We start from the raw sequence: 288,358 nt of genomic DNA on the forward strand, positions 1-288,358 counted from the left end.
GCCACACGGGTGGGGCGCACACATTTTTATGGAATGAAGTGCCATCTCTATGTGCTGATGGCCTCCAAATCTATACCCAGCACTGCCTTCTCCTTTAGTTTCAGACTTACACCTCTATCTACTAGACATCTCCCACCTGATGTCTTGCACAAATGGATGAGTAGTTGTTTAAAAAATCACGAAATAGAAAATATCAAAGTGCATCATATGTGAAAACCCAAGTTTAATGAAGCAGTTGGTTCCCATGTACATTGTGGTCAAAAAACTTTAAAAAACACAGAAAGTAGATGACAAGCTAGACATGATGACAAAGGGAGTGGGAGGAGCAGGGGCGTGTGCATGTGGGCGGCAAAGCCAGGGAAGTGAGAAGGAGCTGGCGCCTGGGGAGGGAAGATGACGACTTTCATTTTGAACACAGATTCTGGTTTACAGTAAACCAGGCACAGTGGGCGCCTCTTTCCCTTCCACTTCCAGCCTCTGGTCAAAGCAATTCTGAATGAATGCTCCAAGGAGTGAGGGTTTCCCCTCAAGCTCATTAATAACGGGCTCCCCAGTCCTAGCTGGTTTAGCTCAGTGGACAGTGCGTCGGCCTACGGACTGAAGGGTCCTGGTTTCAATTCCGGTCAAGGGCACATGCTCGGGTTGCGGGCTTGATCCCCAGTAGGGGGCGTGCAGGAAGCCACCGATCAATGATCCTCTCATCATCGATGTTTCTATCTCTCTCTCCCTCTCCCTTCCTCTCTGAAATCAATCAAAATATTTAAAATAATAATAATTGGTGCCCCAGGAGAGATAATGCTTTAATGAGGAACTAACATTTATTGAACCCTTATTATAAGTCACGTTCTCTACATCCAGTTTCTAACTAGAAGTCCTCTTAGTAGAAATGAGAGGCAGATACCATTATGTCCATTTCACAAATGAGGAAGCTGAGGCTCGGAGAGAGGATGAGAACCTCAGGTTGTGCAGGTAGCAAGTGACTTGTTGCACCTTGAGAGTGGACCACATCACCTCTGAAAGCACCCATCACCAGGCTCCTTATTTGTTTCCCGTGGCTGCTGTAACAAATTACCACAAACTTGGTGGCTTAAAACAACAGGAATTTATTCTCTCACAGCTCTGGAGGCTGGAAGTCTGAAGTAAAGGTGTTGGCAGGGTTGGTTCCTTCTGAGAGTGAATCTGTTCCACGCCTCTCTCCTACCTTGTGATGACCTTGCTGGCTATCCTTGGCCTTTCTTGGTTTGTATGTGCATCACTTCAATTTTTGGCTCCATCTTCACATGGCACTCATCTTTTCTTATCTTTCTTTTTTTAATCCTCACCCGAGGATATTTTTCCATTGATTTTTAGAGAGAGGGAAAAACAGAGAGAACTATCGATGTGAGAGAAACACACCAATTGGTTGCCTCCTGCACCAGCCCCAACCAGGGCCTGGGCCCGGGAGGAGCCTGCAACCGAGGTCCGTGCCCGTGTCCTTGACTGAAATCGAACCCAGGACCCTTCGGTCCATAGGTCAACACTATATCCACTAAGCCAAACCGGCTAGGGCTGATCACCTTCTTATAAGGACACCAGTCATATTGAATTAGCCAGCCCCCACCCACACCCCAGTGTGACCTCATTTTTAATTTTAACTAATTACATCTGCAATGACCCTATTTGGAAATGAGGTCATATTCTGAGGTACTGAGGAGTAAGACTTCCTCATCCCTTTTTTGAAGGATACAATTCAACTCCTAATACCTCATTCAGTGGTATAAGCCCTGGAGTTTAAAGAAAACTATTTCCTATTGATTTGGGGGATTTAGCAAAAAAGTTTACTTTATTTCTTGTTAGATTCCCAAGTTCCCCCGAAACTGGCTGGATTTGTAGAATTCCCATGAGTAGTCCTTATGCATACTTACAATCCCTCACATCTCCACGGCCTCCTGGACAATATCTACCCGGTATTGCCGTCTCATAAAAACACAAATGCACTAACGTTGCCTCCAAAAGCCACCTTCCTCCTGACTTCCCTGTTTTTCACAAAACTAGCTAAAGTCTCCCCATTTCCTAGGAAGAATCCTTTCCACCCTCCTTTATGTCTCCCAGGTTCAGTTCCTCAGGGTTGCCTGTCCCTTGGGAAATTGCACTAGCCTCCCAGCTCCTCCCCTGGCCCCAGCCTCTTCACCTCCGATCCAGCCTCACCCTTCTACATGTGGCCAGTTTTCTAGAAACACACCTCCAGTCTGACTCCACTAAAACCTCAGTGGCTTCCGGTTACCTGGTGGCGCTCCACCCTGCATTCAAGCACAGATGGCGCCTCCCCTCCTTCCTTCCCTTCCCGTTCCCCGGAGGCGGTGGAATAAGTCTGCGGACCACCCAGGGCTCGGGATCTCGGCGCAGCGCTTCCGCGGGCGCCCGCCCCGGGGGCCCAGCCCCGCCGCGGCCCGCCCGCCGCTCAGGGCTACACACCTGGGCGCGCCCGGAACGCCGCGGCGGCCGGAATCTTTCTGCGGAAAGGCCGGGCTCTTTTAGGGTAAGCACGCAGGAACCGGAAGTCAGTGGAGGAAGATTGAACTGTGGGGACGTACTCGTTTGACTCGGAAAATGAACGTCCCTAGTGTCCTCATGGCGGGAGGTAGGGTCCCTGCAGTACCGGGTTAACTTCCTGTCCGTCCTGAGTCCCAGATCCAGGTCTCCTCTGGGAGTCCCCGCTGAGCTGACGGCGCGATCGAGCTTCTCGGGGTTAGGGGTCCGCGAGCGGCTCCTTCCCCGACTGGGCGGGGGGCGGGGGGCGGGGGGCGGGGGGCGCAGAGCCTTAACAGCCACTTGCTCGCCCCTGGCTGCATTGCTCTCCTGTGGCTGCGATGGCAGAGTGACTTCCCATTGGTTTTACAAAAGTGTTCCTTACGTGAGTTTTCTTCTGCTTGCAGAACCGTAAGCATGGTAGAAATCTTGAAAAGTGTGCAGAAGAAAATAAAAACCGCTCTTAATCTACCACTCCGCTAAAACATTTTATTTGGTCCCACCGGGTAAGAAAAACACTAGTGAAAATGGAGGGAAAATAAATTTCCATAACGAGATATTCATTACAAAGAGATTCCTCTAAAGTTACAAATGTCAAAAATGTTAAGCAGTCGAAATTATTGTTTTAAACCCGTGCTTCTTGATGGGCATAAAATAAGATTCCTAGGTAGTAAAACTTAGGACATAGCCATAAAAATCAGAAGCTATCTCTTGTGAGTAAAAAACAACAAAAAGTCCTATTAATTATATGTAGATACTGTTTTTAAACAACTTATTTTAATAATGATTCTACAGGATAACTTAAGATGGTCCACTAGTACTTAAATTATGAGAAAGTCTGTGCCACTTTGCAAAAAGGATCTAGTGAAGCTGCAGCTAACACTAAGGAAGTAGGACATCCCAACTTACATTTTGCTAAATTTTCCTTTTAGGGAGATGGAGATTTTTTCCAGTACCATTAAGATGGTCCTCGTTCCAGGCCCTACGTAATTCCTGCTGTCGGAAAAAATCCACTGCATCCAAGAAAAGTATTCCCAGCGTTGCTTTTTGTGACAAAACGACAAAAGAGTCTGAAAAGGCACTTGACAAGCTCTTCTCTTCGGAACAACAGGCTTCCATATTGCATGTGTTGAATACAGCATCTAATAATGAACTTGAAGCTTTCAAATCACTTCGTGGAAGAAAGTCCATCAATCTTGTAGAGCACAGAAAAAAGTTTGGGCCATTTCAGAATTTGGAGAGTTTAATGAATGTGCCCTTGTTCCAGTATAAAACTACCGTTCAGGTTTGTAACTCCATTCTTTGTCCAGAGACTGAAGTGAAAAAAAGAAAGTCACAGGAAAACCGGCTCTTGAAAAAGCTCATCAAACCAGAAATAGAAAGAGAGAGACTTAAGGTATACCCTTTCTTATTAATGTCGATTATACAGCCTAAATATTTGAGAACCTACTTTGCAAAGAACTATTCTGGGCACTAAGACAGGGCTCTCGGGCAGCTTATAGTTCAGTTGGTGGGCCCAGCGATACATATATTAATAGATAACCCACTGTACAAAGTAGTATGTGATCAATACCAAGGTGAGATATACAGATAGTACGTGAGCCATTCAGAGGAGAGAACTGTGGGCTGTAACTGTTGGGGAAAGTTTACTGGGAGAACTCAACTTGTATCTTTGAGGGAGAGAGGCTAGTGGGAAGAGGAGGGCATTCTAGGATGCAGAACAGCGATGTAGAAGTAGGTCTGTGCAAAGTTTGTTTAGAAGGAATGTTGAGATATCTGGCTGTGTCTGACAGTTATGTCAGGAGTAATCAGAAATTAAGATGCAAAGATGAGCTATGCCAAAGAGTGACTTTAGGACGTCTCTCCAGCAGCATTTAAAGTTATTTTCTTCCCCCTTTAAAAAAAAAAAATGTTTTTTATTGATTTTAGAGAGGGAGAGGGAGAGAAATAGAAACATCAGTCGGTTTCCTCATGCACGCCCCCTACTGGGGATCAAGCTCACAACCCAGGCATGTGCCCTGACCAGGAATAGAACCAGCGACCTTTTGGTATATGGGACAATGCTCAACCAACTGAGCCACACGAGCCAGGGTAGAAGGCCTGTATTTTGTAGCTATTTGGGCTTCCAAACTATTTTGCCTTTATTTATTTTGTAATCCTCGCCAAATTATTCTGCCTTTAATGGATATTTACCCATTCTTTAGCAGTAAAAGGGAGATGAATATAGAATTACAAAATGTTCCTGCTTATCTCTGTATCTATAGATCATGTTAATGTATATTGTCTGTATTACTAAATGAGCCACTTGGGAGTGAGGTGAAACCCATACTTGGCACAGAGCTAAATCCATATATTCAGTTATCTGTTACACATGTCCTCTTAGAAGGCACCCTGAACTCAATACATTAAAAAACAACTCATCTCCCCCAACCTTCCCAAGTTGACCCACTTCCTAAGATCATCTTGATTAATGATGCCATATAGTTACTGAAAAACAATTGGAGTTATCCTAGGCCCCTTGATCATCCCACATAACAATTTTACTCCCATTATCTCTGATCTCTTTCTTGTCCTTCTCATTGTCACTGTCTTAGATTCTTAATACTTTGTCATATGACAGGTACCTAACACAAATCCCTACCTGTAGTCTATCTCTTCTGGTCCATCTTCCACACAGCTGTCCATGATCTTTCTGAAATGTAAATCTGTTACTCCTGAATGGTATACGCTTTACTGGCTCTCTGTGACTCTCGGATAAAGCAAGTTACTTTTTGCAGAAATCTGTGGACCCCTCTGCCCTTTGTCCACTTGTACTCTTGAATCCACTGGCTGAGTCTGAGGTGTCAAACTATCTAAGCGGACATCTCAGTGAAATAACTTCCCGCTTACCATTTTACTCGTTCTCCAAGCCCCGCACTAAGTCTTTCCTGACCACTTCTTTTCTCTAGAGTGTAAATAAATAGTTATGGCATTTCTTACCATGTATGGCTGTGTTCCTAGTTCCCTAGCAGTCCCCAGCAACATTTGAATGCCTACTTTGAGCTATGGCTGAGAACTGACTGCTACTAGTTACCTTTTAATTACTCCTGCATGTCTTTAACAATTCTGTTTATAAACCATAATATATATTTCTATTACATAAGCTAATTTGGCTGAGTTTGTAGCTTAAATTTTGTATCTGTTAAAATGTTTACACTTGTAATGAAACCAGCCTTTTTGTTTTAGGCAGTAAATAGTATCGTATCCATTGTTTTTGGCACTCGAAGAATTGCCTGGGCTCACCTGGATCGTAAATTGGCAGTGCTGGACTGGCAGCATAAAGAATGTTGCCATTTGGTGAAAGGAACATACACATCATCTGTCTATTTAGAAGAGGTAAGGGGTAACACGTCCCAATTCCTACCTTGTATAGTTTAATCTACTGGTATAGCTTAATCTACTGGTCCTGAAAAGAATCTAATAAAATAGTAAGGGGAGATTCTCTTTTGGTACTTATTACTCACCCATTCCAGTTATGTTTTCCATCATCAATGACTTTTTAAAAATTTAATATTTCTTCATTTATTTCAAGAAATGTCTATGTTAAAGGCAGATACTGGGGAAAAAAACACAATGCTAAAGTTGATTCCAAATGTTATAGAATTTCATCACTATATTTGGAAAGCTTAATTTTTAAATACTAACATTGTGTCATTTGAGTCTTTGAAAGTTTGTGAGATGGGCAGTAATTATCATCCTCATTACACCATTGAAAACTGTTTTGATCAAGCACCTGATGCAGTCAGCCAGTTGTAAAGGTGATTGATTCTAGGCTAATTATTCTAACCCTATGCTCTACTGTAGAAGTTCTTAAAAGGTTAATAAAACAGTTTTGTCTAATCTTAGAGTCAATATAGATTTTAGAAATTACGAGCCCATTTTAAAGATGAGGAAAGTAGTACTTAGGACTAAATGGTTCGTCTTAGCTTATCTGGTGCCCGATAGAACCATAACCAGAATTTGGCTGTTCTGATTCTCCCATAAAATGCTTTTTCAATTACTTCAAAATTGTCAATAGCAAAATAGTGTAAGTTATGTAATTTTATTTTTAAAATAGAAGTGGGACAGAGGGGACCCAAACAATAAAACATAATGATTTACTTTGCTCACTTATTTTATTTTGTTCTTTAAAGATTTCTCCAGTCGTTTCAAAGATGCCCAAAGCTGACTTCTATGTTCTGGAAAAAACAGGACTTTCCCTTCAGAACTCAACTCTGTTTCCTATACTGCTACATTTGCATATCATGGAAGCCATGCTGTATGCCTTACTAAACACAACTTTTGCCCAGCATGGCCAGCATCAGGTGCTGAGCATGAATCGAAATGCAGTGGGGAAGCACTTTCAGCTGATGCTTGGTGACAGCCGCACGAGTGGAAAAGAACTAGTGAAGCAGTTCCTCTCAGACGCTGCACTGAAGGAAGAGCCTCGGGTATTCTTCCCATCAGATAAGATAGTCCACTACAGACACATGTTTTCAGCTACTGACCAATACAGAATAGAAGAGTTATATGATTCATTATTACAAGCTGTTGCCTTCTATGAATTGGCAGTGTTTGATCCTGAACCTTAAAATTCTGATCACTAATATATGATCTGCTCTATTTATTAGCTTTAAAGTTACAAAAACAAACAAACAAACCAGTTTTGACATCCATGTTAATGGAAAAGAAAACATGGTTTGAGTGTATTTAATGTTTAAAGTCAGATTTTTGGCTATTGAATGGTTTATACAATAAGCCAAGGCCAAGTCCATAAATATCTTTGTGAGATTTTGTATCTTTTAGGTTTAAGTGTTAAACAGTAAGATACCTCTAAACAGTCTAAATAAGAAAGTTATCTTCCTTTAAAAGCAATATCATCTATATTAAAGAATTCGCTGAAAAAGGGAATGAATTTTTCCGGGTGGTGCTCATCGTGGGAATAAAGCTAAATATAATTGATAACACAATTTGTGGAATCCTCTTCTTATTCTATAAATGGAACATGGTTTGATGCACTGCCTCCAAAAGGTGATTTTCATCAGCTCATTCTCTCAATCCCAGAATAAGCAAGCTTTGTCTAATAGGTTTACTATCTTACTTTGAAATCTTTTAGTTGACAGAGCATCTTTTCATAAAAGTAGCACTTTTCCACATCTCTCCATTTTCCATTTTATCTACCTTAGTTCAGGCCGTCATTATATCTCACTTGTACTGAACCCAAGTCTCTGATGTCAAAGCATTAAGTCTTTTCTTTAATCTAAAAGTGAAATATACCGGTACTTGTTGGGGAAAACTCAAATAATCATAAATACCTATAATAATAAAGGCATAATATGCTAATTAGACCAGACAGCCTAACAACCTTCTGGACGTCTTTCCGGATGACCTTCCAGACAAAGCCGGGGCTTCGAGGGCCCAGCCCCTTGCACAAATTTCGTGCATCAGGCCTCTAGTCTATATAAGCAACCGATCGATTGGTAGCTATGATACGCACATGGAACAGACTAATGAATCTCAGAGGGAAGGGGTAGGGTGGGAAGAGATTAACCAAAGATCTTATATGCATACTAGAGGACCGGTGCACAGATTCATGCACTGGTGTAGGCCAGGCGAGGACCCCACTGCTGCACGAATTCATGCACCGGGCCTATAGTGTAAAATAAATGGAAGTCCTCTTTCAGCACCTCGTAACTCCTTAGGAGTTTGGTATACACTTTAGATTTGTTGCTATACCTGTGTAAACCTGTACACATAGTATATGGTTGTATACATAAACATTTCCACCTTGGAAATATTGTAGATATCTCAAACTACTCATGTCTGAAATGATTCTTCCTCCAGATCATCTTTGCTACCATTTTATACTTTGCTAAATAGCCTCACCATCCATTCAGTTGTTTATGCCAGACATGTGGTATTCTACTTCCCACATATTTCTAGAAATAGCTGTAAGTGAAAATGTGACTGTTTTAGACATTTATAAGCTAGGATATGAAGTATGGAAAAGTACTCAAAATTTGCTTATTTTTATCACAAAAATTAGCTTAAATCTAACAGGAATTTATCACCTTTAAGAATTGAAAAATATTTCCCCAAATCATGTTAAACAAAAAAAAGATATTAAAAATTCTAGCCTGGCCAGTGTGGCTCTGTGGTTGAATATCAACCTATCAATCAAGAGGTCATCAGTTTAATTCCTGTCAGGGCACATGCCCAGGTTGCCAGCTCAATTCCCAGCAGGGGGTGTGCAGGAGGCAGCCCATTGATGAGATTTCTCTCATCAATGCTTCTATCTCTATTCCTCTCCCTCTCTTTCTAAAAACCAATAAAAAAACATTTTAAAAATTCTATGGATTTATTTTACTTTGGTTCCTCCTTATAGAGAATTATCAGAATTTTCTAGTAAAACACCAAAAATTAACAGGTAAGTAAGAGCTCTATAGGTAGTGAATTCTTATATTCAGTAGAAAAAAAAATCCATTTTTTTTTTTAAATGCCTCAGAGGTCTTAGTCTCTTATACAGGACTGAACCTGTGTAAGTTATAGCCTATATCCAAACATATACAATATCCAATATTTACTCAGGTGATTATACCTGTAACTCCTATATAAATACTGGATAAAGCTTTTTAGCTTTAGCCTTTAAATCAATATATTTTCAATACAAGAAAAAGTAGGTTAAATAAAAACATTTTAATACATATTTAAAGCAGGTATACATAAGATATTTTTCACCTGCAAAATTAGGATCCTTATCTTTTGAGGTGAAAATGTAATTCACCAAATAATGTAACTGAATATTAAGCTAATACAAACACTTGAAATAAACTATTTTCAGGTATACCTTATTATATAATTGCAAAAATTATTTAAAGTGAACTGTGGCATTTTTAAATCTTATAATTAAAAATATATATTTCCTCCAAAAACATAACCTTCAGTGAAAATGGCTGTTATGTAAAAATCCTATAGTAGAATCCTTTGTTGTTGTTTTTTCTTACCCAAGGACATGGTTTTATTGATTTTACCATATTTTATTTAAGTATATTTTTATTGATTTTCAGAGAGGAAGGGAAAGGGAGATAGAAAAACATTGATATGAGAGTGAAACACTGATGGTTTGCCTCCACACGTGCCCATTCTGAGGATAGAACCCATGACCTTTTGGTGTGTGGGATTGAAGCTCCAACCAACTAGGCCACACTGGCCAGGGCTGTTAAATAACATTAAACCTTGTCTGAATTAGATATATTAACATCATTAATATCTATGAAATAAAACAACAATGATACAAAAATACAATAAAAATATACAAGGTAAGTGATTTGAATTGGCAAAATATACAAGATATCACATGTACGGTTGCTAAAAAACATTCATGAAAACTATAATTCATAATCTTGACTCCACTTTGTCAACATTCAGTATTCAATGGTGAAATATGCTGGAGGAGTGCACCAGAAATAAAATCAGGAAGCTCTTACTTTTTGTTGTTGTTAGTCCTCACCCAGGATATTTTTTTCCACTGATTTTTAGAGAATGGGAGGAGAGGGAGACAGAGACACACAGAGAGAGAAACATTGATGAGAGAGACACATCGATTGGTTGCCTACCGCATGTGCACCAACCGGGCCCGGGGATTGAACCTACAACCCAGGTACGTACCTTTGATGGGGAATCGAATCCATGGCCCTTTGGTATGCAGGCTGACCCTGAGCAGGAAGACCTTACTTTTACTTTATTTTTTTTGGGGGGGATGGGAGGGTGAGGGGGTGGGGAGGGGAGATCTTTTTAAAAAAATGAAACAATTTCTTTCTTAGGAAGTTTTCTTATGCATTATGTATGTAATTTTGTATTCTAGATTGCATAAATTTATTTAAGAGATTCATATTTACAACTTGACAGAGTACTCACTTGGTTGAAGAGAGGTGAATTAAAGGAACCAGGAGGGAAAAATTATGGAGTAGTGTAGCATTGAACCCTCTTTAGAAATATCTCAGTGAAGTCTAGCTCCTAGAAACAGCTCACTTACATACATAAATACTCCAACAAAGCTAAATCAGATAATACAAAAAATTTTTTAAAATACCACCACATCATAAATACAAAATGAAACTCAAATTTTTCATTTTAAATATTTGCGCACTAGTAAAAAATATACAAATATTCTGTTTTAAATGTACATTAAGAGATGTAAACTTCCACAAAAATCAATATAAAAATGTATCTTAGGGACCACACAATAATCTGTACAAGGCACTGTTAATGTGGAATATTAAGGGAAGCCAGCTGCCAAAGTGTTCACAGTCTCTTTTGAAATGTTAAGGTGAATTCCTTCAAGATAGTGGAGGAATCTGTCAAAATTACAAAGAAAAATAATTTAATATTAATATTTCCGTCAGGTGAGAATATGAATCTTGAAATAGCTATATAAAATGTTATTTCTATAGATCCTTTACCTTCTTTTACTTTTTCCTTGTTCTTTTAGCTTCTCAGTCCTACAAATGTTTCGAAGAGTTGGCAAGTATTCAATTATACTAGCTTGTCTATTACCCAGGTTGAGAAGAGATCGGCTAGAAAATACACTTTTAATGACTGCTATCCTCTTCCAAGCACAGCTGTAAATTAAAAGTAATGAGTTACTTTTTATTTTCAATACCCAATAAAAATGCAACAGTCCCAAACACAACCAGCTTTTGATCTGCTTGTCCGTTTCTGATCTAGACTGGATTAACTGGATTCCAGATTAATTTCCTGTATCATTTTCAACTTATCAACCACTCCCATACTGAAACATCTCTGATGGCTACCTGATACCTGCCACAGCAAATCCAAATCCCTTTCTCTATCACTCCAGAATCTCCTGAATCTAGCCCCACCCTAATCTCTCCTTATTTTTCTTCCCAGCGTTCAGACTGATCTCCTTCACAGTCTCATTAGATTAGAAGCTACAGTATATCATTAATATCAAGGGCTTATTATGATAAATAAAGCACAGCTTTTCAAAATTGGTAAGAATTTAACAATTTCCCCTTTATCCTTTTTCTACTGAAATGTAAAAAAAAAAATACTTACTCTAGATTAGCCGAGGTCTGACTAAAGTACACATTGGTGCGCTTTTGTGAAACAGATAAAGTAAGGTCTTTCATTGGATCTTTGCCTAATTTCTTGCAAGAATTCAAGGTTTCCAATGCTTTTGAAATAGTTGAAGAACACTTAGTAAAACTGAGAGCTTCTACCATTGCCTTTAATTCTCCAGAGTTTTGAGAAGTCCATCCATCACTGTTTTCAAGACTAAACTCATCACAAAGTCCACTTTTAACCTTTCCATTTGTCCAACTAAAGTCATGTTTACCAAGTTCCTTTTGTTCCCTTCCATCAGTTAAAAGGGCATCTAAGAAGGACATGTTATCCATGAACTCAATGAGAGAATTTAAACAGTGAGAAACAAGGGCAGAACATTTTTTTTCTGCTGGTGTTTCAGGAAGATGAGGATTAGATTCAATATTAGAATATAAACATTTGTTTAGTTTCTTTGTCTCTGAATTGCTTTCTTTGGCTTTGCTTTCTTCTGAACTTGAGGATTCAGGGTGAAGGCAAAGAAATTCATCAGAGAAGTCCAAGTTCGTGTCAAATAAGTCACTATCATCTAGAATTACCATTTTTTTCTTATGTTTCTTTTTTTGTGACTTTTTCAATGTCTTCTCTCCAGAATGTTTCCTGGCAAGACATTTCATATTTTTTGTTGCTGCACTGGTGTCCACACTTACTGATGAACCACAAAGCTTTTCTGTTTCTGGAATGATATCAACAGGTAATGGTAGGATGAACTCAAGATTACTATATAAGAAATCTACATTCCGCATTTGGAATTCTGTAAGAACCTGGATGAGCTTATGCCATTCTTCTTTTGTTCTGATTTTGTGCTGAAAAACAATTTTGAATAAAGAAATGTTATAACAATACGATTTAAACATTTTTCTACCCATATGAATATGTCATCTGTATTCTATCTTCAAAGAAGCCATTACCCCTCATTATTTATTAACCTACACAGTCCCTTAATTCATCAAAATAGTATTATGAATCTAAAAAATTAATTTAGACTATTAATTTGAATAATTAAATTCTTTAATAATCAGTATACACCCCAATGCAATAATTAGCTCATTTATTTAAAAAATACTTCTCTAGCCCGACTGGCGTGGCTCAGTGGTTGAGCATAGACCTATGAACCAGGTCATGGTTCAATTCCTGGTCAGGGCACATGCCTGGGTTGTGGGCTTGATCCCCAGTAGGGGGCGTGCAGGAGGCAGCCGATCAATTATTCTCTCATCATTGATGTTTCTTTCTCTCTCTACCTTTTCCCTTACTCTCTGAAGTCAATAAAAATCTTTTTAAAAAAAATACTTCTCTAAAAATTTTAATCTGAACTATCTCTAAGTTCTCTTCTCAATACTAAAATAAGCATTTAAAGCAATGCCTATGCATCATTTGTCAGAGGTCAAATATGTTAAAATCAGAAATTTGAAACCTATAAAAAGGATGAGCAAATTTAAGTTAATCTCTAGATTCAAAATATAGGAGTGTTGAAAAGATGAAAGAAACATAAATTTAACATTCAAATTTAACATTCCAAACTAGACATTACAAATACCTTTAAAAATGAAAATAAACCTTCAGATGGGGGAAAAATGTTCTTAAGGCCAAACAAGGTCTCAACACAGCCAGTGTCACATTTGGGAAGCTCTGTAGGACTCCTTTTAGCATTTTTAGGGTTATTTTGGGAATCAGGGCCATCTTCAGAGCGAGTAAGTTGTCCATTTCTGCTGTTTTCTCCTTCAAAGTGAATAAAACAAAGTCTTACCTATCCATATTTTAAACAAATTATATCAAACAATTATTTAAAATCTAAGATCCTTTGGCATCTCTTGATCCTATACCCTCCATTTTGTTCTCCACACATTTATTTAATTCATAAAGAGTGCAATACAGCCCGGCTGGCGTGGCTCAATAGTTGAGTATCAACCTATGAACCAGAAGGTCATGGTTCGATTCCCAGTCAGGGCATATGCCCAGGTTGCAGGCTCGATCCCCTGTGTGGGCATGCAGGAGGCAGCCGATCGATGATTCTCTCTCATCATTGATGTTTCTATCTCTCTCTCCCTCTCCTTTCCTCTCTGAAATCAATAATATATATATGTTTAAAAGTACAATACAAACATTATTTTTATCATACATAGGTTAAGTGAGATGGTGGTGATGGGCTTACAAAACAATCCCACATGAAAAAAGTGCAAGGACTAGTAACAGACAAGTCACAGAAGAAATACAAATATGTAATAAACTCATAAAACCATGTGCAATTTCCCTAGTGATCATGGAAGTGCAAATTAAGATATTGTTCATTTTTTCACCTTTAAATTGGCAAATTAAAATGACTGATAACCGCACAGCCAGTGTGGCTTCAACCTATGAACCAGGAGGTCACGGTTTGATTCCTGTTCAGGGCACATGCCCAGGTTGTGGGCTCATTCCCCAGTGTGGGGAGTGCAGGAGGCAGCTAATCAATGATTCTCAACATTGATGTTTCTCTCTCTCTCTTTCCCCTCCTTCCTCTCTGAAATCAATAAAACTATGGTAAAAAATAAATTAAATTAATTAATTAAATGACTGATAACCCAGTTTAGTTAAAGGTACACATAAAAGAGCCATCATATACTCATTGTGGAACATAAACTCATATATAAATGTCAAACGGACAGCCTTTGGCCCAGCAACCACACTTCTAGAATTCTCTCAAACAGAAGTACTCACAGATATGCTCAAAGAATGTGTATAAAGATATCCACTGCATACTTTAGTAACAAAGTGAAGATAACTTAAATGTCTCTAAATAGGTAATGGTTAATTAAATTGTTACATCCAATCAATTATGAATAGCATGCAGCTGTGAAAAAGAATGGGGTAGAACTCTACTGACAACTTGTTGAGCGAAAAGCAAACTTTTTAACAATATATATAGTATTGATTAATTTTGCTAAATAAGTAAGTAGCAATATTTGTGCATAGATAAAGGTCTAACAGTGGCTAGCTTTAAGAAGTGAAGTTCTGCCCTAACCGGTTTGGCTCAGTGGATAGAGCGTCAGCCTGTGGACAAGGGCATGTACCTTGGTTGCGGGCACATCCCTAGTAGGAATTGTGCAAGAGGCAGCTGAATCAATCTTTCTCTCTCATCGATGTTTCTAACTCTCTATCCCTCTCCTTTCCTCTCTGTAAAAAATCAATAAAATATATTTTTTTAAAAAGTGAAGTTCTTTTGTTTTTTATTTTACATAAAAGTTTGAATTTCCAATGAGTATCTTTCTTTTTATAGATAGAAATGAAATACATACAAAATCTTCCAGAAAAGAAAAAATGCCATACTTAATATGTCTTCTAAAGTCTTAGTATAGCATTCTATATCCAGTAGTATGGTGACAGTTATTAACTAATTTTTTTATAACAGGTTATTTTCCATATTTATTTCCAAGAAACAGTGAAAGCTACCAACTTATGTTGAATTAAATGTTTGTCTACTTGAAAAAATATACATTAAAATTTTGAACTAATCAAAGAAAAATACTGACAGGGGATTAATATTTCAGAACATCACCCTGATTTCATTTAAATATTTGTGTATTTCCCTAAGCAGAATCTGTAACTACGTAACTGTGACTATGGCGCATGGAAACCACGAACTATGAACTTCTTCAGGGAAGGAACCATGTCTTATTCATGGAAACACAGGATCTAGAATGGAGAAAGTCTTCAACATGTATCTGTGACTTGAATCAGGTAATGATGACTAAACATCAATAATAAAATAAAGCATTTCTGAAATGATAAAGTTCTTAGGCAAAATAGAATTACAGACTAGTGAAGAAGCTAAAAGGGACCTTACAACATGGCCATATGAAAATAATTTATATATGTGGAAAAAAATCACCAATGTTTTTAAGAAAGTAATAAAAAAATTGTTAATATAATTCTATTTGTTTATAAAAAATATATGTTTATAAATGTATAAGTAACAATCTGCTCTAGGTTAGTTTAATTTTATTTACCCACATTTAATGTTCATAAAACTTTTTATCAACAAAGTTGACATATGTATGTATTTTTAAGATTAATGTGATACCTTGATGCTCTAAATTTTTATAATCTTTCAAATATTTTGGTATAGGATATATTTTAACATAGGGTCCCATTACAGAAATTTCTTTTTATAACAGATCAACTTACGACAAAGAGATAACGGCCTTTCTTCTAAAAATCCACCTCCACTTCTAATCCAAAATTGTAAGTAAAGGATACTTTTCCTAATATCACAAGTATTTGCAGTTAACAATGTTACAAGGTCTTTTATGTCAGTTCTAAAATTCTCAGTTAAGCAGATTGTCTGTAGGTAGCTGGCAACATTTAGCTGAGAGAAAGACAGAGGAAATAAACATGGTCAATTGCAGAGTTAATAGAAACACATGAATAATACATGTCTTTTAAAAAGTAAGACAAATTTTGCTAAAATTCACATATTAAGCATTTATTGAGAATGAAAATGAGCTGGACTCAAGGTTCAGTTCAATTCCCAGTCAAGGACACATACCTGGGTTACAGGTTTGCTCCCCACCCCAGTTGGGGCATGTGCAGGAGGCAATCAATCAAAAATGTGTGTCTCTAGCCCTAACCGGTTTGGCTCAGTGGATAGAGCATCAGCCTTCGGACTCAAGGGTCCCAGGTTCGATTCTGGTCAAGGGCATGTACCTTGGTTACAGGCACAAACCCAGTAGGTAGTGTGCAGGAGGCAGCTGATGGATGTTTCTCTCTCATCGATGTTTCTGACTCTCTATCCCTCTCCCTTCCTCTCTGTAAAAAATCAATAAAATATATTTTTTAAATAAAATGTGTGTCTCTGCCCTAGCTGGTTTGGCTGCAAACTGAAGGGTCCTGAGTTCGATTCCAGTCAAGGGCATGTACCTCGGTTGCAGAAGTACATGTGGGAAGCAACCAATGGTGTGTCTCTCTCACATCAATGTTTCTCTCTCTCCTCCCTCCATTCCTTCTACTCTATCTCTGAAAAGCAATGGAAAAAATATCCTCTGGTGAGGATTAACAAATAAATAAATATATACAAATAAATAAATAAATTTAAAAAAATAAAACCATGAGATACCAATATATAATTATTACTATGGATAAAATAAGATAATTGGATAATTCCAACTTCTGATAATTATGCAAAATACAACTGAACCCTCAGACATTGCTGGTGGGAATGCAAATCATTGGAAAACTTCAGAAAACAGTTTATCAAGCTCTTATAATGTTAATTTGACCAATGATTCCACTTTTAAGTACTTAAGTAAAAAAAAAAAGGAAATATATGTCCAGAATAATGTAATTACTCATAGCAACTTTATTTATAACTAGAGGCCCAATACACGAAATTCGTGCACTGGTAGGGTCCCTAGTGGCTGCCAGCCAGGGCGCCTCCCTTCCCCTGGCCACCTGCCACCACTGATGCTGCCGCCACCCCTAGCCAACCCCGCCCCCTGGTCAAACTCCTGGTCAAGGGGACAATTTGCATATTAGGCTTTTATTATATAGGATAGTTTAGCTGTAAACAACCCAAATGTCTATCAATTGGTGAATATGACAACACATTCATATATGTGAAGTATATGTATAAAATGGGATACTGCTCATTCACAAAAAGGAAAGTACTGCCACAGATAATATGAATGAATCTGAAAAAGCATTATGTTGTGTAAAAGAAACTAAATAAAAAATACATATTATAAGATTCTATTTATATAAAATTCTACAGGCAAAATTATAGTGACAGAAAAACACAATGGGACACAAGAGATAAAATAAAAATATTCTGGGTTTTTAAAAAATTTATCTTTATTGTTCAAAGTATTAGAGATGTATACCTTTTTTCCCCATTGACCCCCTCCACTCTGCACCCGTCCCCCTGAAAATATTCTGTTCTTGATAGATATGTTCTCTATCGACATTTGTCAAGATTCACTGAGCCATACACTTAACATGGGTGAAATTTACTGTATATAAATTACTTCAAGAAGGTAAACTAACAAATGCAAACACACACACATGAACACATGGACATACACCACTACCAGGGCTAAAGTTAAAAAGCTTAACAACAGCTACCAGAAATCTATGCACTAGAGATCTATTTGCCGATTATCTAAAAGTTTAACAAATAATGCAGACGACTCAACAATTCCACTGAACAGTCTAAAAAACAATGTTAGATTAAAAAAAAAAAGTTATAAAAGTTTCCTATTATTTGAAATTTCAGAATCAAAAACACTAATATTAAAAAGTTAAATATATTAGGATAGTGTGGCTACTTTTGGTGAGGAGGGGAGTGCTGACTTTTTAAAAAGGGCTTATGGGAACTTTTGGATGTAATGGAAATGTTCTATATTTTTATATGGGTGATGGTGACATGTAGGTTTATTACATATGTTAATATTTATCAAATTATACACTTCAGTTAAGGGCATTTTAACTGCATGTTAACCTCAATAAAGCACTGTTACTATAAAAAAAAACTTAATGAACACTGGAGTCTAGTTAAAATTTGAATATTTGGCCTAGCCAGCATGGCTCAGTGGTTGAACATCAATCTATGAACCAGGAGGTCACGGTTTGATTCCCGGTCAGGGCACATGCCCAGGTTGTGGGCTGTATCCTCAGTAGGGGGTGTGCAGGAAGCAGCTGATTAATGATTCTCTCATCATTGATGTTTCTATCTCTCCCTTTCCTTTCCTCTCTCTGAAATCAATAAAAAAATACTAAAAAATTTTAATATATCCTTAGTAATTAGATTTTAAAATTATAACTATCATAATAAATTACCTTTTATATAATTATGACATATGATCATCAAAATTAAAAACTTACCAATGAAGGCATATTGAAATTAATTTCTTCAAAGCAGCCATCAAACATTAAACTAAATGAAGGATCTATAGTAAAAAAAATTTTTTTAAACATGGAGACCAATTAATTACTTTTTCCAGTTATACTTTTCCTATGTGAATATTGTATATTTCATCAGTAATAGAAATCAAATATCATGCAAACTATACAATAAAAATTGAATTTCTACCTTGGCCTAAAGTAGCTATGATTTTTAATTAAACTACCATTATTTAACTTGTGATTACTATTATTTTTATTTATATTTTTAGATTACAATCACTAACTGTCAAATGGGCCATTAATTTGTAAGTAGAGTCTAACATAAATACATTTTCCTATAGAAATCCATAGCCGAGATATTATACTGAATATTTGCAATGAAAAATATTAGAGAACAATATTATAATATTTATAATAAAAAAAGAAATTATGTAAGTTTTAAAAGTAAAACTTGAATGCTAATTATTAGGAAGGGTGTAGCAATTCTGTTAAGCTGATGATAGCTTACTTTAGCTAAACTATGCAATAATCAATCCATATGGAAGTGTTATGAGGGATTAAGGAATGGCTAAATTCAATATTAAGGAACTGCAAAAGGTTGGGTTCCATAAAATATTTTGACCAACAAATGAGGTATGGTGATCTAATCATATATGTGAGGAAGAGGCAAAGAGAACAATTTGTTATTTCCTCTACCAAAACCCCTTCACTGGCTAGTCCATAAACCTTTCTATCAGTATCCCAGGCTATTGACAAATTCCTAAATATCTAACACCCAACAAAGTGATTCAAAGTAGTTCCTGTTTTTAAAGTTATTGCTTTTTGCAAGGTAGTAAATTAATTTTATAACTGCTCAAGGCTGCCAATCAACTGCAAATTTAAATAATTCTTCATTTAAAAAACTATCTAGAAGCCTCCTCATTTTAGAAAAAAGGAGTTAATTTACTAGTAGACTTTGAAAGGAACTTTTCAAATTAAAATTAGAAGCTTACATAAAATATTTTAACCAGAAGTAATTAATTGTAAAATCACTGTTACCTACCACTTGTAGTAAGGATTACAGGTCTTTTAGTTGTTGCCATGAATGTTTTGATTGCATTCAAAAACCCAGCATCTTCTTCAAAAATGACATCAACCTAAGAATCATTTATTAATATTAATGTTCTGAAAACAACATACTTACTGAATAGCCATTATGTATACATAGTAGATATACTATATGTCTGTTAGAGACAAAATTTATGAATTTATGAACAGTGTGCATTCAGCCCATGCTAAAATCTTACATTAAAATAATGAGTAAAAATATTATCAAACATTAAACCAAAGAAATGCAGTCACCTATAACTGGATAAGTATAACTCAAAATAATTTCTAAATTCATTGAAAAAAATTAACCACCATGGATTGCATTAATTATCTTCATGAAAAATTCTTCTATGGTTGACAGTTCCACTAGCTTTAATTTCAAATAGATTCAAGAAAGTATTCCAGTCCTTCTTGGCTATCTTACAATAATTTACAGTAACAGTAATCCTTAGAATAAATTTTTATCATGAAATATCACCAATGTTTATCTCTGCAACCTTACCTCCTCAAAAAGAATGAGAGATGTTGCACTTTTCCTGTTGGGTTCCTCAGCTCCATATTCTTTGACATTTGAATTTGTTGTATTTGTAGATTTAGCCTGAATAGTTTGTTTCTGTTCAAAAAAATTTTTGATTCCTGCATAAATAAAATATTAATATTTTACATAAAACCAACTTTTTAAAAACACTGGATATTTCTATAGAATAAGCTCAAACTGAAATCACATATTAAAACTGAAATAAAATATCAAAACTCCTATATGAAGGACCTTCAGCATAGCTGAAGTTTAATAGATAGCAATAGGAACTCATGAAATATGATCATTATTTATTTATTTAGTAGAGGCCCGATGCACAAAATTGTTGCAAGAGTAGGCCTTCCTTTCCCCAGCTGCCAGCATTGGCTTCCCTCTGGCACCCGGGACCTGGGCTTCCCTCACAGCCCTGGCTTCATCGGGAAGGTCGTCCGGAAGGACGTCTGGCCTAATTAGCATATTATGCTTTTATTATTATAGATTTTGAGAGAGAGTGAGAGAGAGAAAAGAGCCATTGATTTGTTGTTCCACTTACGTATGTATTCATTGGATGATTCTTATATGTGCCCTGACCAAGTATCAAACTCACAACCTTGGCTTATTGAGACGACAGTCTAACCAACTGAACTACCCAGACAGGGCTGATCTTATTTTTATGTACCAGGGTCATTAGGATTAAAAAATGTCTATTTAATTACATACCTTTATTATTTTCTGGAAGTTCTATTTCTTCATTATTTTTTGGCTTGGAAGACACTTTAAAATAATTTGCCAGTGTTTTAGGTGGAAGTGCTCGCTTTGGTCCACTACTTTGTGGTGATGATGGAGGAAGTCTCCTTGGTGATGTAACGACTTTCTTAGGAGAATTTAATTTTTCTGCCAAAACCAAATTACACTTAAAGATAAGTATTCTAAAAATTAAACAGCAAAATTGAATTATCCACAGTCTATATTTCTACTCTTACCAGTCACAAATCAAAGATACAGAAATTTTCTTTAATTCTTACATTCAAATACTCAAGTCAAATATTACTATATTATTACTTATTCTCTCAGAAGAGAAGGTAAAACAGGTCATTTGGGAAAGAAATATGTATTCTTGAAGCAAATAAGGTTCATAATCCCTCCATTCACTTTCTCTACACCTATGTGCGTTCAGAAAAGTAGTGACAGTACATGCTGAGCACATTACAGAACTTCGTTGTCCAACTTCAGCTTAACCCAACAGTAAATTGATACTTTATAAACAGAATATGTTTTTTTAGAGATGCTAATGGACAATGGATTCAAACTTAAAAAAATAAATGGTTAATCCCTCCTTCCACTAGAAGCCGATGGCGTGTGGCCTTTATTCTAGGACATGTCCTTTTCTTCCCTCTAAATACCCTGATTCAGTCCCTACCTGTCCTAATTCTTATCCTATGGCCTTGGTGCAGAATATTCTTCACGTACCATCATATGGGCACAATTCCATGACTGTATCCTATTCTTTCTTTTGAAACCCCTATCTCCACAGATCTTATCATCTATCTTGCATTTTACAGGTGTTCAAAAAACTTATTGAAAATTTTGAATTTGAAAAATTATAGCCATCACTATCATTTAATAAAAGTAGGGCACTTTAACACCACAAAAAGGAAATGCATAATCTTATAATAAAAAATATTTTTATATTGAATACATTTCTAATTATTTAAAAAGACCTCATTAGTTTATCTTTATTTTTCTACCTTTATCATAGACCAAGGATTGCTTGATCATGGACTGGCATCAGTCCACAGATTGGTTTTAGAAAATACATGCTGATTTTTACTTTATTATTATTTTTAACCCATATCTCCCCCACCCCCCCCATTTGATTTTTAGAGAGAGTGGGAAGGAGGGAAAAAGACAGAAACATCGATGAGAGAGAGACACATCGATTGGCTGCCTCCCACATGCGCCCTGACCAGGGCTGGGGATCGAGCCTGCAACCGAGGTATGAGGTAAGCGCTCTTGACTGGGAATTGAATATGTGACCCTTCAGTCTGCAGGCTGATGCTCCAACCACTGAGCCAAAACGGCTAGGGTCCAATTTTTATTTTAAGGTACTCAAAAATACCTTAAATGTTATCAATATATTCTCTTCCTTTATGTTTTTTTTTAAATAATTGGTTTTACTTTTTCATTAATCCTCACCCAAGGATATTTTTTCCTTTGATTTTTAAGAGAGAATGGAAGAAAGGGAGAGAGAAGGGGAGAGAAAGAGAAAACAGAGAAACATTGATGTGAGAGAGACAAATCGATTGGTTGCCCCCAACACATGCCCCAACTGGGACAAAGATAAAACCTGCAACCCAGATACATGCCCTCGACTGGGAATTGAACTTAAAACCCTTTGGTACACAAGTGGATGCTCCAACCACTGAACACACCAGCCAGGGCTTTTTATAATTGATTTTAGAAAGAGGGGAAGGGAGAGAAGAGAGAAAGAAAGATTAATGTGACACCCCTGACCTGGGACAGAACCCTCAACCTGGGTATGTGCCTAGACCAGGAATCAAACACACGACCTTTCAGTGTATGGGACAATGCTCCAACTACTGAGCCATACCAGCCAGGGCTACCAATATATTCTTTTTTAAAAAATACATATTTTTATTGATTTCAGAGAGGAAGGGAAAGGGAGAGATAGAAACATCAATGATGAGAATCATTGACTGGCTGCCTCCTCCTGTACGCCCTACACTGGGGATCAAGCCTACAACCGGGGCATGTGCCCTTGACCAGAATCGAACCCGGACCCTTCAGTCTGCAGGCCGATTCTCTATCCATTGAACCAAACCAAGTAGGGCTCAATATATTCTTTATAAAGGATTTTTCCACAAAAAGAATTGGTTCTTTGGAGAAATAGCTCATTTTAGGTCTGGGACATCTTTTTTTTTTTTTTTTTTTAATGTATTTTATTGATTTTTTACAGAGAGGAAGGGAGAGGGATAGAGAGTTAGATACACCGACGAGAGAGAAACATCGATCAGCTGCCTCCTGCACACCTCCCACCGGGGATGTGCCCGCAACCAAGGCACATGCCCCTGACCAGAATCGAACCTGGGACCCTTCAGTCCGCAGGCCGACACTCTATCCACGGAGCCAAAACGGTTAGGGCGGTCTGGGACATCTTAACAAGCCACAGAGCAAAGAAAATATCTAACATTACTGGGGCTATGTCAAAAGGACACAAGCTAATTAAAAATGTTTCCTCCCAGTCAAAGATGAAAAAATATGAGCACAAAAAGAAAAACAGATAGGGTTCTGCTTCTAGCCAAGGTACAGATTTGACTTACCCACACATCTGAAGTAAGAACAAAAACTGAACATAATATATGATACACTTTCAAGACTTTGGATTAAATGTAAATGGCTTAAATGCTCCAATCGAAAGACACAGGGTAGCTGAATGGATGAGAAAACAAGACCCATATATATGCTGTCTACAAGAGACCCATCTCAGAAGGAAAGGTACACAAAGGTAAAAGACCTGGAAAAATATATTTCATGAAAATTAAAATTAAAATAAAAGCTAGGGTAGCAATACTTATATTTGACAAAATAGACTTTAAAGCAAAGGCTATATTAAGAGAAAAAGGACAATATATAATGATAAAGGGAGCAATCCAAAAAGAGGATATAAACCTTATAAACATTTATGCACCCATAATAAGAGCACTTAAATATATAAAGCAACTCTTGATAGACAAAAAGGGAGAAATTGACAGTAATACAGTAACACTAGGGTATTTTAACACCCCACTGACATCAATGGATAGATCTTCCAGACAGCAAATCAACAAGGAAATACTGGCTTTACATGACACATCAGATGAGATGGATTTAATGATATATTCAGAGCACTTTGTCCCAAAGCAGCAGAAAATACATTGTTTCAAGTGTACATGGAATGTTTTCTAGGATGGACCACATGTTAGGACACAAAACAAGTCTCAACAAATTGAATAAGAATGAAATCATATCAAGCATCTTCTCTTACCATAATGATATGAAACTAGAAACAATCACAGAAAAATACTGGAAAACACACAAAGACATGCAGTCTAAATAACATGCTACTAAACAATGAATGGGTTAACAATGAGATCAAGGAAGAAATAAAAGGATACCTTAAAATAAATGAAAATGAGAACACAACCTAAAATCTATGCAACACAGCAAAAGCAGTCCTAAGAGGTAAATTTATAGCACTACAGGCCTATCTTGAGAAACAAGAAAAATCTCAAATTAACAATCTAACTTTACACTTAAAAGAACTTGAAAAAAATAACAACCTACAAAGCCCAATTAGAAGAAAGGAAATAATAAAGATGAGAGCAGAAATAAATAAAATAGAGTCTAAAAAACAATACAAAAGATCAATGAAACCAAGAGCTGGTTCTATGAAAAGATAAACAAGATTAACAAATCTAACCAGACTCATAGGAAAAAGAGGACCCAAATAAATAAAATCTGAAATGAAATAAGAGAAGTAACAATCAACCAAACAGAATGAAGCATTTCTCATACCTTTCCTGTACAAACTGTACCTCAAAGTATCCAAATAGCTCTGGCCAATTTGACTCAGTGAATAGAATGTTGGCCCCTGGACTGAAGGGTCCCAGGTTTGATTCCAGTCAAGGGCACGTACCTCCGTTGAAGGCTCAATAACCGGTCCTGGTTGGGTTGCTTGCGGGGAGGTAACCAATCTATGTTTCCCTCCGTCTCTCCCCCTCCCTTCCACTCTCTCTAAAAATCAATGGAAAATTATCCTTGGGTGAGGATTACCAAAAAAAAAGGTTATGACAAAGAAAATAATTTACTTACTTGGTGACTTGCCTATGTTGTAGCTATTGAAAAAACAAGGTTTTTGTGAGTTTACACCTTGCTTGTCTACTTGATGGGACTGAGTAGCTTCCTTCAGTTGAGACAGAATTTGTCTACCACTGCGCTGAGATGAGGCATTCACTTCAAATATCTAAAAGAAGAATACATTAAAAAAGTCAGAATGGTTTGTTTTCTTTTAATTCATTGACATTGTTCCACTGCACCTGTGACTGACCTTAAATCCAAGCTCCTGAGCACAAGCATATACTGCAGCAGTTTTCCCCACTCCTGTTGGCCCTGTTATGAGAACAGTATTGCAAAGACGATTCTCTTCTTCATCTGAACTGTCTTTAAAGTCAGTTCTATCCAACAGATCTGAAAAATGATTCAAATGCATATAAAATGATAACTGCTTAGGCAGCAATTATACCTCACCAAACCTAATGATCAAATCCCACAAACTTCTTGCCAATAAATACTAGAAATTTAATGTGCAAAAACTAGAACACCAAATATAGAATATAAGTAAGAAATTTTATAAAACATTTTTAGATAACCTAATTCTAAAAATTTTCAGTAAAATGGGTAAAAAATGACTCAAAATACCTTCTTGTTTCTCATCTCTTTTACCCTTCAAATTCTGTCTTTCTTCTAATTCAGCTCTTCTTTTCCAGTCTTTTAACCAACTGCCATAATAAAATGTATGTTAATAAAAATAATTCACAGAATATATAGACTATATGTGAAAGGACATTCATTGCAACATTGTTTATATTAGCTTCTAAAAGGAAAAACCTGAAGGTATATAAGTAGAGGAAAAGATACATTATGGTTCACCCATACAAGAAACAATACACAGCAATTAAATAGAATTTAGGTAGACTGTGTGATAATAAGAAAGATGTCTAATATATAATGCTAAGTATAAAGATTAAGTTTTAGTCTAGAGCTAGACTACCTGAGCTTAAATTCTAGCTCCATCGCTTTCTAGTTGTGTGAAGTCAGATAAATACCCAACCTCTCTAGGCCTCAATCCTCATCTATGACATAAGGACAACTATAATTTATACCCTCAGACTATTTTTCTAAGAATTAAATGAGCTAAGAACAATGCAAGTATTTAGAACACTGCCAAGTTCAAGGTGTTATCCCTTATTATGGGCTGCAATTCCTTATATGAAATCCTTTGGGCCAAGTGGGTTTTAGAATTCAGATTTTTTCAGATATTAGAAAGGTAATTTGGTATATATACCACATCTATATATATAAAACCCTAATATGTAAATAGACAGAATGCGGGAACAACTGAGCAACCAAACAACCAGTTGCTATGATATGCGCTGACCACCTGGGGGTATGCACAGAACATGGCAGGCGTCGACAGCAGGCGACAGAGCGGTGGGATGGTGGAGCAGGTGAACGGGGGCGCCAGACCAAGGTGAGGTGCCGGTTGCTGACATTGGGGCGAGCCTCTTGTGGTTAGTGCTAGTGAAAACTCTTTGCTCCCCCGTGCCGCAGTCCCGCCCGGTGCTCGCACCTACTGCTGGCATCAGCCCCACTCACACCCGCTGCTCGGCACCATCAGCAGGTGCAAGCGGCGGCTGCTGGCCCCGATCACCCCTCAGGACTTCTCCACCTCCCCCTGCTCCTGAGGGGCGATTGGGGCCGGCAGCTGCCTCTCGCACCCACGCTGACAGCGCCGGCCCTGCTTGCACCCACTGCTGGCGCTGGCCCCAATCGCTCTGCGCCATCAGTGCATAGGAGCAGCAGGAGCAGGACTGCCAGCAGAGAAGGGATTGGGGGCCGCAGCGGGAGGGGCCAGCAGAGGATGGGCCGAGTCCTGCCCCTGTGCCCACTGCAGCCTTGCAGCCCACAGTTCAAGGTGCACGAATTCGTGCACTGGGCCCCTAGTATTGCATAATAACTCTAAAAAGGTATGTGAGAGTACATCCATAATCACTTAATATTTCAATTTTTAAAAATGTATAAACTCCTACAAGTGAGATCAATAAAGACTACAATAACCTTTATGTAATAAAGTTCATATACTTTCAGTTTTCAGAATTTTTTGAATGTTATAATTGTAGACTAAAGATAATGGACATGAATTAATAGTAATATGAAAGAAGGAACTAATATATGCATAAAATTTTTTCGGGAAGGTTTTACAAGAAACCTTTAATAGTGATTTAAGGGACAATAGAGGGATATTTACTTAATATTCTTTTGTTTGTTCTTTACAATTGTAATTCTTTACAATTATAGATTTTAGAATAAATAAAATTTTAAAAACTATATTCATTAACTATGTCTCAATTTTACCAACCTATGTAACTTTTTTATAGCTAGTTCATTGCCTATGAGTTCACTGGAGTTCTGAGGTTGATACTTTTCTGTCCAAAGCATGTCTTCAGTTCCAGAATCTAAAGCAAAAGACATACGTTAAAGTATTGTTCCTTAACATAAACGTATATTCTTAGACATTTATATTAGTTTATGTAACAATAACTATTTGAATATATATTTATATTTACAAAATGCCAACAAGGCAGTTTCAAAACTTAACATTACATTTAAAATTCTTCACATCAAATTCCCCCTTTAAAACTACCATAAAGTCTCATGACAGTAAAGTTTAAAAGTATACATTTAAATTTTTAATAATCCTGGAAGCATAAAAAATAATTTTTACCATAAAAAATATCTAAAGAACAAAGACAGCATAATTTTAGTGGTGCTTTTTTTGACCAATGAAAAGAAACATTAAAATGCCCAACTAAATCATCTGATTTAAATGGAAAGATATGTTACACTCCCTATTGAGAAAACTGAATGTTGTAAAGATGCCAATTCACTCCAAACTAATCTATAAACTAATGCAAAATCAAATCTCAATGGAATTTATGAGTAAGGGAAACTATAGTTCATAGTAGAGTAGATGTATAAAAATCGCTTTTAAAAATGATAGACTTGCTATATAAATATCAAAACATACTCTAAAGCAAGGGTGGGGAACTTTTTCTGCCAAGGGCCATTTGGATATTTATAATACCATTTGCGGGCCATACAAAATTATCAACTTAAAAATTAGCCTGCTCTATTTGGTCAAACATTTCATTAACTCACCCCTAATGCCTTGACAGGGCCAGACCAAATGATTTCATGGGCTTTATACAGCCCACAGGCTGGACATTCCCCACCCCTGCTCTAAAGCAACATAAATAGATGAATTAATTAATTTATTAGGATACTTAGGAAAAGTTAGATACCCTGAATGGGAACATGTAAGAAATATGAGAAATATATGTAAAGTAATATGTATAATATGATCCCTATTTTTTTTAAATATATTTTTATTGATTTCAGAGAGAAAAGGAGGGAGAGGGAGAGAGAGATAGAAACATCAATGACGATGCCCTGGCTAGTTTGGCTCAGTGGATAGAGCATCGGCCTGCGGACTGAAGGGTCTCAGGTTCGATTCCAGCCAAGGGCATGTACCTCGGTTGCGGGCACATCCCCAGTAGGGGGTGTGCAGGAAGCAGCTGATCGATGTTCCTAACTGTCTATCCTTCTTCCTTCCTCTCTGTAAAAAATTAATAAAATATATTTTTTTTAAAAAAGAAAAGAAGCCCTAGCTGGTTTGGCTCACTTGGATAGAGCATCGGCCTGCGGACTGAAGGGTCCCGGGTTCGATTCCAGTCAAGGGCATGTACCTTGGTTGCAGGCACATCCCCAGTAGGGGGCGTGCAGGAGGCAGCTGATCGATGTTTCTAACTCTCTAGCCCTCTCCCCTCCTCTCGGTAAAAGATCAATAAAATATTTAAAAAAAAAAAAAAAAAAGAAGGAAACATCAATGACGAGAGAGAATCATTAATCAGCTACCTCCTGCACGGCCCCACTGGGGATCGAACCCACAACCCAGGCATGTGCTCCTGACAGGGAATCAAAACTAGGGACCCTTCAGTGTGCAGGCTGACGCTCTATCCACTGAGCCAAACAGGCTAGGGCGGATCCCTATTTTTTATAAAAGTATATGTATTTACAGAAGCACAGAAAAATCAAAGATCAAAAAGCAATGTTAATAAGATTATCTATAAGACTCTCATCAGTGAGGCTTCCACTTCTTATTTATACATAAATACTATTTGAATTTGCAATGAGCACATTGAAATAGGGGAAGTGATAGGTTAAAAAAAAAAGATAAAAACTAATTTACCAGAAACAGAAGATATTTCTGATGTAGGTGCTTTGTCATCATCTATTATCAGAACATCAGATTCTTCTACTGATTCAGTTTCCACTTCACATGTTGTACTCACAGCAGTTTGTTTCTTACTGCGTGTTTTAGAATACAGACTTTGGGAAGAATCAAGCTTTATCCCAGTGTAGTTGTGTGTTTTTTCCAGTTCTTTTGGTTTTCCATTTATATTTTCTGGATTTTCTGAATACTCATTTGGTTTTCTTCTTTTTGACTTACGATTTTTGGTTTCCACTCTTTTCCTTTTGGTTTCCTTTAGATTGACATCAGGCTCTAGTTGTGGATTTTCTATTTGGGGAATAATAGAAATGCATATGCTTACTAATCAAAAAAATTTTAATACCCAATAATCTTAGTATTGCTTCAAAATATCCAATTGTCTTACTATAAAACGAAAGGTAAGAATCAAATATGGCATGCTGAAAGCAAGCTGAATATCTTTAGACTGCCTTTGCGCAAGCTATATAAGTTCAAATTATCTCATTTAAGGCTTTCCTTAAGTGAATTATTAATAGCTGTCTTAGGCTGGCATCTCTGGAAGCTGGCAGGGGCTTAACACTGCATTGCATAAGATGCTTTACTTCAGCTGAATAAATTCTCCCTGCCAACCATAAGCAATGTTCTCTTCATGATGACCACTTCCAAGGGTCAATGGCTAACTCTTAGTGCTTTTTTTCTTTTTCTTAAAAAATGTTTTCATTATTCTAGAGAGAGAGGGAGAGACAGACAGAAACATCAATGATGAGAGAGGAACATCTATTGGGTATCTCCTGCATGCCCCCCTCGAACCTGCTACATGGGCATGTGCCCTGACTGGGAATTGAACCAATGACCTCTAGGTGCATGGGATGATGTTCAACCAACTGAGCCACACCAGGCATAACCTCTTAGTGCTTTCAAAAGTGAAATATTAACATAAATGATAATTATCACTAACCTTGTTTATAATGACATTCAGAGAGTACTTGGTGCTCAGTATTTTTTTTTAGAAGCAATGGAAAATATTTCCTCAAAGAAAACTCAGGATTTGAACATGTAATTTCCTCCAGCAAAAGATTTCTTACTTCTTCAGTAAAACCTTTCCTTCTCCCCATATACTGAAATAAAGAATAAAATACTCAGTGCTTACAGCTCTTTTTGAATTTGTCCAGCAGGTCTTCCGGCTCACACCGGAAGGCCCACCCCAAAAAAATAAAAATAAAAAAAAGAATAAAATACTCAATAACTGACCCACATTGTCTATTAACATTAAGCACAATACTACCAATTACTTTGTCAATATTAGTTTTCATCACTAAATGTAACCTTGATTGAAATGTTATCAAAAACAATCTTGATGGCAAAAAGCTGCATTTGCTTAGTGTTTTTTTTTTTAAATATATTTTATTGATTTCTTACAGAGAGGAAGGGAGAGGGATAGAGAGCTAGAAACATCGATGAGAGAGAAACATCGACCAGCTGCCTCCTGCACACCCCCTATCGGGGATGTACCCGCAACCAAGGTACATGCCCTTGACCAGAATCGAACCTGGGACCTTTCAGTCCGCAGGCCGACGCTCTATCCACTGAGCCAAACCGGTTTCGGCTGCTTAGTTTTTTAAGGACTTAAAACAATTGTTCTGTTTCAATTAATTGTACTTCACATATTTACTAGATTAAAATGCTGACTTATAAAGTATCTAAATGTTCTATATAATGTAATCTTTTGAAACATTTTAATTCTTAAAATGTTTTTATAGCCTAGTATTTAAAAGAGGTATTTAGCTGGGATTCATTTTTTAGGCTACCTAGTATATATCCAATTTTTTTTTCCTCTAAAAAATGCAAAGGAAACACTCTATAATGGATGAGCTTTCTAATACTTACCACAACAGCAGAATTATTACTTTTCAAATTTGAATTCAATGTTGAAAATTCACCAAGAGCAATAACACACTTAGAAAGATTTACTTTAGTATTCCATTGTTTAAGTTTAATTAAGCGAGAACAAGTGGGTGGTTTCAAATGCCACAAATAGCACCCTAAAGAAAAACAGAAAAATTGTTTTAATTACCTTCATTCACATACTATCCATTTATCAAATGCCAAGTATATAAACATGAAAAGTCTTAAACTACGTAGTTAACACAAAAGTATCAAAACTCAGATGAGTACAATAGGGAACAAAATCTTCACCTCCAACAAATACAATTAATAAAAATTACCTCGTCTTCCCTTCCAATTGTTAAAAATAAGCAAATATCTGCAAATTTTCTTCTCTTTTTAAATCAACCTTGCTACTCACAGTAAAAATTTCAGTGTCAGTTAACATCCTAGTTTAAAGTTTAAACTCTAAAGTCAGACCTAGATTCAAATCCAGACTCTGCCACTTACTAGCTAGGTGACTGTGGTCAAGTTCCTAAACCTTAGTTTCTTCATGTGTAAAGTGGGGGCAACAATTATAATACTTAACCTTCTCAAATTGTTATGGAAATTAAACTAGATATGCATATGAAGTGTTTGGCAAAATGCCGAGCAACAGTTAAGTGTTCACTAACTCTTATGATTCTAGGAGAGAGAGGTGCTTTCTGTGTTTGCCTTATCTGCTCATCTCCAATAGATAGGCTGTTTTATAGTAGCATGCTTCTAGGAGAATGGGTTTGTCAAAATCAGGTGGGGGTTGATGAACAAGAATAGATCGATCTAGAGACAAATGGTAGGGGAAGGGGGGGGGATGTTTAGAGAGCAACCAAAGGACTTGTATGCATGCATATTAGCATAACCAATGGGCACAGACACTGGGGCGGTGGGGACTTGCCCAGGGTGGGAATGGCTTGGGAGAAGAAGGGGTCAATTGGGGAAAAATGGAGACATATGTAAAACTTTAGACAATAAAAAAAAAAAAGTGGAAGAAAAACAAAAACAAAACCAAAAAATCAGGTGGGGGAAGCATAACAAATTTCTATATTTGAATATACTATCAGAAAATACTATGTAAGCCCTGGCCAGGTAGTTCATTAGGTTAGAGCATCATCCCAATATGCCAAGGTTGCAGGTTAAATCCCTGGTCAGGGCACATACAAGAATTAACTAAGGAATACATAAATAAACAAAAAATCGATGTTTCTCCCTTCCTCTCCTCTCTCTAAATATCAATAAATAAAAATTTAAATTAAAAAAATACTATATAAAATTGAACTAGTAAAATATAACAGGAAAGTCTTCATCAACTGAATGGCCAGTGACAGTTGGGAAAAAAGGAAAAAGTAGAATATTATTACAAAGACAGGCTGGGAAGTTCTCCACACAAATGAGAAGCTGAATGAAACTCAAGAAGTATCAAGGTCAGGCAGGCCCCGACTGGTGTTGCCCAGTGATTAGAGCAGGCGTCCTCAAACTACGGCCCACAGGCCACATGCGGGTGTTTTTGCCGTTTTGTTTTTTTATTTCAAAATAAGATATGTGCAGTGTGCATAGGAATTTGTTCATAGTTGTGTTTTTTTTTAACTATAGTCTGGCCCTCCAACGGTCTGAGGGACAGTGAACTGGCCCCCTGTTTAAAAAGTTTGAGGACCCCTGGATTAGAGCATTGGCCCTCAGGCCGAAGGGTCGCGGGTTCGATTCCAGTCAAGGGCCCATATGTGGGTTAGATCACCAGCCCTAGTCAGCCAATTGATGTATCACTCTCATTGATGTTCCTTCTCTCTCTCTCTTTGACTCCCTCCCTCTCTCCCTCCGTTCTATTTTCTCTAGATATCAATGGAAAGAAAGTGTCCTTGGATGAGGATTAACAACAACAAAAATACCAAGGTCAAAAGCATAAAAGGAAAAGAAAGAAAACAGAACACAGTGTACACTTCCCGATAGGAGTGCACTAAACCAAACCACATAGCCAGCTGAGGAGAATATAACTGGTTTTGTGCTGACAAAAATAATTCTAGGTAGAAACAATGACAACATAAAGATATAAGGCTTTGTATATTACCACCAATTAAAAAACATATAATTAAGTAAGACTGTAATTGTTATAGCATTAGAATCCAAATAGAATTAGGTTATGATCATACTAAAACCACCTTATAAGAAAGAGGCTTGTGCAAACAGTTCATTCTTGTGCACAGTGCATGTGAGAATAGGGTGAACTAGGGCAATGAAGCACTGCTACTTGCTTGTTACCCATTCCAGAAAATATTCCCCAAAATAGGTAGGTACTAGACAGCAAAAGCTGTTCTGGAAAGGAGGCAAACAAATTTCCCTGAACATTAGCTTGAGCTCCTGTGAGAAATGCTTAAAGATGACCTGTTCACACACAGACTATAATTTCAGAAGGAAATGACCTTTCTTTTAGAACACAGTGCCTCTCTGGAGAATAATATGCACTTAAGGTCCCACACACATGTGCCTGCTGTCCCCCGGCATAAGGGGTAAAGGCTGAGGATGCCTTTGGCTTTCTTGCCCCTAGTCATCCTTGGTAAAGCGAGTCTAAGGCTTGGGAAGAGATTTTAAATTCCCACTAAAATCACTCTAAGAATTACACGTGAACCTTAGCCTCATCTTAAACCACCTTACATAGTTTCATATTACTTCTAACAGTTTCTTTTTAAATTTTTATTGATTTTTTACAGAGAGGAAGAGGGATAGAGAGTTAGAAACATTGATGAGAGAAAAACATCAATCAGCTGCCTCTTGCACACCCCCTACTGGGGATGTGCCCGCAACCAAGGTACACGCCCTTGACCGGAATAGAACCTGGGACCCTTGAGTCCGCAGGCCGACGCTCTATCCCGAGCCAAACCGGTTTCGGCTACTTCTAACAGTTTCAAAGTAAATATTCCATAATAATCAACAAACTTACCATCATCTTTTTGTTGTACATGAACTACTCTCTGGAAACTAGTACTCACTGCATTGTACACATCTAATGCAGCAGATTTCTTTGCAATTTGTCGTTTCAACAAATCTGGCAGACCACTCATTAGAAAGTCACGCTTTGCTTTAAGTCGCACATCACAATCCTGAGATCTTTCGGAGGTATCTTGACTTTTAAGAAAATGATGTGAAAAGGAAAGCTAAGGTTATAAAAACTTTAAACAAATAAACTATCCTATATAATAAAGAGCTAATATGCTAATTAGACCAGACGGTGGAACAACCTTCCGGAATGACCTTCTGGAATGACCAGTGGGCAAGGGGGCGGTAAGTTTCCCCCTCCCCCTTGTTTTCTGTTTTCCTTTTTAAAAAATGCATTTATACATATAATAATCAGAAAATAGCAAGTCTCTAGCATAATCGGTTAGTGTGTTCAGCTGTTAACCAAAAATCTGGTTGGAGTCCATCCAGGGCTGCCTCTCGCATTCTTAGAAGAAAAATTTCTTTATATCTTTGTCTTCCCACATTCTCTCTCAGCTGTTACTGGAGAGGGGCCTTCGACTACTATACTCTTGGCCCTAGCTGAGGGCTCAATTGGAGCATCATCCTGTACACCAAAAGGTTACAAATTCAATGCCCGGTCAGGGGGGGCACTTACCTACGTTGAAGGTTTGATCCCCAGTCAGTGTGTGTATGGGAGGCAACCAATCAATGTGCTTCTCTCTCTTTCTCTCTTCTCTCCCCCCACCGCCCCCCCCCCTGTCCCTTCCACTCTCTGTGAAAAACAATGGAAAAAATATTCTCACTTCTTGGTTGAGGATTAAAAAAAAAATAAGCCCGGCTGATGTGGCTCAGCATCAACCCAAGAACTAAGAGGTCACTGGTTCAATTCCCAGTCAGGGCACATTCCTGGGTTTCAGGCTCAATCCCCAGTTACAGGGCATGGCAGGAGACAGCCAATTGATGATGTTTTTCATTGATGTCTCTATCTCTCTATCCTTCTCCCTTCTCTCTCTAAAAATCAATAAAAACATTATTTAAAAATTTTTTAAATAATATGTGTGTGTGTGTGTGTGTGTGTGTGTACTGAGCAAAAGTAACTTCACACAAAAGTTATACATAATTGAATATATATATATTTAAAGTTTATGTAAAGTTTTAAAACACAATACTAATCTATGGTAATAGAAATCATAATAGTGGTAACCTTTTTGTTGTGGCAGTGGTGGGGATAACAGGAAGAGTAAGTAACTTTTCTGGAGTAAAATAAAGATGTTATATCCCAATATAATGTACTTATCAAAGCTGTATACTTAACCCTTTGCACTCGCTTGCTTTTTACTCGATTCCTTTATTCTAATGCTAACCGTGTCGAGTCACACTCGACATCCGAGTGCAAAAGGTTAAGATTTGTACATTTAACAATATGTAATTGTACATCAATGAAATTGAAATAGGAAAAATAAATAACCTGAATACATGATGTCCCTAAATTTGGTCTTCTTCCATTGTGCTATCCACTTACATAGACCAGAACTTAAGTGTTATCCTTATACCTTCTTCTCCCCACCCCAATTCTCATTAATCATTAAGGGTTTTTAAATTTATCTCCTAAATCTTTTCCAACACCTCAGTCCACACTTCCATCATCTCACACCTGGACTCGTACATCCACTATAAGCTCTCCTCTACTCCACTCTTTATACAACAGCAGAATTAATCCAGCAGTCAGATAAAATTTTAAAAATCCAAATGTCCATACTCATGTTTAAAATCCTTTGGTTGGGATGGCACCCACTTCTCCAACTTAATCTCACATTCCTCTCTCCTCTGCTCTCTGTGCTCAAGTCGCACGGGCATTCTTTCAATCTCCTGTATTTACCACACTCCATCTAGGTATAGGGACTATGCACAGACTGTTCCCTCTGCCTGGAACGCTGTTCCTTCCCCTGATGAACTCCTGCTTATCCTCCCTCAGGTGTCATTCAGTAAAGCCTTTCTTAACAAGACCAAATTTACTTAATACAAACTCAATAGAACTTTATATCTCTCCTTCTTAGTACAAATGCAATATTTCATTTGCTGGCCCAATTAATGTTTAATTATAGCTTGTCTTTCTTCTAGAGCAGTGGTTCTCAACCTTTCTAATGCCGAAACCCTTTAATACAGTTCCTCATGTTGTGGTAACCCCCAACCATAAAATTATCTTTGTTGCTACTTCATAACTAAGTTTGCTACTGTTAATGAATTGTAATGTAAATATCTGTGTTTTCCGATGGTCTTAGGCGACCCTGCTAGCGGAACAGAACCACTGCTGTAGAGCCTAAGACGATAGGAAAACACAGATATTTACATTACAATTCATTAACAGTAGCAAAATTAGTTATGAAGTAGCAACAAAGATAATTTTATGGTTGGGGGTTACCACAACATGAGGAACTGTATTAAAGGGTCGCGGCATTAGAAAGGTTGAGAACCACTGTCTAGAGTATAAGCCTCATGAGGACAGGGAATGTGTCTTGTTTTGTTTCACATAACATTCCTAGTTCCAAAAAACAGTACCTGGTTTACTGAATAAGTTCATAATCAGCTTTTTGGTTTTTTGGTTTGCCTATTTATTTTTCACTATTTTGTCTAGAGATGGCTCCAAAATGTTTGCAAAAAACCAAGATCTTGCCGAAACCGGTTTGGCTCAGTGGATAGAGCGTCCGTCTGCGGACTGAAAGGTCCCAGGTTCGATTCCGGTCAAGGGCATGTACATTGGTTGCGGGCACATCCCCGGTGGGGGGTGTGCAGGAGGCAGCTGGTCGATGTATCTCTCTCATCGATGTTTCTAGCTCTCTATCCCTCTCCCTTTCTCTCTGTGAAAAATCAATAAAATATATTAAAAAAACAAAAACAAAAAAAACCCACCAAGATCTTTGTGTAGCACTGTCATATTTTAAGTTCATCTTTTTTTTTTAATTTTTTTATTAAGGTATTATATGTGTACATATCTTACCATTGTCCCCCCCACCCCACTCCCATACTTGCCCTCACCCCCCAGAGTTTTGTGTCCATTGGTTATGCTTATATGCATGCATACAAGTCCTTCAGTTGATCTCTTATCTCCCCCATTCATCTTTTTTTTTAAAATATATTTTTATTGGCCTTTTACAGAGAGGAAGGGAGAGGGATAGAGAGTTAGAAACATAGATTGATCAGCTGCCTCCTGCAAGCCCCCTACTAGGGAAACCAAGGTACATGCCCTCGACCGGAATTAAACCCGGGACCTTTCAGTCCACAGCCCGACACACTATCCACTGAGCCAAACCGGTCAGGGCTTAAGTTCATCTTTTAAAATGTATTTATTAAAGCTTCAAATGATAATTTACATGCTTTCTCACCAAAGTAAATGAAAAAAAAAAAAAAAAGACATTCCATAAAACATTTTGGCATTTAAAAATTTGTCCTGGACTGACCTGCTTTCATCAAAACCAAGGATAGGATCAGTTGTTTTATGAACCTTTCTGGTAAGAAATAAAGGAGCGATTTTCATTTTTCCTGAGAAAAATAAATACTTAGGTTAGTATTAATGTCCATCATCTCCACTTCCTTCCAACTACTTTAAAATTATATCTCTATCTTTTTCAACTTTTAAAAAACTAATTCCTTAAAAATTTCTTTCAATTGAGAAAAATTCTATATAATGATCTAGTTCCTCAACTGGATAATATCATTATCAGAATCTCTTGGAGAACAAAATTTTTTTAAACTACAGATTCCTACAACCCAGTTCTGAAAATTCTTAGTTAATATGTCTAGAAAAGGAAATGAAGATTTAAAAATTTTTTAAATTTACCCAGATGATTTTGACGATTAGTCAGGTTTGGGAACCACTAACTTAACTAAGGATAAATAAATACATAGAAATGTGATAACTTAAGATATGGTCAGTTACCCTTTGCAAAACTCCTCACTACATTATAACTTTACTCATAAAAATAGAAATAATATTTAATACAATTAAAGTTTACCATTTATAGAGCAAGATATTAAATTAAAATGAGAGCATGCAGAATATAATCCCCCCAAACATTCTAATGTTCATCATAAATGTTATCAAATCTGATTACCAGGTTCATTTTTAGAAGTCTTGTTAGGTTTTTTTCCTAGCACATCATTTAGACACTGAAGTTTCTTCTGATTTGTCTCAGGATGCTTTAAAGAAGTAGGACTTGAATTTATTATTATTACAGAGTCCTAAGACAAAATAAGAAAAAACTTTATTTAAAATATATCAGACAAGAAAAAGCTAAAGTAGAGTCCATTACCACCAAACCACCAGTATTACATGAAATGTTGAAGGGTATTCTTTAAAAAGAGGAAGAGAAGAAAAAAGAAGAAGGAGAAAGAGAAGGAGGAGGAGGAGGAAGAGGAGGAGGAGGAAGATAAAAAATATGAACAATAAAAAAATAATCAGAGGCATAGAAAAGAAACATGGAACAGACTGGTGAATCTCAGAGGGAAAGGGGTGCAGGCGGGAAGAAATTAATCAAAGAACTTATATGCCTAAACATATTACCTATGGACATAGACAATAGGGTGGTGAAGGCTTGGGGTGGAGTGAGAAGCGAGTGGAGGGGAGCAATGGGGTAAAAAAACAGGGACATCTGTAATACTCTCAACAATAAAGATTTTTAAAATAAAATGCCATTAAAATATCAAAAGGATTACAATGCTAAAAGCCATACACAAGATAATTATATTAATAACTCCATACATTTCCCCATTATGAGACTACAAACTGAAAAAAATTTAAAAACTGCACCATTTGGGGAGAAATTAATAATTTTTTGTATATGAGGAAGGGTTTTGAAGAAAGGGAAGCCCTAGTGCAATCTACAAAGAATTTTGAATGACTTGATAAGGATTCAAACATTCTGTAGGCAAAAGAGAGCCAAAGACTTTTAAAGCAAAAATAAAAACTACATTCTTCCTACCACCTCAAGACTACCTTACAATTTTACCTTTTAACTTCATAATGGTTTCCTTCTCCCACTCCAAACAACAAAATAAGACGGAAATTTTTTAGAGAGAAGTGGGGAGGAGAGAAACATCAATAAGAGAGAAACATGGATAAGTTGCCTCCCGTATGCACCCCGACAGGGACTCGAACCTGTAAACTTTAGGTATCGGGATGACATTCAAACCAACTGAGCCACTCTGGTCAGGGATAGGACATAATTTATACCAATAAATATTTGTTAATACTTACTTCTGTGTCTGACATTTTCTTCCCTTCAGGAAGAATCTGATGTCTAGATGAACGCCTTAAGGGTGTCACTATTTCTTCAGCAGCTTTTGACCTACTAATGTGTAAAGCTTTTGCTTTTTCAATCAGTTTTTTTGCTTTTGATACATTTTTTGAAGTATTGCTTGCCTAAACAAAAATTTAAAACATTCATTTAGATCTTTGGCAAACATATTTTATTTAAAAAAAGAAAAAAATATTAAAGGCAAAACCATGGAGACAATAAAAGATCAGTGGTTGCCAGGGGTTGGGGGCGGCAGCAGGAAGGGATGAATAGGCCAGGCATAGAAGAGTTTTAAGGCAGTGGAACTATTCTGTATAATACTATAATGGTGGACACATGTCGTTATATATTTGTCCAAGCCCACAGAATATACCAGAACACACCAAGGGCTATGAATCCTAATGCAAACTATGGACTCTAGGTAATAATATGCCAACATAGAGTCTTCAATCTGAACAAATGTACTACTTGGCCCTCTCGCCCTCTTCTTTCCTCACAGGAGTGCATCTCCTAAACTCTAAGGGTTCCCAAGAGACTTGAAACCAGGGAACCATGGGCAGTGGCAGCTCATCGCAGACCAAACCCCATGCCCCAAGGTCCTCTTTTCTCTGACTTTCTAGAGAGCCAAAGCAGCCCCGCCTAGGCTCTCTCCTGTTACTTCTGGTATCCTAAGCCCTTTTTCATTTCATTGTCCCCTGCCTTAATACTGAAAATAAAAATAAAACAACAAAAAAACACAAATGTACTACTCTGGCATTGATAATGGGGAGGTTGTGCATGTGTGGGTACGAGAAATATATGAGAAATTTCTGTACCTTTAGCTCAATTTTGCTGTAAAACTAAAACTGCTCTTAAGAGAAAAATGTCTATTTAAAAATATATATATAATAGAAAAAATACAATTATAAATTACATTAAATAAGAGACAAATTGTTATTCAAATGTTGCCAAGGCAATTAAATTAAAATGTCTAGTTATACTTGTTTTGCCATGATTTCTTACTTGAAATTTATCCAGATAGTTACATTTGTGAAAAACATAAAGAAAGATGTTAGCAGCTCTGGCTGGTTTAGCTCAGTGGATAGAGCGTCGACCTGTGGACTGAAGGGTCCTGGGTTCGATTCCAGTCAAAGGCACATGCCTGTGTTGCAGGCTCAATTCCCAGTAGGGGGCGTGCAGGAGGCAGCCAGTCAGTGATTCTCTCACCATTGATGTTTCTCTCTCTCTCCCGCTCCCTTCCTCTCTGAAAGCAATAAACATATATATTTAAAAAAAAAAAAAAAGATGTTAGCAGAATAGATTAGAACTGTTGGTTATTTCTCCACCATCTTCATGGCATCTATTCTTCGATTTTATCCATTTATTTGAACTTCATTTTTCATTTTTGTTCATGACAGAACCATCTAATCAGGAAGTCTGATACTTCAGTATTTATACAGTCCTTTTTAATTTTTTACTTTATTTATTGGGGTGACATTGGTCAACATGAACATACAGGTTTCATGTGTGGGTTTCTATGTCATAGATCTGTATATTGCAGAGTGTGCCTACCACTCAAAGTCAAATCTTCTCCTGTCACCATATATTAGGACCCCCTTCTCCACTTACCCCCTTCCCTCTGGCAATCACCACAATGCTGTTTATTCTTTGATTTTAGATACCTCTAGGCTGACTCCTTTGGCGAGAGATTGAAAAGGTATTAGGTGTGGAAAAGAGCACTAAATAAGAAGGAAGTCTGGTCTTCAGACCTGGTTCTCCCATTGATGTGCTAAGTGATCTTATACATTTTATATACTTCTGCAGTTTGTTTTTTAAATAAATGTTTGCTGTTTCATCTCATCCATTTTCAGAGTTTCATTTACCATCAATATGCTAATAACTCCTTCAGATTTCCCTATGGTTCAAATCTCTGCAAAGATTTAGGACCATAGATCCAACTGTTAATTATAAATGGTTCTACCTGGACATCCCACAGTTACCTAGAATCCATTTTGTCCAAAACCAAATTCCTCATCTTTCTCCCACACCTAGCTTTCTTCCTATCTCAGTGGAATGCAACAGCATACACTCAAAAGCCCAAGCCAGAACCCTGACTATCATGCTTCACTTCTCCCTTTCTTTCACATTTAGTCCATCAAGTCTCCTGAATAACCATTGTCATTCAAAACACAATATATCTCATGTGGATTACTCCAAAAGCCTCTTAAATGGTCTCCCAGCCTCAAACCTTCCCACTGTAATTATTCTCCACACTACAGAGTAATTTTTCTAAAACTCAAATCCAATCATGTTAGTCCCCTTACTTAAAATGGCTCCCTACTTCTCTCAGAATAAAGTCCAAATTCCTGAAGAGTCCAGACCCTACTTCTCACTCCCTAAAACATAAATGTTCTCTCTTGTCTCCAGGGCCTTTACATACACCATTCCTTATGTTTAGAGAACAATTTCTATTATTTAGGTCCCTGTTTATTGTTCCTGGAAGGTAGGCATCCCATTTATGTGCTTTCAGTACTTACTTTATTATAAATCTTATCACATGTATTCAATTGCACGTTTATGTGCCTGAATTTGCCAAAAGACCTTAAGCTCCATGAAAGTCTAGTCCATGTGTATCTTCTATGGAGCTGTCCTCCCAATGCCTAGCATATAGCATTGCATTAAGTAAATATTTATTGCATGAAAAAATGAAGCCAGAACCATTCAGAAAGCCATTCTGTAAATATCTGTTGGAAGAGCTGTTATGAATATGGAGCTCTTAAGAAAATCAGTCTATTCTCATTCTCACAAAACATGAAAAATTTCTCCCAGAAAATGACTAAGATTTTCACCTATTGCTAGTAAACAAGCCTGGCTAATGCTTCAAAAAGCAAGGCAGAATAGTAACAGGATCACTGATACATTAATAGTATGAGATAAAATAACTGATCTAAGTAAATTCAGGTAAGGGCCCCAATTTGGATATAATAAATTTTGAGATGTCTTGTTGGGAACTTTATTACTGAATCACAATTCTAAGCAGTACACAAACAAGGCATAGTCTTTCTAAAATAAAAGTTGAATAAACTTACAGTTAATTGGGTTACTGCTAAACATACAATAATGCAAAGGATAATCCCCCACAATGAAGAATTATCCAGCCCAAAATGTCAATAGTACCAGAAATGGTACTATTTATTTCTAATCTACAGAAATAAACCAAACATTCAATCATGACCTAAAAGTAGCCTTAAGAAAAATTTAATGTAACTCTCAAAACCTAGAAAAAGTAAATTAGACTCCCCTTATCAATTGCTTTCATCTCACAATTAACTAACTTGATGTCTTAATAAACTAACTCGAGGAATAAAAAAAGTAGTGGAAAATAACATAGGGTTGTAATTAACATAACCAGTCTAGGAAATGTGTGTGTTACTTCCAATAGTAGTTGTTATTGTTGCTTATAAGAAAACAGAATATCACTTACAGGAATCCCTAATATTTCAATTACCTTTCTAGTTTGATAGGTAAAATCTCCACCAGTTGCTTCAGATTTCTTGGAACTTTTCTTAGATTTCTTCTTAGATTTTTTGGGAGTACTAATTCTGGTGAATTTCATTCTGGGGGGAAAAATTCAGAAACATTTTCATGATTATAATGTGTAAGAATTTCAATACAGAAAAGAACCAACTAGGGCTCCAATTTCTGGACAGTTCTAAAACAGAAAACACTCCATTAGTTTCAAATTACTAATTCAAAAGTAAGCCAAACTCAATGTTAAACTCGCAAAATAAATTGTTTATTTTAGAAATCATAAGTTTTACAGAAAGTTAGTCCCTAAGATCACTCTTACATTAGCCAAAACCAGTATGCAAGTATAGACCTCATAGTGCATGGCCCTGTTTACCCAAGAAATAAAGGTCTATGATTTATTTTTAGTTTCGTTTGTTAAATGTACCGAATTCATATTTGAATTTCATTCAGCAACTGTTACAAGAGTTTAGAGCTCATCTAAAACATATCTATAATTCTTCTAAAATCATGCCTGACTTTATTAAATGTAGAAAAGTAGCATTTTTGACACCCTCTTTTATTGTCCTTATAAATCAGCTGTGTTCTATGAAAAAAAATACTACTCTCTAATGCTTATTTTCCTTCCCAACATGCATAATACTTAAAATTTTAAAACAAAAACTTTACCTTACCTAATAGGACTCTCTGAATCAGAGGATATTGTGATTAATTCTGCTGTATATAAGCTATGCTTTTCTGATAACTTGGATGCTCTTGGAGTGGAAGCCTTCACAGGACATATATCTTGTGCATCTTCAGAATCTGTACCTCCAATGATTGTTGCAGTAGGTGTCCTGCTACCTCTTAGAGATCTCCTGGTTGATTTGGGTGTAGAAACATTTACCAAGCTGTCTTCAGTTTCAGCTTTAGGATATATTACCTTATCCTTAACTGGTGTGCTAGTTTTTCTTGAAGACTTATTATACTGAGAACAAATCTTTAGAGGGTCATCATTTGCTCTATCTTCACAAATAAAACTTGCACTGCTAAATAATGGGCTGTCTTTGAAAGCTCCTGTTTTCTTTTGTCTTAAACTCATTCTAAGCCTATTTTTACTTTGTTTGCCTTTAAAGGAAAAAGTTGTTTCCCTCATTTGAGGATTTCCCTCTCTATTTTCACCTGAAGTAGCACCAATATCTAACATTTTCTTATCCTTTTTCTTTAGCTTTTGACATTTCTCCTTAGGAAAACTTCCTTTATGAGTGTGTGACTGTGAATTGCCATTATCTGAAACCATTTGGATATTAGGATTTTCCATGATTTTTTTAGAATTACTGTCTCTCTCTTCCTCATTTAAAGATTTTTCATCGGGCTCTTTCTGTTTATCAGAAGACTTTTTTACTCCATTTTTAAGTGCATCTGATGCTGGCTGCCTAAATGCTTTCATAAATTGCTGTCTTTCTTCTAGAGTGCATTTTGGTTTCACAGCTTCAGAACTTGCAGCTTCCAATACTGCCAATTCTAGTTCTTCCTCCCGTATAACAACGTTAGATTTTCTTTTCTGAATTGTCTGTTCATTCTCGGGATCAGACAGACTATTTTCCATTTCCAACTGCTTTTGTTTCAAGAAAATTGAGGGTATTTTCCCTGTCTTTTTGGGGGGAATAGGGTGAACTTGTGCAAGAACAGTAACTGTCTTAAAGGGTACTTGCTGGGAAATGTCACAGGTTTCTGTATCACTTGTGCAACCACTTGTGACTCTACCTTCAACAGTTTTAGAAGGGACACAAATTGACAATGTAGAGTCTGGGATCTGTTCCAGTTTATTTTCCTTGTGACTTCTTAAAAAGTCTTCATACGAGACAGTTATTGTACCATCATTTAACTGGGCTGGTTTAGTTACATTATCTGTAGTATTCTCAATTTCATTAATTAGGGAAGGAATTATCTGTTTACTATCTTTACAATCTTTTTTAAGGAGATTTAGCTCCTCTGCCAAAGGTAAACTTTCGGATAGATCTATTATTTCTTGGCGCTTCCTTTTTCTCAAATTTTTACAATCATTTTCTGTGGTCCCTAGTTTAGGATTTACTTTCTTTGAACTTTTCTTGGAGGCCACAATGCTTGACTGGTTTTTGTTATCTTGAATACTTTCTGCAAGTATTTCTACAGGTTGCTTGAGTGAAAAAGAAGTACTACTCTCCACAACATCATTATTTAAACTAGAGTCTTCTTTGCTATCATCACTATTAATTTCAATTGGAGATTCATTTTCAGGTTTAATATTTCTTAGTTGATGAGATAAATTAACTGTCTTTCTTCTCTTCTTAAACTCTATATTTGAGAACATTTCCAAAGGTATTTTACAGTTTTTGCCAATGTCAGCAGGCAGTGGTGCAGATGATTTTATCTTGCACTCTCTTGCTAACTGAGTCTTCTCATTTGTGGGTGAAGATTTTCTAAAATAATCCAGAATATTACTGGATTTTGGTGGAGAAAAAACCCTGTCTCCAGTCTTCTCTACTGGTGATAAATATTTTGTAATTGTTTCACTGGAAGATCTGTCATCATCCCTCCTTCGCTTTTTGCATGCCTAGCAATTTAAAAGAAGATAAAAAGGTTTATTTCAACAAAATAATACAAAACATATATTGTAAACATGGATCTAATATTTTACGTAATTAGATGTAAAAGGAGCTTTAAAGTCAAACCTAATTCAAATCTCAACATGACATCAACTTATACCTTTAACTATAGACATATTATCCTTCAATAAAAAGTTTCAAGGCCACCATATTTAGGTACAAATGTGTTCATTTCTATTGGCCTCTGTTTATTATTTGAATAGTATCACCCAACTCACAGGATAAGTAATGAACATGCTACATAAAAATATGTGAAGTCTCGCCCTAACCAGTTTGGCTCAGTGGATAGAGCGTCACCCTGCGGACTCAAGGATCCCAGGTTCGATTCCGGTCAAGGGCATGTACCTTGGTTGCGGGCACATCCCCAATGGGGAATGTGCAGGATGCAGCTGATCGATGTTTCTCTCTCATCGATGTTTCTAACTCTCTATCCCTCTCCCTTCCTCTCTGTAAAAAATCAATAAAATATATTTTTTTAAATTATGTGAAGTCTGATGCATGGTAGGAACTCTACAAATATTAATTCGTCTCCACTTTCACTTTTTAAGTTAAAAATAAATACAACTTCTACTTTTTTTTTAATTGATTTCAGAGAGGAGGGGAGAGGGAGAGAGAAAGAAACATCAATGATGAGAGAGAATCATTGATCGGCAGGGGATCCAGCCCACAACCGGGGCACATGTCCTCATCAGGAATCGAACTATGAACTCCTGGTTCTTAGGTCAACGCTCAACCAGTGTACCACACTGGCCGGGCCAAAATTTCTACTTCTAAGAAGCGGGTACATAGTGAACAACCCTAGGAACTCAAAATTTACTAATCAAGTAAAAATTATGGTGAAGGACACTTTCCACAAATAAAACTTTCCAGTGCTTTAATTTGCTATTAAAACAGTACTGCCTGCATCTTACATTATTTATTACCCACATAATATCAAGATGACTATAATGCTAAAAAGTTATATTTTTGTTGGTCATAAAGTAGTAACTTACAAAGCTCCATCAGTCTTTTCTTTGATTTTATCTTCCCTCAGTTCATTTGTTAGAATAAATTTGCCAGAATAACATGAAAATTTTTTAAATAAATAATGAATGGGTGCATTATACTTCTATAAAAGTAAAACACATTATAAAGCCATCATGATTAAAAGCTTAGTACCGATGTACAAAGGCAAGCAACTTAATGAAATAGATTAGAAAACCAGAAAAAGGCTCTCCCTCCTTTCCCTTCCCCTTTTCCCCATCACCCCCCCCCCCCCCCCGAATGTTACCTTTAGCTTCCTCACTCCCAAGCTCAAGGGCCCTTCCTTTACCTCTATAACTTGTTTCCTAAGCCCATTTCTTCTAGAAACTATTTTTTCTACCTCTGTAATTTACCCAATAAATGTGTTCTTATGAGAAAAAAAAAAAAGAAGAAGAAAGAGAAAAGACAACCAGAAATGTAAATTTAAGAACTTGGTATGTGATAACAGTAGCATTTAAGTTAGTGGGCAATGAAGCAGTTAAATGGTATTGGGACAAATTTCTCACTATTGGATAAGCATAAGGCAAAATAAATTATAGGCTTAAAATTTTATGTTAAAATTTGCCTGGCCTGTGTGACTCAGTGGTTGGGGGATGACTATGAACCAGGATGTCTCCCTTCCATTGCCGGGCAGGGCACATGCCGGATTGCAGGCTCGATCCCCAGTGTGGGGTGTGCAGGAGGCAACTGATCAATGATTCTCTCTCATCATTGATGTTTCTATCTCTCTCTCCCTCTTCCTTCCTCTCTGAAGCCGATAAAAATATATTTTTAAAAATTTAAATGGTAAGTGTATTTCAAGAAAATGCTAATAGCCCTAACCGGTTTGGCTCAGTGGATAGAGCGTCGGCCTGCGGACTGAAAGGTCCCAGGTTCGATTCTGGTCAAGGTACATGCCATACCTTGGTTGCAGGCACATCCCCAGTAGGGGGTGTGCAGAAGGCAGCTGATCGATGTTTCTCTCTCATAGATGTTTCTAACTCTCTATCCCACTCCCTTCCTCTCTGTAAAAAATCAATAAAATATATTAAAAAAAGAAAATGCTAAAAATTGTATTATTATTATTACCCTGAGATGGTATCAGTGGCACAATACCATAGCCTCTGGAGTCCGGCAGATAAAAGTTTAAGAGTTCGCCCTGACATCTACTAGTGAGGGACCTTAAGCAAATTACTTTAAATTAATTTGTAACCTCCCATCTGTAGAATACAGATAACAGTACCTCATCACAAGGTTGATATTAAGTAAAATAATGTGTATAGGGCCCTTACCCTTAAAATACTAAACAGTAAGTATCACTGTTATGAAATAGGCTCTCTAAGCAGGGTGCCAAAAGCAGAAACTGTAACAAAAAGATTGATAAAACTGACCACACAAAAATAAAAAACTATGTAATTCAAGTACCAAGTCCTTCTTCACACCTGAGACAAGCTGAGCAACTACCTAGATTTAACAATTATGAGCACAGCAATGATTAGTAACTAGACAAAAGTTACTTGATTCTAAAAAATAAGAGTACAGCAAAGGAAATTTAGCCAATAATAGTGTAATAACTCTGTATGGTGCCAGGTGGGTACTTGAAATATGGGAGGGGGGAGGTTGGTTGTCGAACCACTATGCCTGAAGCCAATATGAAATAATATTGAATGTAAACTGTAATTTAAAATAAAATTTAAGGCCCTGCCGGGTAGCTCAGTTGGTTAGAGTTCATTCAGAAACACCAAGATTGCCTGATTCCACCCCACATCAAGGCACATATAAGAATCAACCAATGAATGCATAAATGAGCGGAACGAACCAGTGCTTTTTCTCTCGCATTCTCTCTAAAATCAACAAATAAAAATTAAAAAGTAAGAGCCCCAGTTAAGTAAGTGAACATGCATCTTGGCTCACTTCAAGGATACCAGTATGCATAGTTCAGTTAGAATTATGCCAGCTTGAGGTGAAAAGGCGTAAAAATATAACAACAGTCTCCTCTAAGATGCTACTCCACTACTTCAAGGCATTCCACTCCCTTCTTCAGGACAGCTAGTGTATTTCACTGATAAATTTCACGGATAAGTTGTGCGTTGCACTGACGACACACAAAAGAATAACAGTATGCCGTGCTATGACTCCTAACTGCAGTATATTAAGCTCTAGAGCCACGGGGAAAAAAAAAAAAAAAACACGATTGTTTAAAGCACCTTGTTGGATTCTTGTAGTGACATTCTAAGGGCATTCCTAGAACAGGTGGCTGGATGGCGCAGGTGAAAGATCCCTTTCAACGCTAAAGTTCCATAACCCCCTATCACCAACCGAGACTTAGTCCCAGGATACTCCGTGACACTTCACAATCCAAAGCATCCAGTTCCACCACCATTTCAGGATCTGGGAACTGGTCGAGTTATCCTAAACCCTAACTGACCTGTCCCCGCAAACATCTCACCATACCCGGACCTATCGCGACTTGAAGAAACGACACACCCCAGCAACTGTTCCACACAAGGCCACAACCGTGGGGCCTCCCAGGTCCCTCTTTCCGCCTCAAGGACCCAAAGTCGCGACCACCTTTCGCCCGCCCCACACAGACGGAGGGAAATACTCAAGTTCACCTCAATCTCGTAGCCCTTCACCGGAGGGGGAGCAGCTGCCGCCGCCGCCATGGCCAGGACCCCCACCATGCTCCCCGCTTCCCGGAATCCCGGCTCCTAGGACCTGGTACGGCCCGGCCTGGCATGCCTGGAGGCCATGGGGGCGGCCGGCTCCCGCAGGAACGAGGCGCTGGGCCGCGGGGTCCGTCTCGGACGCTCCGGCGCCCACCCGCCCGGATCGGTCGCGGAGGCTGGGCCCAGCTCGGCCGAGTCGAACGCGGGAAGAGACGGTGAAAAAGCGCGGGCAAACCAGGACCCTAGGTCGCGGCCGGTGAACGCGGGGCGCCCCCGAGTCGGGCACTTGAGGCTGGGCGCTCGGGACTGGGACCCCGGCGGGGAAAGCAAGCCGGACACCGATCAGACCCGCGGGCTCCGGACCGTCTTCTTGTCAATTGGGTTTTCGCGCCCTCCGGGGCGCAGGGGGCGGGGCCTGGGGTTGTTTCTGGAGGCTGCGCGGACGGTGAGACCGGAGGGCCAAAATACGTCTTTGGCGAACTCGCAGGAGCCGGCATCTGCCTACGGTAAAATGAGCGGGGGTTTTGAAGATTCGAACTTCTCACGCCCAGTTTCACTGATGAGGACCTGATTTCACTAACGTCCGTTAGAGGCAGAATTAAAACCCTAGACTTTTGACGACCCACGTTGTCCCCTTTGTAAATGTGGAACTTTGAAAAAAATACAGAAAACGAAGTAACCATTGATTACAATTCCTCTCACACGGAATAAAATGTTATTTTGGCAATCGTCCTACCTCGCGATACGCCCATTCGGGGTCCGACATGGGCCTTTTTCTTTACCTTTACGTGTTTCTTGCTGTGGATTTCGTCCTCGCGAGCAGCTAGGAGCCCTAGGTCATCGACGCGGCTGTTTTTGCGTTTTCCTGTCATGGCAGGGTACCAGTAGTTACTGGTGTGTCGTGATGCTAATCTCATACTTCATTTGCATTGTCTTCCTGGATTTTGTTTTTAACTTTTTTTTTTTACATTAAATTGCGGTTACAAAAAGAATATGTTTATTTTGTCTGAGTGCATAGTTTTCACTGCACAGTATGTAAGAGCTAAAATAAGACAGGTAAAAGGACTTCGCAAATAATAACAAGAAGCCACCTTGTTAGGTCGGCTTATGCTAATTGGTATTAACTATTGACGTAATTGTGTTCATTTTTATAGTATTTGCTATTGTCTGGACAACTTAAAGGGTACAAATATCTCCGATGACATTAGTGGTAATTGCTTTTTCTTTGGAAATTATTAGCCCTGGATAAGGTTTTTCAAGAAGGGAGACTGCTGTTTTGCTTTAAAAACAAACAAAGAAAAACTTTTGTAATGGGGGAGGGGTCAATGGGGGAAAAACAGAGACTTATGTAATACTTTAAACAATAAAGAATTTAAATTTTAAAAAAACAACACACCACCTTATGTAGTGTAAGAACACTGCCCAAGAAGGAGGATGAGGAAGAGGAGGAGGAGCAGATAGGGTTAAGGGGAGGAGGGATCTGGTGTAAGGAGGAGAAAAAAATGAAAAAATTACAGAGGAAAAGGAAAGCCTCCTTGACTGTCACCCCCAAACAGTCTTTTCTTCTTCGCCCCAGTGGTAACCAATATTACCTATTTGGTAGATAGCGTTGCAGCCCTTTTTATATGTTTACATACATATATGTATGCATAAAAAACTTTGATTTGCTTTTATTTACATAAAAAGCAACACTGTAAATGTTTCTCAGCAATTTGCTTTTTTTCATTCATCATTTTTTTCAAGGTATCCATGATATGTGTAGACCGGATTCATTCCTTTTCATTTCTGAACATTCCATCCAATTATGCACAACATTTTATTTATTCATTTCCTTAGTGATGAACATTTAGGATGTCTCCAATTTTCTGTTATTTAATGAGTCAATGAACTTTCTTATCCATGTCTCCTTGTAATGTTCCTCTAGGTTACACACTTAGAAGTGGAATTGCTGGGTTACATAGGATATGTCTCTAGCATTTTTTATTCTGCTACATCACTACGCATTTAATTTATTTCATTTTAAAATCCTCACCGGAGGATATTTTTTCCATTGATTTTTTTTTTTTTTTAGAGAGAGAGTTGAAAGGAGAGAGCTAGGGAGAGAGAGGGAGACATAGAATCGAGAGAGACACAATTGATTGCCTCCCACAGGCGCCTCCACCAGGCGGGGGATGTAACCTGCAACCCAGGTAGTGCCCTTGACTGGGAACCACAGTGCTTCAGTGCTCTGGCTGACGCTCTAACCACTGGGTACACTGGCCAGGGCGGAGCTTCTCAATGTTAATAGGCAGAGGTCTTTTCTCTGAGGCCATTGAGTTTCTCTGCCAATCTCTTTGGGGTAGGGGGGGTTTATAACTCATGCAGTTGGGTGGAAGCAATGGGGAGGGGTCACCTAAATGCATGGAATAAGGCAATGGACGTGGAATATCTAACTCTAATTTTAACTGATGTCCTCTTTTTTCAGTCCCATACCTCACTGTTACCTGCTGTGCTATCCATCCATCCATTCAACCATTCCATAAATACTATTGAGTGCCTGATAACTGTCAGCTATGAACAAAGCAGCTATAAACAAAACAGACAAAAATTCCTATCCTCTTAGAATTTACAATAATGATCTACCTCACCCCTAATCCACCTGATCAACCTCAGTCCAAAAATATTAAATGAAAAATCCCAGAAATAAATAACTCATGCCCTTTAAAATGCATGCAGTTCTGGGCAATGTGAAGAAGTCTTTCACCTGGGATGTGAATCATCCCTTTGTCCAGTGTATTCGCGCTGTATAGGACACCCACCCATTAGTCATTAGCCATCTCAATCATCAGATTGACTGTTGCAGTGTTCAAGTAATCCTTATTTACTTAATAATGGCCCCCAAGTGCCAAGAGTAGTGATGCTGCTCTAACCAGTTTGGCTCAGTGGATAGAGCATCGGCCTGCGGGCGAAGGGTCCCAGGTTCGATTCCGATCAAGGGCATGTACCTTGGTTGTGGGCACATCCCCAGTAGGGGGTGTTGCAGGAGGCAGCTGATCGATGTTTCCCTCTCATCGATGTTTCTAACTCTTTATCCCTCTCCCTTCCTCTCTGTAAAAAAAAAAAAATTAATAAAATATATATTTTTAAAAAAAGAGTAGTGATGCTGACAATTTGGATATACCAAAGAGAAGTGCTTCCTAAGTGAAAAGGTGAATACATACTGGAAAAAAACAAAACCATACTATATACAAGGTGGGGTAAAAGTCGGTTTGCAGTTGTTCATGTGGAATATAATAGAATAGAATAGAAATCTGAAGCAGATAGGAAAGGCATCCCAGGTAGGACAAAACTAAGTGGTGAAGGGTATAAGGTCTTGGAGATAGGAATATAAATGAACGGTTTAAGAAAGAAAGAAGCATGGGGATGTGAAGTAAAGCATAGGGGATGTAGTCAATAATATTGTAATAACTATGTATGATGTGAGAGGAGTACTAGATTTATCCAGGTGAGTTTTTAATCATGTCTAGTTACTATGTTGTACACTTAAAAACTAATATATTGTATGCCAACTGTAACTGAAAAATAAATATTTTTTAAATTAAGTTATTTTTAAGAATGAAAAAAAAGAAGAAGAAGGGAGATGAAGTTAAGAGAAGAGTAAGGGCCATGGAGTTCAGGTTAAAAGTTTTGGCTTTAATGAACAGACATCAAAGACTTTTGCAAGTACAGTGACATTTGCAAAACATGTTTTAGGAAGATAAATGATAGAGAGGTGGGTCTTGGGTCTGTCGTAAGATAAAGTAGGGGTTGGCATACAGTACACTCTTGAGTATTTGTTTAGGGAAATGAATATACATAGGATAGCTGAAGTGGGAAAATAAGAAAAAATCATATGGCATTAGTCCAGGTATAATATGAGAGAGGCTTGAATTAGGGTGTTGGCCTTTACAGAGGTCTGAAACTGAAAGTGGGGGAGAAGATAGGAAAATAATTCAAGGGTATAGAAGGTTTAAGGCACAGATTGAGTCAGTAAAAAACAGGATTTATTAAATATTCTTGAACATAGCAATGTTATATGAGCTCTCTAAAGCTAATTGAGTAGCTGAAACCGGTTTGGCTCAGTGGATAGAGCATCAGCCTGCGGACTGAAAGGTCCCAGGTTTGATTCCAGTCAAGGGCATGTACCTTGGTTGTGGGCACATCCCCATTAGGGGGTGTGCAGGAGGCAGCTGATCGATGTTTCTCTCTCATCGATGTTTCTAACTCTCTATCCCTCTCTCTTCCTCTCTGTAAAAAAATCAATAAAGTATATTTAAATAAATAAATAAATAAATAAAGCTAATTGAATAGAACTGATTCTACCCCAGAGGGCTTTACTACATGAAATGCTTTTTCTTTTATTTTTTTATTACTACATGCAATTTTTTAAAAAATTAAAAGAAAAACTTCCATAAAGCCAAGACACTAATCTTAGTCTCATTAAACTTTGTTTCCTCAATCTACTAACTGATGAGAGGCAAAAAAAAAAAAAAGAAAGAATCTAATATATCCACACTATACCAAAAAAAAAAAAAAAGGGAAATCTTGTGAAATCACTCTCCCAGGCTTGAAATTTTGGAAACATGCTTTTCAGAGCACAAGTTCCTAAAGAGTAAATAGTCTGGTTGATAACACAGAGGAAGATTGAACACAGGAAGACTGATGTGGAGGTGGCAATGATAGAAGCCAGCAGGCCATCAGACAGGGTTTTACAGAGTTGGGCTTTTTACTTCTGTTTTGTTTTTTAATCTTTGTGGCATCAAATTGGTCTAGAATTGACTTTTTAAGTGTACTCAGAAGTGAGCAGATTCAGGGGCACAGACGTTATATTCTAAAAAGACAAGAAACAAACAAAGCAAGTTGCTAATTTATTTATTTATTTATGATCAGATATAATTGGCGAGAAAACTGCAGCAACTGGAATATCAAGTTGTAACCAGATAGTTATTTGGTAAACAATGGATTTAGTCTAGGATACTTTGGCTATCTGGTCAGCTAAAACTTTCTCTCTCTTCTTTCCAACTTCTCAGAAAGCTCCTAACTGTATTGGACATGTAGTGATGACTTTTTACTCTCTGACTTCCCTGTTTACACACCTAATACTATTACCACATTCTTTTTTTCTTTTTTTATAATGTCCTTGTATAGATATTACAAATATATATATATATATATATATATATATATATATATATATATATTTGATTTCAGAGAGGGAGAGAGATACAAACATCAATGATGAGAGAGAATCATGGATTGGCTGCCTCCTGCATGCCATGCCCACACCAGGGATTGAGCCCAGCATCCCGAGCATGTGCCCTGACCAGGAATCGAACCTTGAACCGTGACCTCCTGGTTCATAGGTTGATGCTCAACCACTGAGCCACGCTGGCTGGGCAGGACCTAGTTTTTTTTTTTTTTTTTTTTTAATATATTTTATTGATTTTTTACAGAGAGGAAGAGAGAGGGACAGAGAGCCAGAAACATCGATGAGAGAGAAACATCGATCAGCTGCCTCCTGCACACCCCCTACTGGGGATGTGCCCGCAACTAAGGTACATGCCCTCGACTGGAATCGAACCTGGGACCCTTGAGTCCGCAGGCCGACGCTCTATCCACTGAGCCAAACCGGTTTCGGCAGGACCTAGTTTTTGAATAGAAATTCATACAAAGAAATACTGTCCAGCAATAAAAAATAATTAAGAGATAATCCTAATCTTAATATGCCTCTTAAAATATTTTTATTAATGCTATATATTTTTATATTTTGAAAACTCAAATTTATAGAAATCTTAAACTTACAGACAAGTTGCAAATAGAGTGCAATTTTTTCCCCCTGAAAAAGCCATTTGAGAGTAAATTCCAACATTCTACAAGTACATTCTATGAATACACAAGGCAATCATCAAAAAACAGGATTTATCATTGATATTTTATTATCATCAAATCCTCAGAACCATTCAAGTTTAATCAAGTTCAATGATTCCCTTTATAGCAAATGGATCCAGTCCACAATCACATGTTGCATTGTATTGTCATATCTCCTGATAGTCCCCAATTCATAAATCATAGAAACTCTTTAATATCTTCTTCCCCACTCTCCTTTCCTTATCCCCCATTAGTGCCCTAAAGTTTCTCCCTCCATTTCTTCCTCAATACATACCCAGCTTCCCCTTTCCCATCTGCCTCTTCAGTCATTTCTCTCAATTCTGTACCACTGAAACTTGGGAGCCAGGTTGAAGACAACCTGCAGGTGAGGAGGTGAAGGCAAAACCCCCCTTCATTGCTGGATTAGTAGTATAAGGGCCAAGGCTGAGAATATGTAAATGTTAATGTATTTTGTTTGTGGCAGTCTTTCCTGATTCTACTTCAATGGCCTTTCCATTCAGGATGTTACTAAATCTCTTTAGTATACATTTACATCTTTTACATAGCTCAATTACACCCTGCATCTCACCAATTTTCCCGTCTGGGCCCTCGTTTATCTTGTATCCTTTAGGATTCCTTCAGTTGCAAGTTACAGAAAACTCACCTCAGGCTGCCTTAAACAATAAAGGGGATTCATTGGCTAATACAGTATTAACTAAGTGCCTGGCTACCTTATCTTCATGATAGAGCTAATTTTCCATTTTCTACAGAAGGGCTTCTCTTTACTAATCTTTTCTAGTTGGCCCAGGAAAACTGGGATTTAGCCTCTAGTACACATTCCACGTGTAATCTTGATTAAATCACGCCCTGTCTGCGTTCCCTGGCTGAGGCAACTTTCAGTTCTAACATCCTTGGCCAGACTAGGTAAACTGTGGCCGAAAGCCAAATCTTACACACCTCCTGGTTTTGTATGGCCCCTGAATGAGATATGGTTTGTTTGTTTGTTTGTTTAATTTTTAAAAATCGATTTTAGAGAGAGGAAGGGAAAGAGAGAGAGCCTGACCAGGGATCAAACCCACAACTTCAGGGTATTGCAACAATGCTTTAACCAACTGAGCTACAGGGCCCCAGCTGAAGAATAGTTTTTACGTTTGCCAAATAGCTGACGAAATTTGCAAGGAATATTTTGTAACTGGTGAACATAAAGTGAGATTCAAATTTGTGTCCATAATCTTTGCACACGGCCACGCCCATTTATTTACGATGCTGCAACAGAGACTTTATGGCCCCCAGCTGGCCCTGGCAAGAAAAGTTTGCAAACACCTGTTTTGGACTTGTGCCTGGACAGCTGTACCTGCCGCTGGCCAACGTTGAAGGCCTGTCTTGGCTCCCTCATTAGACCAGTGGTGGGGTCCCCTGGGCGTGGGGCCTGGTTCAGAGTAACCTCCTAAACTCCCTGCCGCGGCTGGGATTCTCGCGGGGTAGGGAGGTAGGACAAGGACGATTTAGGAGCCACGTGGGTTGAAATCCCCACGCTCCACACCCGTTGATTGCCCTCCCAGTCCCTCAGTTTCCTCCTCTGAGAAACAGCTACAAGGAGGCCGGGATGAAATAAGATGCGGGAAACACCTATAAGGTGTTGTCACCCTTTCCCTGCCTCCACGCGTGTCCCGAGGAGACGCCGCGGGCCTGGCGCTTGCGCGTGAACGGGGAGCAGGCACCGCGGGCCTGAGTGGCGGGAGGCGCTGGGATCTTGACGCCCGCGCAGCGCGCCCCGCCCGCGCGCGCCTGTCCATCAAAGCCGCCGGGGGCGGGGCGGGGCGGCGCTTCCGCCTGCGCGGGGCCACGCCGGGCCGCTCGGCGGCGCTCGGGACAGTCGGGAACCGCGCCCGGAGCCGCCGGCAGAGCGGCCGGACGAGGAGGCGATGGAGCTGGAGCCCGAGCTTCTGCTGCAGGAGGCCCGCGAGAACGTGGAGGCGGCGCAGAGCTACCGGCGGGAGCTGGGCCAGAGGCTGCAGGGGCTGCGGGCGGCGCGGAGGCAGGTCGGAGGGCCGCGCCGGAGGGGCTGGGGCCCTGGAGCCCGCGCGGTGCCCGGGGAGTGGGCAGGGCCGGGAGGGCTCCGAGGGGTGGCAGGGTCCCAGAACTCTTAGGGGAGAAGGCAAGAGGCTCTGAGGGTGCAGGGAGACCTAGCAGGCTCTGGGAATGGGTGCGGTGGGTGCGAGGGGCTCTAAAGGGGAAGAGACAAGTTGGGGGGAACCCGGGGAGAGTGTGAGGGGGCGTTCCCTACATTGCGTGCGGCTGTGGTGGGGAACGGGGTGGGGGTAGGGGTGGCGTCCGAGGTGGGGGAGAAGGAGGGACCCGAGAAAACCCGAGGACGTCGCAGGGTAGTGAAGATTCAGGAGAGCTGGGGGCGGTGGAGATTTCTCGGGAAAACCTGCGTGGGGACGGGAGCCCGAGGAAAACGTGGGTGCTGACTTTGGGAGAGTTAAAGGTGGGGGCCAGATGGATGTTGGGAAGGGAGGGTCAGAGAGAGACGGAGAGAGAGGGGGAAGCCGTAGAGTTAACACTAAAATGAATGGGATCGATGCCCGAGAATACTACTTAATATCTCATGTGATCTTGAATGCATTTTATTTTTTTAAATGCATTTTAGAAAACCGTTTATCGTAACCCCATCCTAGGTGGGTTAGAATTTAAGGTGAAGACGCTGTTTTGAAGCGTCAGAGAAGGAAAATGAAATGCTTGAGGGATGGAATTCAAAGGTGTAGGGAAATGGAAAAACAGATTTAAAGAGAGGCGTACTGAAAGGAGAAGCTAAATAAATATATTTCCAAGTGACAGCAGTTATCTGTTCCCTGTGGACATGGTTATCAAAGATATAGGAAAGCCACATGGTTTCCCCACACCCTGGAACTCATACGGAAAAAGATGTAACCCACCCCCAGTGTGTGATAGGACAGATAATTCTCAAACTACTGTTAACGTAGGTGCTTAATAAATGCTTTTTGAGTGACTGGAATCATTTGAGTGAGTGGGAATTCATTCATCATTTGAAATAGTGGGATTTCATCACATTGATATTAATCTAAATTGTCGTCCTAGTACCTCCCATGTTGCATAGAATCTGAAAATTGGCAGAATAGTGCCTTTGGTTGGTCGCATCATTGAAGATACTCAATATGCTTTAGGTTTTATATATTTTAAAATCATTGTATAGCTGGTGTAGGCTAGGCATCATTCATAATTTAGGAGTAAAACCTAGGATATGGCCCTGCAGGTTTGGCTCAGTGATTGAGCCTTGAGGGATGAACCAGGAGGTCTTGGTTGGATTCCTGATCGGGCCACTGGCTCGATCCCCAGTAGGGGGCGTGCAGGAGGCAGCCAATCAATGATTCTCTCTCATCATTGATATTTCTCTCTCTCCCTTCCTCTCTGAAATCAATAAAAATATGTATGTTTAAAAAAACCTAGGATATGGTTATCTTGATTTAGTGAATGCCTTCCAGTGTATTTGTCCTGATAACCATTTTGCATTATTCCTCCAGGTATTTTGAAGTAGAGGTTCTAAATCTAGGACATTGTTTAAAAAGAGAGGAAAATATCTCTTATTGTATGACTAATGTTTCAGCCAGCTAAGATATATAGAAACAGGACTGTTGTTTAACTGTGTCAGCAATTAAGCAGTAGAGTTGACACTAGTAAATGAGTAAGCTTAGCACCTGGGAATAATAGTATTTATTAATTTCTGATGTGATATTGAATAGATTAAAAATTGTTTTTGTATGATCCCATCCTGAATGGTTTAGTATTCAATTACCAAACCTCTCTTCTTTTAAATTTTATACCCAACAATTTAAATACAGGACATACTTTCCAATAATTTAGTGTAGCTTAGTATAGGTTTTTGTTTTGTTTTGTCCCTAAGGCCCATTCTCTGGGGATTGAGACAGAAAACACCAAGAACATCCATCACTGTTTGGTTTCTGATGACATTGCCTTCTGATTAGACTGTAGCTCTCTTTTGTGAGCTGGAATCTGTTTTGTGCCACTGCCAGCTACAACGGCGTTTCTCCTCAAAGCTAATTCTAGTGGATTGTATGTTTGGGTTTGTAGAATAAGCCCTCTGTCAACTTGCATTTTAAGGAAGGTCTGTGTTGCAAAAATGTTATCAAAATAAGCAGCTGCCTTTGTTTGGTGGTTAGGATATTTTTAGGGTCCCAGTCATTTTCAGAATAACTACATAAAATATATGGCTTTTTAGTCAAAGGTTTTGCATGGGGGAAAAGGAAGAGCAGAGAGGAAGGGATGTTCCCCTTTATGTATGTTTTTTACTTGCTGATTTTATTTTTGGGGGGAATGATTTTTTTAAGTGAGATAATTCACATACCATAAAATTTGTGCCTTACCATGTATAAGTTAGCAGCTTTTAGTATATTCACAAAGATGTGCACATATCATCATTATCTAATTACAGAATATTTTTATCACCCCCAAAAAGAAATTCCATACTCGTTAGCTGTCACTCCTCCAGCCCCTGGCAACCACTAAACTACTTTCAGTCTCTATGTGGATTTGCTTATTCTGAACATTTCATATAAATGGAATCATATACTATGTAGCCTCTTGTGACTGATTTCTTTGACTTAGCATAATGTTTTCAAGATTCATCCATTGTGGAGCATGTATCAGTACTTCAGTTCCTTTTTATGGCTGAATAATATTCATTGTGTGGCTAACCACATTTTATTTATCCATTTATCAGTTGATAGACAGTTGGATTATTTTCGCTTTTTGCCTATTATGAATAATGTTGCTAAGAATATTCATGTGCAAGTTTTTATGTGGACATGTTTTCAGTTCTTTTAGTACGTATATACTTAGGAATGCTGAGTAGTATGGAAACTCTTTGTTTAACTTTTTCAAGACCTCTTGGCATACTTTTTATCTTTGCTTTTGTTTCTTACCCTTTAAAACTCTCATGAAATTTGTTTCAGGTTAAAAAATCATGTCTATGGAAGTCTAGAAGGAAAAGTAAAAATCTTTTATTTTGTCAGAAACAACTGCCAGCATGTAGCAGTTTCTCCTCTTGTGGTTAAGTTTATGCCCTACCCTCTGTCTTAAGAGAAAAGGAAGTTCTGTGTAGGAATGCAAGGGTAGTCTGTAACTTTTAACTGTTTGAGTAAGTTAAAGGCTAGTGAGATGTTTGTTGTCTTCAGGAAATCAGATAATGTTTACAGCTAGTCTGGCCTAACTGATGTTGAAATTATTGAGAATAGTTCTCTATAGCTCTCTGGAATCCTTGGTACTAAAATGTACATACCAAAGAAATTAACTCCCACTCTCCTTAAATACTCATTTGTTCGTTCACTCAATAAATATTTATTGGGTGCCTACTATAGGCCAGAGATTCTTCTAGGTCCTAGAAATACTGTGGCTGAGGAAACAGACCACTGCCTTAATGGATTTATTCTTTCCTTTGATGGTTGGTCATTACACTACTACCCCTAAAAGCAAAACAGATAAGAAAAACCTAAATTCTTATGTATTCATTTTTAGATTTTTTACTTCCAATGTAATTTTCATCACTTGTTTATTTCTATAGCGTTGGCTTTCCTGCTTGTTGTAAGTGGATAGCTGATCAAGATGTTGCATAGTGATATTAGCTGGCCAGTCAGATATGCCTTACAGAGTGACGCTATCTTTTTTTGTTGTTGTTAATCTTTACCCGAGGACATTTTTCCATTGATCTTTAGAGAGAGTGGAAGGGAGGGGGAGAGACAGAGAGAGAAGCATCAATGTGAGAGCAACACATCGATTAGTTGCCTCCCACAGGCACCCTGACCAGGAGTACATGTCCTTGACCAGAATCGAATCCAGGACCCTTCAGTCCACTGGCAGACACTCTATACACTGAGCCAAACCGGCTAGGGTAGAGTGGCATCAACTTGATGACATTACCACTATCCAGGTCCTCATCCTCAGTTTTGCAGGCTTAGAAAGGTCATCTTTGTATATTATCAAAGGGGGATTAGCTTGAGGTACTGGAGGTGCCTACAGTGAGAAATACCAATACTCTAGTATGTGTACAGTTATATTTCACTATAAAATGAATGTGCTGGCGTTCATGTGCCTTTTAATTGGTATGAGTCAGTGCCGCTCAGGGCATTGACAAAAACAAGTCTCTACTCTTTCAGAGTAAAGGGCCAGATCCTGGTACCTAAATAAGAGACTATTTGGTGAGTACCCTGCTCAACTCTGGCCAGCGGTATCCCTTTGATCCTTGCTACTACAAGGATCCATGACCATAGCAGTGGCATCATCATGACCTGAGAGCTTGTGAAGAATGCAGGAATCAGGCCCCACCCAGACCTACTGGATCATACTCTGTACTTTAACAAGATTGCCAGGTATGATATGTATGCACATTAAAACTTGAGGCACACTGCCTTAGAGTAGTATATCATTACCATTTCATCAGCTCTCTACTGATTTCTGTAGTTTAATCTAAACCCCAGCTGTGTAGTCATAAATTGCTGTGGTTTATCCTCAAGATAACACATTGTTTGGAATATCATAGGTTTGTTAGACAATTATACAAGGATATTCAAGTGAATAATTGACAGTCTCGAGCCAGTGCTGTCCTAGAGCGTCTTAACATCTGTAATGTGACCCTTTGTCTTTATAGTGTTTTGTTTTCAATTTTTAATAGTTGATTTCAGATAATTTCTTGAAGATTTAACTCATAATCTTGATATTCCTAATGTACAATGCCAACATTCCTATAATAGCATTTGAAAACACATAGCATACTAGTTAAAGACTGGGACAGATATAGAACTCAGCGTAAAAAACAAGTTATTTCAGAGAACCAGGGCAGGAAGTCCTAGTAGTTCAGTAAAGAAAAGAAAGCTATTATTGCTTCTTTTATCTCCCACTTCCCCTTCTGTTACCCATTTTCAAAACAGTCCAAAAATCTGTTTGAAATAATTTGTTACGGCAGTAGTACTTAAAATGTCCCAATTATAGTGTCCTATGGTTATATCTAAGCTGAGGAAAACCAAGAATGGATGAAATAATTTAAAAATAACTCATTCTACTTCTTAGAGACAGCCATTATTAACACCTTGGTGTCTCCTTCTAGACATACTATTTTGTAAAATTGAGAGACTACTGTATATGCAACTTTGTATTCTTTTTTTTTCTTTTGGTTAACATTATATCATAAGCATTTATTACGAAAAACTTCCTACGTGCAATCTAATTTTTAACGCCAAGGTGAATAGAGTCTGTTACATAGGTAGCTATGGAGCATTGGTTGGTGGTAGGCTGAAGTGTGTTGACTCAGGTACACCAAATACTAGAAGCAAAGCTCTAGAAGCAATGCTAAATGATCAGCAACCAAGAAAAAAAAAGCTGCACACATATTTGTGTGCAAAAGACCACATCTTTACATTGGCTTTTCAGTCATCTTTTCTTTTTACAAATTGTCTTTAAACATGACACTCTGAAAGCTGCTTGTTGAACCCAAAACTCACTTGAAATATAGAATAATATAAATAAGAATTAAAATAAGCATTCTGAATCAATAATGTTACAATCAGTGATGTTAATGGAAAAATGTGTGAATGTCAGTTTTTCTGTATAGATTTTTTTCCTAATATATATTGTAATGTATGTATAATTTTTGATAAAGAACTATCCTTGTTACTATAACTCTGGTAAATAATATGGCTAATTTGTGATCTAAAAAAGCCAAACAGATGTAGGACAGGCTTTTATTATTGAGGAGTATCAGTGAATCACTTACATTTGCAGTTATTTTACTTTGTCAGTACTTGCCCATGTGAGCCAGGAGGTGAGAAAGTTACCTTTCCTGAATCTCACTTTCCTTACCTGTACAATGAGGATAAGGATTGTACCTACTTTACTTGGCCAATGTGGGAATTTAAATGAGAAATTTATTTATTTTTATTTTTTAAATGAGAAATTTATTTATTTTTTATTTTTTAAAAATATATTTTTATTGATTTCAGAGAGGAAAGGGGATGGAGAGATAGAAACATCAATGATGAGAGAGAATCAAAGAGCTGCCTCCTGCACACCCCCTACTGGGGATTGAGCCTGCAACCCAGGCATGTGCCCTTGACCGGAATCGAACCCTGGACTCTTCAGTCTTCAGGCCAGGGCTGTATCCACTGAGCCAAACCAGTGAGGGCTAAGTGAGAAATTTATTTAAAACGCTTAGCACAATGTCTGGGACATACGAAGTGCTTAATAAATATTAGCTGTAATAATAATACCACTAAATTTTATTGTTATTCAAAGTGATGTCCCCTACTTCTCTCCTATTCTCTTACCCAGCAGAATGCTCTGAGCTCTGATGGCAGTTTGTGGCTATCCCACTTATATAAGAATGTAATGCTACATTTTATTATAGTTATGTGTGCATGCAACTATCTCTTTTACCAGAATGATAGTTTTTTTGAGATCAGGACCATACCTTATTTATCTTTATAACCCTGGTTTGTGGAACATAACTAGACTTCATTAAATACTAAATGGGTGCCTTTATGAATGTTTTGGGTATAATTTTGCAGATTTTTTTAAAGTAATATTTATTGTCTTGATTAAATGCACCCTATTCATTAATGCAGATAATCAAGAATTAAACATTTGGCCCTAACTGGTTTGGCTCAGTGGATAGAGCGTCTCCCTGCGGACTGAAAGGTCCCAGGTTCGATTCCGGTCAGGGGCATGTACCTGAGTTGCGGGCACATCCCCATTAGGTGTGCAGGAGGCAGCTGATCGATGTTTCTCATCGATGTTTCTAACTCTCTATCCCTTCTCCCTTCCTCTCTGTAAAAAAATCAATAAAATATGTTTAAAAAAAAAAAGAATTAAACATTTGTTTTATCATATGTTTTGGCTATTTGTTGCTACATAAACTGTGCCAAAGCATAATGGCTTAAAAGCAATCATTTTATTTGCTATTCTGGGGTTCAGTTGGCCATCTCTCCTGAATTTGCCGGCAACATTCATGAAATTGCAATCAGATGGCAGCTAAGTCTGGCATGTTCAAGACAGAATGTTCACTTAACCTGTTTGGAGCCTTAGTGGTAGCAGGAGTCAGTTGGGATTTATGGCTGGGCCTCAGTGCCAGTATCTCTCTTTTCCTTCCTCTCTTCCTCCCTCCTACCCTTCCTACTTTCCTCCTGCTTCCACTTGTTCTCTCCAGAAAGGTAGACATACTTCTTAAATGGTGACTCAGGACCCCCTCTAAGTGCAAAAGCACAAATTGCCAGGTTTTCTTAAGGCTGAGGCCTGGAACTGGCAGAGCATCAGTTCTACCCTATAGCTATGCACATTGACTGCATTGCTAGTCACAGGCCCAGCCCGTATTCTAAGGGAGGGAGGATATCAGTACCAAGAGTTGTGATTCAGTGAGGGCCATGATTGTAACAGAGTAGCAATTCATATAATAAAGATTTTCTTTTTGGATGTTTTCAAATAAGCATAAAAAAATAGCCTAATCGTAAGAGAGATAAGAAGGAAATGTAGCAACACTTATGAGTCCATACATGAATCAGACAATTCAAATTCTCGGCCACTTTACTAGCTTTGTAATGTAGGCAAGTTCATGTCTCTGACTCATATGTTACTCATCTACAGATGCTTTTTTCATAAGGTGGTGATAGAATTTAAATAAGACCGTGGATGTTAGTACCTGGCACACAGTAGGTATTCAGTAGATGATAGCTATTACTGTACTGTTATTATTGCTATCATTGTTATTTATTTATTTATTTTTTAAATATATTTTTTATTGATTTTTCACAGAGAGGAAGGGAGAGGGATAGAGAGCTAGAAACATCGATGAGAGAGAGAGAGACATCGGGATGTGCCCGCAACCAATGTACATGCCCTTGACCGGAATCGAACCTGGGACCTTCCAGTCCGCAGACCGACGCTCTATCCACTGAGCCAAACCGGTTTCGGCACTATCATTGTTATTTTTAATGACTAATATCTTGGTGTCAGCACAAAGGCAATAGCCAATGCAGTACATTTCATATGAATTGAGAAGAAGAATTTTGGTTAGTTTTTTCAATTTCAGTTGACTATTTTATATCTTTGTCTTTTATTTTTGATCTCTATTTCCTTGTTAGCTAATGGTGTTTAAAGTCAGTCTCCAATTTTATATAGTTTTAGTTTCCTATTCATAAGACAATTGGGAAAATAAACTCATAGGTTAAAATTGGAAGATAAGAATTCTTTTCTTCTATAGAGTCATGAAGATGCATGTTTTAGAGGATATAAAGAAAATTCCAGTTACTTAATTTCCTGAAATACACATTCTGTTCTGTTCTGTTCTGTGCTTTCCTATCCTGTCGCATCCTTTTTCGTGATATAGCTTTGGGATTAATCAACTGCCGTGGAAACTTTGTAAATAAGTGATTATTACTATTTTTGTAATCCTCATCGGAGGATAGTTTTTCCCATTGATTTTCAGAGTTGAAAGGAGTGGGAGAGGAGAGAGGAGAAAGACAGAGAGAAACATCGATATGAGAGAGACACATTGATTGGTTGCCTCCCAGTCGTGCCTGGACCAGGGCTGGATGAACCTGCAACCAGGTATGTGCCCTTGATCAGGAATCGAACCAGAGACCCTTCAGTGTGAGGGCTGACGCTCTAACCACTAAGCAGTGCTGGCCAGGGCACGTTATTATTATTTTTTTAATTTTTGAAAATAGATTTTAGAGAGAGGAAGGGAGGAGACAGAGACAGACATTGATGTGAAAGACCCAACCAGGATCGAACCTGAAACCTGGGTATGTGCCCAAGCAGGAATCGAACCCGCCACCTTTCTGTGTATGGAATGGCACTCCAGCTAACTGAGCCAAACTGTCCAGGGCTGTAAATTAGTTTTAATGGTCGGTTACAGTAGAGGTTTTAGTGAAAAATTGGTTCAGACTATTATTATTATTTTTTAAAACTCTTACCTAGGCCATCTTTTATTTTTTTAAATATATTTTTATTGATTTTAGAGAGAAAAGGAGAGAGAGAGAGAGAGAGAGAGAGAGAGAGAAACATCAATGATGAGAGAATCATTGATCAGCTGTCTCCTGCATGCTCCCTACTGGGGATCGAGCCCGAAACCTGGGCATATGCCCTTGACTGGAATCAAAACCGGGACCCTTCAATCCACAGGCGGAAACTCTATCCACTGAGCCAAACCACCCAGGGCCAGAATATTATTAATAAGTATAAACAAGGTATATTAGGTCCTTTTAGAAACCTTGAGTTGTGTGTCATTTGTTTTCTTAAATCTACTTTGTTACAAACCATCATAGTTGTTTTGCCCTAGAATGGCTAGGTAGCGTCTGGGCCTGACTGGTTGACCATGACAAGATTCTTCCTTCAAGGACAAGAAATACATTTTACATCAGGCAATACATAATTTATAGGTTGACCTGGGAACTCTTTCAAATGGGATCTGTAAGTATTAAACAGCCTGGTGTGTGGAAAGACCATGGTCCTTGGAGTGAGACTGTTTCAGGCACTGGGAAGCCTTGCGGAATTTTTTTGACTTTGAGCTTCACTTTGCTCAATATAAACAATGCAGACCCACCCCTCAGAGCTGTGAAGATTTAATGAGCTAATCGTGAATGCAGTGGACCATGATGCCACATCAGGTAGGGACAATTCACTCGGCAGTGAAGCCCACATTTTCTTTTTTTGGAAGCCCACATTTTTTAAAGCTTCAAAAGCAAAGCAAATACACTTGGTTACGTAATTGGCTTAAAGGTGACTGAGGCTGTAAATTATGATGGGAGAAGGAAATGATGCCAAGGTAGTATCAAGTTTGAAAAGCAGTGGTTGGCATTCTGTGAATAAAAGGGCACACATTTACAATGGAAGTCCAGGAGATGGATTTGGAAATGGAGTCTCCCTTCCCTGGCCCTCTCACTGCTTTGTGTTCACATACTTCCTTTTTTTTTCTGAGGTTCTAAAACAGAAACAAAACATAGGCCCTGCAAGGAGCTTTTGAATTCTTTCTAAAGAGGAAATTGACTTTACCTAACCAATGCACTTCCTGTGTGTGCCGTATCCGTGTGTGCCGCATCCGTTAAAGAGCGAGGCAGGCCCTGGTTGGTATAGTGTTCAGCTGCAGAATTTCCTCTTGGTGGTAGGGGTGCAAATTATATTACAGTGTTCCGACATGTATAAGGTCTGTCTCAGTCTCCTGGGGATCTTGTTAAAAATGCAGGTTCTGATTCAGTAGCTCTGGGTGAGACCTGAAAATTTTTGCATTTCTGACAATATTCCAGGTGATGTGTCTCCCTTGGTTCTAAATTTTAGTAAGGTCTTAAAAAGCACACTTGATTAACTTTATTTTTATTCAGTAACATTTATTTGCTTAGTGCTGGTATGTTAGGGGCTTATTCCCAAGGATCCCATAGTTGAGTGATGAACCAAATCAAGTACATTTTTAGTTTGGCTCTTTTTTAAAAAATATATATTTTGTTGATTTTTTTACAGAGAGGAAGGGAGAGGGATAGAGAGCTAGAAACATCGATGAGAAAGAAACATCGATCAGCTGCAACCGAGGTACATGCCCTTGACCAGAATTGAACCAAGGATCCTTCAGTTCGCAGGCCGACGCTCTATCCACTGAGCCAAACCGGTTAGGTCGAGTTTGGCTCTTTAAAAAAAAAAAATCAACAAAACAACTTTGACTTTGGTTTATCTTATAGAAGTTCTTTAGTAACTTTACGGAGATTAGTTAACAATTAAATTTAAATTAGGATTTCTCCTTTACTTTATGATTTAAGGAATTCTATTACTGCACACATACCAGCCACTGTAACTCCCAGTAAGGTGAAAAAGATAAAAAGTTGCGTCCATGATCTGTCTACCCAAGCCAATCAAACTGTTAGTTCTTTTTTTTTTTTTTTTTTTTTTGTATTTCTTCGTTGTCCTTGGGCAGGGGCATCTTTTGTTTTTATGTGGTTGTGAACATTTCTGTAAAACAATTTTCTTTGTCTGCTTTTTAAATTTAGTATTAGAGAATAAATAGAAATTGTTCTAAATTTCTCTATTAGCTATTGAAATATAGTACTTTAGCTTGGTCGGTGTGGCTCAGTGGTTGAGCATTGACCTATGAACCAGGAGGTCATGGTTGGATTCCCGATCTGGGCACATGCTCCAGTTGTGGGCTTGATCCCCAGTAGCAGGCATCTGATCAATGATTCTCATCATTGATGTTTCTATCTCTGTCTTCCTTCCTCTCTGAAATAAAAAAAATAAAGAAATAAATATAGTGTTTTCTCCATATTTTGATATATTCTTTCTAGGTGGATTTTCTTGGACTTCAAACATTCTTGCTAAGATAAAGTTAGCAAAAGGGTTAGGGCAGTAAACATAATATGTCATATGAAACTAATATGATAGTGTTAGCAAAGTAAAGTATGTGTTTGCTTTAATTCAACTAAGAGTTTTGGTTTATAGTTAGAATTTCCTTTTTGTTGTTAATCCTCACCGGAGATATTTTTTCCATTGCTTTTAAGACAGAGTGGAAAGGAGGAAGGAAGGGAGGGCGGGAGAGAGGGAGAGAGAAACATCGACTGACTGCCTCCTGCACATGCCCTGAACAGGGGACAGGGAGCGAACCTGCAACCAAGGTACATCCCCTTGACTGGGAATCGACCCTTCAACCCTTTGGTGCTTGGGTTGGCGCTCTAACCCAACTGAGCCACCCAGCCAGGGCCACGTTATATGTATTAAAAAAAAAAGAGTATGTGTGAAATATATTCAAACATTTCCATAATATGTGTGAAATGTAAAGATTTTCTTGTTTTATCTCTTAGAACAGCGGTCGCCAACCTTTCGGACCTCACGGACCAGCAGTAGTCCGCAGACCACCGGTTGGTGACCGCTGTCTTAATCTGGCTCTGTGGACGTAGAGCAGAGTTTCTCAAAGTATGGGCTGCAGAATCCCAGGTGTGCTTGTGGAAGGCAAGAACTCCATACACTCCTCTTGCCCCGCTTCTCCAAGCTTCTAGTTGGGCAGGTCTGGGATGGAGCCCTGAATTATAATCTGAATTATAACAGGCAGCCTGTTTGATTCTTCTGCAAACCAACTTTCAGATTTACTGCTCCCAGCAAGCCATGGTTGGGGTCTAAGGGAATTTGTAACCCCTGACATTGAATAGAGTATTCATTTTTCTGGGAAGAGGGTCTATAAACCTCTCAGTTAGATTCACAAAGAGGACCATGACTCAAAAAAGATTAAGTCATTGTCCCAGAAATGTGTTTTAAAAATAATATATTTTTATTGATTTCAGAGAGGAAGGAAGAGGGAGAGATAGAAACATTGATGAGAGAGAGAGAGACACTGATCGGCTTCCTCCTGCACATCCCCCACCGGGGATCGAGCCTGCAACCTATGCATGTGCCCTGACCAGGAATCGAAGTGGGGACCTCTTGGTTCATGGGTTGATGCTCAACTACTGAGCCACACCAGCCAGGTCCAGAAGTGTGTTTTTTATGAACATTTTCTGCTTCTTATGAGCTTCTTAGGATTTTAAATAAATTCTTAGTTTTCTTTTGGCATAATGAGGGCATTTTATCCATGAGTGGATTTTTTGGTATTGTAGCTTTCTAACCTACCATTTCTTTATTCTTTAAGCAAATGAATTTTAATCCCCTCCTAGTTTAAAATTCTTCCCCCCTCCCCCCCGGGGCACAGATACTGTTTATTGAGTGGCAGACACAGGAGAGGTAGCTGGCTCCAGCATAGAAGCGGGGGCGCAGGTCATGCCAGGGTGCTGTGTGCATCTGGCAGGCAGGGCCATGCCCCCATCAGCACAGATTCACTACAACAGAAGTAGCAAGGAGCTGGCCAGGGGAGGAGGTGGCCACAGTCCCTGGGATCCTGGGCAAGAAGCAGCAGATGAACTTGGCACAGGGGCCTAGGTAGGAGGGACTGGGGTCTGAGTGTTCTGGGGACAGGTGGAGGGGATCACGTCTGTGGAGTGGAGTGGAGACTGTGGCGGTGGCTGCCTGGGTCCAGCACCTGGGAGAAGAGCAGAGGAGTGGTCTGAGTCTGGCTGCCCCCGTACCAGCCTGGCTCCCGCCCGATGGCGCCGTACCAGCTGCCAGAGCCTAGGCTGCCTGAAATGCTGGTGCTCTCACCCCGGCTGTGCTCCCAGGAGCAGCTCTCATCCTCGCAGTGCCCGGCCCGATCGAAGAAGTAGGAACGGGAGCCAAAGACCTGCCCGTTGAGGACGCGGCTGGTGCTCAGGCCCTGTGGAGGCCGGTGCACCCGGAAGAAGCCCACCAACAGGGTAGTGGGCAAGCAGCTCCCACACAAAGAGGATGAGGCTAAACACTGGGTAGCCTTTGTTCCCAGGTCATTCACCAGGTCCGCCTCATCGGAGACATTGTACCAGTCATAATCGAAGGCATCCAGCCGGCTCCGGGGAGCCAAGGCCAGGGCCGCCAGGTTGTAGCAGGCCCGACTGGCATAGAGCAGGACCATGGCACCGCCCATCGCAGCTGCCTGGCACACACTGGTCCCCTTGGCCTCCAGGTAGATGCTGGTGGAGGGTGCCTGCCAGGCAACAAGGCAGAGGCAGGCGGCAAGAGAGAGTGCGCAGATAACAAACAGGGAGTCGCTCAGCAGGACACGCACCAGCAGGAGGGCCCAGGGCTGTGCCCGGAGCCGGCGGGACAGCACAGCACACAGCACATTCACCAGCAGAAAGAGCAGCGAGGCCCCCACGGAGGCCCCTCGGACAGCCAGCAAGCCTCGGCTCATCTCTGGCCGACGTTTCGCCTTGGCTTTGAACACCACCTGGGCGAAGTAGAGGTTCATAAGCGTCAGTGTGAAGAACTGCAGGCAGACAGGGCAGCAGTAGAGAAGCCGAAAGGGCAGGGGCCCCAGGCAGTTGGCTCGGGGGGTATCTCGGAAGTAGAAGGAGAAGAGGGTGGTACACAAGGCAGCCCAGAGCAGACAGAGTGCCAGGAACACCGTCTGATAGCTGAGACGCTTGTGCCCGTACAGGAGCACCAGCCAGAGCCGGGCATAGACGGAGAAGAGCAGGGCGTACAGAGTGGTGTAGGCCGCAGTCAGCCCCAGGGTCACGGCCGGTGGCAGTGCAGGCACCAGACCAGCAGCAGGCACCAGGCCAGACAGGTTACTCTCCACGTCAGGGAGGGAGGCCTGAATCCTGAGGCAGAGATGCAGGGGCTGGTCCGCCGCCTGTCAGGCACAAAGTCTCCCCGAGCCGCACGGCCACCCTTACAGGGGCCCTTATCCCTTCCACTGCGCCGAGACAGTCATCCTGCCAGGGGGAGGCGCCCCGCTTATCTCGAGGTTCCCCAGATGGTGCGGGGGAGGGTGCCCTGTGCATCTAAAATTCTTTTTTACTGAAATGTACTATTGCCATGAATTGCTTTGTCCAGATAACATTCTCTAACATTTATTGAGAACAACAATGTACCAGTTGTTTTACTAAGTGCAACATATATTTTTATTTAATCCTAGCAGCAACCCCATGAGGTAAGCATAAGGAAATTGAGGTGTGGAGTGCTTAATTACCTTGACCACACTGACACAGTTTGTGAATGATGGATCCAGGGTTTGATCCCATTCTGTCTCACCTGTAGGCCAGTTCTAGGCAAGTCTGCAAGTTTGTGCAGATGAATCACGTTTGGTTTTTCAGTGAATAGAAGATGATGGTTGTGTAGTACCTTGAAATTATCATAGGTGTTGCTTGTGGATTAGCCTTTTTTAGTGATTCTGTTTCTGAGTTTTGTTATTTCTTTTCAGATCAAAGAGAGTGCATCACAGACCAGAGATGTCCTCAAACAGCATTTTAATGATTTAAAGGGAACCCTTGGGAAGCTCCTGGATGAGCGACTGGTGACCCTTTTGCAAGAAGTGGATACTATTGAGCAAGAGACCATTAAACCACTAGATGACTGCCAGAAGCTCATAGAGCATGGAGTTAACACTGCAGAGGACTTGGTCCAAGAAGGTGGGAGTCTCCTGTTAAATGTGGCAAATTCAGATCGACATTGCTCATTTCTCAGGATGCCAGCAGGCTTATTGCCATCTGTGGGGTGCTTATGATGTTCCTACCATGGGACAGTTTATAATATAGGATGACAGATATACAGTGAGGTATCCCAGCATAAATGCAATTAAAGTGTTACTTATAATCATTTACAGAACAAGGAGTAAATGATTTTTCTCAAATGGTTCCATGATATCACATTCACTGTTAACAGAGCAATTTTAAGGTCATTTTGAGTCTTCATATCTTTTTCAGAGTGTTTGTGGATTATAGAGTTTAATTCCCTTGTTATTTATATATATATGTTTTTTATTGATTGTTAGAGAGAGATGAAGGGAGAGGGTTAGAGAGATAGAAACATCCATGAGAGAGGAACATCATCGATCGGCTGCCTCCTGCACGCACCTTACTGGGAATGGAGCCTGCAACCGAGGCATGTGCCCTGATCAGTAATTAACCAGTGACCTCTTGGTTCCTGGGCCGATGCTCAACCGCTGAGGCACACTGGCTGGGCAATTCCATTGTTCTTTTTAATAGGTTAACAAATATGATTAGTGTTTACTCCTCAAATTGTAGTTGTTATATTTTTGTCTTTAACCAATTTTGGTTGAAACATGCTCAGATCTAGCCTTGCTGCCTGCCTCCCTCCCTCCTTCCCTCCCTCCCTCCCCATAAGCCTTTGTCAGGTACATTAAATTAAAATTCTGTCCTTTGAGGTTTACATGTGAGTGAGGCATACATGCTGAGAGACATCTGAGGCCTTACGGGGGCACAGAAGGGAGATACTTAACTGGAAGAGTGTAGGATAGCTTTCTGTAGGAGGAGTTTTGCAGAGGGAGCTAACAGCCCGAGTGGAAACAGAAGTAACATCACCAGTTAAGGGAGGGGCATATCAGGGATCTTTTTGAAGTAATTTAGGCAACAGAGTTACACAGTCAAAGTTGCATTTAAAAAAAATGGCACATCCTACAGTTTGGAGACTGGGTTCAAGGTTGTAAGTCTAGAGGTGAAGAGACTAATTAGAAAGTTGCAGCAGTAATCCAGATAGGAAAGAATGAGGGCAGAGCCCTAGCCGGCTTGGCTCAGTGGATAGAGCAGTGATGGGCAACCTTTTGAGCTTGGTGTGTCAAACTTCGCCAAAAAACTGAGCATAACTCAGGTAGTGTGTCACTTTGAGGAAAAAACTAACTCCAAGACTCTAGTCGCAAATGTTTCATCCTCAGGAGCAGCAAATGTTTCATCCTTGGCATGAGGCCGCGTGTCATCAGAAATGGCTACGCGTGTCAGTGCTGACACGCGTGTCATAGGTTCGCCATCACTGGGATAGAGCGTCAGTCTGCGGACTGAAGGGTCCCAGGTTCCATTCTGGCTAAGGGCACGTGCCTGGGTTGCGGGCTCGGTCCCCAGTGGGGGGCGTGCAGGAGGCAGCCAATCAATGGTTCTCATCATTGATGTTTCTGTCTCTCTCTCCTTCTCCCTTCCTCTCTGAAATCAATAAAGAAATAATAATAATAATAATAAAAAAGAATGAGGGCAGAGACAGGAGAGGATAAGGTAGAACTAGTTTTAAGATTTTTCAGAGATAGAATTATTGATGATTTTACTGATCAGTAAGAGTTGGTTACTGGTGATTGTCTGGATATAGGTTGGAGGAGAAAGCGAAGGATTTAGGATGACCAAAACCAGCCTGATTTTGGTGTCAGTAAATTGTGCTTTTTACTGACATAGGAAATGAAGGAGGCGAGTTGGGCTCTGGTGGGTACTTAGGCATTTGTTTTGGGCATGTTGACTTGGAAGTGCTTAAGATGAAAGAGGGAGTTGGGAGTGAGGCTTAGGAGAGAGATAATATCTGGAGATGTTAATATGCCAATTAATGGCATATACATCAGATCTGAATCAATGGGAATAAGAAATATCATCAAGAGATAGTCTACAAAATGAGACGAGAAGGCAGCAGATGGTAGAACTCAAAGGGACAGCAACATTTAAATAACTCGAGGGGGAAAAAGAGGCAGGGAAGGCGGTGGAACACCATCCATTCTGCAGACTGAGTGCAGTCAGTGGCAGAGGATAAAAAGTGTGTGTGGCTCACCAGTCTGTGACTCCGACTAGAAATCAGTCCCGTTTGGTCTTACGTGGAATATGGAACTAGTGTTATCTTCACATGCTAAGTGTATTTTAGTCTTATCTTCAGTGAGAAGTGTTTATTTGCTGTTCACCATAACAGTGCCTTTGAGAAAAAAATTTTTAGCAAGACCACAGAATGTCTTTCCCTGGAGGCCGTGCATTTGGAAACAAACCCAGAAGCAGTTCATCACAGGTCAGGAGTGTACACCCATCACCCTGAGGACGGAGAGATGTTTTTAGTTTAGAAAATAAATCCTTCGAGGCACATACATGGTTGTCACAGCATCTGATGCTTCAATTTTTTTGTACTTCAGAAATACTTTAAATTTCAAACTCTTTTCTCCTTTCCCAAGGGATAAAAACTTATTTATGGAATTGGGAGGATTTTAAGGCAGTGTTCAGTGTGTCTCTGTTTTCCTTTTGGTGAAGGAAACTTGAGTCATTCCAAGGTGCATTCAGATGGAAAAGAATTCTGGTGGGGCTATGGAAGGACATAGAAGTGGTTGTGTTTTTATTGCATTTATATAGCATTTTCTCTTTATTCTGTTGAGTAATTTCTAATCTAATAGATGATAACCTTTTAGAAAAACATCATGATTTGTTGTTTTTTTAATCTTTACTGTTGAGAGTATTAAACATGTTCCTCCTCCCCACATTTGGTTTTATAAGATCCCGTGTGCCCTACTCCTTCTGGCTCCTATTGGTGTTGATAAAAGTTTCTGAAGGAGGATGGAAAAAGTTCCTGGGTCTTCTGCTTTGCATAAAGTTGATTGACAACCAGATTTCCTTGTATAGAACAGAACAGACATTTCTGGCAGGATATTGCCATTGTGGACCCCTTTTCCTCTTTTTTTTATTTTTATATTTTATTGATTTTTTTACAGAGAGGAAGGGCGAGGGAGAGAGAGTTAGAAACATCGATGAGAGAGAAACATCGATCAGCTGCCTTCTGCACACCCCCCACTGGGGATGTGCCCACAACCAAGGCACATGCCCTTGACCGGAATCGAACCTGGGACCCTTGAGTACACAGGCCGATGCTCTATCCACTGAGCCAAACCGGTTAGGGACCCTTTTTTTCTTGAGCTTAACCTTAGTGTCACTTCTAAAATAGTGTCTGCTTTTACTTTTTGGGAATTAAAAAAAAAGCTACTTTAAATTTTATTTTTCAGTTAGAGTTTACATTCAATATTATTTTGTATTAGTTTCAGGTATACAGCATAGTGGTTAGATAATCATATATACTTTACAAAGTATTTTCTCCCCCACCCCCCAATATTTCCAGTACCCACCTAGCACCATATAGGTATTACAATATTATTGACTATACTAGAGGCCCAGTGCACAAAATTCATGCATGGGTAGGGTCCCTAGCGGCTGCCAGCTGCTGGCCGGGGCCTCTCTTCGTTCCACGCCGCCCCCTGGTGGTCAGCACACATCATACTGAGTGATCAAACTCCCGGTCAAACTCCCGGTCTCCCTGTTGAACTCCCGAGGGGACACTTTGCATATTAGGCTTTTATATATATATATATATATGTAGAGAGAGAAATTTCCTATGCTGTACTTTATATCCCCATGACTATTTTGTAACTACCAAAGTGTACTTCTTTTTTAAATTTAAATTTAATTTTTATTAAATTTATTGGGGTGATATTGGTTAGCATCATCATATAGGTTTCAGGTGTCGGTTTCTGTGTTAGAAGATCTGTATATTGCATCATGTGCCTGCCACCCAAACAGCCCATACTTCTTAATTCCTTCACCTCTTTTGGGATTTTTTTTTTTTTAATATTTTATTGATTTTTCACAGAGAGGAATGGAGAGGGATAGAGAGCTAGAAACATCGATGAGAGAGAGACATCGACCAGCTGCCTCCTGCACACCCCCCACCGGGGGATGTGCCCGCAACCAATGTACATGCCCTTGACCGGAATCGAACCTGGGACCTTCCAGTCCGCAGACCGACGCTCCATCCACTGAGCCAAACCGGCTTCGGCTGGGAATTTTTTTAAACAAGATTTTTATTGAGTGCAGAGAGGAAGGGAGAGAGAGAGGGAGAGAGAGATAGAAACATCAATGTTGAGAGAGGATCATTGATTGGCTGCCTCCTCCATGTCCGCCCCCCCTCCCAGCCCCCCCCCTCCGCAACCCACCTGGATTGAGCTTGCAACCTGGGCATGTACCCTGACCGGGAACTGAAACATGACCTCCTGGTTCATAGGTCGATGCTCTCAACCACTGAGCCATGCCAGGCCTCTTTTGGAAATTTTTTCTTTTTTTTTCTTTTCTCTTTTGGAAATTTGATTGTGGCATCACTTAAGAATTGTTTGCAAGAAAACCAGAGACCTACCTGAATATGGGTTGTGTTGATGACTTTAGAATGTAACTATTTTTCACTGTACTAGATCTCTTATTTCTGATTCTAGGAGAAATTGCCATTCTTGGTGGTGTAGGAGAACAGAATGAAAAACTGTGGAGCTTTACCAAAAAGGCCTCCCACATTCAGTTGGACAGGTAAGAGTTAATGCCTTTGGGGCTTACTTTTAAGCATCTAAACCAAGCATGTCAAACTCAAAGGCTAACATGGGCCAAATAAACAAGGTTTAAGTTTATGTGGGCCGCAAAAAAACAAAAGCTTCAATTTTCATAGAAACCTACTGACCACCCAGTAGGTTTATTTCAATAGAGACATGCTGAATACAAAGGGCTGAAATAAATGAGTAATTGTTAACATAAAATAATAGAACACTTTAATAAAAATTAATCTTTTTTCTTGAACATTAACTTACCAGACACTGAATAACTGCACAAATTAATAAGTGTAATGCAAATAAACCTATTTTTCTAGTTCTCCAAAAGTGAAATATTTCCTGTTGCACACACCAAACAAGTCAGTCCAAGGCCAATGATGTGGCCATTGGCTGCTAAAATATTCGCTGCTAATATTAGTGGAGAGAAATGGTGCCCCTGCGCGTAAGGCGTGTGAGGGAAATGAATGCAACACGATTATAGTAATCAGTCATTAGCGAAGGTTGTAGTTCGTTATTAATAATTATGTATAACAGGATATTGTAAAAATTAAGTTACAAATTTTTTATTAAAATGTTTCTTACATACCATTATATTGGCTAGGCTGCAAATATATGTGGCCTGTGGGCCGTGGGTTTGACATGCTTGATCTAAAATATCTGCCTTTTTATTCATCCCCTGTTAAAGATTCTGATTAAGGGAGAAAGAATATATTTTTCAAGGTTTCACTGCTCATTATCAATGTTACTAATATAAAATAGTTGTGATTGCAATTTTTGGTATAGTATCATTATAGATTTTCTTTGATTTTTTTTTTTAAATTAAATTTATTGGGGTGACATTGGTCAACATGAACATACAGGTTTCAGGTGTGGGTTTCTATGTTGCAAGATCTGTATATTGTACCATGTACTCACCACCCAAAGTAAAATCTTCTCCTGTCAACATATATTAGGATTCTCTTCTCCCCCTACTCTCTTCCCAGATTTTTTTCAATTCTAATGTGTAATAGAATTGTTAAATTTTTAATGATTTGAACAGAACATTGAAACTGGGTCATATTTCAATAAAACAGATCTTTTGGTATAAACTTGACAACTGTGATTCTACCAACTTTTTTATCTTCTTGCTTATACTTATTTGGGAATAGAATCTTTATGTAATGTCTTGCAAAGCCCCCACTGCCATGAGCATTATTTACCGGGAGCTTCTGCATCCTTATAGTATGTGACTGATCTAAAATATTCCTTGTTGTTGTTTTTTTGAATCCTCACCCAAGGATATGTTTATTGATTTTAGTGAGAGGGAGAGAGAGAGATAAACTAGTGAGAGAGAAACATCGATCAATTGCCTCCGGTACCATCCAGGGATTGAACCCAAAACCTGGGTATGTGCCCTAACTGGGAATCGGACCTGCCACCTTTTGATGTACTGGACAATGACAATGCTCCAACCAACTGAGCCACACCAGCCAGGGCTGTATTATTATTTTTTTAATAAGAGAAAGTTTATTTAGAAAGTCACAGAGGTAGAAGTGAACTATAGAATCAATGGGCTTAGGAAACAAGTTACAGAGGCAAAAGAAGGGCCTTTGGAGCTTAGGAGAGAGACAAGGAAAAGATGCCTGGGGGAAGGGAGTGGGGAAGGTGTGTTGTGCTCCAGAGTGAGAGCCAACCCTTGGAATTTTTTTTTTTGGCAGGGGTGAGGGGGGTGGGGGGGTGGGGGGTGGAGGGGTGGGGAGGGAGAGGCAGGGGATGGTGTTAATTCTCCTCCAAGGAATTTTTTCCATTAATTTTAGAGAGTGGAAAGGAGGGAGGGAGTGGGGGAGAGAGAGAGAGAGAGAGAAACATCAATGTGAGAGAGACACATTGATTAGTTGCCTCCTGCACACGCTTCAACCGGGCTGGGGATCGAACCTGCAACCCAAGTACATGCCCTTGACTGGGAATCAAACCCAAGACTCTGTGGTGCTCTGGCCAACGCTCTAACCATTAAGGAACACCAGCCAGGGCCGCTCTTTGTTTTTTTTGTGTTTTTTTTTTAAATATATTTTATTGATTTTTTACAGAGAGGAAGGGAGAGGGATAGAGAGTTAGAAAACGTCGATGAGAGAGAAACATCGACCAGCTGCCTCTTGCACATCCCCCACTGGGGACGTGCCCGCAACCAATGCACATGCCCTTGACCGGAATCGAACCTGGGACCTTTCAGTCCGCAGACCGACGCTCTATCCACTGAGCCAAACCGGTTTCGGCTGCTCTTTGTATTTTTAACTCTTAGTTAAAAGCCTCATAAACACATGAGCTTTGTTTCCTCAGCTTACCAGAAGTGCCTTTACTGGTTGATGTGCCTTGTTTGTCTGCTCAGTTGGATGACTCAATTCTTAACATAGTGAAAGACCACATTTTTAAGCATGGAACCGTAGCATCTCGCCCACCAGTACAGATAGAAGAACTAATAGAGAAGCCTGGAGGCATCATTGTGCGATGGTGTAAGGTAAGTAATTCAGAATTATGGAAGTGGCTTCAACATGATGGGTTTGAGATTTGGGGGCCTTAAACTTTTTTTTCTTAAATGTTGTTGTTTTTTTTAAATATATCTTATTGATTTTTTTACAGAGAGGAAGGGAGAGTAATAGAGAGTTAGAAACATTGATGAGAGAGAAACATTGATCAGCTGCCTCCTGCACACCTCCTATTGGGGATATGCCGGCAACCAAGGTACATGCCCTTGACCAGAATCAAACCTGGGACTCTTGAGTCCGCAGGCTGACGCTCTATCCACTGAGCCAAACCGGTTAGGGCTCTTAAATACATTTTTATTGATTTCAGAGAGTAAGGGTGAAGAAGAAAGGGATAGAAACATCAATGATGAGAGAGAATCATTGATTGGCTGCCTCCCATACACCTCCCACTAGGAATCAAGCCCTATACCCAGGCATGTGCCCTTGACCGGAAATCGAACCGCGACTTCTTGGTTCATGGGTCAATGCTCACCACTGAGCCACACAGGCTGGGAAAATTACTTTTTAAATTAACTACCTTTGAATATTTTCTTCTCTTCATAAACAAAAATACAATTAAAGTCACAGGGATCTTGAACTGAGATAGCTCTTCCAGTTTGAGATAAATAGTTTTGAAGGTACTTTTTAAAATCCCTGAATCACTACATTTGTTTCTCAGTTGTAACTCTTACTGAGTTGAGGATTGCTCCCATTTCTGTTTATTAGGAAAGTCAAATGATGGTAGTGAATATTGGGTGTCCGATAGCTTTCTGGTCAACACTCAACTAATATCTCTGAAATAAAATGTCTAAAGAATGATTTCTTCACACTCTCAGCATTGCTGAGGTTTTGTGTGTTAAATTGGTTATATAGATGAGCTACCATATTTTATTTTATTAATATTTTATTTTATTTTATTAATCCTCGAGGATATTTTCCATTGATTTTTAGAGAGAGTGGAAGGGAGGGGGAGAGACACAGAGAGAAACATCGATGTGAGGGAGACACATCAATTGGTTGCCTCCCACACGAGCCTTAACCAGGGCCGGGGATCGAGCCCACAACCAGGGCATGTGACTGGGTATGGAACTGTGACCTCCTGGTTCATAGGTCGATGCTCAACCACTGAGCCACGCCGTCTGGGCTAGTTGTGGGATTCTTATCCTTGAATTTTTAATGTTTTATCTATGGCATTATTGTGTAGAAATCATGCCATTTCATCGAAAGCAGATTTTTTTCATATCAGATTGTGAGGTCTAAAACACATGGTTCAATAAAGAAAAGAAGGGACTCAATGATGGAATATTTTCTATGACCTTCCTGAGAAGAGCCTGTATTGAGTATATTCAACACATGGACTTGTATGTTTGGCCCAAAATGCCACATTCAAAGTTCTTTTTATTTTTTTATTTTTATTGATTTCAGAGAGGAAGGGAGAGGGAGAGAGAGAAACATCAGTGATGAGAGAATCATTGATCAGCTGCCTGCTGCACACCCCCTACTGGGGACTGAGCCCGCAACCCGGGCATGGGCTCTTGACCAAAATTGAACCTGGGACCCTTCAGTCCACAGGCCGACGCTCTATCCACTGAGCAAACTGTCGAGGGCCGCATTCAAAGTTCTTAAACAGTGATGCTGAGAGAAATTATTCTCTGATTTTGACCTAACACAAAGTCTTTCTTCTTAGGTGGATGATGACTTTACAGCCCAAGATTACAGACTCCAGTTCCGTAAATGTACTTCAAATCATTTTGAGGATGTATATGTAGGCTCTGAAACTGAATTCATAGTATTACACATAGACCCCAATGTTGATTATCAGTTCCGAGTCTGCGCCCGAGGAGATGGCCGACAGGAGTGGAGTCCTTGGAGCGTCCCCCAGATAGGTCATTCCACATTGGTGCCGCATGGTATGCCCTTGCCTTCTCACTCCTGAGCTTAACTGTGTGTAGGAACACTTGTTTTCTGTGCTCAAGATCGCACACTGACCACCCTTATTTCTAAGGCTAACCTTTGGATTGATGAGAACAACACAGGACGTGTCTTTTACTTCCTGATCAAATTACTTCATGTGACTTTTACAAAGAACTCAACAGTTCTTATCTCCAGAGTATAAAATAGTGCCACCCAGGATTGGTAGCATTCCCTAAAACCACAGATTTTAAATACTGTATCAGGAAACTGCAGGGTTTTTTGTTGTTTTTTTAAAAATATATTTTTATTGATTTCAGAGAGGAAAGGAGAGGGGGAGAGAGAGATAGAAACATCAGTGATGAGAGAGAATCATTGATCGGCTGCCTCCTGCATGCCCCCGACTGGGGATCGAGCCCGCAACCCAGGCATGTGCCCTTGACAAGAATCAAACCCAGGACCTTTTAGTCTGTAGGCCAATGCTCTATCTACTGCGCCAAACTGGATAGGGCAGTGGTCGGCAAACTGTGGCTCTCGAGCCACATGCGGCTCGCGAGCTGCCGTTTGCCGCTCTGTTGACTAATGAGTTTGCTGACCACTGGGATAGGGGCTTAATCACAAGGAACAACAACAGCCTGTAATTATTGGAATCGAGAGTCTAGGTCAGTTTGCCGACCACTGGGCTAGGGCATGGAAACTGCAGTGTTTGATAACGTTCAGTGTACATCTGAGTAGAGGCTTTTTCTCAAAAGCTGTATGGTTGACATTGATCTCTTCTACACTGAGTGGCCAGATTATTATGATCTCTGAACGCATAATCATCTGGCCACTCAGTGTATACCCTCCTATATAATAAAAGGCTAATATGCAAATTGTTCCCTCGACCAGGAGTTTGACCAGTAGGCAGGCCAGCCAACTGCCCATGTCCACTCCCCCTGGCCAGGCTGGCCTGACCCCACCCATACATGAATTCATGCACCGGGCCTCTAATACACACACACATACACACACACACACACACACACACACACACACACACACACACACACACTGAGTGGCCAGATTATTATGCATTCAGAGATCAGATACTACTTCAACAGATTCCGACTCATTTGTTAAATAGTTATTAATCAGGTTGGAGTAAGCTCAAATGTGATTTTATCAGATAGGCGATAACACTTTTATCTTCCATGCCAGAATTGTTTAAGAATAGATTAAAAGTGTTTTTATGGTTTGTAGGATTAACCATAATACCCTGTCATGGAAGAATCTTTTATTACATTTGCTCATGACCTCTAAGAGTAGTCTCTTCTACTTCCAAGTCTTTTTTAATGTGTCTGTACTGAAGCGAGTCCTGAAAAGATCCTAATAGTTTTCAATGTCTTTGCTTTTTAAAAAGAATGGACAGCTGGCTTTGAGGGGTACAGTCTGAGCAGTCGAAGAAATATAGCACTCCGGAATGATTCAGAATCCTCAGGTGTTCTCTACTCCAGCGCTCCAACCTATTTCTGTGGGCAGACATTAACATTCAGGCAAGTAGATATTATAATATCTGTCTGTTGTGGCTTAGGCAGGATAATGAAGTGTACAGAACATATATAACCTTCAGATCAAAATTGTCCTGAGGTTATCCCATCATTTATAGGCAGTGGTACTTTGAGGAGATTTCTTTATTTCTCTTTGCTTCAGTTTTCTCATGTATTCATAGGGTTATTATGAAGATTAACTGAACATAAAATGCATTGGTTATGTTTGATACATAGTATGTACATATTATGTTTAGATCTCTTTTCTTCTTGGTAAATAGAGGTAAATAGAATACCTCTCAAAAGTCAACCTTAAAAAATTTAGAGGAAAAAGAAGGAACTTTTACCATTTGCAGCAGCATGGATGGACCTGGAGAGCATTATGTTAAGTGAAATAAGCCAGGCAATGAAAGAAAAATACCACATGATCTCACTCATTTATGGAAAATAAAGAACATTATAACCTGATGAACAAAAAGATAGATACAGAGGCAGTAAAGCACCGAACAGACTCAAATTACAGTGGGAAGGCTGGGGAGTGTTGGGGAGGGGGGGAAAGAGATCAACCAAAGGACTTGTATGCATGCATATAAGCACACCAATGGACACAAGACACTGGCGGGGTAGGATGAGGGGTAGCGACAGGGGATAGAGGAGGCTGGGGGAAGGTCAATGGGGGAAAAAAAAAAGGAGATATATGTACTACTATATGTAATACTTTAAACAATAAAAGAAAAAAAAATTAGAGGCACAGAATTTTCTTTTTGTAGTTTTGAATCAATCAGATCTGGTCTCTATGAGAGACAACCTATCAGTGTAAACATACTATATACATAATTCTCTGAAAAAAAAACAACAAACTGAAAACAAGTCTCTGCTACTACCAATTAATTTTCTATTTCTTTATCTATTTCTTCCTGTATTAGAAAATTTTTCTTTTTTGTGTTTTTATGTTATCTGAGATGTATTCTCTATGGTCATATTTCTAAGTAGCTCTTCCTAGAAACCAAAGCTCAGTTTTGATTTAAAAACGTAAAGCTTGCCTGATGTTCACCATACTCACAGAGTAGCAAACTCTTTTCTAAGTTTTACCTCTTTTTTATTTTTATTTTTATTTGATTTATTTTTTTAATATATTTATTGATTTCAGAGAGGAAGGAAGAGGTAGAGAGAGATAGAAACATCAATGATAAGAGAGAATCATTGATTGGCTGCCTCCTGCTTGCCCCCGATTGGGGATCGAGCCCACAACCCAGGCACGTGCCCTTGGCCAGAATCAAACCTGGGACCCCTCAGTCCGCAGGCTGATGCTCTATCCACTGAGCCAAACTGGCCAGGGCTTACCTCTTTTTTTAAAAAAATATGTTTTTACTGATTTCAGATAGAGGGCGTGGGAGAGAGAGAGATGGAAACATCTATGATGAGAGATAATCATTGATGGGCTGCCTCCTGCACACCCCCTACTGGTGATCAAGCCCAAAACCCGGGCATGTGCCCTGACCAGGAATCGAACCATGACCTGGTTCACGGGTTGATGTGCAACCACCGAGCCACACCAGCCGTGCTAAGTTTAACTCTTGAGATCATGAGATTTTATTGTGAATGCTTGTTCCAAGTTCCTCCTGTTCTGTGCCTTGTCCTGTAAGGCATGGACAGTATCTGAAATATTATCTAAGCTAATGTTGCTCTGTTCTTCACCAGCCAAGTCATTTGAACTGTCAGCAGTTATCAGAGTGTACTAGTTATGCGTTCTCTCATTTTTTATACCTCCTCACACCTCTTATATTAAGGTGTTATTAAGTCATCCTTTCTTTATAATGTAAGGGGTGAGAGGAAGTATCAGAAAGAGAGAAATAAGGAGTCTAGTGCCTCAAGACACTTAATTATTCCCCAAGTAATCATGAGATTTCTATATTAACATACCCCCTCTCTGTTTATTTCTCTTCTTTACAAAAATACTTGCTTTAGGGAATCTCCTGAGAACAAGGTACTTCTATGTAATGGTAGGGCTTCCTAAGTTGATAGATTTAAGCCAGATGTCTCAGACCATAGTAAGAAAAATAATCATAGAAATAATAATTGTAGTTAATATTTCAATAGCATTTACTATGTGCCAGGTACTGGTTCTAAACACTTTACGTGTATTGTCACCAGACAGGGACTGGGCCTGGAGTGGGTCTGCCTCAGGCTGGCCTGCAGTGTGTGGGTTCTTGACTTTGTGCAGGAAAGATTTCATAATATGAGTCCAGGTGATTTTGAGGGTTTGTGTATTAAAGCTGGGAACCGTGAAACAAAGGAAGGACTTAGGGTGGAAGAAGCAGCAGGAGAGCGCCTAGGCGGTGCTCGGCTTTGGCTCCCTAGAAACATGGGAAAGAAGTGAGCTAGCACAGGGCTTCTGTTAGCTCACTGGGCGGTGAAGGTCACGTGATAGAAGTGAGGCAGAGCAGAGCTGTTGTTAGCTCACTGGAAAGTTGGAGAAAAGGGCAACTTGGGATACGATCGGGGGTAAGCCCAGGAGAGGCTGTCCCTGCCGAACGCTTCCCTGGTTGCAAGTCTTGTGGGGACCCTTAGACTTTAGGAGGAAGTGAAAAGTTCATTCCCGCCCTAACTGGTTTGGCTCAGTGGATAGAGCGTCGGCCTGCAGACTCAAGGGTCCCAGGTTCAATTCCGGTCAAGGGCATGTACCTTGGTTGTGGGCACATCCCTAGTAGGGGGTGTGCAGGAGGCAGCTGATTGATGTTTCTTTCTCATCAATGTTTCTAACTCTCTATCCCTCTCCCTTCCTCTCTGTAAAAAATCAATAAAATATATTTTTTTAAAAAATTCATTCCCGAGAGGAGGCATAGGTGTGCTCTAGAGCGAGCTGGCGCTGGTACTTTTTGTCTTAAGGGTTTATCTCTCTTGTGCTTGTGAGAATCTTAGGGAAGGGTTTCATCAGAATATTCATCAGCCTTCCAGGTGTGATTTTAATATGCTGATCATCAAAATGAGTGTATAGGGGAGTTTGGGATTATTCTTTGGTCTACTTTACTGTTTTACTTTTATCTTGGGTCTGTCTGGCTCTAATCGAGGTTTTGTTATTTGTTCCCTGAGTTTATCTGTCCTTGGGTTTGGCTGGCACAAATGGCATTAATTGGGTCTCTGTCCTCTATCTCCCTGACTATTGTGATTTAAGCTATTTATTCTCTGGTAGGGAGGAGAGGTATAAACCATTTGCTCTCAAGTGCCCTTGGTTAGGGAAGATAAGGTCTTGCGATTCACTAGCTGTCTGTAAGTTGTCTACATTGTTTGGCCTTGTTTAATTACCATGACTCAGTTTCTCCATTTCACTTGCCCAGGAATTTTCCTAGCTTCTTACTATCCTGCCTATATTAACTCATCTGATTCTCACAATAATCCAGTGAAATATGTGCAGTTATCATATTAAGGATGAGGATGCTAAGGCATGGAGAAGTCACTGACCCACTGTCATGAAGCTAGTAAATGGCAGAGTTAGGGTTTAAATCCAGGCAGTTTGCCTCCAGAGTCTGTGGTCTTAATGACTGGTCTCTATTGCTTCTTGTATGTCTTCCTGGGAGAGTAAACATAATTCCAATTAGTGCTGAAATCTATAGTTTTCCTGTTACAGTAGCTTTATTCTTTTTCTTTTTCCTCTTCAATGACCATTATCTGTGGTTGATGGTGTCCTGCTTTTAAATCCTTTCTCTTTGAACACAGAAAAGGTCTGATAGATGGCACACTTAGATTTGTTTCTTAAGTCATTCAATAAATATCTGTTGATTTAATTTAAATCCTCTTACTATCTGTGGACTGTGAGCCTCAATAAATCATTCATTATTTCCTGCCTCCTCCTCCAAAGATGCCGGACGGGCCCCCACTTGGCAGGGTAATTATCTGAAACTCAGTTAAGCTCAGTATTATCTTAGCCAGACCTTTGCATTTTTGTCATTTTTTTCTCTGAATGGGAAATGAAAATGTTTTCTCTCCTTGTTTAAAAGAAGTTCAGGCATCAGCAATTAAGTCAGAAGATGTGAGTTGGGGGGACACCTCCATGTAGGAGGGAAGAAACCATAGGCCTATTTATAAAGGTAAACTTTACTCAGTTTTTTAGGGTGTTTGAGGGCCTCTTAGTCAGAAGAGAGATTGTATTCCTGTAGGCACTGCCCTGTTGCTCAGCCCAGTCTACTTCCTGCTGCAGTTTCTGCAATGCTTAGAGCTGCTGAAGCCAAAGAAACCAGTTACAGCCTGGCTCTTAACCGTCTCTACAGCCCAGTTTCATTTGGTGCCCAGGTCTGCTAGCAACCCCCTCCTTCCAGGCCTCTCCCCGATTTCCTGTCTGAGCATTCCTGCTTTCCCTTTCCTTGCTTCTAAGATATCCTATCTTACTACTTTTAAGGCATATTTTTACTTTCTCTTCTCTACTACTTCTTTTCTTTAAAATAGCGTCCTTTCAAACAGCCTTCCTTAATCCTAATAGCCTCAGAAGTTGTCTTCCTTTTACAGATAAAGAAACAAAAGCACAGAGACTGACTTGTCAGTATTCAAATGCTGGCCATCTAGCCCCAAAGTCTGTTCTTAACCACTGCGTACCCTGCCTGTGGCAAGTAACATGAGGCAGTTAATCCAGGGGCGATAAGCTAGCTCTTTTTGGTAATAACCTTTCCCTTCAAAATTAGGGTTCCATTTTTCTATTGTTGTGTAGCAAACCACCCCAAAACTTAGAGGCTTAAAACAGCAATAGTCATCTATTTTGCTCAGGAAACTATAATTTGCAAAGCTTGGCAAGTGCAGGCATCTCTGCTCATGTGGTGGCAGCTCGGGTAGTTTGACAAAGGATGGTGGTTCTGTTTCCAAGATGGCTCACTCATGTGGACCTCCAGGGGTTGCATGCTGGCTGGGTTCCAAGAATGAGCATCCCAAGAGATAGGACGTGGGAACTGTCGGTTCTTAAGGCCTATGCCTAGAAATTGACAGTGCCAGTTGTGCCACATTCTGTTGTTCAAGCAGTCACAGATTCTGGAAGCCAGCGGAGACACATAGACCCCACTTCTTTTTTATTTTTAAATATTTTTTGTTGATTTCAGAGAGGAAGGGAAAGGAAGAGAGAGATAGAAACATCATTGATGAGAGAGAATCATTGATTGGCTACCTCTTGCACGGTTCTCACTAGGGATCGAGCCCGCAACCCGGGCATGTGCCCTTGACTGGAATCAAACCTGGGACCCTTCAGTCCATAGGCTGACGCTCTATCCACTGATCCAGACTGGCTGGGACTAGCCCAACTTCTTGGTAGGGGAAGTATCAAAGAATTTGGGGCTTTATCTGAGAAATGCCATGGTTGGTGACTATTAGAAGAGGGATTTGTGAATTTGATTTAATGCTTGCCTTTGGTTAAGCATTAGCATTACCTTTTCTGAATGAATTTAAGCTTGAGATCTTTCTTTTTCTGTACAAGGTTGGTCTCTGTCATTACTAGGTATATCCTCACTGCTAATTGTTAGCTCCTCATATTAAAAAACAAACAAACTCCAACCTAATTTAATCTTCCCTGGCATAGTCTCCTCTAGGATTAAGAAGTTAATTTGTTTTTAACTGGGATCTTTGAGATCTTGTCAGCTCCTCCTTATGGAGACAGATACTCTGTCCGAGGGAGAGTACAGCTTTGCTGGGTTTTATATTTGGCCAAAGCGATACGCTAGAAATATGGCATGTCGTCCTTTCAGATTGAAGCTTGGCTGGTATTACAGATGTAGGGAATGTCAGAGGAGTTCTCCCCACAGACTCACTTGGGTGAGATTAGAGAGCTGGTTTCCTATGTAGATCTCCTTTAGGATTCTGTACTCTAGCTTTTAGTTTGTAGAGGGAGGATTGCATGAAATCGTGAAGGCATATCTGCTTTGGGGTGTTCACATATTATAGCTATTCCTCCCAGATAATCTAAGAACTGTTCTTTAAAATTTTTATTTTTAAATTACAGTTTACATTCAATATTATTTTGCATTAGTTTCAGGTATACAGCATAGTGGCTAGAGTAGACAATCATATACTTTACCAAGTGTCATTCCTCACCCCCCACCCCCGATATTTCAAGTACCTACCTGGCACCATATGTAGTTATTATTGACTATATTCACATCCCTGTGACCGTTTTGTAACTATCAGGACTATTTCTTAGACTTTTTATTGCTTATTTTCTTTCTGTCTTAAACTACTTTTCTAAACTCTTAAGGACAGTTCGGATCAACTCCAGTCTTTTGAATGAGGCTGTTTGTTTCATCAACCCTTATTCCACTCAGATGGTATTTACAGTACTTGACATTGGCAGGAGCGCAAAGTTTAAGAGACAGAAAACCAGAAACTTTGGCTCAATGTAGAGCAGGCAGCTTATAAATTAGTATGAGAATTATCCAGACTCCTTGGAATCTAGCGTAGGGAAAAGTTACTTCTAGGTGAGGGTTGGTAAAAGGCTTTTTCTCAGGCGGAGCTGGAAAGGACAGTTCAGGGAAACAAAGCAAGACAAAATATAGAGTAGCAAAAATACAAAGAACAGCAAATAGAGAGCATGCCTGGGGTTAATAGAGATGGGAAGTTAGTCAGAGAGAACCCCAGAAAGGTAGCATATTCTTTTGGACAGGCTTTGTATGACTTTTCTTTAATTCCTCAAAGAAATGCTTCTTTTGGAGGTCACCTGTACTCATTTACAAGGAGGACATTTGATATTGCATACAGAGCTCCCCCTCCCCGCAAAAAAGGCTTCTGCAAGTAAAACCAAGTTGGGTTTATATTCTACTAGTGACCCAGTGCATGGATTTGTGCACATTGAAAGGAAATTAATTAGAAGGTGGCTGACGGGGCGGGACTGGGCGAGATGGGCCAGACATGCCCTGGAGCCAACCTCCCTCGGTCCCTCCCTGGCATCTGCGGAGTGAGCGGGGTCCCTCTGGCAGGTGGGGTCCCTCAGCCTGGCCTGCAGGGATTGGGCCGAAACCAGCAGTTCGACATCCCCCGAGGGGTCCTGGAATGTGAGAGGGCACTTTGTAAAGTTGCCATCGTGTGAAACACAAACGCAAGTGTGCAGTAAACCAGATTCGGAGCCGAAAGTGCCCCAGCAACAACATAACCCACGACCGAAGGTGGAATCATGCAGCCTTGTGAGGAATTGGGCTCCCTCCTCTCTGGTTTCGGGGTGCATCACCCGAGAACTGCTGCTGCCAAGTTACTGCAGCTCGGCAGCTCCTGTGTTGAGCGTCTGCCCACTGGTGGTCAGTGCGTGTCATAGTGACTGGTCGGACGGTCAGAGGGACACTTAGCATATTAGCCATATATAGATAGATAGATAGATAGATAGATAGATAGATAGATAGATAATCAATCTTGGGGGTCATGAATTTACAAGTGAGCTAGACCAGCAGTCGCCAACCGGTGGTCTGTGAGGTCCGAAAGGTTGGCGACTGCTGAGCTAGACTGTCTACCAGTATATATATAAAAGCCTAAGAGACCGGCTGCCCAGCTGACCGGCCGGTAGCTATGACACGCAATGACCACCAGGGGGCAGACACTCAATGCAGGAGCTGCCGAGTGACAGCAACTTTGCAGAGTGCCCTTTCATACTCCGGGACCCCTCGGGGGATGTTGGACTGCCGGTTTCGGCCCGATTCCTGCAGGCCAGGCTGAGGAACCACATCTGCTGGAGGGACCCTGCTCACTTCGCAGATGCCCTTCGAGCCCTGGCGTGTGCCCCAGGTTCGGCCAGCCAGGGAGGGACAATGGGAGGTTGGCTCCAGGGCGTGTCTGGCCCATCTCGCCCAGTCCTGCCCCACCGGCCACTTTCTAATTAATTTTCTTTCAATGTGCACGAATCTGTGCACCGGGCCTCTAGTACAAAATAATAATAGTCAGTTAGCATTTGTTGAGCCCTACTATGTATTAGTTCTTAATGAGTTAATTTCTATAAATGCTCATTATATCCTCACAAGGTAGAGATACGTATTATGGATGTGGAAAGATTAAGCAACCTGCTGAGATCGTACAGATTGTTAATAGTGATGCTGAGATTCAAATCCTGACAGTCTAGCCCTGTAGGACTCTGCGTTGACTTAGAGTAAGGTAGGAGGCCATTGGAGGATATTGAGTAAAGGAATGACGTCATCTGGCATATGGTGTTTTTGTTTTTTTTAATGTTTCTATTGATTTCAGGGAGAGGAAAGGAGAGGGAGAGAGAAATAGAAGCATTGATGAGAGAGAAACATTGATCAGCTGCCTCCTGCATGCCTCCCACTGGAGACTGAGCCTACAACCCAGGCTCTCTCTCCTTTTCCCTTCCTCTCTGAAATCAATAAACATATATTTAAAAAAAAAAGAGAAATGAATCTTTTCTACAGTGGATGAAAACACACCAGCAAAAATATTACCAGAAACGAGGAATAAACCATATTCAGCATTCTAATATTAATTGTATAAAGAGTTGAATGAGTTGGCCAAACTGAAGGTTAAGAGCACAGTCCTCCAAAAGATCGCCCTCACTTCAGATGGGTCATAGGAGGCTTCAAATTTCTGGGAGTCCCACAACCACCTTCAGGTTCTATAATTCACTAGAATGACTCAGAGAACTCAGGAAAGCCCTACACTATGGTTACAGTTTTATTATAGCAAGAGGATACAAATCAGAATCCACCAAAGGGAGAGATGCATAGCGGGAGGTCTGGGAAGGTCCCAAACATGAAGCTTTTGTTGTTCTCAGCATGACCGTAGACAAGGAGTATTGCGAACCAAGGTGTCCAGTTTTTATTGGGGATTTTTTATGGTTGCTTAAATCATTCCCCGCTTGACTCAGTGTTCACCTTCCCTGCCCCCCCAGGAGATTGGGCTGGTATTCTGTAGCTCAAAGCCTCAAACCTCTAATCACGTGATTGGTCTCTCTGGGGTGACCTGCTCCCATGCTGAATCATGCTGTTAGTATCAACTAGGGGCCCACCCTGCAGACCTTATCCGATTTAGTTGTTCCAATTAACGTTCTTTATAGAAAAGATAATCTTTTCTATAGCATCACGTGTTATAATAGTTGTCTCTAGTCTCTTTTAATCTGGGACAGTTTCTCCATTTCTGAATCTTTTAACTTTTATGATATTGGACAATTTTGAAGCCTACAGACCAATTATAGAATATCTCTTAATTTAGGTTTGTTTGTTTCTTAATGATTTGGTTCAGGTTATGCATGTTTGGCAGGAATAATATAGAAGTAATATTGTGTTCTTTTCACTGCATTGAATTCTTTAGGATATATACCCAGAAGTGAAATTGCCAGATCATGTGGTGGTTCCACTTTTACTTTTGTAAGGAACCTCCGTACTGTTTTACATAGCAGCTGCAGCATTTTAGATCCCCATCAACAGGGCGGTACTTTGGTTAGGATTTTTGCATCTATAGTCATCCGAGTTACTGGCCTGTAGTTTTCTTTTCTTGTAGTGTCTTTTTCTGATTTTGGTTTCAGGATAAAATGAGCCTCATAAAATATGTTTGGAAGTATTTCCTCGTCAACAGTTTTTGGAAGAGTTTGAGGATTATCATTAATTGTTCTTTAAATGTTTGGTGGAATTCACCAGTGAAGCCACTGGTCCTGGGCTGTGTGTGTGTGTAGGTTTCTGATTACTTATTTAATCTACTTTCTTTTTTTTTTTTTTTAAATATATTTTATTGATTTTTTACAGAGAGGAAGAGAGAGGGATAGAGAGTTAGAAACATCGATGAGAGAGAAACATCGACCAGCTGCCTCTTGCACACCCCCTACTGGGGATGTGCCCGCAACCAAGGTACATGCCCTTGACCTGAATCGAACCTGGGACCCTTGAGTCCGCAGGCCGACGCTCTATCCACTGAGCCAAACCGGTTTCGGCGAATCTACTTTCTATTTATAAATCTATTTTTTCTTCATGTCAGTCTTGGTAAGTCATGTTTGTAGGAATTTATCCTTTTTTTTTTTTTTATAGATTATTCAACTTTGGTATATGTTCATAGAAGTCTCAGAATCCTTTTCATTTCTGTGGCATCAGTTGTAATGACTCCTCTTCCATTTCTGACTATTTGTATCTTCTCTTTTTCTTAGTTCATATACTAAAAGTTTGTCAATTTTGTTGATAATTTCAAAAAACAATTCTTAGGTTTTTTTATTGATTTTAGAAAAAGAGGAAGGCAGAGAAAAACATCGATTTGTTGTTCCACTATTTATGTGTTCATTGGTTGATTCTTTTTTTAAATATATATTAATTTCATGGAGGGAGAAGGAGAGATAGAAACATCAATGATGAGAGAGATTCATTGATTGGCTGCCTCCTGCATGCCCCCTACTGGGGATTGAGTCCGCAACCCTCAGCATGTGCCCTGACCAGGAATCAAACTGTTACTTCCTGGTTCATAAGTTGACTTTCAACCACTGAGCCACACCAGGCGGGCATAGTTGATTCTTATATATGCCCTGACCAGAGGAAAAGCCCACAACCTTGGCATATTGGCATGACACTCTAACCCAGCTGTCGCCACCCTTTCTGACTTCACGGACCACCAGTAGTCCACGGACCACCGGTTGGTGACCACTGCTAACCAACTGAGCTACCTTGCCAGGGCTCTTTTCTTTAAGGATATTTTTGCCACATATTATATTCTTGGTTTCCAGTTTTTTTTCTTAAGCACTTTGATTATACCATTCTACTCCTTTCTGGCCTGTGAGGTTTGTTTAGAAATCCAATAATAGTCTTATGTGAGTTCCTTTGTACATGTGAAGTCACTTTTCTCTTCCTGCTTTCAAAATTCTCAATTTTTGACTTGTGGCGAATTGATGTTAATGTGTTTCAGTGTGATTTCTTGGGTTCATCCTAGTTGGAGTCTGTTTGATTTGTTGAATCTGGATGTCTATTTCCTTCCCCAGATTTGGGAAAATTTCGACCATTATTTTTTTCTTTTTTTTAAATACATTTTTATTGATTTCAGAGAGGAAGGGAGAGGGAGAGAGATAGAAACATCAATGATGAGAGGGAATCATTGATCGGCTGCCTCCTGCACGCCCCACAATGGGGATCAAGCCTGCACCCCAGGCATGTGCCTGAACTGTGACCTCCTGGTTCAACCACTGAGCCACGCTAGTCGAGCCAGCCATTATTTCTTTGTGTGTGTGTGTGTGTGTGTGTGTGCGTGCGCGCTTTTTTAGCCATTATTCTTTAAAATAAATATTCTATCCCTTTCTCTCTTCTCCCAGAAGTCTCTTAGACTTTCTTTACTCTTTTTCTTTGAATACTTTATTGGATAATTTCAAATAACCTGTCTTCAAGTTTGATATTTCTTTCCTCTGCCTAATTAAACATGGCATTGAATTCTTCTTGTAAAATTTTCAGTTTATCATATTCTTCAGCTACAAAATTACTTAGTTTTTTAAATATGTTTTTGTCTCTTTGTTGTTTTTGACTCAGTTTCTAGAGCATGTGGAGCATCTTTATGATGGTTATTTTTAATTTATTGTCAGATAATTCATATACCTCTGTTTCATTAGAATAATTTTCTGGAGATCTATTTTATTTTTTTGTTTGGGCCATATTTTCCTTTTTCTCCATATGTTTTATAATTTTGTGTTGGAATCTACACACATGAAAACACCTCCCTTTCCCAATCTTTATGGCCTGGTTTTGGACAGGAAAGGACTCTCACAAAGGAGCCTACCTAGAGATTCTAGGGGGGCCTCTGACATCTTTTGTATGTGTGATTTCCCTGGGCTTGTGTGTGCAATTTCTCAGAGGGCCTTGCTGGCTCCCTCTGGTGCCTGTTTGTGGCACTGCAAGTTCTCTGGTGCTACAGCAGCAAGGCTGCCATGCCCTGTTGTACTCAGATGCCACCAGCCATCCAGAGTATGTGGGCTCATCAGCGACCCACGTCAAGTGAGACAGATACCATTCCTTTGTGTGGTCCCATGAGAAGCTTCTGGTGCACCAGAATCACTTTCTACTCTTCTGCCTCTCTCCCAAAGGAGAGAAACCTTGAGCTACGTATGTGCCTTCTCCCAATCATGCCAAGTCGCATGGGCTATAGGATGCCACTCTTCTTTATCTTTGGTCTCAGCAGCATTCATACATTCATACTATGCCAGTTTCTACAGTGCTGCAAGTGAGGCACGACAGAAGCCAAGTCTTCGGGCAGCCCTCCATGGAGTTGGAGTGCTGGATGCACTGTGCTCTCTCTCGCTCCTGAAGGAAAAGTCAGAGGCTGGGTGTTCTTGCCTGGCACTGAGCTGTGGTGGCTTAGGAGAGGCTGGCACGGGGAAAGTGAACTTGTTCTTCCTCTCCGTTTCAGTGCAGCTGTTTTCAGCTTTGTGCTCCCTTAGAGTATTACAGCTTCTTAGCTAGATTCTGGAAACCTCATAAAGCTATTTTAGTCTGCATGTCCTTGTTAAAGCAGAGTTTCTGTGGTAGAATGAGGACTGGCACTTCGTTCTGCCACAGCACTGATGTCACTCCCTCCTCCCCATTTGTCTTTAGGTGGCTGGTTTAGAAGTGCAATGACTTCAGAAACTCGCTCACATATTTACTATGACCCTGTATGTTTCCCACTTTACAACAAAAGACTTTGAAGCCACACTGAGTATAAATAATCACAGTCTTCCCTTGGTAAAGCTACATTCTGCTCCTTATTCATTTTTCTTTTTCTTTTTCTATCCTTGCAAAGTCTGGCGTTTTGGAATGGTGGGGAAAATGAGCCTGGTAATAGCAATCTAGATTGACGTTTATTTTTAGGTTTCTTAATTTCTAGAGTACATGATGATGCATTATTTGAGACTAAAACACAAAAGGAAATGCTTAAACCTTCCACATAGGAAGTTCTCCCAGCAAAACAGGTTTGTATTCATATTATCCTTTTTGTTTTTTATTTATTTATTTTTAAAATGTTTTTATTGATTTCACAGAGGAAGAGAGAGAGATAGAAATATCAATGATAAGAGAGAATCATTGATCGGCTGCCTCCTGCACGCCTCCAACTGGCGATCTAGCTCCCAACCCGGGCATGTGCCCTGACCCGGCATCAAACCACGACCTCCTGGTTCATAGGTCGACGCGCAACTACTGAGCCACGCCAGCCAGGCCATGTTATCCTTGTTAAAAGACTGTAATATCTGTTTTAAAGGCTTTAAATACTTGATAAACAGTAATCAAATCATTGCTAGACTCTCATATTGATGATGGTAATAGTCACACTTATTATAATGGCAAGTATAACAAGTTTTCTATGTGTCTAGCACCAGAACATAAAATAGAAATGTGCTTATAGCTGTAAATAGTTAACACAGACTCTACAGTCACAATGCCTGCGATCGAGTCCTAGTTCCACCACTGAGCCAGGTGATGGGGGTCAGTCCTAGTCAGCCTTGTTTTTTCTTTTGTGCCTCGGTTTCCTCATATAAAATGGATATGATAATAACTAGAGGCCCGATGCATGAAATTCGTGCAAGGGTAGGCCTTCCTTCCCCTGGCTGCCGGCACTGGCTTCCCTCTGGCACCTGGAACCCGGGCTGGCTTCTCTCTGGCCACCCACAGGCACCCAGGACCAGGGCTTCCCTCACAGCCCTAGCTTCGTCCGGTCTAATTAGCATATCACTCTTTTATTATTATAGATAATACTACCTACCTCATGGGTTGTTCTGTGAATTGAATAAAATGATTTATAGATAAAGTTTTAGAACAGTGCCTGAAATTTAGGAAGTTCTAGATTCTTATTAGCTATTAAGAGCAGTTGTAAAAAAAAAAAAAAAGAGCAGTTGTGATGAGATTATTCTTTTAAAGCTTAATAATTGTTACAGATCATGTTTGGAAAAAAAAGATTGAATTTTCTTTCTCCCTCATTTACAGAGTTGAAACTGTGGGCCAACCAGATAGAAGAGACAGTATAGGAGTGTGTGCAGAAAGGCAGAATGGATATGACTCTCTGCAGCGGGACCAAGCAGTGTGCATTAGTACAAACGGTAAGAGATAAGTCACTGTCAATCCTTTGACACATATATATTAATTACTATGGTAAGATATGAATCTGTCCCAATATCACACATTTATAGCAGGAGGTGAGAATATATAGGTCTTAATGACATATCCAAATGGCTACTGTGTACCAGGCATTGTTCTGTACCCTTTATAAATATAAATTATTTAATCTTTTTAACAACTTTTTGAAGTGGGGAGTAATATTACATCCATTTTATAGATGATGAAGGCTGAGCCACAGAGAGGTTAAGTGACTGGAGTTGGGTGGCCTGGGACTCGCTCCAGGGAGTCTGCCTCTGCATCCTGCTTGCATGGGTCATCTAAATTAAACCTAGATTAGGGAACTAGGGAGAGGGATTAATTTGTTATATATCTCTAATGTTGTTTGGTCCCTTACTTCAAAGTAATCACACTTTCAAAAGTCACTATCAAGATATGTTTATATCTTGTGGTGTGGGTCAAGCAGCAGGTAGAACGAGATTCCTGTTCATTCCATGTGAAACGATCTTGCTATTCCACAGGATGTAATTGTATAATGGAGTCAAGCTTCTTTTGATACCATTCATATGGGAAATTCATAGTCTCTGTTCTAAAAGAGAACTCTACCTAGACCAGAATTCTAAAATGTAATTAAAGCTTTAACTTTCCTTTCTGCCTAGAGGATGGGGGTTAATTAAATGCATTATTTTTGACCAGTTGGCATTCCAAAATGTTTTCTTTATTTGAATTAGGAAATTAGCTGTGTTCTGAATAATCTAGACTCTATTTCAATTCTTAGTTGTTGCTCACAGGTAAATGACTTTTTACCTTAACATTTTAGGTGCAGTTTTTGTAAATGGAAAAGAAATGACTAATCAATTGCCCGCCGTTACTTCTGGGTCCACTGTCACATTTGACATTGAAGCTGTGACTCTAGGATCCACCAATAATAACGAAGGCGGAAACTTCAAGCTTCGAGTAACTATTAGCTCAAATAACAGAGAAGTGGTTTTTGATTGGGTACTTGATCAATCTTGTGGTTCTCTTTACTTTGGATGCTCATTCTTCTATCCTGGATGGAAAGTGTTGGTGTTCTAGACTTTTGGATGATTGGCTTTGGTTTGCAGGGTTTTAATGTAGCTGTCCTCAGCCCAATTTAGTTTTAATTTATTTAAAAAAACATGTTAGATTCATCTCTCAGTTAAGCCATTGGAAATGGAAATTGTTTACTGCATTTATTTTAGAATATTTTAGCAATAAGAAACTTGAATATTATGGACAAAAGCGTAATGCAGTCATTTTTATTTTTAGCATAGTGTTAATTAAAATGTTACATCACAATATAATGAATAAAACAAATTAGCTTTTAAAATATGAGGAGATACAGAAAGCCCTATACATTTCCACTGTACTTTTAAAAGTTGGCTATTAGAACAGAAAAATTTAATGTATTATTATTTTTTAAAATCTCCATCTTTTAAGAATCCAGGGCCATGTAAGACTTTAGTTTAAAACAACAGGACTAGGCCAGATAGAAGCCTGAGTCTGTAATACACATTCACTTGTGTGTTCTCCACTTAAGTGTTGAATATGCTCTTCATATTCAGGCATTCGTAAGCAGTATTGAATTTTATCACATATTCAGTATTCTTAAAGTCCCCAAAACATGATAATTTTTGCAGTTTTTGTAATTACTGAGCAAATGTCTATAATAGGCAATGTATTTTCTTTTGTTCTTTCCCTATAGTTTGATTCATGATAGGCTAGAGGACTTTTACAGGGTAAAACTACTTGTGGAAGTAGTATGCACAGCAGTGTTAGCCACATCACATGTATGGAACATGTACATGTGCATATCCAGCCACAGTGATATGCATATTAACATTTTAAAGGTATGAACTGCAGTCTAGTTTAATGTCAGTTTATAAATGGTCGTTTAGCGGACCAAATATAGGGTAAATACTTGACCTATTTTTGACAACTTAAATTTGTGTAAAATATTTATTTGAAGGACTTAGTATGTAAAATGATTATCTTAACTTGCTATATACCAGCCTACAGAATTTTTTAATGTGAATTTTTTTTTCATTTTTAACAGTAGAAAAGTAGAAAAGCAAGTTTGATATTTTTGTAAGATAATTTATTTGGGGATTCACATTCCCTGTTAGACAATCATGACCTTTTTTCCCTTGCCTTATGTATAAGTAAGTCATCTTTCACTAAAGATGTGTTAGAATGTAGATGCCTCGTCCAGCTGTCTAAAAAAATAAAACCTGAAAGTTAAATGAGTGTATTTTTTTTTCTTGCATGATACTTGAATCCAATTTTAATCTTTACTTTTAAGAAGGGGAGTAAAGAGTTTCTTGTGAAAAGTTACTTATACTTATATTCTGTATATAAGTTTACTTATACTATAGTCTCAGATACTGAGCATAGTGCCTGATACATAACACATACACAATAAATGTTTGATTGAATGAATATAGATGATTATTTTCTCCAGAATGTCATCTTATTGCCTCATTCAGCAAATATTTATTGAACATCTTTATTTCTTATCCTCCATTGGAGAATGGCGTCTTAAATTTATACTTCTAGAATCTACCTATTTATAGAAGTGACTTAAACCTAACTTAATTTTAGACAGATGTAGATTTTTAAAAATATATATTTTACTGATTTTTTACAGAGAGGGAGGGAGAGGGATAGAGAGTTAGAAACATCGATGAGAGAGACACATGGTTCAACTGCCTCTGGCACACCTCCTATTGGGGATGTGTCCGCAACCAAGGTACATGCCCTTGACCGGAATCGAAACTGGGACCTTTCAGTCCATAGGCCGACGCTCTATCCATTGAGCCAAACCGATTAGGGCCAGGTGTGGATTTTAATATTTTGAAATCTGAAACTAATTTAAATATTGGGATCAGGCTTTTGGTGTCAGGTCTAAGAACTCTGTCTAGCTCTAGACCCCAAAGATTTTCTCCTGTGTTTTTTCCTAAAAGTATTATAGTTTAACATTTTACATGTAAGTCTGTGGTCCATTTTGACTTAATTTTTGTATAAGGTGTGAGACTTAGGTTAAAGTCCATTTGGGAACATGTAGATGTCTAATTGCCCCAGCACCATTTGTTGCAAAGGCTATCTTTCCTCCATTGAATGGCTTTTGCACCTTTGTCAACTAAAGTTTTTGTTGGGTATATTCCTGGGTTCTCTGTTCTGTTCTATCGATCTATGGGTCTATCCCTCTGCCAATACCACACAGTATGATTACTGAGCTATATAATGTTTTAAAATCAGGTGGTAGACTGATTCCTTTCTAATTCATCTTTTTCCAAATTGTTTTAGCTATTCCAGTCCTGTTGTCTTCCCATGCAGCTTTTAGAGTAATCTTTACCTGCAAAAAATAAATCTTGCTGGAATTTTGATAGAAAATTGTGTTAAACCTGTGTATCAATTTGGGAAGAGTTGACATCTTTACTATGTTGAATTTCCCAATTCATGAACACAGTATGTTCCTTCTATATAGATTTTTTATTTCTTTAAATCAGCATTTTATAGTTCCCAACATACAAGTTCTGTACATATTTTGTTACATCGACACCTAAGTTTTGTTTTGTTTTTTAGTGACTATAAATGGCATTGTATTTTTTATTTTGGTTTCCACATGCTAATTCCGAATATATAGAATTGATCTTCATATATTTATCTTGTATCCTGCCAAATTGATAAGCTCAGCCCTCCTTCCCTCTTGAGATTTTGTCTTTGATCCAAGGATTTTCTAGAAAAATCTTTTTAGTTTCCGAGTGTGTTTGGGGGTTTTCATGTTATCTTTCTAGTTTAATTATATTTTGGTTGGAGAACACACTCTGTATGACTTCAATTATTTTAAATTTGTGAGGTTTATGTCATGCCCCAGGATATGGTCAATCTTGGTATATGTTCTTTGGTACTTGAAAAGACTGTAGTCTGCTGTTAATGGGTGGAATGTTTTATAAATGTAGATCAGAATCCTGTTGGCTGATGTTGTAGAGTTTTACACCTTTCTAATTTTCTGTCTAGTTGCTCTGTCACTTTTTGAGAGGGGCATGTAGAAGTCTCTAATTATAATTGTGAATTTGTCTCTTTTCCTTTCGTTCTGTCAGTTTTTGACTCGGTTTTTCCAGCTCTTTTGTTTTCTGAATACATACCTAGGATATCTACATGTTCTTGGTGGATTGACCATTTTATCAAAATGTCCCTCTGTCTCTGGTAAGTTTCTTGGCTTCTTAGTTTACTTGATATTAATATAGCCTCTCTTGCTTGCCTCTGATTGTTTGCATGATATATATTTTCTATCCTTTTACTTTCAACTTGTCTATATAGTTTCTTATAGATATCATATAGTTGGGTCATGGTTTTATTTTTTTACTCTGTCAATCTCTGTTTTATTTGGTGTGTTTAGACCATTTACATATAATTTTGTTACTGTTATGTTAGGACTTAAGTCTGTCATTTTTCTCTGTTTTCTGTTCTTTCTGGTCTTAATTTCTCTGCTTTTCTTTTTATTCATTCTTGTAAGGTTACATGAACATATTTTAGAATTTCATTTTATCTATAACTAGAAGCCCGGTGCACGAAATTCATGCACGGCGGGGGGTTGTCCCTCAGCCCAGCCTGTACCCTCTCCAATCTGGGACTCTTGGAGGGATGTCCGACTACCCGTTTAGGCCCGATCCCAGGGATCGGGCCTAAACGGGTAGTCGGACATCCCTCTCACAATCCAGGACTGCTGGCTCCCAACTGCTTGCCTGCCTGCCTTCCTGATTGCCCCTAATCGCTTCTGCCTGCCAGCCTGATCACGCTCTAACCACTCCGCTGCCAGCCTGATTGCCCCTAAATGCCCTCCCCTGCCAGCCTGTTTGCCCCGAACTTCCCTCCTCTGCCGGCCTGGTCACCACTAACTGCCCTCTCCTGCAGGGTTGATCACCTCCAACTGCCCTCCCTTGCAAGCCTGATCCCTCTCAACTGCCCTCCCTTGCAGGCCGGGTGCCTCCCAACTGCCCTCTCCTGCTGGCCATCTTGTGGTGGCCATCTTGTGTCCACATGGGGGCAGGATCTTTGACCACATGGGGGCAGCTATATTGTGTGTTGCAGTGATGATCAATCTGTATATTACTCTTTTATTAGATAGGATAGAGGCCTGGTGCACGGGTGGGGGCCAGCTGGTTTGCCCTGAAGGGTGTCCCGGATCAGAGTGGGGTTCCCTTGGGCGTGGAGCGGCCTGAGCGAGGGGCCTGTGGTGGTTTGCAGGCCGGCCACGCCCCTTGGCAACCCAAGGGGAGGCCCTGGTATCTGGAATTTATTTTCCTTCTACAATTGAAACTTTGTAGCCTGGAGCGGAGCCAAGCCTGCTGCTCCCACCGGGGCGGCAGCCATCTCTGTGGCAGTTAATTCACCTTCTACAATTGAAACTTTGTAGCCTTAAGCGGGTGAGCCTGGCCAGGGTGTTCGGAAAACTTTGCTTCCCCTGTTGCTGCCAGCAACCCTGGCCTGCTCTCTCAAGCTCCATTCTGCCGCCATTTGTTTGAATTTGTTTACCTTCTATAATTGAAACTTTGTAGCTTGAGTGGAGGCTTAGGCCTGCAATGGCTATGGAAAGCTTGGCTTCCTCTGTTACCTGGGAAACCTTGCTCTCTGTGGCTGTAGCCATCTTGGATTGGGGTTAATTTGCATACGCGCCCTGATTGGCTGGTGGGCGTGGCTTTGCTGGTGGGCATGGCTTATGTAGCGGAGTGATGGTTAATTTGCATATTACCATTTTATTAGAGAGGATGATGTTATATCTTTGCATAGATTCCTTGTTTTCCTCAGCTTCTTGAATGTTTAGTTTTATGTCTATGGCCAAATTTGGAAAGAGTGCAGCCATTATTTCAAGTACTACCCTTTTTTCGTCCCACTGGTTTTTGAGATTCCGTTTATTTTTAAGTCTGTTCAAATCAGGTTATTTCTGTTGGTCTATCTTAGTTTACTGATTCCTCTGTCACCTCCTGCCATTCTACTGTTGGGCCCATCTATGAGCTTTTTTAAATTTTTCAGTTCTAAAATGTCCATGTGGCTCTTCTTTGTATCTTCTATTTCTTTGCTAAGATGTTCTATATTCTTTGCTTGAGGCTATTCATTTTTTTATTTTTCAGTGTATTCATTGAAACATATTTATCACGGTTGTTGTGATGGTTAGTCGGTTGTTGTGATGGTTAGTCGTATGTCTACTTGACTGGGCTAAGGGATGTCCAGGTAGGTAGCTAAACATTATTTCTGGGTGTGCATCTGAGGATATTTCTGGAAAAGATTAAAATAGATTGAAGAAGGAAGTGGGTGAGCATCATCCAATCTGTGGAGGGCCTGAATAGAACAAAAAAGCAGAGGAAGGTTGAATTCACTCTGCCTGACTGTTGAGGTGGGATGTGGATCTTCTGCCTTCGGCACTCCTGGTTTTAGGGCCTTCAGATCTGGACATCTACACCACTGGCTTTTAGGCCATCGAATGACATCACTGGCTTTCCTGGGTTCCCACCTTGCAGGCAGATTGTGGGACTTCTCCATAATCTTGTATTGGTTTTCTTTTTCTGGAGAAGACTAATACAGTTGCTTTAAAATCTTTGTTAGGTAATTCTACTATTTGTCAGCCTAGTGTTGACATCTATTGTCTTCATGCAGTGTGAGATCTAGTTCTTGCTGTGACAAGCAATTTTCTATCGAAATGTGGACATTTTTGTTATGAGACTGGATATTATTTAAACCTCTGTCAGCCAGCTTTTTGACACCACTTGAGCAGATTGAGGGGAGGGGCACTGCCTCATTACTACCCCATCATCCTAGGCCATGGTCAAAGTCCTGACTCCACCAGGCTTTTTCTGAACCACCCTATCAGAGGGGGAGAGGTGCTTCATCACTGCTAGTGGAGATGAAGTCCAGGCTCCTGTCACCACAGGGGTAGGGGTCTTTATCATTGTCTGGTGGGTCGAAAAGTCCAGTTTTCCTACTTGGCCTGTAGGATAAACTCCTAGATAGAGAGTTGTTAGGGCAAAGATTAAATGCATTGTGATTTAAAATTCTTAAATCCTCACCATGAAACATTGATCAGTTGCCTTCCATAGTGCCCTGATCCCAAACCTGCATCTCAGGTATGTACCTAGACCAGGAATCGAACCAGCAACTTTTAGGGCACAGCACGCTCAACCAACCGAGTCACTCTGGCCAGGCTATTGTGATTTTAATAAAAGTACCAGAATGCTCTCTCTAGAGGTTGTACCAATTTATTTTCCAAAAATGTCTTTAAAATTCATCATAGTTAAAATATTTTAAAAATAGAATATTACTTTTGTTCCATATCTCATTAGTACTAATATTGGCTTTTACGATTTTTCAATTACCACCAGAAATGTTTTGAGTGTTTATTTCCACATTAGCAAACTTTGATCTTTTTTCTAGTAACTTTTTAAAAATATTTTTATTTCAGAGAGGAAGAGGTAGAGAAACATCAATGATGAGAATCATTGATTGGCTGCCTCCTGCACACCCCCCACTGGGATCGAGCCCGCAACCTGGGCATGTGCCCTTGACTGGAATTGAACCTGTGACCCTTTAGACCACAGGCCAACGCTCTATCCACACAGCCAAACTGGCTAGGGCTTTTCTAGTAACTTATCTTTGGTCTTTTTTCTCTCTTCCTGTCTAGTTATATCCAAACTTCCCATTCACTCTCCCCCAAATTCTTCCTTTGCCTGTTTCCCTCTTGCTATGCCCCCATTTTTCATATACTCTGTGATTCGAAAAGTAGGAGTTGGAGATATTTAATACACTCATTAAACCTGTTTGTTATCACTTACCTCCCTTGAAGTGGCCATTTTATTTACTGTTGTGGGACTGCCTCTTTTTTGGAAACTCTCCTCTCATTCCTCTATACTACAGTACCATTCAACAATTACTTTTTGGGCACTTAATTCCCAACAGTCAGTGTTACCTGGACTATTACAATAGCATTCTAGACCTGGCTGGTTTGGCTCAGTGATAGAGCGTTGGCATGTGGACTGAGGGGTCCTGGGTTTGATTCTGGTTGTGGACACATGCCCGGGTTGTGGGCTCAATCCCCAGTAGGGGGCATTCAGGAGGCAGCCAACCAGTGATTCTCTCATCATTGGTTTCTCTCCCTTCCTCTGGAATCAAAAAAAAATATATATATATTAAAAAACAATAGCATTCTAGTACTTCTTCCTATGTAGGTTCTCCCCTCATGGAATGTAGTATATAATTTTATTATACAATATCACTTTATAACTATCATTTGTATCCCGCTCTAGTCTGAACTTTTTGAGAGCCAAGATAAATTCTTTTTCATTAAAAAGGAAACAGCCCGGCTGGCCTGGCTCAGTGGTTGAGCGTTGACCTATGAACCAGGAGGTCATGGTTGGATTCCCAGTCAGGACACATGCTTGGATTGCAGGCTCGATCTTCAGTGTGGGTGAAGAAACATCATTGATGTTTCTCTCTCTCTCCCTCTTCCTTCCTCTCTGAAATCAATATAAATATATTAAAAAAAGAAAAGAATCCACAACCAAAGATGGATAACTGTTAATATTGACATTACTTTGAACTATAAGTTTAAAAATATATTTTGGTATTACCATAAAGAACATACTCAAGTTGAAATTGATGTTACTAAAACTGAAAGCAAGTTTTCACATTAATTTTTTCTTTCTTTTGGCTTAAACAACAGACATTTATTTCTCATTTTTCTGGAGGCTGCAAAGTCCTTAATTTCTTATCAGCTCTGACTGATAGGTGTACTTCTGGATCCTTACTATCCTAAACAAGTCCAAGTTTTAGTGCACAAATTAACAATGCATAAAATAACAAAACAGAATACAACTTTTATATTATTGAACTTTATGTACAAAATCATTTGATTTCAAATAAACATTTAATGTAAAAACAAATGTTCTTTTAAACTGATTTTTTTTACATCTACTGTACCTTTCAAATGCTTTATCATCTTACATGATTTCTTCAAAATCTCTTATCAAGGGTACATATAGAAAAGCATTTTTTTTATAAATAGAAACAAAGGGATTTTTTTCAGCTCTTATAAGATGACATAAAAAGTTTACTCAACAGAAGTAATTTCATTACTATTTGGGGGAGGGAATCACCAACTTTTTGTGCAAACAATGCTAGCCTTCTTTTAAGCATTAAGAGCATAACTGCTTAAGAAATGACATAAGCAAAATTCCTACACCTAATCTCCCCTAAAATAATCTATTTTTTTTTTACATATGTGCACAGCTTTAGCAAATTAAAGCCGGAGAGAAATGCTCAAGATCTGCTATCCATAGGTGTGATCAGAGTTTACTGTAACTCATTTGGAGAGCTTACCAATCAAGGCGTCTGTAATGAAAGCTGCAGTTTCCCTCTTTCCTATTTTAACACAAAAATTAATAACTAAGAATTTAATACTGGATGACAAAGCACATCCACACTATCAGTTAAATAGCCTCACAGTTAAACACATCTTAAAGACCAATCAAATCAGTATTTACATTTTATAAATTTCTGAAGACACCATTAGAAAGCTTATATATCCCTTCATTAAACAAAATAGGGAACTGCATCTGATGGTGGTGGAATGAAATTAAAAAATTAAAAATACCTGTATATACAGCAGCATTGTTCCTTTATAAATAAAGAATATGAAAATGCAATTATCTTTTAAGGATAATAAAAAAATTGAGGTGATGTTACTCAACCACAGTGCTTGAAGTTGGAATAAAAATCTATTGGTGCTTGTTAATGTGCCAGTAGTGAAACCACTTTCTGTTGGAGAAAATCCAACTGCAAATATGTGCATAAAACACATATAACACAGGGCAAAATTGCTCAAAACAATTCAAGTCAGCTTATCTGTACTGGATATTCTAATCGTGAAACGCATTACAAAGACATCCTTATAAAGAAAAAAATGTTATGTTTTCTGGTTCATTTTTATAGAATATTTCTTCCCTCAAAAGTGGCATCTTCAAAATCTCAAATTCTTCCCTTGGTTTACAATCCTAATGAAAAGATGTGGACAGTTTAATTTTCCATGTGTTTACCTAACTGGGGGAAGAAAAAAACCAAACTGTAAAACGTTCAAGTTTAAGAAAATATACTGGGTGAGCAATATACTAAAATTATCAACATAAAATAAATGGTAAGTAATCTTATAAACCAACATAACATTTCACTGTCAAATGTGAAAAATTAACATCTCAAACAGGCATAAGATGAAGAAGTGCTTTTTTCAAATTGTAAAATCAATTTATGCAATGCAAAATATCTTGAGTGTTGTAATTTTTCATTTTAAATTGATTTCAAAATCAAGGATCAAGGTTTGATTGCAAATGGCAATGCAATATAATTTCACAAAAACCTTCAATTTTTTAAAAAGGGAATCACATTCCAATTTTCCCTCCCCAAGAAAATATTTCACAAAGCAAAAAAACAGCCAGTCACAAATGCAAAAAAATTATAATTTAAATATATGAAATAATTTCTATATTATCAATTTATTTCATAAGACAATTGTTGAAGTTAAAAAATACTTTCTTTCAAGTATTGCTTTTCATGCTCGAGAATGTTGTAATGACATCAATAAAAATGATATACATGTAATGCTGCATCATGAAGTGAAGTAGAACCCTGATACAAATATCCTTGTTGAAATCATTTACTTCATCTTAACAGTGCCTGTTTGGAATCTATGATTAAAAAACAAAAACAAAACTCTTCCTAGAGGCTGAACTCCCTAGAATGCAATTTCAGTGTTTGTCCATGACACAGGGTTAGGCCTTTTCTTCTCAGAGTTTTTGCTTTTTGCTCTGTTTTGAAACCCCTGAGACACCATCTGATTCCGAAGCTTTCTCTTTTGAGTTAATTTCACTAAATCCATTTGCTGTCCCATTTTGTTCTTCAGTGATATCTTCATTTGCAGGTGAAGCAGATTCTCCTTTTTCTAGTTTTTGCTGCATTTCACGGAGCTTGGTAACAGCTTTATCTATTGACATTATGCTAATAAGATTAAAGTCATGCATGCTGACTAGATGAAGCATGAAGTTTCGACATAAATTCTTCTTAATTATTTTCTGTCCATAGTTTTCTACAAACAGCATACAGGCGTGATTCATTTGATTGTCAGCAATAAACCTATTTAATAAAAACAACACAAAACATCAATAACAATACAAAGCATTTTTGTCAAGTGGAATAGTGATAACCATTATAGAACAGTAAGACTATTCAAATCTAGTAAGTGATGATTTAGCAAGAAGTAACACTATAGTAAATGTGAGATTCAATAACTTGAATGAGCTTAGCATTTAAAATATTTAAAGAGATGTGATTTAATCAGAGTTTAAATTAATCATTTGTTTTTCCTAATTACATACAGCAGTATTGAAAGTATCTCTGGCCAGTATCACTTTCATTAACTCTATATACCCAATATCTCCTTTATTTTCTCCCTTGATTTTGATATACTTTCCTATTTCTGAAGGAATGTTTTTCTACATTTTCAGATTACGGTAGACCTCTAAAAAACGAAGATGTCACAACAAATAAATATGGCACAGTGTGGTTGTGTTGGTGGAAAGTGAATTGAGGGTATATACAATGAATAAAATTTGAGAGAACCAAATAGGAGAATGGTTACTCAGTTATCCACAGGAACTGAGAGTGTCCAATAGAGTCCCAAAAGGCCTGCCTGAAGGTTCTTAAATATCCAAATAGTTTGCCCAACTACATGCCTCTTTATAATGCCAGTATACAATGAACCCCAAGAATTGTGCTAACACATTTAGATCAAAGAATTAAAATAGAACTCAATAAAGTAATGTGACTAAAATTCTATCTTGAAACTGGCATTATCAAGACAAAAGGAAAAACATTTAACCCAAGCTTCTGCATACATACTTTACTCCTTAGTACCCCTAGACTGGGGACCAGGCAAACATTTTCTGTAAAAAGCTAGATAGTAAATATTTACAGCTATACAAGCCATATGTGATCTGCCATCTTCCTCTTTTCCTTTTTCAGTACCCACTAAACATGTGAAGACTATCCTATCCTATATAATAAAAGGCTAGTATGCAAATCAACCAAATGGCGGAACAACCAGTCGCTACGATGTGCACTGACCACCAGGGGGCAGATGCTCAATGCAGGAGCTGCCCCCTGGTGGACAGTGCGTTAGCACAGGGGGAGCACCGCTTAGCCAGAAGCCAGGCTCACGGCTGGAGAGCGCAGCAGCAGTAGCGGCAGCGCTAAGGACCCCTCAGGAGATGTCCGACTGCTGGCTTAGGGGGAGCGGGCCTAAGCCAGCAGTCAGATATCCCCTGAGTGGTCTCGGACTGTGAGGGTGCAGGCCGAGCGGAGGGACTCTCTGGCCCTCTTCCCCTTCCCCCTGAATGTCGTGCACTGGGCCTCTGGTTCTTAGATGAAGGCAGTATACGAAAAAAATGCTACAGGCCATGCAACCAGACATCTTTATGTAACAACAACCCTTCACTCCCAAGAGTAAGGAAACAAAAGTATTCCCTCCCATTTCACTATCTATAAATGAAAAAACTTTGGATGCTTGTACTATAGAAGAAAGTCTTAAATGAGGATCTAATAATAATGAAGGCAGAGAAGAAAATGTATAGCACAGGAAAATAGTTCACACAGGGAAGGAGGCAGATCTGCAGAAGAAATAATGCTTTGGAACATGTAGTGACAAAGGCATGAGAAATAGGATTGTTTTACCTTGCCTCCTATGTAAATCAAAAAAGCTACTTATATTTTATTCTGATTAAGCAATTTTTAAAACTGGTAATAACTGTGATAAGTAATTTTCAGGATTTCCAGGAATATAGCACATGGCATTTACTTTTTGTATTCTCTGGCAATAAAAGGAATAAAAACTGGGTCATTAAAAAGGGACATATTAAAAATAAAAATCTGCTGAAGAGCTAGCACTTTCCTGATACATTCTCTGAGCATCACCATTTTTCTCTATGCAATTATAATACTTTGGATTAGGATAAGATTTAGGACACAGTATATCTAAATTAACGGAATTTTATATAAGTTTCTAACACAAGTAGATTTATAGAATGTGAAGCAGTAAAAAGAATATAAAGGAAATGGAATATTTAAATTTAGAAATACCCTACCCATGCTTCATGACATGGAGATTCCATAGTTTCATCACTTCTTTCTCTCCTTCATTAACATCAGAAAATTCCTCAATTTGCTAAAAATAAAAAAATTTAAAAAAGAAAAACACCTATTAAATGCAGAGAAATAATATAAATATTATTTCTAAGAAAAAATTGTGAGAATGTCAAAAACAGGTATTTTATAACTAAAAATAACACAACTTATTTATACAGCAAAGTGGCAACATTTCTTAAAAACCACTTCTGTTTAAGCAGTAATTTTAAAAAGGAATTCCTAAGTTACGTATTGGTTACCTATAAATACAATGAACAAACCATAAAATCACAAGAAAACCTGTATTTCTTCACCTGGTAACTGTTTAAATGAGCCAGTTATAAAATGTGCATTCCTGAATTCCTTAATTTAGAAAAAGTTCCTTTACTAAGTCAAAAGTTTAATTCATATTAAACAATTAATCATTTACAACAAAGAATTTTTAATTATAAAATCATTGTCAATAATGATAACAGTAATAATTACTGTAATGGTTTTTTCTCTTAGCCATTCAGGATCTTTTTCATCTTCACTATCTACTTCCATTTCTTGTGGACGGAGAGGTAAACAAGTATCACTATGGAAATACAGACGATTGTGTCCGCTACTGTATGTTCGTTGCTGTTCTACTTCTCCATCTTCAGATTCAAGAAATTCAGACATGCTTGCTTTTGTTCGTTTTGGCCTAATGAAAAGAAATGTTGATGTAATATCAAATGACGGGGATAGGGTTCTTTATATTTCACATCACCCAAATAGATTACATATCTTTTTTAGGGGTTTTGTACCTAGATCTACTAGGAGAATTATTTAATCCCCACAACCACTGCAGCAATAGTAACATTAACATTTAAAACACAGGAAAAAGCTGTAAGGAGGAAGTGAGAAACCCTTGTAGAAGCAGGAGCCAGGGAGGTCTATAAAGCAGTATACCACTCAGAGAATTAGCTAATGCCCCCTCTGTTCTACCATCATCAATAAAATCCAGAGAATAAACCTATTGTTGTATGACCGTTCTACCTACCTGCACACAAGAATGTGTGTGATAGGCGTTCTCTTTACAGGTCCATTGCGACTAAAAGCAAATCCAGGTTGGCGATGAATATCCTGAGGATTTCCTGCATAGGAGCCATCATAACATTCGTTGATAGAAACATCTATCCTAGCACCTTTTGGATGATACTGTAACAAAAATGGCAAGGATTTTAGGAGAAGAAAATATTATTCTACCCTAAATAGCTATCACTCCAATTTAATTAATTTAAAAAGTGCTGTGGTTTTTAATGTATTGTAAGCATAAATAAGCCAGGCATATTAGCATGGTGAACAGGAAGTCAGAACCTAGAACAAAAAAGATCTATGTTGCCTGGCTAATGTGGCTCAGTTGTTAAGCGTTAACCTATGAACCAGGAGGTCACGGTTCGATGTCCGATAAGGCACATGCTCAGGCTGCGGGCTCAATCCCCAGGAGGGGGTGTGCCAATCAATGATTCTCCCCCATCATTAATGTTTCTCTCTCTCCCCTCCTCCCTGAAAGAAAAAAAGAAAAAAGGGGGGGGGGGGAGGAATTTGTGTTAAGCCCTGGCTTGTGTTGCTTAGTGGTTAGAGCATTGGTCCTCGCGTAAAGGGTAGCAGGTTAGATTCCCGGTCAAGGGCACATACCTGGGTTGCAGGTTTAATCCCCAGCCTAGGTTGGGCACTTGCAGGGGGCAACCAATCCATGTTTCACAACAATGCTGTTTCTCTCTCCCTTCCCCCTCCCACTCTCTAAAAATCAATGGAAAAAATATCCTTGGGTGAGGATTAACAAACAACAAAAAGATCTATGTTAAAATCCTGGCTATGCCATTTATTGGCTTCATAACTTTTTACAAATTCTCATCTGAACAAGAAGAAAGAAATCACCACTTAATTCAAAAAGTTGGTGTATTATATGAGTCAATATAGGTGCATTTTATGTAAACTGAATCATTCACTGTAATTCACCCATATAGCAATCTACCCAAATGCAGAAATTTTGGTATTTTGTACAAAGTACAATTTTTGAAAGTCAAATTGTCTCATAATATATATATTAGTAAGAAAAAATGTTACATACAACATAATTGAAGATAAACCTGCTGTGGCAGAGTTTAAGATGCTTGAGTAAACTGTAAAGTTTTCGACAGTTCAGAGTGCACCAAGGGCAATGTAGGTCATCTCTTGCTTCAGTCTGTTGTCTTGTATTGTTGTTATAAAGGAACTTTAAAATAAAACAAAGGGAAAACTCCAACTTACACATCTCAAAACTTTTTTTTTCAATATCCCCTTTAAAAATAGTTAAATTAAAAGAAAAATCAGAGATAGTCTTTTTATTTAAATATCCACAATATTTCATATGTAAAATGCAAAATAAAGGCATTTCATAATTACTTATATAACTGGTTCAGCTATGTTTACCTGATAAAATATTCTTAATTTTTGTCGATTTTCATTTGAAGTATCTTTTTCTTTCCTCGTTTGTAGATCTGTAGTCAATGATTCTTTAACAGCTGAAAATACATACTTGTATATTTAATGCAAATATTTGCTTCTAAGTGAGATAATATATCTTGTGAAAATAATTAAACATTAAAGGTTTCACAGAATTCTACTTGTGGTATTTAGTAGTTTTTATTCTCATCCTCAGAGGAACAATCCCACTTAATACTCCTAATCATATATTTAGGTCTTTATTGGCAAGAGCCATACTTTTCCTTTAAAAACCACCTCTTATGTCCTATTATCTTTATAAAAGTAACTCCAAGTAATTATATATAGTCACTGTAATGTTTTAAGCACTTTGAGGTCAGAGTGTGGTTTTGGTATTTATATTCCCAGGGCAAAGGAGTAAGCAGATATCCATTAAGTGTTGGTTTAACATAAATTAAGTAAAAAATGATTGTATGTTGCCCGGAGTGTGGCTCAGCGCATTGAGTATCATCCCATGCACCAAGGGGTCAGCAGTTTGATTCCTAGTCTGGGCACATGCCCGGGTAGCAGGCTTGATCCTCAGTAGGGGGCATGCAGGAAGCAACTGATTGATGTTTCTCTCCCCCACCCCCATTCTTCCTCTCTCTCTCTGAAAAATCATAAAAACATGTATCTTGTATTAAGCCTTAGACAGTTTGGCTCAGTGGATATATCATTGGCCTGTGCACTGAAGGGTCCCGGGTTTGATTCCGGTTGGGGGCACATGCCTGGATTGTGGGATTGACCCCCAGTAGGGGGCATGCAGGAGGCAGCTGATCAATGACTCTCTCTCATCATTGATGTTTCTATCTATCTCTCTCCCTTCCACTCTGAAATCAATATATTAAAAAAATAAAAAATGATTATATTAGTATCATTCCAAATCCAAAAAATAACCACCATTAATAATTTTGGATATTTACTTACATACTTAAAATGTTTTTACTTTCCCTGACATAACTATTTTATAGATACAATTTTGTATAAATTTTTTTTCCCTCATTTGATTTTAAACTCTTTTACCTATCTGACTGGCTGGCCACAAAGTATTCTGAGAAGTGACCAGACCACAATTTAGTGGCATATATACTATATCATGCTTCTAAAATAAAATAAAAAATAAGTCCAGACACATCTTACACAAAGATTTTAGATAAAGGACTATTAATATGTGCTTTAACACAACACTTTACATTTAATATAGAACCCTAATTTACCATGGCTCATAGTTTGTCTCTCTAATAAGTCAAATATTTCCCAAAGAATAACTTTTAGAGCAAGTGACCAAAAATTAATCTAAAGCCTAAGCCCTAACTAACTCTGCAAAACATTATTTTGACAGCAATGTCTTCTTACCAATAGTTTGAGTAGGTTTAACTGAACCAGGCTTGTTTTCTTGATGGAGACTCTCTGAATTTCTAGTGGCAAGAGGCTTGGCAATAGGAGCTGTAGATTTATCATTGGTCTCTCCTGTCCAACGAAGAGTGAACTGTAACGTAGGTCCCTGAGAAAATGTTTCAAATGGAGGCAGCCTCTAAAAAAGAAAAACATGAAAAGAGTAAAGGAAGATTCCATATAACAAATTGAAAGAAATTTAAATATTTATTATAAGCTAATGTGGATTTGATTTAAACCAACAGACTTTTTTCTTGAAAACCCAAAATGCCTACATCAATGGCCAGGTAAGTCAAGTAAATGTACAGCACAGTAGAGACCATAGTACTGGAGAGTTCAAGTCGTCTAAAAAAGACAGCCACTTATGAGCAGTAGCTGAATTATTGCCAGACACAAACAATGACCCAGCACAGCCACATTTTCAGATTTTTCAAAAGAAGTCAGAAATCCAAGTTCTAATGGGGAATGTTGCCATTTTTATATTGGTAACCAATTTAGAATGTTTTTTTCTGGACCAATAAAAAATTTAACGAAAGTTCAATGTGAAAATGAACAGGACTCGACTTTTATATTCTAGTAAAACAGGTGCTGTGGAGAGGGGATATGTGGAAGCAGTTGATTTCTCTGGCGAATATAGCCATTCTTTATACTCTTCCAAGACTTCTAACATGATGATACTTTTTCCTCGTATTACCACTATTCCAATATTGTTCTATTGCCCACCAGTTGCCATCTCTACACATTCATCTATCACAAGATTAATAAAGGGATCAAATCCCTGCAATATTCCTTGGACATGTCTGCCACCATTTAATTTCAATGCTAACTTCTTGTCCATAAATTTTTTAACTCGAGAGGGTGAGCTTTGCTCATGGTGTCTAAGCGAGCTCAAATATACCTCCTTAGAATATTTTTTTAAAAACAACAAGTAAACTGTAGTACCTAAAGCCTGCCAATTTTTAGACACTGTTTTATGACTACTATCTTGGCTTTCCTCCTCCACCTCTAATCACCTGTAAAACTATCTTCTCTTGGTTTTCTTAGTTCCTAGTAACATTTAGCCATATGTCTCTACCTCTCACCCATCCTTAAGATTTACCTATTATTAGGCAGATTATACCAAATTGGTTCTCCATTGTTTATACTTGAATTCTAAACTCAACCACCTCTTGGACATATGAGCTCCTGTTTATTTCACTGCCATACAAGCCTTAACTCCTTCTACATTTTTATTACAAATAATTATCTTAAAGCTATAATTTTAGACTGGAATGAAGTAAAAATGTGGTCAGATAAACTGGTTTTGACCTAGTAAGTCCATATCTAGGAATTTATCTTATAAACATACTGGAGGCCTGGTGCATGAAAATTCATGCACTCAGGGACAGGGGTGGGTGGGTGGGGGGGAAATCCCTCAATCTGGCCTGCACTCTAGCATCCCCCTCTCTGAATTTATCTTGGGGAATGTCCGACTGCCTCGGAGGTGGGAGAGGCTCCCGCTACCGACACTGCACTCGCCAGCTGTAAGCCTGGCTTCTGGCTGAGCCTCACTCCCACTAACCACCAGGGGGCAGCTCCTGTGTTGAGTGACCAGTCGTTCTGCTGTTCGGTCGATTTGCATATTAGCCTTTTATTATATAGGATTTGCAATGCAAAGATACATGTACAAATATATTCACTACATTTTTGAAAACAAAAAAATTTACATGAATTATAATAACCAAATTATATATTAAAATGGCAATGGTTTAATAAATTATGGAACAAAATACCACACAGAGCTTTTAAAAAGAAACAAATCCATATGATCTGACTCAAAAGGATGCCATTTCATATTGCCTCAAACAATTTCTTGGGAAAAACTAACAATTCATATAAATACAATTTTATTTTCTCATGGATAAACCTAACAAACTTTTAACATTTTTATCCATATTGACCATCTGCCCTCCAGTAAGTTTTACCAACATATTTGAGAATATGTGTCCTCACATATCCAACTATAAACTATCAATCTTTAAAACTGTTGTCATACGAGCAGTCAAAAGTAATTATCTCTGATTCTGTTTGCATGTTTTTTAATACTAATAAGAATGAATTTGCTGGCCATCTATATTTGTTGCTTTAAGAACTGCCTAAGCTTGGCTGGTGTGGATCAGTGGTTGAGTGTCGACCCTTGCACCAAGAGGTCATGGGTTCGATTCCTGTTCAGAGCACATGGCATGGTTGGGAGCTCAATCCCCAGTTGGGGAGCGTGCAGGAAGCAGCCAATTGATGTTGATGTTTCTCTCTCATCGATATTTCTATCTCCCTCTCCTTGCCTCTCTCTCTAAAATAAACAAACATTTTTTTAAAAAAATCAAAACTGCCTATCCTTTATCCATTTTCCTAATTTGATTGCTTATCTTCTGTTATTGAGTTATAAACCTATGTATTCGTAATAGTAGCCTTTTATATGTTGCAAATATATCCCCAATCCATGTTTTTAAATTTAGTTATTTGCATGTAGAAATAACCCACTTTAGTAATTTTTTTATGCTTTTTACCTGTTGCGTCACACTTAGAAGAGCTTTCCTCAGAACAAGATTATACAAATATTCATCTACATTTTTTTGTTATGTATTGTTTATTTCTACATTTACATTTATGAGCCTTCTGGAATTTGTTAGGTCTAAGTTTATTTCCAGATGGCTAGAGACCAATTCTGTCACAATTAATAAACAGTCTTTCCCACAGAGATGTACCACCAATTTTATCATGACTAAATTTCAAATGTATATGAAACCATTTCAGAAATATGCTTCACTGATCTGCTTACACCATATCATTTAAGTTCTATTAAGTTTATAGTATGTTCTACCCCCTTGTAAGTAAATGTTCTCTGAAAACTTTTCCGTAATTTTCCTTAGTATTATTACACGTTATTCTAGGATTACTTAAGACTAATTTTAAGGCTTAAAAAAATCTTTTTGAGGATTTTGCTTGTGATGGCACTCTGACCTTATATTTAGAAATAACATTTTGTTGAGCCTGCCTATTCAAGAAATGTATGGATGCCTATTTATTAAGTCTCTTAGAAGAGTTATGTTAAGTGTACTTCATTTAAGTCCAGCAGATTTCTTAATAAATTTATTAATAGTCATCATGTTACCTGCCGTTACTATGAAAGGGATTTAAAGTAGCAGTTAACATTTATTGAGCACTTATTTTATGCCAGGCACAGTGCTAAAAATACTTCATTAATTATTTCAGTTAATCCATCAACTCTATGCCTCATTCTATATGTGAGAAAACCAAGACACAAAGCTTAAGTAACTTGCTGGATGCCACATAGCAAGGAGTGAAAATCTGAACTTGGTCTGGCTCCAAGGAGGATTCCTCCCATTAAATACTCTAAATAGGTAAATTTTATTTGTGTTTTCCAAAGTACAAAAACAAAGGACTCTACTTCCAACATAAATTTGCATTTGAGGGAGAAAAACACCAATAAAAAATGGGAGTTCATAACTATAACGTGCTCAACCTTCTAAGTAGTCCATACCTTCCCATCAAGAATAGTCTCCCATGTTGCTCTTTTCTTGCTTATTGGACATTCTTCCATTTCCTGCATGGCTACTTCATACTCCCCATCTAAAAGCTGTAAGCGCCTGTTAGACAAACACATACACTTTAAAGTAACCTGTGTTATTATTGTAAGTACATAAATTCTACATATTTAGATTTATAAAGCATTTATTAAATTTATAAACTAGCTTACATATCGAACAAAATTTTAAAATATATCTATACTCCATTCTTGACACAAGCAATTTTAATGGGTTCCACTATTAACTACTATTACTATAGAATTATTTTATTAATGCAGCTACTCAGATATAACATTTAAAATGTAATATACCTATGGCCTCAAAACTTAGCAAGTTTTAAACATTAAGTATAAAGTATGTGTGCAGGCTTTACTTGTAAAAATGGGATAGTGTTACAATACTTGCCTTAGGGGACTACTAAGAATTATGCTTCTGTTATTTTTAACTATTGTAAATATTTGAACTGGAGTTCTTGACTTTTATACTTGACCAATAATAAAAAAATTTATGATTACAATAACAACTCCAATAACTATAAGATCCTGGGGTTACCTGGCACATATAGGTGCTCAATAAACATTTCATGGGTAAATGAATAAATGAAATACCAGCTGAATAAAAAAATTAACTGAATTATACCCATAGTATAGTTTTAATGTGTATGTGTGTGTATATATATGTGTGTGTATATATATAATTTATATTTTTGAACACTGGTAACACTATACTAAATAGCATTCTTCAATTATGCTCAACAATTAATTATATATAGCAAGAAGAACCTGGCTTCTCTTCATCAGTCTTAAGAAAAAATCTGTTAGGTGATAACAGCTAACATTTATCAAGTGCTTACAATGTGCCAGGCACTATTTTAAAGATTTTACATAGTTCATTTAATCTTCCCAATAGCTCTATGAAGATGCTATTACTTGCCCTAGCTGGTTTAGCTCAGTGAATAGAGCGTCGGCCTGCAGACTGAAGGGTCCCAGGTTCGATTCCAGTCAAGGGCATGTACCTTGGGTGCGGGCACATCCCCAGTGGGGGGTGTGCAGGAGGCAGCTGATGAATGTTTCTCATCTCATTGATGTTTCTCTCCCTTCCACTCTGTAAAAATCAATAAAATAAAATAAATAAAAAGATGCTATTACTCCATTTTTCAGAAGAAAAAATGAACAGAGAGGTTAAGTAACTTGCTTTAAAATGACACAGTAAGTAGCCAGAACTAGCAATTAAATCCAGACAGTCTGTCTCCAAAGACTGACTCTTAACACAAATGACTTTGAGACTTAACAATTTTTGTCTTGCCCTAGCCAGTTTGGTTCAGTGGATAGAGCATCAGCCTGTGGACTGAAGGGAACTGGGTTCAATTCCAGTCAAAGGCATGTAACCTCGGTTGCAACTCAATCCCCAGCCCTGGTTGGGGCACATGCAGGAGGCAACCAATCGATGTGTCTCTCTCACATCGATGTTTTTCTCTCTGCCTCTCCCTCTCCCTTCCACTCTCTCTCTCTCAAAAAAAAAAAGAATTTTTGTCTTTATGCTGTACTTGAATTTATTATCCTTCAATCGCATGCAAAGCTATTTAACTTAATATTTTAAAAAGCTAATTTTATTTAAATAGGTAATATATTCATATACTTCTAAATTGAAAAGAAGCTTCCCTCATGCATCTACATAGGTATATAATATTCTGATTGTACATTTGATAGGTTCAATTGAATTTACCTTCCTACCTGTAATGTTATGAGGCCCTTTTCCCCCAAAGCCTGATCGATAGTGCTTTATTAAGTTTTTTTTCTCTCTGCCAAACTGGTAAGTGAAAAAAATGACATCTCAGTGTACTTTTATATACAGATATCTTTTAATTGCTTAAGAACCATATATATATATATATATATATATATATATATATATATATATATATGGTGTGTGTGTGTATATATGGGTTTTTTTTTTGTAAACATCTTTATCATATCCCTTGCCCATTCTTCTAGAGCTGTGGTATTTTTCTTTTTACTCAGTATGATCTTTTTATATTAGAGGAATGAGACATCTATCTAATGAGTTAAAATTAATTTCCCTGACTTGTCATTTTTTACTTGTTTTTTTTTTCTGCTTTCAGATGTAGTTTTATATTTTTGCTCAATATGTCATACTTTTTCTATATATTTTTTGAATTCTGATTATTCTTTAAGGAGACTTTAATTTCTCTGAGATTATAAAAATAATCTTTACACATCTAACTTAGAGGCGCTTTTCCTGACCAAATTTGGGACAATTTGCACATTAAAATGAATAACTACATGAATAGATTAGAGCAGATTGAATAAAAATAGAATTTGTTAATCCATTTCCCCCTTTTTTATTTAAGGTGAGGGACAGAAAACTCTATAGGAAACTGCCAATAAACATGGAAGAAATGATAGAAAGTTACCAACTGGCAACTGTCATGAGAATAATTTGTTCAATCAAGAATCCTCAATGGATGCCATACTGCTGGGTAAAAGGTGGTCAGGGGGAAAAGGACATTTACCCAGTTTCATGTATTACCACAGAAATTACATATTGATTAATTACAGAGAAGCTCAGCTGTTAGTGTCTTATCAATGCGACATGGTTGCAGGTTCAATCCCTAAGCAATTTCAGGGTAACCAATCGATGTCTCTCTCACATTGATGTTTCTCTCTATCTCTCCCGCTCCCTTCCACTCTCCCAAAAGTAATCAATGGGAAAATATCCTCAGGTGAGCATTACAAAATTAATTAATTAATTAAAGATAAAAGGTACTGTTATAATGGAGAAATATGGTGATATCTCCTTAATCAAGTGATCAAACCTACATTATCTGTTTGTGATGTGCAAAAAAAATCACTATTTAGTTCCTGCTCAAAATGTTTAATCTGAATATATTCATTAAGAAATCAACCACAAAAGTCCAAATTGAGAAATTCTTCAAAACTACAGGCCTATACTTTAAAAAAGTGTCCCAAAAGGCAAAACAAACAAACAAAACTGGAGAACTATTCCAATTCAAAGGAATCTGAACAGATATGGCAACTGACAACTACAGATCACAGTCCTCAATTGGGGGTACAGGGTAAAGAGCTATAAATGACATTATTTGGATTAATTGGGGATACAGTATTATATTATGTTAAATTTCCTTAATAGGATAGGTGTACTGTGATTGTGGAGGGAAATGTTCTTGTTCTTAGGACACACATCCTGAAGTATTCAGCAGAAATGAAGTTGAGTATCACAAACTTTCAAATTGTTGATAAAAAACAAAGTATATTAACAAATAAAGCAAATGTGGTAAAATGCTAAAAACTGATGAATTTAGATAAAGGCTCTATGGGCATTAATTACCTGTATTGTTCTCACAACTTTTTTGTAGGTTTGGGGAATTTTCAAAAAAAGTTGAGGGGAAATTCTCCCATGGTTTTTTTCATAGTTTTTATCATTAAATAAAAAGCAGTATTTCACATGTACAAAAAATGTTAATATATATGTAAGGTATAATATATGTCAAGAATTAAAAAAAAAATCAAGATACCTTCCCATCCTGCCTAAAATAGTACATTTACCAACATCAATGAAGCCCAGTGTGACATATCCTCATTGCTTCTCCCACAGACATAATCACTATCTCCTAGTATGATACTGCATTTTCCATTTAAATCTTTGATCCACATTCAAATTTCAGACTTTAAGAAGACACTATATTTGTTCTGCCAATAGTAATACTGTGATATTAAGTGATATATTCTAAGACAATATGGTACTCAAATTTTGTGGTATTATTCCTAATCATCTTTGCTTTCCTATTTTTTTTTTTTAATATATTTTATTGATTTTTTTACAGAGAGGAAGAGAGAGGGATAGAGAGTTAGAGAGAAACATCGATCAGCTGCCTCCTGCACACCCCCTACTGGGGATGTGGCCGCAACCAAGGTACATGCCCTTGACCGGAATCGAACCTGGGACCCTTGAGTCTGCAGGCCGACGCTCTATCCACTGAGCCAAACCGGTTTCGGCTTTGCTTTCCTATTAAAAGCCTTGTACCTTTCTTTACATGGTGACTAATGAGTGATAATATTAAAGCAACAATCTAGTACTTTTTAAAAAATACAAGGAATGTACTAGTTGCTCTATATCTTATACCTGACAGTGAACTACCAGTGAGCAGCCTGGAACCAGAAATATGTCATGTTATAGGTTTCTCCTCCAATCCTGTCAAAAAAGAAAGCTGTATTTGCCTCCTAGATCATCTTTTACTGGCAATTAGATGCTTTATTCCCAAATGAAAACTGTTAAGATAATTATAAATCCAAGTGTTCTGTGCTACCCTATGCCAAATGTATATAGAGCCATACAATGATTACACACAATTTTCTTCCTTAATTTTAGTAATTACATAACCTCAAAATTTGCACAGGACCCACTGAATTCAGGTCTCTGCTCATATATTACCCTCCCTGAGGCTTTCTCTGTAAAACCACCATTTATTCCCTTTATTTTTCTTTACAGCACTCACCACTAAGTGACATCAGTTGATATAATTTTTTGAAGGGGTGGTGTATGTTTACTCCACTAGAGTTCCATGAAGGCAGAGATTTCATTGCCTTTTCATTACCTAGAACAGTATCTGACAGAGTAGACACTCAAAAAGACAATTGCCAAATAATCTTAACTGAGCCATTCAAATAGTTCCTAATCTGTGTTTATTATTTTCTATGTGATAAAGAGAAAATATTTCTTGGTTTGTTTGTGTTTTTTTTTTCAGTCATAAGAATAAAGAGACAAAAGCAAAGAAATAATATCACTACTACATTCTACTTTGGAATAAAAAGATGTCCAGAACATTATGGGAGCCTCACTTGTCCATCAGCGTTACCTGTTTTTATCAAATACTGTCATTTGTGCCACAAATGTCTTTTCCCCATCTTCACGATTTCGTTTTCTTCTAGCTGGAAGTTCTTCATTGACATCTGAATTTGATAAACATTTCTCATGAATAAAATATTAAAGCACAAATGTCCTATTTATGATATACGACCCAACAAATTTATCCCAAATGAGGTACAAATTACACTAAGTTGCAATATAATATGCAGACTTACACTCTTCTATCTTATGTTTTTATGATATGTATGAATGTCCTACTTAATGGCATTCATTGACAGTAACCCCACATCTATTGAGAATGATCTTGATCTTGCTAGGCAAGAAGAAAAAAAAAATCCTCCTCATTCATGGTTCTTTTGAAGAACTTTAAAGGGTACTTAAAGACTCAAAGAGTAGCCCAGCTGGTGTGATTCAGTGGTTGAGTGTCAACCCATGAGCCAGGAGATCACAGTTCAATTCCCAGTCAGGGCATATGCCTGGGTTGCAGGCTCAATTCCTAGTAAGGGGCATGCAGGAGGCAGCTGATCAATAATTCTCTCTCATCATTGATGTTTCTATCCCTTTCTCCCTCTTTCTGAAATCAATAAAAACATAGTTTAAAATAAAAGAAAGATTCTGTATACCACTTAAAAGAATAAAAAAACTCAAAGATTATTACATGGATTTTTTCAATTGCAGAGGTGGGTGAGGTGGAGTGGGTTAGGCACCCCTAACCCCCGCATTGGTTCAAGGGTCAACTGTATTTATTTGTATTTTTCTATCTCCACACTCTAGGTTGTGAGCCTTTGGAGGATAAAACTGGGTGTTTTAATCATCTTTGTATCCCCAGCAACTATATGTTGGTTGAATGATTACCTCAAAGGTGAATTCAGAACTGTTGGGATATACATAACAACCAAGTATAATAAAATATTAATCTATGTGTTGAATGTGAGGATATTGGTGTTCACAAATTTTTTTGACTGTTCTGTATATATGAAATTTACCACAATAAAATGTTGAGGTGGTAGTGAATTTATTGTTTGCTGTGAGGCTAATTTGAAATTCCAATCTTTTCCATCCATTGTTAAATTTATTATTTTACTATATGAAGTATGTTTCATCATGTAATAATGAGAACTTTACAAATTAAATACCTCGTACAGCACAATAGCCAATAGTCCAAGATCCTGGACAATCTACCATAAAATTATCTCATTAGACTATCAGAGATTTGCAAATAAAAGCAATGCTATTAGAAAACGTGAATTCAGTTCTAGTTTTGCATTATTTTTTTCCTGTGGAATGGCAGTCTTAAAAAATTATTACAATAACTCAAAAAGAAATAGTACAAAATTATGAATACTTTTAAGATATACTGGTTTAATAATTTTCATTAACCACTGTAATCTCCTATCACAAAATCTAGTCATATTATTAAAATAAAATTACCAATATTTTCATTGGTTTCTCCATTCATCATTCCATTAAACTCTCTTCTTCCTGGACGAGTCACTCTAAATAGCAATGAGTAAGACTTCACCATATGGCTGTTACTAGGTTCAAATTCATTACTGGAAACTGCAAGGGATGGGAAATTTCCAGGTTTTGTTTGATTGAGGTCAGGATTCAAAGGCACCTGCTTTTTACCTGTAGGAACTTGCCTTATTGGACAACTTACATCCTGCAAAAGTAAAGATTATTAAATTATATTTATTTATATGTATGCAATTATTAGAATTACAATAAACTTGTAATCACAGCTATAGGAAACATGCTGTAGGCCAAGATTCCCAAATGACATACTAAAATTCTAACCACAGTTGTGAAAATTGTGAAGCAAAAAGAAAATTTGGAACAAGTATATTCCAAATATTAACACAAATGAGGATTTCTCCAATATGCTGAAAATGATAAAGTATATCCAATATTTAGCTGATAATCTACAAGTTTTAAATTAGAAATATGAAATTAAAATCATGCTTAAACATTAAACTTGTTAATCTTTTCCCCTTAAATTTTACATTTTAACAAAAAAATAGATGAGACCATTAGAAATGAAAAGAGAGAATTATAACCTCACTGTCAACATTATGACATAAGTAAATTCATTTAAATATGTTGTTTAACAGAGGCAATATTCATCATCTTATGAGTAACGTTCTGCAATTACATAACTAGAATTATGTTGCAAGAGCATAGGTGAAAAATTAGAAGATGCATAAGATTTTTATAACAAGAAAATATAGTACATATTTCATTGTAGCTTCTTTTTAAAATAAATACATGTTTATGGTAAAAAAAAAAAAAAAGGCTAATCCACAAAAGAGTATAAAATGAAAAATGTTTTCCCTACCCCCCCAGATCTTACACTCCAGAGATGACTAATATTAGTATATCCATCTTTCCAAGAAAATATTTATGCTTATTATTTTTTAAACATAAAAAGGATATTATAGGTATATTCACATATTTTTGCCTAAATAAAAAAATATATTAAAGAATTTTCACATTACTGCATGTCATATGTGCATGGGAGTTGGAGGCACAGAAAGTGATATTTCTTAACTGCAGAGTTTTTAATAAATATTTATTGTGCCATCTCCTCTCACCTTAGTCCATCCATACCAATGCTCTAGCGGTTTTCAAGTCCTGTATCACCTTACTATGATTTTGGAAGAACATCAGCAATAGGAACTTCATAAAACCCAAGGACTTGACTTAAGGCTACTAAAAGTGTATCTGTTGGCTTTGGTGGGTTGTCCAGGAAATTTAACCATTACTACTCTTGTTTTTATGACAATACTTTCATCTTATAATAAAAACTTGAAGCAATGTATTAACAAGTTAATGGCTGATAACGCTGGCAACATAATTTCTTAGACTGAGAGGATTATTTTTGAAAAAATAATCCTTTTGGAAAAACTCTCTTCGCCCTTATTTAAAATTTCAATAGGTGTAAGAATAGACTTAAGTAGTAGGGAGGTAACTGAATTTATGTCTTAAAATATTAAAAGATAGCTTCTTCCCTTCACTGTCAGATTCCTACAGGAGAAACTTTTATGCATATACCTACAGCCAGACTAAGAAAACGCACAGATCTGGGAGGTTGGCAAAGAGGTTATCAGTTTTACAATTCAGGCACCAACATATTTAAAAGCTTTCACGGTTTAAATACAAAGTATATACAAATGAACATATTCAAATTCTAAAAATTATTTTACTTAATCTACCAATATCATTGTATATGTTACCTTTCTTTTTTTGTGGCAAACTTTCACAAGCAGGACTTCCAGAGTAACAGAATTTTGTTCATTTTCTGAGTTTTGTGATGGCTTATCTAAATAGAAAAATCAATACTTCATGTATTTTTAAAAATATATAAATACAGTACTCATTTTCCTAAGAAGTCTAGAAATTTCTAATATAAGACTTCTCAGAATTTTATTCATTCTTTTCTTCCTTTTGTTAATTCTCACTCAAAGATACCTTTTCCACTGATCTTTAGAGACGGTGGAAGGGAGGGGGAGAGACAGAGAGATGCATCTATGTGAGAGAGAAACATCGACTGGTTGCCTCTACATGTGTCTCAACTGGGGCTGGGGATCGAGCCTACAATTGAGGTACATGCCCTTGACCAGAATTGAACCCAGGACCCTTTAGTCTGTGGGCCGACGCTCTAACGACTGAGCAAACTAGCTATGGCCAAAATCAGTTTCAAATGTGCAGCAAACTCTTAAAAAGCCTTTACATATAGTCACTTAAATAAACCTTTCACAAGACAATTGTAATTACCTTCTTATATACTGATTTTCTTTTCTCCCCCCTAAATTGTTTTAATTATTGATTTTAAAGAGAGAGAGAAAAGGAGAGTGAAGGAAGGAGGGAGGGACAGGGAGAGAAAGACAGAAAGAAACACTGACCTGTTGGTTCTACCTATTTATACATTCATTGGGTGACCTGGGATAGAACCGAAACCTTGGCCTATCAGGATCATGCGCTATCCTGGTAGGCCCTGTGATTTTCCTTTCATTCAAATAATGGCTCTATTATTTTAATTAAAACTAAAAAGGCTTACCTATTACTTCTGCTATACAGATCTAATAATTATAACAATAAAACAAAGTAATAAACTGCAATTATTAAAAAAAAGACAATTATAGTTAAAGCTTCTTATTGGAAAGCACCAATAAAATAGTTCAAGAGGAAAAAACAATGAAATGTTCATGAAAGACAACCACACATAAAATAAACATTTAAAAAATTTTTCCTTCTCCCAATATCTATCATTAAAAAATTATTTAGTTTAAAATACATTTAAATTAAACCAATTACTATTATACATGTTTAACTTTGAATGCAGAGATGTTAAACTAAAAAAATCTTTGATTTGACTCAAGACCAAAGAGATAAAAAAATGGATTAAAAAAATAGTTATATAAGCATATTATCATTTCAAAATAAAAATATCTATTTTTTACCTTTTCACCAGAATTTCTCTAAAGGAATCTCTCGGTTCACAAAGGTTTAAGTATTTTAATTTAAAAATATATTCTGTATTACCTATACCAATTAACTAACAAATTATTTTCCATAATTTGACTTTATTTTTATTTTTAAAATGTTTTCATTGACTTTTTTAGAGAGGGGGAGTGAGGGAGAGACAGAAATATCGACAAGAGAGAAACATCGATCAGCTGCCTCCTGCAGGCCCTTTACTGGGGATTGAGCCCACAACCTGGGTATGTGCCCCGACTGGGAATTGAACCGGTGACCTCTCAGTTCATGGGTTGATGCTCAACCACTGAGCCACACTGGGCCATAGCTTGTTTTTAAAGCCTAAAGGCATTAATAGGTCAAAATTTTAAATATTTATTCTTTCATCATCAAGTTTCAGTATTATGTGGAAGAATTATAATAAATGAATCTATAAACATACAGAAATAAAATAATTTTTGTCCTGAGATTCTGGACAATTTTTCTACTTAAAAAGTGTGCATAAAATGAATTTGAATCAGTCTATTTGAAAATTATATCCACGATAAAAATACTTTAATATAGCAAAAATAATCCAATGGCTAAAATGCAGTAACAAAACATTACTCTCCAAACATTACTTACTCCGAAAATAGCACCCTAATAATCTTTGTGTATTCATTCTAAGCAGTTTCAAATAGTAACTGCTAAACAAAAAGTCTTCATTTAAAAAACAAAAGAAAAAATAATCAGATTTTAGAGACCTGGATGTTGGTTTTTTATCCTGGTTTCTTAAAAATATTATTTCTGCCCTAACCGGTTTGGCTCAGTAGATAGAGCATCAGCCTGCGGACTGAAAGGTCTCAGGTTCGATTCCGGTCAAGGGCATGTACCTTGATTTCGGGCACATCCCCAGTGGGAGGTGTGCAGGAGGCAGCTGATCGATGTTCCTCTCTCATCGATGTTTCTAACTCTCTATCCCTCTCCCTTCCTCTCTGTAAAAAAAATCAATAAAATATATTTTTTAAAAATGTATTTCTTCCCTGGTCAGCATGGCTCAATGGTTGAGCTCTGACCCAGGAACCAAGAGATCACTGGTTTGATTCCCAGTCAGGGCACATGCCCAGGTTGCCGGCTCGATCTCCAGTTTCTCTATTGATGTTTCCTATCTCTCTATCCCTCTCCCTTCCTCTTTCTCTAAAAATCAATAAAAATATTTCTTAAAAAACCCAACAACCTATAACAATACTTGGAATAGACAAGAGAGGCAATATATCTGCTTCTTCCCAAATTCCACTAATTTGATTATAATGGGAAATTATTTTCTGGAAACAGAAGTATCAAAAGAGTTTACTTTCTCATTTACTTCAGTAACATCAAGGAAAAATAAAAGCTTCAAGTGAATTCAAGCAATTTTTGAACTTTACACACTTTGTCATACAGACATGAGAACAGTTTAATCAAACTACTTTTCAATTAATTTCAACTAATTAATTCAACTAAAATTAGTTCAACTAATATTAATTAACAAAATAATATTGATCAGTAAATATTATTCAATTACTATCAATTACTAACTTCAGTGATGGAGAATTTATATATGTTTTATGTAAGTCCCTGGGAACAAAGAGTTCACAAACCTACAAAATTCAAAAGATAAATTTCCAAAGTATTAGAGTCCATGTACTTTAAAAGTATCACAGAAAACCAAATAATGATTAGAAGTAAGGACTCTATAAGATTATAAATAGGTTAGGGCAGTGGTCGGCAAACCGCGGCTCTTGAGCCACATGCCTCAATGAGATTGAGGACGTTTTTAGCAAAGGCCAGCTTAGGAGTACCCTAATTAAGTTAATAACAATGTACCTACCTATATAGTTTAAGTTTAAAAAATTTGGCTCTCAAAAGAAATTTCAATCGTTGTACTGTTGATATTTGGCTCTGCTGACTAATGAGTTTGTCAACCACTGGATTAGGGGGGGAAAAAAACCACAAAAGTGCTACTTAAGTTACTCCTATACAAAAAATGGACCAGATCTAAAGCAAAACTAGAAAGAAGTTACACTAGCTGCCAATAGAGATATGAACAGAGCTCATAATGGTTATGTAAAAAAAGCTATCAAACTGTTCTAATATAATCATTTTGTTTATTTAACTATTTGGGGTTTTTTAGTAGGACAGCAATCTACTCCCTTTTTAAAAATATGTGTTTTTATTGATTTTGAGAGAGAGGAAGGGAAAGGGAGAGGGAGAAACATGGATGAGAGAGGAACATCATTGATCGGCTGCCTCCTGCATGGCCCCTACCAGGGAGTAATCCTGCAACCCAGGCATGTGCCCTGACTGGAAATTGAACTGACAACCTCTTGGCGCATGGGTTGACACTCAACTACTGAGTTACACCAGCTGGGCTTGTACTTTATTAAAATGTACTCTTAAACTCCACCCTAGTAGATCTGAGTCTTTGTAGGGCCCAGCTATATGGATTTTAAACAAAGTGCCAAGTTATTTTCAGAATGTGGCACATCTCTAAAATTTGAGAACCACTAACTTTTAAAGAGTTGCAAGTTACATCCTCCACATCATCACATAAAGCAATAATGAAAAGCACTGAAGAGGTCAACTAACAAGAAGTGTAACATTTATCAGACTCAACATCTTTTCCATTTTATAAATTTACACACATGAAGTAATTTTTTAATTCACAATGGTGTTTTGTTGTTAGAATGCCAATATGTTTAAAGTACATACCATTTTTGTGGAAGAAACCAGTAAAGGTAAGCTGCAGATGAGCTGACAAGCTAAAGGGAACAAACATTTATCATGTTAATGCTCTATAATAAAAATAGCCTAGACTTTAAATCATAACATTAAAATCAAAGCTACTTCAGGTAATTTATAAATATTTGATTTTCTTATTCTTAACTCGATTCAAGCCCATGACTCCATGTTTTCCATTAAGTATGACATCTGAAATATTGTCTACACATTAAAAAATAAATATCACACACAAAAATGAAAACACCAAAGGATTAAGGCAGATAAAAACAGACCACCAAATGAGAAGATAATTTACTGTGCTTTAGTGTTATACCTATAAAATAGGAACAAGTTTCCCTTCCCACCCCACAATTTTTTTTTATAAGGGTTGCTGAATCCATGCAAAGTGTCTGAATATTCCAAAGCTATGGGAATTCAACCTTCTAACAAATATAAAAAAACATCACTTTCTACTTCAATGGGGGGAGGGGTGTAATACACAATTACAAATGACTGTTTCAACATGTCATTTCCACTACTAGTTTTAGAAGCAATAGAAAAGGAAAAAGAAACAAATTATAAAGATCCTATTTGTTTTGAAAATATCTACTCACAATGAAAAACGATTAAGATGGGATAGAATTACAGAGACATCAACAGGCTTTTGTAGTATCTTTAAACCACAAAATAAAACGATCTATTTGTTGGTCAGAAGCCATTCCTAACTTTCCAGAACAGTTTCTGTAGTGAGATAAGACACCAGAGAGGGAGGGAGCTATAGAGAATAGATATTGGGGAAAGGGAAGCAGTACTGATCTCTTACTCAAGAAATTGACTAGGGCAGTGGTCGGCAAACCGCGGCTCGCAAGCCACCAAGCCACATGCAGCTCTTTGGCCCCTTGAGTGTTCTAAGGCCACTTCTTCAAAATAGACTTGCCCAGGCCAAAAACCGACTTCTGCGCATGGGCCACGAAGTTTCAATCGCACTGTACGTGCGGGCCCACACGTGGTATTTTGTGGAAGAGCCACACTCAAGGGGCCAGAGAGCCGCATGTGGCTCACGAGCCGCGGTTTGCCGACCACTGGACTAAGGTAATTGCCCTAGCTGGTTTGGCTCAGTGGATAGAGCATCAACCTGTGGACTGAAGAGTCCCGGGTTCAATTCTGTTCAAGGACAAGTAACCTCAGTGTGTGGAAGGCAACCAATCACATCAATATTTCTCTATTTCTCCCCCTCCCTTCCACTCTCTCTAAAAATCCATGGAAAAATATCCTCAGGTGAGGATTAACGAAAAAGAAAAAGAGCCCTAGCCAGTCTGGCTCAGTGTACAGAGCGTCGGCCTACAAACTGAAGGGTCCCCGGTTCGATTCCTGCCAAGGGCACATGCCTGAGGGCCTGCTGGAGGCAGCCTATCAATGATTCTCTCTCATCATTGATATTTCTCTCTCTCCCTTTACCTTTCTCTCTAAAATCAATAAAAATATTGTTTTAAAAGGAGCTGGAGGGGGTTAATGGGGGGAGAAAGGTGGACATATGTAATACTTTCAACAATAAAGATTTTAAATAAGTAAGAAATTTACTATGCCCTAGCTGGTTTGGCTCAGTGGATAGAGCATCTGCCTGTGGACTGAAGGGTCCTACGTTCGATTCCGGTCAAGAGCACATGCCCAAGTTGCAGGCTCAGTCCCCAGTAGGGGATGTGCAGGAGACAGCCAATTAATGATTCTCTCTCATCATTGATTTTCTATCTCTCTCCCTCTCCTTTCCTCTCTGAAATCAATAAAAAAATATTTTTTAAAAAGTCTCCCTTTATTAAAAGAAAAAATAAATTTACTAGTGTAATGAATGAAAGTAAATAGTAGTTAAAAGGCATAAGGATCCATAAACGGTATGGTGTTTTTTTTTTTGGGGGGGGGGGGTGTTTTAAAAAAGATGGTGATAATCTAGGCATTCTTATAAGCAGGGGGAAAGAGTTATACAGGGTGTCCCCAAAAAATATATACACGCTTTGAATAATTATAAAGGAAGTGTTCATGAATATACATTTCATTTTCAAAATACAGTAGAATCTACAGACATTGTGTATTCATTTTTTTGGCACACCCTGTATAAAGACACTGAGGTGAGATAATATTAAGGAGCATGTAATAATTGGAAATTACATAATTTCCACGTATTGGAATATACATTAGTCACAACCAGCCTATCCTATTCTTTGTTGCTTCATTTAAAAAACCTACATGCTAAAGCCAGGTTAATTTTGTTAAAAACACCATGTAATATTCCTTTCTCCAAATTTTCTAATGAGTCCTTAGCTGCCAAATCTTTTGTCTTACTGTTGTCTATAATATGGCTCCCATTTGTTTTATAGCCACTAAAGCCTTATATAGGAAAATAGGTTATAATGATAACATAAAGTAGGAAAATAGACTAGACTGATTAATTAGAGACAGAAAATTCAAGATTGAATTCTGGCTTTAGTTATTCGCTGTGATCCGATATCTGTAAAATGAGAAAATGACCTCTCAGGACTGAGTCTTGCATAAAACCAATCCCCAACCATCCCAGAGCTTTATAATCAGAGAGCTTAAATTTCCTTTATAAGCACTTCTATTTAGCATTTTTATCACTATTTTTTTCACACAGGTTCTCTTTCAACAATCATTTTATTTTATCGGCACCCCTAGAACCTAGCAGTGTCTTGATAAGTACTTCTATCAAGAGAGGCACTTGATAAATACTTTTTATAAGGATAATGATATCCTCTCAAGAGTAGCAAGATTTTTAAGGTCAGTGTAATTGCCATTACACTGTAGTACTTATAGTGTTATTTGCATTGTTTTTATAGGAAATGTGATTTTAACTTCCAATTTTAAAATGCCAGAAACATCTTGACCTACTCCAGAAAATATTTTAAATCAGTGTCACTCAAAATGTAGTCTGCAAACTGAGGTCTCATTGGGAAAACTTACCACTCCACAACAAGGCAAGAGATTAAGAACAAGACTTTAAAAACTTTAATAGAAATTTAATATTGCCATAATATACAAGCATGTGATTAGTGTATTTACAAAAGTATCCATCTACAAAAGATGAGAAAATAAAAACAAACAGAAAGGCCCTTCATTACAGAGGGTTTGAGACCATTTTAAATGGTACATTATGAGTTAAGTGAGATAGCAAGTACATTCAGCCATCATTTTAACATTGTTTCTTTCAGAAAATAAATTCCTCATTTCAATTAACCAACTTAAAAAATCACTCTGGGAATGTAATTTGCTATGCACATTTTCTCCTCCTCTTCTTCCTCCTAAAAGTAAACACTCTGATTTGTACCTACAATAAAAGTAACAATGAGGTCTAGTTGATCCCTTCCATAGGTGGTTTCATCAAAGGAAAAAGGCATTTTCTTCCCCTTCCTGATTTACCCTCTTCCCTCTCTGATGGCTACTGTATTTACATCTTAATTAAGCTAGATCAGAAAAAGGGAAGGAAAAGAAACATGTAGGATTAGTCAGGCATATTTGGTTTTAGACTGTACAGAGTCCAGGTGATCAGTAGTAAGATATCAGATAAGAATTTGGTTCATCTTTGTGATGTGTTTCCTATCATATCTCTTGAGGAAGCAAGTAACAAGGCAATGGGAAACTAGATGAGGAATTTGAAATTCTGAGATAAGATTCCGAGCACAAACATCTGAGCAAAGCAGTCTGTATAATGAGGTTAATTTAAATTCATAAAGAATTAACATTTTGGCCCTACCCAGTTTGGCTTGGTGGATAGAGCACCAGCCTGCGGACTGAAGGGTCCCGGGTTCAATTCTGGTCAGGGGCACATGCCCGGGTTGCAGGCTCGATCCCCAGTGGGGGTCGTGCAGGAGGCAGCCTATCGACGATTCTCTCTCATCATTCATGTTTCTATCTCTCTCTCCCTCTTCCTTCCTCGCTGAAATCAATAAAAATATATTTAAAAAAAAAAAAGAATTAACATTTTGAAATGAGATTCATATAGAAAACTCAAATTTTAAGAATTAGCCAAACACCACAGAAGAACCAAAATTTTCATGCTGGAGAGAGACCAAGATTAGTGCCTCTAGTTTGGTACACATTAATCTGATAGTGGCAAGTATAAGGTTTCATTTCTAGGGCCAAAATTTTACTACCTCATAACAGGACAAGTTTCATGATAAACTATTTGGCACCTACTTTGTTAGATGTTAGTTACCTAACTTTTCTTATACATTTAATGCTATCTATAATAATAAAAGTGTAGTATGCTAATTAAACCAGACGTCCTTCCGGACGACCTTCTAAACGAAGACGGGGCTTCGAGGGAAGCCTGGGTCCCGGGTGCCAGAGGAAGCCAGTGCTGGCAGCCGGGGGAAAGAAGGCCTACTCTTGCACGAATTTCGTGCATCGGGCCTCTAGTAATGTATAAAACTGAGAAACTGATGACTGCTCCAAGCCCATTATTTTGGAATCTGGTTTCTTTTGAAGTTCAGACACAAGAATGGGAGCCCTTTGTAGTGAGAGAAGATAAAGTTGAATGGAGAGAATCCATTAATATAAATCAATCACCTTCTAGAAATACTATGGACAAACATACTAGTAGGGGAATTATTGTCAACACCCATATTTTACAAAGGAACATTTTTTTTTTAAAGGAATGTTTTTAAAATTTGTACTTAACCACTTAAATTTTAAGAATCAGATATGCTCGGCAGTGATTGATATGGCACCTTCAGAAATAGGTATGTAAAAAGAAATTTATGGCCCAGGTTCTGAAAAAGAAACAACTAAAACTCAAATATGAAGAGACGATAATTTGAAAACAACTTCAAAATGTACACTCAAGGCAGCCAAATTATCAAAACAAAGAAGGAAATCATCAGATCTTATTAATGATGGAAAAGACATAGTCAACTCAAGGAGCAGCCTTAATCTCTAAAAGAGAAGGGTAGAGAAGTACCATTAATGTGATATATCTATTTAAAATAATTTATGGCTTTCTTAGGATGAAGACCAACATCCTTAAATAGCCTACAAGGATCTGCATTATCTGGCCAAGGCCATCTGCTTTAGCCTCATTTAATGCCACTCTCCCTGTCAGCTACTCTGGCCTCAAATGACATATGTATAATATTTCCTTTATCTAGAATCAGCTATCTGCTCATCCTCTTGCCCTACTTAGTCCTATATTATCTTTCAAATCTCAGTTCATTTTTTCAGAAAAGCCCTCCCTGACCATCACTATTCCCAAAGCCAATGTCTTAAACAAGAGCTGGTTCTCTTGCTTTACACACTCATAGCTTCCCTACAGTTTTCTTTCCCGGCACTTATTTATATTTATTATATGATTATGTCTTTTTCCCCCTAAATGCCAATGATCTTCATAAAGGCTGGGTCTTCATCTTTTTTGCTCACCATTATATCCCCTAGGACAGTGGTCGGCAAACTCATTAGTCAACACAGCCAAATATCAACAGTACAACGATTGAAATTTCTCTCGAGAGCCAAATTTTTTAAACTTAAACTTCTTCTAATGCCACTTCTTCAAAACAGACTCGCCCAGGCCGTGGTATTTTGTGGAAGAGCCACACTCAAGGGGCCAAAGAGCCGCATGTGGCTCGCGAGCCGCAGTTTGCCGACCACGGCCCTAGGAGATAGTATATATAGTGTTTGGGAAGTGGTACACTAAGTAAATGGGAATCCCAGAAAAAAATAGATCCAGGCCTTGTAATAGAACAAAAAGATGCTTACAAAAGGAAGATTTATAATTCTAAAGCTTAGGCTGTAATAACAACTATAGAAAGTGATGAAAGACATTTACCTTATTAACTTACTAAAACCAGAGGTTGGAAAATATCCCTAGTAAAAGTTGTAGTTCAGATATCTTTTGAGGGGACTTCTCTAGCTACTAACAGTGGACCAGGAATGAAAGATGATTAAGGAGAAGAAAGAGAAGACATCCTGCTTCTCATCTCGCCCAAGGAAATACTTTTGGAAGCAACTCCAATTTGGAAATCTTTTCATGCTGACCTTTCAGCTAGTGGAGATGCACTTATAAGTCAGGAGTTATAGTAATTCCAAAATTGGTAGGATTAATAACACAGGAGACCACTGGGAATACTGCTAGGATAGAAAACTATAGAAATACCAGAGATTTATTCCAATAAGCCATAGTGCTTGGTCAAAACCCAAAGTAAATAAAAAGCCCACAATAAACTTAAGTGCCAGAACAAGAGCTGGAGAGGACAGGATATAAGACATTCTAAAAAGAAAATAAAGATATTTTAAATATAATCACACCAAAAAAAGCAAGAGGAAACATCAGTATAAACTTGGGAGACTGAGGCGAGACAACCATAAATTTCTAAGATTTGCTCATTGCCATGGAATTTTCAGAAGCCATTTAGCAAGAAAAGAAGCAATATTCATCAAGGGTAGGCTTTGAAACTGAGTTTTAAAGTTACAGATGACAATTCTGGTCTATTGTCATGAATTGACCAACACCTTAAGTAAAAACCATGAAATACCCATATTTTTCTTTTTTAATATTTTTTCCATTGATTTTAGAAAGTGAAAGGGTGGGGGAAAGGAAGAGAGGGGAAACATCAATGTGAGAGAGCCACATCAATTGTTGCTTCTTGCACACACCCCAACTGGGGCAGGGAACCTGCAACCAAGGTATGTGCCCTTGACCAGAATCAAACCCACAACACTTCGGTTCAAGGGTTGATGCTCTAACCACTGACCAACACTGGCCAGGGCAATGTTTTTCTTTTTTCTATCAGCCCATTCCTCTAATATAGGAGTGGGGAATGTCTGGCCCGCAGGCCATAAAGCCCGCAAAAACAGTTGGTCTGGTCCTGCCAAGGCATTAGGAGTAAGTAAATTAAATGTTTGACCAAATATAGCAGGCTAATTTTTAAGTTGATAATTTTGTATGGCCCAAGAATGATGTTATAAATATCCAAATGGCCCTTGGCAGAAAAAAAGTTCCTCACCCCTGCCCTAGTAAATTTCTGCAATTATCTGTGACTAGTAAGACAACTATTTATCTAGAGTAGAAACTACATAAAAAATCCTGGAACACCAACTTCATTTTGCACGGATAATGCTGGGAATTTGGTTTGGTTTATAAGTCACTATAAATGTCATAAATAGGCCAGGCATTTGATTATTCTAACTTTTGGGCTGTAGTACTATATTATTTTTGTATATCTTGATATTTCTCTGGAACTTAGGAGCTTTTTGGATTATCCTGATATTCCCCTAGAACTCAGGAGCATGAAATACATTGGGTTTGGGAGTGGAGCTATTACAACTTTGGAAGTGGTGAAAGAACGTGAAGTTACAGTAGAAAACTCCCAGATTACAGCTGTTGAACAAATCCAGGATGCAATTAAACTGAACAAGATTTCTACATCTGAAATCGTACAGAATAAAAATACAGATGGAAGAGAATGTATATGATTTAAGATTTTAACTACTAGTAATTAATGTCATGGAACAAAAAGATTTATTTTGTTCTCTTGTAAGAGAATTTGATCAACGATTTTACAAGGCAAGTTTTACAGTGCTGGCATCATATATTGGTGTGTAAGAAACATTTTACAATCCTGTGTGAGAAATTTAGTAAACAATAGGATTATACCTAATTTGAGATGAGAAATATATTGAAGTCATTTAACAATACTATAAGGTTTTGGAGGTAAACTTAAAATGAAAGAATTTCCCAATTCTTTTTAGTGACTCCAGGAGCACCACTGAGACATTTTGGGGACAGGGGTTGAAACAGCTAGCACAGTGGTCAGCAAACTCATTAGTCAACAGAGCCAAATATCAACAGTACAACGATTGAAATTTCTTTTGAGAGCCAAATTTTTTAAACTTAAACTTCTTCTAACACCACTTCTTCAAAATAGACTCGCCCAGGCTGTGGTATTTTGTGGAAGAGCCACACTCAAGGGGCCAAAGAGCCGCTTGTGGCTCGCAAGCCGCAGTTTGCCGACCACGGAGTTAGCACGTTAACTCAATACTTCCCCTTGGCCTAAATTGCTTTGCTGCGTATTAAGCATCATCAGCTCCAACAGAGTTAGGTTTTAAAAAATAAAATATTGCCCGGCCGGTGTGGGTCAATGGTTGAGCATCAACCCATGAACCAAGAGGTCATGATTCAATTCCTGGTCAGGGCACATGTCTGGGATGCAGGCTCAATCCCCGGTGGTGGGTATGCAGGAGGCAGCCCCTTCCTCTCTCTGAAACCAATTTTAAAAAAAAGAAAATCTTGGGGGTTGAAATATCCAACTCAATGGTCCCAGCTGGATCTTAAAGATTGAAAAAGTTGTTTTTCAAAATAACAAGCAGGAATTCTATGCAAATCTCTGATGTTGCTATGAGCTGGTTAACAATACCCATTACAGTACTTGTCTAATTACTGAACCCACTGGGTCAAAAAGAACAAAATTACTGTGATTATTCAAAGAGAATTAACCAGCATGTTCTATCTCCCTCACAAGAATCCCTACTCCCTCTAAGGCAAGCTCTGTAATATTTATCTAAGACAATGTCACAAAGAGATAGTAGTAGGGTTCAGCAGTGATGAAGGTAGAAGTTTGAAAGGGAAAGAAGAAGAAAAGGGTTAAATGTTCTTCTTGGTTCATTCTTCCTTCTCACATGAACCCTGAAAGACCTGAAGGGCAAACTATTAAGGTGTTCAGTAGAAAAGTATCAGGGAGGTCAGAACACAGTTTACACTTTAAGTAAAAAAGGCCTTGAGGATCCCAAGAGCTTTGTCCAGGGAAAATGACCAGAAAAGAATCTGGAATAAAAATGCAAGCAAAGAATAGAGTGTACATGCACTGGGAATATTCCTGCATTGAAAGGTGCTTCATGGGCAGGAATAGATTAAGTAAAGATCAGTGATTTCAGCTTCTAGAACAGACCATCAAAGCTTATTTACAAGTCAAGATTGCCTAGATATGGAAATAGAAATTTCACTTTGGTCTTACAAGATTGCAGGATATAAAACTAAAAATGTGATTTTATAATTCAAGTAATAAAATATTCTAATTCAAAAGCCAAACTTTAAATATAAGCATTTGCAAAAATGACATCTTACACCAGTCACCAAAATAAGAAACCGTACATGAAGCATCATTAAATCAGTGCATAGCCTCTAGAAATTGGTAAGATATGATTTAAACTTCAAAAGAAAAAAGAGCCCTAGCCGATTTGGCTCAGAGAACAGAGCGTTGGCCTGTGGACTGAAGGGTCCCGGGTTCGATTCAGGTCAAGGGCACATGCCCAGGTTGCGGGCTTGATCCCCAATTGGGGGTGTGCAGGAGGCAGCCAATCAATGATTCTCTCTCATCATTGATGTTTCTATCTCTCTTTCCCTCTCCCTTCCTCTCTGAAATCAATAATATATCTAAAAGAAAAAGAAAAATCCACTGTGGCAATTTTTTCAACTCTATTTTTTTAAAAAACCTGTTATTTTTAGTTTTGCATTCTCCCTAAAATGAGTCAATGAATGAATACCACCTAAGTTCTTGTTTCTCTTTAAAATAGTATTTAACTTCCTTTAGTTTACATAACAAAAAATAAATAGAATAATACCGCCTAGGAATGGAAACATACTGTCTATTAGGACAGCTATTAGGACATTTAGGGAATTAGTTCTGGGTGTCACATCTGAAAACATACAATAAGTAGATTCTGCCCAAATTGTCAAATTTATTAAACTACCAGTGATAAACATATTCAAATACAAAATGAAGTTAGGAATATTTTGCCTGAATGATGTAAATAAGGGGAAAGAGCCGAAACCGGTTTGGCTCAGTGGATAGAGCGTCAGCCTGCGGACTGAAAGGTCCCGGGTTCGATTCCGGTCAAGGGCACGTACCTTGGTTGTGGGCACATCCCCAGAAGGGGGCGTGCAGGAGGCAGCTGATCGATGTTTCTCTCTCATCAATGTTTCTAACTCTCTATCTCTCTCCCTTCCTCTCTGTAAAAAATCAATAAAATATATTTTAAAATAAATAAATAAATAAATAAATAAGGGGAAAGACAAAATGGAAAAAAAAAGAGCCTCTCTCAGATTTGAAGATGATACTTAGAAGAAATATGCTGTTGTGAGGCACCTGGCACAGCACCTAACATATAGTGAAGTACACCGTAAATATGAGTCTCTATCCCTCCTTATATGAATTATAACATTAACACCAACTGCAGAAGTTACAGAAATTTGGATTCAAAATCTAAGAAACTGGAAATAGAGATAATTGATAATGAACACAGCTGCCTTAGAAAACATTGAGTTCTCAGCACTGGAGGTATTCAAAATGAGGCTTAAGGATTCTCTGCCAGGGATGGTATAGAGGAAGTAATTCCTGATTTGTGTAAGAGTTTGGACCAAGTGACCTCTAAGGTTCCTTCTAACTCCTTATAATATTGAGGTAATCACTAGGGAAAAGATCACTATCATTTTCCTCTTTCCTCAAGTATGTCACTTAAGTAGGTTATCTTACCTATGAGATTCTTGCTCTCCTTTCATTTTCTCTACTTTTGATAACATATCATCAACTTTAAATGTTTTCCTGGAAGAAACAGATAAACAAAATAATCACTTCTCAACTGGGAAAAACAAACAGATTACACTTTATTGTCACTATAATAGGCAAGTTGGAAATCTGATTTTTTATTATTTTTAATAAGGTAAATTATGATTAGCCATAACAATGCATACTACTGAGACAGTTTATGTTATAACATAGCAGACAAGCCTTCAAGTCCCATTTCAAATGCTAATTTTTCCATGAAACCTTTTGTAATTATTCCCAAATCTTAATTGGGGTTATTTCTCCTTACCTATGGCACATAGGGTTATAATTATTTTAACACTTAAGTTTCCTAAATGTGAAATTTGTATAAATATTTTATTTCTCCTGCTATATTATAAGCTCCTGGTGGACAGAGATTGCTTTTTTTCAAGCAAAGTCATATAATGTTTGGCATAGTGCCTTATACGTGGTAGATATTCAAGCATCTGTTGGACTGAGCCAAACAAATGCAAATTATGTATACTTTGAAAACATTCATCCTTTTATTAAGTAACCTGACAAATATGTGCTAGCACTATCACATAAAAATGAATATTCTATAAAAAATATATAAAGTTAACATCTTCAAAGATTATTAGCAATGACTAACATTATAGAATATCATATTAAAGAGATGGTTGTCATCATCATGAAAAAATTTTAAAGTTTAAGGGACATACCCATCAAATCATAAAAATATTACTAGCTTTTAACTAGACAAGTTTAAGAGAGTAATTTTTCCACAAACTAGGAACTTAAATTAAGAATTTAAGAATGCAATTTAAGAATGGATTCTAAAACAATCCTCATCTTAAGCTGGTTTTCTATAAATGTTCTAGAAATAGAGGCTAAAATTCTAGATCCATATATAACATGTTAATTGGAACAAATATTCATCATCATACTCATACACTCTCTTCAAATTTAGGACTTGAAAAGTTTAATGTATTCTGCATTAATTACTTTGTAAAGCTTGAATTCTGATACTAGAAACTACTAATACCCTCATTCCTCAAAATCAGCTATTATACATAACTGCTATAATAAAAATTATCAGTAGAGAAATATTAATGTAAATGTGTTGCAGTAAAATACTGATAGGAAGAACAGAATTGATAGAATGTATAGTTCAGGTGAATAGCCTCCATTAACAAAAGACCTTTTTTTAAAAAAAAGCTTCTCTCTTTACCTTTAGAGTTACTGAAAACTTCATTAATAAAGTTTCATCCAATAGAGTATAGTAAGAAGTACTTTATGAAGGAGGGCAATACATTTTCAATCTCCACAGATAACAGAGAAGAAAGAAGAAAAACGTAAGATTCCTCTAGGCTAGTCACAAATACTGAGCCCTAGCTAATAATCAACAAATACTGAGCCCTAGCTCGTTTGGCTCAGTGGATAGGGCATCAACCTGCTGTCTAAAGGGTCCCGGCTTCGATTCCGGCCAAGGGCACATGCCCGGGTTACGAGCTCGATCCCCAGTAGGGGGCGATCAACAATTCCCTCTCATCATTTATGTTTCTATCTCTCTCCCTCTCCCTTCCTCTCTGAAATCAATAAAAATATATATATATATAAATAAACAAATAAATAATGAAACAAACAAATACTGAAATGTACTATTGAGGAGGGTTGCAAAACTACTAAAAGTTTTTTTAACAATAGTGTTAATGTAATGATTAAGATGAAATTCTGTCTGTTGGAAAAAAAAGACTAAATCACAAGGTTCATCTCTTCCAAAATTATGGCGTTCTGCAAAGGAGAACTGATTATTAACAACCATTTGAAACAGGTAAGATCATAAAGACAACCCATTCATCCTTGAGGGAAAAAAAACCACATAAGCAACTATATAAAAGCAGCCCCAACACCCAGGCAACAAGTATTTCTGTTCTTTAGAAAGGTACCACTACTTAGGTCAGATATAAAAGGGGAAATAGTTATCAAAAAGTCATCCAAGGAAAGTATTTTTAAATTCAAGAAATTTTAGGAAATCTTCTTGGGAGGATTAAAAAACAGCTAACATAAAACTGTAAAAGGATTCAATAAAAGATGTCCTTCTCCTCACCAGTATTCCACGTTGTCAGTGTAGTGTTAGCCTATAGAGTTTGAATGTATCTATGAAGTGAAAAGTACAAGGCTAGTTCCAAAAGCATTTTGAGCAAAGGGGTAATACTAAAAGCAATTTAATAAAAGGAATTCCAAAAACCCCAGTTTAAACGAAGACCACAATTACTGTGCTAAATAAATACCATCCTCACACCAACTACTTTGGACAGGACAGCATTCATTTAAAGATATAAGTTGTAGTGTAATTTGTTAAAAATCAGTCTTAATGCTCTGGCCAGTTTGGCTCAGCGGTTAATGAGCATCCAACCAAGGACCAATGGGTTGCAAGTTCGATTCCTGGTAAAAGGCATGAACCTCAGTTGCAGGCTGAATCTGCCCAGGTTGGGGTGTGAACGAGAAGCAACCAATCAATGTATCTCTCGCACATTGATGTTTTTCTCTCTCCTTTCCTTCCTCCCCCCTACTCTCTCTTGGGGGGGAAAAAAAATGGAGAAAATATCCTGGGGTGATTAAAAAAATAAAAATTTGAAAAAATGAGTCTTAATATCTTAGATAGGCCAGGGATATAACAAAAGAATTAAGTGATTCCTAATGCATTTTTTTTGTATGGAAATAACTAAGTGGAATTTATGTTTCTTGGCTGGCAAACTGCTTCAAAACTTCCCCAAAAGGTAATGTTTTACCTATAGGGCAATAAATTAAGGGCAAGTTTAAAAAATTGCCTCCACCCATTAGCAGATAACAGGAACATATCCCACGAGACAATCAAATAGTCTAACAAACATGACAAGAAAATTATGAAGTTAGGTTTTAAATAAATATATTTTTATCCATTTATGGATTAATTCTAATTTATTTTGAAAATACTTAATCACTTTTAAATATAAATTAGGCAACATCCTAGATGATAATCCAGCCAACCTTCCATATTAAAAATACTACAGGAAAGCCTAGCCAATGTGGCTCAGAGGTTGAGTGTCGTTTGATTTCCTAATCAGGGTACATGCCGGGGTTGGGGGCTCAATCCCCAGTGGGGGATATGCAGGAGGCAGCTGATCAATGATTCTCTCTCATCACTGATGTTTCTATCTCTCTCCCCCTCTCCCTTCCTTTTATGAAATAAAAATATATTTTTTAAAATACAGGGAAAAATTAACCACTATTTAATCAATCCAGCCTACTATCTGTTTTTACAGATAAACATTTGCAATTGATTTGATGAGAGAACATTAATTCTAAACCCCAATTTTGCTGTTATCTCTCCCCACCCCACAAAAATAAGAGTCCCATACTGCCCACCAGTAGGCCTATATTTCAAAACACTATACTCAACCCAAAGTATTTTAAATTTCATCAATTAAAAAATCTGTACACATTTGTTTTCTCTCTTTTTGTGTAAGTATTGCATCCTACTGAACATCCTCAATTCTGTATCATAGACCACAAAGCCTAAAGTATTTACTGTCTGGGTCCTTTACAGAAAAAGTTTGTTGAACTCAGGCATAGAAATAATGAAGTTGACAGGTAAAGAGCAGACAGATTTAATTCTGTTGCCTAATCCACCACCCTCTTCCTAAGTATTTAAGTAAGTTTCACCTATTAAATGCAATGCTCTCTCTATATATATTCAGAAACATTACCAGAAGACAAATAGTTTTAACATTTCAATCCTTCAAATTCACCTAGGTCAGTGGTCGGCAAACTCATTAGTCAACAGAGCCAAATATCAACAGTACAACGATTGAAATTTCTTTTGAGAGCCAAATTTTTTAAACTTAAACTTCTTCTAACGCCACTTCTTCAAATAGACTCGCCCAGGTTGTGATATTTTGTGGAAGAGCCACACTAAAGGGGTCAAAGAGTCACATGTGGCTCGCGAGCCGCAGTTTGCCGACCACGGACCTAGGTATATATACAAAGCTAAAGTATGTCTTGCCCTAACTGGTTTGGCTCAGTGGATAGAGCATCAGCCTTCGGACTAAAGGGTCCCAGGTTCAATCCCGGTCAAGGGCATGTACCTTGGTTGTGGGCATATCCCCAGTGGGGGGTGTGCAGGAGGCAGCTGATCGATGTTTCTCTCTCATTGATGTTTCTAACTCTCTATCCCTCTCCCTTCCTCTCTGTAAAAAATCAATAAAATATATTTTAAAAAATAAAAAATAAAAAAAATAAAGTATGTCTTGCTATAAGGACTTAGGTTATAGATGGAAAACATGATGGTTGGCCTGATCAGCATGGCTCAGTGGTTAATCGTCAACCTATGAACCAGGAGGTCATGGTTCGATTCCCAGTCAGGCCATATGCCCCGGTTGCGGGGTGTGCAGGAGGCAGCTGATCAGTGATTCTTTCTCATCATTGATGTTTCTTTCTCTCTCTCCCTCTCCGAAATCAATAAAAATATATTTAACAAAACAAAACAAAACAAAACACACCATGATGCTTACTTAATAACCAGCAGAAGTCTCCAAAGGAAACCTAAAAGGAGTTTACTTTAAAAGTCTATTGAGATAGCTTAATTGTTTTACCAAGTCAAGATGACAACACCAAATGCTTAGTAAAAACGTTATTTCACTTGATATGCTCAATAAATAACCCTGCATGTAGGACAAGAAACTAGCATTCAATTACATATGGTTAATATTAAATATTACAGCCTGGCCGGTGTGGCTCAGTGGTTGAACATTGACCTATGAACCAGGAGATTGCAGTTCCGATTCCTGGTCGGGGCACATGCCCAGGTTGTGGGCTAGATCCCCAGTGTGGGACCTGCAGGAGGCAGCTGACAAATGATTCTCTCTCATCACTGATGTTGGTATCACTCTCTCCCTCTCCCTTCCTCTCTGAAATCAATTTAAAAAAAATCTTTAAAAAAATTTAATATTACAAAGCAAATATAAGCTCTGATACTTCTAGACTCCACTTTAAGACTAAATGATTAAGATTTATTTTTTTTAAGGACACTGATCCCACTGACATCAAAAGTATTTCCTGGCCCTGGCTGGGTAGCTCAATTGATTAGAGAGCATCGTCCCAATAATGTCAAGGTTGCAGGTTCGATCCCCAGTCAGGGCACATACAAAAATCAATCAATGAATGAATAACTAAGAGGATGTTTCTTAATCTCTCTCTCCCTTTTTCTCTCTAATCAATGAATAATAAAAAGTATTTCCACTTTAGTAAGACCACCACCAAAGATATAAAATGACACTTTTTAAACTTATCAATATAGAAGCAAATTCTTTAATAATGCTAGAACATATAAGAAATATTTAAAAATTAACGGTTAAGTTTAGGTATCAAAGATAGCTACCCTGAGCCCTCTGGTTAATATTTAAATTCTCAACTTCTATCAAACTTGAAAATAATTAGAAGCAAAGAGTGAAAATATAAGTCAGTAAAATCATTTCATTCACTTCACTACTAAATCATTTCTATTAGGAAAAAAATGGTAATAAACTGGAATTTACAAAAATGATCACTTTGCAAACAATTCAACCTGCCACTCTTTTACCTAAGTTTCATATTTAATCTTTAATTAGAAATAGTACTTTAAAACAAAACTTTAACATGGTTTGGTTAACTTGAAATAAGACTCATAAAATGTACCTTTTGATGTTTGTTCGGGAGTTTCGATGAGACATGTAAGTAAGAGTTCTGTGCAAAAATATTGGCTATAAAAAAAGTTTTAAAAATATTAAAATTAAATAGGTGAAATTCTAAGAAAAAATAATATTGATGAATTTTATTGATAACTTACCGCTATAAGATTTCGAGTTCGAAGAAATCTATAGATCTGCGTTGGTTCTGGGTAACAAAAAACAAAACCCAAACATTATCTAAATTTACTTATTACTCAAGTTGTTAAGAAAATACCAATCCAGCTCATGTAATCAGTATAAACTAGTCACCTGTTATGAAAGTCATATACTAAATATTTACATCAAGAATACTATATTAGTATGCACCGTAGCTCAAAAGACAGTGGATCTATGGTATACATTCACAAAATTCATCTACATTTATTTGAAATTTAAGATGCTCCACAGTCTTGTTCTTAAGCCTTGCATTTCTAATGTAGGTACTTATTATTTTTTAAAATTTATTGATTTCAGAGAGGAAGGGAGAGGGAAAGATAGAAATGTCAATGATGAGAGAGAATCATTGATCTGCTGCCTCCTGCATGTCCCCCACTGAGGATAGAACCCATAACCCAGGCATATGCGTTGCCCAGGAATCAAACAGTGACCTCCTGGTTCATAGGTGGACGTTCAACCACTGAGCCACGGCAGCCAGGCTAAGGTAAGTACTTTTGAAACTAATCTGTATGCAGAATTGAAAAGTAGTTACATTAATTTAATTTAGCTAATTTAAACTATAAACCATCTTCCCCCCAAAAGTAGCTGAAATAAGATAGTTGGATTTAGCAAAAGAACCACTTATTGATGCCAAATAAAAATGAAGTTTCCACTTTTTGATCAGTCTTTTAAAAAATTTATAGTCAGCCAAAACAGAATAAAACTGTTTCCTATATGTCCTAATAAGATATCATGGAAGTCAATAACATTAAAAGAAATCTGAAAAGCAAACTGTAAATTTTTCAATGAATATTTCTTTATAGTTCATTTTTATCTATTTTGCTCAATGTAAATATTATCTCAACATATAAATACTACCTCAACACAAATTTTTAAAGTAATTGACAGATTCCCAAAAGCTTTTTAATGCTGAGTTTAATTAAAATTTAATTTGTTATAAGGACTTAGGTTATAGATAGAAAATATTTTATATACAACACCATAATGTCAGTTACATTATTGATCTATTAGTATTGTTCCTTTAAATAAAGCAGTATCAAAATGGACTAAATGACTATATTATTAAATACATCAAAGCATTTAAACTTATCTGAAATGAAGGTCAATATTAGAGAAGAATCAAGTTGTTTTGTGGCTAAATCTAGTTCTTAATGACAGTTCACTTCTCCATGGTAGACACAACAGATAACAAAATAGCTAACCCTTTCTTGGAGAATTATCTTCTCAACATTTAGAAATAATTGTTCAAATATCCACTGAATCGTTAGTTTGGTTTTGTTCTAAATAAACTAAAAGATTATATTTTAGAAGGGGTACAAATGGGTATGTTTATTGTCATTACTGAGATTCAGTTCTCCACCGTATTTCCAATTTAAATCCTCTCCAGCTTTTGAAATTAATCAAAAATAAAAATAATGTGACTCTCCCTTAAGGTTCAATATAGGTCTCAATAAAGGCTGATATTCCTTGTATTAAATTCCAATTAGAATTTCATGAAGCACTAACGAGAGAATGAAAGAAAGGTATTACACAATGTACTATGTCTTTCCAAGTACAGCTGATACCATGCCCTGAACATATGCCACGGAAAAATTGTAAATAAAGACCTTCACCGGTAGCGCGGGGTTTATTCAAGTTTTGTACGACAGTGCTAAAGATCATCCAAAACTATAGCACTCACACAAAAGCAAAATGGAAACCAATCTCAGGACAGCTGTAAATATTTACAGTTGTGTGTTTCTTTTTAATAAATTCTATTGTTTGTCCCCCTTCCCAAATCAGGTCGTAGTTTTGCCCTCGAAACAGACCCTAAAGCAGAAACTGACATAAGAAAATGTTCCGGCAAGAAGACAAGTACCACGGGCAGACTTCCGAGATCGTCTCAAGGTGAGTGAAATGCTTCAACCCTCCCGGTCTCAGTTTGTGTATCCATGAAATGGGCGGGCAGATGTGGAAGGCTTCAAGCATCAAAAGGTGCCATGTTAATAATATGCACACCAAGTTGGTGCGTCGGTATATTTTTTTTCCCCCTTTTTCTTTTTTTCTAGGTGGTGGCGGTCGGTTGGGATGGGATGGTGGTGGTGGGGGGGGGTGCGTCGGCATTTCAGACTAATGGCAATTCTGTCGATTTCACAGACTTAATTTGCTCCCCAAAACCTCCCACCGAAACCCTTGTACTTCTAGAGTACGAAAGGCACGGAAAGATCAAGAACTAGTCTTGGGATCTGACTGCCGATCGAGACCGTCCAGACCTGCAGCCCAACGGCAACCTCAACCGAAAGAAGCCAGCTCCCAACGCGAGGCCCCACCGCCGACCCTCCTGTGTAAAATCTTCGGGGAGTCCAGACCCTCACCTGGACTTCCCATTCCACTTTCCCCAAAGACCCTAGACTTGGAGCCGTAAGCCCTGAGGGGGGGGGGGGACAGCTCCCTCCACCATTCCTCCCTCCACTCCCAAATCAAGTCGACTCCCGGCGAGGAAGGGGGGCCCAGCCCGAGTGTCCCGACCCCCCGAATGCCGGAAGAGTGGGTATTTCTGCCCTCAAAGGCTCAAACGCACTCACTCTCAAAGGCCTGGAGGAAAAGCTCGTGGTCAGCCTGGACGTGCTCCATTTTCGGCTTCTTCACCGGTAACACGGCAGCCCCCGCCGCTGCCGCCGCCGCCGCCGCGGAGGAGGAGGAGGCCGAGTAACTGCCGCCGCCTCCACAGCCCCCGCCGCTGGATTTGCCGCCCGAAGCCGTCGCCGCCGCCACCGCCGCCGAAGCCCCGAAGCCGCCTCCCCCGGACCCTGCGCTGGGCCCCGAGCCGCCCCCTCCCCCACCGCCGTGCTTCTGAGGCGCCATCGCGGTTCCTGCCTCCTCCCCCGCCAGCTACCCGCCGGGCGGCCCCGGAGAGTAAGCGCCGGCTATACCAACCGCTCGTCCCAGCAGGCTCCGGCGGACCGAGGGGGGAAGGAGGAGAGAGGGGAGGAGAGGGGAAGGGAAGGGAGGAGGAGAGGAGGGAAGGAGGGAGGAAAAAAAAAGTGTCTCCTCCTGAGAGCCCCGCTCCGTTCCCGAAGCCGCTCACCCTAGCCCGGCCTGGCTCCGCCCACTTCCCCCGCCCGGCGTCCTGATTGGCCGGCGGGAGCGCGCGCCGCCCGGCCGCCCAGCCCGTTGGCCCGCGGATTCCCCCGTCAGTCACGCGGAGGCTCTTCTCGCGGAGGCGCGGCTTGGTTGGCCCGTGCGCGCTGCCGACCGCGGGCCCGGCCGCCTCTTTGAACTGAATTCGCGGGAAAATTAGGGGTCGGAGCGGCCTTCCTGCTGGCCCCGGTGCATTGTGGGGAGAGAGAGAGACCCAGCGAGCGGCTTAGAGAGCGGTTTCTCGCCTTCAGAGCGTCGTCAGTCGCTGTCCCCAGGAGGACCGGACCCCTGACGGGAGGCGGGCCTCTGAGGAGCTGGGGGTGAGGGGCCTATTAAATGAACCCAGATCCATTACTCATCAGCGAGTCTCTAACTTCATAGGAAGGAGCCTGCCAGCGAGTTGGGTCGCTTCTCCTTGGACAGGTTCCCCAGGCATGACCGAGTCCCCTGTCCCCTTGTCACCACGTGCCTCAAGCCACCCATGGCCGAATCCCACCCAGCAAAGCCCTTGAAGGACTGGGAGCAGCCAAGGGGTTGTGGTGCGACTGGGCTCTACCAAAGGAAGCGATTTTTTAAAAAAATTAATATATCTTATTGATTTTTTTTTTTTACAGAGAGGAAGGGAGAGGGATAGAGAGTTAGAAATATCCATGAGAGAGGAACATCGATCAGCTGCCTCCCGCACACCCCTCCTGGGGATGTGCCCGCAACCAAGGTACATGCCCCCAACCGGAATCGAACCTGGGACCCTTCAGTCCGCAGGCCGACGCTCTGTCCACTGAGCCACACCGGTTAGGGCAAGGAAGCTATTTATACGTAACAGGAATGTCCCATAGACTATAAAGGGAGGGAAACAATTTTTTGTAGGGTCTGTGAGGCTTCAGGATCTATAATGAGAGAGGCTGTGGCTGCTCAACCTCTGTTCCGTGGGAAGCAAAGCCTAGGTATTTTACTCCCAGCCACCCACCGCCGACGACCACCCCAGACACTGCAGGAGTGGTCAGAGGGAGAATTTCTTAGAAGCACGTACACCCTTCTTGAGAAACTATTAACTTTGCGCCTCAAAAACCTGAGAGGGAATCCTATGTTTTGCGTGTCTTGCTTTAAAAAGATAGATGCATAGGCCCCGTTCACTCTTCAGACACAGACAGGTTTGGAGTTGAGCTCAAACTCTTCAAAGATTTGAATTTTAGGTTGGGCAACGTGACCTCTAAGGATGTTTTCCCAGTTCAAATGCTGTGATCTGGTATTACATTACAGTGAAACATTATCTTCCAAATCCCCAATCTATAAACACACAACCATTTTAGACTTTCAAAAACACTTTTCAAATGTTTGCTTTGGTCTTTGTAGTTAGCTTCAAAACAGGACATACAGAGCAAGTATCTTTGGAATGGTTATTTAAATTGTTCGCAGAACTAGTATCTTTGGAATGGCTACTTATCTAAAATACTGATTTTATCAAAGCATTTGCTACTTATAAGAAAGTGAATTCTACAAATAAGACATTCAATAAAAAATCTGGCATTTCAGGAACACGTCTGAAATTACGTAGACCTATTGCAGATTTTTGGTCAGACAAAAAGTTCAGAATACTATTTTGTTACATTATTTGTATATATTATCTGCGCTGGATTTTTTTTAGGTTTCCTTCCACAAAAGAGGATTTCTGTTTTAGATTTCTGAAAAAAAAAAAAAAAAAAAAAAGCCCTTTCTGATTTAAAGCCACCCCCACAGAGGCTTGTGGGGTTTTAAATCGTGGTGGGCTGCTCGTCTTTAGCTTTACTGGGTTATAAAATGAAGTTTCATCCATTTAATCAGGGTCTGGGGCATTACATCATGATAAGCAGATCATCAAAATTCCAAGTTATAAGCCAGAATGCTAATTTATTAATTAACAGCAAATATAACTGGCAAAACTACCAGTGTTCATCATTTGTACAGGATCCTCCCGTTTGGAGGGAGTGTGGGGGAACAGGTATAGTCAAAGGAAAAGACCAAGTGACAAGTTATCATAAATCCTTGATGAACAGAAAAATGGAGTGAAGGGAGCAGGGAGGTTCTTTAAGAACCTCATGGTCGCCCTAACCAGTTTGGCTCAGTGGATAGAGCGTCCGCCTGTGGACTGAAGGGTCCCAGGTTCCATTCCGGTCAAGGGCATGTACCTTGGTTGCGGGCACATCCCCAGTAGGGAGTGTGCAGCAGGCAGCTAATCGATGTTTGTCTCTCATCGATGTTTCTAACTCTCTGTCCCTCTCCCTTCCTCTCTGTAAAAAATCAATAAAATATATTTAAAAAAAAAAAAACCATGGTCGCCTTCTAGGCTTCAGCATGGGCACAATTTTAATGTCCAGTAGCCCCATGCTGTATGTTAATGAAAATAGCCCCAGGACTGGTCATGAGGAAGCCAACCATGCTATGGGAAAGGCATAAAAGCAAATTCTCACTTTTTTATTTTCTTTATTGATTAAGGTATTATAGATGTGTCCTAATTCTCACTTTTTATATTCTCCTTTGTCTAGACTGTAGGTAGAGCACACACACAAAAAAGACAACAACAAAGGAAAACCCCTTATTGCCTCAGACAAATAATTGAGGGGTTGTCTTGGTTACATTATAATCTTCTTAATCAGATTTTGTTCTATAAGTAAAACAATTACATCATCACAGGGTTGGTGACTTCTGTGGTCAGCTTATTTATTTTGTGTTGTTATTTCTAAGTGTGGCATGGCAACTCTTTTGAGCTTTGTGGCACCAACTCACACGTCCCCTACCTCACACTGAATTTGAATTGTTTTCTAGGGTTTTTGCTTGTTTTTACTTTTGCCATATCTAGAATTGATAAACTCCTAAAAAGCAAAGGCGGTTGTCCATTTCTTTTATATTTCCTAGCACAGGACTAGATATGGGTTCAAGGAGAGAATAGCAATCATTTTAACCTTTACAGTTTATAAATATGCTTTTACGTACATTATCGTTGTCATAATGATCCTATGAAACTGGCATTATTTTCATTCACCCGGTGAGAAAATAGCCTCAAAGAGATTAAGTGACTTGCTCATTTAGTGGCAGAGCTGTGACTTGAACCCAGGTTTTTAAACTCCAATTCCTAGGCACTTTTGCAATCGGAATAAAGTTATCCTTAGGACCTCAAGTTGACTGTTTTTAAGTTTGTTTTTAAAAATGAGGACCACCTTCTCTTACAAAAAAGAAAAAAAAAATCAGCTCTGGCTGGTTTGTCTCAGTGGATAGAGCGTCTGCCTGTGGACTGAAGGATCCCAGGTTTGATTCCTATCAAGGGCACATGCTGGGTTGCGGCTCTATCCCCAGTAGGAGGCATGCAGGAGGCAGCCGATCAATGATTCTCTCTCATCATTGATGTTTCTATCTCTCTCTCCCTCTCCCTTCCTCTCTGAAATCAATAAAAATATATTTAAAAAAAAACAAACAAAAATAATTTTGTACTCCTCCCAAGTGTGCACTCTTTTATTAATGCCCCCACTTTGCCTTCCACAGGCTTCTGTGATGGGATTTTTAATGTTTCTTGTGTCTTGGATCCCTTTGGCAATCTGATGAAGACTATGGACCCCTTTTTTAAACATACAAAAAAAGGAAATTTATCAGATTATAAAGGAAGCCAATTATAATAAAATATCATTACCAAAATAGTAAAAAATAAAGTTTTGATATAGTAATGTAGGTGCATCTTTTTTTTAATGTACCAAATATGATCTAGCAGCAGGTCAGTCTGATAACTATCATAATTTCAAAGTAGTGATGAGGGCAAATAATATTTTGAGACACTTGCAAGAACTGTAACTTCATATAGAAATATCTGTAATTTCTCTTGGAAATAAAGCCATAGGCATTGCTAACACCACTGTGATATGTTACCTATATTAATAGTTAAAGGAAAAACTAAATTTCAGTTGGAAGTTAATGTAATTAAAGATTTAATTTTTTTCTCATCTAAGTTCATACACGACCTGAATCAAAGTCAAGTTAACAACCCCTGCATTATAGCACCAAGTCTTTTTCTTTCTATTTCACTTTCTACTTCTTAGGTGTGTATCACTATGCCTGGCATAGAATAGGGGCTCATCCAATGGATTTAGAAGAATAAGAACACTAGTGCACAAATATAAGTAATGGTAATAATTATTGCATGTTTACTACGTGCCAGGCAATATTTTAGGTTTTTTAATATTTTTGACTCATTCAGTCCTTATACAACCCTCTGATGTAGGTAACTTATTATCCCCATTTCATAGATGAAGAAACAAAGGCAAGACCATGTGTCTCTAGAACTCTCACTCTTGACCATGATTCCATGAAACTAAAGAGGTTTAGAGACATAAGATATTGTACATATTGTTTCTAGATTAAGAAAGATCAACTTCTGCCCTGACCGGTTTGGCTCAGTGGATGGAGCGCCGGCCTGCGGATTCAGGGGTCCCAGGTTTGATTCCAGTCGGGGGCATGTACCTTGGTTACAGGCACATCCCCAGTGGGGGGTGTGCAGGAGGCAGCTGATTGGTGTTTCTCTCTCATTGATGTTTCTGACTCTCTCTCCCTCTCCCTTCCTTTCTATAAAAAATCAACAAAATATATTTTTTTAAAAAAGAAAGGAAGGAAGGAAGAAAGAAAGAAAGATCAACTTCTGATGCACTGGAATCAATAATTATTGAATACATTTGCTGAAAATAACCTAGATATCAATTTTTCTTTTTCACTTGTACAGTGAGTGTCTTTCTGTCCTCCACCTACTGCTATCACTGTGAGATTGAGGTCTGAGTCTATTAAAATAGACCAAGTCCTAGACAGTTTGGCTCAGTAGATAGAGCATCGGCCTGTGGACTGAAGGGTCCCGAGTTTGATTCCGGTCAAGGGCACATGCCCAGGTTGCAGGCTTGATCCCCAGTGGGGGGCGTGCAGGAGGCAGCCGATCAATGATTCTCATCATTGATGTTTCTCTCTCTCCCTCTTCCTTCCTCTCTGAAATCAATAAAAGTATATTTTAAAAAATAATAATCCAACAGCCCAGCTGGTGTGGCTCAGTGGTTGATCATCGACTCAGGAACCAGGAGGTCACAATTCCTGGTCAAGGTACATGCCTGGGTTTTGGGCTCAATGTTTCTCTCTCATCAATGTTTATGTCTATCCCTGTCCCTTTCTTTCTCTCTAACAATCAATTTAAAAAAACACATTTTAAAAAAGCCAACAAATGCTATATCAGAAAATAATATGTTTAAGTCTTGCTTTGAGGAAACTAGAGTTATATTTGCTATAAGTTCTGAGAGAAATATAATCAATTTAAAAAAAGAATGGCTTCCAAAGTAAAAATAGCAATAACCTTCCTAATAAATGTTTGTGTGAAGGAATAATCTTAACAGTACTATTTGAAATGTAAAATTAAAAGTTTATACATTTTTGTTTCCTTTGTTTAAAAAGAAAAATATGAGGCCTATGGAATATTCACTGTGTATTATGTTGTTGTTTTCTTTTGTAAAATAAGCCACTGATTTATGTGTGTGTTTATCTAGACTTAACTAGATATAATAAGCATGGTAGTTAGAACCCCTGGGACAAGAAGAAACTTGATACTAATAACCCGAGGAAGGAAAAACCACCTGAGACAAATTGAAAATGCCTAAACCTGAATTTTGGGAGGCTTACATCTGGAGACAACTATTATGCCCATTTTTTCAAAGTGTGGGACAAGTTGTTTTATGTTTAATTTTAAACAAAATCAGAAGTGAATTGAAATTGATTGAGCATCCTATCCACACAACAATCATAAACAGCCATGTTAGCTAACCTCTTACACATGTGTAATTGAATCTCAAAGAGATTAAGTAGCTCTCTCACCATCCCACAGCGTGTAAAGGGAAGAACTGAGATGTGAAGCAAGTTACAGGGGACTCAAATACCCATGTGTTTCCCAGTACAACAAAGATATCCAAATTGGCATCTTGGAAGCCCCAGAGTTTCAAGAAGCTACTGCAAGGGAAATGGGGAGGTTGCGATGTGGTGGGCTCTGCATCCCCGTTCAGTCAGAGCTGTTCTGCTTTATAATTTACTTGAAGATAATAGTGCTACTTGTATATGTATTACACTCTGCTGCCTTCCCAGGTCTGGTACTGAGAAACAAGGAGCTGAAATGGCACTAAAAATGGAATCGGTCTCTGTACACCTCATGCACCCTCACCTTCAAATTTGCATTAAAAACAAACCTAGCCCTGGCTGGTGTGCTCAGTTACAGGTTTCCCAGTCCCTGTAGGAACAGCTGTGGGAGGCAACCAATTGCTGTGTCTCTTATATCAGTGTTTCTCTCTCCCCCCTCTCTTCCACTCTCTCTAAAATCCAATGGGAAAATATCCTCCAAAAAATTTAAGAAAGAAAAGAAAAATATCCTCACTCTGCAGGTGAGGATTAAAATAAACCTATGCTGAGAGTAATGAAAATTACTGTTTCATAGCAATGAAAAATAGATTAAAAAATCAGTCTCTACATATCTCATGCAGGCCCTGCTCAGAAAAGAATTTAGTCTTGATGTTATTACCTCTTATCTTTGTGAACTTATTGTTTCCAAAATAAATGCTTCCTTCATTTTCTGAGGAAAAAAAGAGCATCATTATGTCATAAATCATATCAATGTAACTCAGTATTATACCACTTCCAATATACTAGATTTCCATTTCAAGTTTATAAATTCATCTTCATTTCACCTTAATAATTGCTAAATACTACTGTTAATCAGAACAAATTAAGAGATCCAGACCTTCCTTTTTAGCTAGTTGTTTTCAAAATATTCCTATTTTCATGATATGATTTTTTAAAATATTTTTTATTGATTTTTTTACAGAGAGGAAGGGAGAGGGATAGAGAGTCAGAAACATCGATGAGAGAGAAACATCCATCAGCTGCCTCCTGCACACCTCCTACTGGGGATGTGCCTGCAAGCCAGGTACATGCCCTTGACCAGAATCGAACCTGGGACGCTTCAGTCCGCAGGCCGACGCTCCATCCACTGAGCCAAACTGGTCAGGGCATGATATGATTTTTGTTTGAAGGATATATTTAGCAATTACAGTGTAGAAATGGATTTTTACATGGAAACACATTGTATAGCTAGAGGAAACTCAGATAGCATCTAATTTAAGCCTCTTTTTTACACCTGAGGAAACTGAACTCCACAGTTTCAAGTCATTTGCCAAGATGACACAGGAGGTTAAGTATATCCTGGGAGAGGATCTGTAGGGATGAATGTTTATGGAAGGATTGTCTTTCAACTTACAAATGCAGTGTTCTTCGGGATGTTTCATGTACTTTGTACAAAAATGCTCTCATCCACCTTACTCTACTCACGATTTTATTTCTGCTTGCACACTCGTCAGTGGCACTGGAAAACTTAGCTATTATCCCCTGGTCGAACAATTTTTTAATTCATATTCATGCCTTCCTCTCCCTTAACTTTAACCTGTAAGAAGATTTTCCCGTGGACCTGCAATGATTTGAAATTTGCTGTGAATCCATTAAAAGGCATTGCCATTCCATATTTCCTGCAATTAGCACTCTAACAATTTTTGGCATAGAAGCTTCTAATAATAACTAATTCATGTGACTAGTCTGAGAAAGTCACCACCTTCATGGTTGAGCTGAATAAGAGAGGTGGCCCGAAGAGACCACAAAATGATTTAACAGCTGTTTTTTGATCGAACAATACAGGGCTTACATCTAGCTGGTGGGATAGTTTGTACTCTATGTGCCTGGAAGGAATTCCTTGAGATTATAAAAGCATTCAACAATAGAATTTAGAATTCTGTAACCATTTTATTTTTTTATCACAAAGGCACTGTAAAGAGAGAGAATGATTGGAGGGGTAGGACTTCTATTTTATATCAAGATAAATTAAGTTACTATACTTTTTGGTGTACACCCAGGCCAAGGAATTTCAACTTGGTGGGGTTCTCTTCAGAGAGCATTCTTTGAAGACAGTTCTAATAGAAGACAAATGCTTTTGGCTCTATTTCTACTTATAAAATCTATTTTTCCTCACGTTACACTTTGCAACAGAATTAGGAGAAAGAATATCATTCTATGAATCGAGATTTGACTTGGTCATTAACTCACAGTGTGAGTTTGAGAAAGTTATTTAATGTCTCTGGTCTCGAGTTTACTCAAATATAACATTAAGTTTGGATTTAGACCAACGATTTTTGACCATAACAGAATCCCTGGGAATTGAGGGTGGGTGATGTATACTTTGGAATATCATATTTAACATTATAATTTTACTTTTGGAAAGCAAAAATAATTATTTGTAGTTTTTACACTACAATGACTGAAAATAAAGTTGTCAGTAGATATATATAAGGAGATAGACAGTCTTCCACATACCAGTATTGTGAAGGCACATCTACCTAGAGAGATAGAAATGGAAGTCAGGGATAGGGCAGCCGATTGATGCTTCTCTCTCTCTCTCTCTCTCTCTCTCTCTCTCTCTCTCTCTCTCTCTCTCTCTCTTTCTCTCCCTTTTTCCCTTCCTCCCTCTCCCTTCCTCTTTAAAATCATAGAAGGTTCCTTAATTTGGGTTTGTCTGATGTTTTTCTAAGAGTTGAGTGGGGTTATGGGTTTTGGGGAGGAAGATCACAGTAGTCACGTGCCATTCTCATCACATCAAATCCACGTGCTATCAACATGATTGTCTCTGGTAATGTTAACGTAATTACCAGACAAATTTAAGATTTGATAGGCTTCTCCACGGTAAAGTTACTTCTTCACCCCTTTTCATACTACTTTTTGGAAGCAAGTCCCCAAGTGTAGCCCACACTCAGGCGTGGTGATGGGTGATTGTGGTGGTGAATTGAGCTCTACTTCCTTGATGGGGGAGTATCTACGTAAATTATTTCTAATTTTTCTGTACAGGAGATCTTTCTTTTCTCCCTCATTTCTGTATTCATTCAATCATTTATTTGTATGGATTCATAGATATTTATTTGGTACTTTGAGCTATATTCAATGTTATGTTCTTCATTTTGTTGTTCAAATTGTTCCTGCTTTGGCCACTGGGAGACCTTTTATTTTATTTATTTAATTAATTAATTAATTAATTAATTAATTAATTAATTTTTCATTGGGAGACCTTTTAGTTGGCTCCTCTGTCCCCTTGACATGGCCCCATCATTGTGGGGTTTTTTTTCCTTTTAGCAATTCCTTACTTTCTCCTACTACAAGAAGTGCTATCTTGTATATTCCTTACCCTAGTCCTAGATCAACCATTTATCCAAGAAGCTATGGTTCCTTTTATTTTAACAGAGAAACCAAGAGGTGGGAGCTGGGTGTGCCCACTGCTTCTGAGGTGTCATTGTTTCTGGACAGAGCTAGGAAATGTGTATGTATATTAACACATGCATAAACACAAATCTATAGTTATTGCTGTATCTCTCAATCTCTACCTAGGTTAAACTAAACATGAGTTTATGTTGTTGTCTCCGCCTCTAATCCTTTTTGTTTGTTTGTTTTCTAATGAGAGTAGTCATATTCTTTTCAATCTATCTCACCCTTTCCTGAGCCCTTACTCCAAGGGGCCCCAGTTGGTGCTGTTCAGACAATTATATGTTTAACAAGTGTCACCACGTTTTCATGAGAAAGAACTAATTTTCTTTTCACAGGGACTTCGAAATGTCAGGGCGGAGAGAGATGATGAGAAACTTTGTTGCCCATCCCAGCAAACTCCCGGTGAGAGAGAGGCAATGGGAGTAGCCAATGAGTTGAAGGCCTGCTTGTCAGTGATGCCTCTTCTTTACTGGCAGAGCTCCCTCTCAGACCCGGACTTCCTCTACTTAAGTGTGAGTGCCCTTCGTAAGGGGCGTGTCTCAGGTTTCTCCCTTCACTGGCTTCCAGAAAATCGTAACATCAATTCTATTTTTATAATTCTAATTATGTTGCTTATATACTCAATTAAAGCAGGGTTCCTTTTTTTTCTCATTAGAAGCTACTTTTCATTTCTTAGAAATCTTCAAATTTACCAAAGTGTCAGCAGAAGAAGGGGAACAGGATGCATTGTGCACAAGAAAATGAATTCACCATGAAACTCCCAAGCAGAGTTGGGGAACTTGTTTGATTCTGGGCTCAGTGTTTCTTGACGTTGTGAATGCAGGATTATTTCAGAGAAAATGATGGCACAGAACGAGTAGCTTGGAAAGCCATGAATCTTGAAGACTTTTTACATGCTGCTGACTCCTGTTTCAAACAATACTATGATAGAACCTTTTGAAAAATCAATAAATATCCCTAATTTTTTTTTAGGTAAAAGCCTTGCAAAATCAGAGTTCTTTCTACTTTCTCAATTCATGTCTTTGTATTCCTGGCCATCCCTCCCTGCTCTTCAGTCATACTAATTTCAGCATTACTTTATGAACTTTTCTGCACTTCGTTAATATGTTTGGAATGCCTTCCCCCATTCCCTCATCAAAGGCTTACAACATTCGTCGCTTTAACTCAGATGTCATCTCTGACATGAAAATATCCCCCAATTTTCCCAGATCGAAAAAATTACCCATAGTGCATGTACTTGTCTACCCAACTAGCTAATGTCTAATTCACCTGTGCACCTCTAAAGCCTATTAAAGAATAGACATTCAATACATTTTTGTTGAACTAATTAACAAAGGACTTAACATATCGACATAATGTTCCTTCGATGCTGCTTGGTGCATATCTGAGCTTCCCCCTGGGTAAATGTACAGAGTATTTAGAGGAAAAGATGCACTGAAGTGGGAACCACATCTCCTAGTTTCTCCAATCTCAGCTCGGCCTTAGAAAAGTCACTTCAACTTTCTGGGCCTATTTCTTTACACAATTAGAAGATTCTACTAGATCAATTATTCTCAGTCTGGAATAAAATTATAGGCTCAAATATTTTGTGTCAGACAAATCTTTGTGATCTTCTGATAAGATGATTGCTAATCCAATGAAATATGATTTTGGGGTTCTTACAACTTTCAAGTGTATTTATCCATTGTCACCTATTCTACTACTTCCATGTATGTTTATATTATTTTCATGACGTTTCTTCTATTCATACTTGTAAATATACTCCAGAAACTTAGCAGCAATACTTTATTATTTCTACCTTTCCCATACATTAATAGCTTAAAGAAATCCTTTATTAATCCAGTCTAAAGTTTTTGTACTTAACTGAATGATCCAGCAGTTTATTCTGAGGACATCTCTTGTAGCTTAAAAAAAAAAAAAGTAGGTTAGTAGTCTTCAAAATAAATATTATACTTGACCTTTAGAGCTTGTGATGAGAGAAGTATATAATGCTTAATAAAACCAAAAAACCTAACCCACTAGTAGACCTAAAGAACAAGGAAAGACATGCTGAGTTTTTCCTTGGCAGGTCCTCCAGACTGAATTAGTAATTTTCTAGGCATTCCTACAGTACCTGGTGCATACCTTTTTATGGTACCTATCACATGTATTAAGATTTTGCTTCTCTTACTACTCTGTACCTCACAGAAGGGAAATTTATATTATTCGTTCTTATATCCCCAGTCTTCTAAGACATGATAGATCAATATTTGTTTGATAAACAAATAAGGGCCCTAGCAGGGTAGCTCAGTTGGTTAGAATGTCGTCCCCATATGCCAGGGGTGGAGGTTCCATCCCTGGTCAGGGATTATACAAGTATCAACCAATAAGTGTAATAACAAATCACTGTTTCCCTCATCTCAAATCAATCAATAAAAAATAGATAAATAGCCCTGGCCGGTGTTTCTCAGTGGTTAGAGCATCAACCTGAGCACCTATGGGTCTCGGGCTTGATTCTGGTCGAGGGCTCATACCTGGGTTGCAATTTCTGTCCCAGCCCTGGTTGGGGTGTGTTCAGGAGGCAACCAATTGACATGTCTCTCTCACATCGATGTTTCTTTCTCTAAAAATGAATAAAAACATATATATTTTTAAAAGATGCACATTGAGGTATATTATGGCACATTTCAAAACATCACAGATAGGAGATAAGGCTTCCAGAAACAATAATAATATAGGGTAATACACAAAGGTGTATGGGTTGTATACAAAAGGAAGAATTTCATTGGACTTCTCAGGAATAGCATTGAAAGGTAGAAGACAATCCACAATTCTAAGGAAAAGTGAATTCCAACCTAGAATTACAAACCCAAATTATCACATCGGTCAAGTGAGGAGGTCAAATAAAGATATTTTCATACATGCAGGATCTCAAGAAAAATTAACCTCCTTTATACCCTTTCTCAGGAAGTTACTAGAAGGTGTGCTGTACCCAAAGGAGGAAGAAAAACAAGATGTGGGATCCAGAACACAGGGGACGGACTCCCACAAAGAAGTAAGGAAAATTCCCAGGACGATGCTGATGAAGGGAAATCCCAGAACAACAGCTGTGTCATTGTCTTAGTGAGCAACAGTTAAGACGAAAATGGGAGGAATATTTCTGAGAAAAAAACACCCCTAAATAGATGTGTTACCTGATGAGTTTGAATGAATAAGATTTACAGTTTGGGCAGGACATTTGGAGAAAAATTAATAAGTACATAGACTGCTTAATAATTGAGACAATGATTAACACAGGGAAAAGGGGTGAAAGTATGATAAGACAGGAAATATGATCATAGTATATTACACAGATTCACCCTGAAAAGTCTTTTCAAATTCATAACATAAATTAAAAATTGGCCAGGCTGGTGTGGCTCAGTGGTTGAGTGTCGACCTATGAACCAGGAGGTCATGGTTTGATCCCAGGTCAGGGCACATGCCCAGGTTGTGGACTCTGCCTTAGTGTGGGGCATGCAGGAGGCAACCTGTCAATGATTCTCTCTCACCATTGATGTTTCTCTCTCTCTCCTGCTCCCTTCCTCCCTGAAATAAATAAAAATATATTTTAAAAAATAAAAATCGATTTAAACCACAGTTTGGGAAAGATGGGGGAGTGAGTGTGGACGGGAGGGGACAGAGTTGATCCAAGGCCAAAAAAAGGATCCTACACTTATTGGGAAAGAGACCCCCACCCCCTAAACAAAGGACATTTCCCTCCGAGAGTGCTCAAGTCTTGAACACCCTCGGCCTGACAAAGGACATGGAAAGGTGTTCAGAGGAAAACTGGAGGGGATTGGTGGAGCGGTCTCCAGGCAGCGGGGTTGCAGTCCTGTCCACCCCCACCCGCCAACGCCCCGGAGGAAGGGGCAGGGACTGCTACCCCCTTCCCACAGGGACTCCGAGCCCCGGAGGCCGGCGGCTGCTCGGGGGCAGGGGCAGGCTGTGGAGTCGGGCTGGGGCTGCAGGAGTCGGGCTGGGGCTGCAGGAGTCGGGCTGCTGCGGGGACCGGACCGGGCTAGAGGGGAGGCGGGCGCCCTTCCCGCGGGAGCTGCGGCAGCCTGTCGAGGGCCGCGGGGAGCCTCCACCAGCCGCCGCTGCCAGATCGGGGGGCGGCCGCTCCCGTGCCCTGCCGCCCCGAGCCCGCGTCTCTTGGCTATGCCAGGACCGCCTCTCCGCCGCCCCAACCTCGGCCCTCAGTCCCGGACCCGGGCCCCCGACCCCAGACTCTGACCCTTGTCCCGACCTGGATCCTCACCACCGACCCGATTCCGACCCTTGCCTGCGACCCCAACTCTGACCCCCCACCCGACCCTTGTCCTGGGCGGATCCTCGCTCTCAGACCTGCAGCCCGCGAGGTGGAGCCGAGGCCGGGTGGAGCGGGTCCCGGAGTCCCGGGGTCCCACGTGGGGCGCTCTCAGCCCCGCCAGGGTAGTGGCCGCAGCCCGGGTGCGGGAGACTCCCTGGGAGTGGACGAAGGGAGGGCATCCGACCGAGTGTCCGCCTGGGCAGGGAGGTGACCGGGTGGATGAAGTACAAAGGAACGGAGGGAGTTGACGGGAGAGCGGCGTTTGGGATCTGCCACGGTTCAAGCCGCGCGACACACGGGTCACACGTGGGACACACGATCGGTCGCCTCCGCACGCACCCGGGATAGAACCTGCAACCCCTGGACCGGAATTGAGCCGGCGACCCTTCAGTGCTAGGCGGAATGTGTATTTCTTTCCAAGTTTTACAGTACCGCGTGGCTTTTAAAATTAGTTAATTTAAAAAAGGAAAAAGAGGCCGGCCGGTGTTGCTCAGTGGATTGAGTGCCATCCCAGTCCCACCAAACCAGGAGGTCACGGTTTGATTCCTGGTCAAGGCACAAGCCGGGGTTGTAGGCTCAACCCCCAGTAGGGGGCGTGCAGGAGGCAGCCAATAGATGTTCCTCTGTCATTGAGGTTTCTATCTCTCTCTCTCTCTCCCCCTTTCTTAATAAAATCAATAAAAGAACCGCTAGTGGCCTTGAGTAACCCCAAAGCCTAGATTTCCCAGCATCTGGAAGGGGGGTTTGTTCCTTTGTTAAAGGAAGCTTCACCCTCCTACAGGGTTGCTGTAAGGTTTAGTGACAAGGCAGGCAAAAGTGCTTTGTCAGGGCCTGTGATGAGCACAAACTAGTTGGTCAGGGAACCTTATGAGTGAAGTTATTTCAGGATGAAGAAAGGACTTTGCAGCCCACAGCAGCCTCTCGCCCACAATACCTGCGTGCTGAAGGGCTGGAGGAGTGGCTGTGATCCAATTTGAACGTGGGTTCTTGAGCAGACGGAGGCTGTAAAGGAGAGAGCAATAATAGAGCTGCTTGTGTGAACAACTTGAGGTCTTTTTAAATGTTAATTTGTACCTGGACAGCTCCCAGGTTACAGAGGCGTAGGGTAAGATGGGTAGAAAAGGGAGCAGGATTTGCAAGAGACAATACGCCCTATTTATTATGAGCATCTTATTAGCAAACAGATAGGTGAGGGAGTGAAATTGTTCACTTTACAAAGTACGTGTTCCTCACAGGAAAAACAGATCACAAGTCTCTTAAGGCAGGATCTTGTCTGGTGTTTCAAAACAACAGCGTATTAAATAAAAGCGGAGGTGTTTCCGGCAGTTGGCTGTAAAGTGTCAATCAGAAGTTAAGATAAAGCAGATTTTTATTTTAATAGCCCAACTAACCCTAAAAAGATGCTGCAGCTGGGATTTGAACCAGAGTCGGATTCTGAAGTCTCTCACTTTTCTTTTCTCTCTATTAAAATGTTTTATTTAAATATTTTTATTTCACTTCTAAATGTGTGAATGGTTGGGTGGGCAATCCTCCAAGCTTTTTTTTTTCCTCACAACACAAACATATACATGTTTTAAATGTATTATACAATAACTACTGTTCTGTAACTTGCCTTTTTATTTTCATTTATTTATTTTTTAAATATATATTTTTATTGATTTCAGAAAGGAAGGGAAAGAGAGAGATGGAAACATCAATGATGAAAGAGAATTACTGATTCGCTGCCTCCTGTACTACTCCTACTGGGGCTTGAGCCTGTAACCCGGGCATATGCCCTTGACTGGAATTGAACCCGGGACCCTTCAGTCCGCAGGCTGATGCTCTATCTACTGAGCCAAACCAGCTAGGGCTAACTTGCCTTTTTTAGATTTAACAACATATTGGCCTATTTCCATCTCATATACATACACTCTTCCATCTTTTTTTTTTTTTTAATTTTATTGATTTTCCACAGAGAGGAAGAGAGAGGGATAGAGAGTCAGAAACATCGATGAGAGAGAAACATTGATCAGCTGCCTCTTGCACACCCCCTACTGGGGATGTGCCCGCAACCAAGGTACATGCCCTTGACCGGAATCGAACCTGGGACCCTTGAGTCCGCAGGCCGACGCTCTATCCACTGAGCCAAACCGGTTTTGGCTCTTCCATCTTTTTAATAGTTGCATATTACACCATTGCCTGGATGTACTTTAATTTATTTAACTACTTCCTTGTTAGACAATTTAGGATCTTTCCAATGTTTTGCTATTAACAAACATCGCTTCAGTGACCATCCTTATACATATACGTTTGTGTACTTTTGTTAGTATTTCTGTAGATTTGTATATGTCAGAATACCTGGGTCTTAACTCATGTATGTTTAAAATGTTGGTAGATACTGCCAAAATGTACTAAAAATAAAGATGGTGGTTTTAATTGTATGGCCCACTACCCCTCCAGCAAATGAGTGAGTGCATTTTAAAATAGCTGGATTCTTGGCCCGCTGGTGTGGCTCAGTGGTTGAGCATCGACCTATGAACCAGGAGGTCATGGTTCGATTCCCAGGTTGCGGGCTCAATTCCCAGTGTGGGGCCCGCAGGAGGCAGCCAATCAATAACTCTCTCATCATGGATATTTCTCTCTCTCTCCCTCTCCCTTCCTCTCTGAAATCAATAAAAATATATTTAAAATAAAAAATAAAATAGCTGGCTTCCTCTGTGCTAGTGGCAGCTGTGCGGACCCACAGGGAAGGGCTACTAATGGAGAAGGAGAAAGACTGTGACCAAGTCTTTGAAGCAGAAAGCTCTTTTTTCTGGGGTGCTTTGTGTTAACCCAAACCAATGTTATTCACTGAAACGTAGCGGGGGAACTTCAGGTTTGTGGCTCTCTTGTGGTTCATAAACCTTCACCATTTAAAAGAACATGGCATTTGAATTTCTAACAGTACGCTCGTTTTGTAATAAAATAAATAAATGGAAGGTTGTTAAAAGTGACCAAATAATAATCTGTTGTTGTAAACCCAGAGTTTCAATTTTGTTTCAGCAAGGTACATCCACACTGTAAGTGGATTCCAGCTTGCCTTAGGAGTGTGACTTTAAGAGAAACCAAATGGCTCCAAAGAGAACATTCCTCCCTGTGCTTCCTAATAAATGATCAAAGCTCCCAGGGTCAATGGGCTACGGCTTTGAAGAACATCTCAAATGTTTCATTTGGTAGAAAATGCAATACCCTCACTCTTCTACATGTGATAGCAACTTATGGACCAAGAATGGTATTTTAGTTAGGATTGAGGATTATAAAGAACTGACACAACCTCTTCTAAGACACTCAAGCAGTTGGGCATTATTGCAAATCGACACAGAGAGCAAGAATGGGGCACAGAGCTTCAAGAGAACGGAATTAAAAAGAGTTCAAAATGGGACCTAATTGCAGGAATTTGTGGACCCTTACTTCAGGGTGCTCTTATTAATGTGATTCAGTGACTCTCCATTTTCTCTTGACTACTATGTTCTTCCCCCCACACCGTTACTCTGTATACTTTTTCCATATTTCAATCTCTACTTACTCATAGTGTCTGCTTCCTTACAATTTTGCCTGGCCAACCTCTTCAAGCTCTTATCTCTAACTCATGGATTCTCTTTAGTTTTAACTCATATGTTCCCATCATGTAATTCTCTCTTTTCTTCTTAATGTAGAGTCCAAAGAGAGAGTTAAGTTCATTCAGTTCTTCCTCCCTTCCTTCCTTTCTTCTTTTTTTTCCCTTCCTTTCTTCTTTCCTTCCTTTCTTCTTTCCTTCCTTCCTTCCTTCCTTCCTTCCTTCCTTCCTTCCTTCCTTCCTTCCTTCCTTCCTTCCTTCCTTCCTCTCTCTCTCTCTCTCTCTCTCTCTCTCTCTCTCTTTCTTTCTTCCTTTCTTATCCTCACCCGAGGATATTTTCCCATTGATTTTTAGGGAGAGTGGAAGAGAGAGGGAAAGACAGAGAGAAATATCGATGTGAGAGAAACACATCAGCTGGTTGCCTCCTGCATGCACCCAGACCAGGGCCCAGGCCGGGGAGGAGCCTGCAACCAAGGTATGTGCCCTTGACTGGGTTCCAACCTGGGATCCTTTGGTCCACAGGCCGATGCTTTATCCACTGAGCCAAACTGGCTAGGGCACTTCAGTTCACCTTTTCATGCCAGGGTACATTATAGGTTTTTTTGCCAGCCAATGGATTGGTTGTCCTTGAGTCAAAATTTTACTGACTGTGACCTGATCTGTAGTGACAAATTGCCCAGGTCAGGTGGTAAGAAAAAGTAGCTGTGGGCAGACCATTTTCCTTTAGGAAGGGTTTTGAACATATTAAATATTGTGAGTGACTCTTATAACAGGTGGCATGCATGACATGGAGTTGATTTTTTTTTTTCCAGTGAATGTTTATTGAATACCTAGTGTTTTTCAATGTTGGGTTCTAGGGACTTCAAAGATAAAGAAAATATTCATTCTCTCTTTCATGGAAATCACAGCATTATGAAGGATAGACATATAGATTAAAGAAATAAGTCACAATGCAAACTACATAGTACAGTACAACTGTACAAATATTCATTCATTTAGTCAGCCAATAGGTAATGGGCACTTACTACTGCCTAACTCTGGAAGTTGAGCAGCAAACAATTTCAGCTTAGTGGAGCTTATGTTTCAGTGCATGTGTGGAAAGACAATACTATGTTAGATAGTGATCAGTGAGATGGGGAAAAGAAAAAGCAAGAATGTAGAATAAGGGTTGTAGAGGGAGGATAAACATGAAAGGCCTCCCCGAAGGAGTGACATTTGAGAAGGATTTGAAGTAGGTGAGGGGATGAGCCGTGAATTTATCTGGGGAAAAGAAGTCCAGGCAGAGAGACTAGCCAGTGCAAAGGCCCTGCACTGCGATATTGAGGGGGGTACTACTGCGATACAGGGAGGCTAATGTATCTGGAAACTAGGGAGGAGTGGGAGATAAGGTCAGAGAGGAAAGGGAGTGGCAGGACACCAAATGGCATTGTTACCGGAAAGGGACCGTCTGCCTGGGGCCAGCTGGTAGTCTGTGAATTCTTGACTTCATGCAGAAAAAATTTCAAAACAGATGACTCTGAGAGAACATTTATTAAAGCTGGGGACGTAAAACAAGAAAGGGCTTAGCATAAAAGAAGCAACAAAAGAACCTACGCTGGGCTGCCCTAGCTCTCTGGGAAGTCAAAGAAAAGGGATCAGGCTCAGGGGTTAGCCTGGGACAAGCTGCTGCTGCCCATTGCTCCCCTGGTTGCAAGTCTCATGGGGTCCTTTAGAGTTTAGGGGATGCATGCCTGTGGGGAAGAGTGGGGGAAGAAGAGCGGAAGGGAATGGCAGGGGCTGCTCCCCAGAGGGAGAACACGCACTGGGTCCTATGTCTTGAGGCTTTTAGAAAAAAATATATTTTTATTGATTTCAGAGAGGAAGGGAGAGGGAGAGAGAGACAGAAACATCAATGATGAGAGAGAACCATTGATCAGCTGGCTGCCTCCTGCACGGCCCCCACTGGGGATCGAGCCCACAACTCTGGGCATGTGCCCTGACTGGGAATCGAACTGTGACCTCCTGGTTCATAGGTCGATGCTCAACCACTGAGCACACCAAGCCAGGTTGTCTTAAGGCTTTTATCTCTTTCTCACAAAAGAGAACTTTAGGGGAGGTCTCAGGGGAGGGTTTCAGCAGCATATTACGCTGTTTTCTAGGTATGCTCCTCCAGGGCCATGGTCTCCACGGACTGGTCAGTATCAGGGCAGGGAGTCCTCAGTCATTGCAGCGGGTCCTGGTGTGGCCCATCCGGTTTTGCTGCATTTCTGGGCCTGAAGCTGAAATACAACTGAGGCCTAGATGCTATCTCTAGGGAGGTGACCTGTGTCTGCTGTAAATTGCTCTGTCATTTTGTTTAGCTCTCTGTCTCAGTATCCCTGCTCTACTTGCCTTGGCTTACTGGCCTCTCTCAGTATGGGGCTTTGTAGGCAAGTGAAATATTTTAGTTCTTACTCTGAGTCAAGAAGCCGCTGCAGGACACCTGAAACTAATACAAAACAATATTGAATGTAAACTGTAATTGAAAAATAAAATTTTTTTAATGATTGTTAAAAAAAAAAAAAGAAGCCACTGCAGGGCTTTGAGGAGCATGTGATGTGGTCTGCCAGACTATAAAAGAATAACGTTGGCTGCTGTTAAGAATAGATGCCTGTTTATATGTGGAATTTAATGAACAAAATAAGCAAAACTGAAACAAGACTTATAGACACAAAGAACAAATTAATGGTTGCCAGAGGGGAGGAGGCTTGGGAGACGAGGTGAAAATGGTGAAAAGGTTAAGAAGTACAAATTGGTAGTTACATAGTCATGGGGATGTAAAGTATAGCATAGGAAATATAGTCAATAATATTGTTTTATCCCTCCCCCCCCCCAAGAATATATTGTTGCCAGGTGGGTACTGGAAATATCAGGGGAATACTTTGTAAAGTATAGGATTGTTATCCTATATAGTAAAAGACTAATATGCAAATTGACCGAACGGCAGAATGACCGGCGGAACAACTGGTCAGTATGATATGCACTGACCACCAGGGGGCAGACGCTCGACGCAGGAGCTGCCCTCAGCTCGCAGGCCCCGACCGGCAGTGGCTGGTGAGCAGGTGGTGCCAGGCCAGCCAAGGCAGGTGCCAGCAGGGGAAGGGGGGGGCCAATCACCCCGCCGGTCACCCTGCAGATCGGCCCTGATCGCTGGCCAGGCCTAGGGACCCTACCTGTGCACGAATTTTGTGCACTGAGCCTCTAGTAGAATAGTAAGAAGCTAAGAAAATCCAGGACAAGAGGAATAGGGAAACTGAGATAGATAGTTCAACTGCAGTTTTCAGTCACCTAATAAATCTTAACTTCCCTAAACCAAGGACACTTAATAGTAAATGAGTTGCACTTCTCCTTCCCAACCAGAGGGAAAATAGCTTAAATCACCCTACTCAGGAGCAACTGAAATCTTGCTTCCTAGCATATGTCCTCAGTTTGGCTCAAATAAATTCTTTTGTTGTTGTTGATTCTCATCCAAGGATATTTTTTTCCATTGATTTTTAGAGAGAGTGGAAGGGAGGAGGAGAGACAGAGAGATGGATGGAGCCTTGACTGGAATCGAAACCAAGACCCTTCAGTCCTTGGGCCAATGCTCTAACACTGAGCGACTGGCTAGGGCTCAAATAAATTCTTATAAAAATTTTTTTTAAAATCACCCTACTCGCCCTAACTGGTTTGGCTCAGTGGATAGAGCATCGGCCTGCGGACTCAAGGGTCCCAGGTTCAATTCCGGTGAAGGGCATGTACCTTGGTTGCGGGCACATCCCCAGTAAGGGGTGTGCAGGAGGCAGCTGATTGATGTTTCTCTCTCATCAATGTTTCTAACTCTCTCCCCTTCTCCCTTCCTCTATGTAAAAAAATCAATAAAATAAAAAAAGACCTAAAATTCTATTTTAAAAAAAGGGGAAAAAAAAGAAGATAAGAACCAAGGTCTTGTTGTCTCACTGGTAACATCTTTTGGTCCCATCCAGTAACCCCAGTCGGTAACATACCACTATGCTGTACACTTGAAATGGATACAAATTAATATTGAATGTAAACTGTAATTAAAAAATAAAATAATAGGACTTATGATTGTCATGAATTCTATTTATTTTTATTATTTTTTTGAAATATATTTTTATTGATTTCAGAGAAGAAGGGAAAGGGGGAGAGAGAGAGAGAGAGAGAGAGAGAGAGAGAGAGAGAGAGAGAAACATCAATGATGAGAGAGAATCATTGATTGGCTGCCTCCTGCGGGCCCCACATTGGGGATCGAACCCGCAACTTTAGGCAAGTACCCTGACTGGGAATTGAACCGTAACCTCCTGGTTCATAGGTTGATGCTCAACCACTGAGTAACACCAGCCAGGCATTGTCATAAGTTTTAACAAATCAATATGCATAGACTAAATAGAATGATGGCTTGCAATACATATGTATGCTATCTTTTATTAATTGTAAGATGACTTTTCTAAGGTTTCACATTAGTAGTAGTTAAGTTAAATATAGAACACATATCTCAGCTATGCAATATTAATTAAATAAGATACTATATGTAACATCAGCTCATAATTGATATTGAATAAATATAACAACTGTTACCATAAAAAAATAGACTCAAGAAGGCCAGGGTGAAAGCAGGGAGACCAGTTGAGGGCTGTAGCAATAATCCAGGTGAGCGGTAATGGTGGCTTGCTCGAGGATAATAGCAGTAGCAATGATGGGGAGAAGTCACATTTTGGCTGTATTTTGTAGAGGATTGCTGACAAGTTAGATATGGAGGCAACTCCCAGGCTTTTGGCCTGAGAAACTGAGAAAATACAATTGCCATTATCCAAGAAGGAGAAGATTATAGCAAGAGCAGATTTTGAGGGAGAACTTCAGCAGCTTGATTTTGGACGTACTAATTTTGAAATGCCTGTAAGAGCTCCAAGTGGAGATGCTGAGCAGGCAGGTGGCTATCCTGGCCTGAGTCTGGTGTTCAGTGGACAGTGATGGGCTGGTACTCTACACCTGGAAGTCCTGTAGATCTGCGCTTTCCAATGCGGCAGCCACTAGCTACTTGTGGCAATTTAAATTTAGATCAATGAAATCAACTTAAAAATTCAGTTTATCATACCCTAACCTGTTTGGCTCAGTGGATCGAGCATCAGCCTGTGAAGTGAAGGGTCCCGGGTTTGATTCCGGTCAATGGCACATACCTCTGTTGTGGCTAGATCCTTGGCCATGGTTGGGGCAAGTGCTGGAGGCAAGTTCCTCTCTCTCTGTCTCTCCCCTTCTCTTCCACTCTCTCTAAAAAGCAATAGAAAAATATTCTCTGGTGAGGATTCACAGAAACTCAGTTTCTCACATGCTATAGCCACATTTCAAGCACTTAATAGCCACCTAGGGTTCATGACTGCTGTATCAGAAAGTGCAGATACAAAACATTTAAAAATATATACATACTAGAGGCCTGATGCATGAAACTCGTGCAAGGGGCTCGGCCCTCACAGCCCCGGCTTCGTCCAGAAGGTCATCCAGAAGGACGTCCAGAAGGTCATTCGGCTGTTCAGTCTAATTAGCATATTACGTTTTTATTATTCTAGATTTTTATTGATTTCAGAAAGGAAGGGAGAGGGACAGAGAGAAACATCAGTGATGAGAGAGAATCATTGATTGGTTGCCTCCTGCGGGCCCCACACTGGGGATGGAGCCCACAACCTTAGGCAAGTGCCCTGACCAGAAATGGAACCGTGACCTCCTGGTTCTTAGGTTGATGCTCAATCACTGAGCCACGCCAGCCGGCCAATACAACACATTCCTATCATCATAGAAAATTCTACTGGATAGCACTGATAGATGTCATTTGATGTTATGGGCCTGGATAAGATCACCTAGAAAATTAGAAAATTAGTGGGATGGGGGGAAAAGATGTAAAGACTGAGCCCTTTATATAAATGTACATAAGCACACAAATTGGTGGTGATAGTGGGATGGTGGGCCATTAAGGGCAACTTTCCTTTTTAATTTTTTCCCCATGAGCTAAATTTGCAAATGAATAAAGGGACAAAAGATATTCCAGGCACAGGGAATAGTGTGTGTAAATAGCATGGAAAGGCTGGTGAATGATAAGAAAGCTGGCATTTCTGGAGGAAGGCCATATTATTCTTGTATAGTTAAGTACACACACACACACACACCACACACCACACACACACACCACACACACACCACACACACCACACACACCACACACAACACACACACAACACACACACACACCACACACACACACCACACACACCACACACTCACCACACACAACACACACAACACACACACACCACACACACCACACACACACACACCACACACACACCACACCCCTCCCCCCCCCCCACACACACCACAACGCCACACCTCTTCTTTGCTGAAACAAGTTGGGACTGAACATGTGATGCTGAGGCTAATCAGTCACGTCTAATTGGAGGGTAGAATGAGAAGAAGAAAAAGAATTTTTCCTTGTCACTTGTGCCTGGGAATAGACGTGGGAATTCAATTTAGGGAAATGGGTATTACCTCACAACACATCCTACCTGCTTCTTTCCGTGATGAAAATGAAATGTGATATTTATTTTCAATTTTTTGAAGTTTTGTTCAAGAAAGACCTACAACATACTTAAGCAGGATTGGGTTTCTATATGGGTTGGAGGCAAACTGAAAAAAAGTTGACGTAGCTAATCAGCGATGGCTTTGATGAAATGTATTCACACATAAACAATCGGCAGGCCAATCATTTCAGAGCATGTTTTTTTCAAGATGTCAGTTTGTTTTAATAGTAGGCTGTTACCCCAAACTACCATTTCTTTTCTTCTTCGCCTTTTTTTTTTTTTTTGAGTTTTCAAAAAGCAATAACTTAAGCCACAGGAAAACAACCCACAAAAATGCTTTTGCCAATTAAAAGAAACTCTTTCCATTTACATGTGTTTGAACTGGAGTAACCTGAAAGAGTTTTTAAAGATTTCATTAGAATAAAAAAAAAAACTTTATAAAGTAGAATCTATTCGAATCTCCCGTTGTCATGCTAGGCTCCTGCAGTTAAAGACCATGCCATCGTGTCCATTATCCTTCCCTCCTCATTTTCAGGGCTTGTTAGCCTGGCTGTAAAAACCTGCTTCAGTTGAAATCTGGCAAGGGGACAAGGGCTGCATGCCAGAAGTAATTTACTATCCCGTGTGGTTTGCAGAGTAAAAGGAGCTATATATAATAGAAAAAGAAATGAAAAGTCCCCTGTTCCAAATATTGCAATGTAGTGTAATGTGTGTCACCTCAAACTCTTCAGCTTTTGTTGTAGCAGTGTGAGATAGCATGAAAGGTTTGAAAAGTACAGATGCTTTGCATTCGCATCAAACAGCGGGCCCTGATGTTCTTAGGCATCAAAGACCAATCTGTGTCTATCGCTTCTGCTCTGACTTTGAAGAGGACCAGAGCTCCCTGTGTGGGAGAAGTGGGCAGAGGAGTTAAGCAAGGGAGGGGGATGGGATTCCAGGTGATTTAGCACTGAAGTTAGGTACGTCCCTTTACCAAATAATAATAATAATAATCTATAAAAATAAAAGCCTAGCCGAAACCGGTTTGGCTCAATGGATAGAGCGTCGGTCTGCGGACTGAAGGGTCCCAGGTTCGATTCCGGTCAGGGGCATGTACATTGGTTGCGGCGCGTCCCCAGTGGGGGGTGTGCAGGAGGCAGCTGGTCGATGTTTCTCTCTCATCGATGTTTCTAGCTTTCTATCCCTCTCCCTTCCTCTCTGTAAAAAAATCAATAAAATATATTTAAAAATAAAAATAAAAGCCTAATATTTTTCCTTTCACATTTTACCTCACTGGTTTTGTCTGTTCTTGTCTCCTTGAAGGGAAGATTACAATCAAGAGACAAAGTGAAGAAAAACAAGCAAGAATGTATTGACCGCAGCAAAAAATATACTTAGGGCTGTGAAACAAGGAAGATTTTAGAAGAAGCAACAGGAAAACCTAGGCTGGGCGGTTTTGGCTCACTGAGAAGTGAGCGAAAAGGGGGCCTTGGAGACAAGTTCAGGGGGTTAGCGTGGGACAAGCTGCCACTGCCCATTGCTCCCCTGGTTACAAGTCTTGTGGGGTCCCATGGAGTTTAGGAGATGCATGCCTGTGGGGGAAGAAGAGAGGAAGGGAATGTCAAGGGCATGCCCCCTGGAGGGAGAGGGTGCGCTGGGACCTTTATTTTGAGGGGTTTTAAGGCTGGGTGTTTAGGGGAGGTCTTAGGGGAGGATCTCAATAGAATATTCACCAGCTTTCTGCTGATGTAACCAAAATGAGGTTTATTCTCTTAACTTCATCTGTCCATGGCTGTGGCTGGCAAATTACACTAATGGAATTTCTGCTGTCTCCCTGAGTGGGGTGATTTAAGCCACTTACCCTCTGTTTGGGGAGAAGTGCAACCCAGTTGCTCTTAAGTGTCCTTGTTTGAGGGAAGACAGGATTTACTAGGGGTCTGCAAACTGCTGTTTAACTTAGTTTCCCTATTCTGCTTGTCCTGGAATTTTCCTAGCTTCTTACTATTCTATAACAGTTGTACACATATGCAAAAATCCATCCATTGAGGTTCAAACTTTAGATTTGTGCACTTCATGAATGTTATACTTTAATTTAAAAGAAAAAAGTAATGGCCAGACTCTCTCTTTGAGGATACCATTCCTTTCCAGAGCCTTATTTGTGTGGCAGGGTCAAAATATTGAAACACAAATGACCAAAGCCTCCTCCCTCTCCAAAAGAGTTCATGTGGATTTTGCATCCTGGCCCACAATGTATTCCTTTTAAAATAAATTATTGGCCTGGCTGGTGTTGCTCAGTGGTTGAGCATCGGCCCCTGAACCAGGAGGTCACAGATTCCCAGTCAGGGCACATGCCAGGGTTTTGGGCTCTCCCTTCAGTAGGGGTATGCAGGAGGCAGCCAATAGATGATGTTTCTGTCTCATCTCATCGATGTTTCTTTCTGTCTCTCTCCCTTCCTCTCTCTGAAATCAATTTAAAAAACATATTTAATATAAGTTATTGTTTTTTTGCCAATCATCACGTAAGATGAATCCCAGAAAGATGTATCCTGCTCACCCCATGTTGGAGAAACACTGGTCCCATTGAACCCAGTTTGGAAAACAGGGATGAGGGGTCTAAGGGTCCTAAGGCAATCTCTTGCGGAGTCGGACAGATGAATGATAGCAGATGTTTGCAAATCAAGTAAAAACTTCTGTTCTTGCCCTCAAAGTACGTTAAGTGTAAACTTCAAAATAGCTTGAACCTTTCTTTAATTATTCATTGTCACATCTGAAGATTAAGTTCTCAGATAGCTCAGTGGTTAAAAACAGCAGGCAAAGAAATGCTTATCTTTTATTATTATTATTACTAGAAGGCCCGATGCACGAAATTCGTACAAGGGTAGGCCTTCCTTCTCCCGGCTGCCGGCACTGGCTTCCCTCTGGCACCCAGGACCTGGGCTTGCCTCACAGCCCTGGCTTCATCCAGAAGGTTGTCCGGAAGGACATCTGAAAGGATGTCTGGTCTAATTAGCATCTCCTAAACTCGATGGGACCCCACAAGACTTGTAACCAGGGGAGCAATGGGCAGTGGCAGCTTGTCCCAAGCTAACCCCCTGAACTTGTCTCCAAGGCCCCCTTTTCGCTCACTTCTCAGTGAGCCAAAACCGCCCAGCCTAGGTTTTCCTGTTGCTTCTTCTAAAATCTTCCTTGTTTCACAGCCCTAAGTATATTTTTTGCTGCGGTCAATACATTCTTGCTTGTTTTTCTTCACTTTGTCTCTTGATTGTAATCTTCCCTTCAAGGAGACAAGAACAGACAAAAACCAGTGAGGTAAAATGTGAAAGGAAAAATAGAAAAGCACAGAGGTGGGACCATGGTTAATGCTAACCCTATTCCTCTTTCATAAATCACAGAGGATCAAGGTGCGCATGTGAATGTTGAAATAAACAGGTCTAGCAAGAACTCCTGCTTTGGTTCTGTATCATCTTAAAAAAGAACTGAGCTGTGTAGTTATTTTGAGTTTAGTAATTACAACAACAATGCTGCTTCCCAGCTGGCTTGTCTGATGGTTTTCTTAGAAATGCTAAGTCGCTTTATGGTTTAGGAGTGTCTATATCTTACTGATTTTATTCAATAACTCACAAACTTTTCAATACCAAGATCTCTTCTAAAAACAGTTTCTGATATCCACCCATCGCCATAAGTTTTGAAAGACCTTGTCCTACACAGCCAGGATCATTATTTAAATAATAAAAGTCTCTCCCCATAAAAAAATTAACCAGCCAATTATTGGCACGTGAACAACCAGCGTTATCACACTAGTTGACTAAATCTAGCTGAAAAAGACATAGTGCTTTGGATAGCCTGATCAGCTTTAGCACCCCCTACGATTTTCATTACTAACTTTTGTTTTGTTTCACACATATTTTTATTGATTTCAGAGAGGTAGGGAGAGGGAGAGATAGAGACATCAATGATGAGAGAGAATCATTGATCAGCTGCCTCCTGCATGCCCTCTATTGGGAATCGAGCCCACAACCAGGGCATGTGCCCTTGATCGGAATCAAACCCAGGACTCTCAGGTCCGAAGGCCAATGCTCTATCCACTGAGCCAAACCAGCTAGGGCTCATTACTAACTTCTTGAAATGTTTCCTCGAAACAGTTCCCTCTTATATTATTATTTATTAATTATTGTGTCATTTTTGTCTCACCCTGTACAATACGCTTTATCCTTCTTTGTTCCTTTTTTGTTATTGTTCTTGGTGTTGGAAGGCAAGGACGTGGGATGAGAGCAGAATAAAAGGAGACAATATTCTGTGGAAAACGCATTTCACGTCTCTTTCAGGTAGCTCTTACAGACCGGGAGGCGCTTTTTCTAAACCCCGCCCCACGCGAGCCCCGCCCCTCCACTCCCGTCGTCTGGGGCCGCCGCGCGAAGGAGGGGCCCTCGCTGCAATACCACAGTCAGCCACAGGGAGGAGACAGCGGCCGCACATGCCCGAGGGCCTCTCCGACGGCGGAAGCGGCGGAAACGGAAAAGGCGGGACCTAGAGCGCACGTGACGTCAGCACGTGCGAGCGTCTGGGCTGGGTCTCCGGGATAGGTGGGCCGTTTCAGCGCGTGTCGGAAGTTGAGAAGCTCTGGGTCGGGTTCTGGCGTTTGGACCTCATGGCGGAGATAATTCAGGAACGCATAGAAGACCGGCTCCCCGAGTTGGAGCAGCTGGAGCGCATTGGACTTTTCAGTCATGCGGAGATCAAGTGAGCGGAGGACGAAGAAGAGCTGGGGCGGGCGGAGGGGCGGTGGCGGCGCGAGCGTGTTTGTGTGGCGGGGCCGGGGGTGGGAGTACTTGACTGGTGTTTATTTTTCCTGTCGTGGCGGAAGCCCATCTCTAGCTATTGATGATGCCTGGAATTAACTTCTCATTTATGGCCAGGGGACCCGTCCCACAAAACATGCCGACAGCTCTTTATGGAGCCCGGTCTTGGGGCTTTAAAGGTGGTAAAAACCGGGCTCTCTGCCCCCCCAGGCGCTCACTGCCGGGTGTGTGGTGGGGGAGCGACGTTTGATCACAGAGCGGGGTACTGTCTGTGGAGGGTAGTAGATGCTCTAGAGATGCGAAGAGGGGACCGAGGGAACCCCGGAGGTCTTACTAACAAGACTTGAGGATGGGGGTCCATTTAGTTCAGTAACCTATCCTACCCCAGGGCATAGCCAACAATGTCTGGCGTAAAACTGGCATTCAGTAATTGGTTAAAATTAAGTTGAATAGTTTTAAATCGTTTTCTGCGACTGTTTCTTCATTTTACGACGACGGTGGATGTACTAATGTGATGATGGGATCCTTAAAGTAAACATTGTTAATGAAATGTAACATATCAGTGTGGACTCTTAATAAGGGCTCAGTGAATGTTATTTATTAACTAGAGACAATTATTGGTCTTGCATATCTTGCATTAAATTCTCCTAAAATGCACATTTCCTGTGTTTTTTCCTTAGCTAAATACAGAGAGTCTTCTCCCATAAGTCCTTGTAGAAATAATAAACCTTCCTATGTAGAGACAATCTAGGTTTTGGGTGTGTGTTGGGGGTGTGTGTATGTGTGTGTGTGTGTGTGTGTGTGTGAGTGTGTGTTTTAGTCTGCATGTTGGGAACTCAGAAGTAAGAGGAATTTAGGAAAGATAGTTGATTATTATTAAAACTTAAGTGACCTGAATTTGGAGGAAAAGGACTCTTTATTAATGCCACATATAAATAATGCAAAATATTTAAGATTTTCTTTTTTGGCTGGTGGGAATGTTAGTGGTTCTGGCAATTAAGATGATTTTCATAAAAGTTTAAAAATATATCCTGATGCCCTTAAGAACACAGAAGTAATCATGTAAGAGAATACTTGCTTATGAAGGATAATTATCTGGGAATTATATGTTTTGGTAAATAATGTTTTAAATATATAAAAAATTAAGAGACTTAATAAAACCCATAGTTATTTAAGCTTTGATTTTTAAAAATATATATTTTTATTGATTGCAGAGAGATGAAGGGAGACGAGAGAGAGATTGAAACATCAATGATGAGAGAGAATCATTGATTCGCTTCCTCCTGCATGCACCCCACTGGGGATCGAGCCTGCAACCCGGCATGTGCTCTTGACTGGAATCAAACCTGGGACCCTTCAGTCCGAAGGCTGACGCTCTATCCATTGAGCAAAACCGGCTAGGGCTAAGCTTTGCTCTTTTCAAGTGTTACATTTTAAATGGCTTTCTCCTCAGGGCTATCATTAAGAAGGCTTCAGATCTAGAATACAAAATACAGCGAAGAGCTCTTTGTAAGGAAGACTTTATCAATTATGTTCAAGTAAGTGAAAAATTTAGTTACTTTTAATCTCACACATTTTAAATTAATTGAATGATCAGCTTGATGTCAATTTTCAACAAAGTTCTAGAACTGATGATTAGACAGGTAACTTACAAACAAAAACAGAGGTGGTTTGAGAACAGCATTGCTCCACTAAAGCTTTAGTTCTTGGCAAATAACATTTTTGTTTATGTGGTTGGTAGATCAGAGACTGCCAAAGACACCACATTGTATCAGGATTTCAGCAAGTGATTTGACAGATTCTTTTTTAAAAAATAATTTTAAAAAGTCTTTATTGTTGAGAGTATTACAGATGTTCCCTGCCCCCATTACTCCCTTCCACCCATTCCCACCCCACCCCAGGTCTTCACCACCCTATTGTCTGTATCCATAGGTAATGCATCCTATATAATAAAACCCTAATATATAAATTCTCCGAATGGCGGAACCACTGGTTGCTATGACGCGCACTGACCACCAGGGGGCAGACACTCAATGCAGGAGCTGCCCCCGGTTGGTCAGTCCATGGCGGGGAGGGGAGAGCTCCCTACCCCCTGAGCCAGAAGCTGGGCTAATGGCTGGCGAGCGCAGCTGTGGTGGTGGGAGCCTTCTCCTGCCTCTGCTACATATGGGCAGTAAGGAGCGAGGGGTCCTGGACTGTGAGAGCCCTGGACTGTGAGACGGCAGTCAGACATACCCTGAGGGGTCCCGGACTATGAGAGGACGCAGGCCGGGTTGAAGGACCCCTCACTCCCCCGCCCCCCCCACCCCCGCCAGTGTACGAATGTCATGCACTGGTCTCTAGTATCTATCTATATAATAAAAGGGTAATATGCAAATTGACTGAAAGGCGGAACGACCGGTCGCCATAATGTGCACCGACCACCAGGGGGCAGACGCTCAATGCAGGAGCTGCCCCCTGGTGGTCAGTGTGCTCCTACAGGGGGAGCACTGCTCAGCCAGAAGCCGGGCACATGGCTGGCAAGTGCAGTGGTGGTGGCGGGAGCGGGCCTAAGCCATCAGTCGGACATCCCCCAGGGGCTCCCAGACTGTGAGAGGGCACAGGCCTGGCTGAGGGACCCCCCACTGAGTGCACGAATTTCATGCACCGGGCCTCTAGTATGCATATAAGATCTTTGGTTAATTTCTGACAGACTATCTTGTGGGGGGAAAAAAGGAGAGTGAGTTTGATGATAGTAGCTGGTTGGAAAGTTGGAAAGTTTATGTCTGTAAGTGTCAATTTAGAAAGAGGTTGCCATAAGATTCTTCAGTCCTGTAAATGAATAGAAGATTTGAGTGAGGATAAAATATACATGCTAGCCCAGCTGGAGTGGCTCAGTGGCTGAGTGTTGACCTATAAACCAGGAGGTCATGGTTCAATTCCCAGTCAGGGCACTTGCCCGGGTTGTGGACTTGATTCCAAGTAGGTGGTGTGCAGGAAGCAGCCGGTCAATGATTCTCTTTCATTGTTGATGTTTCTATGTCTCCCTCTCCCTTCCTCTCTGAAATCAATAAAAATATATTTAAAAAATATATATACATGCTAGACTAATTTTCAGATGGGGGAGAATAGCTAATACGTTAGATGACAAAATCAGGATTCAGAACGAACCCAATAACAAGATGAAATGTTATAAGACTAAAGGTTCTGAGCTTGAATTAAACAAAACTAATGGGTCCTGGTCAGTGTGGCTCAGTTGGTTGAACATCATCCTGTGCACCAAGGGGTTGCAGGGTCGATTCCTGGTCAGGGCACATGCCCAGGTGGTGGGCTTGATCTCCAGTAGGGAGCATGCAGGTGGCAGCTGATTGCTGTGTCTTGCTTATCGATGTTTTTCTCTCTCTGCTTTTCTCCCTTCCTCTTTTCCTAAACATATTAAAAAAGCACAACAAAATCCTAATGATATATACAACCTGGCTAAGAGTCTTGTATTTTAAAGAGGTCCTAGGGCTCATAGTAAGTTGCTAACTTAAAATGAGCCAGGAGCATGTTATGTCAAAAAATAGAATTCAGTGGATTATGTTAATGAAAGTAGGGTGCTGGGTAAGTTGAACAGAAGACATTGCAAATAGTAGACACTCAGAAGATGTTGATTTGAAAAAAAGTGTGGAGCAGTGTGTTAGGTTCAAGAAGGACTTTGAAAGGTTGGTTGGAAGGCAGCCAGGATGGAAACGTTGTTCTAGGAGGATTTATTGAAGGAAATAGAGGTGTTTAACTCTCAGGAGATGTAAGAAGTGGCAAATCACTTCACTCTTCAAATATTTAAGAATTGTGTATGGATTAGATTGATTAGTTTAGTTTTAAAAGAGAGTATGACTGAAATAAGTAGATTAAAAACACATATAAACACACTCTCTTAACATATATTTCCACATCCCCCACTTGCACACAACCATATAAACTTGCTATGAGGTATAAGTGGCATTTTATTTTTAGTATTTTTTAATCCTCACCTGAGGATATTTTTTTCCATTGATTGCTAGAGAGAGTGGAAAGGAGGGGGGGGGGAGAGAAACATCGATGTGAGAGAGACACATCAATTGGTTGCCTCCCACATGCTCTCTGCAACCAAGGTACATGCCCTTGACTGGAATCGAACCTGAGACCCTTTAGTTTAAGGGCCTGTACTCGATCCACCTGAGCCAAATCAGCTAGGGCAGTGGTCGGCAAACTCATTAGTCAACAGAGCCAAATATCAACAGTACAACGATTGAAATTTCTTTTGAGAGCCAAATTTTTTAAACTTCTTCTAACGCCACTTCTTCAAAATAGACTCACCCAGGCCGTGGTATTTTGTGGAAGAGCCACACTCAAGGGGCCAAAGAGCCGAAGGTGGCTCGCAAGCTGCAGTTTGCCGACCACTGAGCTAGGGCATATGTAGTATTTTTGAGTTTTGCAGAAGTAAGGTGAATTTTCAGTGAATGCTAGACATTTACTGTAGATTATGCTTTTTGATAGCAAATTATCTTCCACTTTATATTCCTGATTTTTATTTACTTTATGATTTTAGCTAAATGTATTTCCTATAAATGTAAAATATTATAATTTTTCTTATTTTCATCTTTTTTGGTATGTTTTTCTTCCACAGTATGAAATTAATCTTCTGGAGCTGATCCAGAGAAGAAGAGCTGTAAGTAGATGATTTTCTGGAAGTTTGGAAAAATATGGAATGAAATAGGGTGGCTCTATAGCTAGAACTTGGGTTTGGGAAGCAGTTGGCATTGGTAAGTTGCATGATGATGTACTCAAAATGGATGTTTGTAACTATTTGCTTTTTCTGTCAGTTCTGTTGAATGACCAAGTAGGAATGCTGCTTTGGATAAATGTAATTAAACTGAGGCTTTTTGTTGTTGTTTGTTTTTGTTCTTTTTAGCGCATCGGGTATTCATTTAAGAAGGATGAGATTGAGAATTCTATTGTACACCGGGTACAAGGCATATTCCGACGAGCTTCATCAAAGTGGAAAGTAAGTGATCAGAGCTTCCCTAACTGTAAAAGATGTGAAGATATGTATTATACATGTTATGACGTCGATATTCAAATGTTCTGTCTATTTCTATTCTCATCTTGGGTGTCTCAGTACTTACTCTAATGATGGTATCATTACTCGAAACCACTCATTAAGAAAATAGATCTCGCCCTGGATGGTTTGGCTCAGTGGATAGAGCGTTGGCCTGCAGAGTGAAGGGTCCCAGGTTCGATTCCGGCTAAGGGCACTGCCCGGGTTGTGGGCTCGATCCCTAGTAGGAGGTGTGCAGGGGGCAGCCAATCAATGATTCTCTCTCATTGATGTTTCTATCTCTCTCTCCCTCTCCCTTCCTCTCTGAAATTAATTAAAAAAAAAAAATGTCCCTGACCGGTTTGGCTCAGTGGATAGAGCGTCGGCCTGTGGACTCAAGGGTCCCAGGTTCGATTCCGGTCAAGGGCATGTACCTTGGTTGTGGGCACATACCCAGTAGGGGGTGTGCAGGAGGCAGCTGATCATGTTTCTCTCTCTCATCAATGTTTCTAACTCTATCCCTCTCCCTTCCTCTCTGTAAAAAAAATCAATAAAATATATTAAAAAAAAGATATGTATAAAAAAAGAAAATTGATCTCATTACTTTATAGTTATTCTGTGAGGATGGTGCTTAAAGCAGTGCATTTGATACATAATTAAGGATCAGAAAGTTGTCTGGGACTTGTTTTGATATCCCTAAGGAAAGACTTGGATGTGGGAAGATAAATGCTTAGAGTAGGGGCAGTAGCTCAGTAACTTGATTTTCTTCAAGTTCAGCTCTGGGACTCGTACATATTATATGGACTAGAGGCTCGATGCACGGAATTTGTGCAAGGGGTTTGGCCCTCGCAGCCCTGGCTTTGTCCAGAAGGTCATTTGGCTGTCTGGTCTAATTAGCATATTATGCTTTTATTATTATAGATTATATGGGAAGTACTTTGGATTCCTAGGAATGACAAATTTTGGGTTGCTATTCTTTTTATTTTTTGGTTAGTCCGAACCCAAGGCTATTTTTCCCATTGACTTTTATTATTATTTTTTAATATATATATTTTTATTGATTTCAGAGATGGAAGGGAGAGGGAGGGAGAGAAACATCAATGATGAGAGAGAATCATTGATTGGCTGCCTCCTGCATGCCCCCCACTGGGGATCGGGCCCACAATCCAGGCATGTGTCCTTGACTGGAATTGAACCTGGGGACCTTCAGTCCCCATTCCAACGCTCTGTCCGTTGAACCAAACTAGCCAGGGCTCCATTGATTTTTAGAGTGTGGAAGGAAGGGGGAGAGACAGAGAGAGAGAAACATCTATGTGAGAGAAACACATAGATTGGTTGCCTCCCACACGCCCTGACCGGCTGCACTACACCCCAGGCTTGGGATTGAGCCTGCAACTGAGGTATGTGCTCTTGACCGGAATTGAACCCGAGACCCTTCAGTCCTTGGGCTGATGCTCTATCCATGGAGCCAAACTGGCTTGGGCTGGGTTGCTATTCTTGATTGAGAATATTTAAAAACTGCATTGAATAAATTGGATAGACAACAAATTTTGTCTTGGAGCATGATAGGTGGGAGTAGGGAACAGATTGAGTTATTGTGGTTACGAGATCTAAGGCCTAGATGAGGACGAGCCTATATACACTAACAGGTATCATAACTGATTAGATTTTCTGAAATCTGCCTTTGTTTCAAAGTTGTTTTAAATATAAAGTTCAAATTCAGGCAGCTTACTCCATTGCTTTTCTTGCAGGATGATGTTCAACTTTGGCTATCCTATGTAGTCTTCTGTAAGAAATGGGTGAGTATTTGGACAGCTGTGTCTTGTTCCCTCTTTCCTTCTTTTAGTTAGTTGGCCTTTTAAGCCCCATACTTGACTACTGAGTTTCGTGTTTTCTCCAAAGGTGTTAGGGTGAACAAATGGGAAAAGAACCCAAGAAGGCTGAACTTTAGTGTAACAACATTTGCATGTCTGAATGATTCAGTGGCTTTCAATTCAGTTGAAAAGAAAATGATCTTTATGTGTATTTGTTTGTTAAAGTTGAAAAAAATTTTTTAAAATGTTATTTATTTATTTTTGAGAAAGGGAGGGAGGGAAGGAGAGAGAGAGAGAAAGAGAGAGTCTTGTATGTGCCCTGCCTGGAGATTGAACCCACAACCCAAGTGCATCGGGACAACTCTCCAACCAACTGAGCTACTCAGCAAGGGTCTGAATTTTATTTTATTTTATATTTAGGATATTTATGTAGAGTGGTTGACTAGTAAGTAGAAGAAAACTATGAGTGTTTGTGTATGCTTACCTGCCCCTAATGATAGCCCCATTGGATTTTATAGATGGTAAGGGTACAGGACAGATCACTTAAGAGATTAGTAGCAGTGATTTTGCTGTGTAGGAAATATAATCTTTCTTCCTCTTTTCAGGCTACCAAAGCTCAACTTAGCAAGGTATTCTCTGCCATGTTGGCCATTCATTCAAACAAGCCAGGTATAGTGAAATCCTTGTCAATTCTTTTTCTACCTGTTATGTAGATGCATACTATTTTCCTGATAAACCTAAAAGAACTTATTTTGAGAACGTGAGCTTAGGTACTCGGCCTCAGCCGACTTGGTTCCTGAATAACTGCTTCTTCGTTCATCTCTGCCTGCTGTGACCTAGTTACTGTGTCAGGCATTATATCTGTAAAAGAAACTCTTTGGTCCTTTGAGGGACATTCTATTTGAAGGCAGTCATATTTAAGGGATTTCAGAAACTTCCAGGGGAAAGGATTAATACAGAATACAAGAGTGACTGGCACAGAGTAGGTGCTCATGTTTTGTAAGAGAAACACTTCTCTTGTGTGTACTGTGTGATGGTACATTGTTTTACAGTGGAGGTGCTCCTGTGCCTGTTCTCAAGTATTAGGCTCAACCAGACATTGTACAACACACAAGGCTCAAATGGGCGACGTTTGGCACTAGTTTATTCAGAAGAATACAGCAGGACAGCGTAGGTGCCTTTCTTCAGTAGAGTGCTGTTAGCACTTCAGAGTCTAGTAACAGTTCATGTTCGAGGGGATGAGTGGGTAGAGGAGCCACTCTGGCTTAGGAGACCCATGGATGGGCATAGCTTCCAGGGACCCTAGCCTAGTCCAGATGTGGTTACCAACCATAAGTCACTTTTACCAAAGGTAATCTTGCTGACCTTTATTAAGTTTCTAGGGAAATGGTTAGAATGCAAACTCAAGTTTAATTTCCCATCTAGAAGGACAAAAGTTTTGTTTTTTAAGCCTTTATTCCTAGCAGGTATGATAAAAATTTAATTTAAAAATTATGAGCCATTTAAAAAATTATGAACTATTTTAATTAGCGAAAAGAGCAAAATAATTTTATTTCATTGATTCTAAGATGCACACTTTTCCCCCATCATTTTATCACTTTTAAAATTTGTGAATTAAAATGATGTTGACTTTAGATCTGATGAAGTAGTAATAGAACCATAATAACTACTTTTAGATGTTAATATTTACCTGTTTTCTTTAGGGTATTCTTTGTAATTTTAGATAAAGCAACAATACTTTACAGATAACTATTACAAACTCCCTCCTTTTCCTTCCTCTTTTGGTAGGATTAAAAAAATTTCTTTTCAGTATTATAATTGGAGCATTCATTTTTTGTGTGTGCCTGAGTTAATTACTTTATTAAAATGAAGTCTGATGTTTTCATTTATAGCTTTGTGGATTATGGCGGCCAAATGGGAAATGGAAGATCGCTTGTCTTCAGAAAGTGCAAGACAACTCTTTCTTCGAGCTCTGCGCTTTCATCCCCAGTCCACAAAACTTTATCAAGAAGTGAGTGTGTGTGTTCATTACCGAGAGAGTGGTGTCTTACTTTGGTCCTCTGGAGACACACATTCTTTAAGTTAAAAAAAACTTCAAATTATGGAGGCTAGGGGTTAGTAGTGAGTTGCTGGAGAAAGGGGGCTAGGAGGGTACATTTTGGCCAGTAGTAGGTGTTGACCCTGTGCATCTTCTAGGTTCTTAGTTAGACATTAAAGCTCCTACCTGCCCATTATGGTTGGGAGGCGTAGGGAACTGGACCTTACTTTTTTCATTTGCGGGGCAAGGGTTCAGCCATGTTTATACCTTTGTTGTTGTTCTTCTTTTTTTAAAAATATATTTTATTGATTTTTTACAGAGAGGAAGGGAGAGGGACAGAGAGTTAGAAACATCGATGAGAGAGAAACATCGATCAGCTGCCTCTTGCACACCCCCCACTGGGGATGTGCCCACAACCAAGGTACATGCCCTTGACCGGATTCAAACCTGGGACCCTTTAGTCCGCAGGCCGATGCTCTATCCACTGAGCCAATCCGGTTAGGGCTATACCTTTGTTCTTATTTTTTTCTTACCCCTCCTTCCCTCCCTCCCTCCCTCCCTCCCTCCCTCCCTCCCTCCCTCCCTTCCTCCCTTCCTCCCATTCACTTATCTTTCCCTCTCTGCCTCCTTCCTTTCCTTTTCTTCCACTTATTCCCCCCTCCCCCACCCCCTCACCTCCTTTTGGATTCTCTTCCCCTTTTTTCTCATTTTCTTCTCACTCTCTTCGTCTCTTTTTCTTGAGATAGGTACTTTCTTCCCATCTTGGTAGACTTATTTCCCCTTGGAGGGGTACACTGGAACAATGATGGCCATATTTTTGATGAAAGAAAACCAAGCAAATGTTGGAAATGGTGCATTATTGGAAACTTTGCACCCTTTTCTGAGATATTTGTCAGGATAAGGGAGAAATTGCTATTTAGTCTTCAAATGAAAATTACACCTCTATGCTGAGGGGAAAAAGATAATGGGTTTTCATGCTAATTGGTATTGTAGCTGTCCCAACCTTATTTTTGTCTTGTAGTAATTTAATGATGTTTTATATTGTACTCTTTTTAAAAAAATATATTTTTATTGATTTTTTACAGAGAGGAAGGGAGAGGGATAGAGAGTTAGAAACATTGATGAGAGAAAAACATCAATGAGTTGCCTCCTGCACACCCCCTACTGGGGATGTGCCCGAAACCAAGGTACATGCCCTTGACCGGAATCTAACCTGGGACCCTTCAGTCCGCAGGCCCACGCTCTATCCACTGAGCAAAGGGCTTTATATTGTACTCTTGATTCCCTTTGTTTCTTTTCATATTCTATTAGACATTCCTTTGCTGCCTTGGTTCTTTTTATTGAAAAAGTATTTGTAAGAATCAATCTTCCCTGCTGTTAGAGGGTTATAAAATAATATTTTTATTTATTTTTTCCCCATCACTGTTTATTTCCCCTGCATTCTCTCTTCCACCTCTGTCCACCCTCCTGGTGTTATTATTTTACATGTTTTTTGGAGGCTTTCAATAAAGGTTCATACTTGTATTTTCTAAAATGGGAATAGATTTATTGTTTATTATCAAAGTAATTAGAATTTGTTTATTATAAGTTGTTAAGAGAAAATACTTCTATGAAAAAGTAACAGAAAAAGTAATCTTATCACCCATACCTTATGCCAATTACAGATATTTAAAACAGGTTTTATTTTTGAAAAGTAGGACTCTATAAATTCTGTGTTCTGTATTTTTATCTAATACTAGAGGCCCTGTGCACAAAATTTGAGCATGGGTGGGGTCTTTAGGCCTGGCCGGCGATCAGGGCCGATCAGAGCTTCCTTCCCTCAGCTGCCAGCTGCCGGCTGCTGGCTTAGGCCTTCCTTCCCCTGGCTGCCAGCTGGGGCCTTTCTTCGTTCCGCGCTGCCCCCTGGTGGTCAGCGCCCGTCATACTGAGCAGTCAAACTGGTTGGTTGAACTCCCAAGGGGACAATTTGCATATTAGCCTTTTATTATATACGATATCATGAATATAGTTCCATGTTAGTATATATTGATCTATAATTAGTGGTGTTCAAACATTTTGGTCCTCTTTCAATCTTAAATTACTGAGGACCTCAAAGGTCTTTTGTTTATATGGATTATAGCTATCAGATTTTACTTTATTGAAAATTAAAATCAAGAAATCTAACAATAGTTATTTAAAAATAAATTCATGATATGTTAATATAGATTAATTATTTTTAGATGAAAGTAGCTCTTCTAAAACAAAGTTGAAAAAGAAGAATGGCACTATTATACATTTTTGTTAATCCCTTGGATATCTGACTTAATAGAGGACAGCTGGATTCTCAGATCTCCTTTTGCATTCAGTCTTGGGGATAGGGCCCATTATATAGTCTCTGAAAAACTTTAAACTCTTAATATAATAAGAGTAAAAGGCAAGGAACATGTTAGTATTATTATGAAAGTAATTTTCATCTTGCAGACCACCTAAAAGGTATCGAGAACCCCTACATTAGGATTGTAGTATACCATTAGTAAATCATGTTAGTCATGCATTAGTTTCTATTTATATACCTGCTATTATATATTTGCCATTGATTTTTACTTCAAAATAATTACAGATTCTCAGGAAGTTACAAAGATAATATAGTGAGGTCCTGTGTACCATATACTCAGTTTTCCCTGATGGTTACATTTTATAATATCAAAGTAGTATAACATCAAAGCCAGGAAATTATTATTGGTATAATGTGCATATAGTTCTTTTTCTCCTCACATGTGTAGATTTGTGCAGCCATTGCAATCAAGATACAGAATTGTTCCACCATCACACAATCTCCCTCCTTGTCAGTGTCAGCTAGTTTCATAGCAGATAGACCACTCCCCCAGACTTTCCCAGGTCCAATTATTATGGGTAAAAAAAGGGCATCTTACATGTTTCTAATTTAAAAAAGTAATCTCCAAAGCTTTTCAGTTCATCATTTCCCTTCTGTAGTACTTCAGGATGGAGCTGATGCATGCTGAGAAATTGAGGAAGGAAAAGCAAGAATTTGAAAAAGCCAAAATGGATGTGGTAAGAGCCTAATGTGTTGTAACTTGTTAAAAATGTATAGTGTTTTGAGCTGCCTAGGTGTAAGAGAAAAATCTTTGGAATTTTTTTTCCTTTCCAATTTAATGTCATATTTGGAAACTTTAAGATGAGTCTAGAGTTGACTTAGTAAAATGGGCTTAGTAATAAAAATGGAATTTTTTGCTATAAAAATAGACATTTGGACTAACTGGAGTGATCCTCAAAATTATTACCAATGGAATGGCCTCATGCTACTCTTTAATACTTTATGATTTCATGAAGTGGCATATGAATGGAGCTTGAGAAAGGTTATGAGAGGTGTGGTTTCCAACCTCCTTTTTTATATAATTTTTAATGTGAGAATAGTTTTAAAGAAAAGTTTCAAAATGCTAGAACTGCAAAAGGAACTTTGCTATCATCTATTGTGGTTTTGAGCTCTGAAATTAAAAAAAAATTGATTTTAAGAGAGAGGAGGGAAGGGAGAAAGCGAGAGAAACATTGATTTGTTGTTCCACTTATTTATGTATTCATTGGTTGATTCTTGTATGTGCCCTGACCAGGGATCGAACCTTGGTGTATCAGGACGATGCTCTAATCAAATGAGCTACTTGGCCAGCGTTCTGAAATTTTTCATAGAGTTGTACATAGAAAGGTCAATAAACTTGACCTATTCTGGTCTAAATGGGGGGGAGACCTTAAGCCAAGCGATCCCGCACCACTCAGAAGCCTGAGAGAACATAGTTTGAAGATCATCGGTCTTATTCAACTACACATTTTATAAGTGAGGGAACTGGCAGAGAGAGATGTGATTTGCCAGAGGTCATATGGCACAGGTAGTCTAGGACAGTTCATTTTCATCCTAGTTCTTTTCCTACTTGAACTACCTGGTAAGTTATGTTCAATGTAACACTCTTTAGGGAAATCTTGATTATCCTGAAGAAATCCTTACGGGTGAGTTGGCACGGATCATCTACAAAAATTCCATCAACATAATTAAAGGTAGGTATCTTTTGAAAATCTATTTATGATGGGGAAGTGAAACAGTCTACTTATAATGAGGAAGACCTTTAGCTAATTTTGAAAATTTCTGTTAAAAATTCTATTAGAATATGTATAAAACCCTTGATTGTAGGAATAGTGTCCTGTTTCTTTCAGAAAACTTATTGCCCCTTAGGATATACTTGAACATTTCAATAAATTTTTATGTAATGCTTAATTCATGTGGGGAGTTGAAATAGATGATTTAATACATTCCTTTATGCCCTTAAGAAGTTTAGAATAAAGCTACAAGTACTTATAAATACTCCAAAATATTAATAATGGCTTTGCTTTTGTAATAAAACTATGGGTGATTTTTTTTTCCTGCTTTGTCCTATTTCTCAATTTAAAACAAACTAACTTTAGTACATCAGGAAGGCGGTACTTTTAGAGTAAAGTGATACTTCAGAGTCTTACTCCCCTCTCCCACTTTTTAAATTTTAGGTGCAGAATTTCATGTGTCACTGCTTTCAATTGCACAGCTATTCGATTTTGCTAAAAATCTGCAAAAAGAAATTTATGATGAGTAAGTAAAATAGTGGAAAGGTGAATATGGCTGTTCTTACTTTGTGGTAAGGGTTTGAGGTTGGATATTTAGAAAGTGGGGAAGAAGATACCATATTAAATCATTGGAGGGAAACTACATTTTAGGACCATTGTATCCTAGTAAATCATATTAAAAATACATATTCCTGGAGAAGTTGTGTGACTCACTTACTGGCTTCCCTTAGAAAATACTTTGCCTTTATTCAATAACAAGTAAATCCTACAGTTTTTATAAAAATCTATATTTCTGCTTTTCTGGCATGTCTTTTGTCTGTAAAATGAGAGTTGTACTCATGAATGTTTATTGTTGAATGCTGCAGGTGACTATTCCTTTTTTTTTTTTAAAATCCTCACCTGAGGATATTTTTCCATTGATTTAAAAAAATATATATTTTATTGATTTTTTTACAGAGAGGAAGGGAGAGGGACAGAGAGTTAGAACATCGATGAGTGAGAAACGTTGATCAACTGCCTCTTGCACACCCCCGACTGGGTATGTGCCTGCAACCAAAGTGCATGCTCTTGACCGGAATCGAACATGGGACCCTTCAGTCTGCAGGCCGACGCTCTATCCACTGAGCTAAACCGGTTAGGGCTCCATTGATTTTTAGAGAGAGTAGAAGAGAGAGGGAAAGACAGAGAAATATTGATGTGAGAGAAACACATCGGTTGGTTGCCTCCTGCACGAACCCCGACCAAGGGCTGGGACTGGGGAGTAGCCTGCAACCAAGGTATGTGCTCTTGACTGGAATCGAACCCAGGACCCTTCGGTCCACAGGCCGATGTTCTGTCCACTGAGTCAAACCTGCTAGGGCACTTTATTCTTTAATTCTGGTTATATGGTTGTGAATTACTTGGAGCCTACCTATGGGTACTTCACTGTGAGGTAGTACCCCTTACTTTCACAGGAGATAAAGTAGAACGTGGATCTGTTTTCTCTTAGACAACTTCAGGGTTTTGGAAAAGGATTAGGTGTTGCTTTTTCTCTGCCTTTATTATAGAAATGCAAGAGCCTGGATATACTAAGGTTCTCCAGGGCTCAAGGAGGATTGTGTCCTCATACCTCCCTGCTGATTTGACTTTGAGAGCTAAGTTGAAAGGTAACATTTGTGAATGATGTCTGAAACCTAATAAATGGTGACAACTCTGATCATCCATAGACAAAATTTATACAGTGAGTATGAAGATAATCTGAAGAGCCTATTTATGGTAATGGATCGTTAAAGGGGTGCCTTGGATACATTTATAGAGCATAGGGAACTGTCTTTTGGATATTCTGAATTAGTCTCCTGCCATAGGATTCATGCTAGTAAACTGTTTTCCAGCCTTCAGGCTCTGCACACAGATGACCCTCTCACTTGGGATTACGTGGCACGGCGAGAATTACAGATCCAGCCGCAGCCAGGAGAAGAGCAGCCTGCGACAAAGCAAGCCAGAGCACTGGAGATGGGCCGGAAGGAGGACCGCTGCTGCGCTGTGTACGAAGAGGCAGTCCAGACGCTCCCTACAGGTGAGCTGCACCAAACCACGGTGTTCATGAACGGGAAACGAAGCGCCCATTCCCATGACCAGGTCGCTTTCAGGAATCTCTGGCAGTTTACAGTGTGCTTGGCTTTCCAACCTGTTCTTTCTCTGGTGGTGAAAGATGGAGCTTTTATGACCTTCCTTGACAGTAGTGACATATATACACTTATTTGTGGGAAGTGATATTAGGAAGATTGTTTAATTATAATTCCTTAATTATCTTTTAATATAGATTACTTCCTAATTTTGTAATATTGGAGCATTAAGGTAGAGGGCATATATAACATGGCTTTTAATTTTTGTAATCAGAATAGCTATCTGCCCCCCCCCCCCCCAACCCCCCTATGAGATTAGTTTAAACCTTTCTTCAGAGGAGTTTTTCCTTCAAAGGAAAGATGTATGATGATTGTTAAACTAAGAATTGGTGATTGATCAGTGAAATCTTTCTGACTTTTTTCAGAGGCCATGTGGAAGTGTTACATCAACTTTTGCTTGGAAAGATTTGCTAAGAAGACAAGTAATCAATCCCTCAGAGGGCAGGTAAGGACGTGGTCACAGGGCTGAGTAGAAAGTGACTATCTTTTGAAAGAAGGACAGACTCTTTTGGGGCCTGGGACAGCTTCCAAGAACCCCATGCTTAATTGCTCTTTCTCCTTGAGTGACCTGTCATTCTGAAGGTCTAAGTCTGCTTCGCCCTTATCCTGGTCCCCGGGTCGGGAGGTGCTCACTTGCTGGGCTGTGCTTGGGGCAGCTGTCCAGCTCATCTAATCATAAGTGAAACCACCTCAGTCCCTTCTCCCAGCTCTCAGAAATGTGCGAAATTGCATTTGTTCCTATCAGAGGCCGGCAACCTCTGCTGGGATCTTTGTGATGAAGTGAGGCATTTTTCTGATTCCAGAGGCTGGAAAGGACCATGTCTGCATTCAGGAAGGCACATGAACTCAGACTTCTACCAGAATTCCTGTACAAGCAGTGGGTAAGGACACCAACACATTCACTGCAGTTATACGTATTCAGTTCCATTGGGTTTGTGCTGGTGTCATTGTTTTAATATACATGGTTATGTGACTAACACCATTTGGAAGTTTGGCAGGGTGGATGTAGAGAGCATGTACATTTGGCTCTCAGTGTTAGTTGTATGACAAAATGAAACCTGTACCAGTAAAGGGAAGAATGTTAGATAGCGGGAAACACTCAGAACCAGGAGTCACAGTTTGGGTTTGTCCACACTTCCATCTTTTACTGAACATGCCTTTCCTAGCTTTTAATCTCAGTGCCTGGCCCAGGTTAACCATTGGTACAATTAAAACAGATTAGATGTGTTCCTGTGTTTCAGAAGCTGACATTCTAGTAGGAGGCATATTAACCCATTCCTACCCCCAGGGTGGGTAAGGATTGTTACAGAGACCAGAGTAATGTGCTCTGGGAGTACATAGTTCTAGATCAGGTTTTGCCACTTAATAGCGAGGTGACTTGGGCAAATCACTTAACCTTTCTGAGTTTGATTTTAAAATAGTGATAGCAGTCCTTGTTTTTGCCACGTCACAGAGTTGTTGAGAGTATAACATGAGATAATGAATGTGTTAGTGTATTTAAATACCTTTGGAGGGCAAAAAAGGACCAAAATCTTTATATTTGTTTAGTATAACTACACAAATTATACTTTGATTTGTATAACTCCTTACTCGTATCATTATGTGATCTATATATATAAAAGCCTAACCGACCATTACGACTGGTTGACGGAACAACCAGTTGCTATGATGCGCACTGACCACTGGGAGGCAGACGCTCAACGCAGGAGCTGCCCCCTGGTGGTCAGTGTGCTCCCACAGCCAACCTCCAGCAGCCGGCCAACCTCCTGCAGTCCCTTCCCCTGGCCAACTGGCCCCTATGGGCCCCGATCGGGACTGGGCAAGACTGCCCCAATCGGCCCCACAGGCCAGGCCAAGGGACCCCACCTGTGCACGAATTCATGCACCAGGCCTCTAGTTTTTATATAATTACGACTAATGTTTTGCTATTTTGTATTCTATTATTTTTTACATTAACATTCAAAAATACTTTTTATGTATACTTACATAGTGCATGTCCTGTACATTAGACTATTATATTATACCACTACTGAGGTGCCCTTCTCCCACTATAGCATCTATCTGGCAAAACTCCCAGACCTGGATGAGTTCAGCTGCCCCAATTTGAGTTATTGAATGCTGGCACGACAGTCCCACCCTGTATATCCAGATGGGCTTTGCTTTGAGTATTGTCTTGGCAGTCATGCTCCTTATTGCTTATTTTGCCATTTACCACTCTGGCTATATTAAACATCCTCTGTTCTCCAAATCTCTCATTTTGTTCTTCCTAACCCTATCACCTCATCAATCATTCAGTGACCTTGCCTTTAATGAGAATGCCTCAACATACTGTTGCTGAACTTAAAATGCTTTGCTGATTTCTACATCCATCCTTTGTCCAGAATAATCCCCACTGAATGTTCTTTTAAAGTTGATTATCAGATTATTCTGTGGCTTTCCACTGTCCTTTGGATAAAGCTGCTCAGTGTCATTAATTTGGCCCCTGCCTGTATTTCCAGCCTCCTTTGCCAGCCCTGCAGTTTACATCCTACCCCTCCAGCCATTCTGAACTTGGATTTCCTTTTGTATCCAAGCTGTCTCTCATCTTCAGCCTCTTTGCATATACTGGTTGGAATCTCTGCTTTCACCTGACTAATGCCTGCTTTTTCTTAAGTCTACTGGTAATGGTGCTTCTTTATTGGTTGGAGGCCTTTCTCATCACTGCCATAAACTCTGCTTTATACTCTGATAGCAATGATGCTTTTTCTGTCATGGCACATATCAAACTGCTAGACTGGAGGCTCTGTTGGTGGTAGAGAACGCACCTGATATTCTCATGATTGAATTTAGCATATACAGCATGAAATAAAAATCTTACTGAGTGAATGGATTATATACTCCCCTTTTATTTGCTGTTTCACAATTTTATAAAATTGAATTGGATTTAGGTTTTTTCCTGTTGTTAGAATAGTGTGTTGCCCGGCCAGCGTGGCTCAGTGGTTGAGTGTTGACCTATGAATCAGGAGGTCACGGTTCAATTCCTGGTCAGGGCACATGCCCCGGTTGTGCGCTCAATCCCCATTGTGGGGTTTGCAGGAGGCAGCTGATCAATGATTCTCTTTCATCATTGATGTTTCTATTTCTCTCTCCCTCTCCCTTCCTCTCTGAAATCAATAAATATATTAAAAAAATAAATAAAATAAAAAATAAAATAGTGTGGATACAAGCATTTTGAACAGATTAGATTTCCTTCTGTTGATATACTTTTGGGCCATATTTGTTAAAATATCATTCCCAAGTTTAAGTTAGAATGCTTTTATGACTCTTGTTACATAATGTCAAATTATATTTTAGAAAAATTGTACCAGCTTATAGTGTGCTCAACTTTGTTTGAATGAATAAACTTGTTTCCTTACCAACCCACAAATACTGGTTTTATTTTTACTGATTTTAAAAATATATATTTTTATTGATTTCAGAGAGGAAAGAGAAGGGAGAGAAAGAGAGAAACTTCAATGATGACAGATAATCATTGATCAGCTGCCTCCTGCATGCTCCCTACTGGGGACCAGCCCACAATCTGGGCATGTGCCCTGATGGGGGAATGGAGGGGTGACCTCCTGGTTCATAGGTTGACACTCAACCACTGAGCCATACCAGCCCAGCTCTTTACTGATTTTTGTATTCTGTTTGGTGGATATGGATTTTATTACAGTGAACTATTTTACTAAAAACTTAACTTTCAATCTAAATTATTTAGGCCTTCTACTTTTCACCTCTTCCCTATTTTTGGATACCACTTGGGAGTAGGAGCAGGGAATGGAGGAGGAATTACAAATTGTTCACTTTGTGCCTGTTTGGCACCCATAGTAAAAGGCTTAGTGGAAGGCTATTGAACTATTGCCTCATTCCCCCCCCCCCCCCCCCCATTACATAGATAATTCAGTATTAATTTTCCACTGATCCTTTGTTTTATCCAGATCGAGTTGTTGCTGCAGAATGACTTCCTTAAGGAAGCTCTGCAGGTGGCAGTGGCCGGGGTTGAATTGTTTAGAGACTCTGTGATGATGTGGCAGATGAAGCTGCAGGTGCTGATTGATTCCAAGAGCCCTGACATAGCCAGTCTTTTTAAAGAAGCCTTTGCATCCCTGAAACCCCAGGTCTGTGAGTATTTCATTCTATTTGGGAAACCTTATAAGACTTCAGCCAAAGCATATTTGGAGTGTACTTGTCTCATGAGAGCTGGCCCTAGAGTACGTTTGTGATTTAAGGGTCAAGAGTAGAAAAATTTATTTCCATTTAATGGCCTATTTCTAATTCTTTATTTGAAAATTGACTATATAAAATTTTTATATTCCATCTAGATATCCTACAAGTGAGAAATATTAATAGAATATTCTCACTTGCTACCAAAGCTGAACTTAAGCCTGATTTTTAAAATACACGTATATTTCTAAACTTTAAAGGTTAACGGACTAAACCTTAAAGCTTTGCAGTGCATCTTTTATATTAGTAGGAAAAAAGTATTCCAGAAAGTAAAGTGGGGAAAAAAAATCTTAAATATTTTACTGCTCATTTGCGTGTGCCTCTGAGACATGAGTGAAGGTTAGATAGTTCAGCCTAGATAATTAGTACTTGTGTTGTGGGCCCTAAAGAGCAGAGACCTCGGTAGGTATAGGTCTGACTAGCTATCGGCTGTTAATTGCTTAATTAACTAATAGATAATCAATTATAACTATAGGCAGCATTCCCCAACATAAGGGAACTAGAGTTAACAGGAGAGTATTGCTTTGGTGACTTGTTTAGAAGGCTGTATTCTGGCATGTCATTCCTGGTCACGGAGGCTTCTGTCAAAGCGAGGACAGAGTGGGAATGAATCCATGGTTGTCTTAGGAGGAACGTGTCTTTATAGCGACTAGCTTTCAGAGTGTAGTGCTCAGCTCTCATTTCCTAACTTTTTTTTTATTATGAGCAGGTTTGTCTGCCATTGTGGATTTCTTGGGCAGAGTGGAGTGAAGGTGCCAAAAGCCAAGAAGACACTGAAGCCATCTATAAGGTATGCCCGCTCTAAGTCTTGTAGCGGGTAGGGGGTGAGCAGATAGGATTACTGGTTGGCTAGCTGTCGGGTTATTTCTATAGCAGCTCTTCCTAAAGCACTCTTTATTGAGCAACCTGGGATGGCTCTGGGAAAATGGTATTTTGATATTTATAAATTTCCTCACACAGCTTGTGTCTTTTTTTTTTCAAATTGTAGAAAGCTATCTTAGCTGTCACGGGTGCTGACTCAGTCACTCTGAAGGAAAAGTATCTGGATTGGGCTTATCGAAGTGGTGGCTACAAAAAGGCCAGAGCTGTGTTTAAAAGGTACTCACAGATGTTCATAGCTGTACTAGTTTCTCCACTCCACACGCAGCTCCTCATACCCAGATTACATGTATCACAAATGGTATCTGAGGAAGTAATCCCAGAGACTATCAAGAAAGTTTTATTATTATTACTTTTTTGAACAATAAAAGCAAGTCATACCTATTATGAAAAAGAAGAAGAAAAAAGCAATAACTAATATTTATTCTAATCCCTCCATCAAGAGAACTCATGTTGCTTTATCATCTTACAATTTGTCACATATTTCAAATTATACTATAATTACATTTTATTTGTCATTTTTATTGGTGAATATTAAGCCTGGCCTTTCCCCTATCATTAATAATTGTTCATAGACATTATTTATTAAAAATAGCTATATGATATTCTACTCTATAGATGTGCCATAAATTATTTGGCACAGTAATACTGCTTTGATGAACATTTCTGCACAAATATATCCATGTTGGAAACGATTGCCCTAGAATGTATTCTTAGAAGTAGAATTATTGGTCTCTTTCAAAAGACCTTGGGATGTAGTAGAAGTGGGAACTTAAGACTCTGAAAGTGAGAAAGAACAGGAAGAAAGCTGGATAGGAAAGAATTTGGTTGTGGTGAAGCGTATCATTGGAGATTGAAAGCATTGAGTGACTGGCGGTTAAGTCCAGTCCTTGCATTGAATTGTGGGCTTTATTGAACCACGTTTTGTGGTGGTGGTGGCTGTCATTATGGAAGATAACATTGCCCCCTCTACTTTTTAGTTTACAGGAAAGCCGTCCATTTTCAGTTGCTTTTTTCAGGAAAGTAATCCAATTTGAAAAGGAGCAAGTAAGTGTTCTTATCTATTCATTTCTTGTCTGGGAAAATTGATTAGTGGTTACTAATTTATTGCAGCATTTTAATATTTAAAAAGCTCATTATAATACAATATAAATTTCTGGTCCCTTTGTCTAATCCTTTTTTTTTTTCATAGAGATGGTTTAGGAATGATAATCAGGCAAAGAAGAGAAAGTACCTGTCAGGAAATTGAATACTTAGATGTCACCCCTTATAGGAAGCCCTCCCTGCCAGGCACTGTTTCTGCCTCCACAGCATCTTGTTTGTCTCTTGTATTGGGTTATGAGGTAAAGAGTAGGCACCCAGTAACTGCTTCTGATATATATATTTAAATATTTTTATTGATTTCAGAGAGGAAGGGAGAGGGACCGAGAGATAGAAATATCAATGATGAGAGAGAATCATAGATTGGCTGCTTCCTGTATGCCCCCCCTCTGGGGATCGAGCCTGCAACCCAGGCATGTGCCCTGACTGGGAATTGACCGTGACCTCCTGGTTCATAGGTAGACGCTCAACCACTGAGCTACACCAGCTGGGCTGTTTCTGGTATTTTTTTTTTTTTTTACATGAATCATTATTTATTTATTTATTTTTTTAATTAAGGTATTATATGTGTACATATCTTACCATTGCCCTCCCCAAACCCCACTCCCATATATGCCCCCATGTTTCTGGTATTTTTAACAAAGCAAGTGAGTGAGGAAAAATACAGGAAAGTCTGTTAGTAAACTAATACACGAATATCAAATGTATCTGTAAATCCCATTACAGTAACACAGCCAACCATGTTTGTTACTTTTATTGTTTTCTTTAATTTTTTGTTTACTTATATGCACAGTTTTGTACTGTTTTATTTTTATTAATTTTAGAGAAAGAGAAGCATTAACATTTTTTTATTGTGAAGTTAGTACCCACTATATGGCTAGGTGCATAATTAATCAGCATTTTGATTTAGTCCTTGTAGTTACTCTAATATATCATTATCCTTGTTTTATGTGTGAGGATCCTTTTAACGTCAGAGGATTTTTAAAAAAATATATTTTTATTAATTTCAGAGAGGAAGGTGAGAGGGAGAGAGAGAGAGAAACATCAGTGATGAGAGAGAATCATTGATTGGCCGCCTCCCGCACCCCCCCCCCCCCCACTGGGGATCGGGCCCGCAACCTGGGCATGTGCCCTTGACCGGAATCGAACCCGGGACCCTTCAGCTCCCAGGCCAATGCTTCATCCACTGAGCCACATCAGCTAGGGCTAAGGTCAGAGGATTTAAAAAGTTTGCTGAAGGTCGCCCTGGCCAGTGTAGCTCAGTTGGTTAAAGTGTTGTCCTGTGCACCATAGGATTGCAGATTTGATTCCCAGTCAGGGCACATACCATAACTTTTACTTCACTCTGGACGTAAATGCATATGACTTTTCTCTGAGTAAGTTGAGAGCCAGGCTATGCTCATCTTAAGCTCCAACCCTCCTCTCCTTCAAATACCAGGTTGAGGGTTTGATCCCAGGTTGGGGTGTGTACGGGAAGCAACTAATTGGTGTTTTTCTCTCACATCGATGCTTCTGTCTCTCTCTCCCTCTCTAGAATCAATGAAAAATATATCCTCGGGTGAGGATTAAAAAAAAATTTGCTAAAAGTCATATAACCAGTATTTATATATATACTAGAGGCTCAGTGCATGATTTAATCATGCACCTGGTGCACCAGCTGGCTGTCTGTCCGCTGGTGCCCCAGGCCTTCCGAAAGCCTCCGGCGCGGCGGAGGCTTTTGAAAGGCCTTGTGCCGGCGCAGACAGACAGACAGCTCCCCCGCTTTGGCTTTTGGTCGCGGGGGAGCCGGCTGGCTGTCTGTCCGCCGGTGCACCAGGCCTTCCGAAAGCCTCCGGCGCAGCCATGACACAGACGCGTCCTGCTGGCCCAATCAGCTACCCCGGCCACCCTGAGTCCCGCCCCCTGCGCCTCCTGCTGGCCCAATCGTGGGCGTAGCGGAGTGATGGTAATTTACATATTACCATTTTATTATGTAGGATTGCCTCAATAGAAATTTAAAAAAAATTTTTTTATTGATGTCACAGAGGAAGGGAGAGAGATAGAGATAGAAACATCAATGATGAGAGAGAATCATTGATTGGCTGCTTCCTGCACACCCCATACTGAGGATTGAGCCCACAACCCGAGCATGTGCCCTTGACCGGAATCGAACCTGGGACCTTTCAGTCCACAGGCCGACGATCTATCCACTTAGCCAAACTGGCTAGGGCTAAAAAGTTTTAAGGTAGACATAGCTAATATGTGCTAGAGGCCAGGTATTCAAAAGGAAGAAATCCCTAGCCATAGGGAGTAGAACCTTCTGCATTTATTTATTTCAATTCTACTCCTCCCTCAGGGCTTTCAAATATACTTTCCTGTGAAGCTTCCATATTCCTCCCACTGAGAATTAATTAGGCTTTTTCCATGCTACCATAGCAAAGTGCTTTTTATCACTAACTTTTACTTCACTCTGGACGTAAATGCATATGACTTTTCTCTGAGTAAGTTGAGAGCCAGGCTATGCTCATCTTAAGCTCCAATCCTCCTCTCCTTCAAATACCTAATAGATGGTAGCTGCTTAACAATGTGGTTGAAATGAACTTGTGACATCATTAATTAAGGTTTTGAGGCAAGATTGTCTGATTATTTTTGTTAGGAATCCTGCAAAATGGCGAACTTGAGAGAATATTATGAGAGGGCTTTGAGAGAGTTTGGATCTGTAGATTCTGGTAAGTAAACTTCAGCTCTAGACACACAAGTCTGTTTGCATGTGTGATTTGTAACCTATCAGTGTGGTTAGAACAAGTAGTGTTTCTTAACTTTTGGGTCATGGCCCTCTTTGAGAATAAAACTTGCATCCTTGCCCTGACTGTTCCCTCACTTTGTGCATAAGTACTTGCAGATATAACTTTACTTATAATTTCAAGTTCACAAACTCAAGAGTCCATTGGTCTTCTATTCTTGAATAGAGGAAGATTTGCTTGGTTTGGTTCTCTTTAAAAAATGTAGTATTTGTAAGGGAAAGTTAATAATGAGGGTCAGAACAAAAAGGAATGGGAGTTATAGTAAAGGGGTAGTGGCACGCTAATTGACATTAGTTGTCATTGACTGTTGCCACATTGTCCTCATTTATAGGACTTGCAAACCATACTTCTGGGTGCAGGTATGTCATGTAAATTACTTAGCACTCAAAAACTGACATGTGTAGTTGTTAAACCCACATTTTAAAAAATGCATTAGTTCTTAAGAGGTTTCAACAGACCTTCTGATGGAGTGCGTGAAAAAACTTGCTTACTAACCCAGACAGGTTTTGTTAAGCATGGTAGAGGCTTATAGTGAACTCATTGAGGTCAGTTTCACCTTGAAACAGAGACTCAACAAAATTCTGCCTCTAAAATATTTAGTCTATTTGAGTTAGTAAAATACTAGTATATAGATTACTATGATTAAAATGAAGTTTTCTACTTAAAAAATAGTTTTGATATATCTAGTGTAAAGATGATGAGAGGTATTGTTTCACATAGGGTTCTATGGAAATAACAAGAAATTAAGTTTCTTACAAATCCTGTGGTAAATTGATATTAAATAATTAAGTTTACCTAAAAAAGCCTCATCCTTTATCTAATTGTATGTTTATAGTAAGTTTTTGGTTCCCTTTAAAGATCTTTGGATGGATTACATCAAAGAAGAATTGAACCACCCCCTTGGTAGACCTGAGAACTGCGGACAGATATATTGGCGGGCCATGAAAATGTTGCAGGGAGAGTCAGCAGAGGCGTTTGTTGCTAAACATGCTATGCATCAAGCTGGCCATTTGTGAAAAGAGGAAGACCACAGCAACCTTGTAAAATAGTGTTGTGAGCCCTCTGGGCAGGTTTTGTTATGAATTCGTCTGCAGATTTTGAGATATGTTTTAATTTTGTGTTAATCTTTAATTCCAGGAAACAGACCTGCTGTTTCATGGCCAGAGGCTACTTGTTGAGGCTGGATCTACTGTAGGTTCTAAATGTTTTCCAAAATATGTGGAAATCACACAACTGATTAGAGTATCTCTAATCTCAACCGAGGGGTGGTTTGAAATTTGAAGAAAGTACAGTTCTGTTTATTTATTCTCTCCTTACTATAATAGTATACATGGTATGCATCTGTTGTAGAAAATATGGTGAGAATAGAATAATGGAAAGAAAATAAAGGTATTCTGTCATATCATTTGGAGTTAAACTTAGTAATTTGATTTCCTTGATCAGAATTGGGTTTATTCTCTTAGATCAGTCATTCATAAGTGGGAAAGAAGGGAAGCTCTTTGGGATGGAGGTAGCGGTTGGAGGAACAGAGCTGGATGTCCTGAGAGCTGGCTAAGGTAGCCGAGAAGGATGCTGGGTATTGGGGGAAAAGTCCTATAAGAAGATTAAGACATTATAAAACTGTCTTCTATCACTGGGACTGATCTGCAGAGAAATGTTTACTGTGGGGTAGGCCTGGCAAAGGGCAGGGATAGGGAGTAGATGAGAGCTGCAGAGAAGGGCTTCAGAGGCGATGATGGAGGATGGCTTGGAGCAGAGAAGGGCATTCTGGGAGCAGGGGAGGCAGTTGGTATTTTATATTTTTAACATTATAATGTCACTGGGAGAAGCATTTAGTACAGTTTACTTATGTTTCACTTAATGTTTTTTAAAATAGACTTAAAAAACATTTAATTTGTAGCATTTCTTTGAGTAGATGAGCCATGACTTATTTTATTAATCCCCAATGGCTGGACCTTGTCATTTGTAATTTTTTTTATTATAAATGCTATTGATGAAGATTCTTATAAATCTTTTTATATCCCTGGTTATTTGTTTAGTAGGTTGACATCTGACAGAATTATTAAAGGATATAACTTTTTAAAGGAATATTAATTATGTATTGCCAATTTACAATGTATGAAAACACTTTCAAGCAATGTATGAAAATGTCAGCACTTTTGGCTGCAGTGGATATTTTGTATTTTTAATCATTTTAATAGGTGAAAAATGACATATGTGCATTTCTTTGACATTAATGAAATTAATGTATTTTTCCTGGTTCTTATATTCTCATGTTCTTTGACAGTTTTTTGAACTTTTTTTCTTACTAATTTGTAAGTTTTTTATATATTAAGAACATTAACCTTCAGTTTGTCTCTCCTTTATTGCAAATAATTTACCCCAGCTGCTTTTTTTAATGTGTGTGTGTGTGGTATGTTTTTTGACATCCAGAGGTGTGTTTTTAAGTGTGTGGTTTCCGTTGGTAACTTTTTTGTTTTGTTAATCTTCATGAGAGGATACTTTTCCATTGATTTTTAGAGAGAATGGAAGGGAGAGGGAGAGACAGAGAGAAACATTGTTGTGAGAGAAACAAAATGATTTGTTGACTCCTGCACAAGCCCTGACCAGGACTGGGGATAGAGCCTGCAACTGAGGTGCCCTTGACTGGAGTAGAATCCAGGATCCTTCAGTCTGTGGGCCGGCACTCTATCCACTGAGCCAAACTGGCTAGGGTGATAACCCTTTTTATTTGTGGCCATTTTCTCTCTGTTGATGTGTGGCAATACCTTTATTATGTATTAAATTCCTATGAATATTATCTGTTTTAGGGCATTTTTATTTTGAGCTTTTGCACTGTAAATGCTTGTCATTTGTTTTAAAATAAGAAAAAGTTTCTTTTTCCCTCTTATTAAGTTTGGGGATGTTTATCATTCTAAATCATTGTGTGGCAATTTTATTTTAGGAAAGAGATACTATGTTGCATGTAAGAGATGAGGACAAAGAGTGTGGTGGTTGGCTTCTTAGAGCAAGGCTATGAAGGTGGTTTCCCCGGGGTTATCATAACCCTATGTCTGGTTCTCACGATTGCAGGTGATGGAAATGCATTTAGCTAGTGCACTTGGAGTTGTACTGTTAGATATGGTAGTTTCTAGCTACATATGGCACTTTACATTTATTAAATGTAATTCAATTTCTCATTTACACTGGCAACATTTCAAGCGCTTAATAGCCATATGTTTACCATATTGGACAGCACGGATAATAGAATTTTTTTCTTCCCATCATCACAGCAGGTTCTTTGGGATAGAGTTGAGGTAGATAAATCAGGTTAGATTTGAGGAAACTGACTCATGGGTCAGAACAGAGTACATATTAATCCATCACATTCTCTTCCCTGTGGGAAAGAAAAACATACATATCAGCTGTCACACTAATTTTTTCAAATGTCTTATGTAGTTTACAAACAGTACCTACTTAGAAGGAGATGAGGGAATCGGCTCTCTCATCTCTCAACGATTGTATTAGGTGTCCTGGTAAGGAAGGAATCCCAGTTTATAGCTTTTCTGCTACCTAAATGTTAACGCGATTATCCCACCTTGAGCCGGTTTGGTAGAGTTTAAACCGTGTGGGTGGGAAAAGCAGTGAAGGCTGTGCTTGCCTCTCTTCTGCAGCCTTCAGGGTGTACCCGGCCAGGCCGGAGCATTAAAAAAGGAGCTTTTCCCAGATTAGAATAGGGTCAGCCCAGAATGTTTAGGGTTACTGTGACTGCCATAGCCCATAGGCTGTGTCCAGTACATTGTCGGAGTTTGTTTTTATCATTTGTCCCGGTTTCTAATGGACTAACTTGATCATTAACTCAAGGTGGAGCTGCTGAGTGGTCTCACCCATCTGTGGGCGAGTGATGGTCCAAAATCCAGACTTGAGTTCTAGAGAAATCTGTGAGATCAAAAGTGAAATGTGGTTGGAGCTACAGTTACGAGTGGACTCGGGCGGCAGGGGTTGGAGGTTTTGAAGCTGGGTAGGGATGACCCTTGGCATTCCAGCCTCAGTCCTGGGACTTAAGCTTCAAAAATCAGACTTGGGGCCGCTAGATGGGCTTTCGCTGCTGGGCGCGCCCCGCCCCGCCCCTCCCCTCCCGCGCCGCCCCCGGGTCCCTCGTGACCCCCGTGTCCCGCCCCTTGGCCGGGAGCGCCCCTGGCTGATTGGCCCTCCGCGGCGTATCCTCGGGCTCGCAGCCAGGCCAGCGCGTCACGTGGCCGCGCGGCGTCCAGGGCGCGGAGCCGCGGGCCGCCGGGCATGGACCCTCAGACCGCACGGGCCGTGGCGCTGGGGTCCGCGGAGCCGCCTCGGGGTCTGCCGATGGCGAGCGCGCGGGAGTCGCCCCCCAGCCCCGAGGTGAGCGCTGCGCCGGGCCGGGCCGGGCGCGGCCACCACCTGCGCCTGGGGCGGGAAGCTGCGGGGGCCGCGGAGCGGGGGAAGCGCCTCGGGCCGCCGCGCGAACGTTGAGCGCGCGCTCGAGCTGGAAACGGCCGGGCGGGCGGGCCGCGGGGTGCGGGGCTGGAGGCACCCCGAATGCGTGGGGGGCGCGCGGGGCGGGGAAGGAAGGCCTCGGTCTCCGGGGCGCTCCCGCGTCCTTGCTAAATGGGAGGTGATGCTGACGGCCGAGAGCTGGAGGGGCCTGCACGGGGGCCAGGGGAGGGTGGCGAGCGGTAGAGACTTTTCCCGAAGGACCTGCGTCCTCTGGTGGGGATGCTCGGCGAACACAGCGCCAGGTGATGTCTCACGCGCGCTCTCTTCTATTCAACGAAACGCGAAGGCCTGGTTTGACGCAGGGTTTCCAGAAACTTGTTTTCATTGGCGCGCCAGACGGCTCCCGGATTTTCAAAGGCCGTTATTACAGCCATAACCTGCCCTTGTTTGCAGTCAGGAATCTCTGCGAGGTGGTCAACTCCTGAAGGATAGAAACCTGCTAACGGCTGTTAAACCTGGCGTCTAGCAGCGTGCCTGACACGATAGACACGTTTATTAATTGGTTGTTGGAGGAATGGCATGGCGTGTTTAAGCATGAAAGATAGTACGCAACCAAAGTAGGACAAATGCAGGGATAAGACTTACAAAGAAAATTACTTAGGAGTGCAGATGGGGTGAGATTAATTTTGTCAGGGCTTAGCAGGAGGGCTGTGCGCTTCCCCTCCAAGCTGAGAGGGTGGCGCTGCCTGCAGAGGTGTGGAGATGCCGAAATGCAGGGCAAATCCCTGTGAACTTGGGTGGCAGAGCTGGGAGAGAACTATGCTCAACAGGTTGAGGGGCTGATGGAGAGTTGTGAATGTCGTGGGTAATGTTATGCTTCCCCGAGTTGATTCTTTTTTTAATCCTTACCCGAGGTTATTTTTTCATTGATTATTTTAGAGAGTGGAAGAGAGAGGGAAGGACAGAGAGAAATATCGATGTGAGAGAAACATCGATTGGTTGCCTCCTGCAGGAGCCCTGACCAGGGTCCAGCCAAGGAGGGAGCCTGCAACCGAGGAACGTGCCCTTGACTGGAATCAAACCATTCAGTCCGCAGGCCGATCCTCTATACACTGAGCCAAACTGGCTAGGGCGAGTTGAAGACTTCTGCGAGAGTAGTGATGAATGTCGTAAGGTGGGCAGGGTGGATGAAGGGGGAGGCAGCTATGGAGTTATGGCAGTGCTCCAAGTGAGAGGTCCCACCAGCTGGCCCACACTAGTGACCAAGGGTTGTCACTGACTACAGGAGGTGGGATTGATGCTTTAAATCCAGGTATGACTAGATGGTGAGCTACCTGGGGCAGGTGCCAAGTGCAGTAGGGGCCAAGAAGGTTGGGCTTAGAATCAACAAATGTTACATTCCTGCTACGTGCTAGGTATTTTCATAAACGGTAGGTCATTGTAAATCCTCTGCCAGGTCAGAACAGTCACCCTCAATTTCCAGAGAAGGAACCCCAGGCAGAGTGGTTGAAATGATGTGTTCAAGGTCACACACGGAATGAATGGCAGAACTGGGATTGAAATTAGGTCTTAAGCAGGCTTCACATTTCTTGTTCCAGTTAGAAAGAGGTTTTAGAGGTGATAAGACTTCAGGAACTTTTTAAAAATCCTCACCCGAGGATATGTTTTTATTGATTTTAGAGAGAGAGGAAGGTGGGGAGGGGGAGAAAGAAAGAAGAAACGTTGATGTGAGAGAGAAACATCGATCCATTGCCTCTGGTACGCCCCAACCTGGGACTGAACCTACAACATAGGTATGTGCCCTGATTGGGAATCAAACCCGCAACCTTGCTTAAAATGTTTTTATGGATTTCAGGGAGAGGGAGAGAGGGATAGAAACATCAGTGATGAGAGAGAATCATGATCTGTTTCCTACTGTATACCCTCTACTGGGGATCAAGCCTGCATGTGCTCTGACCAGGAATCGAACTGTGACCTCCTGGCTTATAAGTTGAAGCTCAACCACAGAGCCACACCAGCTGGGCGAACCCACAGCCTTTTGATGTATGCAGCGATGCTCCAATCAACAGCCACCTGGCCAGGGCAAGACTTCAGGAACTTTTGAGTGGTGAGAGCAGAGAGGCATATGGTTGGCTGAGGGGAAAGAGTTCCCTCATGATTGCTGAGGAGCTAAATCTCTCTTGCATCTGTGTATCAGTCAGGAGACAGAATTTGATAGAAAAAGCTGTTAGCTGCCCGGCCTATGTGGCTCAGTAGTTGAGTGTTGACCTATGAACCAGGAGGTCTAGGTTCGATTCCCGGTCAGGGCACATGCCTGGGTTGTGGGCTCGATCCCCAGTAGGGGGCGTGTACGAGGCAGCTGATCAATGATTCTCACTCATCGATGTTTCTATCCCTGTCCCTCTCCCTTCCTCTCTGAAATCAGTATATGTAGAGATAACTAGATAAGTTAAGTAACTGAAAAGTTAAAAATGAACATGGTGGTGGCACCTGCAGGAAACAGCTACCAGCCCTCTGGCTGAGGGACAAAGGGATGAGGTTGGAATGGTTAAAATTGACAAGCTCAGAGGAGGGGCTTTGCCGAGCTGGAATTCCAGCCTCTGAGGAGGGGGTGCTGCCCCAGTTGGTGCTGGGGCCTCTGAGCTTGGAGGAGGGTCCTCAGAGCCTGGGAGTCAGACCTCTGTGGGTAGGGCAGGGTGATGAGGCTGGCTTTGCAAGTGTTGGCAAGCGGTAAGCTGGATTCACAGGCCGCTATAGAAAGCTTGCTCCTGCTTCCCTGGTAACGTGTCGCTGGAATGATGCCTCAGGAGTAAGAAGGAGCCACGCTCTTCCCCCTCCATCCTTGCTGAGTCTAACAGGGCAGAGCAGGAGTGTGGGTTGCAGAGTCTCAGCCCCCACACAAAGGGGAGGATGGATGGGTGGGTTTTCAGCTGAGGATGCCCCGGGTGTCCAAGTCCTGAGTAATTGTTTCTTCTTCCGGCAGGCTGGCTTTGCCCCACATGACTACTCCGGTCAGGAGAGAGAGACTGAGAAAGCCACCGATCGACTAGGCAAGTAGACGGCAGAGACTGGGGTGAATGTTGGGAGAGACTGGGGGAGCGACAGGAGGGGCAGTCGCTCTGTCTTGTTTACCTTCTCCTTCTAGCCGGTCCTCCTCTTGGCTGCCACGTTGCCTTTTCTGCTCGTGTTTCAGTAGTGCCCTTGTTTGGAAGCCCCACTGGAGCTTTCTTAAGGGAAGTCCTGAACTTGTGTCCAAACCCATCCCTTCTACTGAGAAAGACAGCGTAGGAGAGCAGGAAGAATATAGGCTTTGGAGGTAAAATTGTTTCCACTTTTAACCTATTTTTACTGATTTCAGAGACGAAGGGAGAGGGAGAAAGATAGGAACATCAATGATGAGAGAGAATCATTGATGGCTGCCTCTGCGCGCCCCCCATTTGGGATCAAGCCCGCAATCCGGGCATGTACTCTGGCCAGGAATTGAACCTCGATCTCCTGGTTCGTAGGTCAACGCTCAACCACTGAGCATGCAGGCTGAGCTCCTTTTTTTGTTTTTAAAAAGTCTCACAACAATCATATCCCCATTTTGCAGGTGAGGAAACTGAGGCACAGAGTAAAAAAAAAATTGGTTCTGGTAAAAGACACAACATAATTTACCATTTAACACATTTGAAGCATGCGGTTTGGTGGCATTCGGCACAGTCACAGTGTTATGTAACCACCACCGCTATTTAGTTCCAGAACATTTTCTTCACCCCAAAAGGAAATCTTGTACCCAGTAAGGAGTCACTCCCCATTCTCTCCTTCCTTGTGCCCCTGGCGACCGCTAATCTGCTTTCTGTCTCTCTGGATTGACCTCTGCTGAACAGGCAAATGTGAGTTGCATGCAAATGAATCCTACACTATGTGGCCTTTTCTGTCTGGCTTCTTTCAGCATAATATTTTCAAGATTAATTCATGTAGCCTGTATACCTTGTAAGGCATACCTCGGAGACATTACGGGTTTAGTTCCAGACCACTGCAATAAAGCTACTATTACAATAAAGCTAGTTGTAATCTTTTTGCTGATAGAGGTTTTTGCCTTCAATTTATAAAAAAAACACCACGTCTGTGAAGTGCAGCAAAATGCCATAAAATGAAGTATGCCTATAGTTCATTCCTCTTGATGGCTGAATAAATCCCATCGTACGTATAAACCCAGTTTTGCTGACCCATTCATCAGTTGATAGGCATTTGGGTGGTTTCCACCTTTTGGTGATTGTGAGTAGTCCTGCTGTGAACGTTTTTGTACAAGTTTTGTTTGAACACCTGTTTTTAATTCTTTTGGGTATACATTTAGGCGTGGGTTGTATGTTAATTCTATATTTAAGCTATTGAGGGCATCAGTTGAGGACATTTCAGCTCAGTAACACACTTAGTAATGGGCAGAACTGGGATTTGGACTCAGGCAGTTTAGCTTCCGCGCCCATAACCTGAAGTATGACTCTATTGCTTATAGCTGTCATTATTATGCAGTGTTAATCAGCTGATTCATTTGCTAGCTCTGACCTGGCATCACCAGAGCCCTATATGCTTGGAGGTTCATTATCCTTCCCGAACGTTCCTCCGTTATTTTGAGACCTTTTGAAAATGTCCCTTCCAGCCCTCTCAATGTTGGGAGGAGGAGACGTGGCAGCGGTCCATTGTGACTAGATGGGTTCTGCCCTGCTGTCTGCTTTTACCCTCATCCCCCTTGTCCTGTGCGCACCTCTAACATGCTCTTTGAGGATGAAGGGAAGAGGAATAGAAGAGCAAAAACTCAATTCACACCTGTATTGTGGAAGTTGATCATTTGCTTTAATGACATGTAAGTTACCTACAATGTAAACTTAGCCCCATCCCCTGTGTGAATTGGCAGACCAGGCAATTAATGGCCTGGTTTAAGGCAAAACATCCTATTGAAAATAATTGATTAGCCCTTCTAAAAATGTCAACAAAATATTTTCTTTCTTTCTTTTTTTTTTTAAGTGCTCAGGTGGCTAAAGAACTCAGTACACTTGTTTTACTGCTCCCCTCTTAGTAAGTCTGCCAAAAATTTCCAAGCACACCAGTAGGCACCCTGGTTTGCCGGTTGTTTTAAGACCTTCTTCCTTTTGTTGATTTCTTAGCCAGAGGAGCCCAGAGCATCCCTAATGGTGGTCCTGCCGGTGATGAGGGCACCCATTCTGAAGAGGAAGGCTTTGCTATGGATGATGAAGATTCTGATGGGGAACTGAATACCTGGGAGCTGTCAGAACGGGTGTCCAGCTGTCCGCCCAGGGAACAGGCTGCTGATCTTTTTAATGAGGACTGGGACTTGGAGTTGAAAGCGGATCAAGGAAATCCGTATGGTAGGTGTGGAGTGTCTGGGATCCTAGGCAGGGTTCGAGACCCTCCTACCAGATTACCCTTAAAGGCAGGCAGAGTTTGGAAGACTGTGAGCTTAGCCTGATAACCTGTTACAGATCTGCAGTTTCTGTGACAGCTTTTTCATATTGAAAAAAAACAACACAACATGCAAATTTTACATTTGACTCTATAATGTGTCATTTAGCTTTAACATCGAAACAGTGTTACTCTCTCCAAATACCTCAGTCTGAACTGAGCCGCTGCAGACACAAGTGCCTTATTATCCATTTGCTTCCTCTGCACTGCCAAGAACTCTTGGCTGAACAGCACAACTATGGGTTGCCTCAGAAAGAACATGCTTGCAATTCTTCAAGAAAGGAGGACTCTGTGTGTGTGTGTGTTTAAACAGAGTGCACGTATTGTTCTCCTAGACATTTTTTGGCTATTCGTTTTTCCCTTCCCTTCTTCCTTTAATCCAGTGGTTCCCAATGCGGGGCATAGGCCCCACAGGGGGGCAATTTGATTTTTAAGGGGGGCAATTTGAGAATGAGTTATTAACAGTGAATTTTTTGCATTTATGGTTCTAGGGGCCTAATATACAGTATATAAATATATATTTTGACATATTTATGCATTTCAGTTTTTTGAAACTTTATTTGCTATTTTTTCATATCACTTCATATTATTATTATTTTTTTAACAATTTCTTAGTGATTTCTTCCTCAGTACTTCAACTGTCCTTTTGTCCTTTTATTTTTCTCTCTCATGGATGCCATGTTCTTGGGAAGCTTTTTTAGACCAAGTTAATGGCCTTTAAGGCTTCCTCCACGTGAATAGGCGTTCACTTTTTGAATAATAAGAATTATATGTCACGGGGCGGGGGGGGGGAAGGGCCTCAGGATTTTAGAGATGATTAGATGGGGCATGGCAAAAAAAAGGCTGGGAACCGCTGCTTTAATCTGTCCTTTAAAACTGCCTGCAGATGCTGATGACATCCAGGGCTGCATTTCTCAAGAGGTCAAACCTTGGGTGTGCTGTGCCCCGCAAGGAGACATGATCTATGATCCCAGTTGGCACCATCCACCTCCACTGATACCCCATTATTCCAAGATGGTCTTTGAAACCGGACAGTTCGATGATGCTGAAGACTGAGGGTGCAGCTTTTTGCCTGCCAGGTACATGGGTCTTCAAGATTAAGGTCTTTCTTTTCTTTGAGGTGAGATGTCATATCTGAGGAAACATTCCCAGTGATGCCTGAGCCAGGCACACAGACTGGTGTTAAATGAGGTCCCACTGTCCCCTGGTTCTGTTGTTGTTGTTGTTGTTTTTCATGAGTGTGTTACCTCTTTAGATGTGTGTGTGTTTCTGCATTAGGAGGAAGAGTTGTGTTCTTTATAAATAAAGGTAGAAAAAAAATCGATGTGCTTTTGTCTATTTTTCGTCCCTCTCAACCCCCCCCATTTAATTAGAGACTTGTGAGAAAGTCGTATTCCTTCATGTGAAGCCGCTGACTTTCATTTAAGGATGGGAGTACCTGGAGCCTTGAAACTACTCTGTGAAAGAAAATACTCTTCCAGTTTTGCTTCTGTAGATCCGGCACAAACGTTGGTGACTTTGTGGCTGATTTCTTTTCCTGCTGATGGAAAATGGACCATTTGCTTAGTCAACAAGGACTTTCTGTAGGCTGGAAAGTTAAATGGCAAACTAAACCAGCAATTGTATAACCCTCAGTTGGCCTGAAAGGATTTTAAAATTGTTTTCCATGTCATGTTTCAATGCTTACAATCACTTAACGAAGTCACTGTTTAAAAAAAAAAAAATTCACCTCATTTTAGAGATGAAGGAAATAAGACTCAAAATGTTGACCTCGTCATTATCACACAAGCAGGAACTGGCAGAGGTGGGACCTGGCCCCACGGGTGACGGGAAGCCTGTTCTCTGGGTTGGTCCTGTGTGTGTGAGAGCCCAGAGGTGGGGCCTGGGCCATGCCTGGGCCGGTCTGCGGTGCATCGGACTAAGCCACATTGGCCTTGTTGGCAGGCTGAGGGATTGCTTCTCACCTCCCTGCCTTCCTTCTGAAGCTGGATCAAGAACAAGTTTCAGAGTCAGCTCCACAGCAGTCAAATGCACATTCAACCATTGCACCTATTTTTTTCAGAGGCGCCACAAAGTGCAAACAAAGCAGGACCTTCTGAGGAAAGGCAGTGTTTTTGACTGAGGGGCCTCACGGCCCAGGCTGTCCTAGGGAGACGGAAGGTTCCCCCCACTGTCCTTGCTGAAGGGACCATCGCAGGCCCTGTCCCCACTGCTCTCTCCTCCCAGTGCCGAGCTGGCGAGACGGGTGTGAACAGGAGGATGTCTGGTGTGACAAGGTGACCTTGAGAAACTGATGGTAGAATTGCTGAGTGGAAAGGTGGTGTTACTGATGGGTTCCTTTGGCCCATGTGTAAGCTGAAACAGTAAAAAGGCAGGAGTCACGAGGTGAGGGGAGAAGGGAGGGAAGAAAATAGTCTGAAAAGCGCCCGTGAATGAGTAACGGCAGAGAATGTGCACAAGCTGCTGCTGCTGATCCACAGAGCAGATGAGGATCTAGAACTCTCTCTTGCTTTTTAGAAATGAATCTTTGTGGTTTCTCTTCCTGGTTATTTTCAGCAAAGCAGGTGGGAGGGAAGTGGGGTCTACTGGAGCAAGGACCTAGGAAACTATTCTCTTAAGAGTTAAAAATAAAAGCAGCCCTGACTGGGTGGCTCAGTTGGTTAGAGTGTCGTCCCGTACACCAAAAGGTAGTGGTTCGATTCCTGGTCAAAGCACATGCCTAGGTTGCGTGTTCGATCTGTCATGGCGTATGTGAGAGGAAACTGATCAATGTTTTCTCTCTCTTTCTCTCTCTCTCTCTCTTCCTTCCCTCCTCTCTAAGAATCAGTGGGAACATATCATTGGGTGAAGATTTTAAAAAGTAATAAAATAATAAAAACGAGGGCTTTTATGGCTGAACATTGAGTATGTCAGGAGAACAAGAAAAGGTGGTGGTGGTGGGGGGGAGGTTAGTCAATTGTTCCGATTTCGATATTGTTCTAGTGTCCCCAATAGGATTAATCAAGCATAGAGAAAGATAATCTACACTAATAAAAGAGAAAGATGCAAATTGACTATATCTTCACGACGCCCACCAGCCAATCAGGAGTGAGTATGCAAATTAACCCAACAAAGATGGTGGGTTAATTTGCATATGCAGGCGCTGAGCAGCCGGGAGTGGGGTGTTCCACACCGCCCCAGCAGCTCCGGGCTTTTGGGCAGGGTGGGAAGGTGGAAAGGTGGCTCCAGCCGGAGTGAAGGCAGTGCTGGCAGCCAGGAGAAGGAAGGCCCATTCTTGCATGAATCTTCATGCATCAGGCCTCTAGTAGAAAAATAATTCCCCAGGCTGTGAACATTGGTTATCCAAGGGGTTAAGTTAGGATTAAGGAAAAAAGGAAGTGAAATGGAAAAATATTAATGACATGATAAATGAAAATACAGATCGTAGAACTCTGATAATGTTGCAGATCTGGACAGATGAAACAATTTGGTTACATGGTGGAGGTGGAGGCAGTTTGCTTTTATATTTTTGTTACTTTAATATAGACTTTGCAATGAGGCATTTAAAATAAAGGCAAAATGTTAGTCAGCTGTAGAGCTGCCTCCTCTGCCTCCTCTTCCCTGCGCTCTGACAGGCATCCCACTCGCCTCCCCACTCTGCTGCTGCCACGGTTTAAGCCTCCGCCTCCCCTTCCCCCTCTAGGGCAAGAGCTCTGCACGTGGGACCACGTCTTACCCCTCAGCATCCCTGTTTCCTGGCATGGATGGAGCCCAGCGTGACATTGTTCAGTGAATACTGGCACAGATCTAATTCAGTAACTGCACTATTTGCCTTGGCTGTACGGGCAAGCAAAAGTAGGTTTACAGTGGTGAGTGCTCGAAACACAGAGTTTATTCTTTTCTTTTTTTAATAATCAGTATTTTATTGATTTTTTACAGAGACGAATGGAAAGGAAAAGGGATAGAGAGTTAGAAACATCGGTGAGAGAGAAACATCAATTCAGCTGCCTCCTCCACACTCCCTACTGGGGATGTGCCTGCAACCAAGGTACATGCCCTTGACCGGAATCGAACCTGGGACCCTTCAGTCCATAGGCCGATGCTCTATCCACTGAGCCAAACCAGTTAGGGCCACAGAGTTTATTCTTGTATTATTAATTATTGTATTATTTTCCGTACGAAGAACTATAAGCCTACTTTTGCACACCCTTGTATTTCTGGTTGAACATCCCAGGTCGGTGATGAATAAAGTGTTTGAAGAACCTTTAAGAAGTCTCTGTTATATCCGACTGGGATTTATTTAGGATCCCTTTTCTATTAACTTATTATTTTTGAAAATTGTGTAGGAATAGAACAGGGAGAAATGTCTAGAAGCAGTGAGCTTTGCAACCATGCTTTAATCTAAAAGCCTTTATTCAATGACCAAGTTAATTGTTCTCTAAGAACTAGAGTGTGTGTAGCCTGGCTGGCGTGGCTCAGTGTTTGAGCATCGACCTGTGAACCAGGAGGTCACAACAGACCACAGCAAAAATCTGGGGTGACTGTAAAAGAGTGGAAATGTGTTTATCCAGTGTGGCTGTGGCCTCTGCTCATTGCATTTGTGGAGGCATGCAATAGGGTCGAAGAAAATAGTCAAGAAGTTTTTCTAGCTTTTGTTTAAAAAATATCCTAGATAATAAAGATGTAATATGCAAATGGTCGTTATGCCGTGAAGCGTAATGACCGACCGCGTAATGACGGGATCACGGATCAGCAGGAGGGTGGGGCAGGAGAGCTACAGGAGGGGGCAGGGCAGCAAGCTATGAGTGGGGCGCGGGGGGCGGGGCGGGGGCTATTGGAGGGCGCTACTGGAGGGCGGCAGCGAGCTACTGGTGAGCTACTGGCGCACAGATTTGTGTGCAGGGCTACTAGTATATATACACTGAGTGGCCAGATTATTATGATCTGTGAAGGCATAATAATCTGGCCACTCAGTGTATATCCTATATCAGTGATGGGCAACCTTTTGAGCTTGGTGTGTCAAACTTCGCCAAAAAACTGAGCATAACTCGGGTAGTGTGTCACTTTGAGGAAAAAATTATTTCGCAAATGTTTCATCCTCAGGAGCAGCAAATGTTTCATCCTCGGCATGCGGCCGCCTCAGTGGCCGCGTGTCATCAGAAATGGCTATGTGTGTCAGTGCTGACACGCGTGTCATAGGTTCACCATCACTGTCCTATATAATAAAAGGCTAATATGCAAATTGTCCCCTCGACCAGGAGTTCTACCAGCAGGCAGGCCGGCCAACCGCCCATGTTCCCTCCTCCTGGCCAGGCTGGCCAGACCCCACCCATGCACGAATTCTGACACACACACACACACACACACACACACACACACACACACACTGAGTGACCAGATTATTATGCATTCAGATATCATAATCTGGCCACTCAGTGTGTGTGTGTGTGTGTGTGTGTGTGTGTGTGTGTGTGTGTGTGTGTATAAAATATATATATATATATATATATATATATATATATATATATATATATGTATGTATTTTATTGATTTTTTTACAGAGAGGAAGGGAGAGGGACAGAGAGTTAGAAAGAGAGAGAAACATAGATCAGCTGCCTCCTGCACACCCCACACTGGGGATGTGCCCACAACCAAGGTACATGCCCTTGACCGGAATCGAACCTGGGACCCTTCAGTCTGCAGGCCGACACTCTATCCACTGAGCCAAACCGGTTTCGGCATCAGTGTATATTTTTTAAAATAAGGAAGCAATGGGTTTTATGCCAACAGATTATATGTCTTGAAGACATCTGGAGGGAAAGGAAGTTCCCCAGGCCAACTCCCCACCCCCTCTTCCCTCCAAACAAACATACAAACAAAACCCAGTGGGAGAAGAAAGATTAGAAGAAGAGAGACATCTGGGGATGCTAAGAGCAGAACCAGTAGGAGCCCTGCTTCCTGGTGTGTCCCTGGGGAGTTGAGTCCTCAGCGTGATAGAAGTTGGAGCTTCTAGGCAGGCAGGACCATCTTGTAAAAGATGCCCAAGCCTTGAGCCTGCAGAGAGCCTGGCAGATCCAGAAGGGCCATGGGACAGGGCGGACCCCTGAAGATGGACATTGGATGACCTGATGTCCACCGCATTTGCCTTGGCACTGCATGCGGAAGTGAGGAGAACCCAGGAGGCCCGGATGGAAGCGTGGGGTCAGAAATTAGGATGGTCAGAGAGAAACACACTTCTGTTTCTTGAACCTCCAAGATAAAAGAGATGCACAGTTAACAAGCAAGGATGGGAACCAGTTCCTGCTGGGGGCCGGGGGACAGCTCAGCTGGGTAAAGATGGTGTATTTTAAGTATCGTCATGGGCTGATTAATACCAGAATGCTGATTTTTTCTTTTCTATCTGGACAGAAAACTTGCAATTTTTGTTCTGTGGCAGAATTGCCCTTCAAGTTCATGTAGGCAATTTTGTGTGTTTTTGATGGCTCTAGCATGTTTCTAGCATGTCTGTTAGGACTTTCTTCCCTTTGGGAAATGGTGGGGGAACAAACCTTTTTATCCCCCCGCCCCCAAATTAGCTTGGTGCTATGTTTGTGGTGGGGACAGTTTGGTCATTGTGAGACCCCCGGTGGGTTTGGTGGGCAGCGCTTCCTCCGACCGCGCTCTCAGCCGCTGGCGTGGCCGGGTGGGTGGAGTGCAGGGGCTGCGGAGACCACTCACTGTCTTCATGTCCAGGAGCAAGTGGCTGGACTCAGCCCGGCCCCGCGACACCACGGGCACGGAGCCCGTCTTCCAGCGCCGGAAGCACGCTCACTGGCGAAGGAAATGCCTTGGCGCTGCTGCCCTTGGCGTCCCAGAGTTTGCTTTCTGGGGCCCAACTTCTCACAGAGTGGTTGGAACACGGAGAAGAGGGGAAAGACAGAAACAAACAAACCCCAACCCTGGCTGTAGCCCGGCTGGGTTCTGCTTCCCAGTTCTCCCAGAACAGACTCCCCACCCATGTGAGTGAGGATGCTGGAGTTGGAGGACTGTGTGTGTGTGTGTGTGTGTGTGTGTGTGTGTGTGTGTGAGTGAGAGAGAGAGAGAGAGAGAGAGAGAGAGAGAGAGAGAGAGAGAGAGAGAGAACACGTGTGTGAGTGTGGCAGGCCAGGGAGAAGAAGCTGGAGGGTGTAACAGGAAGGCAAGCGGCAGGGCTGGCTCCTGCTTTGTTGACTTAACAAGTCTGGCTGCGAAGCCAAGGCCTTTGGAAAGAACGGCCTCCCCGCTTCCGGCAGTTTCTACCGAGCTGTTGCGGGCCTGAGGGACTGAGCGAGATTCTGCAGGTGTTTGTGGGCAGGGGGGCAGTTCAGTGGGGTTCTCGGGCACCAAGGTTGGGAGAACTCCAGCAGGATTTGTGCGCGATGATGTCCTGGGGGGTAAAGCGCAACCGTGGTTTCCGAAGGCGATCTTTCCCTCCAGCGCGCAGGGCTGTCTGGGCCTCCCCTTTGGGTTAACTTCCCCGGAGGCCTGCTGCCTCTTTCTGACCTTTACAAGGTGCTGTTGGATTTCCTTTTCCCGGTGAGGTGATTTTGATTTCAAAAGCAATTTCCTCTGACAGCTTCTCGTTAGCTGTTGAATAAATGTGGCAGATAGAAGTTAGGGCCATATGTTTGGCAACTCCCGGTAGGCATCTGAATTTCTGGCTGCTGCCTGTGGCCTTATTCTGTTCCTCCAGCAGGTGGCAGTAAAGACCTAGTGATTCTGCTATGCCTTACGTGACTCGGGGGACACTCCAGGAGAAGTAGAGCTGGCTCAGGGTGACCTTCCTGTTGGTGGACTTCCTGCCGTTTGGCACACTTGTGAATAGGATTTACTTCTGAATTTATGGATGAATTTTCTCAGAAAAGGTTACTGTGAAATCTAGGGTCAGGGTTGTCATTGTGACCACTCAGTGTCTACCCCAGAGTCTGACACCTAGTAAGTGCTTAATAGATGCTTGCTGACTTCCACCAAAATGTGCATATGTGCAAAGGAAAGTAAATGCATTGTGTTGCACCTCTGCCAGATGGTATGTTAGGTGATTTTTCTTTTTTTTATGAAGTAAGGCTTCTAATTCTCATTTTACAGAAAGAGAAATTGAGGCCCAGGGAGGTAAGATAATTGGCCAGAGTTCACACAGATGTGACCCAGGTCATCTGACTTTTGGGCTTGCAGGTTTGCTCTGTTGGGGTGGGAGAGATCTAGATTTAGCAAAAGTCTAGGATGAATTTTGTTTCAGAAAAAGTAAGGGAATCCAGTGTAGCTTTAAAAAATATATTTTTATTGATTTCAGAGAGGAAGGGAGAGGTGGGGAGAGACAGAAACATCAATGATGATAGAGGATTATTTATTGGCTGCCTCCTGCATGCCCCACACTGGGGATCGAGCCTGCAACCTGGCCATGTGCCCTGACTGGGAATCAAACTGTGATGTCCTAGTTCATAGTTTGACGCTCAACCACTGAGCCACGCCGGCTGGGCCAGTGTAGTTTTGATCTTTATTCATCAGTTTGTTTCTGAATGTCTGCTGTGTACTGTGCACTCAGGAAGGAGAGATGGGGGACCTGCTTTCCTGTTTGTGGGAAGCTCCAAGCCTAGGGGGAAGGTGATGGCACACGAGCAAAGCACCGCAGGAGAACTACACAAGCCCAGGGTGCCGTGGGAACCCTGAAGGAGGGGTGGGAGGCCAAGGAAATCCCTCAAAGGAGACAACCTCGTCCTGGAGGACTTGGCCAGGCAAGGGGTGGGGGAGGATCATCCAGGCAGAAGGAAGCTGTGGGTGCAAAGGCCCGCCCCCAGCCCCTGACCCTCTAATGTGAGAGGACTTGTATATTTGGGGAACTGGCGAGGTTCAAGGTGAGGGATGAAGTCAGGTGAGCAAGGGGCCTTGGAAGCTATGAAGAGTCTTGAAGAGTTTTTAGCAGGAATGTGACATTTTGAGAAGATCCTTCTAGTTCCTGGTGGAGAGCGGTGGGAGGAGGCTGAGACTGAGGCCAGGGAGGCCAGTCGAGGGTTGTAATAAGAGAGGATGGTGACCTAAACTAGCATAACTATGGCGATGGAGGGAGCTGGACAGATTGGAACTATTTATAGAAGGGAGAGCTGACAGGAATGGGGACAGATTGCCTGTAAGGGAAGGGTGAGAGAGAGGAAAGAGTCTGGATGACCTTGAGGCCCGTCCTGGCTTGGGCAACCAGGTGGATGGAATGGTTTCTTAAGTGAGAGTGATCTTTACAATCCATAAACACCTCCACACCCGCTATTTTAAGAGGAAGGTGCTCCATGTTCCAGTTGTTCAACTTTGTTTTCAGGGTTTCGAGGGCGCCCCTGGGCTGTGTTAGCCCTGCACCTTGAACCTGTGAAGGCCACACTTTAGGGCGGCCTTTGTCTTTCCTTTGCTCTTCTCTCTCAGCGGATGCTCGGGATATGGCACCTTTCTAGAACAGGGGTCTGCTGTGGACACTCTGGGAGCCTCTCCGCCTCGTGTACAGCTCGTGGACCTTGGGGAAAGCTAATCCTGCCCTGGACGCATGGGCAGGGCATGGGGTTCAAGCCTAAGGTGACCTGAATAATTGTATGTCTTGTCCTCTGTGTTCGTCTCCTGGGTCTGCCTAACAAATGACCATGAACTTAAGACAACAGAGTTGTTTTCTCACAGTTCTGGAGTCTAGAAGTGCAAAATCACATTATCAGCAGGGCTGTGCTCCCTCTCGAGGCTCCGGCTGGGAGTCTGTGCTTTGACTCCTTCAGCTTCTGGTGACTCCCGCCCACCTTGCCTTGTAGCTGCTCACCTTGTGGCTGCTCACACGAATCACTGCCTGTCTTCACAGGCCTCTCGTTGCCACGTCCGTCTTCTGTCTCTTAGAAGGATATTTGTCATTGGATTTAGGGCTCATCTGGGGAAGTCAGGATGATCTCATCTCAAGATCCTTAACTTAATTGCATCTACAAAGACTCTTTTCCCAAATAAGGTCACTTTCACAGGTTCTGAGGGTTAGGAGGGAAACATATCTTTTTTGAGGCTGCCGTTCAACCCACTACGGCAGGGGTGAGGAACGTCTGGCCCGCGGGCCATATAAGGCTTGAGAAATCATTTGGCCTGGCCCTGCCAAGGCATTAAGGGTGAGTTAATTAAATGTTTGACCAAATATAGCAGGGTAATTTTTTTAAAAATATATTTTATTGATTTTTTACAGAGAGGAAGGGAGAGGGATAGAGAGTTAGAAACATCGATGAGAGAGAAACATCGACCAGCTGCCTCTTGCACATCCCCCACTGGGGACGTGCCCGCAACCAATGCACATGCCCTTGACCGGAATCGAACCTGGGACCTTTCAGTCCTCAGACTGACGCTCTATCCACTGAGCCAAACCGGTTTCGGCTAGCAGGGTAATTTTTAAGGTAATGATTTTGTATGGCCCTCGAATGATGTTATAAATATCCAAATGGCCCTGGGCAGGGAAAAGGTTCCCCACCCCTGCACTACAGCTTCTGTGGATGGCAAGACAATGAAATTGGGACCATGATGACATCGTTGGACTCCTACCTGCCAACCCGGAAGCCTGCCTGCGTGGGGACCTCCAGTTATTTAATGTAGCCAATCCTCCTTATTGGTTTAAGCCAGTTTGACGTGACTCTTCCCCTGCTGCTTTGCTGCGGAATGTGCCCTGCCTGATGCGTGTGCCCATCTGGAGCCCTGCATGCAGGCAGGCCATTGGGTGTGGGGCAGAGATCGTGGCAGCTGGAATTCTCCTCTGCTGGGCTCTATTGTTGTCACTCTGTGACCCTGGGCAAGCCGCAGCCTTGTGGACCATCAGTTTGAATATATAAATGGGGCCCTTGTCCCTGCAAAACGCTTTTCAAAATGGAAGCCACTGCGGTTTGTGCTGCGATGGCCTCTGCATTCCAAGAAAGACGCAATAGAGCTGGAACAGAGCCAGACGATGGAGTGAGGAAGGGCTTTTGCCATCAGGCAGGCTCCCCAGTGAGGATTCTTCAGCCTGGGAAGATGGGGGCTGAGGAGGGACGTAATTACAGTCCTTTATGTGAAAGGCGTTATCCGTAAGGCGGGACAGACTTGTTCATCAACTCCCAGAATCCTTAGAAGCCTAGGGAGCTACTCCCGAAAGCTTTGGAAGTTGTTTCAGGGCAAGCAACGGAAAGTGCTCTTTTACGCAGTGCAGAGGTGGACTCGAGGCTCCTGGGCAGCTCGGGGTAGTGCCCCTGGCGTCGGGAAGACCTGGGCTCCGCTCCTCTCTTCTCCCTGGATCTCGGATTGCTCATTGGGAAGCTGGGAACAGGAAACCTGGTACCAAACCAGCAGCAAACTCCCACAGACTAACCACTGTCCACCCACCCACCCACCAGCACTGACACCCATGTGATCAGCTGCCTGCTTGTTCCTGTGGATGGACTAACTGCAAATCCCCCACCCACGCATTGTGTCTCATCCCCTCTCCCTTACTCAAGGACCATGCAAGCAATTCTCTCCTACTTCTCCTTCATCGTCCATTTCCCCCTCTCCACCCGATCATTGTCATATGCGCAAAAACCATATCATTCCTCCCATCTGAAGACAACCCTCTCTAGATTTCACTCCCCTCTCTAGCCCCTGTCCACTCTCACAGCGCCACCGTGCAGCAAAACTCATTGAAAGAATTGTCTATCCTTGTCTCCTCTAGTTCAGCGAATCTTTACAAAATGGACACACTCATGAAACCACCACCAGGTGGACAAAGAAAAGGAGTATTACCAGCACCCCAGAAGCCCCGTGCTCCTCCCAGTCACTCACCCCTCTCCACGCTCCAAGGTAACCACTGTCCTGACAACACCACCAGTTAGTTTTATATTTTTACCTTTATCATGGTAAAATACATATCACATAAAGTTTACCATTTTAAGCATCTGAAAGCATACAATTCAGTGGCATTGAGTACACGCACAGTGTTGTGCAACCATAACCATGGCCTGGTTCCAGAATATTTTCATCTCTTCACAGGGAACCCCATCCCATTCGCAGTCACTCCCCATCCTCATTCTCCTCTGTCCCTGGCAACCAGCAATCTGCTTTTCGTTTCCGTGGACTTGCCTGTTCTGGATATTTCAGACGAATGGAATTGTACAGGAGGTGGCCTTTGGTATCTGACATCTTTTGTGCATCATAATGTTCTCAGGGTTCATTGACGTTGGAGCACGTATCAGAACTTCATTCCTCTTTGTGGCTGAATAACATTCCATTGTATTGCCTTACCACGTTTCTTTATCCATCCATCAGTTGAGGGGCATTTGGGTTGTCTCCACCTTTGGGCTATCATGAACGCTGCTGCTATGAACAACCGCACGCAAGTTTTGCTTGCACACCAGTTTTACCTGTTTTTGAACTTTAAGTTGACCACATGATTTACATTGTTTTTCTGTCTGACTATACTCTAGGCAGGTTATATTCTATAACATGACATCCATCCACGTTACTGCATAACAGTAACCCGCTCACTTACATTGCTGAATAGTGTGTCATTGTGTGACTATACCACCACTTATCTAATCTATTGTTGACGGGTTATGTCCAGTTTGAGGTTATTATGAAGAATGCTGCTAAAAAAAAAAAAAAAAAAGAATGCTGCTCTGAAAGTTCTTTTTTTAAAAAAAATATTTTTATTGATTTCAAAGAGGAAGGGAGAGGGAGAGAGAGATAGAAACATCAATGATGAGAGAGAATCATTGCTCGGCTGCCTCCTGCATGATCGGGGATCGAGCTTGCAACCCGGGCATGTGCCCTGACCAGGAATCGAACCGTGACCTCTTGGTTCATAGGTTGATGCTCAACCACCGAGCCACTGCGTTTGGGCTGAATGTTGTTGTTTATGTCTTTCGGTGAAAACACATACCGATTGCTATTAGACATAGACCTAGAAATGGAATGTCGGGGTCATAGATAATGCACGTGTTGAGCTTTACCACCAAAGGGTTTTCCAAGGTGGTTCCAATTTTCACTTCCCTAGGAGTGTGGGAAAGTTCCAGTTGCTCAGTATCTTCACCCAGGCCTTGATAACCTCTACTTTCTCTAGGAATTTGACTCTTCTAGGTGCCTCATAGAAGTGGAATTGTACAGTATTTGTCCTTTTGTGACTGCTCTTCTTTTTCGTTGACCTTGGCAGTTTTGAGGAGTGAGTTACTGGTCAGGTATTTTGTAGGATGGCCTGCTGTTGGAATTTATCTGATGTTTTTCTTATGATAAGATTTGGTCTTTGATGTGTATTTATCACCGACTCTCTGTCAAACAAGCTGCCGGGTGCTGAGGCTTCAGTAATAAAAGCCTAGAGGCTTAGTTTATGCTCCTTTTACAGATGCCATTTGATCTCGGAGAATTTCAATTAGTTGCTCAGAGTCATGCAGACGGTCAAAGGCAAAGATGGGATCTGGACTCGTCCTCCTGACTTCAGACCTGCGCTCTCTCCGTCTCATTCCCTTTCTCCAGGCCAAGCAGGGCCTGTGCATTGGCATCAGTGGGGCTGCTCAGAGCCGGGCCGGCTGCCAGCTGCTGGGCCGCCTCCACTGAGCAAGCAGCAGCCCCCCACTCAGATTCTCTTAAGTTTTTTTCCAATTTGAAATATTTTATATATATACATATGAGTGTACAAAATGCATGGATGGGGTCAGTAATAATAAAAATAAAACCCTTGGACCCAGCACCTAACTTAACAAAGACAATGTTTCCAATAACTGCTCCCCTCCCACGTGCTCCCTTCAAATCCCACCCTTCCCCCTCACCCCTTCAAATAATCATCACCCTGAATTTTGTGTTCTTCATTCTCTTGCTTGTACAGTTTTACCACAAAGGCACATGTTCCTGGTCAATATGCTGTTTAGTCTGGAGAGTTTTTGGACTTCTATGAAATGAAACCACACTGTATACATTATATTGCGATTTGCTTTATTCATTCAACATTGTGTTTATAGGATTCTTTCATGAAGTTATAGCTTATTTATTTTCATGGCTAGATAGTATTCCATTGTATGATGATGTATTTTCTAATCCATTCTCATGTCTATGAGTGTTTGGGCTGTTTGCAGTTTTTTGCTTAAAAAAAATTTTTTTTTTTCCTCAGAGGGAGAAAGAGAGAAACATCAGTGATGGGAGAGAATCATTGATCAGCTACACATCCCCTAGTACAGTGGTCGGCAAACTGCGGTGGCTCGCGAGCCGTAGTTTGCCGACCACTGCCCTAGTAGAGATTGAGTCTGCAACCCAGGCATGTGCCCTGACCAGAAATCAAACTGGCGACCTTTTGGTGCATGGGACAACACTCAACCGACTGAGCCGCACTGCCCAGGGCTGCAGTGTTTGTTTTTGTGAATAATGCTGCTGTGAACACCTGGGGCCCACCAGGTGGGAGGGTTTCTCTAGGTAAAACGATGATGAGTACAATTGCTGGGTCCCAGACTATGTGTGGACCAGATAATGCCAACATGTTTTCTGAAGGCATGGGACCATTGACACTCTAGTCAACAGTGTGTGGGGGCTCCCCACACTTCACACCCTCAGCTCTCTTTGCTGGTTTGTCTTCCACTCAGCTGTGTCCACGTCTCAGGGGCCCTTGGCTGTACTCGGGTCTCACTTGACCTCCGGCCTGAGTCTCTCTGGCTTGGTCACGGCCAGGCTGACCTGGACTTCCTGCTTCCCGAGAGTTGGAGCCGTTGCTCGTGTTGTTGGCTCAGCCTCTGGGAGCTCTGGGCACAGAGCTTCAGCCTTAGCTCCAGATTTGTTCCCAGCAGGGCCCTGGGGCTCGGGGCGGGGGGAGGGGGGTCTGTGTGGTTAGATATCACCTTCTCTTGCCAAGCCAGGTGGCACTGGAATTTTCTACCATAGAGGAGGCAGTGCCCTGCCCTGCACCCCAGAACCAGGAATCCTTAAAGAGAGCTTTAATGGCTTTTTTTAAAAGGCCTTTTGGCAGGTTAACACCAGCACTGTCAGCGCTGGCAGGAGGACGTGACATCTGTGCTGGCCACAGGCCAGGCCCCGTGGACATCTCTGCGCACAGAGCCAGCTAGCTCATCCAGCCGGGGCCTCAGGTGTGAGAGTGCACGGAGCGGACCCCACCCAGCCAGGACCGTTCTGGGAGCCCACTTCCTATTGCATTCACCTTCTTGCCAGATGCTTCTCTTTTGACAGTGGCAGTGCCAGAAATGTTGCCCAGCTTCCCAGGCTCAGAGTGTCTGGGTTTTCCTTGTCATGGGAAGTTACTGTGATACGGTGGAAAGAACTGGGTTTGAAGCTAGAAGGATCTGGCTTTGAATCTCAACGCTGTCACCTCTTAGTTGGATCATTTAGTCTGTTTGAGCCTCAATTTTCCCCATCTGCAAAATGGTAATAGGAATTCCTACTTCATTGGATTTATTAAAATAAAAAATAAAGAGCTTGGCACAAAATGATTGCTCAATAAATATCAGCGACTGTTATTATGACATGAGATGAAGGGGACTTATTTTCACTAAAGGGAAATATTGACATAGAAAGTAATTTCCTGCAGAACAGCCCAGGTGTCAGATTTTCAAGTATTTATAAACATTTTAAAAAGGAATACATTATAAATGTTTTGGAAACTCTTACCATTTGCAACAGCATGGATGGACCTGGAGAGTATTATGCTAGGTGAAATAAGCCAGTCAGAGAAAGACAACTATCACATGATCTCACTCATATGTGTAATCGAATGAACAAAATAAACTGATGAATAAAATAGAAACAGAGACGTAGAAGCATGGAACAGACTGAGGAATTTGAGAGGGAAGGCGGGGGTGGGAGGGGAGCTATTAACCCACGGACACAGACAATAGAGTGGTGGAGGCCTGGGAGCGGGTATGGGGTGGAGGGGGTCAATGGGGGAAAAAACACAAACAAAGGGGACATCTGTAATACTTTCAACAATAAAGATAAATTAAAAAACTATTTTGGAGAAGAGAAAACCAAAACTCCCCGAAGATCCCACCGCCTGAACACAAGCACTGTGAACGTGTTGGTTTTTTTCCCCCACAGCATTTAAATGGTTGTAATTGTAGGATACACACATCTCAGTATTCTTCTTCCTTTACTTAACACTGTATCATAAACATTTTCCCAAGTCGCTACGTGCTACTCATAATTGTAATTTTTTATGACCGCATACCACTCTTAATTAAGACCTTTATGCAGAAAGTTCTCCAGTATTTCAGGTTTTTCCCTTAGGATTCCAGAAGGCAAATAACTGGGTCATAGGGCATAAACACTTTTTATAGCGTCCGATTCGTACAGCCAGACAGCTTTCCAAAAAGGTGGTATCAATTTGCAATGCAAAAATGTCTGATAAAGCTCATCCAACGGCGTATTCATTGGAATCGGGTATGATAAATACAGTTTTCTCTTGGCTGATTTATGACCTGGGTCTTGTCCTGATCGGCAGCAGTTGCCAAGCCGGAAAAAGTAAAAAGGAGTTCAGAAACCATAACAAATTTCATTAATGCAGAATCATGGAGCTGAAAAGAACTTGAGTGGTGTATTAACTTCTTGTCTCCCCTTCTGCACATATTTTAACTTAACATAATTTAAACATTTTATTTTAACATAAAAGCTTATTTTTTCTGTCACAAGGATAAAATGTGATTATTAAAGACATTTTGGAAACTACAGAAAAAAATTGAAAGATAAACCACTCTTAGTCCCAAGGTTAATATTTGGATAGATTTTTAATTTTTTTCCATTTTTTCTCTAAACATTTTCTTCTTTTATGTAATTGTAAATATAGTTCTGTATGAGCAATTTTAAAGTTACATTTTTCACTTAAGAGTATAATATAGGTATTTATTCATATAACTATAAATATATGCTTTTATAGCCCATGCATTTTATTTTTATTGGCTTTTTTTTTTGAAAAGAAAATACATACTCATGATTTTAAAAAATTCAAATAGTGCAGCGTATACAATGAAGGGTGGTGTTCCAACCCTTGACCTCAGTCACCCTCCCCAGAGGAACCACTGTCATTATTTTATGTATTCAGAGGCCTTCTGTGCATATTTAACATAAATAAGCTTTTCTACACTAATACTAGAGCAACAGACATACTGTTTTGCACCTTGCTCTCTTGTCTTTTTCACTTACTATGTCTTGGAAATCATCCCACAAAAGCACATGTGCTTTTGACAGGGTCTTTCTTTTTAACGGCTAATAGTATATATTGCGTGCATGTACCGTAATGTGTTTTCCAGACGAAGACTATTCCTTTCTTTTGTTCCTGTAGACAATGTGTCAAGCAACAGGCTTGCCCGTCATGCACACGTGTTACTAATATCTGTAGGATAAATCCCTAGCAGTGAAATTTGGCTAGGTCAACAGATGTATTTAAAAATGTACACGTTAGCCCTGGCTGGTGTGGCTCAGTTAGTTGGATGTCAGCCCATGTACTGAGAAGTTGTTGGTTCAGTTCTGGGTCAGGGCACGTGCTGTGTCAATCCCCATAGGAGGCGTGCTCTCTCCCTCTCCCTCTTCTAAAATCAATAAAAACATATTAAAAAAATAAAACAGTACACTTTAAATTTTGATAGATTCTGTCAGATTGCCTTCCATAGGAGTTGTACAGATTTAAACTCAATAACATGTAAAAGTACCTGTTGCCCTATACCATTCCAACACAGAGTGTTAACAATGTCTTTGAACCGTGACAAACTGAAAGGTAAAAATAGAATTCTGATTTCATTTTAATATACATTTTTCTTATAAGAAAGGCTTGCAAAGCTGCATATATACATATATATACATATACATATATATATGTATATATGTGTATATATATGTATATATTAGAGGCCCGATGCACAGAATTTGTGCAAGGGGCTTGGCCGTTGCAGCCCCGGCTTCATATGGAAGGTTGTCTGGAAGGATGTTTGGAAGGACATCCAGAAGGTCGTTCGGCTGTCTGGTCTAATTAGCATATTATGCTTTTACTAGTAGCCCGTTTGCACGAAGATTCGTGTAATAGACCTTCATTCACCTGGCTGCCTGCTGCCTGCACCAGTTTTCTGCCGGCACCAGGGACCCAGGCCTTGGCTGTGGCCACCGCCTTCTGCCTTTTTCAGGGTCGGGGCTTGGCCCCGGGCGGTGGCCTTGGGCTCCGTGGCACCCAACATCCTTGCTAAGGATCGCAGGAGCCGACCCCCAGTGGTTTCCTGCGATCCATGCAGGCAGCCCACTGGTGCCCAAGGCCGGGAAAGCCTCGGCCCCTGGGACCCCCGGGAGCGGCGGGAGGGGCGGGATGGGCACGGCCAAGCCCCCCCAGGTGGCCGATCGACCCCCGGGACCCCCGGGACCCCCGGGAGGGGCGGGAGGGGCCCGGCCACGCCCCCCGGGTGGTCGATCGCCCCGGGACCCCCGGGAGGGGCGGCATGGGCAGGGCCATGCCCCCCCGGGGTGCCGATCGCCCCAGGCACCCCCGGGAGCGGCTGAATGGGCCCGGCTACGCCCCCGGGGTGCCAATGGGCCCGGCCACGCCCCCCCGGGGTGCCGATCGCCCCAGGCACCCCCGGGAGCGGCGGCATGGGCCCGGCCACGCCCCCCGGGGTGCTGATGGCCCCAGGCACCCCGGGGAGCGGCGGCATGGGCCCGGCCACGCCCCCCTGGGGTGCCAATCGCCCCAGGCACCCCCGGGAGCGGCAGCATGGGCCCAGCCACTGGGCACCGCCATCTTGATCTTCTCAACGGGGGATAAGCCACCCGGAGTCCCGCCCCCAGCCTCCTGCCGGCCCAATCGTGGGCATAGCGGAGGTGCGGTCAATTTGCATGTTTCTCTATTATAAGGTAAGATTATTATAGATGTATCTATATCTATATATATTAAATGTTTTTTATTGATTTTAAAGAGAGTGGAAGGGAGAGGGGAACATCTATGAGAGAGAAACATTATCGGCTATCTCCTGCATGCCCTCTACTGGGTATCAAGCCCACAACCCGGGCATGTGCCTGACTGGGAATTGAAGTGTGACCTCCTGGTTCATAGGTTGACCAACTCAACCACTGAGCCACACTGGCTGGGCAGAGCCACTTATACTTTGTTTTCTGCGAACTGACTAGACATTATTTTTAATTGCTGAAAACTATCCCACGGAGAGGATTTACCACAATGTAACCTAACCACTTCTGTGTTGTATTTAAACTTTCACTGTTATAAACTTCCCCTGGCTGCCAGCACTGGCCTCCCTCTGGCACCTGGGACCCGGGCTTCCCTCTGGCCACCAGCAGGCACCCAGGACCCTGGCTTCCCTCGCAGCCCTGGCTTCGTCCGGAAGGTTGTCTGGAAGGACATCCGATCTAATTAGCATATTATGCTTTTATTGTAGATACCACAGTGAACATCTTTATTTTTTGCATGAAGCATCTTCAGCATTTTGTTTTGTTTTCTTGGAGTAGAATCTTGGAAATGAAACCTGTGGGTCAAAGGGTATTGGCGTTTTAAAGACATGATTGCCAAATGCTCTTGGAAAAGCTCAGACTAGTTGACAACCCACTGCGACACGCCCGTGTACCCAGCTCACTGGCCCAGCGCCAGCACTGGCTTGCCCAGGCTTCCACTCCTGCAGTTGTTTTGTGCTCTGACCCAGTGTAAGCCTGACCCTTAAAGCCAGGGGACGGTCCCTGTTTGAGTGGCAAACCAAATCCTTCCTGTCACACTGAGTGAGGCTCAGCTTTGTTCTGGGAGGACTTAGAGTTCTGCATCAGAGATGTCAGTTTTCCTTTCTTTGTAAAACCCCACGGCCAAGTTTGGACGAGTCATTGTAGAAGAAAAACCTTGCTGTCCCAAGAAGTGCTGAGATGGATGCTTCTCTGCTGGGTTGCTAATCGGAAGGGATTACCCGCGGCCCCGAGGTGCGGGCGGCACAGCACGTCCGGCTCTGTCTAGGGAGGTGCCGTCCGAGTCACTCTTGCTGGGATGTGGCAAGTCAGTGAGGTGACCCTGGGGAAGGCGTCACCTGGGAGAGGAGACTTTTGTTTTTATCTGCACGACATCTCTTTCCTCTTCTAGTCAAACAGGGGGGGGGGCTTCGTTTGCTCTGGCAAATGATTGTCTGGTGACCTCGCCCTGGCCCGATAGAATCCCCTTTTCTCTTGGCCAGAGTGACGGACTCAGCCAGCACGTGGCCCAAGAAGGACCGGTTACAGTCCTTCCTGCAATTGGATACACGGACGCCGGGAGAAAGAGACTTTGTTTTCCCGCGAAGCCTGGTAAACTGGGATGACTTGGGCTTCAGGCTGCTGGTAGTTCTCTTTCCCTCCATGTGGAAAATGCTGTCTGCAGCAGAAGCCTGGGAATATGGCTCTAAGGAGACACACAGAGGTGAGGCCAGAGAGAGGAAAGAGCCCGTCTTCACGCCCACTTGTCTGAACTGGGTTAATTTTTGCATTTACAACAGAAAAACTGTAGTTCACCTGGAGAGGTCAGACAGCTTGCATCTGAGGGGTGAGCCCAGAGAGTTCTAGAAAGAGGGAGCTCAGGGCTGGTACTAGAGGAAAAGGTCAGCGGTCAGATTCAGACACCTCAGGTGTTTGAGATGAGAGGATGGAGCGAGGTAAGAACGGGTGGCTGGGAATATGAGAAGCTAGCCAGAGATGAGGGAGTGTTTTCCATTCATCTGGGAACAAGGTGACCTTGAGCCATGTTGGCAGTGGGAATGGGAGGAAAGGGGCGGTGGTTGCAAGAACTGGAGAGGAAGAATCCACAGGACTCGGTGACTGATGGGTTAACTGTTAGTCTGTCGGGCTGCATAACAAAATACCGCAGACTGCGTGGTTTAGAAATGCATTTCCTCACAGTTCCGGAAGCGGGACGGCCAAGATCCAGACGCCAGCAGCATTGGCTCCTGGTGAGGCCTGCTCTTTAGCCCGGACATGGGGCCTTCTTGGTGCGTGCTCACCTGGCCTTTTCTTTGTGGGAGGTGGACAGAGAGCACTCTCTTCCTCCTTTTGTAAGGACAACCAGTCCTGTTGGATTAGGGCCCCACCTTTATGATTTAATTTAACTTTATTTCCTTTAGGGTCCTGTCTCCAAATACAGTTGTATGGGGAGTTAGGGCTTCAACATATTCATTTTAGGGGGTGGGGCACAATTCAGCCCTTAACACTAACCAAGTAGCAATAAGTGGTTGGGGTGGGATGATTAACTTCATTTGTTTCGGTTTATTTTTTCCCCCCTGTGCTTTAAAAAGATATTTGTAGTCATAGGTACATGTGATTTGGAGCAATTCTGTTCTTTTCACTAATCATAAGCATTTCTCGATGTTGCCGTGTAGTGCTCGTAATTATGATTTTAAAACGTAATTGCATTCCTGGTTGTAGGTACCCTTGCATGATTCTTAGTCTTTACCTTAACTAGTTTCTCTTGGATGGCCTACCCGCTGCAAGCCCTGTCCACTTTTCCTTTGCTGCGCTCATCGTAACCATTCCTTTCTCCTTATCTGACTGTTAACACCCTGCCGTACGGCCAGGCCATCACGTGCCAGAACCCTCCTCACTGGTCCATAGGTCACCCTGCCATTTCATCTACCCAACACCCAACCAGAGGAGACAAGTATATTTTAAGGCTGCGCTTTTCACGTAACTTCTCTACCTTAGCATGAACTGAATGATCCAGTCCAAACTCTTACGGTCGGCGTTAGAAGTCTTCCACAATCCAAGAGGACTTCCAGTTAGAAGTCTTCCAGTCCTAACTCGGTAAACACTCACCTACTGTCTTTCTATATGAACCTTCTCTAGAATCTGACAGGCCTCTCACTGCCTTCCAGTGACCTACCTGCCATCCCAGCCCATTAACTTTGCTTTATCGAGATGTCCTTCTTGGTTATCTAGTTTTACCCAAACACATCCGCGTGCACATTTGGACCATGATATCCCTGCAGGTAAGGACCATGACTGACTCACTTCTATAACTTAGACACTGGCACACAGTCCAATGTGTAGGCCCAGATAAACCCATGTTTATCCCGATTCAAACCCTGGCTCTGACTTGTACACACTATCTGATCCTGGACAAGTTGCCCAACATCAAGCCTCAGTTTCCTCATCTGCAAAACTGGGGGAATAATAGTACCTGATTCATATGGCGATTGTGTATAACATGTATTGTGTGTGGTTCTATATAAAAGTCCCCTCACCGGGACCTGGGATGTCAGTGCTTGCTGGTTTTGATGATAGGGTGATGGTGATGGGGATGATGATGATATGGGTAGCACTCTGGGAAGGTTTGGTGAGTGAATCTCAGACTTGGCTCATGCACAGACAGCAAGGAGCAGTGGCTCTCCTTTCTCCTCCGCGATCCCCAGCCTCCTCTCTAGAACCTCCTGTCGAACCCCCATCTTCCAGCCCTGACTCAGCATGGACAGCCACGAGTGAGGGGCCTCTGATGCCTAAGTTTCCCTCTTGGCAGCTTGAGTTGGTTTGCCTTGAAGGCCCAGCATCTTCTTCCCAGGAACCAACTTTATGGGGTTGGATTGACATTTTCAAATAGGACATCCTGACTCACCTGGCTGGTGCCCTCTGCCTGCAGGAATTTCCCGGAGCCAGAAATGGGTCCCCTGCCCACAGCCAGGACCACCACAATGCCTCTCATCAGGCCTGCCCCTACTCCAGACCAACTCATGACAAAAACACAAAAGGAAACCATGTACCATGTAGCCAAATATTTAGAAGTTATGAATCAAGCTATCAAAGTGTTAAATGTGTTCCATCCTCCTACCTTGACAAACGTGCCATTGAAATGACAACATTAAAAATATGTGGAAGTATGTGTTCAAATAACGTGTATAGCTATGTAATTCCTATTGCTGAAATTGACAAAATAGGAAACATGACTGAGTTTAATCATAATTGTTTTTGTCTGAATGCTCTGTACTGGGCCAGCCATGTTTAAATGAATATAATAAAAACATGAAAAATGGGGAGGTAGGAATATGTGTGTGTGTGTGTGTGTGCTCGCGCGCGCGCGTGTGTGCCTAAGACCTGGCGCCACTATAAGGGAAACTATAGCCATTCGCCTTCATTCTTCCTATCTTCACCCTCCCTGGCCCACAGCTCTGCCTTTACATGTACTAGAGGTATGGATGCTTCCCATCCTGTGGGAAGCACGGCTGAGTGCCCAAGAGAAATCATAGTGTGCATCTTGCCCTGTGAATTGCCAATGGGGTTTCTGGAAGCCATTTTTGGAATTGTCTTCAGAGCCCATAGTGTCCAAACACTGTGGTTATAACTAGGTTTTTAAAAAGTCATGCAGCCTGGCCGGTGTGGGTCAGTGGTTGAGCGTCGACCCATGAACCAGGAGGTCACAGTTTGATTCCCAGTCAGGGCACATGCCTGGGTTGCGGGCTCGATCCCCAGTAGGGTGTGTGCAAGAGGCAGCTGATTAATGATTCTCTCTTGTCATTGATATTTCATCCCTCTCTCCCTCTCCGTATCTCTCTAAAATCAATAAAAAATCATATTAAAATCATATTAAAGAAATGGGGTTATGAGTTTTTCTTTATTTTAAAATTTTTCTATAATGTGATTTTTTTTTTATAATGAAAAGTTATGAAAAATGCAACGAATTGCACAAGCTCGATGTTGCTTTGCTCTGTGCAAAACACCTGCCGGTTGCTTAGCTTTGCTTTATACAAAGTGGTAATATCGTATTGCCAAGGAGGTTTTAAAAAATAAATATTTTTTTTACTGTGGTAATATATACATAATGTAACATTTATCATTTTTTAGTATGCAGTTCAGTGGTGTTCAGTACATTCACATTGTTGTGCAACTATCACCATCATCCATCTCCAGAACTTTTTCATCTTCCCAAACTGACACTCTATCCCCATTAAACAATAACTCCCCACTCCCCCTCCCCTCAGCTCCTGATAACCCTATTCTACTTCCTGTCTCTGTGAATTTGACTGTCCTAGGTACCTCATATAAGTGGAATCACACCATATTTGTCCTTTTGTGTCTGCTTTATCCACTTAGCATAATGTCTTCAAGATTCTTCCATGTTGTAGCATATGTCAGGATTTCCCATTTCCTTCCTTTTTAAGACTGAATAATATTCCACAGTATGTATACACCACATTTTGTTTATCCATTCATCCATGCTTGGACATTTGGGTTGTTTCTACCTTTTGGCTATTGTGATAATGCTGTTATGAACATGGGTGTACAAATGTCCCCTTACTAGGTGTACTGGTTAATAATGTGAATTTTTTTTCATTAGATGGAGTTACACATATGTTGATATATATGCGATTTGATATGTATGCTGTTTTGTTGTATTGACAACAAGCTTCAAAACTTCATATGTCAAATTTGCTGAAGGTGTTAACATCATAGATATTTTTACGCTTAAAAATGTCAAACTTCGTGCAAAAAAAAAAGCATTTGTGGGAAGTTTTAATTCATTACTTTATTTTGAAGAAAAGTGCTGCTGAATACTTTGGGAAGCTTATGGTGAACATGCCCCATCTCAAGATACTTGTGAACGCTGGTTTAAACGCTTTAAAAGTGATTATTTCGATGTGAAAGACAAAGAAAATCCAGGTCAACTGAAAAAGTTTGAAGACCAACAATTACAAGCATTATTAGATGAAGATGCGTGTCAAACTCAAAAACAACTTGCAGGAAGAATAAACGTTGCTCAGTAAACAATTTCTGATCATTTACAAGCAATAGGAAAGATTTTAAAGGAAGGAAAATGGGTGCCACATCAACTGAACGAAAGACAAATGAAAGACTGAAAAGTCATCAGTAAAGTGATGCTTCAACGGTACGAAAGAAAGTCTTTTTTGCATCGAATTGTGACTGGCAATGAAAAGTGGATTTATTTTGAGAATCTCAAATGCACAAAATCATGGGTTGATCCAGGTCAACCATCAACATCGACTGCAAGGCCAAATCGCTTTGGAAAGAAGACAATGCTCTGCGTTTGGTGGGATCAGGAAGGTGTGGTGTATTATGCGCTTCTAAAACCAGGTGAAATCATTAATACTGATCGCTACCGACAACAAATAATCAATTTGAACCATGCTTTGACTGTGAAACGACCAGAATGTGCCAGAAGACATGGCAAAATAATTTTGCTTCATGATGACGCACCATCACACACTTCAAAACCAGTTAAAGACACGTTAAAAGATCTTGCCTGGGAAGTATTAACCCACCTGCCATATTCACCAGACCTTGCTCCTTCAGATTACCACTTGTTCCGATCAATGGCACACGCACTTTCTGAGCAGCACTTCAAAACATACGAAGAAGTGGAAAATTGGGTCTCTGAATGGTTTGCCTCAAAACAAGAAAAGTTCTATTGGGACAGTATCCACAAATTACCTGAAAGATGGGGGAAATGTGTAGCTAGCGAAGGACATTACTTTGAATAAAGCACTTTTGATGTTTCTCTTGAAATTATCGTGTTTTCTTTGATTATAAAATCCTCATTATTAACCGGTACCCCTAGTAAGACCCTGCTCTCAGGCTTTTTGGGGTGTGTACCTAGAAGTGGAATTGCTGCCAAGGAGATTTTTAGAATTTGTTTTTGGGACTGTCCTAGGACCTTATTTTGAAATTCAAGGGAACTGAATTTATCTAGATGTCCAATATAATGGTTATGATGAGAAGCTAAGTCTGCTCTTTGTCCTTTGAATGTGGATTTGATTTTTAGAAACTTCCAGCAGTTTTTTAGGGGCATTAAGATGGATTGGTTTCTTACTAGGTGTTGATCTGGTGCTTGTAAAGCAATGTTGGGAAGTAAGGACAGGTGTCTTCCTTTCCAGAGGAGGGAACTGAGGCTGAGAGAAGGTAAGAGCCTGCCCAGTATACAGGGTAGTAGTGTGAGGGCAAGGGTTCAAGCTCAGATCTGTTTTAGCTCAAAACCATGCTTGATCTACTATGATGTTCTCCTACTTTGAAGCAATTGTTGAGCTACCAAATTGGGAATACCATCTTTTAAAAAAAATATTTTTATTGATTTCAGAGAGGAAGGGAGCAGGAGAGAGAGATAAAAACATCAATGATGAGAGAGAATCACTGATCGGCTGCCTCCTGCATGCCCCTACTTGGGATCGAGCCCAAAACCTGGGCATGTGCCCTTGACCAGAATCGAACCTGGGACTCTTGAGTCCGCAAGTGGACACTCTCTCCACTGAGCCAAACCAGCTAGGGCGGAATACCATTTTGGATCAAAAAGGTATGATTGTGGAGATAGGTTTTAGAATATTCATTATACATTTTTTCCAATCAAAAGGAAAATAAGTGATCATTTGTCTAAAATTTGGAATATAGAGAAAATCAGAAAGAAAAAAAGTTACCCAGGGTTCTACCCCTGTCAATCAATCATATCCCTGTATAATGTGTTTAATTGCATTTCCTGCACAGTTCACCTGGGCATGGCATTCATTTGATCACTCCAGGCCAAGAAGAGAAGCATTTAGTCACTTGAATGGAGCTGTGTCTTTTCATTTATGAAGGTTTACACTGTCAGGAGATGTCAGAGGCGTGGCAGCTGCAGAGAGCAAGAAAGAACTTGTGAAGTGCTTTCAGCTGAGAGGATGCTTTTAGCCCATCGCCTCCAGCTGCCCCATGTGAGCCAGCTTCACGCTTTTCCCAGGCAGCTCCCAAGCCAATGACTGAAAGTGGTGGAGGCACCAACACCCACCATTTCTGCCTCATGGGGGACTTCTTGAATGGCCAACGTTGCTCCACTCCCCACCGGGTTGTCCAAGACGTTGCATAATTTGCCCTGTGGCCTGAGACACTCCTGTTCTATTTTTCTTCCTCCTCTCTTTTCACAGGATTGGATCTGCACGTGCTCTGGGGGCTTTCCATGCCCAGTCCTGCCTCCGCCCCCTTTATTTTTTGTAGTTATTGTCCTGCAAGAAACCTCTCACTCCTAATTCCAACTCAGCGTCTACTAACTCCTGACTCCACCGGCCGCTTCCTGGAGCACCCAGACCCGCACAGGTGGTGACTGTTAGTGAGAAGAGCCAGGCATGTTTCTGAGTTTTTGTTTAGTGTTTGAAAAGCCAAGGTTAGAATTTCTACATCTAGTAATGTTCAACATACCACCAATTTTGGACTTAGTACAGAACATAAAAGTATTTATAAAAATTGTGTTTTCCACTTTCCTGACTCAAATAACCTTATGCTTTAATATTTTAAGAAGTATAACATAGTAGTGTAAGAGTGAAATTCTCGTTCTCTCTCTTTTTATTTTTTAATTTTTAAATATGTTTTTATTGATTTCAGAGAGGAAGGGAAAGGGAGAGAGAGATAGAAACATCAATGATGAGAGAGAATCATTGATCGGCTGCCTCCTGCATGCCCCCTACTGGGGATGGAGCCCCCAACCAGGCAGGTGCCCTTGACCTGAATCGAACCTGGGACCCTTCAGTCTGCAGGCCAGCGCTCTATCCACTGAGCCAAACCAGCTTGGGCCAAACTCTGACATTTGGATATTGGCCTTTTTTGAAGCACTGGGCACACAAACCTTGAATTGGTAGCTGTAGAATAATATGTAAGAACTCCGAGAAACCATAGAAAAAACACTAATGAAAGACTGGAAATGAAAGAGAATGTAACCTGGAAACCAAGCCCTGCATAACAGAGGTGGCCAGATAACACTAAAACGCGAGGGGAATTGTGGGAACTAGGACAACTGCTCTCTAAAAATCCCAGCTGTGACTAATCAATAAAGTCTAATTAATGTGCAAGAACATAACATAGTAAAAATGTGTTACAGCTGAGCATCTTATAATGCAAGCCGGTGGAATGAAGTACTGAACACATAAAGTAAATTTATAAAACGAGTGGTATCTGCTGTAACTCACACCACTGCAGGAGCTATGAAGAGTAGCTAATAAAACAGTCACGCATTTTATTTATCTGACTTTGTGTTTGGAGATGCAACATACTGTTTCCAGGTGGCCATGCTTCTCGCCTTCCCCGTCAGGAAGGCCAGTCGGTACCTGTAGCCACGCCTTTCCTTTCCCTGTGGCCTAGTGAGCAGCTCCTGTAATGAGGCGGAGTCTTGGGCGGAGTCCTGACCGCAGGTCTGAGGTCTTGCCTGTAATTTCCGTAGCTTCCCACTGGGGGGCAGTGGCCCCATCCTGCTCCTGTCTTGAGTGCCTGGGTCTTGTGTCTGGGGCCCTAGAGGTCACAGCCCTGGGCATTTTCCTCGTTGCTGCATTTATTTCCCTGACACAAAGCCCACCCCTCATGCTCCCTCCTCCCCCATGTCCCAGTTGGCCCCGGAACTTCATCCTTGCCTAGCTTGGGGGTTCTCAACCTGGATGCCCATTCACCACCGCCCAGGCTGCACGCCTAACCACTTCACTCGGAACCTCTGGGACCAGGCAGCAGCATTTTCAAAGCTTCCCAGGTGATAACCATGTGTAGCCAAGGCTAAGAATCACTGGCACAGTTACACCCATTTCCCCTATGTTCCAGACTCTTCTAGGCTCCTCACGTTTGTGGTCACAAAAACGTAAACATGTCGAAGTTTCTCTCTCCTTATTTTCTCTGATTCTCTACAAGTTCTTCTGGATCTTTACATTATTCTGAGTTCACTGACTTCGCTTTTTATTTCTGTTGACTTAGTCTCATACTGTCCCCCCTCCAGTAGAATAAATGTTTACTTCTGAGCAGTACAGTCACCCATCACCTACCCACAGGTTAGTGCGGGGAGTGATTGAGATAACGTGTGTGAGCACCAGACACATTGTAAATGCTTCTACATATTAGCTATCTATAATAATAATCCATAATAATAAAAGTGTAATATGCTAATTCCACCGGACATCCTTCTGGATGACCTTCTGGATGAAGCCAGGGCTGAGAGGGCCTCCTTGCACGAATTTCGTGCATCGGGCCTCTAATAATTATATAATTATATAAACAACAGTCACCCTATGTGGCATGATCTATGCTAGCAGGAAGTAAAAAAGTGCACTCAAAAATGCGCAGTAAACTGAGAAATGTCAAACAGCGATGGGTTCTGACTACCGTGTGGTGTCTGGGAGCCCAGCATCCCCACCTAATACCTTTATTTACTTATTTGCCAAACATTTATTGGGATTAGCGGTGGCCACTTGTCATATTCACAGCTGTCGGATGTTTCCTTTTTTTTTTTTTTCCAGGTGTTAACTTAAACTTTTTAAAAATTATGGTAACATACACATAACATATTTACCACCTTAACCATTTTCAAGTGTTCAGTTCAGTGGCATTAAGTGTGTTCACCTTGTGCAGCCATTACCACCCTCCACCCACAGAACCTCTCTCATCTTGCAGTGCTAATGTTTTTATTTTTTCATTTTACTGTCTTTCTGTTCCTGGGGAAATTCCTCTTCTGTCTCCCCAGTGAGGAAGTCAGAACTCTTATTTGTACCTGCCCTGGGACTGGGATGCAAGCCTGTGACCGAGCTCCGTCAATCAGTGATCGGATGCGACCGTGCAGATGTTGGTCCAGAGGGGAGCCACAGGAAGAAAGAGGCTGTGGGGGAAGCCGCCGTATGTGCTGGCGTGGACGGCAGCAGAGGTGTCCAGCTTGTGGTGGCGGCGGCTGCAGTGGTGGTGGTTCCCAGGGGTAGCAAGGTCAAATTTCTGACGAGGAGGGAAAATAGCGCTGGCTGCTCCATGATTGCACTACGGACAGCGGGACGGGTTCTTGACACTTAGAGCTTGGCATTGGCCATAGTTTCCTTATGAGGCCATGGTTTTGGGTGTTACTTCTGGATTTTTGTCTCAAGTCTACTTTAAAAAAATATGTTTTTATTGATTTTAGAGAGAGGAAGGGAGAAGGAGATAGAAACATCCATGTATCAACATCCATTGGCCTGCCTCTTGCACGCCCCCTGCTGGGGCTTGAGCCTGCAACCCGGGCATGTGCCCTGACAAAGAGTCGAACTGGGGACCTCCTGTTCCATGGGACGAAGCTCAACCACTGAACCATACCAGCTGGGCCTCAAGTACTCTTTTTTAAAAAAATCCTCACCATTGATTTTTAGGGAGAGCGGGAGAGGCAAAAACTGAGAGAAATATTGATGTGAGAGAAACACATCGATGTGTTGCCTCCTGCATGCGCTGACCAGGTAGATGCCCTTGACTGGAATTGAACCGGGGACCCTTTGGTCTGCAGGCTGACGCTCTATCCACTGAACCAAACTGCCTAGGGCAAGTCTACTCTTGAGTAAATTTCTTTTTCTTTTTTTTTGTTTTTGTTTTGTTTAACCAGCTGGTGCTAGAACCATGCCAGTCGTTTTCATCGGAAGGGCCGCAAAGCATGCGAGACCAAGGTTGCCGGCCATCTTGCTTTTGGGTGCTGTTGGCAAAGCTGCCTCACTCTTGAGCTCGTTTCTAATGAACTGGTCCGGCCCCAGCTCTTTCCTCGTCTCTCCTTGGCTTTAGTGCAGGCCGGGTAAGCTCTGGGATGCTATAGCTCCTCCTCCTTGTTGGGGCTCCTGGGAGAGAAATTATTTTCAGAAACGGGTCTCTGCCAGGAAAGGGAGGCCCTGGTGGTCTGGCCCTGTCCAGGGTTTGCTCCTGATGATTTTTCTTCCTCACCCAAAGAATGTTTGCCTGGATGCAGGCTTACTGCTAACCATTCCCCTTTCTTTTTGTTACAATTTTCTCGGAGGCGACTTCTGTTAAAAGGCATATTCGAGGATGGGGGTGGGGGCAGGCTGCCTGTTTCTGTCGGGAAGTAGAGAGAAAAACCACCACCCCAGATTCCCCAGGTTCCTCTCCGACCCTTGACAGCCTGACACCCCCGTGCCTCAGCCTTCCTCTCTGCAGGACCGGGCGTGGCTTCCGATGCCCAGCATTATGTTATTAGGGAAGCCCTTCTCTGTGCCAGGATCATTCTGGAAATACAAAGATAAGTAAGGGGTGTGGCCTTCAGGAACTTGCAGCCCAGCGGAAGTGAGCAATCAGGTCCAAGCCTCAGACAGTAGCTACAGAAAGAGATCACTTTATCATTTCATATCCAAATAGTCACGTCAGTCTGGTCTTGGTTGCCTTCTCTCTGAGGTGTGTGTGTGTGTGCTTTTGTGTTCAACTCTTCTGTCCTGGTCATCACTTGCCACCTCAGCCGTCCTAGACAGGACATGGGTCAGTGGGCATGTCACAGAGCCCGGCCATCTTCTGCCCTGCTTTTGTCCTATACTCTTGCAGATTCACAGAGGACATTAGTTTCTTTCCCTTTATTATTATACTAGTGACCCGGTGCACGAAATTCGTGCACATTAAAAGGGGATTAATTAGAGGAAATAATTTAATATTGCTGTTTGCCCTTTCTCTATAATAGAAGTGTCAGAGATGAAAGAAAATTAGTAAAATGTATATGAAAACCTTCCTCCTGTCAGAGTCTGGGGCACACCACAGGACCCAGAGTCAAGTCCATGCCCACCACATGCACCTCAAAATCGCATGAGACCCAGACCTGGCCGGCACCCCCCCCCCGCATTGGGCTAGATCCAGACCCGGCCAGTCCCACCCTTGTCAAGCCCTGCCGGGTAGGGGGCTTAGCCTCAGGTCCCCTGGCCCAGCGCCAGGACGGGGGGCATGGCCTGAGGTCCCCCAGCCCAGCACCGGGAGGGGGGAGCAGCCTCAGGTCTCCTGTCAAGCCCCGCTGGGCGGGGGTGCAGCCTGAGTTCCCCTGACTCAGCACTGGGGGTGCACCTTGAGATACCCCTTCAAGCCCTGCTGGGTGGGGGGCATGGCCTGAGGTCCCCTGTCAAGCCCAGCCAGGCAGGGGGGCGCAGCCTCAGGTCCCCTGGCCCGGTACTGGGGCGGGGGGCGCTGCCTGAAGTACCCTGTCAAGCCCTACCTGGTGGGGGGCACGGCCTGAGGTCCCCCGGCCTGGCGCTGGGGTGGGGGGAGCAGCCTGAGGTCCCCTAGCCCAGCACCAGGACGGGAAGCGCACCTTGAATTTCCCTGTCAAGCCCTGCCGGGTGGGGGGGGGGGGGGCGCGTAGCCTCTCCCTCTCTCCCTCCTTCCCTCCCACTCTCTTAGAAAAGCAATGGAAAATGTATCGCCTGGTGAAGATTAATAAAATTAAATTAAAAAGAATAGAAGGCCGAAACCGGTTTGGCTCAGTGGATAGAGCGTTGGTCTGCGGACTGAAGGGTCCCGGGTTCGATTCCGGTCGAGGGCATGTACATTGGTTGCGGGCACATCCCCGGTGGAGGGTGTGCAGGAGGCGGCTGGTCGATGTATCTCTCTCATCGATGTTTCTGGCTCTCTATCCCTCTCCCTTTCTCTCTGTGAAAAATCAATAAAATATGTTAAAAAAAAAAAAAGAATAGAAGATCAGCACACAGACACACACAAGCAGGGAAGACCATGTGAAGACACAGGGAGAAGACGGCCATCTACGAGTCAAGGGGAAAGGCCTCAGGAGGAACCAACCCTGCCAACACCTTGATCGTGGACTTCGAGCCTCCAGAACTGTGAGCAAACACATTTCTGTGGTTGAAGCCGCCCAGCCGGTGGCTCTTGGTCATGGCAGCCTGAGTGGATGACTATGCCCTCGCCTTTAGCTGTCATTGCGGGAAGCCTTTCCTCCTTTAATGCCGATCAAGTCATGGGACCTACCTCATGCTGCCCCGCACGCGGGCCTCGAGCAATGGTTTGGAGAGTCTAGACGGGAGCACGCCACGTCTGTCTCCGCCCTCTGTGTGCAAGGGCACCTGCGTCCTTTGTGTTCAGGAGGGATGTGAAGGATCAGTGAGGACAGAGGGGACACCATCCCAGCCAGCATGAGCATGACTCCCGCTCTGGTCCTGGGCGAGGCAGGGATGCTCATCTCTTTCACATCTGCAAGGCAGGCCACCCGGTCTGACACTCTCACGCTGCCCTGTCCAGTATGGGAGCCATAGCCCCACGGGGCCATCGCGCCCTTGACATGTGGCTTGTCGGAACTGAGATGTGCTGGAAATGTAAAAAAAATCAACTTAGTTGGAAAAATATGCAAAAATATTGGTAATAATTTTAATGTAGATTATATATTTAAATTCTTTGGATAGCTTGGGTTAAATAAAATACATCTATAAAATTAATTCCATCTGCTTTTTTTTCTTTTAAAAAATAAGTTATTTCTTTTAAAAAATGTTTTGATTGATCTTTAGAGAGAGATGAAGGGAGAGGGATAGAGAGATAGATACATCGATGTGCACGAACCCTACTGGGGATCGAACCCGCAACCCGGGCATGTGCCCTGACCGGGAATCAGCTGGCGACCCCTTGGTTCCTGGGTTGACGCTCAACTGCTGAGCCACATTTTTAAATTTTATTTTTACTTTTTTAAAAAAATATATATTTTATTGATTTTTTACAGAGAGGAAGAGAGAGGGATAGAGAGCTAGAAACATCGATGAGAGAGAAACATCGATCAGCTGCCTCTTGCACACCCCCCACTGGGGATGTGCCCGCAACCAAAGTACATGCCCCTGACCGGAATCGAACCTGGGACCCCTGAGTCCGCAGGCCGACGCTCTATCCACTGAGCCAAACTGGCTTAGGCTATTTTTACTTTTTAATGTGGCCACTGGACAACTGAAAATTTCATAGGTGGCTCGCATGGAATGTCTTGTGGACAGAGCTGCATGGACCCAGCCACCTGCTACCAACCAGCTCTCCCGTGTGTCATAGGCGGTCACAACATAGCGCATAGATAGACTAAAGACGAGGGAATCTGAGTCTCTAGCTCCTGTTGCAGGGACATCCTGGTGAGCGCACAGCTTGTATCTTATCCTCACTTAGTGATGCCCTCTAACCTCTGCCCTTTATACTTTTGTCCTCTTGTGTTGCTGCAATCATTAGCTACTCAGACCTCTGGCCCTGCTCCATCCTGGTTAGTGCTCTTGCCTCTTTCTCCCTCAGCTCAGGGATTTCAAGAACAGACTTCTGGTTCCTTCTCTCCAGCCACTCCTGGGCCCAGGGCTGCCCAGCACCCTTCTGGCTCCCCATGCGAGTCACTCAGGACCTGGGGTCTGGGCCCAGGTCCCCTGGTGCTCACTGGGCTCTGACCCGGGTACGTGACCTTGGCCTCAGCCCTGGGGATCAGGAGAGAAGGCCAGGAAAAGAAGCAGCCCCTTCCTTCGAGGAACCTGCGATCTATTTTGAACTCATCCTATGAACAACACCAACGCAGGGTCCAGTCTCTGCAATGAGACTCTACTTGGCCACCTCCTGACCCTGCCGATGCAGCCCCACCACGCTGCTGTGCAACACGGATAAGCCAGCGTTCATGCTCTTCGGAGGCCCAGGGGAAATGTTGCAAATACTGAGAATGTGGGAATTGAGGAAGTGGAATTAATGAAGAGGTATAAATCTAGCAAGTGTGGAAATAACAAAGGGAGACCAGGCGACTCTGGGGAACCACGAAGATGAGAGAGGCGTGGGGTCCCTTCAGTCTCCTGCCTATGACTTTCCAATTCCCAGATGCTCTGCTCTGGGTCATATGTCTCCTGAGACCCTCCTAGATATATCCTCCGGGCTCCTGCCGCTAGACCGTGGCTCCCACTGTCCCCTGCTCCTGGGGTGCCCTGCCCTCCCATGTCTGCTCTTTCAAATCTGCAATCCTCCCTTTTCAGTCCAAGTTCAAATACCACTTCTCGCGTATGGTGCCAGGTGGGTACTGGAAATTCTGAGGGAACACTTTGTAAAATACACGAGTATCTAACCACTATGCCACACACCTGAAACTATTATTCAATAAAATTATATTGACTGTCAACTGTAGTTGGAAAATTAAGAAAAAATACTACTTCTCCTTGAAGCACCCCGGGTTAATAACTGGAAATAATATGTCCCTTCCCCACCTCTTCTCCTAGCCTGGGGGGTGGGGGGTGGCTTCTGGGGACAGGATTGTGCTTTATTCCCTCCCTGTCCCCCACAGGAGACAAGCTCTGTGTCTGGCCCCGGTGCCGGTGTTTTCGTTTTAACTATTTACCTCTCATAGCACTTCTTGCTGTGTATCTGCCTGCGTGTCTTTCTGCCTGATAAACGGTAAGCCTCCACCGTGTGCCTCCCAGCTACGAGCTACTGGGGTTACAAAGATAAACCAGCTGCAGTCTCCGTCCCCTAGGAGAGCTACAGAAGTGTTTGTCCATCACTTGTGTTTATTTGTGCGGTGTGATTAGATTGCAGGCGTGTTGCAGGAATCTTCGTGAGAGATGACAGAGGTCTGAGCTCAGGATGGCAGAGAGAACGGAGAGAAGTCGATGAAGTCAAGAGATACTGAGGGTCTCTGGAGTTCTCTCTTTGTGTAGCTCTCTCCTCTCTGGTACTCTGCCCAGTGAAATCCACCTGCCTCAGTTTCCTTAATCCGGGAGTCCACCTGGCTCTGCCCGAGTCCCGCTCCCTGCACTGCGGCCTGCCTCACTTCTGCTCTTTGTCCTCCTAATACAGCTATATTGTGATTTTTTCCCTTTCTTTTTATTTTATTGTTTTTTTCTTTTTCTTTTTAAAAAAGTATTTTTATTGATTTCAGAGAGGAAGGGAGAGGGAGAGAGAGACAGAAAATCAATGATGAGAGAGAACCATTGATCGGCTGCCTCCTGCACACCTCCTACTTGGGATTGAGCTCACAACCTGGGCATGTGCACTCACGGGGAATCGAACTGTGACCTCCTGGTTCATAGGTCAATGCTCAACCACTGAGCCATACCAGCCGGGCTATATTGTGATTTTTGGTTGAACCAGCATCCAGTGTTTGCCTTATTATGACTATGCAAATATTACCCTAGGCTGAACCACATGAGGTACAATGATTACATTTTACTTCTTATAGAAGATTGTAGGAAAAAATGCCATGTAGTTCATCCCCCTGATTATTCTTGGGAACATTGGAGATTACATTTCCCAGCTTCCTTTGCAATTCATTTGGGACCATGTGACTATGTTTTGACCAGTGGAAATGCAAGTGAAGGTGATACAGCCCTTTCAGTCCAAGGCGGCCTGGCCTTCTCTACGCTCTGGCTCTCCCCTCCAGGCAGGTGGCGTGAGGGACTCTGAGGTGGTGGAGTTGCAAGAGGGAAGCAGCCTGGTTCCTGAGTCACCACTTGGAGGAGAGCCAGGCCTGTGATGTGGATGAAATAGAAACCTTTCTGGGCTAAGCCACTGAGATTTCAAGATGTGTCTGTTGTGGCAGCTGCCATTAATAGCTAATGCTTTCAGCATTGCATTATTGTTCTCCAGGTTGCTTAATATTCTTTTAATCATCCTCATTCATCCCCAAACTTTCCCACAGAAAGACAAACCTCCTCCGTAAGGTCAAACACCCAGCCTTTTCAATGTGCTCCACACCCTTCACCCCTGACTAATCCTAGTAGCGCCTGGTGATGGGGCATCCGGCTTTTCTCTGCCTGATGGGCAGTCAGGAGGCTGGTGGAAGGGGAAATAGGTTATATTGAAGGAGAGACAGTTTAACTTAATGGTTAAGAGTTCAAGCTCTTCATATTTAGTAGCCGGCAACTTCCCTAACCTTTCTGAGACGTTCTGTTTTGAAAAATGGGGATAATAACTCTAACTCCAGAGGACTGTTGTGAGGATTGAATGAGATGATGCTTGTAAAGTGCTCTCCACACCGTTTCTGGCACAGAGGACGTGCTGACAAATCCTAGTTCTTATTATGAAGATGAAAAAGCTCTGGGGAGTGACTATGCTTTCCAAGCACCAGGGAACTTAACTGGGAAACTAGTTCTGCTTTGCTTCCCACTAGACGCAGCTGCTCCCCAACTTTAGAGACAGCTGAGGAGGGACCAACATGGAGCGGTGCGTTCCAGGGCCCTCAATCCGGCTACAACTTAGACTCACCTGAGATGCTTTTATTATTTATTTATTTATTTGCTTACTTACTTATTATTTTTAAACAATTCTTTTTTAAAAACATGTTTTTATTTATTTCAGAGAGGAAGAGAAAGGGAGAGAGAGATAGAAACATAAGTGATGAGAGAGAATCATTGATTGGCTACCTCCTGCATGCCCCATACTGGGGATTGAGCCCGTAACCCAGGCATGTGCCCTTGACAGTGAATTGAACCGTGAACTTCTGGTTCATAGGTTGATGTTCAACCATTGAAGCCACACCAACCAGGCTGGGATGCTTTTAAAACTATTAGCGGGGGGGGGGGGGGGGGGGGTAATGGTAAGATATGTACACATATAATACCTCAATAAAAAAAAAACTATTAGCATTTTGGGCCCTGACACTGGTATGTTTCAAAGCCTCTTTAGGCGATTTTAATGGACATGGGGGTTCAGAACCACTGGCCGAGGACAGTAGGTTCAGTCACCTCAGGGGCTTCATAAACGACCCTTGATGGGCCCACACTTGGATTCCGCAGGGCTGGGTGGAGTCTGCGAATTTGCATTTCTAACGAGCACGCAGGTGATGCTCCTGAGCAGGCCCAGGTTCACTGGCTCAGCCCACGTCTCCTGAGAAGCCAGTTGGAGGAGGCCCTGGTCTTGGGTCCCCCCAGCTTCGGATCTTGAACTTGTGGAGCCAGAATCTGGTTCCAGCTCAGCCAGCATCTGCTCCTGGACTGGTCACGTCCTTCTCTGAGTCTTGGGACCTCTTCTCTGAAGTGCCTCGTAAGCTCCAGGAATCTCGGTGAGTCCGTGGCCCTCAAACATTTTAATTTTGGTAAAATGTGAGGAGCTGGAGCGGTTTGAGGATTGGGGGAGGGGCGCCGGCCTTGGTTCCTTCTGAGGTGGGCCAGGTGGGCCCCAGGCCAGTGGGCACTGAGGGGTGAACAAGACAAGCCCCGCTGGTTCTGAGTGCTGTGGAGGAGAAGGAAGGAGAGGGTGGGGTGGACGTTCCCAGAGATACCCCTGGCTGGCTGTGCAGGGTTCAGTGGGGCCCACCGCCCCCAGCACCAGTTTTCTACTGGAGGCAGAGAAGTTAAAAGAGGAGGGGAGAGAACTCATAACCCTGAACTTCATTTGTGGACTAGACCCGGGGCTGGGTGACCTCTGTTCTCCGGGGTAGCTTGTGGGGGCGGGGAGTAAGGACCACTCTGGCTACTTCTGTGCAGGGCCCCCCACCCTTGGGTTCCGACCCCAGAACCTGTCATTTCTTGCTGCTGCCATCTTTCTGTGGCTTTCCTGCTCATCTGTAAGCGGTACGTTGACATTCAAGCTTCCTGAGATAAAAGCCCCTTTGGTCAAAGCACACCTGTGCGTTCCTTATGTTTGCTCCCACGCCGTCTCTCTCTGGGTTTGACAAAATTTGGTGCTGGGTCTGTGAGGATGAGAAAGAGGAGGATCGGGTTGTGGGGCTCCCCCTTCAGTTAGGAGGTGTGCCTGTGGCTGAGGATGAGGCCCCCTGGGGTGAGCTCTGAAAGGCCTCGGGGTGCCTGGGAGGGGCTGGCTGCCTTCTAGAGAGACGCTCCTAAGAGGCAGAGGGGCCCTGGCCACGGCCACTTCCCGGGGAGCTGCAGCCAGGGGTCGGGGTAGGTGCAAAGGAGGCACATGGGGAGGGGTCGTTGTAACCCTTTAGCATCCCGCACCTGCTGGGGATTCGTGCTGTGGCCGCGTGAGACGCTGGTAGGCACCGTCCTCAGGAGAACAGGTGTTACGCCTTCCACGGCTTTTACAATGAAAACAAAAGCCAGGGAAAGTGCAGGAAGTGGCAATACAGGACAGCATTTTGCAGCGGTGATGGCTGCCTGGTGTTTGAGGCGGGGGCTGTTGGGGCTTTCCAGAGGCATGAGTGGGCCGGGTGGTGGAGGAGGTGGGACGAGTACAGGTGTGGTGAGCAGAGAGGGCCGCTGTGTGGTTGGGAGATTGGCTACAGGGAGCAAATAAGTGAATAAACAGGCTAACGCAGTGGTCGGCAAACTCATGAGTCAACAGAGCCAAATACCAACAGTACAACGATTGAAATCTCTTTTGAGAGCCAAATTTTTTAAAACTTAAACTTCTTCTAACGCCACTTCTTCAAAATAGACTCGCCCAGGCCGTGGTATTTTGTGGAAGAGCCACACTCGAGGGGCCAAAGAGCCGCATGAGGCTCGCGAGCCGCAGTTTGCCGCCCACGGGGCTAATGGGAGCCAGGTTTCCTGCTGTTGGAGAAGTGAGCTGCAAACATGGAAAGGGGGAAAGCGAGCAAGAACCTGAGGTGCTAGGTAGTATGACCTCATTGATACATGTATATTTACACATCAAAACCATGTATGCAGATATATGGAAATATGTGTAGCTGTGGGCGTGTGTACATATATATGTACATGCACTTCTTAGTTTCTAGAGGGGCTAGGAGAATAAAATTGTAGTCATGATGAACACACCAAGCTCCCAGATCTCTGTTTCTAAGCACCATCCTCCACTAAAATGAACCAGGGCTTCTCGGAGAAGTGGCTGCTTCCGGAGATGAAGCAGGGAAAGGACAAGATGAGTCTGGAACATCTTGTGCCAGAAAGCAAGGAAGTGCTCAAGGAATGATGAAGACATAGAACGGTGCAGGGATCAGCTAGAAGGAGCTCTTATTGCTCAAACCTGGGCAAGCTGAGCATCAACATATAAATAACTGGATAAAAGGCATTGAGTGAAATAGGGTTCCATGCATCCATATAGACGTAATTAAGTGAATGAATAAATTAATAGGAGAGATGGGAAAGCTCTTTCTTTTGCAAGAGGTTGCCAATTAATGACTGTAGAAGGAATGATGGAAATATAAGAAAAATCAACATCAGCCAACCATCCTGGTAATGGTTGATTCAGGCTGGAGTTGTCAGTGATGCTAAGACTGGCAGGTGAATGTTTGAAGAGGAGGATATTGGTAAAGTACTGGAATGTATCTCCAGAAAATATTTTTCAACTACAAAAGGAAAAATAGTGACTTTCTGGGAGAAAAACCTGGCAGGCTCCGAGTAGAGCAGGTGATCAAAATTAACCTCACTAGGGATGGGCAGGTTGACCTCATGGGCCTCCTGATGCGAATGAACCTCAATTTCTGCTAAGAGTGCATGGCCTGTCTCCTCACAGGAAACAGCCTCATGTTGAGGGTTGCCCTACACAATGAAAGGCCTGTACTCTTAAATAAAAACACAGCTGTTGAGGAAAGACATGAAAGATGGGGAGAAAGAGAGGAATGTTGCAGTTTGAAGGAGCCTGGAGAGACATGACAACTAGATGCAAGATGTCGCCCGGCTGGTGTGGCTCAGTGGTTGAGCATTGACCTATGAACCAGGAGGTCTCGGTTTGATTTCCAGTTAGGGCACATGCCCGGGTTGCGGGCTTGATCCCCAGTAGGGGGCGTGCAGGAGGCAACTAATCAATGATTCTCCATCTCCCTTCTTCTCTGAAATTAATAAAAATGTGTTAAAAAATAAATGCAAGGCGTATTCCTAGATTGGATCCTGGACCAGAAAGGAAAAAGAGACATTGTTGGGACAGCTGATGAAATCTGAATGGGGTGTGGATTGGATGGTGATGCTGTGCCGATGTTGGCTTCCTGATCCTGGAAGGTTATGTTGGAGAGTGACCTTGTGTTTAGGAAATATACTCGGGTGTATTCAGGGGTAATGGGATATCATATCTGCAGCTTGCTCTCAAATGGTTCGGGAAAAGACTAATGATTATATATGCCACGTGTTTGTAAAGAAAGAGTGTGACACATGCATGCAATGAAGCACGTATGGAAAAGTGTTAACAGCTGGGAAACCCTGGTAATATTTTTCTTATAACTTTTCTGTAAACCTGAAATTATTTTAGAATTATTTTTTAAAAAAAGATTAAAAAAACCACACTCATAGCCTGACTAATCCACAGGGAACTAGATAATTTTTTAGAGCATTTCTCCCCATTTTTTTCTGAATTTTCATGTAGTTAAATTGTGTTCTATGTGCAACTATATATCCCACTGTATCACTTAACATGGTAGCATAAACATTTCCCCTGGTGTTATTATAAACATTGTTTTTAATGGCCACATAATGCCCCACGGAGAGGTTGTATCAAAACTCACCATTCTAACTATTGTTGGACAGCACTCAGGTTTTTCCTTTAAGAAACTTATAAGTCACATTGCAATGAATATCTCTGGTAATACTTTTATGTTTATTTGTCTTAGGGTAGATTTCTAGAAATGGAATTATGGGAGGATCTGAATATTTTAAAACGATTGGCACATACCACCACATTGCCTTGCAAAAGCAGCTTAGTAATAAAGTAATTGCCAGCAGCAATGAGTGAGCGCTAGTCTCAGCACACCCTCACCAGCATTTTATTTCATTTTTTTAATATATATTTTTATTGATTTCAGAGAGGAAGGGAGAGGGAGAGAAAGAGAGAGAGATAGAAACATCAATGATGAGAGAGAATCATTGATCGGCTGCCTCCTGCATGACCCACGCTGGTGATCGAGCCCAGAACCTGGGCTCACCAGTGTTTTAAAACTCCTCTTTTGCTAGGTGAAGAGTGAGGACTTATTGTTTTATTTGTTACTAGTGGTTTGTTAAACCAGTGGTGGTTCTCCGTCGATGTCCCCATGTTTTTCTTGGCTCATCTAGACTGGACGCTTCCCCCAGGACAGGGGCCAGGTGACCTCTGTGTCTAGAGGAGAGCCCTCCTCCTGGGACCGCCAGCACCTGGTGCCCATGTGGCTCTTTCTGGAATCATGTGACTCCAAAGTTGCTCATGTGCCTGGCTGACTTCTCCTAAGGCACTGTTTGGGGAGCTGTGGCTGCCTGCCTTGGCCTGGGCCATTTCCCAATTAGCCTGTCTGGTTTGTTCCAGCCTCCTTGGCTGTGAGCAACTCTCACCCACTTTCATTTTATTAGACATCTTCCCTCCTTTATCATCAAAAAAATTCTTTTTATTGATTTCATAGAAGAAGGGAGATTGAGAGAGGGAGAGACCCATTCATGATGAGAGAGAATCATTGATTGGCTGCCTCCTGCATCTCTACACTGAGGATCTAGCCCACAACCACAGCATGTGCCCTGACCAGGGGGAATCGAACCATGACCTCCTGGTTTATAGGTCGATGCTCAAACACTGAGCCATGCTGGCCAGGCCCTCCTTTATAATTAAAAAAAAAAAAAGAATTATTGATTTCCCCCACCCCCGATTATAAAAGCAATTTATAATCACTATAAAAATTCAGATATTGCCGAAACCGGTTTGGCTCAATGGATAGAGCGTCGGTCTGCGGACTGGAAGGTCCCAGGTTCGATTCCGGTCAAGGGCATGTACATTGGTTGCGGGTACATCTCCCGGTGGGGGATGTGCAGGAGGCAGCTGGTCGATGTCTCTCTCTCATCGATGTTTCTAGCTCTCTATCCCTCTCCCTTCCTCTCTGTGAAAAATCAATAAAATATATTTTTAAAAAATTCAGATATTATAGAAAAGTATAAAAAATATGTTCTCCGTAGTCATATAATTCAACTATCTGGTAGTATTTGGAATATTTTCTTCCACATTTTTCTATGTATATAGGTCTAAAATTTTACATGAATGGGTTCACTTTTAAACATTTGATTTAAAAAAAACTTAAATTTTTAAAAGTTGGCAGTAGATCTCAGATTTACATATGCAGTTTCTTCAATACATTTTGGGGTAACAAACATTAACGTGGGCAAGCATCAACCTTATTTCACTTCTGTGTTAAAAACAAATTTCTATTTGTAAGGCACAACATCCTTGAACCATTATAGAAACGTGTGTGTGTGTTTAAGAAAACATTGTTTAACGAAAGACACATCCTGAAAAGGTAAGAAAGTTGTGGGGAAAACTTCAGTTCCCATCTATCTAGTCCTTAAAACCTTAGAGGATCTGCCCGGCCGGCGTGGCTCCATGGTTGAGCGTCAACCTATGAACCAGGAGGTCACAGTTGATTTCCACTTAGGGCACATGCCCAGGTTGTGAGCTCGATCCCCAGTGTGGGGCGTACAGGAGGCAGCCGATCAATGATGTTTCTCCCTCCTCAGTGTTTCTCTCTATCCCTCTCCTTTCCTCTCAAAAAATCAATAAAAACTTATTAAACACACACATACACACACACGCACAAAACAAAACACACACACACACACACAAAAAAAAAACACACAAAAAAACAAACACACACACAAAAAAAACAACACAAAAAAAAACCCCAAACCTTTGAGGATCTGCCTCAGCCACCACTACGCCATGCTGTTACCAATCCATTCCCCGAAGCATCGGCAGGTGGCTTGAATTATCCTTTCCATTGTAAATTTGTTCTTTTTACTGTGATGCTAAGTTTTGGTTTGTTTTAAATGGCATCATGCTACCCCATTACTGACATAGGCTTTCCGGTTTGCTTGAGAGGAGGAATTGGAAGTGGAAAGAACAGCACCTCCAGCTGACAGAGGGGTCCACAGGTCACCCAATAGCTCTTCATATCAGGTCGTGCCAGGGAACGGCAGCAATGAGGCAGCTGTTGAGGAAGGACAGCTAGGGACTGCTCCTCCCAGGACAGGCTGAGATCTGTACCTCCGTAAGTGGGTGATTATGTGAAGCACCACGCATCGTGACCGGGAAGAATGTTTTCTCAGAGCTTAAGGTAGAATTAAAGTCCGGCAGATGGAAAGGGAAAGTGGAGCTGCCCCAGCCACCTAGGAAGGCATCCTAATGGCCGGTCCCAAGGCAGCCACTTCCGACGGAGGGACTGGGAGTCCCCTCCGTCAATAACTCGGAGTGCTAACTTGACAAGACGTGGATGGGGATCACAGTTCTGTGTGGTCAGGCGTTGGATGGCTGGATCTTCAAAATATAAGAGGCGACATCCAAATTAATATGACCACAAATACAGTATTTTTAAACACATATGGAAGCTTGGGGTTTTAGAGAAGTTCAGGTAATAATTTTAACAAACTCTCATGAAAACTGGAGAATGGGAAAAACCATAAATAAGTAAAACAGCTTGAGAAAGTAGATATGTAGTATTTATTAAAATAAATGTCAAAATATTTATTATATCTTGAAGTAGGATATAGTGGGTATTTTTATCAAAAGTTACAGATCGATGAATGCTAGTGAAATGCAAATCGATTCCATGAAACATGGATAGAAGGATTTTTTTGTGTTTTTCCTTTTTTCTTTTGCCTTATTCCTTGCGTGAAGATAATAACCCTTTCCCAACTAGACTCCAATGAAGCAGACAGCTACCCGGGGGCTGGTTTGCTTGTGTTACTGGTACCAGAGAGAGCAGCTGTGTGAAGGATGGGCAGGCAAATTTTGTAGTTAAATTTCAGAAGAGCTGCTCAAGTACATTTGATAAAGCCCTGCTTCATTGGGCTTTCTGTCCCCTGCCTTTTCCAGTGTTTGTTGACTGGCGTCTTCCTAGGAGTGTCAGCATGTGGTCCTGAGTGCAAGGGTGTGGAGTGACAACTCTACCTCTTTGCTAAGAGCGTGACTTAGGGTAAGGCACTTAATATTTTGGGGCTCCAGTTTCTTAATAAATAAATCCTTCCTCTTGGTTTATTGAATTCTCCTTTTTTTAAAAAAGTCCTCACCGAAGGAGTGAGGATATTTTTCTCATTGATTTTAGGGAGAGTGGAAGGAAGGGGGCAGAGTGAGAGACAGAAAGAGAAAAACATTGATGTGACAGGACACTGATGGGTTGCCTCCCACACATATCCTGACTAGGGGCAGGGATCAGACCTGCAACCCAGGTACATGCCCTTGGCCGGGAATTGAACCCAATTGAACCCAAGACCCTCTGGTGTGCGGGCCAGGGCTCTACTCCCCCACTTTTTTTTTTTTTAAATCACTAATGACATCTCTAAATATATATTCAGTGTCTGTCTGTCCCCACTAAGCTGTGAGCTCCATGAAGGGAGAAATGCTAACTTCACGCTTCCACTGCATAACATGTACAGGCTCCTACTATGTGCCATGCATTGCTCTACATGCGAGACGGCAGTTACGAAGGGTTTCTCCTGACTGTCCTTTCCCTATTGTGCTTTGTTTCGGAGCCTCCAGCAATCCGCCTTCTGATTCCTTGCATTTCACTTTGCTCCACCACAACGCCGTGCGAGTGAGCTCTGAGTCCTTTCACACGTGTGGGCTGAGCCGGGCTGTCCTTGGCCTGCAGGGCCTTCCTCTACCGACATCCTCAGTGTGGGTGCCTCCAGTCTGACTGTCACTGTCCAAGGTCACTGGAGGGACTCGGGCTCAGCCTGTGCTCAGCCATCCAGGTGGGGCCAACGGGACCATGGGGCTCATTCTGTACGGGTGGGTTTGGGCCCCGGAAAACGTATTCTTCTATCCACTAGTAAAGTAACATAAGCCAAAATTGTCGGGTGCCAAGCATTCTGCTGAGTGCTTACATGCGTATTTCCTTTACCCCTGTGAAGGTGCTATTATTACCACCCCCGCCTTTTAGACAGAGAAACTGAGTCTCAGAGTGGTTGATTTCCCCAATGTTATGCCTGAATAAGTGGCAGAGCTGGGACTTGAGCCCAGGGCTATCTGCTGAGCTGGGGGGCCTTTTCTTCTCCCTGCGGATGACCAGCAGCACCATTGGGGTGTGTGCCCCTGCACCATCACCACCCCCACGCGGGCCTCCCGCACCCCTGCCTCTGTCATATGCATTTTTTTTTATCATACTGAAGTAATATCATATATGCTGTTTTGTAGTCTTCTTTTTTCACTAACTCACTGTAAGAAGGGGCAAGAAGAGCAAAATAGATGGTCTCCATCCTGACCCCATCCAGGCAGAGCCTCCCAGGCCTCTTTCCCCCCAACATAGCTTGGAACATGAGTCACAATGGAAAATTCTAGAGAGCAGCTTCCTTGGAATGGGCTTCGTGGGGACTCTGCAGGCCACAGGCTGGGCCGTGTGTGTGGCCCCAGGTTTTGCTACTGGAGCCCTTGGAGTGGCCCTGGGGACCCCCATATGATTAAGGTTCCAGTGGTGGCCTGAGTGACCAGCCCTCCCCGGAGATTGTAACCAAAGTCTCCTTCTCCTCGGTGCCTTCATTTCCACAGGAAGGGACTCCAGCCGTGGGCTTCTGGCTTTTTTGTTTTCTTTTCCACGGAGTTTATTTTCCTCCAATTATCACAGGAATGAAAATCATTACAGAAAATGAGCAGAGCAAAGGGAAAAAGCCCTCAGCGCCCAGGGCCCACGGCGGCTGCCAGCATTTTGTTGGATGGCCACTTCCTAGTGCACAGAGAGGCTGCCCCATAGTGTACTTAACCATTTCCCTATTGTTGCCGCGGGATCGGTTAGTTCCAACATTAGATCTTTCTGCGCATGGGGATTTTAATTGCTATTGGGATGGTTTACTTTTTTTTTTTTTTTTTGGGATGGTTTACTTTGATATATTCTTAGAAGTGGAATTCTTAGAAGATTCTCCTTATAAGTGGAATTATTGGGTCAAGGATTTTGAAACCTTTGACTGAATGGAAGCAGAGTCCCCAACAGATGAGTCCATGAGATGGTGACCCCAGGTCCTGTGACTATAGTCTGTGGATGTAAGTTTCTCATCACTGAACGTTCTCAAGCACAGGTTATGGGACTGATGGTCTTAGTGGGGGCACAACCATCCCTTTATTGGTCATTTTGGAGGGGTTGGGGGTTATTTTGGGGTGAACTTCCATTTAGAGGGCAAGTCTACAATGGGGGCCAGTTTCTGCAACAAGAAGCTTTCTTGCTTCTTCCCAACTTTCCAACATCCTGCAAGAAATTCGTGTATGAAAAAACACACCCTGCGTATCATTTTCTGAGCCTAGGACCTAATGCTGTTTTACATAGAAATGCAATGTTTTGTTTTTGCAGTTTTATTTTTTTATGGGATTTATGGGGGTGGCATTGGTTAATAAAATTATATAGGTCTCAGGTGTACAGTTCTATAATACATCATCAGTATATTGTATTGTGTGTTCACCACCTAAGTCAAGTCTCCTTCCATCATCATTTATCCCCCTTTACCCTCTTCCACCTCCTCCAACACTCTTCCCGAATGGTAATACACAAACTTAATTTCTTCAAAGTGCAGCAACCGGGCAAAACAAGAAAGACTAAACTTGGTTTGCAGATTTAACAGGAATAGACCATTATTTTGAAAAATCACAGCCTGAATGGTGATGATGCTTATGGTTTTTGAGTCACCAGCACATCTGCATCTGCTTGTATTTGTAGCTGTTGATGCATGGTCTCTCTCTCTCTCTCTCTCTCTCTCTCTCTCTCTCTCTCATATGATAGGTAGATTTAGTTTGTTTGTATTTTGAATGTCAAATATTAAGTTGAATTATGTGAAATGCCTATTTTCATCCGTCAAAAATAGTTCCTATCAGCAGTTTCATTTAATTCTACTTAATAGGGGAAAATGTCTCACTTCCAAACTTATTCCTGCTTAATCTGTGCGAGCCTCTCACAACCACAGGCCCGAGCATTCACATGTAGAAACACTTTTTATTACATTTTTTATTTTTTCATTTAAATTACAGGTGGAACAGTATATTCTTTTGAATTTACCTGTAAACCGGCCATCTTATCACCAAGTTTCATGTAAGAAGGGTAAAGCAGGCACTAAAAATGTCTGTGAAAAGGGAGTGTTGGGTCTGATAGGGCTGAGAAATACCAGGTTCAATGTTGGCCTTAAGGCAGGACCCATATCGTCCTATTCCATATAAGTGCGCCAAGAACTTTGATACTGGAGTTACCCTGCCATCTTACAATCGGCAAGTCCGTGTCCCCACTGAGTTCGTAGGGGTGTGTAAAAACGGGGAGGAAAACCCACATTGTGAGCGAGTGTCCACCGGCCATGTACTCAGATGGAAGAGACATCATTTTCTCTAATCCTCATAGCAACTCTGTCAGGAAACCGAGGCTTAGAGGGGTTAGGATATTTGGTGAAGATCCTATGGGAAAATGAGGCAGAGTGGCCAGATAAAATAACCAGATGCCCAGGGAAGTTTGAATTTCAGATAAACAACACATCTTAATGCTACAGTATCAGTGTGCCCCCAAATACGGCATGGGGTGTACTTATACTAAAATGTGATTTGTTGTTTGTCTAAGTTTCAAAATTAACTGGTTGTCTTGTGTCATTATTATTAAATCTGGAAACCTTACTCCAACGTCTGTGCTCTTTACCTCCCCCTGTCCTGCTATTTCTCTTGCTTTCCTTACTCGGAACATTGATCCATAGATCAGAATTCTAAAAATGTTTTTTGGGGTCACCAGCGGAAGCAGCAAGAAGTAAGAGTGAGCCTCGTTGGGGGTTGGGAGGCCCTGGTGCCTGGCCCTGATGGGGGGAGAGAGAAAGCTCCGTCGGCCACAGCTTTCCCATCTGTGAATTGGGGAGTTGAACTAACACCATCTGGAAGGTCAGAGACTATTAACTGGGTTCTGACCAGGCGCCTGGACTGTCCTGGGCTCTTGGGCTCTATCGATGGACAAAACTGACAAAGTTCCTCTTCGACGTTCTAATGGGGGAGGGACAGACAGTGAGTGAGTTGTAGCGTGCAGCTCCCGGGCGCTCAGCCCCTCCTGTGTCCCTGTTGTGTCTGTCTGTCCTATCCGGCATCTGGGGCTTGGCATGGTGCTGGGACTCGGGTTGGCAGGGGTGGGGCCCGGTTCTGAGGGGCTGGGGACTCTCTAAGAAAAGGCCGTAACATGACGAGGCCCTTCCTGGGATCTTAGGAGCCTGTGCCGGACGGGGCAGTGGAACAAGTGTCAGTAGCTCCCCTGGAGATGTGGCTCGGAGCTTAGTCAGCGGTGGTTGAATGAACCTTGTAAGGTAGTTTCTCCATTTACAACGGAGGCTGTTGGTGTTCAGAGAGGGGAAGGGACTTACCCAAGTTCATACCACCAGAGCTGATGGTGATGTGGCTCAGTGGGGAGGGAATGTGACCGTGGGAAGCCCCTATGCGTTGGATCGAGGAAGGCCCGGGTTTACATTTCGCCCTTGCATCTACTTGCAGAGGGGACTTAGGCCAAGTGTCTCAAGCTCTCTGTGTCCTCATCAGTAAGATGGAGAAAGCAGTACGGCTCCTGGTGGGTGCGGGAGCGGATCAGTGACCGCTCCTTTGGATAAGGATCTCTCCTTGCTCCCCGTCCCCCCGCCCAGAGGGAAGGCCCGCGGGGTTCCGTGAGTGCCCAGGGCTGCTTCGGGGCCTGGGGACCCACACCAGGGACAGGCAGCCAAAACGGCACATTTTGGGATGACTCTGCTTTGGTCTCCTTTCTGGAGGGTGTGACCTGATGGGCTCCCCCCTTCCCCCTGGTTTGGGGGAGAGGGGAAGCAGGGGAAAGGCAGGAGGTCCTGCCAATCTGGTTGTGTCTCACCCAGATATTTAGAGAAAGACCCAGGACAAATACCATTAACAGCTTCTTTGAATCTCACGCAGAGGGAACTGGAGGGAGAAAGGAGGGGGAACTACATTTGTGAGCCCCCTACCTCATACATCTCATAAGAATACTTGTAAAAAATATTATACATATAAAAATAACAGTTATAAGAATATGATACATATAAAATAGTTTTATGTGTGAGCCAGGTCTGCACTCAGCATGTTGTCTGTATTAACTCCTCTCGTCCTTACAATAACTCGATGAGGTAAGAACGATCACCAGTTATTTGTAGATGAGGAGAACTGAGTCACAGAGAGGTTAAGGAATTTATTCACGTTCCCACACACACCTCACAAAAGATGGGGGAACGGGATTTATGATGGACCCTCACAAAGTAGGTGCGAGGCTCGGGTAAGGCCAAGCCTGGACCCCACAGTATCAGAGTCTGAACTAAAACCCAGGGCGGGCCATCTGACTGCCAAGCCCATGCGTTTCCTATTCCACCAAGCTGCCTCCCGGGGCTGGGGTGCCACCCGTGTCCCTCCGCTCCTGGGGGAAGCCGGGGAGCCATTTCCCGAGATGCCCACGGTTAAATTCCAGTCTCACCTGGACCGTGGTCCTGCCTACCTTCACCCGAGCGTGTTGCAGCGCCCGACTCAGCAGACATCAGGGCGGAAGTGTCAGAGGCAGAAAGCCCCTCGGGCCAGGTCAGTGTTTGGATTCTGAGGATGAGAAATGGATGGGGCCTTCAGCTTCCCGTCTGTCTGCCAGGGGCTGTGTCCCCTTTGCCGCCATCTCCTCTGTCCAGCCTGGAGGAGGTGCTTGGTGATGCCGGTGAGCAGGTGATGGGGGACCGGGCCTTTCCCAGGCATCCGGTCTGTGAAGGCGTTTGAGGGGCTGGTGCCCCGGAGGCTGCCGAGCTGGGGAGGAGGCCCCATCTGTCACCATCTGGCTTGGTGGCACTGCACAAGGGACTCTCTGAACCTCAGTTTGAAAACTGAGTTCCTACTTGAAAGGGCCGTTTTGAGGATTTAATGAAAGGACACGTGAAGAGCCACACAGGGTTTAGCATCTCACAGGGGCTCAGTGTATGTTCCCTGCTCCTCTTCCCAGGCCCAGGGGGCTCTCCTTCCTTTCCCTTCTGTCCCCCCTTTTCTTCTTTTTAAAAAATTGTGGTGAAATAGTCCTAACATAAAACTGATCATTTAAATAATTTAAAAAAATGTAGGTCAGTGGCATTAAGTACACCCATCTCTACCCATTCACAGAACTTTTCCATCATCTGAAATGGAAAATGTACCGGTTAACAGTAACTCCCATTCCCCTCAGCCCTGGGTAACCACTGTTCTACTTTGTTTCTCAAGGAATTTGTGATTTTTTAGGGACTTCATATAAGTGGAATTATACAATATTTATTCTTTTGTGTCTGGCTTATTTCACTTAGCATGTCTTCCAAGTTTATCCATGTTGTAGCTTGTATCAGAATTTCCTCCCTTTTAAAGGCTGAATAATATCCCATTGCATATATGTACCACATTTTGTTTATCCGTTTGTCCACGGAGGGACACTCAGGCTGCTTCTACTTCTTAGCTATTGTGAATGATTCTGCAATGGACATAATTACAAGTATCAATTCTAGTGCCTGCTTTCCACTCTTTTGGATATACAAATAGGAGTGGAGTTGCTGGATCAAGTGGTAACTCTGTTTAATGCCTCTCCCTTCTTACACACACACACACACACACACACACACACACACACACACACACACACCCATCCCTCTCTGTGCCTGCCCAGCCCTTAGCATTGACCTTCATGCTAGGAAGTCCCCTTAGCAGGGGTCCTCAAACTTTTTAAACAGGGGGCCAGTTCACTGTCCCTCAGACCGTTGGAGGGCCGGACTATAGTTTAAAAAAAACTATGAACAGATTCCTATGCACACTGCACATATCTTATTTTGAAGTAAAAAAACAGAACGGCAAAAACACCCGCATGTGGCCCGTGGGCCGTCGTTTGAGGACGCCTGCCTTAGAGTGTTATTTCTTCTTGACCTGGTTTGGCTTGGCTAGGTGGCAACTTGGGAAGCTAGCAGCCAAGCCCTGCCTCCCTCTCTCCAGGCCCCTCCTGGGCCAGAGCGGGTCAGCTTCTCCATGACCTGGAGCCCATGTGGCTGGGACAGGGAAGCCAGTGGCTGTCAGAGCAGCTCCGTGGGCACCAGGGGGCTCCTCGCTGAGGCTGAGGAGCAGGACTTTCTATATGACTGAGTGCGCTTACTGCCTGTGTCTGGGGGCGGCTGGAGAGAGCAGTGCGTCTCTGAGCAGAGCCGCTCAAACCTGACAGGATCCCTCAGCAGCCGCCTCCTCCACCCACCAGTTAGACTCCACGGTGATTCTTCCATGAGACAGCCGCTGTCTGGGAAGAAACTTGGCCTTGAGAGTCAGATACCTCACGCTGAATCCCTGCTCTGCCTCTTCCTGGTGCCATCGCTCAGTCAACGATTCCACCTCCCTGAGCCTCAGCTTCCACGCCCACCAGGAGGGAATGACAGCAGTCCCCACCTCAGTGGGTTGTGCACACACAGGACCATGACGCACATGCAGTGCTTAGCCCTACCAAAGGGTCAAGGTCACCCTCCTTGGTGACAGCTCAGGAAGCTGGCAGGGACTGATGCAGCCAAAGACCCCTGGCCAAGTCTTGTTCACAGCCCTGTCTCTCTGCCCTTCTCGTCCTGTATCTGATCTTTCAAGCTCTGAAGTGGCTCTTCTGGGAATAAAATCTCTTCTGGGAAATTGGCAAAGGCATCGCCTTGGGAACACACTCCGCATTGCAGCACGAACTCGCAGACTGGACCCAAGTGTAACAGCGACTGCGTGGTGGCTCGACAGGCCTCTCCCGGCCTCTGGAAGGCCCCACTGCTGCCCTTCAGGGGTCTTCTAAGCCCGACATTCAAGTCTGACGTGTGTGCGTGTGCGTGTGGGTGTGTGTAGGAGCAGTGGCTTGCCCATATATCTCTCTCCTTTCAAGCCTCTCTTTTCATCTGTGAGACACAAAGCTCTTTTACAAAGCATTTCTTTTAAAAAAAGGATAGTTTATTGATTTTTAGAGAGAGAAGAGGAGGAGGGAGGGAGAGAGAAACATTCATGTGAGAGCAAAACAACCATTGGCTGCCTCCTGCACGCCCCGCTATGGGGGATCGAGACCACAACTGGGGCATGTGGCCTTGACTGGGAATTGAACCAGCAATCCCCTTGTGCTTGGGACGACTGAGCCACACCGGCCAGGGCTCAGAAAGCATTTTAAGTGTAGCAGATATTACTGAAAAATATTAAAAGTGGGGGGAGGTGGCTGGAGGAGGGTTACCATAGTCTAGCTAGTGCAGTGGTTGGCAAAGTCATTAGTCAACAGAGCCAAATATCAACAGTACCAACGATTGAAATTTCTTTTGAGAGCCAAATTTTTTAAACTTCTTCTAACGCCACTTCTTCAAAATAGACTCTCCCAGGCCGTGGTATTTTGTGGAAGAGCCACACTCAAGGGGCCAAAGAGCCGCATGTGGCTCGCGAGCCGTGGTTTGCCGACCACTGACTAGTGCTTCTGTAAGTTGAATGTGCTGGAGAATCACCTGCGGATTCTTTAAAATGCAAGTTCTGATTCAGTAGGTCCAGGTGGGGCCTGGACTCCACCTTGCTGACCAGCTCCCAGGGACCAGTGCTGCTGGTCTGGGGGCCACACTGAGGGTCCACCAGGTTACATCTGCCTGTTCCTCGGAGTTCTGTGGCCCCTCAGCTTTCCATGGGCTTCGTGGCTCCGTCTTGGGCCCAGTCTCACGCTAACCCCTGGCTCCTCTTCCCGAATTTCGTTCCTTCCTCTCACCCTTCCCCTCATGGTTATGCGGCCTGATTCAGGTTTCTGTAGCAATTACTCCCAAAGCCTTGCTGCTGGCCCTCAGCTGCATTTCCAAACTCAATTACTTTCTGAGAAATAAGGTGTTTACATTTAATAAGAGCAATATTCAGCCATTACAGGAAATCTGGAATTACTGAAAAGTATATGGGAGCATACAAAAATTTATCCAGAATCCTATAGCCCAAATCAAACTATTGGTGAGGTTTGGAGTCATTTTCCTCAGTTCTCTCTTTTTTTCTTGTATATCTATAGATTTTAAAACTTAATTAAAATAATACAAATGAAACAAACATGAGCATTGCTATAGCCTGCTTTCCCGTGTTATTACTGGTTCTTGAAAAACACAAAAATGACTAAATATTCCATAGGTACTAATAATTGCTAATGTTTATTGAGTCCCTAGGGCACATGCATGTTTCTTGCCTCAGTTAAGTAATCATTTGTTTAACCGGTCTTCTGTGTAAAAATGCCATGGTGAATGTCTTTGTACACACATTTTTATCTATCTTTTCGATTTATTTCTTTAGACCAGGAGTTGGCAAACTTTTTGTAAGGGCCAGGTAATAAATATTTTATGTTTAGTGGACCACACAGTCTCTGTCACAACTCTTAAGTTGTAGAGCAAAAGCAGCCACAAGCTAGGCAAACAAATGAGTTTGAATGCATTCCAATAAAATCCTGTTTACAAAAACAGGTGGCTGGTTGGATTTGGTCCATGGGCCCTAGTATGCTAACCCTGCTTTAGACTAGAAGCAGTCAAGGATTGGCAAATTTTTTCAATGACAGGTGGAGAGAAAATATATTTAGTTGTGTTCATTATAATCTCTGTTGCTGTTTCTTTTCCCCTTCCCTCCCCGCTCAACCTCCCCACTACCTTCTCTTCCTCCTTCCTCCACCCCCTTCCTCATTTCTTCTTTTTTCCCCCTCCTCCTCATTTGTCTTCCAACCTTTTAAGAATGCAAAAACCACCCTTAGCTTGTCCACCATACGAAAACAGGCCTTTGACTAGATGAATAGAAGTTGAATTCCTGGTTCAGACAGTATGAACATTTAAGTCTCTTGACGAGAGTGGCCTGATTGCTTTCCAAATGGTGGCCCTTCCAATTTACACCCCCCCACCCCAACCCTAACCAGAACTCTCCCCGCCCCCTCCCACCCCCTAGCAGTGCAGAACATGTCTGTCCTACCTTCACTGCAGGAGAAGTTTCTTTTACTCAGTCTTTGCTAATTCAATAGATGAGAATATCTCATTTTAATTCACATTGTTTTGATTGCTAATAGATTGAGCATTTCCCCCCTTAATTATCCATTTGTATTTCCCATTCTGTAAAGTGTTGTTTTTTAAATTGCCTTTTTGGGAGGGATCTTATTGTTTTTCTTTTGGACTTTGCATGACTTTTTGACAAAGAAAGGATTTTAAGTGTTGTCATATTTGTTGCAATGATTTTCCCCAGTGTTTTCTTTTGCCTTTGAATTGTATTTATGATTATGTTGATGGATAGAAGTGCTTAACTTTTATTTATCTTTTCCTTTATGAGCTCCCTTTCCTCTTTGAAACTTTCCCTTTTGGTTTTGGGAATATCAGCTCTCCTTCTTTGCTCTCAGCCTCCTGATATTCCATCAATGACAGTTCCGGAATGCTGTGTAGAAATGTGTAAATTCTAAATGCTTTCAGCTGAACTGCACAGAACATCCGATAAACAGTGGTTCTCAGACTTTAGCACACATCAGAGTCACATGGGGGTTTGGTAAAACTCAGATCACAGGGCCCCACCTATAGCATTCGAGGTTCTATAGGTCTGGGGTGGGGCCTTACAATGTGCATTTTTAGCACATTCCCAAGATGGTGCTGACACCGTTGGCCAAGGGCACACACTTTGAGAACCACTGGCTTAAACAATTGAGACATCAATGACTTTATGAAACAAAAAGTCCAGAAGAGGGTGGTACCCGCGTTAGTTTAACAGCTCAGTGGTATCAGGTTCTATGCCATGTCTTGACTTTCTGTTGGCCTTTTCCTCAGGATTGCGAGATGGCTGCCATAGCTCCAGGCAATTCCTACTTACACCAGCATTCCAAGCAGGAAGAAAGGGGAAGATGGAAAAAAGCTTTCCTTTTAAGTGCTGGGCACATTGCCTCTTTGACCAAAGCTTGTAAGCCAACATCCTGTAAGAAGAGAGGGTGGATCTGGGGTAGGAGACGGTCTCTGGTTTGGGAGCTTTCCTGCACTGAGTGGAGAAGTGAATAGTTCAGGCCCTTGTCCCTCAGCTGCAGGCCAGGGACCGTGCTCTGTCAGGATGCCTCTGAGGACCCAGAATCAGGTCAGCGTGGCCTGCAGGCTGGTTCTACTCTCGGCTGCACTGAAGTAATTGGATTTCTGCCTTGTTTCTGATACAAAGGTTGGACTGGTCTCCTGTTCTGATATTTGGATGATTTCTTGCCTGAATTCCTTGCTAAATAATGGGCCTGCATCTCTCTAAGGGGGGGTGGGGGGGAGCCTTTGCTTGCTTCTGCCAGTTGTTCTCCTAGTCAGGAGTCCTATCCCCAAATTCCAGTCTGGTGCCCTGGCACCTTACTACCTGTTGACAGGCACGCCCAGTGCCACCTGCCTGGATTCGCAGAGACGTCCCTCAGCCCGGCTGTCTGAGGCTCTGAGGTCAGTGGACCCAAGCTCCGGAGGCTTGCTTAGGTGGACTAGCTGCTGTGTTTTACCTGTTGATCCAACCGTCTCTTATCGTCTGTAGGGAATCATTGCTGGGCTGCCTTCTGCACGCCCCCTACTGGGGATCGGGCCGGAAACCTGGGCACGTGCCCTGACTGGGAATTGAACTTTGACCTCCTGGTTCATAGGTCGATGTCCAACCACTGAGCCACCCCTGCTGGGCTATTTCCTACTTTCTTTGGAGGACCAGGGGTGGCTCAACCAGCACCATCTGAAGTGGGAATTGAGAGCAGGAAGTTTCTACCTCAGGCGATAGGGAATAAATACCAAAGGCTTGCAGGGGCGGGCTAAGGCAGTGTCTGTAAGAAAGTGCCCAGGTCACATTGGAGGGGAGAATACGGTAACCCTAATCCAGAGGGGTCAAAGGTGGCTTATCTGCTAGGACCCAAACTGGCTTAAATAAGAACAGGAATCGGGATGTCCAGGGGGAAGGCTGGCTTCCAGCATGGCTCGTTGCATCGGTTCAGTTGTTACTGCTTCCATCCGGTTGTCCCCCCCCTCGCCCGACAGTTCGGTTTCCTCTGGGTTCATGTCTTTCTCCCGCTGGCTCTAGCCTCGTGGTCACAGGATGGCTGCCTGCAGCTCTGGGGGTTACGTCCTTCCCACTTTCTTGCCAGAGGAGAAAGAGAGAAATCCACTTCCCTGATAGCACGGACCAATATTCCAGGACTGAGCTTTGTTAGCCCTGAATGGCCTGATGTTGTCACTGTAGTTAGCCGAAATATTAATAAAAGAAGCAAAGGAAGTCATACATTCTTGAGCCTTATGGCCTGGGGAGCATGAGCCTGTTTGCTTGCCCCACCAAGGATGAACACCCCTCCCTTCCCCTCTGGTCCGGGGTTGTCGGGAAGCGGGAGGGAGCAGGGGGAGGTAAGCACAGGTGCAATAGAAGTCAAAACGGCCCAGGGGGAGGTGCTTGACCATAAAGGCCTGTCAGTCTAACCTGGGAAGAAGATCATTGGCTACGGGCTGGACCCAATGCAAGCCCGGGAAAGCGTGGGAAGTTGATTGGTTATTTTGAAAAAGCTCCTGGTTAAAACCCCAGGGGAACAAAGAATATGTGCACTCTCTCGTCTGTCTGTTTGTCTGTCTGTCTCGATCCCTCCCTCCCACCCTACCACCCAGTAACGCACTTGCACTCACTTTCGTTTGTGGAGCACGCGACCATGTGGGTCTAGCAGCTACCCTGGCCCATGCAGACTGCGCTGGCTCCACAGGACTAAGCTTTAATATGAAGCAGACGCTCTGGACACCGGCCTTTGTCTTGGCCTTGCTGCAGACCAGGTTGGACTTTTTCCATGGCTGGATGGATGGAGATGGGACACTGAGAACCAGGAGGGGAACTCTTCTGATTTTGTATCGTGAATAATCCTAGTCACACCACAGTCTCCTGTGTGTGAATCCTTGAAATGGTCTCGTGGAAGAGCCTAATTTCGACCAACAACCATTTGGCTCATGGTCCTTCCCTGCGACCAACCACCAGAGTCAGGGGAGGGTGAGGCACTGATTGGTTAAGGGTTGGATCACAGGGCTCAGCCCTAGAATTTGCGGTAGAGTCGATTCCATCCAAACCACATGGCTGAGAATGGGCTAGAGTGCTCTCAAAGGGCATGCAGGGCCACTCCTGGTGGGAGAAATAGGGAGTGGATATGGGAAGGCAACCTACAGAGGTCCCCTCTCGTTGGAGGTTAAACTTGGAGGCTAGGGCTGAAGACTTCAGGTGATGTCAGGATTTTAGAATTGGTAGGAAACATGCAAGAATCAAGGGATGGAGAAGAAGGGGGTGTTTGAGCTCCGGGGATGTGATGTGTGACTGGGTGAGGCTGGCTTAAAGGGCCAGGAACAGGACCACCTGGCTGTGGTCCTCTCCTGTGTCTGCTGCAGCTCAGTTTGCAGCTCCAGTTTCAGGTCGGCTAGTTCCAAATCTCAGCACCTCCCAGCTGCCATCCTGCTGTAGTGAACTCTTCCGGGCCTGCGACGGGATCGACATCTTCCTGCTCAAAGAACGCATGATTCAGTCAACCAGGGTGCTTAGTCTCTTGGCAATAAAAATGCTGTTTAGGCCATTCATTGCCAGGCAGGACAATGCCTCCTTCAAAACTCCTTTGGGCTTACTGCCCTAGTTATTCTCTCTAACTCAAATATAATTTGTCAGCCCATGTGATATATTTCAGCTTGAGTTTAGTCCCAGAAAAAGTTTGTGGCCACAGTTACATTTGAATGCTTCATGTCATCAGAAGGCAGCACGAATATAAACCCGGTGTTTTTTCCACACGGGGCCCAGTAGAGTGCCCAGGTTATAAATCGGCCTTCCTCAGGTGCCTGCCTAGATTGGCTCTCGACTACCTTTATGGTCTTCCTCCCTTTTTTGTCTCTAATTATCCCAGTCACCATTATGTTTAGTCTTGGGAGCCTGCTAAATCCTTTTGGAATCAATCAGAGAAAATTCAAGGGAAGTAAATAAATAACATGTGATTTGTTTTCCCTTATGTATTGGTTTTCTCAGCGTGGAAGAGAAAAATGTGTAATTCAGACATAAACTTTGCCTGATTAAGATCAAATGAGGTTCTCTTATTTGTTCTTTTTTCCCTTTGCTCCCCCTTCTGTCCTCTCCTCTCCTCTCCCCCCTCCCTCCCTCCCTCTCCTCCTTCCATTGTGAAAGAGCGTTTCATCCTTTTTCTGAAGGAATAAGATAAATGTTGGGAGCTCAGAAGTGGCTGGTGGAACATGCCTGCTTCTCAACTTCCTCTGGGGTGGAAATTCATTTAAAACTTGCAGTTTCCAAAGTGGCTGCCAAAGCCACAGCATTGTGGGGGAGGAGGGGCCCTCAGAATCTCCAAGGACAGGCTAGAGCCAGGCATGGGGGTGGGGAGTGGGCATACTATGCAGAATCTATCCCTTGAAAATATCCTCAAGGCGTAAATGGGAGTGAGTGTCCATCTGATGGGGGTCCAGGCCCCCTGACTGCAGCCTTGACAGGGTCTTAGTCCTCATCTTGTCACTTTCTCTATTCAAATCCACAGAAGTTTCCTATTTCCTTCTTCATTAAACTCAACCTCCTATTCCTGACTTGCAAAACTCTCCATTGTCTTGGTGCATCCTACCAAGAATACCTTCATCACTATCACCACCCAACCCAACTCTTAGCTTTAGTTCTCTTTTTATCCTCCCAAAACACACAGTTTATTTCATTGGATTTGAGCAGAAGATCTGACCTTGAGTTCTCAGTTGGCTTCTTTCTGCTCTATGTGCTTGGGCAAGCCCTATGACCATTCTGAACCTCAGGTTCTCTTTAGGCAAATGGAACTGGTGGATGCTGACTGAGTTCTGGAACCTCTGCATCCATTTCCATCCATGCTACCTCTTTGGTACCATACTTTTCTTCTGGAACATCCCTGCTCCTCTTTTGGACCTCCGGGTGGAGTTAGTTCTGCTCCCTGCTTCAGGAGTTCAACCTGTAATCTAATCTGAAGCTACACAATGCACCCCAAGCCTCCACGCTCCTTGATGGCTTTCTGGATGGGCAGGGGACCTAAGCTGGCCTAATAACAGTGAATCTCAGTTCTTCTGCGGGGAATGCTGGGACTCAGACACTTGCTCTTTTCAGCTGACTCTGAATCTGACTCAGACACTTGCTCTTTCAGCCTGAGCTTGAGGATCAGGCCTAAAACTGAGGGAGTGGAGCTGAGCTGGGGAGAAAGAAACTTGGTCCTGGTTAGTGGTGAAGGACCATTTCTCCTGCCTGGAACGACCACCGGTTGGCTTCCTTCTCCCTTCTCTTTGTGCAAATCCTTCTTGACTTTTCCTCCTTGTCTCTCTTTCCTCTCTTTCGATGGAAAAAAAAATTGTGGTAAAATACATGTAACATAAAACTTACCATCATAACCATTTTAAAGTATGCAGTTCAGTAGTGTTAAATGCATTTACATTGTTGTGCAGCCAACCTCTAGAACTCATCTTGCAAATCTGCAACTCCATCCTCATCAAACAACTCTCCATTTCCCCAGCCCCCGAGCCCCTGGCAGCCACCATTCTACTTTCTGTCTGTATGAGTTTGGCTACTCCACCATGTACCACCTCATACAAGTGGAACCATACAGTATTTGTCCTTTTGTGCCTGGCTTATTTCATTTAGCGTAATGTCTTTAAGGTTCATCCATGTTGTAATGTGTCAGGATTCCTTTTCTTCTTTAAGGCTGACTAATATCCCATTGTATGTATACACCACATTTTCTTTTATCTTTTCATCCATCCATGGACCTTTGGGTTGTGTCCACCTTTGAGCTCTTGTGGATAGTAACGCTACTACGAATACGGGTGTACACATATCTCTTCAATACCCTGCTTTGAATTCTTTCGGATGTCCACCCAGAAGTGGAATTGTTGAATTATATATATATATTTTAAATATATTTTATTGATTTTTTACAGAGAAGAAGGGAGAGGGATGGAGAGTTAGAAACATTGATGAGAGAGAAACATGGATCAGCTGCCTCCTACACACCCCCTACTGGGGATGTGCCAGCAACCAAGGTACATGCCCTTGACCGGAATTGAACCTGGGACCTTTCAGTCCGCAGGCCGACGCTCTATCCACTGAGCCAAACCGGTTTCGGCGAATTATATTTTTAATTAAAAAAAATATTTTATTGATTTTTTTACAGAGAGGAAGGAAGAGGGACAGAGAGTTAGAAACATCAATGAAAAACATCGATCAGCTGCCTCCTGCACCCCGCCCCCCCCACTGGGGATGTGCCCACAACCAAGGTACATGCCCTTGACCGGAATTGAAACTGGGACCCTTGAGTCCGCAGACCCATGCTCTATCCACTGAGCCAAACCGGTCAGGGCTATATTTTTAATTTTTTGAAGCACTGTCAGGTTTTCCATATGCCCCCACTACCAATACATAAGGGTTCCAATTTCTCCGCTCCTTGTCAATCCCCTTCCTGACCTTTTCAGTAAAGTCACCTCCTCTGGGACACTCGCCAGCCTCCCTGGCACCCAGAATACCAGGGATGTCACACAGCTCCAACCCTGGCTGCATATGGGCCTCTGTGGTCAAGCAGGTCTTTGCGAGCAGTGTGAGAGTTTCTTTGATGTTAGGCCTCGGGGAACCCCTGGTATCTAGTGTGGGGCTAGAATCACTTCCTGTTTTAGGTCTGTATGGGACGTTTTTTGTTGTTGTTGTCTTTTTGGCAGAGATTTTTGTTTCAGAAGCATCTAACAGCGTCTATCACACAGAAGGCAGGTAGAGCTGTAACAATAATATGGGCTTTAGGTTACTATCCTGGCACTTACCTGGGTATGCTGTGACCTTGGGCAAGTTACCTAAGTTCTCTCAGCTTCTGTTTCTTCAGCGATAACATGAGGCCACATTCCTTCCCACGCAGGCCCATGAACTAAGTGTAATCACTGGTACAGAGGTGCAGGGAGGTGGGTGTTCCCTCCTCTGCTTTCCCAGTGCTGGTGGAGGCAGGTGTCACACATGTGAGACAGAGATAATTGGGAGACAGATACATTGGGTTTTGAAATTGGGTTTTATTTTATTTTTAAAAATATACTTTTATTGACTTCAGAGAGGAAAGGAGAGGGAGGGAGAGCTAGAAACATCAATGATGAGAGATAATCATTGATCAGCTTACCTCCTGCACACTCCACACTGGGGATTGAGCCTGCAACCCAGGCATGTGCCCCTGACTGGAATCAAACCAAACCCGGACCCTTCAGTCCGTAGACCGACACTCTATCCACTGAGCCAAACTGGACAGGGCAAGGTTTTGGGATATGTAGACAATCCCCAAGTTTGTTTTGGTCAGTGGTACTGACCCAGAGTCCTCCCCGCAATGGGGACCCAAACTGCTAGTAAGGACTAAACAACTCAGCTGAGTTTTATCTTGACGATGCAATTGATGGGCCCAAATCCAACTCAAGTCCCACTGCAAACAATGCCTCCCCTAGGAAGCCTTCCTTAACCCCACAGCCCTCGGACACATCTTCACGCTAGCTTGTTTGGCTTCCTTTCCCGATGGGGAGTGAGTGACAGCTATCACACTCTTGTGTGTTGAAGTCAGCACACAGTAGATTCTCTTTTTAAAAAATATTATTTTATTGATTTCAGAGAGGAAGGGAGAGGGAGAGAGAGATAGAAACATCAATGAGGAGAGAGAATCATTGGGCTGTCTTCTGCATGCCCCACACTGGGGATTGAGCCCGAAACCCAGACATGTGCCCTAACCTGGAATTGAACTGTGACCTCCTGGTTCATAGGTCGACGCTCAATCACTGAGCCACACCAGCTGAGTCACAGGAGATTCTTATTAAACGTTTGTTGAATGAACGAACGACTGAATGAATAAGTTTTGATCCAATACAGGGAAGCTAAAGAAACAGCCTGGAAGACTGTAGCAGGAGAAAGACACAGAAGGGAGCCTCGAGAGCAGACTCCTGGATAACCGAAGGGCACCCTGATTTCTCCTTCAAATTCTGGCTCCTGAGGTTGTAGCGCAAAACAAGTGAGCCCTTGGGTTTGAATTGAGATCTGGGTTCAATTCCTGACCACCACCCACTAGCTGAATGACATTAAGGAAATGACTTAACCTCATCACACCATCCGCCTGCAGTTAGCCCTCATGATGGCTTTGCTCCGAGGGAGCTCTCCTCAGAGCACCCCTTCCCCCACTATCACCCTTTCGGGCAGGCCTCTTCTCCAGGCTGCCTGCCATTCACACATCTGAGAACGAGGCCCATGGAAACACGCATCCTCCCGTCCGCCTGCTCCTCACGCTGGGGATTAGAATCGGTCTCATCTTCTCGGTTTGGATCGCTGACTATTTGGTCAAGGATTCAGCTCTCCCTTTTTATGAGGTTCTAAGAAAACCAAAATTGAACCCTGCTTTGTTTTACGGGTCAGAATTTTTAATCTTTTAGCATTTGGCTCCTTTTCCTCACAGGCTTAGAAAGCAACATTAAGGAGACTCTGTTTCTTAGCATACTCTGCTTTTTCTCTGGAGTGTGTGGAGGGGGTGACAGACCCCTCGAGGTTGATACATGCCTTGTCCTACTTTAGCTTGCTGAGTGACCTTGGCCAAGCCTCCTGACTTCTCTGGCCTTCTTGCCCTCGAGTAGAATGAGGGGGCTGATCATCAAGGCCTGCGTACTCCTTGAGAGAAGGAGATGATTTAAAATTCCCATATTTCAGCCCTGGCCAGTGTGGCTCAGTTGTTTGAGTGTGGTCCTGTGCACTGAAAGGTTGCAGGTTGAATTCCCCGTTGGGCTGATCAATATTTCTATCTCCCTCTCCCTTCCTCCCTCTCTGAAACAAACAAACAAAACATTAAAAAATAATAAAAATAAAACTCCCATATTTCAAACGAAGGCTCAGAGCGGGGAAGGGACTCACCAAAGGGCACACAGCTAATTAATGGGCACAACCAGCTCAGGGGGTCTGTTTCTAGGGGACCCCTCTACTTCCCTAGAAACCCCATTTTCTCTGAGAAAGGCGTATGGGGCAGTCACCAATCCTGTCTACTCTTGAAGCCCTCTTCCTTCCTGGGTGGAGTTCAGGAGACTTCAGGATGAGGTTTGTGTTTTCAGGGCCATTAAAAAAGAAGAAAGAAAATCCAGACATGGGGAAATCGGGATGTGTTGACACTATTCTTGCTTCATTGTCAGATGAACCAAAAAGGAAAATGTTTTATTTAAGCCAAAACGATGTGAAAACCAGCAGGCCTTAGGACATTTCCCGCGGCCTCTGGCCACTGCCTGTAGAGTGACCATCCACACTCCTCGGCCCGGGACGGAAGGGCTTCTGAGATGTGGGACTTTCAGTGCCAACACTTGGCCAGTCCCAGGCAGACCAGATGAGTTGGTCAATCTAATGGCTGGTTAATAAGCGAAGAGAGAGGCTTTCTAATACGGGGGCTTCGGCTGGCTTGAGTACCAGCCCTGCCCCTTATGTCATGAAGCTTTGAGAGGGTCTCCAAGCCTCAGTGTTCCCATCTGGCAGTTGGGTTGAAACGAGGGAATTAATTTAAAAGGCCCACTTCAATGAATGACTGGCACAGAGTCATTGCCTAGTGCGTGTTGTCTCTTCCTTCTGTGAGAAAATAAAAACAACACCCCCCCCCATAAAAAAACACACCTCAGTTTTCTTCTTGGTGATCATTTTTTCAGCTTTACTGAGGTATAATTGACAAACTTGTAAGATATTTAAAGTGTACATCTTGGTGACTTGATATACATTGTAAAAGCATTCCCCCCATTAATTAATACACCTATCACCTCTCATATTTTTCTTTTTTGGGGCATGAGAAATATTTTTTTCTTCTTAAAATTCCAAGCATGTGGAACACGAGGTACAAGTGGTGTATTTGAGGAAGGGTTTTATAAAATCGGGCAGTGTTTTCCTCCGGGACGGGTATGTTTGAGTAAATTACCACATCTTATTGAATTCTTAGCAACCATACTGCCACTTCTTTCTCCCTTGAAACTTTAGGAAAGTCTCGTGGACCAGTTTTGCGGTGTGGGAGGGAGAGGTGGCATCCAACCCTAAGTGTCTGAGCTGCGACAGTGACAAGAGAAGGGTGCTTGGCATGTGACCTGGTTTAAAATCCCAGCTCTGCCATGTTCTGGCTGCCGCAGTCGTTGTCCCCTGTCCACAGGCGAATGACCATCTGTACTTGGCAAGGGTTCCAGGTGGCCTAGGCGAGAGTCGAGGCTGGAACCTCCTGGGGTCAGTGACTATTTTAGCTTTGCCCGTTTGGGTTTCTGTCTGAGTCCTGAGGAACCCTGAGGTCTTCCCTGGGCTATCTGAGACCCGGTTAAAGTGGGTTTGCAGGAGGTGTGTTGGCTGGAATGGGAAGCTGGCTCCCTTGATAGAGAACAGGTAGCTCTCCCTCGTGCACCTGGAAGTAAAGTCCAAACCTTTGGCTGCAGCCTCTCAGAGCAACCACCCCTTCTGCTGGCAGCTGGGCTCGGGTTCGGACCGCTCTCCCCCAGTAAAGAAAAGGCCAGAAGGCTTGAAGATCACAGTCAGCTGCCTGGCAGCCCTCCCTGGGGTTTGTCCCGTGCTTGTTTCACATCCTCATGCTCTTTATCTTCCTTTCTTCTCAAGCCTGCAATTGGGAGCCGTGGATGGTCTGCAGGCTGTTTGGAGGGCGAGAGGTTGAAGCTCAAATGTAGTCAATGGTTCATCAGTGTATGTCCTTCTTAATGTAGCCATTTTGCTGTGGCTGGGCACTCAGGTGGCTTCCATTATAAGTAATGTGTCGAACACATAATTTAAAATGTAATATTTTATATTTTATATAATGTGTATTTTAATCCTCACCCGAGGATATTTTTCCATTGATTTTTAGGGAGAGTGACAGAGAGAAGGAAAGACAGAGAGAAACATTGATGTGAGAGAAACACATCGATTGGTTGCCTCCTGCATGAGCCCTGACCAGGGCCCAGGCTGGGGAGGAGATTGCAACCGAAGTACGTGCCCCTGACCGGAATCGAACCCGGGACCCTTCAGGCCACAGGCTGATGCTCTATCCACTCAGCCAAACCGGCCAGGGCTTAATATATTTTAACATTTATAAATATTATATATGTATAAACTTTGTTAGAAACCTCAGTATCTATAGAAAAAGGCTCACCAGAGGCATTGATGTAGCTCCTGGGGATGACATTGGTACCTGTCACTACAGCTTCTTCAGAGGGCAGGTTGGAGCTGTTGCAAATATCCAACTTGTGTCTGATTTTGAAAATAGTTTTCAGATGGGAAGGAGAGAGAAAGCCAGTGCAGTCATGGCCTGCACAATTGTTTCAGTCAATGCCAGGCCGAGTGTACAATGATGGTCTTATAAGATTACAATGGAGCCGAAAAATTCCTATGGCCTGGTGACGTCATAGCTGTCATCATGTTGCAGTGCAACCCATGACCCACGTGTTTGTGGGGATGCTGGTGTCAGCAAACCCGCGGTGCTGTCCGTCATAGAAGTACAGCACATACAGTCATGTGCGGTACACAGCACTTGGTAATGATAATTAATGACTGTGACTGGTTTATGTATTTACTAAGTTATACTTTTTATTGTCATTTTAGAGTATACTCTTTCTAGTTAGGAGTCTGATTGGTTCAGCTCCTATTTCTACCCCAGGGCATGTTGCTTGCCAGTCTAGTCACTGGCCTGGGTCACGTGCCAATTGCTGCAGGTTGGGGCCGGGTATGGCCACATGGCATAAGAGTTGCTGCCTATTGGGGGCAGACACTGAGGTGCCATTTGAATGTCTGCCTGTAGACGTTAAGGGTATAAGAAATGGAGCTTTATTTTTCAATTGCATGACAACTTCCTTTGTCTATTCCCATGCTGCCGGTACCGACACCAGAGCACATGCATGAATGTGGGGTGGGGGCTGGGGAAGGGGACGCTGCGGGGGAAGCCAGAGGCACATCTCCCTTGCTCCAGCCCTGCCCAGCCAACTCCCTCCATGGGTTCCAATTCCCCGAGAGGGTATTAGTCAGATTTTCTTTTCTTTTTAATATATTTTTATTGATTTCAGAGAGGAAGGGAGAGGGAGAGAGAGAGAGAGAGAGAGAGAGAATCATCAGTGATGAGAGAGAATCATTGATCAGCTGCCTCCTGCACGTCCCACACTGGAGATCGAGCCTGCAACCCGGGCATGTGCCCTGACCAGGAATTGAAGTGTGACCTCCTGGCTCGTAGGTCAATGCTCAACCACTGGGCCTCGCTGGTGGGCTGATCAGATTTTCTTGAGGGCAGTTTCAAGGCAAGTTAAATGCTGCTGCTTTGCCTTGGCTCCAGGCCTCCTTGAATTGCTTTTCTCCCTTTGACTTATGTCTCAGAGCCCTGCCCGTGGAGCTGTGGCTAGGGCCCCCTCATGGTCTGCCCTGGCCCCCACAGCCTACTTTCTGGGCAGGGGGCCCTGTGGCAGCTGCCCTGGAACCAAAGATGTTCTGGAAAGTCCCCAGGAGTCCAGGCTGGGATCGGCCCCACCTGGCTTCAGAGCCCACCCTCCCACCTCTCGCTGTGGAGTCCGGCTGCCTCAGATAGGATCGGATCGAATCAGATTGATGGCTGAAGGGAATCACCAGGCAGCCTGGGGGAGTGAGAAAGACTCCAGCGTTAGAACAGCTTGCGTCTGGCTCTGTTAATGCTTAGCTGACTGGACTAGTGGAAAGAGCAGGATTTGCAGGCAGGCCTTGCATTGGGGTGGGTTTTATTTCCTCTTCACCCTTTGCCTCGGTCAGTGCACCCTGGCCGAGCCCCAGAGTGCCCACGCGTGGCCACCTGCCTGCCAGTGGCAGCAGGAAGTCCAGAAGTCTGTCTCATTCCAGCCAAGACTCCTGTCCCTGTCCTGTTACATGTCTGAGAGTCTGCTGGTGTGAGGAGTCCCCGAGGGACAGCCCTTCCCAGCAATGTGGCTACAGCGCACCTGTCTTTCCAGGGTGGGGGTGAACTCAAACGCTAAGGATGACAGGGCCATAGCCTGAGGCTAGGTCCTCGGTGACAACCTGGAACAGCTGACACTATCTATCTCCAGACACGTTACGTGAGGAAAATGAGCCCGTATGTGTTAAAGTCCATGCTAACTGAGGTCTTTGCTGTTTACCGCCAAGGGGGTGGAATCCTGACTGATGGGGGCGGGACACGCCTTCCCCAGTACGTGGGGCAGGTGGGGTTAGGACGCATCTGATACACGTTTTCCCATAGACACAGAACTCGGGCCTCTGCTGTGTCCCAGGAGCCCACCCTGCTTAGGGCTGGGGAAGCTTTTTACAAGTTTCTTGCTGCATTGGAGCACGGGTGGGAGGGAGCAGGCAAAGGCGGCCTGGGAAAGCGGGAAAGGTGCTGGTTTGCAGTCAGACGCCCAGGGATGGAGCCCTGGCTCTGTTAACTCCTGCCTCAGGTCAGCAATGGCTCTGTGCTCAGGGCAGGGCAGGTCCTGCAGCAGGTCCAGGGCCCCAGCTGTGAGGAGGGGAGGGGAAGGGAGGGGAGGGGAAGGGCGTGTGTGAAATGGTCATAGAGGAGTGTGATGTGCTTCCTGGAGGAGCAGGCCTTGGTCAGGGCCTTGAAGGATGTGCCCGATTTGCTTGGGGAGGAGAGAACAGCAGTAGGGAGGACGACAAGCCTCTCCGGGTGACATCTCCTTTGACTTGTGTGGAGCCCACCTGGACTGTGTTTGCCCCCACCTCCTCCTCTCCACGTGCCTGTCTCCCAGCCAGCCAGCCTGGGAGCTCCAGGGGGCGAGGGGTGGTGCATTCATCTCTGACTAGTGTGCAGCAGGCATTTGCTGAATCACCGCTGGGGGAAAGGACGAGGCTATAGGAAATGTGAGGCCCTCAGGGCAGGGGTGGGTTGTCTCCAGGCCGGGGGTGTTGATGGGTTGGGAGCGGGGGGCGCAGGCCATGAGGAGGGGTCTGGGAGAACAGGCTGGAAAGGGAGGTCTTCCGATGTGCTTCCTGATGGCAATTCCGGCCCATTCCAGGATGAGGTCTTTCCCCGGAGAAGCCTTGGGGTACTTTCTTTTCCTTTGCCAGTGGCATTGACATCCACTGACCAGCAGCCCCGGCCCTTGGCCTGGAGCTAGAGAACCGTGGAGTGAATTAGCTGAGTGCACGATGCTTCCCGTTTCCCTGGTTCCCTCTCCTCCCCCCCGGTTACAGAGATGCACGAGGCTTGTTCCTTGACCGCTGGGACTCGGAGGGCGCATGTGCTGGAGCGGAATGAGAAGTGGCCTGGGAGCAGGAGGCCTGGGTTCCTGTCCTGCCGCTGCCGCTGACCAACTGGGTGGCTTGGGGCTGGTCTCTGCCTTTCTTGGGGCCCAATTTCCCTACTGGGACTGGATGACCTTCCGGCTCTGACGTTCTAACCATTGTGCCCTGGGGTTCCTGGGAGAAAGCTGCCGCCTTACGTGGGAGCTCCTGACCCTCCCTTCTCCCAAGACGAACAGGACATGGTGTTAATAATAGCTGGCACTTCCGGAACACAGGCATTGCACCGAGGGCCTTGCATGCATCATCTCTCTTAATTGCCACACAACCCCTATGAGGAAGAGGCTATTATTGTCCCACTTTACAGGTGAGGAAGGAGAAGCAGAGAGGGTTAGTCAGCTCCCAGCTCTCCGTACACATAGGGACTACCCTATTTGTACTGTTATGAATTGAATATCCCCCTATATATTGTTAGGTTGGATGCTTGAAGGAAAAAGGTCTGGCTTCTTTTTTAAAAAAAATACATTTTATTGATTTTTTACAGAGAGGAAGGGAGAGGGATAGAGAGTTAGAAACATCAATGAGAGAGAAACATCAATCAGCTGCCTCCTGCACACTCCCCACTGGGGATGTGCCTACAACTGAGGTACAAGCCCTTGACCGGAATCAAACCTGGGACCCTTCAGTCCGCAGGCCGACGCTCTATCCACTGAGCCAAACCAGTCAGGGTTAGGTCTGGCTTCTTTAAGAAGCAAGTGGTGCCCGGCTGGCATGGCTCAGCGGTTGAGCATCGACCTATGAACCAGGAGGTCATGATTCAATTCACGGTCAGGGCACATGCCCAGGTTGTAGGCTTGATCCCCAGTGTGGGGCGTGCAGAAGCAAGGTGGTAAAAGGAAGGTGAGTTCAAGTGGAGGGAGGGGCCCTGAATGAGTGGGATGAGAGCAGGGAAGTGGGGGATGGAGATAGTGGTGGGGGTGGGTGAGAGGAAAGTTCTGAAGTTACTGGGCCTCTGGTGTCAGGGCATAGGACCCGGGTTCCTCCCACCCTGCGCCTCCAGTGAGATGACCTAGGGCCTGAGTGCGGGTTCAAATTTGAGTCTCTCCCCGCCCCCCCCACCCACCCCCCCAGCCTGGTTTCAGTTGCCCCAGGCTCTGCTGTGGAAATGGCTAGATTCCAAAATCAGCCTTTAGGACTGATTTTGGGTCCAGCTTGTGGGTGAGCTGCAATTATGTCCATTATACCTGTCTCGAATGATTCATAGGGGCTTACGTAGGAGCAATGTTCCTCTTAATTTTTTTTAAATTTATATTTTCCGGTGACTCACTGGAGTTGAGAGCACAGTCTCATTAACGAGCAAAGAAAAAGCGGGGAGAGAAAAAGGGAAGATGTCATCAGGCCCATTGGAGACAAATAAAATGGTCTGAACCATGGATTCTGGGGTTCATAGCCTCGGAGTTTAAGCCTGCTGCTATTCTCTGAGCCTTTTGACTCTCCCCCTTCCTGGAGGCAGGAGACAGGAAGGCAGTGGAGGTGCATTCTGATGCCGAAAAGTTTGTGCTTTGAGCCAGAAAGATCTGGGTTCAAATCCCCGTTCCGACCCTAATGCTTGCTGTGTGACCCTGAGCAATTCCTTTAACCTCTCCGAGCCTCAGTATTCTTATTTGTGAGCTGGGGGAAAACGATGCCAGCTATGCAGGTTGCTGGGAGGGTTACATGAGGTCAGGTACAGTGAGCATTGGGCACATAGCAATGAGAATAAGAGTAAATATTTATCAGCTCATAAAATGCACTGAGCACTTCACATGTGATGTCTTAATCCTCACCACCCTGTGGGTGAGCACTGTTATCCTCCTCAGTTTACAGGTGATAGAACGAGCTCAGAAAGGGCAGTGATTTGTTCAAGGTCACACAGCAGTGACTGACAGAGAGCTCAGGCCTAGCTGACTTCAAAGCCCAGTGTAGACTTAACTCTGCCATCCCTCCTTATTCCCATAGGATGTGCATTTGGCCTTCCTCTTCCTCAAAGCGAAACTGCCTGAATTTGAGCCCCCTGGCTTCCCTGTTCCTGGTAACGACCCCACCAACCTCTCGACCCCACCCCCATCAGAAATTCAGGATTATCTCTAGCCTCTCTGCTCATCTGACCACACCCTTCCAGATCATGCTTGGTGGTACCATGCCAGCAGCAGCCAAGACCCACCTCTACATCTGTTCAATGCAATTCGGTTCCTTCCTCTTCTTCCCCCAGCCCTCCCACGGTTCCTGCCCCATCCCCCACTCCACCTACGTAGCCACTTTCAGCCCCCGCTAGCTGGTCTCTTCCCTGCCTGCTGCAGGCACGCCACTCCCTTCCTGAAACCTCCACTGGCTCCCCATGCCCGTGTCGGGGAGGAACAAACTTCCCTCTACCCTCCAGGTCCCTTTGGCTGGTCTAATAAGCAAACAGACAGGAGACAGGTTAGCAAGAAAAAATGACCAGATTTGATACATCCCTCTGCATGGGAACGTGCATACATGGGAGTTGGAGACCTGGCGAGGACAAGAGGATCAGAGCTAGAACGGGAACACGGGGGCGTCAAAAGGCCGTTGCAGGATGGTAAGAGCAGGTGCTTAGTAAATAGAAGTTTGTCCTGCCCTATAGGTAGGTCAGAAGAGGTTATCACTGGTAATTCTTCCAGGTAGTTAAGGGACGGGCAGAAGGTTCTCTTGAGCCCCTAGCTAAAGTTGCCTTTAGCTCAAAACAACCTGCAGACCACAGAGTCACATCTTGGGGTGACTTGCTCTGAACCCCCACACCTGCCATCCTTAGGACCACCAGCTCCTGAGCCTGGCACTGACTCCCTGTGTCGCATTGGACCCATCCATCCCCCTCTCTGGCCCCGGTTTCCCCAGCTGTGGAATGAGACCCTGCCAAGGGGAACATGGATTTCCGACTCATATGGAAAACACATCAACGCTAAGCTCCCACCAGGGAGGAGGGGCCCACGGCCTGGCTGTGCTGCCCTCCTGCTGTGTCCTGGGGCACCAGGATGACCATGAGGTTGGGTGACCTTGGGGGCCTTTCTAGGGCTGCACGCAGGTATCCCGAGGCCTCCCCCGGGTGTCGTGAGGCATGAGCGAGTGCTGGGTCTCCAGCCCCGACTCACTGTGGTGACTGAGGGCCTGGTGCCTCAGGACCTCCCTGCCCCGCCCCGCCCCCTGTGGGGCAGTGTCAGAAGGAAGCCCCGGGAAAGCCCTGAGTGTCAGTGGGTCAGCCAACAGCCTGTCTGTCCAAGTCCGACCTCTTCATCATCCTGCCAGGGCCAGGGCTGTCCGCTCACAGCCACTGCCACCCGCTCCTCCTCCTTCTGCCAAAATAGACTCGCTGGGGCTGGTCCACGCAGCTGGCTCATCCAGAGCCTCTTGGCCACTTCCTGTTGACCTCCGGCTGGTGGGCCTTAGCGGGGCTTCCCCCCCTCCCTTTCCCAGAGGAGATCTGGAATGTCCGCTCCCCAATCCGGGCCAGGCTCTGCAGGCCCAGGACCTCCCACCAGAAAAGAAGAGAGTGGCGAGCCCGGGGGAAGCTCAGGACAGGCCCATAGCAGGGGCCCAGGGCTGGGGGTGGGCAGTGGGGGTGCCCAGGGGTGGGCGCCAGGTGTGAGATGACCCCCGTCTGGTTCTGAGGGACAGGCTTGTCCAACAGACAAGAAATGCAGCACGAGGAGCCCAGGTGACCCCTGTGGTGAGAACAGAGGGCCTGGGGGTTCGGTTCTGTCCTCCAAGCATCACTGTGCCTGCGGCCACGCAGGTGCCGGGCTCAGAGGGGATGGCGCCCCTTCCTCACCAGGAGCCCACGAGCCCGACGTGGAAACAGACGTGGTGAACCCGTGACTTGTGTTTTCTTGGGGAATGTCAATTCGCAGGAAATGTTTTTATTTTCTCACACTGCTCTCCATTACGCTAGGTCCAACCCCCCTTTCCTGTCCCTTGACGCAATTTGGGCAGATTCCATAGCTCCCGGGTCCCTTTCGGGGTGGTAGTGGATGGCGGCTGGGCAGGCCTGGCTGCCTCTTCTGGGTGTGGCAGGAGCAGGTTCTTAGCCCCTGTTGTTCTTCGCTTTGGGCCTTGAGCTCAGTTCTGGGACGTGGCCTGATAAGATGACATACAGGGACCTGTGGGAGCAAAGAGGAGGGCACCCAGCCTGGCCAGTGGGGTCCGGAAAGGCTTCTGGGCACCCCTGTTTCCCCCGTATGGATGGATTCAGATTCCCCGAGAGCACAGGGCTTGAGGCGATGATGCTCTCCCCTAATAGGTTTCCTAGCAGCTCTGAGCGTGTGTGTCAGTCACTGTGACTTTGAGGGCAGGGACCCTCTGTGTCCCCAGGGCCTGGCACGTCAACAGTGGGTGAATGAGTGAGCTGATGCCAGTTGAGGAATTTTGTTCTGTTGTGCCTTGGTTGAAGGGGTATGCTGGGATCCTAAAGAAGTTTGAATTCTTTAGAAGAATTTCTAGAAGGTGAGATAGCGCAGTTGATCGAGGGGCTGGCGGGCTGTGATCTGGGCTCTGCTCAGCCATGCAGAAGGCATGTCCCTGGCTAGTCCCCCCGGCATCATCTTCCTCCTGCTCAGCTGGGCCCCCTCCTCCAGTGCCGACTTCCTCTTCCACGGCAGCCCCCGCGTTCTCCCTCTGCGCTGATCTGAGCTCTCAGTTCACGCAGGGCCTCCCACCCCTCCAAGGTTATGCCTATGGGACGGTGTCCTTTCTGACGACATTCTGATCGCTGGCCTATTTATAACAATGACTCACCCACCACCTAACCTTCTGCAGGAAGAGTTTGGCTCAGGCGCCAGCTCCCCTGGAATGCAGAACAATTTGCACTGGTCAGTGATCCCCATGTCATTCCCCAGGGACCGTCCACCCTTGGCCTCCTCTTGACCCCGTGGCCAGCTCACTTAGCGATGCCCTGCTCCCGTGCCACCATCCCCTCTTGTTTACGAAGAATCCTGCTGACCCCATGACCTGCACGGCCGGGCGAGTTCCTCTTCGCCATTAACCTTGAGACCGAGACTTCCTTACTCTGCAGATGGGGAGGCCTCTGCTGGATGATTTCCCTTTGTTTTCATATTGTTTGCTTGGGAATGAGCTCAAGTCAGGCAGGGAATGGATGAGTCTGGAAGACAGCCCAGAGCCCCGACCCTCAGCCTGTGGCTGCCTTCTCCAGCTGTCTCTCCTGGGGCCCCAGCCTTCACGGGTACCCACAGTTTGTCAGCAGACGCTCTGGTTGCTTACGTCATAAAGCAAATATAATAGAGCCCGGCTGGTGTGGCTCAGTGGTTGAGTGTCGACCTATGGACCAGGAGGTCTTGGCACATGCCTGGGTTGTGGGCTCAGTCCCTAGGGTGGGGCGTAGAGGGGGCAGCTGATCAATGATTCTCTCTCATAATTGATGTCTCTATCTTTTTCTCCCTTCCTCTCTGAAATCAATCTATACTAATAAAAGGGTAATATGTTAATTAGACGGACATCTTCCAGACATCCTTCTGGACATCCTTCTGGACAAAGCCACGGCGGCGGGGACCGAGGCAGAGGCAGTTAGGGGTGATCAGGCTGGCAGGGGAGAGCAGTTAGGGGCGATCAGGCAGGCAGGCAGGTGAGTGGTTAGGAGCCAGCAGTCCTGGATTGCGAGAGGGATGTCCGACTGTGGGGTTGGGCCTAAACCGGCAGTCGGATATCCCTCGAGGGGTCCCACATTGGAGAGGGTGCAGGCCGGGCTGAGGGACACCCCTCAGCCTCCCCACCCCCCGTGTATGAATTTTGTGCACCGGGCCTCTATTATACATATATTTGGAATTGTTTTAAAAAAAGAAAATATAATAGAGCCCCCCCCCCCCAGTGGGGCCCCTTGGCTTCCTGTCCATGTCCCTTCCTATAAGCTTTTCACATCCCCTGCCCTCCCTGCCGCCAGCCCTTTCTTCTTAGAGATAGAAGGGCCACTCTGTCCCATGCTCCCCGTTCTCAAATCCTCCCTGACCCCATCATGGTTCATTGATGATTGCGGGCCATTCTGGAATTCGGCCTCCATGGGCACTGAGTCCCCTCTGCCCCCCAGCATCACCTCGGGCTAGCCCTTCTCTCCACTCATTGTCTGCACCTGTCACCCTGTTTCCTCTAGGTCACTGCAGGCTGATGCTGCCCCCCTTCCCCACCCCAACCTCATTCCACAGTAACTGCTCTCTTCTCCTAGTTGATGTGTCCAGGGCAATCCCTAAGTCCTTCTGGTCTGTGTAGCTTATGGCATCCTTAAGCTCCACCTCCCTGGCTTCCAATACGCCACCCTCTCCTGGTCCTCAGACAGCCCTCGTCTTCATTCCCTTCTCATCGTCTTACTTCAGGCCTCCAGCGGTCCCCCCTACATCACGGCCACAGCCACGAGCTGGGAGCCCTTCAGTTCTCTATCCGCCAGGCGAGACCTCAGATGATGCCACACTCCTCCTTAAATCCCCTTTGCATGGCGTATGAGGCCCCATGATCAGTCCTTGCCTGTTTCTTGGTTTTACCTCCTGCCACATCTTCAGACCACCACCCTGAACCCTACTTTTCAGCCATCCTGAACTAGTCAGATGCTCCTACGTTACCTTCCCTTCCTCACATCTCTCTGCCTACAGCCCAGAAGTCTCTTACTGACTTCTTCCTTTGGCTAAATCCCAGTACGTAGCTCTGCTGACTCACCCCTCCAGTGGGCAGGCTTCTGCCTCTCCCCGTTGGGTTAGTGTCTTCCTTGTGGCTCACGTGGCCGTGGCTCACCCCCTGCACTGACCCGTCTGTCTGCGTGTCTTGCCCCAATTGCCACTCTGATTACCAACCCGACACTCCAATCTGGGTCCAAATTCCTTTATTTTATGTTCCCACAGAGTGATTTCCTTTCCTTTTGAGCACTTAACTTAGTTGGTAGTTATACATATGGTAAAAGCAAGTATTTGATTCATGCTTGTCTCTTCCACCAGACTGGAGGCTATGCAACAACAGAAATACCCTTGTTGTTAAATAGGGGCATTATTTTTCTTCTTAGAGAACATTTACTATTAGATACAGTAAGTCCTCACTTAATGTTGTTGATGGGTTCTGTGACTTGAAGCAAACGATGAATAAGGAAGCCAGTTGTACCATAGGTTAATTGATATAAACCAGAGTTAAGCTCCTAGGGCACCTCATCAATGTTATAACAGAATGACCTTGAACAAAATGGCATTATTTGAGGGCCTGCTGTATTTTAAGAGACTGATGAACACCGGTGTACCCAATATCCAGCTTTGTCCAACCTCATCACCTGTCATATTTCCTTCAGAAGCTTTTTAAGAGATAAGATTATAAAAACAATTGAGAGCCTCTAAGTTTTAATGCATGTCTATAAAAACTTGCTTTTATTAAATGTTTAAATATTTAGCAGGTACTAATATTTATCAATATGTGTGATGTCAAGGATTAATGACACAGTGGACTCCTGTGTACCCACCACCCAACTTAGGACAAAGAAAGTAACCATTACTTTTCCAGTCCCTCTGGCCCTAGCCGGCTTGGCTCAGTGGTTAAAGCGTCGGCTTGTGGACTCAAGGGTCCTGAGTTTGATTCCGGTCAAGGGCACATGCCCGGGTTGTGGACTGGATCCCCAATAGGGGGCGTGCAAGAGGCAGCCTATCAATGATTCTCATCATTGATGTTTCTATCTCTCTCTCCCTCTCCCTTCCTGTCTGAAATCAATAAAAATATATTAAAGAAAAATAAAAATAAAGTCCCTCTGAAGCCCTCCTCATCCC

At 41.8% G+C, this 288,358-nt stretch overlaps 6 protein-coding genes and 2 pseudogenes across 10 annotated transcripts; 4 read left to right on the forward strand and 4 right to left on the reverse strand.

Moving 5' to 3' along the window:
• Nucleotides 1–310: 310 nt before the first annotated feature.
• On the forward strand, nucleotides 311–7,874 carry TEFM (transcription elongation factor, mitochondrial). Of its 2 annotated transcripts, none has more exons than XM_079798589.1 (4): nucleotides 311–2,620; nucleotides 3,441–3,793; nucleotides 5,734–5,883; nucleotides 6,681–7,874. In XM_079798589.1, the coding sequence occupies exons 1-4, from the start codon at nucleotides 2,590–2,592 to the stop codon at nucleotides 7,116–7,118; spliced, it is 972 nt and encodes a 323-aa protein (XP_079654715.1). In that variant the 5' UTR covers nucleotides 311–2,589; the 3' UTR covers nucleotides 7,119–7,874. The 2 variants fall into 2 exon arrangements, with proteins under 2 accessions (XP_079654715.1, XP_079654714.1); XM_079798588.1 differs by having other exon boundaries at nucleotides 2,530–2,620; nucleotides 3,441–3,904.
• A 586-nt stretch (nucleotides 7,875–8,460) lies between these two features.
• On the reverse strand, nucleotides 8,461–49,631 carry ATAD5 (ATPase family AAA domain containing 5). The gene is made up of 23 exons (XM_079799241.1): nucleotides 49,158–49,631; nucleotides 43,588–45,488; nucleotides 42,894–43,002; nucleotides 39,367–39,531; nucleotides 38,225–38,351; nucleotides 37,571–37,652; nucleotides 34,096–34,280; nucleotides 31,128–31,282; nucleotides 30,199–30,358; nucleotides 29,220–29,549; nucleotides 27,330–27,426; nucleotides 25,610–25,689; nucleotides 25,239–25,378; nucleotides 25,004–25,154; nucleotides 20,852–21,025; nucleotides 20,117–20,250; nucleotides 19,568–19,661; nucleotides 18,505–18,569; nucleotides 15,814–15,994; nucleotides 13,187–13,368; nucleotides 11,605–12,455; nucleotides 10,989–11,147; nucleotides 8,461–10,883 (listed from the first exon to the last, which is right to left on the reverse strand). Exons 1-23 carry the CDS (start codon nucleotides 49,224–49,226, stop codon nucleotides 10,805–10,807), a joined length of 5,670 nt encoding a protein of 1,889 aa, XP_079655367.1. The 5' UTR covers nucleotides 49,227–49,631; the 3' UTR covers nucleotides 8,461–10,804.
• A 7,326-nt stretch (nucleotides 49,632–56,957) lies between these two features.
• Nucleotides 56,958–101,428, forward strand: CRLF3 (cytokine receptor like factor 3). Its single transcript, XM_079797860.1, has 8 exons — nucleotides 56,958–57,139; nucleotides 71,932–72,139; nucleotides 76,735–76,822; nucleotides 79,156–79,333; nucleotides 81,028–81,250; nucleotides 82,651–82,783; nucleotides 96,661–96,773; nucleotides 97,610–101,428. The coding sequence occupies exons 1-8, from the start codon at nucleotides 57,023–57,025 to the stop codon at nucleotides 97,864–97,866; spliced, it is 1,317 nt and encodes a 438-aa protein (XP_079653986.1). The 5' UTR covers nucleotides 56,958–57,022; the 3' UTR covers nucleotides 97,867–101,428.
• On the reverse strand, nucleotides 68,937–71,364 carry LOC307115510 (integral membrane protein GPR137-like; annotated as a pseudogene). The gene is made up of 2 exons: nucleotides 70,250–71,364; nucleotides 68,937–70,173 (listed from the first exon to the last, which is right to left on the reverse strand). The product of its transcript is annotated as an integral membrane protein GPR137-like (transcript).
• Nucleotides 101,429–107,296: 5,868 nt separating the features above from the next.
• Nucleotides 107,297–149,189, reverse strand: SUZ12 (SUZ12 polycomb repressive complex 2 subunit). Its single transcript, XM_079797921.1, has 16 exons — nucleotides 148,683–149,189; nucleotides 146,061–146,107; nucleotides 145,910–145,974; nucleotides 140,162–140,230; nucleotides 129,621–129,670; nucleotides 125,648–125,733; nucleotides 123,846–124,077; nucleotides 122,404–122,497; nucleotides 117,461–117,566; nucleotides 113,881–114,058; nucleotides 112,474–112,565; nucleotides 112,133–112,276; nucleotides 111,059–111,216; nucleotides 110,521–110,719; nucleotides 109,995–110,074; nucleotides 107,297–107,988 (listed from the first exon to the last, which is right to left on the reverse strand). Exons 1-16 carry the CDS (start codon nucleotides 148,960–148,962, stop codon nucleotides 107,643–107,645), a joined length of 2,226 nt encoding a protein of 741 aa, XP_079654047.1. The 5' UTR covers nucleotides 148,963–149,189; the 3' UTR covers nucleotides 107,297–107,642.
• Nucleotides 114,065–114,792, reverse strand: LOC307114986 (small nuclear ribonucleoprotein G-like; annotated as a pseudogene). The gene has a single exon. The product of its transcript is annotated as a small nuclear ribonucleoprotein G-like (transcript).
• A 28,427-nt stretch (nucleotides 149,190–177,616) lies between the features above and the next one.
• UTP6 (UTP6 small subunit processome component) lies at nucleotides 177,617–204,861 on the forward strand. Its single transcript, XM_079799244.1, has 19 exons — nucleotides 177,617–177,784; nucleotides 179,297–179,381; nucleotides 182,471–182,512; nucleotides 182,756–182,848; nucleotides 184,633–184,680; nucleotides 185,301–185,364; nucleotides 186,588–186,706; nucleotides 189,707–189,784; nucleotides 190,699–190,780; nucleotides 191,264–191,345; nucleotides 192,691–192,875; nucleotides 193,350–193,429; nucleotides 193,788–193,865; nucleotides 196,944–197,123; nucleotides 197,939–198,019; nucleotides 198,218–198,327; nucleotides 199,089–199,155; nucleotides 201,845–201,917; nucleotides 202,851–204,861. Exons 1-19 carry the CDS (start codon nucleotides 177,693–177,695, stop codon nucleotides 203,006–203,008), a joined length of 1,797 nt encoding a protein of 598 aa, XP_079655370.1. The 5' UTR covers nucleotides 177,617–177,692; the 3' UTR covers nucleotides 203,009–204,861.
• A 1,334-nt stretch (nucleotides 204,862–206,195) lies between these two features.
• COPRS (coordinator of PRMT5 and differentiation stimulator) lies at nucleotides 206,196–216,143 on the forward strand. 2 transcript variants are annotated; one of them, XM_079798852.1, is made up of 5 exons: nucleotides 206,196–206,369; nucleotides 209,428–209,498; nucleotides 211,596–211,813; nucleotides 212,794–212,986; nucleotides 215,590–216,143. In XM_079798852.1, the coding sequence occupies exons 1-4, from the start codon at nucleotides 206,271–206,273 to the stop codon at nucleotides 212,961–212,963; spliced, it is 558 nt and encodes a 185-aa protein (XP_079654978.1). In that variant the 5' UTR covers nucleotides 206,196–206,270; the 3' UTR covers nucleotides 212,964–212,986; nucleotides 215,590–216,143. The 2 variants fall into 2 exon arrangements, with proteins under 2 accessions (XP_079654978.1, XP_079654979.1); XM_079798853.1 differs by lacking the exon at nucleotides 215,590–216,143 and having other exon boundaries at nucleotides 212,794–213,231.
• The last annotated feature ends 72,215 nt before the right edge of the window (nucleotides 216,144–288,358 follow it).

This window comes from Cnephaeus nilssonii, assembly GCF_951640355.1.
Source record: "Cnephaeus nilssonii genome assembly, chromosome: 19".
NCBI classification, from domain to species: Eukaryota; Metazoa; Chordata; class Mammalia; order Chiroptera; family Vespertilionidae; genus Cnephaeus; species Cnephaeus nilssonii.

Bases quoted from the DNA above. Each gene is read 5' to 3' on its own strand.
- TEFM (XM_079798588.1), top strand. From the start codon at position 2,590: ATGAACGTCCCTAGTGTCCTCATGGCGGGAG. The intron at 2,621-3,440 runs GTAGGGTCCCTG...TTTTCCTTTTAG, and splicing joins TAGTGTCCTCATGGCGGGAG to GGAGATGGAGATTTTTTCCA. The intron at 5,884-6,680 runs GTAAGGGGTAAC...TGTTCTTTAAAG, and splicing joins CATCTGTCTATTTAGAAGAG to ATTTCTCCAGTCGTTTCAAA.
- ATAD5 (XM_079799241.1), bottom strand. From the start codon at position 49,226: ATGGTGGGGGTCCTGGCCATGGCGGCGGCGGCAGCTGCTCCCCCTCCG. The intron at 30,359-31,127 runs GTAAGTATTAGA...TCTTTATTTCAG, and splicing joins GTAATAATTCTGCTGTTGTG to TATATGGGGAGAAGGAAAGG. The intron at 25,690-27,329 runs GTTGGTAAAATT...TTATTATGGCAG, and splicing joins GCTATAAAAAAGTTACATAG to TTGGTTAAAAGACTGGAAAA.
- CRLF3 (XM_079797860.1), top strand. From the start codon at position 57,023: ATGGAGCTGGAGCCCGAGCTTCTGCTGCAGGAGGCCCGCGAGAACGTG. The intron at 82,784-96,660 runs GCAAGTAGATAT...CCTCATTTACAG, and splicing joins GGGCAGACATTAACATTCAG to AGTTGAAACTGTGGGCCAAC. The intron at 96,774-97,609 runs GTAAGAGATAAG...TTAACATTTTAG, and splicing joins AGTGTGCATTAGTACAAACG to GTGCAGTTTTTGTAAATGGA.
- SUZ12 (XM_079797921.1), bottom strand. From the start codon at position 148,962: ATGGCGCCTCAGAAGCACGGCGGTGGGGGAGGGGGCGGCTCGGGGCCC. The intron at 145,975-146,060 runs GTAAGTTATCAA...CTTTTTTTATAG, and splicing joins GAACTCGAAATCTTATAGCG to CCAATATTTTTGCACAGAAC. The intron at 111,217-112,132 runs GTATGTAACATT...TTTTTGTTACAG, and splicing joins GGTTTATCTTCAATTATGTT to TATCATCCAAAAGGTGCTAG.
- UTP6 (XM_079799244.1), top strand. From the start codon at position 177,693: ATGGCGGAGATAATTCAGGAACGCATAGAAGACCGGCTCCCCGAGTTG. The intron at 177,785-179,296 runs GTGAGCGGAGGA...CTTTCTCCTCAG, and splicing joins TTCAGTCATGCGGAGATCAA to GGCTATCATTAAGAAGGCTT. The intron at 201,918-202,850 runs GTAAGTAAACTT...TTCCCTTTAAAG, and splicing joins GTTTGGATCTGTAGATTCTG to ATCTTTGGATGGATTACATC.
- COPRS (XM_079798852.1), top strand. From the start codon at position 206,271: ATGGACCCTCAGACCGCACGGGCCGTGGCGCTGGGGTCCGCGGAGCCG. The intron at 209,499-211,595 runs GTAGACGGCAGA...TTTCTTAGCCAG, and splicing joins GCCACCGATCGACTAGGCAA to AGGAGCCCAGAGCATCCCTA. The intron at 211,814-212,793 runs GTAGGTGTGGAG...AACTGCCTGCAG, and splicing joins GGATCAAGGAAATCCGTATG to ATGCTGATGACATCCAGGGC.